General features: G+C 39.4%; 12 protein-coding genes and 1 long non-coding RNA gene across 52 annotated transcripts; 7 read left to right on the top strand and 6 right to left on the bottom strand.

Annotated features, from left to right (window-relative positions):
* The first annotated feature begins 4,951 nt into the window (after positions 1-4,951).
* On the top strand, positions 4,952-20,872 carry LOC122965390. Of its 2 annotated transcripts, none has more exons than XM_044329416.1 (2): positions 4,952-6,144; positions 20,780-20,872. In XM_044329416.1, the coding sequence occupies exon 1, from the start codon at positions 4,957-4,959 to the stop codon at positions 5,782-5,784; it is 828 nt and encodes a 275-aa protein (XP_044185351.1). In that variant the 5' UTR covers positions 4,952-4,956; the 3' UTR covers positions 5,785-6,144; positions 20,780-20,872. The 2 variants fall into 2 exon arrangements, with proteins under 2 accessions (XP_044185351.1, XP_044185342.1); XM_044329407.1 differs by lacking the exon at positions 20,780-20,872 and adding an exon at positions 6,310-6,387.
* Positions 7,165-10,195, top strand: LOC122965354 (zinc finger protein 568-like). Its single transcript, XM_044329367.1, has 2 exons — positions 7,165-7,498; positions 8,136-10,195. Exons 1-2 carry the CDS (start codon positions 7,327-7,329, stop codon positions 9,227-9,229), a joined length of 1,266 nt encoding a protein of 421 aa, XP_044185302.1. The 5' UTR covers positions 7,165-7,326; the 3' UTR covers positions 9,230-10,195.
* LOC122999833 (zinc finger protein 883-like) lies at positions 13,166-57,581 on the bottom strand. 22 transcript variants are annotated; one of them, XM_044377180.1, is made up of 5 exons: positions 47,022-47,079; positions 33,149-33,198; positions 19,600-19,744; positions 17,703-18,152; positions 13,166-16,276 (listed from the first exon to the last, which is right to left on the bottom strand). In XM_044377180.1, exons 2-5 carry the CDS (start codon positions 33,173-33,175, stop codon positions 14,754-14,756), a joined length of 2,145 nt encoding a protein of 714 aa, XP_044233115.1. In that variant the 5' UTR covers positions 33,176-33,198; positions 47,022-47,079; the 3' UTR covers positions 13,166-14,753. The 22 variants fall into 22 exon arrangements, with proteins under 22 accessions (XP_044233115.1, XP_044233092.1, XP_044233083.1 ...); XM_044377157.1 differs by lacking the exons at positions 17,703-18,152; positions 19,600-19,744; positions 33,149-33,198; positions 47,022-47,079 and adding exons at positions 25,935-26,102; positions 45,857-46,462; positions 57,170-57,573; XM_044377148.1 differs by lacking the exons at positions 17,703-18,152; positions 19,600-19,744; positions 33,149-33,198 and adding exons at positions 25,935-26,102; positions 45,857-46,462 and having other exon boundaries at positions 46,827-47,097.
* LOC123000036 (zinc finger protein 883-like) lies at positions 38,598-53,562 on the bottom strand. The gene is made up of 3 exons (XM_044377476.1): positions 53,261-53,562; positions 51,871-52,113; positions 38,598-40,592 (listed from the first exon to the last, which is right to left on the bottom strand). The coding sequence occupies exons 1-3, from the start codon at positions 53,430-53,432 to the stop codon at positions 39,106-39,108; spliced, it is 1,902 nt and encodes a 633-aa protein (XP_044233411.1). The 5' UTR covers positions 53,433-53,562; the 3' UTR covers positions 38,598-39,105.
* Positions 57,582-59,012: 1,431 nt separating the features above from the next.
* On the bottom strand, positions 59,013-61,537 carry LOC122969977 (zinc finger protein 480-like). Its single transcript, XM_044336045.1, is given in 3 exon segments — positions 59,013-59,937; positions 59,940-61,040; positions 61,480-61,537. Coding segments are annotated over 3 exon segments (1,269 nt in total). The 3' UTR covers positions 59,013-59,827.
* Positions 61,538-64,803: 3,266 nt separating this feature from the next.
* dnah10 (dynein axonemal heavy chain 10) lies at positions 64,804-91,791 on the bottom strand. Of its 3 annotated transcripts, none has more exons than XM_044377035.1 (78): positions 91,308-91,791; positions 90,815-90,921; positions 90,562-90,670; positions 90,348-90,463; positions 89,959-90,175; positions 89,368-89,525; positions 88,975-89,205; positions 88,591-88,781; positions 88,256-88,454; positions 87,952-88,146; positions 87,608-87,778; positions 86,982-87,158; positions 86,714-86,872; positions 86,460-86,626; positions 86,215-86,366; positions 85,934-86,098; positions 85,627-85,834; positions 85,341-85,497; positions 83,503-83,982; positions 83,222-83,380; positions 82,994-83,110; positions 82,773-82,875; positions 82,482-82,660; positions 82,126-82,337; positions 81,780-81,936; positions 81,420-81,653; positions 81,217-81,339; positions 80,907-81,140; positions 80,585-80,808; positions 80,227-80,496; positions 79,924-80,107; positions 79,677-79,811; positions 79,029-79,181; positions 78,676-78,864; positions 78,299-78,445; positions 77,726-77,917; positions 77,468-77,586; positions 77,231-77,389; positions 76,960-77,095; positions 76,722-76,844; positions 76,507-76,638; positions 76,194-76,410; positions 75,876-75,995; positions 75,627-75,772; positions 75,386-75,538; positions 75,016-75,276; positions 74,757-74,929; positions 74,563-74,656; positions 74,247-74,414; positions 73,915-74,103; positions 73,388-73,559; positions 73,109-73,312; positions 72,949-73,029; positions 72,591-72,788; positions 72,293-72,454; positions 72,016-72,190; positions 71,624-71,805; positions 71,379-71,515; positions 71,078-71,295; positions 70,706-70,927; positions 70,356-70,503; positions 69,912-70,191; positions 69,577-69,806; positions 69,166-69,439; positions 68,954-69,058; positions 68,667-68,821; positions 68,435-68,589; positions 68,072-68,255; positions 67,751-67,951; positions 67,041-67,250; positions 66,848-66,943; positions 66,567-66,738; positions 66,342-66,473; positions 65,952-66,163; positions 65,688-65,855; positions 65,412-65,592; positions 65,182-65,327; positions 64,804-65,072 (listed from the first exon to the last, which is right to left on the bottom strand). In XM_044377035.1, exons 1-78 carry the CDS (start codon positions 91,528-91,530, stop codon positions 64,926-64,928), a joined length of 13,731 nt encoding a protein of 4,576 aa, XP_044232970.1. In that variant the 5' UTR covers positions 91,531-91,791; the 3' UTR covers positions 64,804-64,925. The 3 variants fall into 3 exon arrangements, with proteins under 3 accessions (XP_044232970.1, XP_044232976.1, XP_044232982.1); XM_044377041.1 differs by having other exon boundaries at positions 74,757-74,908; XM_044377047.1 differs by lacking the exon at positions 67,751-67,951.
* Positions 91,792-94,836: 3,045 nt separating this feature from the next.
* Positions 94,837-131,951, bottom strand: LOC122999808 (zinc finger protein 252-like). Of its 3 annotated transcripts, none has more exons than XM_044377060.1 (7): positions 131,696-131,951; positions 128,539-129,135; positions 123,477-124,076; positions 117,027-117,626; positions 110,322-110,921; positions 103,809-104,408; positions 94,837-98,168 (listed from the first exon to the last, which is right to left on the bottom strand). In XM_044377060.1, exons 1-7 carry the CDS (start codon positions 131,865-131,867, stop codon positions 96,715-96,717), a joined length of 4,623 nt encoding a protein of 1,540 aa, XP_044232995.1. In that variant the 5' UTR covers positions 131,868-131,951; the 3' UTR covers positions 94,837-96,714. The 3 variants fall into 3 exon arrangements, with proteins under 3 accessions (XP_044232995.1, XP_044233004.1, XP_044233015.1); XM_044377069.1 differs by lacking the exon at positions 94,837-98,168 and adding an exon at positions 101,692-102,931 and having other exon boundaries at positions 103,100-104,408; positions 131,696-131,950; XM_044377080.1 differs by lacking the exon at positions 94,837-98,168 and adding an exon at positions 101,692-103,015 and having other exon boundaries at positions 103,184-104,408; positions 131,696-131,949.
* A 1,305-nt stretch (positions 131,952-133,256) lies between these two features.
* LOC122999932 (zinc finger protein 569-like) lies at positions 133,257-141,303 on the top strand. Its single transcript, XM_044377306.1, has 4 exons — positions 133,257-133,565; positions 136,802-137,593; positions 137,975-138,727; positions 139,103-141,303. Exons 1-4 carry the CDS (start codon positions 133,394-133,396, stop codon positions 140,167-140,169), a joined length of 2,784 nt encoding a protein of 927 aa, XP_044233241.1. The 5' UTR covers positions 133,257-133,393; the 3' UTR covers positions 140,170-141,303.
* On the bottom strand, positions 138,751-183,767 carry LOC122965398. The gene is made up of 3 exons (XR_006398220.1): positions 183,558-183,767; positions 169,495-169,500; positions 138,751-139,236 (listed from the first exon to the last, which is right to left on the bottom strand). It is a non-coding gene; the product is annotated as an uncharacterized LOC122965398 (long non-coding RNA).
* LOC122999940 (zinc finger protein OZF-like) lies at positions 142,711-180,749 on the top strand. 14 transcript variants are annotated; one of them, XM_044377344.1, is made up of 3 exons: positions 142,711-143,105; positions 176,271-177,023; positions 177,941-180,749. In XM_044377344.1, the coding sequence occupies exons 1-3, from the start codon at positions 142,934-142,936 to the stop codon at positions 178,981-178,983; spliced, it is 1,968 nt and encodes a 655-aa protein (XP_044233279.1). In that variant the 5' UTR covers positions 142,711-142,933; the 3' UTR covers positions 178,984-180,749. The 14 variants fall into 14 exon arrangements, 11 of the variants coding, with proteins under 11 accessions (XP_044233279.1, XP_044233314.1, XP_044233304.1 ...); XM_044377318.1 differs by lacking the exons at positions 142,711-143,105; positions 176,271-177,023; positions 177,941-180,749 and adding exons at positions 146,773-147,894; positions 148,628-149,644; positions 156,144-158,117; XM_044377326.1 differs by lacking the exons at positions 142,711-143,105; positions 176,271-177,023; positions 177,941-180,749 and adding exons at positions 146,775-147,894; positions 148,628-149,308; positions 156,144-158,117.
* LOC122965363 (zinc finger protein 664-like) lies at positions 171,371-174,298 on the top strand. The gene is made up of 2 exons (XM_044329379.1): positions 171,371-171,677; positions 172,388-174,298. The coding sequence occupies exons 1-2, from the start codon at positions 171,476-171,478 to the stop codon at positions 173,401-173,403; spliced, it is 1,218 nt and encodes a 405-aa protein (XP_044185314.1). The 5' UTR covers positions 171,371-171,475; the 3' UTR covers positions 173,404-174,298.
* A 3,874-nt stretch (positions 183,768-187,641) lies between the features above and the next one.
* Positions 187,642-195,626, top strand: LOC122999819 (zinc finger protein 37-like). The gene is made up of 2 exons (XM_044377093.1): positions 187,642-187,944; positions 191,299-195,626. The coding sequence occupies exons 1-2, from the start codon at positions 187,773-187,775 to the stop codon at positions 194,100-194,102; spliced, it is 2,976 nt and encodes a 991-aa protein (XP_044233028.1). The 5' UTR covers positions 187,642-187,772; the 3' UTR covers positions 194,103-195,626.
* A 91-nt stretch (positions 195,627-195,717) lies between these two features.
* On the top strand, positions 195,718-201,699 carry LOC123000007 (zinc finger protein 37-like). The gene is made up of 2 exons (XM_044377435.1): positions 195,718-196,137; positions 197,563-201,699. Exons 1-2 carry the CDS (start codon positions 195,972-195,974, stop codon positions 199,416-199,418), a joined length of 2,022 nt encoding a protein of 673 aa, XP_044233370.1. The 5' UTR covers positions 195,718-195,971; the 3' UTR covers positions 199,419-201,699.
* The last annotated feature ends 41,793 nt before the right edge of the window (positions 201,700-243,492 follow it).

The raw sequence follows: 243,492 nt of genomic DNA, 5'->3' as shown, positions 1-243,492 counted from the left end.
CTAGCTGAGCTTCAACACAAAATGGATGACACTGATGGGTTAGCATTACCACGTCGTTCAGAACGTCCTAGTGTGCCCACAGAGAAAATGCTCGCCTACCAAAAGGAGGAATTGAGTAAAAAGGAAAAAAGACTGCTCAGCATGTATGAACAATGGAAAATTCAAATCAGAAAATCCAAAGAAAATTTAAAGAAAGACATATCAGAAACAGAATTGGCTGCAATGGCAGACACCATTGAAAAAGGAAAAGATGGACTCATGAGAGCTTACAATGAAATAAGAGAGCGTGCCACACCATCAACTGAACTAAGACGCAAAATAGATGCATGTGAGGCTGTAACTAAAGACATTATGAAAATAGTCTATGAACGCTTATCAGCAATAGATGGCTATTTTGATGCAGAGCGTGAAAGACACCAGCTCCATCAACTACTAGCCCATGACTATGCTTACTCCATATATGGTACTGCCTCTCTGTCAGGTGCCAGTCACCACTCTGAATCAACAAGCATAGCTGCAAAAAGGGCTGATGCAGCCGCAGAGCTAGCTGCGAGGGAGGCTCAATACAAAGTAATGCAAGAAGAAAGAAAGCAAAAGGAAAAAATAAGAATAATGGAGGAGCACCATAGGAAGGAATTAGACATGCAGAGGTCTGAATTAGAGCGTCTACAAGCAGAAAGGGACATGGAAGCAGCTCGTGCCAGACTGGATATCTATGACAGAGAAATTAAACAGAGCCCCCCTGTATACCACCAAAACCCTCACACTGTCGCACCAGCATCCCCTACAGACATGTCCTATCTGGCCCAAGCAATTCAAGACAGCATAGCCATAAACAGACTCCCGATGCCAATGCCCACAGTGTTTAGTGGAGATCCAATCCACTACATTGAATGGAAGGCTTCATTCAAGTCACTTGTAGACAGAAAAGGTATTTCTTCAGCTGATAAACTTTATTACCTGAAGAAGCACGTCAGTGGCCCCGCTCACAAATGTCTTGAAGGCACCTTTTATCGAAACGATGATGAGGCATACAGAGATGCATGGAATAAGCTCAACCAACGCTACGGTCAGCCATTTGTCATCCAACGAGCTTTCAGGGACAAGCTGGCAAAATGGCCAAAAATACAGTCAAAGGATGCAGAAGGATTAAGAACATTCTCAGACTTCCTAAATGCCTGCCTGCAAGCCATGCCTCATGTGAAGGGTCTAGAAATATTAAGTGACTGTGAAGAAAACCAAAAGCTGATACAGAAAGTTCCTGACTGGTTAGCATCCCGTTGGAATCGTCAGGTCACAACAGCCCTCATGGGAGGTAAGGAGTTTCCCACCTTTGAGGATTTTGCTAACTTTGTCTCAGTAGAAGCAGAGATAGCATGCAATCCAGTCACTTCCCTACATGCTCTTCACTCTTCTAACTCATTCCAGGACAAAAGAAACACAAAGGAAGTAAAGGGAAGCAAAGCCAATGTCTTCAACACTCAAACTGCCATAAACAGTGTTAAATCAGTATCAAGCAGTGGAAAATCAAGAATCCCCTGCATGTGGTGCAAAGATGACAAGCATCAACTCCCAAAGTGCGCAGACTTTATGGAAAGGTCTCTGGAGGAGCGGCGAAAACATGTGAAGGACAATAAGCTGTGTTACGGATGTGTGAAACCCGGTCACACTGCCAAGGAATGTCGTCACCGCCACACTTGTGATATATGCAAGGGAAGACATCCTACCTGTCTCCATGATGAGAACTACAGAGGACGTGAAGGTAGAGAAGGGCTTGTAGCTAATGTGAACACAGCTTCAAACATAGTAAACGAAACCACAGCAGCCATGGCACTCAATGTCACTAGAGGGGGTCAGTCATGCAGCACTTCCATGATCGTCCCTGTATGGGTGTCCTCTGCTACAAACCCATCTAAGGAACAGCTTGTCTATGCATTATTAGACACTCAAAGTGACAGCACCTTCATTGACAATGGAATAAGTAATGAATTACAAATAGATTCCCACTCGGTGAAACTGAAACTTACCACTATGCTCGGAGAGAGCATGATCATGAAGAGTCAAAGGGTGGCTGGACTCCGTGTGAGAGGCTACAACTCATGCTTTCACATCGACCTTCCTCCTTCATATACAAAAGACTGCATTCCTGGGAACCGTGACCATATACCCACTCATGAAACAGCAAAGAGATGGCCTCACTTAACAGCAATCACCGATAAGGTGCCACCTCTCCTTAGCTGTGATGTAGGACTCCTAATTGGATACAACTGTCCCAGAGCACTAACCCCCAGACAGGTATTAACAGGAAAAGACAACGAGCCCTATGCCATTCTTACAGATTTGGGGTGGAGCATTGTTGGCTGCTCAACACCATGCGTTGATGAAACAGACTCCAGTCTGTGTCACAGAGTCACAGTAAAGGAACTCCCTCCAGTAACACCGATGGATGTGATAAGTGTCCTGGAGTCGGACTTTAAGGACACTAAAAGAGACGACAAGACTGTCTCACAAGAGGATCTTCTTTTCCTGAGCAAACTAAATGAAGGCATAAGGAAAAATGACCAGGGACATTATGAGATGCCTCTGCCCTTTAAGCAACGGCCACACTTACCTGACAACAGGAAACTCGCTGAAATCAGGCTCAGTCATCTAAGACGGAAGTTCTACAGGGATGAGAAATATAAAAGAGACTACACAACATACATGAAAGAAATCATTGAGAGAGGTGATGTCGAGGAGGTATGCGAAGATGGAACTCCCGGTGAACGATGGTACATTCCCCATCATGGCATCTACCACCCTAAAAAGCCTGAAAAACTGCGTGTCGTGTTCGACTGTTCTGCAAAGCACGCCGGCACAAGCCTCAACGAACACCTTCTTCCAGGGCCAGACATGATAAACAACCTAACGGGCGTCCTCATACGGTTCAGACAGCATCCCATAGCTCTCATGTGTGACATAGAGAAAATGTTTCACCAGTTCCATGTCCAGGAGGATGACCGCAACTACCTGCGTTTCCTGTGGTGGAAAGATGGAGATACAAACACACAACCTCAGGAATACCGAATGAAGGTACATCTTTTCGGTGCTGTGTCATCCCCTGGCTGTGCGAACTATGGCCTGAAATATCTAGCCAAGGAAAACAGTCTTTCACATCCAACAGGATCCCAGTTCATCACCAGAGACTTTTATGTGGATGATGGAGTCACAAGTACAGACACGGTGGAAAAGGCCATTCAGTTGGCACACGAGGCAAGAGAGATATGTGCCAAAGGTGGTCTCCGTCTTCATAAATTTGTGTCAAACAACCATGCTGTTCTACAGAGTGTACCCTCGTCAGAATGTGCAATAGACGCTAAGACAAAGGATTTGACCTTCAACGTTATACCACTGGAGCGAGCGCTAGGGATTCACTGGAGCATAGAGGGGGATAGTTTCAGATTCAACAACACCTTGAAAGACCAACCAGCGACACGTAGAGGCATACTGTCTACTGTTGCCTCCATATATGACCCCCTCGGCTTCCTTGCGCCTTATGTTCTCAAAGGAAAGAGGATCTTACAGGAAATGTGTCACCAAGGTATTGGTTGGGATGACCCCCTACCAGAGATGCTGAAGCCACGGTGGGAGAGCTGGTGTCACGACTTTGCCAACCTGCAGAAAGTAAACATAGCTCGATGTTATGTACCTGCCAATTTTGGAGAGGTCATAGATACAGAGTTGCATCACTTTTCAGATGCGAGCGCCAATGGATACGGACAATGCTCTTATCTGAGAGTCAGAAACCAAAGAGGAGAGATTCACTGTTCTCTTGTGATAGGAAAGGCCCGTGTTTCTCCCACAAAATTGACTACAATACCAAGGCTTGAATTAACTGCAGCAGTGGTTTCAGTCACCATCAGCAATATGCTCAGAGAGGAACTTGGTTATGCTGATGGGAAAGAGTACTTCTGGACAGACTCAAAGGTAGTCTTAGGCTACATAAATAATGATGCACGGCGCTTTCACACTTTTGTCGCTAACCGGGTCCAGAAGATCCGCCATAGCACAAGTCCCCAGCAATGGCTTTATGTCCCCACAGATAAGAATCCAGCGGATGGCGCATCCCGGGGAAAAACTGTAAATGAACTGCTCACATCCAACTGGTTTACTGGTCCCATGTTCCTCTGGGAAAAGGAAATACCTGCACCTAGGGATGTTATACCGGACCTAAGCGTAGGAGATCCAGAAATCAAAAGGTCACAAACACTGCAAACAAAGACCACAGAACCAGTGAGTCTTGCCGACCGTATGTCCAAGTTCTCATCATGGTCCCGAGCCACCAAGGCTGTGGCCCGCCTTCTGCGACGGGCTAAGAAAATCAAATCATGTGTTCATTCTACAGTGAGTGAACAGGAAAGTGCTGAACGTGTCATAATCCAAGACCTGCAAAGTCAAGCATATGAGAAGGAAATCCAGCTGTTAAACAAAGGAAGTCAACTACCACATTGCAACAAACTGCACCGCCTTGATGTTTTTCTAGACACGGACGGTATCCTCAAGGTTGGGGGAAGACTCCGCCACTCATCCCTTGCTGACTCATTCAAACACCCGATTGTCATCCCCAAAGAGCATCATGTGACAAAACTAATAATAGCTCACAACCACGAAAAGACAAAACATCAGGGAAAAGGCTTCACCACAAATGAAATCAGATCCAATGGCTATTGGATCCCTGGTATGAGCCGAGCAGTTGCTTCATACATTCGTCAGTGTGTGACTTGCCGTAAGCTCAGGAGACCCCCAGAGGGCCAAAGAATGAGTGACCTACCTACAGAACGTGTAGAGCCCTCCCCACCATTCACATATTGTGGTATGGACTGTTTTGGTCCTTTTGTTACTACAGAGGGAAGAAAACAGCATAAGCGATATTGCCTGCTCTTTACCTGCTTTTGCTCACGGGCCATCCACATCGAGATGCTAGACGACATGTCCACCGATGCTTTCATCAACGGCCTGCGATGCTTCATTGCTGTTCGAGGTGCAGTCCGTCAAATCCAGTGCGACCAAGGCACTAACTTTGTTGGCGCAAAGAATGAATTCAAGGCAGCTCTGCAGGAGCTCGACACACAGAGACTCTGTACATTTCTGTCACAAAAGCAGTGTGACTTTGTCATGAACGCACCCCACTCCAGTCATGCAGGCGGCGTGTGGGAGCGCCAGATAAAGACTGTCAGGAGTGTCCTGAACTCCACTCTATCACTTTCTCATGGCAGACTCAACGATGCCTCATTACGGACCCTACTTTATGAAGCCATGGCTATAGTCAACAGCCGACCCCTCACCGTGGATAACTTAAATAGCCCTGACAGCCTGGAGCCACTCACCCCCAATCATCTGATCAATATGAAATCCAGCATAGCACTGCCTCCCCCTGGCACATTCCCCAGAGAGGACTTGTACGGAGCGAAAAGATGGCGGCGTGTACAATATCTGGCAGAGCAGTTTTGGAGCCGCTGGAAACGGGAGTATCTTCACAACATCATCACAAGGCAACGATGGCACATGCCGATGAGAAATATACAAGTGGGTGATGTAGTGATGGACATTGATGAACTGTCGCCCAGAATTGAATGGAGACTCGCAAGAGTCTTAGAGACTGTCAGTGGTAAAGATGGACTTGTAAGGAGAGTGAAAATCTCAGTAGGAGATAAAAGACTGAACAAGAAGGGTGAACGCCTCGGTACACGTTCTATATTAGAGCGACCAGTGCAGAAGTTAGTTCTGTTGTTAGAGGCTTCTTAAGCCCATGACTATAAGCAAACATTATCATTCCTAATGTGAAAATTATTCATAGTTCATATCATTTATTATGAAACATTCATAATTTTGGTGGGAGTGTAAATAACCCAATTTATGTCTTAGCTCTAAAGAAAAGATAGCCCTGTTGAACATCATTTTGTTACAATATGTTTATTACATATTTGATCTGTTTCAGGTTTGTAGTGCCTTATTTCCTATTTTGATTAGAAGGGCTTTTATTTTGAAGGCAGCATTCTGGTACTCGCCCAGTTCCTGCTTCAAGCAACAGTAAAGATAAACAGTAAGATGAAAGAACTAAGAAGGAAAAATGCAATGTTTTAGCACCCCCCGAAGAGGCACAAGGTTTGCATTTAGTGTAATATTAATGTGTGGTTAGTTCTTAAAGTAATTTACGTAACGTTATATTACTGTTTGTTTAACTAATTGAGTTAGCTTTAGCTTAATACGAGCTAATGTTAAGCTATGTAAGGTGGCTAATATATTGTTTGTTTTGTGATTTGTACCCAGCTCTTACGTTGGTTTTGGGATTGTCATTAAACCTAAAATCATCAGTTCAAGTGTCAGACCATCTTTCGGTGGGGTATGCTACACTTTGCGTTATGAAGTTGTTTATTGTCAGCGATGCATGTCATTTCTCTGATTTGGTGCTTTATAGATGACACAAACACAAGTTGTAGATGATGTGCTGCATGCTGCTGTCAAAGAATTTTGTTAATAAACTTTTTTCTTTTTTAATAACACCAGTTATTCACACTGATATTCCCACATATAACCTATATAATCATTTGCAAACAGTGTTTTGGTATTTCAGCTCACCTGCAGGAGGTTATGTAAAAATTGCAATGTTAAAGTATTCGTGCTAGGTGTACTTCCATTTGATGTTACATATACTATATTTCAGACACAAATAGAGCAGTTTTTAGTCCATTCATGCAATTTAGTTCCACCTCTTCTAGCTGCATCATATAGAAATGCTGTGTGTGCGTTAATGATTCATGAAAAATAATACAAGACTGAAATGGGCATGGGACTTTAAATGTGTTTTGCAAATAGTACCTCAGTACTTTTACTTAACTGACATTTTGACTACAGGGGTATTTATATACTGTTGCATTGCCACGTTTAGTGAGATAAATAATGTGAACACTATGTGAACACCAATGTTTATTTATCATGTCATGTGAAGTAACTTAGAACCACAGCAGCAAGTTAAATATAGCTGAATAGAAGATGTACCACATTTCCCTGTGAAATGAATCGGAGTAGATGTAACATTACATCCCTGCTGCTGAGATTTTGCACTCAAGCACTGAATAAAATGCAAAAAGTTTAAAGCGGAACTAAAAGCTACCTCACTTCCACTGTCGGAACTTAGCAAGCGTGACACTCAGCGGAAGTAAACAACAGAGGCTAGTCCCTTCACCGGCGTATTTATCATGACTATATGGTATATACATTAAATTAGCTGGAAGGTAACGGCATAGTGGCAGCACAGTTAAATATTTAACGTGTAATTAAGCGATAATGTCTTCAGTTGAGTGTTTGAGAGAGTTCATCAATGAGCGACTAACTGCTGCTGCTGAAGAAATATTCGGAGTTTTTCAAAAAACTATCGTGGAGTACGAAGAAGAGATTGATCGTCAGCGCAGACTGCTGGATATCGTTTGGAAACCAGAAATTATTTTAAACAGGATAGGTTTGTAAAACCTTAAATGCTTATGAAAACTGAATAGAGGGCGATTTCACTAATATTTCATCATCCAGACCACAGTTGGACCAGGTCCAGATCAAAAACCAGTACACGTGTTAAATCTGCACTAGATTATCAAGAAGATTCTAGAGACCCAGTTAAACAGTTTCAAATTCGTGAAAACTTAAAAATTGTCAATTTCACTGATTACACTGACTAACCTTTAGACCTATCATATCTAGACTAGATTATAATTATAAAGATTTGACAAGTCTAAGTGTAGTGGGGGTGGGGGTGTGGGGGGCGGGGACCAAAAATATGCAGGGCTAGGTTGAAGCAGGGCTGAAACAGTGGTGACCTCAGGATCTACAGAACAGACCGAAAACTCACTGTTGCTGGTTGACATGAACACAAATGAGACGCAGGAGGTTTTCTGTGAATGATAAACTTGCAGTGCATTTTGGAGTCAATTTAATTCTTAGTATTGAGGGGAAGAAATTAGTTTTCTTTCAGCTTTTGGGGGAGTCTGATGTGTCAGTTACAAATATTCCATTTAAATATAGTCTTGTGTTTATTTGCTCAATGTTTGTTTCACTATCATCATCATTAGTTACCTATTTCTTGTGTCCTTTTGTCCTTCCAGAGCTCCCACAGCAACATGTCTGTAAGGAGGAGGAGGTTCTCGCTGACCAGAAGCTCTGTAACCAGGAAAGGAACTCCAGTCTGGACCAAGAGGACCCAGAGCCTCCACAGATTAAAAAGGAACAGGAGGAACTCTACACCAGTCTGGAGGGAGAGCAGCTGGTACTGAAGCAGGAGACTGAAACCTTTATGTTGACTCCTACTTGTGAGGAAAGTGACAACGGTGAAGATCAGACTCTGGACTTGAGTCCTGATGAAACTGAGAGTGCAACAGAGAAAGAGCATGTTGTCAGCATGTCAATTAAAAGCTTAGTGGTACCAGAACCAAACAGTGACAACCAGCTCCTCCCTCATAACTCTCATGTAGCTGAGAGCCAAGATCACAAAGGAGGCAAACAAGGAGACTCAGGATCAACTAGAAACACAGAGACAAAACCACAGAGGAGACATCATAACAGCAACAGTCACACGAACAGTCAATACAACTCTACCACATTAAAGATTCACAGTAATAGGAAATGGAAAAAGTCTTTAAAATGTAACACTTGTGGGAAAACTTTTCAGTACAAGTCCAAATTGGATAGACACCAGAGAATACACACAGGCGAGAAGCCGTACGTTTGCAACACCTGCGAGAAAAGATTCAGTTCAGCATCAGCACTGAGCGCTCATTTAACAATCCACACCGGTGAGAAGCCATATTCTTGTCAAATATGTGGGAAGGATTTCAGATGTAATGATGGCTTGATGGTCCACATGAGAACCCACACAGGTGAGAAACCGTACATGTGCAACACGTGTGGGAAAAGGTTCGGTCACTCGTCAAACTTTACAAAGCACAAAAGAACACACACTGGTGAGAAGCCATATTTTTGTGACACCTGTGGGAAGAGATTTTGTAAAAGGTCAGGATTGAAAAAGCATTTGACAATCCACACAGGTGAGAACCCTTATCTTTGCAACACCTGCGGGAAGAGATTCTGTTCGACATCGGCGTTGAACGTTCATTTAACGGTCCACGCAGATGCTAAGCCGTATTCTTGCAAATATGTGGGAGAGATTTCAGATGTAATGATGGGTTATTGGTCCCCATGAGAACCCACACGTGAGAAACCGTACCTTTGCAACACCTGTGGGAAAAGATTCGGTCACTTGTTAAACTTGATAAAAAAAAAAAAAAAACAATACATACAGATGAGAAGCCATATTCTTGCGAAATGTGTGAAAGATTTCAGATTTACTAATGTATCGTTGGTCCACATGAGAACCCACACAGGTTAGAAACTGTACATTTGCAAAACCGTAATGTTTGTAATGTTCACGTGTAATGGCAGCTGTTCTGGTGCTGCTGGAGAACCTTGCCAGTACAACACAATTGGTGAAACATAATTTCTTCTTTCCTGTTTGTTTCATTTAGAGGTCTAAATACTGCTGGAGCAGGCAGCAGTATGATATGAAAATAGTTAAGGCCATGTCTTCAACCAGTTATGGCTAATTCTAGGAGTGGAAATGAGGCTTGTGCACATGCACCTAGTTCCACAATGTTTTGGGTTTATAAAACAAAGCCACAAGTACACAGAGCTTCATAAATCCACCGAAAGGAATCCATGTTTCTGTCTATTTGTGTTCACACAGTTTTATGCATCAGGCCCCAGGTCTTAAGACTGCATGAGGTTCGCATGTTCTCACCAGACATTTTGTGTTCATAAATTGCAAGTTTATGTGTTGTATGCATGTTTTTTTATGCGTACCCATCGTTTGTACCTCCAGCGAGAAGGAGAATCTTGTTCTACTTTTTCACCCGATCAATATTCTGTCATAACAGTAAAGAAACTTTTTAAGGTCAAATCCTTTCCTGTCCCATTCTAGGAGTATTTGGAGTAAAATCCAGAGGTTGGTAGCAATGTTAAATTTTAAACAAGCTTCTCTCTTGTTTAACCCTGAAATAAAAATAGGCAAAAGGATGACATAATGGAAACAACTGCAACCAAAAGGAGGAAATAGAAATACTGATTTATTTATTTTTTTAATTTAATGGAGAAATGCAACCTTGGAGACAATGGAAACTTGAAAATATTTCCAGTTAACGGTATTGCATTTGCACTTGGTGATACAAGTAGCAATGTTCAGAGGATCTGGTAAAGGGATCTTGGTTGTAATATTGATGATGAGAAATTATTAATGATATTATCAAATGTGGGCAAACACTTCAGAGCAGTTAGGAGGGAATGTATTCAGTATAAAGTTTGACAAGGATATTACTGGACACTGTCTAGGCTTCATATGATGGAGTTAATGAATGACAATAAATGTTGGATGTTTTGTACATATGGTCTGGGAGTGTTCATTTGTCTACCTACTCTGGCACAAAGTTCTACATTCATTAAGAAATTGGTTTGGTTCCACACAGCGTTCGAATCTTCAGCTCTGTCTCCTCGGGTACAGGACAGATGTTTCATGATTAGCAACAAATCAGTTTACCATTGTGATGGTTGATGTTAAGTTGTCATTTATTTTTTAAATTTCTTACTTTTTATCTCTTAAGTGTAATGAATGGCTGTTTTTTACTGCTGTTTTATACACTATTTAAGAAATAAAATTTTGAGGAAAGAAAGAAGAAGTCAAAATTTACATCACTGTTTTATGATTTTAGCAAACAAGAAGGCCTGGCAAGTTTGAATGAAACAAAACCATCTGAACCCTCATAAGTGAAGAATCACATGCTGCATTTTTAAAGTTCATCTCAAATCAGGGCAAACCATTGAACTGAAACTCCTGTGGACAAATGTACATCAACTAAAATGAATGAATACAATACTGAAACAGCTACATCTTCACATTTGACTGTATAACATCTCTCATTCATTGACTCCAATGCCATCAAGTTTTATCAAACTTACCTTTTTTTCTTCTTCAAATTACTGCATCATTCATATTTCTATTAGCAGCAGTATTTCTTTGAAACAGTTGCAATCTTCCATTTTTGGAAAAGTTTGTTTTACAGTCAGTGCATTCTTCCATTCCTCAATACATTGATTATACTTCTCCCAACCAACCTGTGTCTATCCAGGCCCTCCACAGATGTTAATGGCACCTCATACAATGCTAGCAGCCATATCAGTCTCAGGAGAGGGGCTTAGGGGGTGGCCATGCTGGTATATATAGGCCTTACATTTCCTGTGCAGGCCGGACATGTCAACCTCCCTCGACCAGTCTTCTGCTTGCTTTTCAGGGTTGGCAAAGTTATTTTTGTTTGACAGTGTTTCATCATACCATTTAATGGTATGACCCAGAATGCGCTGGAGGGATTACGTACTATATCTTCTGGCCTGGGAACGCCTTTGGATCCCCCAGGAGAAGTTGGACGACATCTGTAGCCATCTGACCCAGTCAGAAAATGGATGGATTCATTCATCATGGTTTCATTTCAATAACTGCTCGTTGCCCTAAGAGGTAAAATTATCCAAAATTTCACAAAACAAAGACAATAAATTCTTTTAAATTCCAAAAGTTCTGTTCTCAGTGTTTCCACAGTTTTGTATTGTATCAGAACTTTGTTTTTTTCTTCTTTCCTCTCCCATTAATCATCTCACAACCCCTCAGATTTATCTTGTGACCCTCTAAAGAGGCCCATCCCCAAGGTTGGGAACCACTAGACTAAACCAGCTGTATATAAAGTTCAAACTAGCTCCACCTCCAGCAGCTACAACAGTACAATCCTGTTTACACATCGATGCTACAGTATGAACAATCTAACAGTATCATATAGAATAATATAACTGTAACAGGGACTAGACAATTATTTTGTGAATAATCCTTCTGTAATTTTACTTAAGGATGATTTTTCATGCAGGACTTTTACTTGTAATGGAATATTTTTTACATTGTTGTGTTAGTACTTGTACTTAAGTAAAGGATCTGAATACTTCTTTCACCACAGCTCAAAGTATTCATTATGCAAACTACTACTACAAATACTTGCAATTTATAATTTAAGTTTAGAAGGTATAATTGTTACTTCCCAATCTGGTTCACCACATAGGTAAGTATCCAGAAGACAAAAAGAAGACAAAAAATGTATTTGCAGAATTGTGCACAAAGTTAAAAAAAAAAAAAAAAAAAAAACCATTAAAAAGAAGAAAGTGATCGAGTGGGCCTAAAACTACACAGTAGCAGTTCTTAAAAGTGTGCAATAAGCTAGGAACTTACACAATCACTTAAAATAAATAGCAAAGATGCACAGGAAGAAATTAGAGGCTACAGATACAATTGGGACCCAACACTCAGTCAAGAACAAATTAAGATCCCATAGAGAAAAAAGTTTAGATTTTTATTATATTATTATATATATAAAATAGCAGCTTTACATGTTGACCTATAGACCTGTGCAGTTCATCACTATAACTAGAGGGACATTCAAAATACAAAATACAAAAATTATGTGTTGTTTCTTAAGGAGTCAATGGCCTAAAAGCTCACATAATTTATTTATAGCTTTAGGATTTGTTGTGGTCAAGACCAAGGAGATAGTCGTGGATTTTAGGAGGACCAGGGCAAGGATAAACATCATTTCCATTCTTGGAGAGGAGGTGAAGGTGGTGGAGAGATACAGATACCTTGGAGTCCACCTCGACAACAGACTGGACTGGAGATGCAACACAGAGGCTGTCTGCAGGAAAGGACGGAGCAGACTCTACTTCTTGAGGAAGCTTAGGTCCTTTAATGTGTGCAGTAAGATGTTGCAAATCTTCTACCAGTCTGTTGTGGCGAGTGCAATCTTCTGTGCTGCTGTCTGCTGGGGCAGCAGCATCAGAACAAGAAACACTAATAAACTGAACAAACTGATCAGAAAGGCTGGTTCTGTGCTGGGGACTCCTGTGGACACACTGGAGCTGGTTGTGGAGTGGATGATCCCCTGAACCCTGAATTCATTTCTCAATTTGATCAATTAATCAGTCTCAAAACTGTAAGTTCTTTTCAAAGCCATGACCTCTGTTTACTCTGCTCTCCCAAAGAAACAACAACAACTTCTTAGGATAAATGAAGACATTTATTAATAGCTAAATGTCTTAAGATTACATGATGAAGTATAAGATAATAAAAAATAAAAAAAAAGGCCTTTAAATGATAATAAAAATAAAATAAAGAGAATTGTTTAGAAATAGTGGCTTGAAGTGTGTAACTCGAAGCTAACGCTAATGCTCAGGGAAAGCTAACTCAGCTTCTCTAGAGAAAACGTTTTCAATTTTAACATTATTTGACATCAGCCCTTGGTCACAAAACCATGTTCTGCCTTAATGTTGACAAGTTTCATTGTAGCTGGTGTCTCGGTAGGAACGAGTTTGTGTTGTTTGAGCTGTAGTTAGCTGCAGTGTTGAGCCACCAGCAAGGTTCAGATAGTTGCATAGCCTGGAGCAGGCTATGGGTTGTAGATAAGTGGTGCAGCGGTGTTGAACCACCGGTGAAAAGGGGTTAAGCTTTGTTTCACGCTGCCATGAAAGAGTCTCTGTAGGCTTAACTCCCAGTTTGGCTGTACTGCTGTCAGCAAGGAGGCCAAGACCCAGTTTAAGCATCGCTACCTTCTTCAAAGCAACGTTTCAGTTTTAGTTGAGGTTTAAGGCTTTTGCTGACTTCTTAGTTCAATGTCGAATCAAGTTTAATCTGACTAAACTCAAATCTTTATTCAGTAGTGGATAAAATCCATGTGAGTAGATGCGACTTCAACAGTAAATACTATTCATGGAAACACGAGACTTAATATTAGGAATAAAATAAAAACAAACTGTACTTGTTTCAATAAAAGATTGACATATGCACACACTTAGTCGACATTGTCCCATTGTAAACCATATATTGCAAAGCCATTCAGAAAAACATGTCAGCATTATACAATCATTTCATAATAAGGCATTCCTTCCTATCAACATACCAAACATTAACATTCATATTAACACTGTCTAGACATTCAATCTTCTTTGATTCAACCGCCTCTAAACATCTACACGTCTAGTAGTGCAATCAAAGTTTAAAGCAAGAATTATGTGATTAAACTGTCGGAAATATAATTTCAAATATAAATTCAACATAAGTCTTAGTAGTTCTAACCTATCAATAGAGGGAAGTATTATTACATGTAGATCAAAAATTAAAATTTCTTCAATAGATTATAGCATACTTATCAAAGTTATACCATTCTTTATGAATTTTTAAACATTACAGGATTTACATAATGATTAGACATTTCATTCACCCAAATTCAGATTTGCAGAGAGACTCAGTGAATGTCCTCCAGGAATAGGGGTTAGAGTTCATGACTCTGGTCTGGGGAGATAAGGAGGCCAAAAGAGAGGAGCTGTCTGTCCATGTTTACATGTAGTTGTCGGTCTTTTATCCTGGTTCAAGTGACCCCAAAGGTCATTTATGCTTTTACTTCGGGCCATAATTTAGGTATTGGTCAGAAATGGCCTCTCAGAAGGTCTGTTCAATCTCTGTTTGGTCACAGTGTTTAAGTTTGATCAGTGTCATGTTGTCAGACCTCCACTTGGCAGGGAGGGCAGTTCGGAGGTCCAAGGGTGAGACACGTACGCCTTCTCATCTGGATGAATTCTTATTTGCCTTTTCAAGTCTGGCATCTGACAGAATCTTTTCCTACTGTGTGCGTTCTCATGTGGGTCTTTAACTGATGTCTACGCATGAAATCTGTTCCACAAGTTTTGCAATTGTACGGCTTCTCACCTGTGTGGACTCTCATATGCGTTTGTAACGCACCCACCTGAGAGAATCTTTTCTCACAAGTGTTACATGAGTACGGCTTCTCACCTGTGTGGATTCTCATATGTGTTTGTAATACAACCAGCTGAGAGAATCTTTTGTCACAAATGTTACATGGATACGGCTTCTCACCTGTGTGGACTCTCATATGCACTTTCAATGCGCCCAGCTCAGAGAATCTTTTCTCACAAGTATTACATGGGTACGGCCTCTCACCTGTGTGGATTCTCATATGCTTCTGTAATGCACACATATGAGAGAATTTTTTCTCACAAGTGTTACATGGGTATGGCTTTTCACCAGTGTGGATTCTCATATGCCGTTTCCATGCGCTCAGATCGGCGAATCGTTTCTCACAAGTGTTACATGGGTACGGCTTCTCACCTGTGTGGATTCTCTTATGTACTTTTAATGCGCCCAGCTGAGAGAAGCTTTTCTCACAAGTGTTACATGGGTACGGCTTCTCACCCGTGTGGATTCTCATATGGTTGTGTAATGCACAGAGATGAGAGAATCTTTTCTCACAAGTGTTACAGGGGTACGGCTTCTCACCTGTATGGACTCTCATATGCACTTTTAATATGCCCAGGTGAGAGAATCTTTTCTCACAGATGTTACATGGGTATGGCTTCTCCCTTGTGTGTGTTTTCATGTGCTTTTTCACTTTTGTAATTTGACTAAATCTTTTCCCGCAAGTGTTACAGGGGTACGGCTTCTCACCTGTGTGGACTCTCATATGCACTTTTAATGCACCCGCCAATGAGAATCTTCTTTCACAAGAGTTACATGAATACGGCTTCTCACCTGTGTGGACTCTATGATGTCTATTCAATTGGGAAACATACTTAAAAGCTTTTCCACAAGTGTCACACTTCAAAACCTTTTTACCTGTCTGGGTATCCAGCTGAATCTTCGACATGGTAGTGTTACATACATTGTCACTGTGACTTTTACTTTTATGATGTCTCTTCTGTGGTTTTGTCTCTAGATTTCTTGTTGATCCTGAGTCTACTCCTTTGCCTCTTTTGTGACCTTGGCTCTCAGCTACATGAGAGATGTGAGAGAGGAGCCGGTCATCACTGTTTGGTACCACAGAGCTTTTAACTGACATGCTGACAACATGCTCTTTCTCTGCTGCACTCTGAGTTTCATCAGGACTCCAGTCCAGAGTCTGATCTTCACTGTAGTCACTTTCCTCCTGCTTCAGCACCAGCTGCTCTCCCTCCAGACTGGTGCAGAGTTCCTCCTGTTCCTCTTTAATCTGTGGAGGTTCTGGGTCCTCTTGGTCCAGACTGGAGTTCCTCTCCTGGTTACAGAGCTGCTGGTCAGCGAGAACCTCCTCCTCCTTACAGACATGTTGCTGTGGGAGCTCTGGAGGGACAAAAAGGGGAAAGGGTAAAAAAAAATAAAATGTTGTACCACTTTCTGATAAGGCAACCTTTATAAAGGGTTTAAAAGCATTAATTAATGGCTTAATCAATGGTCAATAAATCATTCACTTATGCTTTATAAATATATAATAAACCATCAACACAATAACCTTTTATTAATGGTTCACAATCATTTATACCTGCAGGACTGTTGATTATCATGAAACATTAATTGAGGATTAAATTACTTTCTGACATGTCACCAGGTCTTAAAAGTTATTAATTAAGGGTTAGTCTATCACATTGTCTAAATCATCAGTAAGTGGTTGAACGGTACATTGGAAGTGTGTTCCTCAAGAATTAGATAAAGCAAATGTTATTGTGGTATAGAAAGGAGGGATTTTTCACGATCTGGCAACTCAAAAACAATGCTTATGTAAGGGAATGAGGGTTAGGCAACTGCGACCTGGAATGAGTGCCAGGTCACGGTAACCTGTACCGCTGCCAAACATGTCAGTCCACCGAAACAAAACAGGAGACATCTGGAGATATTGGGAAAAAGGCGGAATACCACACACACACACATAGTACAGAGACGCCCACTCAAATTTGGTTACAGTCCAAAGTTAAGTGAAATTGAGCAATGCCCCACCATTCTTCTTGAGAATTTGAGGGTGCCAAAAAGTCTGGCAAAAACAGGATGAGACTTGTTACACAACACGAACACAAACACACACATAGCCTGTCTTCAGTATGAAAAGGCATGTCACGTTCTGTAATGTTGGAATTTTCTCTGTCTACGTTGTTGGTGAGCCGTTGTGAAATAAAAGAGATTCCCCATCTGACACCTGTGTCTCGACCATCTGATTCCTCTGTTGTCCACCTCTTTCTGCCACAACACTTATTAATGGATTAGAAATAATGCACTAGTAAATGATTTATTAACCATCAATTAAGCTCTTAATTAATGCTTATGCTTTCATTGTCAGACAGTTGATAATTCTATTTTATGTTTATTATTGAGGTTGTAGTGGGTGGTGGTGGTGTACTGGAGTGCATTATATAGAAAAGCGTTCCTAAAATTTTGCCTATTTGCTCTGGTTAGCTACACGCTAGAAGTTGACTCTGTCACTGTGACATAAGGCAGTGACACACACATGGCACTGCTGCGTTCCTAGCTATACTGCTAGCTTTATACTCATATAGTATGTTAGTTAAAATCATGCAAAAAAAAAAAAAAAATCACCCAAAAAAAACCAACCAGCAATGGACTCAGGTAATTACCGATAGCTGATATATTGGTCCAATCACCCAAACCTACCTCTCACCTGTGTGGACTCTCAGATGTGTATGCAATTTGGACATGTACTCAAATGTTTTCCCACAAGTGCCACATTTAAAACACTGTTTCCCTGTATAGGTATTACCGTGAGTCTTTAATGTGGTAGAGTGGTCTTCATTGTTACTGTGATTTTTGCTTCTGTGATGCCTCTTCTTTTTTTTCGGCTCTGCATTTCTAGTTGATCCTGAGTCTCCTTGTTTGCTTCCTTTGTGATCTTGGCTCTCAGCGACATGAGAGTTGTGAGAGAGGAGCTGGTCGTCACTGTTTGGTTCTGGTACCACTGAGCTTTTAACTGAGATGCTGACAACATGCTCTTTCTCTGCTGCATTCTGAGTTTCATCAGGACTCAAGTCCAGAGTCTGATCTTCGCTGTAGTCACTTTCCTCACAAGTAAGGGTCAACATTAAGGTTTCAGTCTCCTGCTTCAGCACCAGCTGCTCTCCCTCCAGACTGGTGTAGAGTTCCTCCTGTTCCTCTTTAATCTGTGGAGGCTCTGGGACTTCCTCCTCCTTACAGACATGATGCTGTGGGAGCTCTGGAGGGACAAAAAGGGGAAAGGGTAAAAAAAATGTGGTATCGCTTTCTGATATGGCACCCTTTATAAAGGGTTTAATAGCATTAATTAGTGGCTTAATCAATGGTTTATAAATCATTCACTAATATAACATAATATCATATCATATAATATAGCCTAATGCTTTGCAAACCAGATGGAGAGAAAAAAAGCAATGTGACAAGTGAAGAAAATACATCTTTGGAGCATGCAACAACTGAAAATCACAATGAAGATGCTGGAGAGGATATTAGTGGGCAGACTGCAGATGGCCAGAGAAAAAGGAAAGTACAAGCCACACAAGATGAGCATTGGAAATTTATTAATTTGTTTATCCTGTTATCAAACAAGTTGAACAGCTTTGGATCCGGAGGCAGCAATGCAATTCCCTGCCTAGTCTGTGGTCCAGGACGCATTGCATTTACATTGCCAAATGAATGTGGTCACATGCGGCCCAGACCACCTCCGAATGTGGTCTGAGTGATCGGATCTTCAATCCGTCCTCAATGCGTCTTGGGTGCGTTTACACCTGTATTTAGAGCTGTCCGCTTGTGATCGGATCACCTGAGACGGATGTTAATACCAGGTGTAAACAGGGCCTATATATAAAGTAGTTTAAACTAGCTTCACCTCCAGCAGCTACAACAGTAACATGCTGCTTACACACTGATGCTTCAGTATTAATAATCTAATGATGTCATATGTAATAATATATCAGTCAGAGGAACCAAACCACTTACTGCAATACTTAAACTACATATTGCTGTTTATACTTATGCACTTTTACTTAAGTTGGTTTTTTCATGCATGACTTTTACTTGTAATGGAGTATTTTTACATTTATGTATTGGTACTTTTACGGCAGTAAATTATCTGAGTACTTCTTTCACCACTGGTGGGCAGCAGAAGACCTCATCCACAGAACAACTTCTACAGCTGAGCGTTTAACTGAGATTCTTGATTACTTGGAACTCGATTAAGATGAAAAAGCCTTCTCAGATGCTGAAACAGTAAAAGACTGCTTTTTGGCTACCACAGAAATATTGTGCACAGACTCTGACAACAAGGACACAATTGTAAAGCACGGGAAGGGATTACAGTTGTCCAAATCAACCATTATGAGGCGGATCGAAGACATAAGAGACCAGTTAGTTGCTGATCTGTCAGCGTTAAGGCTTTTGCAACGACGTCTAACACTTTTTCACAAATGTAAGTGGTGGAAAACACGGAGAATCAGCTGCTAAAAATAATTATTTATGTTTTCCTTAACTTTCCCCTCAACTTTTACCCCAACCACGAATCAGAATCTAACTTCAGCGTCGTAGACATCCGAGCAAATAATTACAAGTACATATTTTAATCGCTGCGGTGGTATATAAAGCAGAACATTATGTTTAATACTATTACAAATAATTGAGGTTTTACAGACCTGTTCTATATAGCTTTATCTCAGGTTTCCAAACGATATCCAGCAGTCTGCGCTGACGATTGATCTCTTCCTCGTACTCGACGATAGTTTTTTGAAAAACACCGAATATTTCTTCAGCAGCAGCAGTTAGTCGCTCGTTGATGAACTCTCTCAAATACTGAACTGAAGACATTGTTGTTGCTTAGTTAAAAGTAAGATATGTCATTGTCCTGTGGTGAGACTTCTTCCAAGCACAGGGCACCAAGCAGCTAACGTGACTAGCTCCTGTGTTGTTTACTTCCGCTGGATGTTACACTGTTAAGTTCTCGAAAGCGGAGTCTTGTGGTTTTTCGTTCCGCTTGTTGTAACTAGTTGTCTCAGTGTCACTTGTGGCTTATTAACAAGCAGCAGTCTTTAAACTACACATAAGAACTGTCTGCTATGTCGGGTCGATATTTGCTCTCTCACTGATATTTCACGCCCTCATCAAAACCTGAAACCTTCCTCTACCTGCCTCACTGCTTCCTGGATGGGCAGAGCCTCATAATCAATAAAGGCAGCCAGTTCACCTGTGGCAACAAAGAAGCTGGCTGGCCTCATGTGGATGCCTCATCCCTCCAGTAGTTTGATCTGTGTATATGATATGTAAGTTTCCTTTGGTATAAATGCAATAATAGTGGCTTTAGTAGTTTATGATTTATTTGCTGTACTGATAAAGTTTCAGTAGTGGTAAAGTAATTTCTTTATTTTAGGTGTACATAGTAATTGTGTTTGAGGTTAAATTACCTTTGTTTGATTGTTTATTATTTAAATTAGGAATTATGATGTCTAGATTAATATCATTTGGTATACTTTTTTGTTATCAGATAGACCAGTTTCAGCTATTCCATAATAAAAGATAGGAAAGTTGAGAAAAGACAGGAATTCCAGTCTAAATAGACAAGCCATTGATTTGGTGATATTCCTGGAACCAGACTGTCCTTATGAGATACTAGTATTCCTTCAAGCTAAATATTGTAAGTACTCTAGTTAAGCTAAGTTTTTTTTTGTTTTGGTTAATTAGCATAGTTATGTAGAAGCTTCAGCCTTTTTCTGCAGTGGAGACTCCTTGATTTAAGGTAGCATGCCAACCATATTAAAAGATAGCAGCTTTACATGTTGACCTATAGACCTGTGCAGTTCATCACTATAACTAGAGGAGATGATTGTGGATTTTAGGAGGACCAGGGCTAGGATAAACACCGTTTCCATTTTTGGAGTGGAGGTGGAGGTGGTGGAGGGATAGATACCTTGGAGTCCACCTCGACAACAGACTGGACTGGAATATTCTTCGCTGCTGTCTGCTGGGGAAGCAGTGTCAGAGTCAGAGACACTAACAAACTGAACTAACCGATCAGGACAGCTGGCTCTGTGCTGGGGACTCCTCTGGATACACTGGAGCAGATTGAAGAGAGGAGGATGCTGCACAAACTGTTAAACATTGTGCAGAACGTCACACATCCCCTCATTGACCTGTTGGTCGAACAGCGGAGCGCTTTCAGTCAGACCTCTTCACCTCTGTTGTGAAAAAGAATGCTACAGGAAGTCATTCCTGCCAACTACCATCAGTCTGTACAATGACTCTCCTCTGCAATTCATTATTATCAGGCTACATCAACAACTCTCCAAAGACTGTCCAGCTAGTCCAGAATGCTGCTGCATGTGTACTGACAAGAACTAGTAAAAGAGGTCATATTTCTCCCATTTTAGCTTCTCTGCACTGGCTCCCTGTAAAATCCAGAATAGAATTCAAAATTCTCCTCACCTACAAATGATCAGGCACCATCATATCTTAAAGATCTCACAGTACCATATTACTCCGCTAGAACACTGCGCTCCCAGAACGAAGGTTTACTTGTGGATCCTAGAGTCTCCAAAAGTAGAATGGGAGGAAGAGCCTTCAACTATCAGGGTCCTCTCCTGTGGAACCATCTTCAAGTTTGGGTCCAGGAGGCAGACACCCTCTCTACGTTTAAGAGTAGACCTAAAACTTTCCTGTTTGATAAAGCTTATAGTTAGGGCTGGCTCAGATTTGCCTCGGACCATCTCCTAGTTATGCTGCTATAGGCCTAGACTGCTGGGGGACCTCTAATGATGCACTGAACCCCTCTCTCCTCCTCTCTCTCTCCATCTGTATGCGTTCATGTCCCATTAATTCATGTTAATACCTCAGCATCTTCTCTTTCCTGTAGTTTTGTGCTTTCTCGTCTCTCTCCTCCTGTTGCTTTCTGCAGGTATTTCTGCCTCTGGAGCTGTAGAATCTGGATCTGGGATTGTAAGCCACATACTGCCTTTTTGAGCCTGCTCAACACCACTGCTACTATTATTATTAATATTGGTCTTATTATTATTATTATTATTATTATTATTACTATTATTACTTTTATACATCCCTATGTGGAACCTGCACTATGCTTATGTTTTCTTTCCTCCTGCTCTCTCTCTCCTCTCTCTCTACCAATCTCTCTTTTTCTCTCGACTCAACCGGTTAAGGCAGATGGCCACCATCGGAGAAATCTTGTACTTGATCAATATCTGTCCAATAACACTTTGATGAAGAATAAAGATGAAGAAACTCCCCAGACTCCAGTCGATTCTTACTTGAATATATGAAGTTTATTGAAAACAAACATCTGATGTCAGAAAACCTTTTGCACAATGTATACATGGATACAGTCACACAAAAAACTTACAAGAGCACAGGATACAATCGGTTCTTATAAATTAGCACATATCATGCAACCTGACAGGGAGGGAAAAGAGGGCACCCAGGGTCAGAGTGAACTCAAATTGTAAATAACGAAGATAGCTGCTGTTGTCCATCCGAGGCCACCTTATCTCTTCCCCTGGTGCTTCCACATAAAACATCCTTCATGAGAGACCGTGAAGGTCAGAGAGACAGAGGCCCTGTTGATTAAATCATGATGACAAGGCTTAACTTACAACATTCCTTTGTAATCAAATGGCTCATAAATTGAACAATGAACATCTTCCTTCACAAATGAGCCTTCACATCCACTGAACCAGAGCCTGATTCTGCTCAAGGTTTCTTCTCATTAAAAGGGAGTTTTTCCTTACCGCTGTTGTCATAGTGCTTGCTCGTGGGGGACTGTTGGGTCTCTGTAAATAATAAGAGTATGGTCTAGAACTGCTCCAATGAAAAGTGCCCTGAGATAACTTATCATTTGTCGCTAATAAAATTGACTTGACTGTATCAGGAGAGGGGACTCCTCTGACAGTGAAGACAGACTGCTCACTTGGACTTTTATTTTATTACATTGTCCATCACATCTGTTATATTTCATATTCATATTTTGATAAGCTTTCAAGTACTGTTTGTATATACTGTTATCATATATACGTTCAATAATTATTTAAATATATCTACACCTTACTACCTCATCAATATCCACCTGACTCACGCTAATGTACACTGTACTGTAACATATTGACATCAATGAGCAGTTTATACTCATCAAATGGTATATTATAGTTAACGTTATATCTCTAGTCTCTATTCTATTTTTAGTTAATTTAATTATATTATCTATGTTTATTTAGCTAATTATATTTCAGTTAGTTAATTTAGTTATTGTATATAATTTAGTGGCTGCTGTAACACTCTAACTTCCCTTTGGGGTTAATAGTCATCTATGTATGAATCTGGTATTATCATATTATCACCTCATGAAGCAAAGTAATTTTAAAATAAATTAGATGAGATCATAAACAAAGCATTTTGTTGTTTATGTTTATTTAGACATTTATTTATGTATTACTAACACTTACTATTAACGTCGCTTTTAGTTTTCCTAATCATCGAATCAATTAAATTACAAATATCAGTCTGAAAAAGCCATCATGAAAAAATATTTTATTGTTCATAAAGTGTTACATTATCTACCATTAGTGTGTGATCACCAAAGAAACAAACAACAAACATTTTATTTCAGGTTAAACCGGGAAAAAATACATTAAAATTCTAAAATGAAATAAAAAACACTAAAAAACAGACAACGTATAGTATATTATACTGTATATAGTATACTGTACTATGTTGCATACAGTAAAATTAGTAGCTACAGTAACATTAATTTAACAAAACCCGATAGCATTGTTGACAATGTACAACTTACATGAAGATATTCTGAACTCTTCTTCATGGAGAATATTTGACATTAATTTACAAAGATGTTGCCTAAAAGAGTTTCAGCTCAATTGTTTATCCTGTTTATGAATTGTTTTTTTATCAAAATGAAATTTATGACTGGGTCTAATGACAAAGGCAATAGGAACATTGCCCTGGTTGGCTGATGAGTTGAATGCTTTTCAATTAAGATGCGATAAAAATCATGACTTCACTGATACACTGATTACATTAAAGGACAACACTCAAGCTCCTTCAGCTTTGGCTGTTGATATCAGAAGTGTGGAAAAACACTTCAGACTGACCAAGTCTAGAAAGAGTCCTGGGCCTTACGATATCTGCAGCCAGGTTCTTAAAACCTGTGCTGAACAGCTGTGCATCTTTCATTTTATTTTTACATTATCTCCTCAGCAAAAGAGGGTCCCTAAGTTATGGAAACATTCCACAATTGACCACAATCACTTCCTAAGACTAAAGCCTCTACGACATTAAATGACTTAAGACCAGTAGCGCTGACATCTTTAATTATGACACTGGAGAGGCTCATTAAAAACGAGGTTTTATTGTAGGTTAAGAATTCCCTTGATCCCCTGCATTTGCATACAGACCAGGTAGAGGTGTGGAGGATACTACTATCACAATACTACTACATTTTCTGTATCACCAGCTCGAGGGGACAAAAGCTTATGACAGGCTATTTATAGATTTCTCCTCAGCTTTTAACACTATCCATCCACATCTGCTAGCAGAATAGCTAATTCATCTTTTTAAACTGGATTTTAATCTAGTTGGCTGGATACTGGACTTCTTGACTGATAGGTCCCAGTGTGTGAAGAGTCCTTTCTCACACTAAATGTGTCTAAAACTAAAGACATGATAATCAGATTTAGAGAGACTCCTAGTCCAGCTATAAATACCTGGAGTACCAAGATCACCCCCTTTGACCAGAGTTTGAACTGTTACCTTCAGGTCGTCGGTTGAGGGTGCCTGTTATGAGGACTAAGAGATATATGGTTTCCTTTGTCCCTGTTGCCATTCAATTGTAAAATGGTAAATAGTGTTTTATTGTTGTCTGGATATTGCTTATTTGCACAGACTGCTTACTTGACTTCTGCACTTTGACCTTCATGCTGAATGTACTCCTCTAAATCACTCTGCCCACTACGTCCTGTTGTTTGTTGCTGTCTATCAGTGTTTTTGATGTTTTTGTATGATGTGTGCGGGGGGGCACATGACAAACAATTCAGACACATGACAAACTCTTTTCCGTGTTGCAGTAGGTTATTCTTGTGTAGATCGGTAAGTCCTTCAATAAACATTTTCAGCTTTAAGACATAAAAGGCTCGTGTTTGCTTTTCTCCACTGAGGTGCTGACCATCGCTCAAAATATCCACAACAAACACAAAGCTCTCCCTCATGTTTTGCAATTCTATGGCTTCTCATCTGGATGAATTCTTATGTCTCTTTCCAAGTCTGACATCTGACAGAGTCCTGTCCCTCTTGTGCGTTCTCATGTGGATCTTCAATTGATTTCTACGCATGAAACCTCTTTCACAACTTTTGCAATTGTACAGCATCTCACCTGTGTGGACTCTCGTATGTCGTTTTAATGCGCCCATATCACCGAAGCTTTTCTCACAAGTGTTACATGTGTACGGCTTCTCACCTGTGTGGACTCTCATATGCACTTTTAATGCACCCAACTGAGAGAATCTTTTCTCACAAGTGTTACATTGGTACGGCTTCTCACCTGTGTGGACTCTCATATGCGTTTGTAATACGATCAGCTGAGAGAATCTTTTCTCACAAGTGTTACATGTGTACGGCTTCTCACCTGTGTGGATTCTCATATGCACTTTTAATGCGCCCAGCTGAGAGAATCTTTTCTCACAAGTGTTACATGGGTACGGCTTCTCACCTGTGTGGATTCTCATATGCTTTTGTAATGCGCACAGATGAGAGAATTTTTTCTCACAAGTGTTACATGGGTATGGCTTTTCACCTGTGTGGACTCTCATATGCCGTTTTAATGCACCCAAATCACAGAATTTTTTCTCACAAGTGTTACATGGGTACGGCTTCTCACCTGTGTGGACTCTCATATGCACTTTTAATGCGCACAGCTCAGAGAATCTTTTCTCACAACTGTTACATGGGTATGGCTTCTCACCTGTGTGTGTTCTCATGTGCCTTTTCACTTTTGCCATTTGAGTAAATCTTCTCCCACAAGTGTTGCAGGGGTACGGCTTCTCACCGGTGTGGACTTTCATATGCAGGGTTAATGCACCTGGCACAGAGAATCTTTTTTCACAAGAGTTACATGAATACGGTTTCTCATCTGTGTGGATTGTCAGGTGTCTATTCAATTGGGAAATATACTTAAAAGCTTTTCCACAAGTGTCACACTTCAAAATCTTTTTACCTTTGTGAGTCTGAAACTTTGACATGGTAGTGTTACATACATTGTTACTGTGACTTTTACTTTTACGATGTCTCTTCTGTCGTTTTGGCTCTGTATTGCTAGTTGATCCTGAGTCTACTTGTTTGCCTCCTTTGTGATCTTGGCTCTCAGCTACATGAGAGATGTGAGAGAGGAGCCAGTCATCACTGTTTGGTACCACAGAGCTTTTAACTGACATGCTGACAACATGCTCTTTCTCTGTTGCACTCTCAGTTTCATCAGGACTCCAGTCCAGAGTCTGATCTTCACCGTTGTCACTTTCCTCACAAGTTGGAGTCAACATAAAGGTTTCAGTCTCCTGCTTCAGTACCAGCTCTTCTACCTCCAGACTGGTGTAGAGTTCCTCCTGTTCCTCTTTAATCTGTGGAGGCTCTGGGTCGTTCGTGTAACTGTTGCTGTTATGATGTCTCTTCTGTGGTTTTGTCTCTGCATTTCCAGTTGATCCTGAGTCTCCTTGTTTGCCTCCTTTGTGATCTTGGCTCTCAGCTACATGAGAGTTGTAAGAGAGGAGCTGATCATCACTGTTTGGTTCTGGTACCACTAAGCTTTTAACTGAGATGCTGACAACATGCTCTTTCTCTGTTGCACTCTGAGTTTCATCAGGACTCCTGTCCAGAGTCTGATCTTCACTTGTGAGGAAAGTGACAACACTTTCCTCACAAGTTGGAATCAACATAAAGGTTTCAGTCTCCTGCTTCAGTACCAGCTCTTCTACCTTGAGACTGGTGTACAGTTCCTCCTGTTCCTCTTTAATCTGTGGAGGCTCTGGGTCCTCTTGGTCCAGACTGCAGTTCCTGTCCTGGTCACAGAACTGCTGGTCAGCGAGAACCTCCTCTTCCTTACAGACATGTTGCTGTGGGAGCTCTGGAGGGACAAAAAGGGGAAAAGGTAAAAAATGTGGTACCGCTTTCTGATAAGGTACCCTGTATAAAGGATTTATAAGCATTAATTAATGGCTTAATCAATAGTTAATAAATCATTCACTAAGGCTTGATAAATGTTTAATAAGCCATTAACATTAACACACATAATACATTAGCACAATAAACCTTTATCAGTGATTCATAATCATTTATACCTGCAGGACTGTTTGATATAAAACATTAATTGAGGGTTGAATGATTTTCTGACTTGTTATCAGGTCTTAAAAGTTATTAATCAAGGGTTAGTCTATCACATTGTCTAAATCATCAGTAAGTGGTTGAACGGTACATTGGAACTGTCCTCCTAAAGAATTAGATAAAGCAAATGAGATTTTTCACAACCTGGCAACCTAAAAACTACCCTTAAAAAGCATTTAGAAAGCACTAGTAAATGACTTACTAACTATTAATTAAACAATTAATGCTTATGAAGTCTTTATAAAAGGTGCCTTATTCTACCAAAAATGCAGACATCCGATGATGTTGATTCAGGGTTAAGGGAAAAGTTGAGGGGAAGGTTAAGGGAAACTTAAATAATGATATTTAGAAGTTGATTCTCCGTTTTTTGCACCACTTAAACTTATGATATAGTATTAAACATCATAGCAAAAGCCTTTACGTTGTGTAACTTCATTTTAATAATTGTAAAGCCTATATTCTGCTTTTGAAAACAGAGAAAACATCAAGTTCACTGATATTTCTCCATCAAGACAACATCAGACCAGGTCCAGATCAAAAATCACTGAACTTAAGCTTGTCAAATCTGGACTTTCAAATATCCATGTTTTAATTGGTCTCTGTAGCCTTCTTGTTAATCTAATCCAGATTTGACAAGTCCAAATACAGTGGTTCTTGATCTGGACCTGGTCTAACGTCGTCTAAATGGAGAAATATCCGTGAAATCATCCTTTTTTCTTTTTTCAAAAGCAAAATAAAGCTTTCACAAATCTGAACGTGATTTTAAACAGTATTAAAGCTTTTGCTACGATGTCTAACCGTTTTTCACACGTGTAGGTGTTGCACAAACGGACAATCAGCCGCTAAATATTCTTATTTTTCATTTTTATTGTAATTGTTTCTCATAACTTTCCCCCCTTAACCTCCCCCTCTCAGAAGCTAACTTAAGCGTCCTACACACCCGAGCAAATAATTACAAGTATATCTTTTAACCACTATGGTGTTATAACGCTGATTCCTATGTTTTATGTTAAATTAATTTTACATACCTGTTCTGTGTAACTTTATTTCAGGTTTCCAAACGATATCCAGCAGTCTGCGCTGACGATCGATCTCTACCTCGTAATCGACGATAGTTCTTTGAAAAACCCGGAATATTTCTTCAGCAGCAGAAGTTAGTCGCTCGCTCATGAACTCTCTCAAACACTCAACTGAAGACATCGCTGCTTAATTACAAATAAGATATCTCATTGTTCTGCTGAGAGACTTCTTCCGAGCACAGGATGCCAATAAGCTAACGTGATTAGCGCCTGTGTTGTTTACTTCCGCTGAATGTTACACTGATAAATCCCGACAGCGGAATCTCATGTTTTTTCGTTCCGCTTGTTGTAACGAGTTGTCTCAGTGTCATTTGTGGCTTATAGATAAGCAGCACCACAGTTTTTAAATCTGATGTCTGTGGCAATTTTTCCGCGCTAGCACACAGGCAATGATGTGATTTACATCAACCAGCAGTGATTGGTTTGCAACTGCTGACTGGGACGGACTCTCCTCTTCTCAGCGCGCCCCCAGTGGCGTTGCGTCACTAGGGTGGGGGCGACTGATTTAAAAAGTATCAGGTCTGTGGTGATGACGTCGACAGTATTTGTGTCGTCACTCTTAGGGGGGGAGACAAAAGTTCTGCACTGCAGGTTTAATGTCATTTTTAGTTTTCCTAATCATCCAATCAATAAAACCACGAATATCAGTTTGAAAAGCCATCATGAAAAAATATTTTATTGTTAATAAAAAACTTTTGACAATAAAAAGTTTATCTCGAACCTAGAAAAAATACAAATGTTTTTGTCAACAGTAACATGAAGAAAAAAAAGCATTGTTGACAGTGTACAACTTACATGAAGATATTCTGAACCCCTCTTCATGGAGAATGTTTTATATTAATTTACAAAGATGTTGGTGAACACTTGCATACAAGAGTTTTGGCTCAAGTGTTTGTCCTGTTCATGGATTGTTTTTTGTCAACATGTGCTGCCATTATATGTTCTTGCATGTTTTATCAATGAATCACTACAACTGAATCCTGCAACGTCTGAAGAGTGCCCTGATATGCCTTTTCTTGTGATTTGGCACTATGTAAATAAAATTGAATTGAACTGAATTGAATTACGTGGGTACGGCTTCTCACCTGTGTGGACTCTCATATGACGTTTTAATGTGCCCGTTTGAGAGAATCTTTTCTCACAAATTTTACATGAGTATGGCCTCTCACCTGTGTGTGTTCTCATATGATATTTTAATTGGCCCGTTTGAGAGCATCTTTTCTCACAAATGTTACATGAGTACGGCTTCTCACCTGTGTGGACTCTCATATGCATTTGTAATACGGTCAGCTGAGCGAATTTTTTCTCACAAGTGTTACATGTGTACGGCTTCTCACCTGTGTGGATTCTCATATGCACTTTTAATGCGCTCGTCACAGAGAATCTTTTCCCACAAACGTTACATGGGTACGGCCTCTCACCTGTGTGGATTCTTGTATGTGTTTTCAATGCGTGCGGATAAGTAAATCTTTTCTCACAAATGTTACATGGGTACGGCCTCTCACCTGTGTGGATTCTCATATGCGTTTTTAATACGTGCGGATAAATAAATCTTTTCTCACAAGTGTTACATGGGTACGGCCTCTCACCTGTGTGGATTGTCATATGCGCTTTTAATGCGTGCAGATGAGAAAATCTTTTCTCACAACTGTTACATGGGTATGGCTTCTCACCTGTGTGTGTTCTCATGTGCCTTTTCACTTTTGCCATTTGATTAAATCTTCTCCCACAAGTGTTGCAGGGGTACGGCTTCTCACCGGTGTGGACTTTCATATGCAGGGTTAATGCAGCTGGCAATGAGAATCTTTTTTCACAAGAGTTACATGAATACGGTTTCTCACCTGTGTGGATTGTCAGGTGTCTATTCAATTGGGAAATATACTTAAAAGCTTTTCCACAAGTGTCACACTTCAAAATCTTTTTACCTTTGTGAGTCTGAAACTTTGACATGGTAGTGTTACATACATTGTTACTGTGACTTTTACTTTTACGATGTCTCTTCTGTCGTTTTGGCTCTGTATTGCTAGTTGATCCTGAGTCTACTTGTTTGCCTCCTTTGTGATCTTGGCTCTCAGCTACATGAGAGATGTGAGAGAGGAGCCAGTCATCACTGTTTGGTACCACAGAGCTTTTAACTGACATGCTGACAACATGCTCTTTCTCTGTTGCACTCTCAGTTTCATCAGGACTCCAGTCCAGAGTCTGATCTTCACCGTTGTCACTTTCCTCACAAGTTGGAGTCAACATAAAGGTTTCAGTCTCCTGCTTCAGTACCAGCTCTTCTACCTCCAGACTGGTGTAGAGTTCCTCCTGTTCCTCTTTAATCTCTGGAGACTCTAGGTCATTCGTGTGACTGTTGCTGTTATGATGTCTCTTCTGTGGTTTTGTCTCTGTGTTTCCAGTTGATCCTGAGTCTCCTTGTTTGCCTCCTTTGTGATCTTGGCTCTCAGCTACATGAGAGTTGTAAGAGAGGAGCTGATCATCACTGTTTGGTTCTGGTACCACTAAGCTTTTAACTGAGATGCTGACAACATGCTCTTTCTCTGTTGCACTCTCAGTTTCATCAGGACTCCAGTCCAGAGTCTGATCTTCACTGTTGTCACTTTCCTCACAAGTAGGAGTCAACATAAAGGTTTCAGTCTCCTGCTTCAGTACCAGCTCTTCTACCTCCAGACTGGTGTAGAGTTCCTCCTGTTCCTCTTTAATCTGTGGAGGCTCTGGGTCCTCTTGGTCCAGACTGCAGTTCCTCTCCTGGTTACAGAGCTGCTGGTCAGCAAGAACCTCCCCCTCCTTACAGACATGCTGCTGTGGGAGCTCTGGGGGGACAAAAGGGGGAAAAGGTAAAGCATTAACATTAACACACATAATACATAACACAATAACCTTTTATTAATGATTCATGATCATTTATACCTGCAGGACTGTTGATTATTATGAAACATTCATTGAGGGTTAAATGACTTTCTGACTTGTTATCAGGTCTTAAAAGTTATCAATTAAAGGTTAGTCTATCATATTGTCTGAATCATCAGTAAGTGGTTGAACGGTACATTGGAAGTGTGTTCCTCAAGAATTAGATAAAGAAAGGAGGGAGTTTTCACAACCTGGCAATCCAAAAAACACTTTTATTAATGGATTATAAATTATTTATAAAGCACAAGAAAATGATTTATTAACCATCAATTAAGCCATTAATTAATGCTTATGAACCCTTTATAAAAAGGTGCCTTATCAGAGAGTTCTACCAAAAATGCATACATTCAATGATGCTGAAGTTAGCTTTCGATTTGGGGTTAAGGGAAAAGTTGAGGGGAAAGTTAAGGGTAAATAATGATATTTAGGAGCTTATTCTCTGTTTTTGCACCACTGACACTTGAGAAAAAGGTTTTAGACATCATAGCGTGGCAGAAAGGGGATGAGGTAAGAAGAGCAGCATAGCACTTTACCTCCTAGAAGGAAAAGAAAGGGAAGTGGTATAGAAGAGGAGATGAATGAGACACACGTGTGAGCTGGGGGGGAGGGGAAACTGACAAAAGCAGCATGGAGGCAGGCAGAGAGGAGTGAGAGTGAAAAGGAGGAAATAACTAAACTTAATCCAGTTTCTGGACAATCTATGCAACCTCTTAAAGAAAAACAGCAAACTACATAAAAGTAAAAGAGAGTGGCAGTAGTAAAAAGAACCGCCTGGATTTTCCTGGATCACCCCGAACAATCCTGGGCTGAGGAAGTGTGTTTATACCCAGAGCCTGTTTGGGAGGAAAGTTTTGTCTGCCCAAGAAAGAGAAGCTACGCGCTAAGCCTTCCTACCTGAAAGGCCGTATTCAGCCCAAATCTGGTTGTGTGGGTGTGTTTATTTGTAGCCACTGTGAAATTATTTATTCCTCTCATCATCATCAAAATGAGTCAGGAAGCTGTCAGTAAAGCCTAACTTTACTTTTAACGTAATCGAATGAAAAGAAACGTCCTCCCTTCTTCTTAGTAACATCATTGTCCTCCCTAATGGCAGGGTTGTATAGCTCCGATCAGTCTGATCGCTGGCTGTGACTGACCACTGCAGCGTGACTCTCCAAAAGTTGATTCTTGTTCAACTTTCTCGCCGCAGGCTGCCGCAGCGCCCCTTCAGTCCCCACACCCGCAGTCTAAACGCACTACCCCTATTTAAATGAATTGGAGGACTGGCGTTTTTGCTGTAACGCCTGATTTGGTGTGAATTCAGCCTAACTCTCCACCTTTAACCCCCATCCCCCCTCAACCAAACTGAACCTACTCCACTGCCCCCCCCCCCCCAAAAAAACCCACACATATCGCACAATTCAGCTGAACTGAACTGAATTTAATCTCTTAACACACAACTCGCAACAATCTCTATAACAAAAAGGAACTGAATTTAAATGTGACCGGATTGGTCTGGATAGAGATTTTTTTTGTTATTTCCACCGACTTTTCCCTCAAACCTGAAGCAGAAGATAAGCGTCGTAGCCATCCGAGCAAATAACTGCAAGTATATGATTTAACCACTGTGGTGCTATAACGCTGATTCCTATGTTTTATTTTTAAAATAATTAAGGTTTTACAGACCTGTTCTGTATAACTTTATTTCAGGTTTCCAAACAATAGCAAGCAGTCTGCGCTGACGATCGATCTCTTCCTCGTACTCGACGATAGTTTTTTGAAAAACTCCGAATATTTCTTCAGCAGCAGCAGTTAGTCGCTCGTTCATTAACTCTCTCAAACACTCAACTGAAGACATTGTTGTTTAATTACAAGTGAGATGTATTTCTGTCCTACTGAGAGACTTCTTCCAAGCACAGGACACCTAGCAACCAACGTGACTAGCTCCTGTGTTGTTTACTTCCGCTGGATGTTACACTGTTAAGTTCCGACAGCGGAATCTTGTGGTTTTTCGTTCCGCTTGTTGTAACGAGATGTCTCAGTGTCATTTGTGGCTTATAAATTAGCAGCAGTAACTGCACAGAGGTTTTGTGTTTAAACTAGACATAAGAACTCGTAACTCGGACATGAGAAAATTCATTCATAAAGGTTCGAGGTACTTGCACTTGAATTTATCCATTTTGTGCAGTTTTGATATCAATTACTCAAAGAAATGCAACATTTTGTATTGGACATTTATTTCAAAGCTCTTTTTTTGTTGTTGTTTGTTCTGTTTTATTTTCTTTTGTTTTTGTTGATTAACATAGTTACATAGTAGCTTCACTCTTTTTCTGCAGTGGAGACTTCTTGATTTAAGGCAGTATAGTAACCAGAGTAAAAGATAGCAGCTTTACATGTTGACCTATAGACCTGTGCAGTTCATCACTATAAGTAGAGGGACACACACAAAAATCATGTGTTGTTTCTTGAGGAGCCATTGGCCTGTCGTACATCATCTACAAATTGTGTTTCATCTCTAAAGCAGAAAACAACAAACATTTTATCTCAAGTTAAACTGGGAAAAAATACAAACAAATTATAAGATTGAAAACAAAAACAAAAAGAATCTCAACATCAAAACATCATCTGTAATTTGTGCGTCATCACTAAAGCAGCAAACAATTAACATTTTTTTCTCAGGTTAAACTGGGAGGAAAATACATTAAAATGATAAAATTTTTTAAAAAAAACACTGCAGACAAGAAGACTCTAGTTGACTAAATGACAACTTAGAGGTCCAATATGAAACTATACCGCATCCAAATTTGTCAATGAAATGCTGGAGTGAACACTAAAATTAGTAGTTACAGTAACATGAAGAAGAAAAAAAAAAAAAACAGGTTGTAGTTTGAATACACTTGATAGCACTGTTGACAATTAACATTAACATTTTTTCTCAGGTTAAACCGGGAGGAAAACACATTAGAATTATAAAATTAAAAAAAAACACTGCAGACAAAAAGACACTGTTGACAATGTACAGCTTACATGAAGATATTCTGAACTCTTCTTCATGGAGAGTATTTTACATTCATTTATAAAGATGTTGGTGAACACTTGCATACAGGAGTTTCAGCTCAATTGTTTGTCCTGTTTATTTGTTTTTTGTCAACATGTGCTGCCATTATGTGATTGTATTATAACTGAATCCTCTGCAATGTTTCACACATACAAGGCTACAGGCATGTGTGGTAATCTTATATGCTTCTCCACTTCACACATGACAGAATCTTCTCTGTGTTGCAGCAGGTTCTCATGTAGATTGTCAAGTCAACACAAAGCTCTCCCTCATGTTTTCCAATGATAGGGCTTCTCATCTGGAGAATTCTAATGTGTCTTTTCAAGTCTGACATCTGGCAATCTTTTCTTACTGTGTGTTCTCATGTGAATCTTCAAATAATCTCCACGTGAGAAATCTTTTCCACAAGTTTTGCAATTGTACGGCTTCTCACCTGTGTGGATTCTCATATGCAGTTTTAATGCGTACATATAAGTAAATCTTTTCTCACAAAAGGTACATGGGTACGGCTTCTCACCTGTGTGGATTCTCATATGCGCTTTTAATGAACTCTGCTCAATGAATCTTTTCTCACAAGTGTTACATTTGTATGGCTTCTCACCTGTGTGGATTCTCGTATGCGCTTTTAATGCGTACAGATAAGTAAATCTTTTCTCACAAAAGGTACATGGGTACGGCCTCTCACCTGTGTGGATTCTCATATGCACTTTTAATATATTCAGCTCAAAGAATCTTTTCTCACAAGTGTTACATGGGTACGGCCTCTCGCCTGTGTGGACTTTGCGATGTCTATTCAAGTGGGAAACACGCTTAAAAGCTCTCCCACAAGTGTCACAATTCAACACCTTTTTACCTGTGTGGTTATTCAATTGAGTCCTTTTTTTTTTTTTACTTTTATGATGGCTCTTCTGGGGTTTTGTCTCCGTATTCCCAGTTGATCCTGAGTCTCCTTGTTTGCCTCCTTTGTGATCTTGGCTCTCAGCTACATGAGAGTTGTGAGAGAGGAGCTGGTCATCACTGTTTGGTTCTGGTACCACTGAGCTTTGAACTGAGATGCTGACAACATGCTCACTTTCTGTTGCACTCTGAGTTTCATCAGGACTCAAGTCCAGAGTCTGATCTTCACTGTTGTCACTTTCCTCACAAGTAGGAGTCAACATAAAGGTTTTGGTCTCCTGCTTCAGCACCAGCTGCTCTCCCTCCAGACTGTTGCAGAGTTCATCCTGTTCGTCTTTAATCTGTGGAGGCTCTGGGTCCTCTTGGTCCAGACTGGAGTTTCTCTCCTGGTTAAATAGCTGCTGGTCAGCAAGATCCTCCTTACAGACATGTTGCTGTGGGAGCTCTGTGGGGACAAAAGGGGGAAAAGGTAAAGCATTAACATTAACACACATAATACATAACACAATAACCTTTTATTAATGATTCATGATCATTTATACCTGCAGGACTGTTGATTATTATGAAACATTCATTGAGGGTTAAATGACTTTCTGACTTGTTATGAGGTCTTAAAAGTTATCAATTAAAGGTTAGTCTATCATATTGTCTGAATCATCAGTAAGTGGTTGAACGGTACATTGGAAGTGTGTTCCTCAAGAATTAGATAAAGAAAGGAGGGAGTTTTCACAACCTGGCAATCCAAAAAACACTTTTATTAATGGATTATAAATTATTTATAAAGCACAAGAAAATGATTTATTAACCATCAATTAAGCCATTAATTAATGCTTATGAACCCTTTATAAAAAGGTGCCTTATCAGAGAGTTCTACCAAAAATGCATACATTCAATGATGCTGAAGTTAGCTTTCAATTCAGGGTTAAGGGAAAAGTTGAGGGGAAAGTTAAGGGTAAATAATGATATTTAGGAGCTTATTCTCTGTTTTTGCACCACTGACACTTGAGAAAAAGGTTTTAGACATCATAGCGTGGCAGAAAGGGGATGAGGTAAGAAGAGCAGCATAGCACTTTACCTCCTAGAAGGAAAAGAAAGGGAAGTGGTATAGAAGAGGAGATGAATGAGACACACGTGTGAGCTGGGGGGGAGGGGAAACTGACAAAAGCAGCATGGAGGCAGGCAGAGAGGAGTGAGAGTGAAAAGGAGGAAATAACTAAACTTAATCCAGTTTCTGGACAACCTACGCAATCTCTTAAAGAAAAACAGCAAACTACATAAAAGTAAAAGAGAGTGGCAGTAGTAAAAAGAACCGCCTGGATTTTCCTGGATCACCCCAAACAATCCTGGGCTGAGGAAGTGTGTTTATACCCAGAGCCTGTTTGGGAGGAAAGTTTTGTCTGCCCAAGAAAGAGAAGCTACGCGCTAAGCCTTCCTACCTGAAAGGCCGTATTCAGCCCAAATCTGGTTGTGTGGGTGTGTTTATTTGTAGCCACTGTGAAATTATTTATTCCTCTCATCATCATCAAAATGAGTCAGGAAGCTGTCAGTAAAGCCTAACTTTACTTTTAACTTTATCAAATGAAAAGAAACGTCCTCCCTTCTTCCTAGTAACATCATTGTCCTCCCTAATGGCAGGGTTATATAGCTCTGATCAGTCTGATCGCTGGCTGTGACTGACCACTGCAGCGTGACTCTCCAAAAGTTGATTCTTGTTCAACTTTCTCCCTGCAGGCTGCTGCAGCGCCCCTTCAGCCCCCACACCCGAGTCTAAACGCACCACCCCCATTCAAATGAATTGGAGGACTGGCGTTTTTGCTGTAACGCCTGATTTGGTATGAATTCAGCCTACCTCTCCTCCTTTAACCCCCATCCCTCCTCAACCAAATGTGATCTGTGATTATGAATGTGATTGCTGTTTCTTATACGGATATGGGGTAATAAATATGAAGTATGATTTGGTTCCAATAACACTTACTTTTGTTTGGCTATTAAAACAGACAAACGACTGAGTTTACTGATATTTCTCCATCCAGACCGGATTGGACCAGGTCCAGCTTAAAAACCACTGTACTTAGATTTGTGAAATCTGGAGTTTCAAATCATTGCTTTTATGAGTCTCTTTGTTTCACAGATCTGAAAGTGCGTTTAAACAGCGTTAAGGCTTTTGCTACGATGCCTAACACCTTTTCACAGGTGTAAGTGGTGCAAAAACGAAGAATCTGCCGCTAAATGATTATTTATCATCTTTTCTTATTATTTCCACTAACTTTTCCCTCAAACCTGAAGCAGAAGATAAGCGTCGTAGCCATCCGAGCAAATAACTGCAAGTATATGATTTAACCACTGTGGTGCTATAACGCTGATTCCTATGTTTTACTTTAAAAATAATTAAGGTTTTACAGACCTATTCTGTGTAACTTTATTTCAGGTTTCCAAATGATGTCCAGCAGTCTGCGTTGACGATTGATCTCTTCCTCGTAATCGACGATAGTTTTTTGAAAAACTCCGAATATTTCTTCAGCAGCAGCAGTTAGTCGCTCGTTGATGAACTCTCTCAAACTCTCAACTGAAGACATTGTTGTTTAATTACAAGTTAGATGTATTTCTGTCCTGCTGAGAGACTTCTTCCAAGCACAGGACACCTAGCAACCTACGTGACTAGCTCCTGTGTTGTTTACTTCCGCTGGATGTTACACTGTTAAGTTCCGACAGCGGAATCTTGTGGTTTTTCGTTCCGCTTGTTGTAACGAGTTGTCTCAGTGTCATTTGTGGCTTATAAATTAGCAGCAGTAACTGCACAGAGGTTTTGTGTTTAAACTAGACATAAGAACTCGTAACTCGGACATGAGAAAATTCATTCATAAAGGTTCGAGGTACTTGCACTTGAATTTATCCATTTTGTGCAGTTTTGATATCAATTACTCAAAGAAATGCAACATTTTGTATTGGACATTTATTTCACAGCTCTTATTTTGTTGTTGTTTGTTCTGTTTTATTTTCTTTTGTTTTTGTTGATTAACATAGTTACATAGTAGCTTCAGTCCTTTTCTGCAGTGGAGACTTCTTGATTTAAGGCAGTATACTAACCACAGTAAAAGATAGCAGCTTTCCATGTTGACCTATAGACCTGTGCAGTTCATCACTATAACTAGAGGGACACACACAAAAATCATGTGTTGTTTCTTGAGGAGCCATTGGCCTGTCGTACATCATCTACAAATTGTGTTTCATCTCTAAAGCAGAAAACAACAAACATTTTATCTCAAGTTAAACTGGGAAAAAATACAAACAAATTATAAGATTGAAAACAAAAACAAAAAGAATCTCAACATCAAAACATCATCTGTAATTTGTGCGTCATCACTAAAGCAGCAAACAATTAACATTTTTTCTCAGATTGAACCAGTAGGAAAATACATTAAAATAATAAAATTTAAAAAAAAACACTGCAGACAAAAAGACACTGTTGACAATGTAGAGCTTACATGAAGATATTCTGAACTCTTCTTCATGGAGAATATTTTACATTCATTTATAAAGATGTTGGTGAACACTTGCATACAGGAGTTTCAGCTCAATTGTTTGTCCTGTTTATTTGATTTTTGTCAACATGTGCTGCCATTATGTGATTGTATTATAACTGCAATGTTTCACACGTACAAGGCTACAGGCATGTGTGGTAATCTTATAAGCTTCTCCACTTCATACATGACAGAATCTTCTCTGTGTTGCAGCAGGTTCTCATGTAGATTGTCAAGTCAACACAAAGCTCTCCCTCATGTTTTCCAATGATACGGCTTCTCATCTGGAGAATTCTAATGTGTCTTTTCAAGTCAGACATCTGGCAATCTTTTCTTACTGTGTGTTCTCATGTGGATCTTCAAATGATCTCCACGTGTGAAATCTTTTCCACAAGTTTTGCAATTGTACGGCTTCTCACCTGTGTGGATTCTCATATGCACTTTTAATTTGCCCCGCTCAGAGAATCTTTTCTCACAAGTGTTACATGGGTACGGCTTCTCACCTGTGTGGACTCTAATATGCAGTTTTAAGTTACCCAGTTGAGAGAATCTTTTTTCACAAGTGTTACATGAGTACGGCTTCTCACCTGTGTGGATTCTCATATGCACTCTTAATGTGCTCGGCAGAGAGAATATTTTCCCGCAAGTGTTACATGGGTACACCTTCTCACCTGTATGGACTCTCAGATTTTTGTTCAAATTGGACTTGCACTGAAAAGCTTTCCCACAAGTATTACAAGGGTACAGCTTCTCCCCTGTGTGGACTTTCATATGCAGTTGCAATGCGCTCCGCTGAGTGAATCTTTTTTCACAAGTGTTGCATTTTAAAGACTTTTTCCCTGTATAAATATTACTGTGAATCTTTGATGTGGTAGAGTTGTCTTCATTGTTAGTGGGATTTTTTCTCCTGTGATGTCTCTTCTTGGGTTCTGTCTCTGTATTCCCAGTTGGTCCTGAGACTCCATATTTGCCTCCCTTGTGGCCTTGGCTCTCAGCTACATGAGAGTTGTGAGAGAGGAGTTGGTCATCACTGTTTGCTTCTGGTACCACTGAGCTTTTAACTAACATGCTTACAACATGCTCTTTCTCTGCTGCACTCTGAATTTCATCAGAGTCCTCCGTCTGATCTTCACTGTTGTCACTTTCCTGTCCTTTCATATGCGCTTTTAAGGTGCCTGGCAGAGAGAATCTTTTCTCACAAGTGTTACATGTGTATGGCTTCTTGCCTGTGTGTGTTCTCATATGTCGTTTTAAGTTGCCCAGCTCAGAGAATCTTTTCTCACAGGTGTTACATGGGTACGGCTTCTCACCTGTGTGGACTCTCATATGTGTTTGTAATATATCCCGCCGAGAGAATCTTTTCTCACAGGTGTTACATGGGTACGGCTTCTCACCTGTGTGGATTCTCATGTGCTTTTTGAAGTCTGACATTCGACTGAATCCTTTTCCACAGGTTTCACAGTTATACGACTTCTCACCTGCATGGACTCTCGGGTGTTTGTTCAAATAGGACTTGCACTTAAAAGCTTTCCCACAAGTATTGTTTTTTAAAGACTTTTTCCCTGTATAAATATAACTGTGAATCTTTGATGTGTTTTGATGTCTCTTCTTGGGTTTTGTCTCTGCATTCCCAGTTGATCGTGAGTCTCCTTGTTTGCCTCCTTTGTGATCTTGGCTCTCAGCTACATGAGAGTTGTGAGAGAGGAGCTGGTCGATACTGTTTTGTTCTGGTACCACTGAGCTTTTAACTAACATGCTCACAACATGCTCTTTCTCTGCTGCACTCTGAATTTCATCAGGACTCAAGTCCAGAGTCTGATCTTCACTTTCCTTAAAAGTAGGAGTCAGCATAAAGGTTTCAGTCTCCTGCTTCAGTATCAGCTGTTCTCCCCCCAGACTGGTGCAAAATTCCTCCTGTTCCTGTTTAATTTGTGGAGGCTCTGGGTCCTCTTGGTCCAGACTAGAGTTCCTCTCCTGGTTACAGAGCTGCTGGTCAGTGAGAACCTCCTCCTCCTTACAGACATGTTGCTGTGTGAGCTCTGGAAGGACAAAGGGACACAAGAAGTAGGTTACTGGTGTGATGATAGAAAACCAGACATCTGAGCACATAAGGATGCATTTAAACTACTGGGATCTTAACATATGGGGGTGTGTGTGGGAAGGACACAAATAAATAAAGTCTGTCTGTATTTAAATCATTGGGAACTTATATGAGTATAATTCACCTGATGAAAACTGATCATTTGAATCAGGTGTGTTGGAAAGGAGAAACATCTAAAGCATGTAGGCCAGCGGTGCCCCAAGACCAGGAATAAAAAACAGCTCCCACCTACTTGAACTCCCTCATTCAGGTCGACATTCCCTCCCGCTCACTACGCTCTGCCAATGAAAGGTTCCTGGTATTACCACCACAACAGGGTCCTAAATCGCTAGCCAGACTCCTCTCTTCTGTAGTTCCCTGGTGGTGAAACAAGTTACCAATCTCCATCCAATCTGCAGAGTGCCTCTCAATCTTTAAAAAAAAGACTAAAGACTCAGCTCTTTCACCATCACCTTTGCACTTGATGGACTGGAAAAAAACTGTTTCTATGCATTTTATGCACTCTATGCATTGCCCCTTCCTCTTGGCACCTACGTCCTATCTGGCTCAAACTTAGCATTATGGCACTTACTCATATTGTTCTCTCCTGACTAGATCCTTGCTCATGTTGTATCAACTCTCTGTTGTACGTCACTTTGGATAAAAGTGTCTGCTAAATGAGATTGTAAATTGTAAAAACACTGAACCAAAATGTCCAGCCACTGTCCTGGTCTTGGAGGGTCACATCTCAACCAGCTCCTTGTAATAGCCCTGATACATCCAAGTATTAGGATTTTGAAGAGATAGATGTCCTTCTCTTGAGTTATGTCACCAAGCATCAATCACAGCTACAAAATCCGGGGGTCCCTGGGAAGAGTCTGAATAACCCTGTCCCAGAATGTTGAATGAGAATGTGGCTTATTTTTGATGTGGGGTGTAATAAAAAAGCGAATGAAGTTCTTCCATTTGGATTCCCTCCATCTTTTACAGCTACTTCGACAGTTTAATGTTCAATTCTAGTTCCCATTTCAGTTTTACACATCTTGAATTTCTTCCGTTTTGTTCACGTGTTTGTTTTTTAAGAATAATTCTGCTTGTACAAACCTATTCTCTGTAACTTTATTTCAGGTTTCCAAACGATATCCAGCAGTCTGCTCTGACGATCGATCACTTCCTCGTACTCGACGATAGTTTTATGAAAAACTCGGAATATTTCTTCAGCAGCAGCAGTTAGTCGCTCGTTCATTAACTCTCTCAAACACTCAACTGAAGACATTGTTGTTTAATTACAAGTGAGATGTATTACTTCTTCCCCGCACAGGACTCCAGGCAACTAACGTGACTAGCTCCTGTGTTGTTTACTTCCGCTGGATGTTACACTGTTACGTTCCGACAGCGGAATCTTGTGGTTTTTCGTTCCGCTTGTTGAAACGAGATGTCTCAGTGTCATTTGTGGCTTAAATAAGCAGCAGTAACTGCACAGAGCTTTTATGTGTTTAAACTAGACATAAGAACTCATAACTCGGACATGAGAAAATTCATTACATAAAGGTTTGAGGTACTTGCACTTGAATTTATCCATTTTGTGCAGTTTTGATATCCATTGCTCAAAGAAATGTAACACTTTGTATTGGACATTTATTTCACAGCTCTGTTTTTTTTTTTTTGTTTTGTTCTGTTTTGTTTTTGTTAATTAACATAGCTACGTAGTAGCTTCAGTCTTTTTCTGCAGTGGAGACTTCTTGATTTTAGACAGTATACTAACCAGAGAAAAAGATAGCAGCTTTACATATTGACCTATAGACCTGTGCAGTTCATCACTATAACTAGAGGGACACACACAAAACTATGTGTTGTTTCTTAAGGAGCCAATGGCCTAAAAAAAACAAACAGAATTTGTTCATTGCTTTAGAATTTGTTGTGGTCAAGACCAAGGAGATGGTTGTAGATTTTAAGAGGACCAGGGTTAAACACCATTTCCATTCTTGGAGAGGCGGTGGAGGTGGTGGAAGGATACAGATACCTTGGAGTCCACTTCAACAACAAACTGGACTGAAAATGCAACACATTGGCTCTCAGGGAACTAAGCTTGATGCATTTTATGGTCTATCTGATTGTGCTTTCGAACCTTTAGTCTAGCCACGATTTGATGCTGAGAAAGCCCCTCTTTTCTTAGAATAACAATTTGACTTCTGACACTTTCACTTACTTCTAATGCCATGTTTCCCACTATCACAATGCTACTAAGTAAGCGATGATCTGCTGGAAACTTGAGGCACAGCTGTATTTAAACAGATGAACACTGGTTGCAGGTTGAGTTACTCAAACAAGCTTCTGATGAGTAGATCAAATCACTAGTGTCATCTGAATGCATGTTTCAATGGAAGAAACACAGTTCAAGGAAATTTGACCTTTGGTACAAAGGGGTAAAGCTGGTCAATGCCACAAATTTGCTAAAATTTGATTGCTGACTATAATGCAGAATCTTAAATACTTTTTTCTTGTGTTTTTAAATGTTTCTAAATCCTCAAACTTTCTGATTATTTCCAGGTTAATGTGAAAATATTAGATATTTTCAATGTGGTCTCTGACTTTTGGTCTCCCAGTCTATCTATCTATCTATCTATGAATCTATGAATCTGGTATATTTATTATTATCACCTCATGAAGCAAAGTAATATTAAAATAACTGCATGAGCTCAGATCCAAAACATTTTGTTGTCTACGTTTGTTTAGGCATTTATTACTGTTAACACAGCTGGAGTGCGGGACTTTTTCATATATTGTAAATGAATGTCTGTTACATTCATGCCCTTGGCAAACAAATTCACACAATGCTGACAAGCCCACCACCACCGGGTAAATCTCCTTGTATTTCGTAGAAACCGCACCGGTAGTGATGCGTTTTATGTCAACCAGCAATACTTGGTTTGCAACTGTCGACTGGGGTGGACTGTCTTCAGTGCACCGCAACCTTATTGTGTTGCCAGGGTGGGACCGTCTCACTTTAAAAGCGCCAGGTGTCAGCAATGATGTCAAATGTTTGTGTAATTACCCTCACTGCCAAAAGAGGGAGACAAAAGTTCTGCACTGCAGGTCACTTTTAGTTTTTCAAATCATCCAATCAATTAAAATACAAATATCAGTCTGAAAAACCATCATGAAAAAATATTTTATTGTTAATAAATTGTGTTTACTAAACCATGTCGTACATCATCTACAATTTGTGTTTCATCGCTAAAGAAGAAAACAACAAACATTTTATCTCAAGTTAAACTGGGAAACAAATACAAACAAATTATAAGATTGAAAACAAAAACAAAAAGAATCTCAACATCAAAACATCATCTGTAATTTGTGCGTCATCACTACAGCAGCAAACAATTAACATTTTTTCTCAGATTAAACCAGTAGGAAAATACATTAAAATTATAAAATATATACAGCTTACATGAAGATATTCTGAACTCTTCTTCATGGAGAATATTTTACATTCATTTATAAAGATGTTGGTGAACACTTGCCTACAGGAGTTTCAGCTCAATTGTTTGTCCTGTTTATTTGATTTTTGTCAACATGTGCTGCCATTATGTGATTGTATTATAACTGCAATGTTTCACACATACAAGGCTACAGGCATGTGTGGTAATCTTATATGCTTCTCCACTTCATACATGACAGAATCTTCTCTGTGTTGCAGCAGGTTCTCATGTAGATTGTCAAGTCAACACAAAGCTCTCCCTCATGTTTTCCAATGATACCGCTTCTCATCTGGAGAATTCTAATGTGTCTTTTCAAGTCTGACATCTGACAATCTTTTCCTACTGTGTGTTCTCATGTGGATCTTCAAATGATCTCCACGTGTGAAATCTTTTCCACAAGTTTTGCAATTGTACGGCTTCTCACCTGTGTGGACTCTCATATGCTGTTTTAATGCGCCCAGTTCAGAGAATCTTTTCTCACAAGTGTTACATGAGTATGGCTTCTTGCCTGTGTGTGTTCTCATATGTCGTTTTAAGTTGCCCAGCTCAGAGAATCTTTTCTCACAGGTGTTACATGGGTACGGCTTCTCACCTGTGTGGACTCTCATATGTGTTTGTAATATATCCCGCCGAGAGAATCTTTTCTCACAAGTGTTACATGGGTACGGCTTCTCCCCTGTGTGGATTCTCATGTGCTTTTTGAAGTCTGACATTCGACTGAATCCTTTTCCACAGGTTTCACAGTTATACGACTTCTCACTTGCATGGACTCTCGGGTGTTTGTTCAAATAGGACTTGCACTTAAAAGCTTTCCCACAAGTATTGTTTTTTAAAGACTTTTTCCCTGTATAAATATAACTGTGAGTCTTTGATGTGTTTTCATGTCTCTTCTTGGGTTTTGTCTCTGAATTTCCAGTTGATCCTGAGTCTTCATGTTTGCCTCCTTTGTGATCTTGGCTCTCAACTACATGAGAGTTGTGAGAGAGGAGCTTCTTACCTGTGTAGACTCTCATATGTCGTTTTAATGCGCACATGTCAGCGAAGCTTTTCTCACAAGTGTTACATGTGTACGGCTTCTCACCTGTGTGGACTCTCATATGCCGTTTTAGTGCGCCAAGCTCAGTGAATCTTTTTTCACAAGTGTTACATGGGTACGGTTTCTCACCTGTGTGGACTCTCATATGTCGTTTTAGTGCGCTCAGATCAGAGAACATTTTCTCACAAGTGTTACATGGGTACGGCTTCTCACCTGTGTGGACTCTCATATGCCGTTTTAGTGCGCCCAGCTCAGAGAATCTTTTTTCACAAGTGTTACATGGGTACGGCTTCTCACCTGTGTGGATTCTCAAATGCACTTTCAATGCCCTCAGGTGAGAGAATCTTTTCACACAGGTGTTACATGGGTACAGCTTCTCACCTGTGTGGACTCTCATATGCTCTTTTAATGTGCCCAGCAATGAGAATCTTTTTTCACAAGAGTTACATGAATACGGCTTCTCACCTGTGTGGATTGTCAGGTGTCTATTCAATTGGGAAATATACTTAAAAGCTTTTCCACAATAGTCACACTTAAAAACCCTTTTACCTTTGTGGCTATTCAGCTGAATCTGTGACATGGTAGTGTTTTGTACATTGTTACTGTGACTTTTACTTTTACGATGTCTCTTCTTGGGTTTTATCTCTGCATTCCCAGTTGATCCTGAGTCTCCATGTTTGCCTCCTTTGTGATCTTGGCTCTCAGCTACATGAGAGTTGTGAGAGAGGAGCTGATCATCACTGTTTGGTTCTGGTACCACTGAGCTTTTAACTAACATGCTGACAACATGCTCTTTCTCTGCTTCACTCTCAGGTTCATCAGGACTCAAGTCCAGAGTCTGATCTTCACTGTTGTCACTTTCCTCACAAGCAGGAGTCAACATAAAGGTTTCAGTTTCCTGCTTCAGCACCAGCTGCTCTCCTTCCAGACTGGTGCACAGTTCATCCTGTTCCTCTTTAATTTGTGGAGGCTCTGGGTCCTCTTGGTCCAAACTGGAGTTCTTCTCCTGATTACAGAGCTGCTGGTCAGTGAGAACCTCCTCCTCCTTACAGACATGCTGCTGTAGAAGCTCTGGAAGGAAAAAGGGACACAAGCATCAATCACAGCAACAAAATCCGGGGGTCCCTGGGAAGAGTCTGAATAACCCTGTCCCAGAATGTTTGTATTTTCATACATAACCAGAAAATATGTGAGTGATAAGCATTTATCTGCCCACACTGTCTCCAGCGTTGCTTATTCATTCAATTGTTTATTTTTTATGTGGGGTGTAATAAAAAAGCGAATGTAGTTCTTCCATCTGGATTCCCTCCATCTTTTAGAGCTACTTCGACAGTTTAATGTTCAATTCTAGTTCCCATTTCAGTTTTACATATCTTGAATTTCCTCCGTTTTGTTCACATGTTTGTTTTTTAAGGATAATTCTGCTTGTACAAACCTATTCTCTGTAACTTTATTTCAGGTTTCCAAACGATATCCAGCAGTCTGCTCTGACGATCGATCTCTTTCTCGTACTCGACGATAGTTTTCTGAAAAACTCGGAATATTTCTTCAGCAGCAGCAGTTAGTCGCTCGTTCATTAACTCTCTCAAACACTGAACTGAAGACATAGTTGTTTAATTACAAGTGAGATGTATTACTGTCCTGCTGAGAGACTTCTGCCAAGCACAGTACCAAGCAGCTGACGTGACCAGCCTCTGTGTTGTTTACTTCCGCTGGATGTTACACTGTTAAGTTCCGACAGCGGAATCTTGTGGTTTTTCGTTCCGCTTGTTGAAACGAGATGTCTCAGTGTCATGTGTGGCTTAAATAAGCAGCAGTAACTGCACAGAGGTTTTATGTGTTTAAACTAGACATAATAACTCATAACTCAGACATGAGAAAATTCATTACATAAAGGTTTGAGGTACTTGCACTTTAAAGTGATCTATTTCGTGCAGTTTTGGATATCAATTGCACAAAGAATTGTAATATTTATTTCACAGCTGTTTCTTGCTGTTGTTGTGAATTTTAGGAGGACCAGGGCTAGGTTAAACACTATTTCCATTCTTGGAAAGGAGGTGGAGGTGGTGGAGGGATAAAGATACCTTGGAATCCACCTCGACCACAGACTGGACTGAAAATGCAACACAGAGGGTGTCTGCAGGAAGGGACAGGGGAGACTCTACTTCTTGAGGAACCTTAGATCATTTAATATGTGCAGTAAGATGTTGCAAATCTTCAACCAGTCTGTTGTGGCGAGTGCAATATTCTGCACTGCTGTCTGCTGGGGCAGCAGCATCAGAGCCAGGGACACTAACAAACTGAACTAACTGATCAGGAAAGCTGGTTCTGTGCTGGGGACTCCTCTGGATACACTGGGGCCAGTTGTGTGACAAAAAAGTGCCATCAGTCTATACAATGACTCTCCTCTGCAATTCCTTATTATCAGACTGCTTCAACAACTGTTTAAAGACTCTCCAGCTGGTCCAGAATACTGTTGCATGTGTACTGACAAGAACTAGTAAAAGAGATCATATTTCTTCCATATTAGCTTCTCTGCACTGGCTCCCTGTGAAATCCAGATTAGACATAAAATCCTTCTCGTCACCTATAAATGATCAGGCACCATCATATCTTAAAGAGCTCATAGTACCCTATTACTCCACTAGAACATTAAACTCCCAGAATGGAGGCAGACACCCTCCCTACATTTAAGAGTAGACTTAAAACTTTCCTTTTTGATAAATTTTGTAGTTCGGGCCAACTTGGGCTTGCCTTGGACCATCACCTAGTTATGCTGCTATAGGCCTATACTGCTGGGGGACTTCCCATGATGCACTGAGCTCTCCCTTCACACCACCATTCATTATGTGATGCTGTCTGGCTGGCTGCTTGGGGGAAACCCAGGATGCAGCATGTGGCTCAATAAATCAATAATCCAGTTGCTCAGCATCCATAGTGTCACACATCAAGTTCTTCTGTGGCTCTGTTCCGTAACTGATTTTTGCTGATAAATGTAGGCAACTATCTAACACAAAAAAATAGTTGCCGAGAGGTTTGAGGTGTGTTTGGGGTCATTATCCTGCTGCAGTATGAATCCTTTCAAAGATGCAAATCAGAGCTTGGAGCATGTCTCCGAAGAATGGAGTGGTTCTTCTCCTTGGTCAGGGTGGAGTCATTTCAGTGCAGGTGTCCAACTCCAGAGTAGGCAAAACACCCCCAGACTTGAATATTCCCACCACCATGTTTAACTGTGGGTTTGATACACTGCGGTATCATTCGCTCTCCTGTTCATCTCCTTTCATACACCCTTCTGTTATTGCCATAAGTCTCAAACTTGGATTCAGTGGATGTCATCCACTGTGAAATGCTGGTAGTTCTTAGCCCACCCCAAGAATTTGGCCTTGTTTCCCCCCTGAGAAGTGGTGAAAGGAAGGATGTGTGATGATGTATCGTTCAAAGGAAGAGCTGGCGAAGTTCTTATTTTGAAGACGTTTATTAGACGATGGCCATCGGGTCCATTCCATGTACAAAGATGGTCTGGGCACCGTACCACTGTCGGTGCATAGCTTATATAGGGTTACACATCTGTATCTTATCACATGAATACCATAGCTTCTCCATGGGCATTAATTCAGTTGGGAGCCATCCATCAAGTGGTTGACAGCTACCTTACAACATATTATGTATCATAACATACCACATCTGCAACAGCTCCAATCTTGACCATGGACCCATTGTTTGTATCTAAAAGGCCCCCCAGAAGGGTTATACCATATTGCATAAGGTGACATGCAGACTATGAAATGTTTATGTCACATGTCCAATACCCAAAATCAGTAAAGTACATAGGGTCAGATAAAAGTCATACTAACAAGTGGTTTAGATATTAGAGATTTTCAATGTGGTCTCTGACTTTTGGTCCCCCAGTCCATCTATCTATCTATGAATCTGCTATATTTATTATTATCACCTCATGAAGCAAAGTAATATTAAAATAACTGCATGAGATCAGATCCAAAACATTTTGTTGTCTACATTTGTTTAGGCATTTATTACTATTAACACAGCTGGAGTGCGGGACTTTTTCATATATTGTAAATGAATGTCTGTTACATTCATGCCCTTGGCAAACAAATTCACACAATGCTGACAAGCCCACCACCACCGGGTAAATCTCCTTGTATTTCGTAGAATACCAGAGTTTTGAAATCTGGTGTCTGTGGCAATTTTCCTGCTCAACCACACCGGTAGTGATGCGTTTTATGTCAACCAGTAATACTTGGTTTGCAACTGTCGACTGGGGTGGACTGTCTTTAGTGCACCGCAACCTTATTGTGTTGCCAGGGTGGGACCATCTCACTTAAAAAGCACCAGGTGTCAGCAATGATGTCAAATGTTTGTGTAATTACCCTCACTGCCAAAAGAGGGAGACAAAAGTTCTGCACTGCAGGTTTGATGTCACTTTTAGTTTTTCAAATCATCCAATCAATTAAAATACAAATATCAGTCTGAAAAACCCTCATGAAAAAATATTTTATTGTTAATAAATTGTGTTTACTAAACCATGTCGTACATCATCTACAATTTGTGTTTCATCGCTAAAGCAGAAAACAACAAACATTTTATCTCAAGTTAAACTGGGAAACAAATACAAACAAATTATAAGATTGAAAACAAAAACAAAAAGAATCTCAACATCAAAACATCATCTGTAATTTGTGCGTCATCACTACAGCAGCAAACAATTAACATTTTTTCTCAGGTTAAACTGGGAGGAAAATACATTAAAATGATAAAATTAAAAAAAAAAACAAACACTGCAGACAAGAAGACTCTAGTTGACTAAATGACAACTTAGAGGCCCAATATGAAACTATACTGCATCCAAATTTGTCAATGAAATGCTGGAGTGAACAGTAAAATTAGTAGTTACAGTAACATGAAGAAAAAAAAACAAAAAACAGGTTGTAGTTCGAATACACTTGATAGCACTGTTGACAATGTACAGCTTACATGAAGATATTCTGAACTCTTCTTCATGGAGAATATTTTACATTCATTTATAAAGATGTTGGTGAACACTTGCCTACAGGAGTTTCAGCTCAATTGTTTGTCCTGTTTATTTGATTTTTGTCAACATGTGCTGCCATTATGTGATTGTATTATAACTGCAATGTTTCACACATACAAGGCTACAGGCATGTGTGGTAATCTTATATGCTTCTCCACTTCATACATGACAGAATCTTCTCTGTGTTGCAGCAGGTTCTCATGTAGATTGTCAAGTCAACACAAAGCTCTCCCTCATGTTTTCCAATAATACGGCTTCTCATCTGGAGAATTCTAATGTGTCTTTTCAAGTCTGACATCTGACAATCTTTTCCTACTGTGTGCTCTCATGTGGATCTTCAAATGATCTCCATGTGGGAAATCTTTTCCACAAGTTTTGCAATTGTACGGCTTCTCACCTGTGTGGACCCTCATATGTAGGTTTAATGCACCCAGCTGAGAGAATCTTTTCTCACAAGTGTTACATGGGTACGGCTTCTCACCTGTGTGGACTCTCATGTGTGTTTGTAATATACCCAGTTGAGAGAATCTTTTCTCACAAGTGTTACATGTGTACGGCTTCTCACCTGTGTGGACTCTCATATGCTGTTTTAAGTTGCCCAGCACAGAGAATCTTTTCTCACAGGTGTTACATGGGTACGGCTTCTCACCCGTGTGGACTCTCATATGCGCTTTTAATGCACTAGTTTTAGGGAATCTTTTCTCACAAGTGTTACATGGGTACGGCTTCTCACCTGTGTGGACTCTCGTATGCGCTTTTAATGCACTAATTTTAGGGAATCTTTTCTCACAAGTGTTACATGGGTACGGCTTCTCACCTGTGTGGACTCTCATATGTGTTTGTAATATATCCCGCCGAGAGAATCTTTTCTCACAAGTGTTACATGGGTACGGCTTCTCACCTGTGTGGATTCTCAAATGCACTTTCAATGCCCTCAGGTGAGAGAATCTTTTCTCACAGGTGTTACATGGGTACGGCTTCTCACCCGTGTGGACTCTCATATGCTCTTTTAATGCACTAGTTTTAGGGAATCTTTTCTCACAAGTGTTACATGGGTACGGCTTCTCACCTGTGTGCATTGTCAGGTGTCTATTCAATTGGGAAATATACTCAAAAGCTTTTCCACAATAGTCACACTTAAAAACCCTTTTACCTTTGTGGCTATTCAGCTGAATCTGTGACATGGTAGTGTTATGTACATTGTTACTGTGACTTTTACTTTTACGATGTGTCTTCTTGGGTTTTATCTCTGCATTCCCAGTTGATCCTGAGTCTCCTTGTTTGCCTCCTTTGTGATCTTGGCTCTCAGCTACATGAGAGTTGTGAGAGAGGAGTTGGTCGATACTGTTTGGTTCTGGTACCACTGAGCTTTTAACTAACATGCTGACAACATGCTCTTTCTCTGCTCCACTCTCAGGTTCATCAGAGTCCTCCGTCTGATCTTCACTGTTGTCACTTTCCTCACAAGTAGGAGTCCACATAAAGGTTTCAGTCTCTTGCTTCAGCACCAGCTGCTCTCCCTCCAGACTGGTGCACAGTCCATCCTGTTCCTCTTTAATTTGTGGAGGCTCTGGGTCCTCTTGGTCCAGACTAGAGTTCCTCTCCTGGTTACAGAGCTGCTGGTCAGTGAGAACCTCCTCTTCCTCACAGACATGCTGCTGTAGAAGTTCTGGAAGGACAAAGGGACACAAGAAGTAGGTTACTAATGTGATGATAGAAAACCAGACATCTGAGCACATAAGGATGCATTTAAACTACTGGGATCTTAACATATGGGGGTGTGTGTGGAGGGGACACAAATAAATAAAGTCTGTCTGTATTCAAATCATTGGGCACTTATATGAGTATAATTCACCTGATGACAAACTGATCATTTGAATCAGGTGTGTTGGAAAGGAGAAACATCTAAAGCATGTAGGCCAGCGGTGCCCCAAGACCAGGAATAAAAAACAGCTCCCACCTACCTGAACTCCCTCATTCAGGTCGACATTCCCTCCCGCTCACTACGCTCTGCCAATGAAAGGTTCCTGGTATTACCACCACAACAGGGCCCTAAATCACTAGCCTGACTCCTCTCTTCTGTAGTTCCCTGGTGGTGAAACAAGTTACCAATCTCCATCCGATCCGCAGAGTCCCTCTAAATCTTTGAAAAAAAGACTAAAGGCTCAGCTCTTTCGCCATCACCTTTGCACTTGATGGACTGGAAAAAAATCTGCTTCTGTGCATTTTATGCACTCTATGCATTGCCCCTTCCTCTTGGCACCTACGTCCTATCGGGCTCAAACTTAGCATTATGGCACTTACTCATATTGTTCTCTCCTGACTAGATCCTTGCTCATGTTGTATCAACTCTCAGTTGTACATCACTTTGAATAAAAGCGTCTGCTAAATGAGATTGTAAATTATAAAAACACTGAACCACAATGTCCAGCCACTGTCCTGGTCTTGGAGGGTCACATCTCAACCAGCTCCTAGTAATAGCCCTGATACATCCAAGTATCAGGATTTTGAAGAGACAGATATCCTTCTCTTGAGTTATGTCACCAAGCATCAATCACAGCTACAAAATCCGGGGGTCCCTGGGAAGAGTCTGAATAACCCTGTCCCAGAATGTTGAATGAGAATGTGGCTTATTTTTGATGTGGGGTGTAATAAAAAAGCGAATGAAGTTCTTCCATCTGGATTCCCTCCATCTTTTACAGCTACTTCGACAGTTTAATGTTCAATTCTAGTTCCCATTTCAGTTTTACATATCTTGAATTTCCTCCCTTTTGTTCACATGTTTGTTTTTTAAGAATAATTCTGCTTGTACAAACCTATTCTCTGTAACTTTATTTCAGGTTTCCAAACGATATCCAGCAGTCTGCTCTGACGATCGATCTCTTTCTCGTACTCGACGATAGTTTTCTGAAAAACTCGGAATATTTCTTCAGCAGCAGCAGTTAGTCGCTCGTTCATTAACTCTCTCAAACACTCAACTGCAGACATAGTTGTTTAATTACAAGTGAGATGTATTACTGTCCTGCTGAGAGACTTCTTCCACGCACAGGACTCCGGGCAACTAACGTGACTAGCTCCTGTGTTGTTTACTTCCGCTGGATGTTACACTGTTAAGTTCCGACAGCGGAATCTTGTGGTTTTTCGTTTCGCTTGTTGAAACGAGTTGTCTCAGTGTCATGTGTGGCTTAAATAAGCAGCAGTAACTGCACAGAGGTTTTATGTGTTTAAACTAGACATAAGAACTCATAACTCGGACATGAGAAAATTCATTACATAGAGGTTTGAGGTACTTGCACTTGAATTTATCCATTTTGTGCAGTTTTGAAATCAATTGCTCAAAGAAATGTAACACTTTGTATTGGACATTTATTTCACAGCTCTGTTTAAAACAAAACAAACAGAATTTGCTCATAGCTTTAGGATTTGTTGTGGTCAAGAACAAGGAGATGGTTGTAGATTTTAAGAGAACCAGAGTTAAACACCGTTTCCATTCTTGGAGAGGTGGTGGAGGTGGTGGAGGGATACAGATACCTTGGAGTCCACTTCAACAACAAACCGGACTGAAAATGCAACACATTGGCTGTCTACAGGAAGGGGCAGAGCAGATTCTACTTCTTGAGGAAGCTTAGATCCTTTAATGTGTGCAGTAAGATATTGCAAATCTTCAACCAGTCTGTTGTGGCGAGTGCAATATTCTGCACTGCTGTCTGCTGGGGCAGCAGCATCAGAGCCAGGGACACTAACAAACTGAACTAACTGATCAGGAAAGCTGGTTCTGTGCTGGGGACTCCTCTGGATACACTGGAGCCAGTTGTGGAGAGGAGGATGCTGCACAAACTGTGAAACATAATGGAGAACATCACATATCCCCTCTGTGACCTGCTTGTCAAACAGCACAGCACTTTCAGTCAGAGACTTCTTCAGCTCCACTGTGACAAAAAACACTACAGGAAGTCATTCCTACCAAGTGCCATCAGTCTATACAATGACTCTCCTCTGCAATTCCTTATTATCAGACTGCTTCAACAACTGTTTAAAGACTCTCCAGCTGGTCCAGAATACTGTTGCATGTGTACTGACAAGAACTAGTAAAAGAGATCATATTTCTTCCATATTAGCTTCTCTGCACTGGCTCCCTGTGAAATCCAGATTAGACATAAAATCCTTCTCGTCACCTATAAATGATCAGGCACCATCATATGTTAAAGAGCTCATAGTACCCTATTACTCCACTAGAACATTAAACTCCCAGAATGGAGGCAGACACCCTCCCTACATTTAAGAGTAGACTTAAAACTTTCCTTTTTGATAAAGCTTGTAGTTCAGGCCAACTTGGGCGTGCCTTGGACCATCACCTAGTTATGCTGCTATAGGCTGCAGGTTTGATGTCACTTAAACTGGGAAAAAAATACAAACAAATTATAAGATTGAAAACAAAAACAAAAAGAATCTCAACATCAAAACATCATCTGTAATTTGTGCGTCATCACTAAAGCAGCAAACGATTAACATTTTTTCTCAGGTTAAACTGGGAGGAAAATACATTAAAATTATAAAATTAAAAAAAAACAAACACTGCAGACAAGAAGACTCTAGTAAAATTAGTAGTTACAGTAACATGAAGAAAAAAAAAACAAAAAACAGGTTGTAGTTCGAATACACTTGATAGCACTGTTGACAATGTAGAGTTTACATGAAGATATTCTGAACTCTTCTTCATGGAGAATATTTTACATTCATTTATAAAGATGTTGGTGAACACTTGCATACAAGAGTTTCAGCTCAATTGTTTGTCCTGTTTATTTGATTTTTGTCAACATGTGCTGCCATTATGTGATTGTATTATAACTGAATCCTCTGCAATGTTTCACACGTACAAGGCTACAGGCATGTGTGGTAATCTTATATGCTTTTCCACTTCACACATGACAGAATCTTCTCTGTGTTGCAGCAGGTTCTCATGTAGATTGTCAAGTCAACACAAAGCTCTCCCTCATGTTTTCCAATGATACCGCTTCTCATCTGGAGAATTCTAATGTGTCTTTTCAAGTCAGACATCTGACAATCTTTTCCTACTGTGTGTTCTCATGTGGATCTTCAAATGATCTCCACGTGTGAAATCTTTTCCACAAGTTTTGCAATTGTACGGCTTCTCACCTGTGTGGACTCTCATATGTAGGTTTAATGCACCTAGCTGAGAGAATCTTTTCTCACAAGTGTTACATGGGTACGGCTTCTCACCTGTGTGGACTCTCATGTGTGTTTGTAATATACCCAGTTGAGAGAATCTTTTCTCACAAGTGTTACATGTGTACGGCTTCTCACCTGTGTGGACTCTCATATGCCGTTTTAGTGCGCCCAGTTCAGAGAATATTTTCTCACAAGTGTTACATGTGTACGGCTTCTCACCTGTGTGGATTCTCATATGCCGTTTTAGTGCACCCAGCTCAGAGAATCTTTTTTCACAAGTGTTACATGTGTACGGCTTCTCACCTGTGTGGACTCTCATATGCCGTTTTAATGCGCCCAGATCAGAAAACATTTTCTCACAAGTGTTACATGGGTACGGCTTCTCACCTGTGTGGATTCTCATATGCACTTTCAATGCGCTCAGGTGAGAGAATCTTTTCACACAGGTGTTACATGGGTACAGCTTCTCCCCTGTGTGTGTTCTCATGTGCCTTTTCATTTTCATCATTTGATTAAATCTTCTCCCACAAGTGTTGCAGGGGTACGGCTTCTCACCTGTGTGGACTCTCATATGCTCTTTTAATGCGCCCAGCAATGAGAATCTTTTTTCACAAGAGTTACATGAATACGGCTTCTCACCTGTGTGGATTGTCAGGTGTCTATTTAATAGGGAAATATACTTAAAAGCTTTTCCACAAGAGTCGCACTTCAAAACCCTTTTACCTTTGTGGAAATTCAGCTGAATCTTTGACACGGTAGTGTTTTGTACATTGTTACTGTGACTTTTACTTTTATGATGGCTCTTCTTGGGTTTTGTCTCTGCATTCCCAGTTGATCCTGAGTCTCCTTGTTTGCCTCCTTTGTGATCTTGGCTCTCAGCTACATGAGAGTTGTGAGAGAGGAGCTGGTTGTCACTGTTTTGTTCTGGTACCACTGAGCTTTTAACTGACGTGCTGACAACATGCTCTTTCTCTGCTGCACTCTGAATTTCATCAGGACTCAAGTTCAGAGTCTGATCTTCACTGTTGTCACTTTCCTCACAAGTAGGAGTCAACATAAAGGTTTCAGTCTCTTGCTTCAGCACCAGCTGTGCTCCCTCCAGACTGGTGGAGAGTTCATCCTGTTCCTCTTTAATTTGTGGAGGCTCTGGGTCCTCTTGGTCCAAACTGGAGTTTCTCTCCTGGTTACAGAGCTGCTGGTCAGTGAGATCCTCCTCCTCCTCACAGACATGCTGCTGTGGGAGCTCTGGAGGGACAAAAAGGGGAAAGGGTAAAAAAAAAAAGAAAAAAAGTTGTCCCACTTTCTGATAAGGCACCCTTTATAAAGGGTTTATAAGCATTAATCAATGGCTAAAGCAATGGTTAATAATTAATTCGCTAATGCTTTGTAAATATTCAATAAACCATTGACACACATTACACAATAACCATTAATGATTCATGATCATTTCATAATAATCAAACCGTTGATCCCTACAATCAGTGTTATAACGTTGATTCCATGTTTTATATTACAATACTTTAAGTTTTACAAACCTATTCTGTGTAACTTTATTTCAGGTTTCCAAACGATATCCAGCAGTCTGCGCTGACGATCGATCTCTTCCTCATACTCGACGATAGTTTTTTGAAAAACTCGGAATATTTCTTCAGCAGCAGCAGTTAGTCGCTCGTTGATTAACTCTCTCAAACACTCAACTGAAGACATTGTTGCTTAATTACAAGTGAGATGTCTCATTGTCCTGCTGAGAGACTTCTTCCAAGCACAAGGCACCAAGCAACCAACGTGACTAGCTCCTGTGTTGTTTACTTCCGCTGAATGTTACACTGTTAAGTTTCGACAACAGAATCTTGTATTACTTCGTTCCGCTTGTTGAAACGAGTTGTCCCAGTGTCATTTGTGGCTTATAAATAAGCAGCAGTAACAGCATAGAGGTTTTATGTCTTTAAACTAGACATACGAACTCATAACACAGACATAAGAAAAGTAATTACATCAAGGTTTGAGGTACTTGACCTTGAATTGATCTATTTTGTGCAGTTTTTGATTTTGAGTTGCACAAATAATTGTAATACTTTTGTATTGTACATTTATTTCACAGCTGGGTTTTTTTGTTTTTTGTTAATCAGCATAGTTACATATTAGCTTCAGCCTTTTTCTGCAGTGGAGACTCCTTGATTTAAGGCAGCATGCCAACTAGAGTAATAGATAGCAGCCTTACATGTTGACCTATAGGCCTGTGCAGTTCATCACTCACACAAAATGGTGTGTTGTTTCTCAAGGAGTCAATGACCTAAAAAAAACCCTCACATAATTTGCTTATAGCTTTAGGATTTGTTGTGGTCAAGTCCAAAGAGATTGTTGTTGTTTTTAGCAGGACCAGGGCTAGGATAAATACTATTTCCATTCTTGGACAGGAGGTGGAGGTGGAGGTGGTGGAGGGACACAGATACTTTGGAGTCCACCTTGACAACAGACTGGACTGAAAATGCAACACAGAGGGTGTCTACAGGAAGGGACAGAGCAGACCCTTCTTCTTGAGGAAGCTTAGATCATTTAATGTGTGCAATAAGATGTTGCAAATCTTCTACCAATCTGTTGTGGCGAGTGCAATATTCTGCGCTGCTGTCTGCTGGGGCAGCAACATCAGAGCCAGGGACACTAACAAACTGAACTAACTGATCAGGAAAGCTGGTTCTGTGCTGGGGACTCCTCTGGATACACTGGAGCCAGTTGTGGAGAGGAGGATGCTGCACAAACTGTGAAACATAATGGAGAACATCACATATCCCCTCTGTGACCTGCTTGTCAAACAGCGGAGCACTTTCAGTCAGAGACTTCTTCAGCTCCGCTGTGACAAAGAACACTACAGGAAGTCATTCCTACCAACTGCCATCAGTCTGTACAATGACTCTCCTCTGTGTCGGTAGAGGGGACTCCTCTGACAGTGAAGACACACTGCTCACCTGGACTTTTTATTTTATTACATTATCCATCACATGTTATATTTCAGATTCATATTTTGATACTCTTTAAAGTATTGTCTGTATATGTTTATTTTTATATTTGAGTTAATATATTAAGTTATTGCATATAATTTGCATTTAACTGTATTTTTTTCTTTGATCTAACTCATTTTTGTATTTTAATTTATGTGAAGTGGCTGCTGTAACACTTTGATTTCTCTTTGAGATTGATAAAGTCATCTATATATCTATCTATCTATGAATCTGGTATACTTACTGAATATTATCATCACATGAAGCAAGGTAATATCAAAATAAATACATGAGATCAGAAACAAAGCATTTTGCTGTCTATGTTTGTTTAGGCATTTAGTGTATATATTACTAAGACTTAATGTCACTTTTATATTCCTAATCATCCAATCAATTCAATTACAAGTATCAGTCTGAAAAGCCATCATGACAAAAATATTTTATTGGAGTAGCAACTACTGGAAACAAAGTAAAAGTCGCTGAGAAGCTGAGGTTGGGCCTTGTTTACTGTTTGTCTGACATGCTACTAAAAAAGATTAGCTAAGATCAAAAAATAACTTTAATAACTTTTATTAATGAAAAAGATCAACTTATTATAATATGTACAAAAAATACTCAAAATAATCACAGCGATCAGATGTAAAACAAAGGACAACAAAACATACGGCGACCTACTCACCCTATCTCTCTTTATTACCAGCTGCCATGCAGGTGAACAGGTGCTTCTATTAACGATAGGATATCACCATCCATATCCATGTGACCTGATTATCAATCATCCTGATTGTGCAATAATAAATAAACTAAAATAACCCAAAATATAAACCACACAAAATCACTAATTTGCAATTCATTCCAAATTGACAATTAATCCATTCATGACTACTACAATTGGTAATAAAATGTGTTGACTACACCATGTAGTATATCATCTATAATTTGTGTGTGTCATCTTAAACCTGGAAAAAGCTGTAGGAGGACAGCTGTTTTTTGAACTTTTCTGAACTAATATTTTTATTTCTGAGTAAGGAAGACAGTCTTGTTTTCCTCTCCCATTTTACAAACCTTTCTCAAATTCCAATTCTCACCTGTGTGGACTTTCATATGCAGTTTTAAGTTGCCCGGCAGAGAGAATCTTTTCTCACAAGCATTATATGGGTATGGCTTCTCACCTGTGTGGATTCTCATATGCACTTATAATGCGCCCAGCTCAGGGAATCTTTTCTCCCAAGTGTTACATGGGTACGGTTTCTCACATGTGTGGGCTTTCATATGCAGTTTTAAGTTGCCCAGCTCAGAGAATCTTTCTCACAAGTGTTGCATGGGTACGGCTAGTCACCTGTGTGGATTCTCATGTGCATTTTTAATTTGCCCTTCTTAGAGAATCTTTTCTCACAAGTGTTACAAGGATATGGCCTCTCACCTGTGTGGCTTCTCATATGCACTTTTAATGCGCCCGGCTCAGGGAATCTTTTCTCGCAAGTGTTACATGGGTACGGCCTCTCACCTGTGTGGACTTTCATATGCGCTTTTAAGGTGCCCGGCAGAGAGAATCTTTTCTCACAAGTGTTACATGAGTATGGCTTCTCGCCTGTGTGTGTTCTCATATGTCGTTTTAAGTTGCCCAGTTCAGAGAATCTTTTCTCACAGGTGTTACATGGGTACGGCTTCTCACCTGTGTGGACTCTCATATGTGTTTGTAATATATCCCGCCGAGAGAATCTTTTCTCACAGGTGTTACATGGGTACGGCTTCTCACCTGTGTGGATTCTCATGTGCTTTTTGAGGTCTGACATTCGACCAAATCCTTTTCCACAGGTTTCACAGTTATACGACTTCTCACCTGCATGGACTCTCAGGTGTTTGTTCAAATAGGACTTGCACTTAAAAGCTTTCCCACAAGTATTGTTTTTTAAAGACTTTTTCCCTGTATAAATATAACTGTGAATCTTTGATGTGTTTTGATGTCTCTTCTTGGGTTCTGTCTCTGCATTTCCGGTTGATCCTGAGTCTCCATGTTTGCCTCCTTTGTGATCTTGGCTCTCAACTACATGAGAGTTGTGAGAGAGGAGTTGGTCATCACCGTTTGGTTCTGGTACCACTGAGCTTTTAACTAACATGCTCACAACATGCTCTTTCTCTGCTGCATTCTGAATTTCATCAGAGTCCTCCGTCTGATCTTCACTGTTGTCACTTTCCTTACAAGTAGGAGTCAACATAAAGGTTTCAGTCTCCTGCTTCAGCACCAGCTGTGCTCCCTCCAGACTGGTGCACAGTTCAGCCTGTTCCTCTTTAATCTGTGGAGGCTCTGGGTCCTCTTGGTCCAGACTGGAGTTCTTCTCCTGGTTACAGAGCTGCTGGTCAGTGAGAACCTCCTCTTCCTCACAGACATGCTGCTGTAGAAGCTCTGGAAGGACAAAGGGACACAAGAAGTAGGTTACTTGTGTGATGATAGAAAACCAGACATCTGAGCACATAAGGATGCATTTAAACTACTGGGATCTTAGTGTTCGGGGGTGTGAGTGGGGGGGACACAAATAAATAAAGTCTGTCTGTATTTAAATCATTGGGAACTTATATGAGCATAATTCACCTGATGACTAACTGATCATTTGAATCAGGTGTGTTGGAAAGGAGAAACATCTAAAACATGCAGGGCAGCAGTGACCCACGACCAAGAATAAAAACAGCTCCCACCTACCTGAACTCCCTCATTCAGGTCTACACTCCCTCCTGCTCACTACGCTCTGCCAGTGAAAGGCTCCTGGTACAACCACCACAACAGGGTCCTAAGTCGCTAGCCTGACTCCTCTCTTCTGTAGTTCCCCGGTGGTGAAACAAGTTACCAATCTCCATCTGATCTGCAGAGTCCATTTCAATCTTCAATCGACTCAAACTTAGCATTATGGCACTTACTCATATTGTTCTCTCCTGACTAGATCCTTGCTTGTGCTGTATCAACCCTCAGTTGTACATCACTTTGGATAAAAGCGTCTGCTAAATGAAATTGTAACTTGTAAAAACACTGCACTATAATGTCCAACCACTGTCCTAGTCTTGGAAGGTCACGTCTCAACCTGCTCCTTGTAATAGCCCTTATACATCCAAGTACCAGGAATTTGAAGAGATAGATGTGCTTCTTTTGGATTATGTCACCGGATATCAATCCCAGGTACACAATCCGGGGGTCCCTGGGAAGAGTCTGAATAACCCTGTCCCAGAACGTTTGTATTTTCATACATAACCAGAAAATATGTGAGTGATAAGCATTCAGCTGCCCACACTGTCTCCAGCAATGCTGTTGTTCACCATATTGTTTATTTTTTATGTGGGTGTAATAAAAAAGCGAATTAAGTTCTTCCGTCTGAATTCCCTCCATCTTTTACAGCTACTTCGACAGTTTAATGTTCAATTCTAGTTCTCAGTTTTACATATCGTGAGTTTCTTCCGTTTTGTTCACCTGTTTGTTTTTTTAAATATAATTATGCTTATACAAACCTATTCGGTGTAACTTTATTTCTGGTTTCCAAACGATATCCAGCAGTCTGCGCTGACGATTGATCTCTTCCTCGTACTGGACGATAGTTGCCTGAAAAACTCGGAATATTTCTTCAGCAGCAGCAGTTAGTCGCTCGTTCATTAACTCTCTCAAACACTCAACTGAAGACATTGTTGCTTAATTACAAGTGAGATGTATTTCTGTCCTGCTGAGAGACTTCTTCCAAGCACAGGACACCAAGCAAGTAACTTGACTAGCTCCTGTGCTGTTTACTTCCGTTGGATGTTACACTGATATATTCCGACAGCAGAATCTTGTGTTTTTTCGTTCCGCTTGTTGAGACGAGTTGTCTCAGACAGTGTCATTTGTACCTTATAAATAAGCAGCAATAACTGCACAGAGATTTTATGTGTTTAAACTAGACATAAGACACATCCAATATAGACCCCACATGTGACCGTTGCAAGCAGAAACAAGCCACTCTAATTCACATGTTTTGGGATTGTTCCTAAATTATCTAATGTTTGGCAATCAATAGGCTATTTGATATGCTTCCCAAAACTACTGATAAATCCATAGAACCATCAGCCTTCCTTGCTTTATTTGGTTTGCTAACACAAAATCTTATTTTAAATAACAATAAATGTCTTGTGTCTTTTGCCACACTGGTGGCCAGATGGCAAATTTTGATCAGATGGAAAGACTGCAATCCTCAAACATTTGCGCAATGGATTAAAGATATGTTGTATTGTATTCTATTGAATAAGATTAGGTGAACTGTTAGGCAGTCAGCTGACAAGATGAGATTGATATGGCAACCTTTCCTTAGTTGTGCTTTAGGCTCTGATAACTTTATGGCTGAGTGAAGTCTTTGGTATATATGTATGTATATTTGTGTGTAACTAGGAGTGTTGGAAATGAAGCATTGGAAAGATTCCTGATATGTTTTAGTGTTCACATTTTTATGTCTCTCTTGTGATTGTTACAGTACCCTAGATAATAGGGTGTATAAAATTAATTAATTAATTTTAAATTTATTTATTGTTTTAACTATGATTACTTAACATTATTTGTGTATTTTTATTTATTTGTTTATTTATTTTATTTATTTTCCTTGCATAGTTTAAGTTGTATACCCTTTGAATGTTATCAGAATGTTTATACAGTGAATTGTCAAAGTTGCATTAAGAAAAATTCAGAAATAAACTTTGTACAAAAAATAAAGCCCATAAAGTACAGTAAGGATAATCAGTGCAATGAGTAATCATCATACATGCTTCAACATTTAGTATGCATCTGGTCTGTAGTCTCTCTGCCAAAGCCATCAACAGTGCCCATGCAGGCGGACAGTGGCAAGAGAACAGTTGCTTGTGGGACTTGTAGGGTTACAGTGCAAGCAGCCAGTAACCACAGGCCTGCGGTCCAGCTCCAAACTAAACACCTGGCACTGAAACCAGCGACTGGGGCCCAAGATCTATATCTGTGGTTGGGGTGACTATACCTCTCAGGTCTCATGGCAAGAGCTACGAGCCTCACCTGCAGCAAAGGATTCTGCAGGCTGCAAGGAGTACTTAGGCAACTGGCTAGCATAGTTTCGGTGAAGATCTCAGCTGATGAGAGATGCTGTTAACACTTTGACACTCACAGACTACAGGGAGAAGCAGCATACAGTGCAGTGCATGCACTTGAATGGGACTGAGTGAGCCCACCTGCTCACTGTTTGGAATAAGGGGTGGGGTGGAGGGGCTGGACAGTGATGTGTCAGTGTTTTTTGTTTCAGGGCACCCTTGGTATTTTATGAGGCTACCCGGCGCAAGTGATGGTGCCAAGCAGGAACTGGAGCAGTTTAGGGTTTAAAGTAAATCCCTCCAGTCACGAGCAGCTGAAAATAATTTCGGCTTCTGAGGGGAGAGACAGGGGTCGGTTCCGTTGAGAGGATTTTTGTTTCTTCTTTGTCATTTCTTGAGTAGTTACTCTTCTGCTTCCTTTATTTCCTTCCCTTTTGCTGTGCAAACACAAAAAGCTCTGCTCACTCACATTTGGTGAAGTTAATTAAACAACACACCATCTTTTTCCCTCTTTTCAACAGGGACACATAATTCCTCCCTTTCGTATTTCTGTGACTTCATTGTTGCACCAGCTGCCAGATCCTGTGGGGCTGTTTGATTTTTAGAGTAAACATCACCTGCTTTGGCATGCTGACCTCAGCAGCCCACATTACTCAGTACTGTGCTAGATCTGTTTGTTAAATGTCACAATAAACATATGCTGCAACCTACATTGCAGTGAAAAGCTGAAAAGCTACTTGGGTAAAGTGAAAAACTTTAGCAGCCTTTGGTCAGTATTACATTTTCCACTGTATGCAGCAGCAGCTAATGTTCCTCTTGGAGTCTCAGCAGAAATATTCAGCATCTACTGTCCACTTTAATAATGTGCAGAATTCTGAAATATTTAGATTAAGAAAGAGTAATTAAACATGATTGAATTGAATATAAGCTGTATTCATTAATAGGCATTAGCTGACTTTTAGGTTAGAAAGATCCTGACCAACTAAAGCTCTATAGTCAACTATAACACCAGACTTCTCTGCAACATTACTGCCAGAATGAGCTCACTGTTGTGTGCTGCCATCTATTGAGCAAAGAATGAAAACTATGAAGTGGACGATGGATTAAAAAATACCCTTTTTTTCAATCAATTTATTTGTAAAAATGAACAAATTGTCAATATAACTTATTTTCTTGTAATATGCACTTAAGTCAAAGTTAAGTGCATATTCTGCTCAGTGAGACTTTAGTCAGTGTTGAGGCATAAACAGACACCCTGGAGCACCCAGTGGGAGATGTGCTCAGTGGTTAACAGATCTGCCTCAAACACCAATCCCACACCCATTGCATTCCTCCGCAAGGACGTGGTGTACACTGGTGTCCGCAGGGTATTCTGTGGTACAAAACACACAAAAATACATATGGCAGTTAGAAACATAAAAATAGTGAGGTATATTTATCTGCAGTTTAGTATGGAGGCCTGTATTGCCTGCGGTTCACACCTGTAACCTGAGGCGGCGTGTCTCTATGGGGATGACTCTGAGAATGGGAAGTTCAACAACCAGAGTTTTAGGTTTACTTTTCACCAGGCAGCCCTTCTCTGTGTCCCAGTCTGCTCCCTCCAGATACAGGCCCGACACAAAGCAGCCTTCAGGAAACAAAGTAACCCCCATTGTTCATCAGCATTCATAACTTGACAATGGTGATACTTGAAATAGTGTCATATCATTACCCTGTCCTGGTCTGTCACTGATTTCATCCTCACTGTGGTACTGGGTCACCTGTGTGTACAGTGTGGAAAGATCCAGAGGCCATACATTTTTCCTGCATGCGGCTTGGACCAGGGCTGTCAGGTAGGACTCTGGAATATGGAGTCCTGATAACCACATAACCTTTGGCTCTCCTTCATCCACCTAGTGGCCACAAGATAGATACACAACAGATGATACACACACTCAGATATAAAAAATATAAGAGGGTATACGTGAAAGTGTGGGTCTTTCCTTACCCAATAGCTATACTGTTCATAACGCCTCTTGAAATGACTCATCCAGTTGCCGAGGGACTTAAGAGTGTCAGGTGCCAACTTCTTCCAAATGGCAGGGATGTGACCATTAAAAAGGGCCCGAGCAACCTCATCCAACTCACTGCTCATGCCCACCTCACCAGCCAAGGCCTATGGACACAAGAAAATCAGATCAGATCTAAACCTCTGTGAGGTGGAAACACACAGCAGCTGTCTTTCATACCATCCTCTGCCCCTCCCTCTCACCCTCTGCAGCTCAACCAGAGATCGCTGCATGCGGACCACCAGTTTGTTGAAACGCTCCAGCTCTTGAAGCAGCACCACCGAGGTTGGGGATATGTCCGTGCCGAGTTTTTTACGGATCACGTCCAGGTCAAATAACTTGGGCAGCTTGTTCTGAATGTCCTGGGCCACTTGATTGATGTACTCATCTCTACTGATGCTTCCACCAGATTCACCTGAGGAACGACAGAGTGTGTAAAGGCCGTAAGAGTGATAGCACTTGAGTGACCGCACTTGAGAACATCTCTTAACAATTTGGAGCAACTTCTTCTTCAAAAAACAGTAATGGATGAGGACAAGCAAATGTAGAATTTCAATCAAGAGAGATGGAAGATGAGAGATGGTACATCATACCCGTCTGAGGCTGCAGGTCTATTAGATGAGTCCACATGTCTTTAGCTGCCTGTGTGTAGTATCCTATATCTGCATTGGAATGAAGACCCATTACTTCTGGGGTGTTTGCCAGTGGCAGGGTCTCAATCTCATCTGTAACAGATAGCAGGGTAAAGCTGTGAGTGAAGACAGAAAAATAAACTTTTTCTTAAAGTGAGAGAATGCAGAGTAATAAAAAAAACTGACCAACATATGTTGTCTTGGGTCCATTTGGAGGGATCTTGTAATCTACATCCTTGTTAGTGAAGAAGTGGAAGTGGCGAAAGGTGTAAAAGAGAAAGTCTCCAAAGTACTCATCCATGTAGACAGTTAGGATCCTACGGTCAAAGCTATCTATGGCTCGTCCACCATACATCACCTATAAAACATTATAAGGAAACTAAACTTACAGCACATAGCATGACTGTAGTGGAGAAAAACATACTGTATATATGCCATTTGTTAAAACACATAAAATTGAACCTAACCTCCCCAACAAGGTATTTAAGACTTCCCCAGGGAATATTGCTGTCTCCTTGGTTGTGAGCTTTGGTCAGGTAGGTGTTCAGGATCTCCATACTCACCTTTTGAGCACAATTGCATTGTTTACAGCATTGAAATATATGACACAAGAAATCATTAATTTCCAATATGGTGTAAATGGCTCTTTGTGTCACTTACAAAGAAGTCAGACTCGTTGAAGTCATATGGGACATTCCAACCAATTTTGCCATACTTGCGTCTCTCCTGCACCACAGCATGGAAGAAGACCAGCACATACACCAGGCTACGGAAGACCGGGTGTGGGCATGTAGTCAAGGTCTCATGGGAGATTTTAGAGTATGTGGCTCTCATGTTCAGCTTGAGGCCATTGGGAGGCTCCGTCACTACCTGCACACAGTATTAAAGTGCATGTGAACACACTGTTGTAATTGTAGTGTCCCTGCAAAATATTCATGGTCAAAACATCAGTCTGAACAAGTTATTTGGTCTCATATTCAGCTTTCAAGGCTTATTTTTCCAGTGCATTCTCACTTGTTTGAAGATTTTCTACAAATGAATGTCAATATCTTTAAATCAGGGAAAGGGATGATTTGTTTTGGAAACAAGTGAAATTATGGTGAAATTGTTTGCATTTTTTGCTTTTTTTTCAGCAAATAATGTGAAATAATTTTTTTGTAGTATTGATAAAAATTTAGGTAACTATTTCAAAATATGTGACTACACTCATTACATATAGAAATCCTATACTACTGTGTGAAAATGTGCTAGCTTTATTGGATATACAGCATACAGTGTAATTTTACCCACACATTGATAAAAATCTCCAAATACATCATATATTGAATGTGATCTATAGATTTTCAAAAAACACATATTGTATTTTTCACCTTTAAAGACTTTTGCAGTATGCCAATGGGGAAGTCTTTAATGGGGTTGGTAGTGATCCACAAGCGAAAGCTGGGGTGGGGCTTGGTCACCCTCTCTAAGGACTTCTCCAACTCCTTTAGCCACTTTACCAGCAGGTGGCAGTTCTGTAGCATCAACCACTGACCACGGGACACTGCCTTCTCCAGCAACTGCAGTGCGACCTTCATCACAGATACAGGAGACAATTACTTTCAGCTTCTTTACTTTTTATCATTACTTTGTGTGAATACTTAGCATTCCCTCTCCCTGTGTCACTTGACCACACTAAAAGTCTTTGGTACCTTCTCTTGGCCTTGGCCCATAGCAAGGAACTTGAACTTGTTGCCTCCAAAGCCTGACCTCTCTGCTAGTTTCATGAGGTCACTGGCTGGGTCAGAGCCAGGGCTCAGGATGAAGATAATGGGGGAGTTAGGTGTGCTCTGCTCATAAATTGCATCAAAGCTGATCACAGGAGGCTGCACATATCTGAGCGGAAACACGAGAAAACAATATGTATACACTTAAGGCTTGATCGCACACTGTTAAAATGATATATTCTATCAACTTAATCAAGTAATTGTTTAGTCTTCTTCAAGAACACCTTTGTGGATAGTGACAGATGTACAATATATTTGAATGTATAACTGAAATAGAAACAGTCTCACTTCTCGCCCATAGTGACAGTGACGTAGTCAGTGACGGCTCTGTAGACTCTATCAACACGGAAGCAGCGCAGCAGCAGGAGCTTCTGGAAGTCTGATAGGTTCTCCGCATATTTCATGGGGAATGAAACCTGTTCTGGTCCATCTAAGTCATACCACTGGGGAGAAAAAGAGTTAAACTCTCAGTCAATTAAGTAAAAGATCTACAGTGATACCTATCACTGTGGTCACTTACAGACTTCCAGTCAGTGGCATTTTTCTCCACGTCATCAGGCAGAGAGCCAAACTGCTCAGGAAAGAGCTCTGCGAGTTTCACCATGTCCTCCCAGCCCTGGTCTGGGAGCCAGTCACAAGGCTTCTTGCGATTGCTCTTTTCCAGAGACAGATTACCTTTACACATAGAGGGAATAACAAGACAATTTGCTTTGAAATATGTGTGCATGCATATTATGTGTGTGTTTGTGATCACTGTGATCTACTTTAATATTTCAGAGGATGTTTAATTATCTCTTGACATCTCACCCTTGATAAAGAACTCCAACTCCTCCTGAGGTACTCCCCCTTCTGCCTGCTCAATCTTGATGGTCAAGTTAAAGGAAAACAGCAGCTTGTGTCTCTCAAACAGACCTAAGGATTTACATAGTTAGTTAAGGTAATACAATCTACAAAGTAAGCATAAATGCTGCACTCTATCTTGAGAAATTGATAATTTTCAATGACTTCAATTGCTTTACCTGTGCAGCCATAATTATAAACATTGTATGTCAGGGTGTTCATGATGTTCTTCAGTCTTTTCAGCAGCACAGAGTCTGGCAGAGATTTTCGCAGTGAAAAGTCAAACACCTCCAGGTAGGAAGCTAGAGAGTACTGGTACATGCTGTTTACCAGAGCCATTTCTGTCAGTACGAAGAACAGAATAGCACCACGCTTGGCAGCAGGTCGGTAGCCATCTCTGAGTTTATCAATGTCCTCTGATGTCTTCACAGCCAACTTTAGTTTCTCAAATACCTGATGATCACATAATTAAACAAAACATGAAATAATTAACGATAATTTAATAATTAATTAACAAAAAATCATCAATGACTTCACTGAAATTGCTATTCTTTGATGAGTTCACTGACGCTTGCTGTAGCCAAACTAACCTCACTGGCTTTTGACTTTGTTATCTCCAATGTGTGGACCAGCTCTGTGTTATCCAACATGTTGCCTGACGATGTGGCCAGCTCTCTGAGCAGGGAGTCTCCGAGGTTTTTCAGCAGCTTCTTATTGTCACTTGTCTCTTGGATCAAATTCTCACGCTGCTCCTCCAGCTCCTTCTTCTCAAAGCCCATGATAACACTGAGCAGCTGGTCCTCCAGACCCTTAAGGGTCACTACACGTAACGTAGATAAATAGACAGACACAGGTGGATAAAAACATTTAGTATGTGTTGTTTGAATGTCAGTTCAAATGTGGTTACCAAGCCAAAGGATCTTACCAGTATAGTTTATGACCATGGCTTTTCCAAACACAGATGGGGAAAATTTGGGGTTTGCCAGTTTGGTGTTGAGGTAAAGTTTAAAGTTGGGATCATAGTCCACCTCTTTGTCACCCAGCATGATGACCTGCCTTCCCTCTGCTCCTTTCACGTTCTTCTCCAGGACATTGTCGATCACAGGGTCAATGTACTCATCCACGTCTTGGAAAAGGAATGGGAAGCCATATTTGATGGCCATTTCTAGCTGCTTAAGGAAGTCTGGATCATTGAAAGATGAGATCTGTGGACAAAAGGAGGATCATACTGTCAAGATCATCAAGGCTCTTGCTGAGGTGCTGATTCTGGGGTGGTCAGCAGTGTTGAGCTGTCCAAAGCAGTCATTCTGGGAGTTGTGAGAGGTAATAACCATACATACATAATAATGTATGAGCATGAAACTTGTACCTTGAGGTTATTGGTTTCCTCCTTCTTTTTAATCCAGTTGAGTGCTTGCTGTTGAGGATCAATACACATGGGGAAACGGCTGCCTCTGGTTGTGAGGATTCCATTCTGCACTGACAGCTCGTCTGGAGGCAAGCCCTCTGAGCCCCACCTGTAACACAAGGTTTATTTGACACATTACGATTTTCCCAATGTTCAGTATTGACTACAGCAAAAATACAAAGACAAATCCATGTATTAGCAATGAGCACATGCTCAAGTTGAACATGTCACCAAATACCCATCATTTATTAGGACTGACAGTATAATGTTTCAAGTTTCAAAATCTGTCGTGAGCACACACTCGTTCTCACCTGCTGATTTCAACCTCATCTGTTAGCAAGCTCTCCACTGTGAAAGGTTGGCTCAAGGGAATGCCTCTCCCCTGCACATCCTTAATCCATACTTGGTACACCATTTCACTCCTGAAGTCCCAGCTGAAGGCTCCCTCGTAACTCAGGAAGGCAGCAGAGATTAGACAGTCACCCAGGAGACGCACACGTCGCTGCTTCAACTCCTCCAAATCTTGTGTCCACCTGAATGTGGGGATAATACAAAAGATGGAGTGGTAAAGAGAGATAGGTGGAGAAAGAAACAGAAGAAAAGGAGAATACAAAGAAATAAATAAGCAACTCATAGAAGTGCTGGTTAGGCGAAGAGCTGCAAGTGATGTGTCGCCACCTCACCGCTCATTCTCAGAGCTCAGGCCAGAGATGAGTTTGTCAGCAGCTATCAGCCTCCTCTCCATGAGTTCAGCCTCCTCCTGTAGCAGCTGTTTCTCCCCAATAGCAGCTTGGTACTTCTCTCCAAGAGCATGCAACTCTCTCTGGATATTGCTAAGCTCACTCCGAATGCGCTCCAGCTCCCGCTTACTCTGAAAGAAGTTCTTCTCTAGGCGTGCCACCTGAAAAAAATATTGGAAATGCAGCTCTTCTTTATTCCCTCTCATACAGCTCAATATAATAACACTTACAAATTTTATATTACCTTCTCCCTCTTGGGTTTTATCTCCCTGGAAACTTCACAGTAACCCATGATAGCCTCAACAAACTTGAGCATTCCTGAGCCAGCTTTACTGATGGCTTGCATCTCCTCAAAGCTTGTCTGAAGGTTCTTTAGGAAGCCTAGCCAAGGGAAATCACACAGAAATCAGCTGTGGCAAACTTCGCAAATGCAAATGTTACCATCATATAAATGGGCATTCTTATTAGCAATTTTGCAAGCCAACTTACCTTTGACAGTCCTGACTTGGTTGTTATTTATGGAATCACAATCCATCTCCATCAGCGAGCGCAGGAAGTTAGGATCTGACATCATCCCCTTTGCTGACTGCCAGCTGATCTCCTTGTAGCCGCGCATCACCAGGATGCACTCGCAAACCACCTGCACCTGCTTGGGTGGCTTGGCAAAGGATCTATCCAATGGACCAGCAGGAAAAGGCACATATAGGGAGAGCCAGATTGACAAATAGCATCCTCCATTTTCAATTCTATTCAAAGTTGTTGTTCTAAGAAGTAATTGGGCCAGGCCCATTGTTTATTTATTCATTCATTCTAATGAATTTGGTCATCATTGTTAGCTTTTTCAACAACTTATGATGCTCTGAGTCAGAGGGAGACATTACCGGATCTCTGTGACATCAGATTTTTCCAGGTCTTGCAGGGCGGTGCGAGCTGCCTCTAACGCTGGCAGAGCCTCAGCCAGGGAACTCTCAGCTTCTTTTTTTTCAACGGCTATCACTTTGTTCTGCTCTTCAATCTCTTTGGCTTTGTCTTCTGCCAGAGTCTTTTTCTCCTCAGCTAGAAGGAAAAGGTATTCATGTGTTAAGCTACAGAAGCCAACAGTTGTGATTTCTGTCAGCCCTGACAATGCTAAGCCAAGAGACGCAGGCGTTCACTGACCCACAGTGGTGTTTGTGGCGATCTCGTCCAGCAGGGCCTCACAGGCTGTGGACTTTTCTGCGAGGACCACCTTCTGCTCTGCCAGTTTGACATTCAGCTCAGCCAGCTGCTCACTGGCCTCCTTCAGCTTATCCAAACCCCCCTCTAGACGCTTGCACTGAGCTGGAACAGACAAACAAACAATACTCCCATGATACTAAACAAAAATCATTATCACACAAATATATTATTGCACAGCAGACAGTGACATCAGTCTCCAACAGAGGCATTTCATTTATCACATGTTCCATCCTCTCACCCAGGATAAATTGGTCCTTTTCCTCCAGGAGGTTGGAATAGGTGTTAATGAAGTCCAAGTAGTTCTTTGGAGTAACAAAGTTACAACGTCTGAGTTTCTGCTGGAACAGCTTGCTGTAGTCTCCCACAGAGCTATGAACCATGCAGACATGGTCTATCACAGCTGGAGCGTGTTCCTCAGGAATCATTGGACTTTCACCTGTAGAATTCAAAATGACTAACTTAAAAACAATACTTAATAAATTCACAAGGTTTAGGGGTAATATTCCAGTTGTAGCTCTCATCACAGGGTTGTTTAAAAGACAACTTTTCCATTGCAAATAAATTGAAAAAAGGTATAAATGTGTGTTATCACAAACCAAGGAAAGACTGAGCCACTGCCAGTAACGCCTGTGGGGGCCATGGCAGGAACCAGTCGATTACAGTGTTATTCATTAGCCCTGAGAAAAAATACACACAGTTAACACAATAAAACCAGAAATGTATTAAAAATCATGTTATTTTATGTTTTTATTTCACCTGGAAAGTTTCTGCAGCGTGTCCTCAGGGTATCTCCCACTGGAGACATGCCCAAAACAATGTGTAGATTGTTGGCACTTTTGTTGACAAAGTACTTCCACACACTCTCTTTAGAAGGACCTGCTCCCATACTGAGGGCCTCATCACGAAGCTGGTTGAGAACCATCTCCTTCTCATCATCGGGGAACAACGCAGGAACAATGCCTATCAAATGACAGCATGATCAGATTTAAAGGAAAGATAAATGCAGTGTGAGTCAGGAGGTTCGAGTCATCTAACCTGACGTAAGCATGTTGTTGATGAGTTCCAAGAAGCCTTCCTCAGCAACATGGGCGTCAGTGAAGAGAAACACCGTCTTCTTATTTTCAATGCCGAGCTTCAAATACAGCGTTTTCAGATCGTCACGGAGGTTTGACTCACTGTATCCTCTGCTTAGTGTTATCTCATACACCTGGGAAAAGAAGATTCCGTTACTACATACTGGTGATTTCTTTGCAGCTATTTTTTAAATTATGAGATTATGCAATGTTTTACAACCTAGAAAACCACTTTTAAAAGGCAAACCAGCTTGACTTCTTGAAACCTAAATTCCAATTTCAGTTTCTGCTGAAGTAGCTTTTAAAACACATTTTACTTATCAGAGTGCCATATTTAAGTATATTCTGAATGTGCTTGTACCAATGGTTCATTTCCACGTCACATTCACAGGTTTATGAAAACTCTATTTGTTCTGCCTTAAGTGTAAATGTAAGCCTAAAGAATCGTTTGCCCTTTTCACACCCATCACGGTTCTTGTGGTTTACAACCTCACAGCCAGCAGTGAAGGCAGCAAGTTTGGTGAGGGACTGCTTGCCGGAGCCCCCCACACCCACAAGCAGCGCGTGGCCACGATCAATGCGGATGATGCGGTGCACTCGGGTCAGATGTTCTAGTGCATCATCAAACAGTACAAGGTTCATCCTCGACTTGTTCTCATTGTACTCCTCTAGAATTTCCTGCAGAATAGAAACATACATCGGTCTTTCAATATCCTTTGAAGATAGAGTATGATGCCAACAACTGTTGCACTTGTATACTGTTGCATAGCAAAAAGACCACTAACTGAAGCCACCCACTATAATTAATAAACTGACAATACCTGAAACAGGGCTTTTGAAGCATCATAGTCCTGTATGTCCTCATAGACCCTTGGTTCAGTCTCACTGAGGGCTGTCCTGTAGTCTCCGAAAAGAATCGGGTCCCTCATGACAGCCTCCATGTCTGACTTGAAATGCTCATCAATCAGGTTCTTTATATGGCCTTGAACCTGGCAGTAAAAATCAAATAGGCTACATTTGAAAAGTGAATTACAACACTACAAAACTATTTAGTAAATTGTAGGTTACAGATAGATATTAAATTACAAATGTTACAAAATTGAATCTACATGATTTACAGCTATTATTCAAATTTACCAAGGCTTTATCATTTTCATCGATGAGTCTATCGTGGAATATTCTCAGACACTCATTTCTCCAAACCCGCACAAATTGGGTGACAGTCAAAAACCTGTTACAGAGAAATCAGGAATAGCAGAGATATTAAAAAAAACACAAACCTCTAACTGAAACCTGACATCTATTAATAGAGTGAATTTGCTAGATCAGACCTGTCAGGTTTGGTGAGGGTCAGTCCATTGTAGACTCTGGATAGGTCTCTCAGGTTGAAGATGTAGTGAAACTTCGAGGGAGTGGGTGGCAGATCTTTGATGATGTTGTTATACAGTTCCAGTGTGCAGAAGGTGACTTTATCACAAACCTTCCGTAATGCGTCCTCAAATGACTAAAAAATGTTTGATTAAGTTTATTAAATATGAGGAATGAGGATGATTGAGATTCTTATTTTCTGTATTAATTCATGCTACTCACTTGGGTGTGGCCTTTGATAATGGAAGCATAGATAAGGTGCAGGGAGTCCACTGCAGGGAAAGGGATGCTGAAGACACTGAAGAGAGAGACGAAGCGTGGATCCACCTCATTCCTCCCACCTCCTGCCTTCCCCATGGCAGCAATGAAGCCAAGGTCCTTAAGTATTTTGCAGTTAAGCTCTTTCCCTCTGTCATATATGCCTCCTCTGTCCAATAACAGCTTCAGAAGCGCAATAGGCTGCTGTGTGCCGTAACTATCCACCTGAACGAGCACACAATAAATTAAAAAATGTCACACATACAGCACAAGCACTGTGACCACAGTAAAGGACATCAGAGACTTGGTTGGGAGCTTGCTGTACTGTAGGTACCTTTGGCATGTTCATGTCATCCATGAAGACCAGCAGCCTCTTCCCCACAGGGGGGCCATAGGTCTCTTTGGTCCTCTTCTCCACATTGGCCTCCAGGTTCCTCTGGAGGTCCATTGAAGTCGTCCTGGATGAGAAGTTGATGATCAGAGTAATCTGGAAACAGAAGGGAAGACATTTTTAAAATTTGTGAAAACAACCGGAGTAACAAATTTACACATGCACGGTTAGACAGTTAACTCACCGATGTGTCTGCGTTGAGGTTCTTCAGGAAGTTATGAATGGTGGCAGTCTTGGAAGTTCCGGACTCTCCAACCAAAAGCACAGACCTCTTTATCTTTACCATCTGCTCCAGGATCCAGCTGGCTCTGGTAGTGTCCACAGTTGGGACTAGAGCAAAGATGGAAGGTGGTCACAAAGTGTAATTCCATATGTACGGTATGCAGGATACATTTTTTGTCCTCACTTATTAACTGACAGAATTGACCTTTACCTAGAATGTCAGCAAACTTCATGTCAGGGTTGTGGATGTATTTGGTGACCAGGGAACTCCAGGGAACCCACTTCGTCTGTGTTCCATCAAAATGGAAATCATAGAGTGTTGGCAAGTATCCTGTATGAATGCAGAAATTTTGTCATCAATAATACGATATGTAACATATTAAAATCTACAAGCACATACTATATTTATGTGGAGAATACAATTATCAAGACATTGGTTTGTTTGATTCATTGAAACTGTACCTAAAAGGATATATTGTAGATAATATATGCTAATCTCATACCTCATCATTTAATTTTTTTTTTTTACCTGGGATCTCACCAGGTCCAGCCAAAGATTTTTCATCATGCACTGTGGTTAAGCAGGAGAGCTTTTTAATGAACTCATCAAATTTGATCCTGCCTTCATCCAGCAATGTGGCCCCTAGTGAGCAGTACAGAGCTTCCAGGAAATAACACTCCAGGACTTCGGCACTGTAGCTGTCAGTGTCTAGAAGGGCATCCAGCATCAAGCATAGCTGAGTCACCTGAACACACCACCGACACAAGCAGAATGAATCCAAGTAGTCTAGATATGGGACAATTCTAATAGGCGTGCTGTAGTACATTTGAGACAAACCTACCATATTCAGATCTGTCTGAGGGACCACAGTCTTCAGTTTCTGGCCCTGTTTGCCATCAACAATACCATCCACGATCATGTCAATAGAACTGTGCACATATTTCTCAAATAGTTTGTTCAGCATTTCTTGTCCCTATACAAAAACATAAACAAAGTTGAAATATCAAATTATAAGTGAGTACAGTTATTACATGCTTTAGATGTTCTTTCTCAAACCTCAACAGGTTTGTTGTTCACCCATCTCTGCCAGTATGGAGTGTATCGCAGGTTTTTGGGGTCAACAAAGACCATCCCACAGCGGGAGACAGTGGCAGGGGAAGCATATTGCAGATCTCCAACCTGAAACACATGGCGGTGTTTCCTTACAATGAGCTCTGAAGGCAGATTTGCAGAAAAGTATTCAAGTGTAAGGAAATGTATACTGATGACAGCAGTCACTGAAATTCAGACAAACCTCAAACAGCAAGGCACAGTGATTCTGTAAACGGATCCGTTCTCCATTAGCCAGAGTGAGGAGCTTGTTGTCATCCATCACTGAGTTCATATTCTCAACCCACAGAGCATCCACATCCCCATCAAACAGGATGTACCTGTAAGTTAAAGTTCATGTCTTTATAGAGTATTTCTTAGACTTCTTTTGAAAAGTCTGTGTTTCTTGTAAAATTTAAAGATGTTGGTAGTGGGGATCATTGTAACTCTGAGACTTGTTTTTTTTTATTTTTTACCTCCGCTCTTTTTTGTCAGTAGGCTTGTTGATATCACGGAAGATGTTGGATAAGATCCCATCAGTCCAGTCTCGAGTGTCAGGGTCCAGGACACCGTAGAGTTCAATGACACTCATGGCTTTGGGGTTCAGGGGATACATCTTGGTATGCAATCCCAATCTGATGATGACATAATTAATAGCAACTATACATATCAGGGCAGTGGTGTGATGTTACATGATCTTAACTGAAACTGACTTGGTCTGAGCTTGACATAATGTGCTGATCACGACTGATTTCCCTCCACCTGTTGGGCCAACCACCATAGTAGTGTGTCTGGTCATCATCGTCTCATACATCTGCACCACTTTATCCACCTGAAACCACAGACAGCATAGGGTATGTCAGCATTTACATATTGAAACTATTTGCCACTGAAACTCAAAAGTCTTAAAGTTGCATACAGTAAGAAAGTCTATATCATATAGAAATGATTCTAAGATCCAGATGAGACACCTGGTTAGACAGTAGGACATATTTGTTCTGTTCCAAGTTCTGTTCCACAGCATCGTTGAAGTTGGGATAGCGAACGCGAGGACAGTCCAGTCCAGGGAAAAGATCTGAGATCAACCCAAGGAACAGTGGCACGTCCTCAAACACAAACTTTGGCAGGTTCATGTCCCTGAGGGCTCGCATCAACACCACATCCTGTAGAGAGGAAAGACAGAAACACCGGGCAATGAGTGACAAAAACCACAAACAATTACAAAATGTTATAGTCAATATTCGATTCAATTGCTGTGAAAACCAAAGGTGCTGCTAATCATAAAAACATCCTAATCCCACTTGTACAGTATGACTGACATATATTACAAAGATGTTTTTTATTTTTCACATTTTTTTAGATGTAATTTTCTTTTTTTTCAACTAATCAGACATCATTACTTGTGACAAAGCACTTTCACAGATGTGCTCAGTAAACCTTTTGAGGAATCACAAACAAGCCCTCAGTTCCATACTAGATGTAAGCAAATAGAGATGATTTTTCTTTTCACTAAATATAAATGAAAAATGTTCCATGGTTTCTACCTCATTGAGGTCTGGTGAGCCTCTCTTCAGCTCTCCTGCCATCACTAGGACAGACTTCAGGGCTCGCAGGCCAAAGTCATAATGAGACTGCTTGGACAGCTGTTCACGGGCCAACTTATACAATACTGTCATCTTCTTTGCAAGCACCTGAATATAACAAGAGCAAAGAGATAAAATCCTCAATAAGTAATTGACATGTTTAAGAAGACGGTAAGCAGTTTGCAGTTTAAGTTACAGATTTTCCCATGTTTATATTAAAATTGGTCTTTCCACACTTAAAAATATCTGAAAAATTTGAAAGTAATTTATTATAAATTATCCTTGAATTTCCAACTCACCTAAAATGTAACAATGTAATGTGTGTTTGTGTTTCTCACCTTGGCCATTAGGAAGCCCTCAGAGAAGAGCATGATCTCACAAATCTGCTGCAAATCCGGCACAATGACCACCACAGGCCTAAAGAGGGCTTTGACTGATTCAGGCAGCTCTGTGCGCCCAGCGTAACCTGGGTTCATGGTGATGAAAATCCCCATGCGGTCATCCAGGCTGATCTCCTGGCCCTCAAACTGATGTGTATAATGAGAAAGTGGTGGTTAAAAACAACTATTTTGAAGCAAGGTTCAAGTTAAATTATCTTGAGTGAAATAACCCTAAATCTTAATTTTTTTGCAAAAACTGGAATGACTTTGATGCATTCATTCCTGGATGTGCATAACTACAACAAACTTACCTGAAACATTTTGAGGTGCAGAATGAGAGCATTACGGATGGTCTGGATTTGGGAGGAGATGACTGACAGCACTGAGGCATCAATGCGATTGAACTCATCAAAGCAGCCCCAGGCTCCACACTGGGCAAGGCCGGAGAGGATCTTCCCCACGGCCTGCACACAAAGAGCAAATGAGTTCAGGAAAAGACTAGTGACACATGAAAATTAAAAAGATAAATAAATAAAGTAAGAGTGGCCACTTTGTCCAGCAGACAACATAACAGCATAGAGTTTGCACACTCAACATACAATACAAATGATTAGGGCAACTTTCTTTCTGGTACAAGTGAGAACACTGGAAGCCAGGAAACAATTTGTTCACACTATGTTCATGCTGTATTTTTTCAGCACATGTACACAAAGTGCATAAACATACCACAAGAACACATGTCTGATGATTACTGACACCCTCTATTATTCAAGGGGTGTGGTTGCAATTTTTACATGTGACATATACAATGGAAATGAAAGTAATCAAGTTACCAAGAATGTAATTCTAAAAGCATTTGTTTTGTGAGGAAAGATATTTTATTCATCCTTTAGGACGAAAAAAAACGGCACTAAGATATTTTCCACTAGTTGTTGGTCCTGCAAGTGTAGGCTTCTCACCAGGTAGTCCATGCCCTCTCCACAGTTTGTAACCACACAGAGCAGGCCTAAAGCCTTGGCCAGATCTTTGGTAGACTCTGTCTTTCCTGTACCAGCTGGTCCAGCTGGAGCCCCACCCAGGTACATGGAGAGGGCCTGCATCACAAATACACATCCTCATACAGAGACAAGCTGTTGTCAAAACAAAGCTGAATTTACACGTGTCGACTGGGGTGTTGTTGACGTAAATTTGGAAAGTTTCACAGACCTGTGTGAGGGTGAGGTAAATCCGGTCTGTCAGTGGGGTTATGACCAATCGACCATTCAACCCCATGTATTCGTAGCCATAGGAGAAAGAGGCACTGCATTGACGCACAAATAGATCGTCATGTTCCCGGACCCAGTAGAATCTCAGTTGGCTTTCCCACTCAAACTCACGTGCGTCCATTATACTGTAATGAGCATTAAAAGAGTTACACTGTCATGTATATTGACATTTGGTTTTAGAACTGTGCTGAATGGAAATTTTTATCATAGTACAAAAAACAAGACTAAAACTTGTAAAGTTTACCTGTTCAGCACAAAGTTGTCTACAATGTCTCTTGCATGGACGTCGATGATAAGGACGGTGTTGATTTTTCGTCTGTCATTTTTCTTCATGGGTTGCATAATGCGTGTTACCAGCTCATCAATCTGCTGGTGCATTTTCTCAGCATACTTCTTCAGAGCGTACTTCTCTCCTTTTTCCACATTTTTAAAGACATCCTCTACCTCCCAGGTCCACCAGATTTGATTCGCAGCTAGCACCACCATGCCCTGGTACAGCAACATCCAATCCACCCTGAGGGAGACAAGAATGACAAACTCACCGTGGGTTCTATTTTCACACGCGGACACAGACAGAACTGCTCACACACATATCCACACACCTGCTTCTGTCTTCACAGTAGCGGAAGATTGCTTCCTTAGTGATGAGTCTATTGGTCCTCCTCATTTCCAGCAGTACTCCTGTCATCCATTCCTCCACTCTGCCTTCCACTTGAATGGGCTTCTTCAGCTCCATCACCTCACCCTCTGCAGACACCATAGCTCCAGCTACTGTCTCCCCATTGCTTTCCACATCAAACCGCAGAGATGCTATGTTGTCATACATCTTGTGGGACAGGGCAGAGAAATAAAGGGAAACGTTTTACACACTTAGACACAATGCCTTATGTCTTTTCTATTCCTCACTCTGCAGTAGTCCGATACCTTAATCATATGCTCCTGGACACAGGCAGGGTCACTACTCCCCAGTATGCTGAGCAGTTCATCATCAGAGATGAAAAAGAAGCGAGGAAAAGCGTTCCGCTTGGAGTCCAGGTAGTCATTGAGACTCTTCTGGCACCTCTCCAGACCATCACTAAGGGCCTGCAGGTCTGTCAGCCGGTTGGGAACCAGGCAACAGCGCTTAATGTTTGGGCCCTTCACTGTGTCACTCATTATCTACACAAAAATGAAGGAGATTATATTATTATAAAGGACTTTGCTTTCATCAGGCTAATATTATGACAACACTTACTTCTTTAAACTTTTTGTCAATGTTATCAAATTTCTTGGCTTCTTCTGGTAACTGCGAGGAAATGTCTCCACCAATGAATATGCTCTCCAGATACATCCATTTTCGTTGTACCTTCAACCATACCTGTGCAAGAAACCTTTTTTTCAGTAGGGATTTCATAAATTAGCTTGAGAGTGATGGGAGATTTGACAGCTCTGACTGACCTCTATGGTCTCACTGATATGGGACAGGTCTTTCTCCCATTGTTGTATGGTGCCCAGGAAGGGGCCAACAAAACGGCTCCCTGCCATGCTCTGTAAGTTCATGGCATCATTGTCCACATTCAGCAGGATCTCATCCACTGCACCCAAGATAGAAGAGCGCTGCTGCATGCCTTTAAAATAGGGCTGCACAATGAACTTCATGCTTTCCCAGGTCTCCACCACCTCCCTCACTCCCTGGAAGCACACAAACAAAGACACACACATACTTTATATGGATAATATGTTTTCTTTCTATATAATATCTTAGTATTTATAATTTCACTGATAAATTCTAGGCAATTTATCAAGAGGGAAGCTCACCTTCTCAATGCTGAGCTCCTTTACAGCTGAAGTGACAATGTCACCTATGACGTTTGCATATTTGTGCAGCTCCATAGCAAACATGTTCTCCAGAGTGAAGGTGTCAGGGTTCATCTCAAAGCTAGTGCCAGTCCTTTCCATCAGTTCCTTCCAGTGTCTGTGGCCAGAAATATTAAAAGACATGTTTGTTTTTATTTTAGATTCTTTTAATTGTTTCAATTTATCTTGTCATTTTGATAATATTTATACTCTGGTCTATGTACATTTCATACAATTATTAATTGCCATTTAGTTTTTGGTGTCAAATCTGTTCCAGTCATGTTCTGGTGTCAATCTGCAGACTGACCTGTCTCTGAGGGACTCATTCTTCAGGTCCAGCAGAAGAGGCAGAGACTCTCTGAACTCCTTCATCCGTCCCTCTAGGAAGAAGGCCACAGGCAGTGCACGCACGTCTTTGGGCAGCTGCCTCAAGCTTTTGATAAAACCCTCAACACCATCCTGTAGCAACTGGATGTTTAAGTCCACCCACAAGGTCTGAGACCACTCTGTCTTTGCGGCCTGGAAGATAAAAAAACAATAACATGAAATACTTGAAAACCATGTTGATCAGAATTATGTTTCAGGTATCCCAACATACAGTTTTAATAGAATCTTGCTAAGTCGCTTTTCATTGTTATTATATACACATTTTTTATTGCTGACCTTCTGAGCTTTATAAACATCATAGATCTGTCTCAAGCCCTTCATATCTTTCTGCATGCTGATCATTTCCGGGTACATAGTGACTGGTAGGTCCAACAGCTTCTCAGCATTAGCTAGTTCCTGCCGTCCCGCCACTATCTTGGCAAGTTCTGCCTCATACGTTCCCATAATGGTCAGTCCTGCAAAGAACAAAAGAGAGACACTGATCCCTCCTCTACATTTCAAGAATTACCACCATACGTTATTTTTATGGATGCAACACTTAAAGACAGGGTTCTACTGCACAAGTACCTTTCTCCAAATCATCTCCCACAGCTCCAGGCCCATGCATGTTAAAGCTTTCAGCAAAGATGGACAATTCCTGTTTAAACTCTTCAGTCTTCTCCTTTGTAGTCTTTGTGTGTAGCGGAGAGAGAACAAGAAGAGTATGGTGGATGTAAATATCTAAATATCTAAAAAAAATGCACTTTTCATTTTCTGTTTTAACAGAGTATGTAAGAATTATATCTAACCTCAGTGAATGATTTCTTGACATCTGTCAGACTTCGATCCACTTGTCTGGATTCTGTAAACAGGTCACTCCACATCTGGCTAATATTTGCCACCAACTCCAGTTCATCCTCCTTAACCTACAGATAGAAAATCCAGCACAAGAAGTTCAATCAGGGAAACAATATCAACTTGTGCTTTCAAGAGACAATAATTTTACATTAAAAAAACTACTAACTAAATTGCAGTACCTGCACTTTGTAGACGGCCAGTGTTCTGTAGCTTTCTATGATATCAGTGAAGCTCAGCTCCACATTTACAGACATGTCCTTGATGTCTGAGATGGTTCCAAGGACACTTTTCAGGTCTTCAAAAGTGTCAGGGCTCTGTTTAAGCTTTGTAGAGAGTTCCTGTTTGATAAAATGATCATAAGGATGATAATCATGTATAAAAAAACAAAAACTATTTACAATAAAAACTTTATACTATATTAAAGTATGATCCATATTTTGTGAAGTAGCATGTTCAGTACCACAAGTTCATCTCTCAAGTTGAAGAGATCTTCTTTGGCTGACTTGTTGAGCAGGCCACCAAGCGAACTGATCCAGGACTCAGCAATCTCCTTCACTGTGAGAACCAGAGGCTCCAGATTTAGACGGATGATGTGTTCATTCTTAAAGAGAGGCTCCAGCATTACCTCTTGATTTATACCAGCAAGGACATGCAGCTTGTCATCATACAGGGCATAGGATGGTTTTCTTGCAGCAAACTTTTCATTGACAATGGCTTTGTTCCTTTCCCAAAGAGGCTGATAGTATTTCCAGTGCTTCAGGTACCGATCCACAGAGAAGAGCAGCTGCTGGATGTTCTGGGACACTGTCATGGCGCTTTCATTTATCTGAGGATGTTGGTACACGTCGCTGAAGAAGCTAAATATCACCACCTCTTCCTCACCACCCACATGCTGTGGAGGGCATTCAATGCAGGTCCCACGCATCCAACGCACAAATTGCTGAAACACAAACATATGGTCAGAATCAAGTCACACTTTGTCGTTAGATTACAAATTTTATATATATATATATATATATATATATACACAAAAATATATATATTTTTTTTTTTATTAGGGAGGTCATTCACAGTCCAGGTTTGTAAGACATTTGAGTACATAAATCTCATTTACATAAATACATATCAATATAGAAATAACTAGACAAAACAAACAAACAAAAAAGCAAAAAACAAAAATATACTGCATTAACCTTGTTAAAATAAAACTTGTCTTCCTTCTGTAACTCTCCCTTTCATTTTACTTTAAGTAACTAACTATGAACATTTGTACAAACAATGTCACACACACTCATAAATCCATGGAAATCCTCTCCTTATATCACAGTCTCTGCAGTAGTCCATTGGAGATGGCAAATTCCATTAAATCGGGTCAGGTCTCCATGAGCTCATGTACTTAATCCATTTTAACCATATTCCCCTAAATTTTTCTGTTTGCATTTTTATAGAAAATGTTATTCTTTCCATTATGTAAATTTCATAAATAATTTTTAACCAGTCGTCTAGTGATGGAGCATCTGGTTGCAACCACTTCCGAGTCAAGGCTTTTTTCCCTCCAATAAGTAATATTCTCATCAGGTATTTATCTGCCTTTGTCTGGGTATTCTGTATTACAGTACCCATATACATTGTCAGAGCTTCAAATGGAAAAATTATTTGAAATACTGTCTCCAAGCATTTATGAATTTCCCGCCAGTAGTATGTGATTTTCGGGCAGTCCCAAAATAAATGATAATGGTTGCCTACATTTTCTCCACAAAGCCTCCAGCAGTTCATTACAATACCTTGATACCTCTTCCACCCAAATTCCCTCCAACAGTGCGAATATATAGTTCTCCATTGTGATTTGCATATATTTCCCCACTCATCCTCGGATATTACCATTCCTCCCTCTCTTTCCCATTTATTTTTAACATGTTGAGTGTTTGCCTAGAAAGAGTCCTGGAGACTTTTGTATAATCTGGATATTATTTTATATCCACTCCCTAATTTGTAAATTGACATAAAGATATTAAGTATACCTTCATCTGCTTTTTCTACCCCCTCAGTCATAATTTCATTTACCCTGTGTCTCATTTGTAAATATCTAAAAAAAATCTTGATTTTCAAATCCATAATCTTTTTTAAGTGTCTCAATTTTTTTTTTCTTTTAAATTTGGCAACGTCAAACCCCCTTTCTCTTTTGCTAATTGCATTACTTCATATTTTATTCTTGGTTTCTTGCCAATCCAGAAATACCGAGACAAATTATATTTTAAAATATACTGTGATACATAAAACATGGAATGATGATCTTACCTTGGTGCTCTCTACACAGTTTCTGATACACTGCATGATCAGCCAATAGATCTCATTGCTGTGGGGCTGCAACACAATCTTAGGCGCAGACAGGAAGGCATCAATTTGGAAAAGAGGGGTGTTCCCCATAAGTGCCATGTTGAAGGCCTGAATGCTCCTAAATGTGAAAGTCAACAAGAAGGATTTTACAGTGACTGAGACAGATATCGCACTGCATTTCAGATTAGCAATAATTGTTACCACTCACAAACAAACTCAAACATTTTCAAAAGTATCCCGTATTTACCTCAGCACCATCTTTATTAGGGAGTCTAGCACCTTACGTTCCCAGTACAGATAATAATCAGCCATACAGCTGGCTCTGCCACTGCTTGTTTCCATGATCAAATTCTCCGTCTTAGTGATGTCGGGTCCAATGTCAGCGTACTTCCTACTCAACAAACTTACAGTCTTGGTCCGCTCTCGCTCAATATGTTCACAGAACTCCTTGAAACCTTAAAGAAAACAATGCAATTAAATCCATGAAAATAAGCATTGAATTCTTATATAATGATTATGATATTTAATAAAAAATATGCTTCTGTTAGTTCTACCTGGTAAGTCCTTAGACTTATCTGGGGCTGGACATTTCAGCAAGTTTGCCATCATCATGGACTGCAACTTGAAATCAATATCCCTCTCATTCTTCACAATCTGGCTGACAACTGACTCAAACTTAGAGACTGCCTGCATGCCTCGGTTAATGAAGTCAGTGATACCTAAATTCAAAAATATATCACACAAGTTCACTTTTACAGATAAAGTTCATCTAATCACACCATGAAAGCACATAAATGAATTTACAGCAACATTTCAGCCTGTGTATGCGCCATACCCAAGGAATTCCAGTTGAGTCTTTTGCATCCAGTATGCATCTCTTTTTTAACCGCTTTGATCTGCTCAGCCAGCATAATGATCTTTGCTTCACTCAGGCTGTCCACTACAGAGTGGTAGCAGTTGACAAGGTACTTCAGATCACCCACATACCTAAAAGTAATGTTGAGATTACCAGAGATTACACCAATCAGTGGTTTTGTGGTTTAGTGTACTCTGCATTCAGTTATTGGTGAGTATTATTACCTGATGAATTTTTCCTCCTGTAAAGCAACATTTCGAACCAGTTCAGGAACAGTGTAGCCCATTGACACAAGGTAGATTGTCTCAGACATGACTTCAAAGATCTCTGGAGCAAAGTTTACAATGTATCGCATACTCCTTAGCATGCTGCTTTCAGTTGCTGGGATAACCTTAAAATGAGAATAATCAAGACAAATTCATTTTGCACAATACTGAGTGGCAATTTTAATCAAGTAAATGAGCAAGAATATACATACCAGCTCTGCATGGACTTGGTTTTCACAGTTAATAGTCTCAAGCAGGGTTTTTTTCAATAGCAATGGCAAGTTGCGTTCTGTCTCAGCCAGCCAGAACTCATACTTCTTTGCCTCATAGTCTCTGATCTTCACTGCCATTTCTGTGTACTTTTGCTTGGCCTGAGCAGAATGCAGCAAGTCACATGAAGGCTTTCAACAACATATTTGTGGCTAACCAGCTTCATATCTACATTTACCTATACGGCTCTGCAACAGTGAAATAACTCACCGCTTTGCCCTGTTCACTCTCCAGCATCTCGGGAACTTTGAGGAAAGGAAGGATGGTGTGTTTGATGCGGTGGAAAAGGGATCGTACCCATCTGACAGCTCCTGACACAGGAGGCTCGTTCTTATTAAGCGGTGGTTTGTCTTTCTTTGCCTCAAAGATTTCATTCATGGTGTCCACCTACAACAAAGACAAAGAAGAAAGCTTTCTAAAAAAGTGCTTGTGGCAGAACATGCCCACTCCATTCAAAATCCTAAAGATGAACTGGTACAGCAGCACAACATGAAATATCGTTCTTCGTCTTATTTTGTTTAAACATTGTTGAGTGATGAGGCTACACGCAGGTTTTGCATTGATTAAAAAACTGAAGCTTGATGTATCAAAAGTATATTTAATAAATGTTATAGTTAATTACAAAGTGTTTGTTACAATGCAGTATAACATTGGAAGTAAATTAGATTTGTGTGCTTGCTTACAATGTAATTTACATTGACTGTTGCCAAACCTGGACTGGCTGTTCCTCAACTGAAGCTTGTTATTGATCTGATATTATCATAAAATTTTAAATTAATTAAATTTTAACCACAAAGTCAAATATCAACCAGCTCTTTCTCTAGATTTCAGAGTACCTCTTTGCAATACTGAGCCAGGATGTCATTAAACTTTCTCATCAAATGACTGTTGATGGCCTCTCTTGAGCGGATGTGTTTGAATTTCAGGAGCATGTCAAAGGCAGCAGCTGAAGAGCGCAGCGTCTTGAAGGACTGGTCAATGAAGTTGATGGCTTCTCCATCAATAGCCTGACCAGACATATATGTATATAAAAGGTTGATCAGCTTCGTACAGTAACTGAGGTACAGCACATAGACAATTAAGCAATGTTATTGGTGCAAATTAACAACTCTGCTGCTTTATTACATTGTTTTGTTTCACATTTTAACATTTTCTGCTTTCCAGAATGTCCTACACTCACCTGAACTGTAGTGTTGAAGTCTTGCATGATCATTTTCCAGCTGCTCATCGTACAGATGTTAAAAGGATTAAAACTGACCTCCTCAAAAGGCAAGACCAGGCTGTCCACTCTGCACAGCACTTCATCAATACGTTTTGGGTCTCCAGTCACACCTTTTAGCTCTGGGCCAAAGATATTATAAAACTCCTCCAAAACCTGAACAACACAAATCCAGCATAATTCTTTCAAAAAACCAAGTTGCTTTTTATACATCAACATATTAAGTTATTAAGTGAGAACATATGTGACGTGTATGTACACCGACCTGCAAAACATTGTACAAGTCCTGGCAGACGGAAGCCATGTAATCAGTCCTCTCAAACAGCCTCTTACGGTCAAATTCCCAGCGCGGACCCCTGCCCAATTTTTCAATGTCAGCACGCATCTCAAAATAGGATGACTTCCACTGGTCCAGAACCTGCTTAGCATCCTGCACCTTGGATATGGCCACGTCCCTCTTTTCTCTGTCCGAGACACAGCACAGTACATTGTATTCTGACTGACATACTGACATTATAAGTCGGAACTAAATTTAAACTTCATCAAGCTCTGAGGCTCTGAAGTCAAATTCAAATTAGATGAAAACTGAAATCCACATACTTGAACAACACGTGGACATCTATTACTTGAGCCACTCGTTCACACAGCTGCCAGGCAATACGCTCCATTAGAGGCACCATACGCTCATTCGTGTTGTAGTGACAAGAGATAATCCACACAATTTGCAGGCTGTACAGCAGAGGAGGGATAGTCTCCAGGATCACGCCAAAATTTGCTCCTGAAGCCAGATTCTACAACAGAAAATGATAACTTTGATAGATTCTGTAGTCATTATTTTGATTGACAACATATTCTTGGCAAGTGTGTTTATTCAACTACTAGCTTTTGCTCTCTTTAAGCCAGAAAGTTAAATTTGAACATTGTTAATAAAGAACAAGTCTGTAAAGGATAATCAGCAATATTGCATCTATACATGCAGCTCACATTGAAGTGTCTTTCTAGTGTGCTGAGGAAGAGTAAATTATCGTCCGATTCCACACGGTATTTAGTAAGTTCAGCAACTGTGCCTTCCAGGGTCTGAACAATGCCTGCATCTGCCTTGGTCATGAGCTCAAAGATCTTCTTTACCACCGGCTGTTTAAGCTGCTCACTCAGAGGACTCAGGACGGATGTACGCTCCTGCCAGAAAACTATCTCGGCCAAAGGTCCAGGTGCCTGGAAAGTGAATGTTTCAAACTGGATTATGTGTGTTTTATGTTTTCTTCTACCTAATAATTCCTTTTTGAGCTGACAGCGATTGAGTTCCTTGGTAATATGTCAAACATTTCAGCAGCTACATGTGAAGGCCCTGGACAGAATAAAAGGAGGAATACACACCTGTGGCTTCTTGTTTAGCTGCTCCTCAATAACACTGGTAATCTGAGTCTGCCAGTTCATCACACACTGCTCCAACTTCTCTACCATCTCTGGATTAGAAAGCAGAACATCTACCTCTGGCTCCAGGTCTAGCTCAGGGATATGCAGCGTCATTTGATCTACAATGAAGCAAATGATCTTTAGATCATACTGTTTATTATATATATAGATCATATAGTTAATTTTAGTTTCAATTAAGCATGAATTGTATATCTAAGGCTCATCTTTTAGCTATTGACCAAATTCCACTCCATTACCACCACCACCCTACCACCCCCTGCATAGAAAAAAGTGTTTTTTTCCTTGTTTTTTTAAAGAAGTGTATCAGTTTTCACCGATGTTCACATTAACTTCATGGTCTCATACATGAAACTTTTCATATTTTACAGTAAACTAGGTCCCCTAATTGGCAGGGACGGCTCAGAATATCTTCAAAAAGTGAGGGGACAAATGGGGAGAGGTTGTTGATCATGCTGCATTTTTTTATATCCAAATATTGAGAAATTCCTGAAATGGAAATAATGAGCCCTTGGTATATCTAATAAAACAAACCTTGAATCTGAAGTTGTTGCAGAGTTGTGTTGACCAGTCCCAAAAACTTGATTGTGCGGTTGAGCAACTCATCACGAATCGTAAATTGCTCACTTGACTTGGCTGGACTCTCCTTATCACCCTCTCCATTGGTCTCCTCCTGAGGAGAAGCTGCTTCACTTTGATACCCTGCACCAGTTCTCCTCATCTGGTGGACAGTAATTGCTGGTATGTATATCTGACAAGAGACACAGTGAAAACATACATCCTGCATTTTTTTATTCAGAAAATCTGAAAATTTTGATATAGAAATTCTAACCAAAATCTTTTGGACTTTTGGCAGTTTTTCTGCTGTTGTTATATAACGTTTTTGTCTGATTGTTAACTGGTGTTTTTTTCATGTTACATACATGGGCAAGTCTTCTCTGCAGTGCAAGGAGGGGGTGTCCACTCTGAAGGCCAATCTCCATGAGCCTGGGCATCAGGTTATTGGCCTCATTCATGTCAAGTGGTTCAACAATGGTGTCTGCATAAAACACAAATAATAATCTCTTGGTTAATCATTTTTGTGTGTGTAATAGACGCTTGAATCTGCTTGGTTGTAATGATGAAGTGTCACCTCACCTTTTGTGTTCCTGAGAAAATAGAAGATCCGGGATTTTGTGAATCTCTCTGGGATATTGTTTACTGCTACATCAAGCTCAATGTGATAGACCACTTGAACCTCAACTCTCTGAAAACACACACTAGAATGTAAGTTATATATATTTTGTATTATCTCGCTCCTCTCCATCAGTAAGAAGGTAATAACACAAGAAATGCTTTCAAACACTGTCACAAGTTGCTATCAATTAACTTAAGACAAGTTTCATCTCACATGGCTCGTTGTTTGTTCATTTGTCTCGTCTGAGCCGGAGGTTATCTCTGCTCCACTTTGGGTCCAGGAGTTCTCAAGGTCTGAAGAGTCTCTGTCTTTTCCCCTTCCTGAAGTTATTAAAGGTTGAAAGCTAGTTAGGTCATGGTAACGTTACAGTCACATCTTATCCACATGTGAATGTAAGTGTAGCCACCACTGAAATTCAAAATACAGTACTTATTTTCCTATTTAAGTGGACCAGAGCTGGCTCCAAACTAGTTGTGATGTCACAAATCATGCTGATAGGCCCACCCCTTAAAATTGGATTTTCAGTGAGCACAGAGGAACTTTCCACTTTCAGCAGACGAATGTGAAAACAGCCTTCAAGTGTCAAACTCTGCACACACATCATTCTGGACAGAGAAGCTCAAACATCCAACTGAAGGAACAAGAACAAAAGCATATTTTTGAGTGGAGGGCGACTTTAAACCTGCTCTCACATTAGCCAACTTACCAACAGGAATTTCAACTTCAACCTCCTCCTCTCTAATACTTTTGAAAAAGAGAAGACATGATGTCGAGTCTTCCTCGGAGACAACGTTCAAATAACGGATAATTTTCTCTTCTTCTTCTCCATCTCCCCGACTGAGCAGTTCGTCGAAACAGTCAAATTGTAAATTGAAACCGGCGCAAACTCGCTGTTTGATCCATTCCACTCGTAAATCGTCGTGGACCATACTCGTTAATTATAATTAGTTAACGTAAGAACAGAGAAATAAAACATTTCTTTCAGGTTAACCTGTCGCAATTTGAAGCTAGTTTTAATAACTAGGGTTGTAGCTTAGCAGTTTCACGTTGCCATGCCAACCATAAACGGCTCGAGAGTGTGGGTAATTCATTCCCAGAGTACAGGCTGGAAGGCAGTTCCATGATGTTGAATGGATAATTTAGTCCCAGAGTAAAGACTGGAAGGCAGCTGGCTGACCACTCTACACTTGATGAGTTTTGGTGATGAAGAATCTGAAACCTTGATACTTTTTTCATGAGTCAGTTGAAAACTTAATGTTTAAACATTACACTAACTATTATTGATCCAGTCTAACCTGCACATCAATGTGATATTGTTAATTAAATATCACAGTTGCTCATCCACTCATTTTACACATGGGGTTCAGTTTAATCATTACTGGGAGTCCTGCCTAGCCTGTGACAACAGTTGTATAACGTCTCATATCTTTGTCAAGCCTGAGAAAATTATCCTTGCAACATCATCAGGGTTGGAGACTTCAAATCGGGTACAGATAGCCTGTGATACAAACAGGATGTGGTTGGTTGTTTCACAAAGTAGCATTACAAGAAATGTAGCATTCAGTATTTTCTTAGCTCAGGATATCTGGGCCTTTGCTGCACAGATTTTGACCATTAATTTTTTAATCCATCTTGTGAACCCCCTAACTTTAAGGAAGTGCAACACTAAATTGCTGTAGTGACTCTTTAAATGGCATGAACAGTAGAACAGTATTATGGCTTAACATGACTGGCAATCAAGTCAGTTTTCATCAATAAATCAACAGATTAACAGATCATAATTTAATAATGAATAAAATAAATAAATAAAAAGAATTAGATAATTGACTAGAAAATGGTAGGAAAGTAAATTAAACACAAATTAAAAATTGGTCAATTTAGCTTGCTGTATCAGCCGCGCGTGTGTGTAAACGGGATGAAGACGGGGTTATAAAACTGAACTTTACATTTCACATCCCTCATTTAAGCCCCACACTTTCACTTTCGTAATTTTCATCAAACTGGACTTTAGATTGTGCATTTTATTCAATCTCCACTGTTACATAATTTCATTATTTATTAATTATTTATGTTTAATTCATTCTCTTATCACCTTTTTTATTCATACACTTCACTTCTTTGTCCATAGCACACATTATTTTCTTTACAGTTCAATGTACAGTAAAGTACGTTGGCCCGATCATAACCAATAATCTGCAGTACTACATAATGTTATACTGACTATATGTTAAGGCTGTCGCTGGCGTCTTCACCATAGCAACGGTCGCTGAGGATCATGGGTAGGCTAATGTAGCCGCTTCCACTATCGTACAAAACTGATAAAAATACTTGATTTCTAAACCAAGGATTTTCGTTGGGAAACAAAAAAATAATAGATCACGTGATTTCGTTTTTCGTTCGAAATGAAAAAAAGAAAAAAAAAAAAACATGTGACTTCCGTTTTTGGTTTCAAACGCAAACACGAATTGGCTGAATATCCGCAGACCTGTTCGATAGTCAATCCAAAAAGGAATAACGATAAAACAAATCGGCAAAAACCAAAAACGGGCCGGGTTTGATTGGTTTTTCGTTATTTGATTCTGACACCAAAAATGTTTTTTGTTTTGAAACAAATAACAGATTTACCGTTTTTTGGTTTTTGAATTACAAAGGAATTACGCATTATCCGATGATACCTGGACCCTTAAAGCGGAAAATTCATTACATAAAGGTGTGAGGTACTTGCACTTGAATTTGTCCATTTCGTGCAGTTTTTGATATCCATTGCACAAAGAATTGAAATATGTATGTTGCACATTCATTTCACAGCCCGGTTTCTTGGTTAATTAGAATAGTTATGCAGAAGCTTGAGTCTTTCTGCAGGGGAGACTTCTTGATTTAAGTCACCATGCCAACCAGATTAAAAGATAGCAGCTTTAGATGTTGACCTATAGACCTGTGCAGTTCATCACTATGACTAGAGGGACACTCACACAAAAATGATGTCTTGTTTCTTAAGAAGGATCCAATGGCCTAAAAAAAACCTCACATAATTTCTTTATAGCTTTAGGGTTTGTTGTGGTCAAGACCAAGGAGATGATTGTTGTTTTTAGGAGGACCAAGGCTAGGATAAATACCATTTCCATTCTTGGACAGGAGGTGGAGGTGGTGGAGGGATACAGATACCTTGGAGTCTAGCTCGACAACAGACTGGACTGAAAATCCAACACAGGGGCTGTCTACAGGAAGGGGCAGAGCAGACTCTACTTCTTGAGGAAGCTCAGGTCCTTTAATGTGTGCAATATGTTGCAAATCTTCTACCAGTCTGTTGTGGTGAGTGCAATATTCTGCGCTGCTGTCTGCTGGGGCAGCAGCATCAGAACCAGGGATACTAACAAACTGAACAAACTGATCAGGAAGGCTGGCTCTGTGCTGGGGACTCCTCTGGACACACTGGAGCTGGTTGTAGAAAGGAGGATGCTGCACAAACTGTTAAACATAATGGAGAACATCTCGCATCCCCTCCATGACCTGCTGGTCAAATGGCGGAGCACTTACTTACTTACTGAATATTATCATCTTATGAACTAAGGTAATATCAAAATAAATACATGAGATCAGAAACAAAGCATTTTGTTAGTTTGTTTAGGCATTTATTGAATGTATTACTAACACTTCATGTCACTTTTAGTTTTCCTAATCATCCAATCAATTAAATTACAAGTATCAGTCTGAAAAGCCATCATGACAAAAATATTTTATTGGTATTAAAATGTGTTGACTACACCATGTAGTACATCATCTACAATTTGTGTGTCATCTCTATAGCAACAAAACAACAAAAAAATTATCTCAAGTTAAACCACGAAGACAAAGGTCACTGTTTTGAAAAGAACTTTAGGTTAATTTGAGACTGATCAATTAAACATGTTTTCTCTTAAAATTAAAAAGGAGGTGGTGCCCTGATGAGTTGAATGAATGAATAAAAGTAGAGATTAACCCCTACACAGCACTAGATGTTTTCTCTGTTTCAACATCAGAGAGCTTGTAATCCACTCACATTACAGATGTAGTGTATGGAAATAGAAAAAAAAGAAGAAAATTAATTTAACAGATCAGTCATTAACATTTGTAGAAATTAATAGAATCCAACAACTCAAGTTTAGGGAAGTAAATGTAGCTAGCTGTGTTACGCCTATGATGATCTATGTTGTGTTCTTGGCGTTTCGAATTAAGAGGCAGGAGGCAGCTCTGGGTCTCAAGTCTTTAGTAGCAATCTCTCTGGTGAAATATATACAAAGTAGCAAAACATCAACTGGTAGTGTGTGTGTCTCTGCTTGGCTCCACTCTGTCAGTTGGATAGCGTTTTTTACTTTTGCCAAGTCACAGTTACAAAATTAATAACAACTATAAAATATAATGAAGTTCAATTTCATAGACATATATAGACATAGCAGTATAAATCAATATAAACAAAAACAAAACCTAATGACCATGACTGAATAGCAACAAGACATTACAATATTGATACTGTCATATAAATAAATAATCAATTATAATTAAACACATAGTAACCCAGACCAAGACCCATATTTCATTACTGTAACAATTATAAACATAGAAAATCACAATATTGGTCCACATTGAAGTTTGATTACCTTAAAACTACATAACATGCAGCGCTGTATTGTTACCATAGCAACCACACGACAAAACTTCAGTTAACGGTTAGACTGGTAACTATCGGATACAAAAGTAATACAAAAACAAAAACATCTCCATACCTGGTGAAATATATACAAAGTAGCAAAACATCAGCTGGTGGTGTGTGTGCGTGTGTCTGCTTGGCTCCACTGACAGAAAGAAGAAAACGTATACAGTTAACATAGACGGACCGCAATTACAACGGAGTTGTTAAGCTATCTTGGCAACGAACTCGGCACTCCAACGGTCGCCCAATTTCTCCAAATCTATTTTAATTTAAAAAAATAAAAATAAAAAAAACTATGGTTAGCGATCTCAAATATTTACAGGATTTACACAAAATACAACTGATATGACATAGAACAAGATATAATCATGAGATAACGTTAGCATCACATCTAATGTATAAAAACAATTGAGTTTATCAGTTTCAGTTTACGCAGCCTACCTTTCAGTCAGTTGGATAACGCTTTGACCTGCGTGCGTACGTGCACACACCTGCGTAACTACGCTGAATACACACACGCACGCGCGCACACACACAAACCCCACATGACACACAGGTAGGAGATGCAGACCCAACAGAACATTAACAATAAACAGGAATGATTTGTTGAAATTCATAACTATGTTTACATTAATCGGTTACATAAAGACAAAGAAATGCCAACCAGTGAATTAATTGACAACCCTGCTCTGTTGGATATGCTCTCAATTGTAAACTTTGATTTCCAGGAAAGGTACGTAGGAGGCTTCATTTGTAAATATCAAGTACAACTTAAAGTACATGGATTATTCTGAAATACTTTACCAATACAGATTCTTGTTTTTTGAAATTATAACAATCAATTATCAATGAAATGCTATTGCAAACAGTAACATTAGTAGTTACAGTAACATGAAGAGAAAAAAAACAGGGTTTAGTCAAACAAAACTTGATAGCACTGTCGACAATGTATAACTTACACGAAGATATTCTGAACCCCTCTTCATGGAGAATATTTTACATTAATTTGTAAATATGTTGGTGAACACTTGCCTACAGGAGTTTCAGCTCAATTGTTTGTCCTGTTCATGGATTGTTTTTTGTCAACATGTGCTGCCATTATATGTCCTTGTGTGTTTTATCCATGAATAACTGAATCCTCTGCAACGTTTCACCAATACAAGGCTTCTAGCTTGTGTGGACTGTTTCTTCCAATTCAGACATGACATAATCTTTTCCATGTTGCAGTAGGTTCTTCTCATGTATATTGTAAAGCCAACACAAAGCTCTCCCTCATGTTTTGTAATTATATGGCTTCTTATCTGGATTAATTCTTGTGTCTTTTCAAGTCTGACATCTGACAGAATCTTTTCCTACTGTGTGTTCTCATGTGCATCTTCAAGTGATCTGCACGTGCGAAATCTTCTCCACAAGTTTTACAATTTTATGGCTTCTCACCTGTGTGGATTCTCATATGTGGTTTTACTGCACGCAGCCGCGAGAATCTTTTCTCACAAATGTTACATGAGTATGGCTTTTCACCTGTGTGGACTCTTATATGCCGTTTTAGTGCGCCCAGATGAGAGAATCTTTTCTCACAAATGTTACATGTGTACGGCTTCTCACCTGTGTGGACTCTCATATGCACTTTTAATGTGCTAGGTTTAGAGAATCTTTTCTCACAAGTGTTACATGTGTACGGCTTCTCACCTGTGTGCGTTCTCATATGCTGTTTTAATGTGCCCAGATCAGAGAATCTTCTCTCACAAGTGTTACATGGGTACGGCTTCTCACCTGTGTGGACTCTCATATGCACTTTTAATGCACTAGTTTTAGAGAATCTTTTCTCACAAGTGTTGCATGTGTACGGCTTCTTACCTGTGTGGACTCTCATATGTAGTTTTAATGCACCCAGCTGACAGAACCTTTTCTCACAAGTGTTACATGTGTACGGCTTCTCCCCTGTGTGGATTCTCATATGCAGTTTTAAGTCGCAGTGTTGAAAGAATCTTTTCTCACAAGTGTTACATGGGTACGGCCTCTCACCTGTGTGGACTCTCATATGCACTTTTAACGCGCTAGGTTTACAGAATCTTTTCTCACAAGTGTTACATGTGTACGGCTTCTCCCCTGTGTGTGTTCTCATATGCTGTTTTAATGTGCCCAGCTCAGAGAACCTCTTCTCACAAGTGTTACATGTGTATGGCTTCTCACCTGTGTGGACTCTCATATGCACTTTTAATGCGGCAGGTTGAGAGAACCTTTTCTCACAAGTGTTACATGGGTACGCCTTCTCACCTGTGTGGACTCTCAGGTGTTTGTTCAAATTGGACTTGCACTTGAAAGCTTTCCCATACGTGTTGCATTTTAAAGACTTTTTTCCTGTATAAATATTACCGTGAATCTTTGATGTGGTAGAGTTGTCTTCATTGTTAGTGGGATTTTTTCTCCTGTGATGTCTCTTCTTGGGTTCTGTCTCTGCATTTCTGGTTGATCCTGAGTCTCCAAGTTTGCCTCCTTTGTGATCTTGGCTCTCAGCTACATGAGAGTTGTGAGAGAGGAGTTGGTCATCACTGTTTGGTTCTGGTACCACTGAGCTTTTAACTAACATGCTCACAACATGCTCTTTCTCTGCTGCACTCTCAGTTTCATCAGAGTCCTCCGTCTGATCTTCACTGTTGTCACTTTCCTCACAAGTAGGAGTCCACATAAAGGTTTCAGTCTCTTGCTTCAGCACCAGCTGTTCTCCCTCCAGACTGGTGTAGACTTCCTCCTGTTCCTCTTTAATTTGTGGAGGCTCTGGGTCCTCTTGGGCCAGACTGGAGTTCTTCTCCTGGTTACAGGGCTGCTGGTCAGTGAGAACCTCCTCTTCCTCACAGACATTCTGCTGTAGAAGCTCTGGAAGGACAAAGGGACACAAGAAGTAGGTTACTAATGTGATGATAGAAAACCAGACATCTGAGCACATAAGGATGCATTTAAACTACTGGGATCTTAACATATGGGGGTGTGAGTGGAGGGGACACAAATAAATAAAGTCTGTCTGTAATTATGTCATTATTATTATGTCATTGGGAACTTATATGAGTATAATTCACTTGATGAAAACTGATCATTTGAATCAGGTGTGTTGGAAAGGAGAAACATCTAAAGCATGTAGGCCAGTCGTGCCCCAAGACCAGGAATAAAAAACAGCTCCCACCTACCTGAACTCCCTCATTCAGGTATACACTCCCTCCCGCTTACTACGCTCTACCAATGAAAGGTTCCTGGTATTACCACCACAACAGGGACCTAAATCACTAGCCTGACTCCTCTCTTCTGTAGTTCCCTGGTGGTGAAACAAGTTACCAATCTCCATCTGATCCGCAGAGTCCCTCTAAATCTTTAAAAAGACTAATGACTCAGCTCTTTCGCCATCACCTTTGCACTTGATGGACTGGAAAAAAAACTGTTTCTATGCATTCTATGCACTCTATGCATTGCCTCTGCCTGTTGGCACCTATGTCCTATCGGACTCAAACTTAGCATTATGGCACTTACTCTTATTGTTCTCTCCTGACTAGATCCTTGCTCATGTTGTATCAACTCTCTGTTGTACATCACTTTGGATACAAGTGTCTGCTAAATGAGATTGTAAATTGTAAAAACACTGAACCAAAATGTCCAGCCACTATCCTGGTCTTGGAGGGTCACATCTCAACCAGCTCCTAGTAATAGCCCTTATACATCCAAGTATCAGGATGTTGAAGAGATAGATGTCCTTCTCTTGAGTTATGTCACCAAGCATCAATCACAGCTACAAAATCCGGGGGTCCCTGGGAAGAGTCTGAATAATCCTGTCCCAGAATGTACTTCGACAGTTTAATGTTCAATTCTAGTTCCCATTTCAGTTTTACATATTTTGAATTTCTTCCGTTTTGTTCACATGTTTGCTTTTTAAAGATAATTCTGCTTGTACAAACCTATTCTCTGTAACTTTATTTCAGGTTTCCAAACGATATCCAGCAGTCTGCGCTGACGATCGATCTCTTCCTCGTAATCAACGATAATTGTCTGAAAAACTCGGAATATTTCTTCAGCAGCAGCAGTTAGTCGCTCGTTGATGAACTCTCTCAAACACTGAATTGAAGACATTGTTGCTTAATTACAAGTGAGATGTCTCATTGTCCTGCTGAGACTTCTTCCAAGCAGCTAACGTGATTAGCTCCTGTGTTGTTTACTTCCGCTGGATGTTACACTGTTAATTTCCCGACAGCGGAATCGTATTTGTTTTTCGTTCCGCTTGTTGAAACGAGATGAGGACCAGGGCTAGGATAAATACCATTTCCATTCTTGGAGAGGAGGTGGAGGTGGTGAAGGGATAAAGATACCTTGGAATCCACCTCGACAACAGACTGGACTGAAAATGCAACACAGAGGGTGTCTGCAGGAAGGGACAGGGGAGACTCTACTTCTTGAGGAAGCTTAGATCATTTAATATGTGCAGTAAGATGTTGCAAATCTTCTACCAGCCTGTTGTGGCGAGTGCAATATTCCGTGCTGCTATCTGCTGGGGCAGCAGCATCAGAACCACGGACAAAAATACTGAAGTGATCAGGAAGGCTGGTTGTGTTCTGGGGACTCCTCTGGATACACTGGAGCTGGTTGTGGAGAGGAGGATGCTGCACAAACTGGAAACATCATGGAAAACATGTCACATCCCCTCCATGACCTGCTGGTCAAACAGCGGAGCATTTTCAGTCAGAGATTTTATTCAGCTCTGCTGTTTAACAACTGACAACATTTCTTAACACAAGCAATTTTGGTCTACATTGTATGCAATTTGGCTTTAGAGCAAATCATTCCACCAAAACTGCTACCTTGCACTTAATAGAGCAAAGTAAATCAAGACTTGACAAAGGAGGAGTAGTTGGTGCTGTATTTTTAGATCTGCGTAAAGCATTCAACACAGTCAATCATGATGTTTTAATATCAAAACTCTCTAAATTTAACTTCTCATCTGGAGCACTGGCATGGATGTCTTCATATTTATCTAATAGGAGACAATGTGTTTAAGTTGGTGACACACTGTCCAGTAACATGAAGAGCACAATGGGTGTTCCACAAGGGTCAGTGTTAGGTCTCCTATTATTTAACCTATATATCAATGACCTCCCTCAACAGTGTCATGATGTAGAACTACAAATGTATGCAGACGACACCGTTGTGTACACACATGCAAAAACAGCTGAGTTAGCTGCTGCTAAGCTAAGAATCGCATTGCAAAGGATCACACATTGGTTTGATCAATCATGTCTGAGTCTAAATGTAAACAAGACAAAGGGTATGTTTTTCTTTGAGACTATGGTACAACCTCCTAACGCTGATATTTTCATCAAAGGTGAAAAAAGTGACATAGTTACTGATTTTAAATATTTTGGTGTGACACTGGATCCAAATTTGAAGTTTAAGAAACATGTTTAAAAAAACAGTTAAATCCGTAAAGTACAACTTAGCAAATTTTAGACATATTAGGAACTGTCTCACTTTGGTCACAGCCAAGATATTTATGCATGCTATGATCCTTTCACATGTCTTACTGCATCACAAGTTGGGGGCAGGCTGGAGAAACAGCCATAAAACCTCTTGAGTCCTTATACAAGCAAACTTTAAAAACTCTGGACAAAAAGCCAATGCATTTCCATCACTGTAGGGTACTGGAGAAATACAATTTACTGAGCTTTGAGAATTTTAGATTATTCTCAAATTTGTGTCTAGTTTATAAAATTTTAAATGGTTTGGCCCCTCCTCCACTATGCGACTTTGTGTACACTCGCTCAGTAGGATCTATTAGATCCTCCAGTATATCCTCTATAAAAGATTGTATCACACCATTTCGTCGCACTGCATTTGGCCAGTCAGCTTTCTCTGTGAAAGCCACAACTCAGTGGAATGCCCTACCTGATGATATGAAGAACTGTAGTATATCAATGCATTCAAGACCAGACTGAAACATGTACTAAAGACCAATATCAACTCAGCTGTGTGACTCAATGGAGTTTAGTTTACATTAGGCTATTTCTAATTGACATTGTGGGTGTATGTGATGTGCTGTGTGCAGCTTTGTATTTTGTATTGTGTATGTTGTTTTTTTTTTCTTTCTGGGGTGGGGGGGGGGGTGCTTTTTACTGTTTGTTGTTGTGCTGTTGTATGTTTTTTGTCAGGGACTACAGATGCAAATTAGCCTCCAAATTGGCTTCAAGCTAACTCTGGTGCAGTGCATCTTTAATGTTTCAAACTGCGCACTGTCCATTCAATAAATCAATCAATCAATCAATCAACGCTACAGGAAGTCATTCCTACCAACTGCCATCAGTCTGTACAATGACTCTCCTCTGTGTCGGTAGAGGGGACTCCTCTGACAGTGAAGACACACTGCTCACCTGGACTTTTTATTTTATTACATTATCCATCAAATGTTATATTTCAGGTTAATATTTTGATACTCTTTAAAATACTGTCCGTATATACTGTTATTACAAGTATTTATATTCAGTAAATCATTCAAGTATCAATCTACACTCAATTGTAACATCCATGGACAATCATGCATCTTACTACCTCATCAACATCCACCTGTCTTGCACTAATGTACAGTGTACTATAGCATATTAACATCAGTGAGCAGTGTATACTCAGCAAATGGTATATTATAGTGACATCTCTAGTCTCTATTCTATTTTTAATAATTCTATTTATTTAATATTTGAGTTAGTATATTAAGCTATTGTATATTAGCATTTAATTCTATTTGTTTCTTTTACCTATACCTAATTGTTTTTGTATTTTGTATTTTGATTTATGTCAGGTGGCTGCTGTAACACTTTAATTTCTCTTTGGGATTAATAAAGTCATCTATCTATGTATGAACCTGGTATACTTCCTGAACATTATCTCATGAAGCAAGGTAATATCAAAATAAATACATGAGATCAGAAACAAGGTGTTTTGTTATCTATGTTTGTTTAGGCATTTATTGTATGTATTACTAACACTTAACGTCACTTTTAGTTTTCCTAATCATCCAATCAATTAAATTACGAGTATCAGTCTGAAAAGCCATCATGTCAAAAATATTTTATTGGTAATAAAATGTGTTGACTACACCATGTAGTACATCATCTACAATTTGTGTGTCATCTCTATAGCAACAAAACAACAAAAAAATGATCTCAAGTTAAATCAGGAAGTTTGTCCTGTTCATGGATTGTTTATTGTCAACATGTGCTGCCATTATATGTTCTTGTGTGTTTTATCCATGAATAAATGAATCCTCTGCAACGTTTCACCAATACAAGGCGTCTAGCTTGTGTGGACTGTTTTTTCCAATTCAGACACGATATAATCTTTTCCATGTTGCAGTGGGTTCTTCTCATGTATATTGTAAAGTCAACACAAAGCTCTCCCTCATGTTTTGTAATTATATGGCTTTGTATCTGGATTAATTCTTGTGTCTTTTCAAGCTTGACATCTGACAGAATCTTTTCCTACTGTGTGTTCTCATGTGCATCTTCAAGTGATCTGCACGTGCGAAATCTTCTCCACAAGTTTTACAATTTTACGGCTTCTCACCTGTGTGGGTTCTCATATGCAGTTTTAATGCACGCAGACGCAAGAATCTTTTCTCACACGTGTGACATGTTTACGGTCTCTCACCTGTGTGGACTCTCATATGAATTTTCAATGTGCTACGTTGAGAGAATCTTTTCTCACAAGTGTTACATCTGTACGGCTTCTCACCTGTGTGTGTTCTCATATGGTGTTTTAATGTGCACAGATGAGAGAATCTTTTCTCACAAGTGTTACATCTGTACGGCTTCTCACCTGTGTGTGTTCTCATATGGTGCTTTAATGTGACCAGTCGAGAGAACCTTTTCTCACAAGTGTTACATATGTACGGCTTCTCACCTGTGTGGAGTCTCATATGCAGGTTTAAGTTGCACAGTTGAGAGAATCTTTTCTCACAAGTGTTACATGTGTATGGCTTCTCACCTGTATGGATTCTCATATGCACTTTTAATGTGCTAGGCTTACAGAATATTTTCTCACAAGTGTTACATGGGTACAGCTTCTCACCTGTGTGGAATCTCATATGCACATTTAATGCACTAGGTTGAGAGAATCTTTTCCCACAAATGTTACATGTGTATGGCTTCTCCCCTGTGTGTGTTCTCATATGCATTTTTAATGTGCCCAGCTCAGAGAATCTTTTCTCACAAGAGTTACATGTGTATGGCTTCTCCCCTGTGTGTGTTCTCATATGCTGTTTTAATGTGCCCCGCTCAGAGAATCTTTTCTCACAAGTGTTACATGGATACGGCTTCTCACCTGTGTGGATTCTCATATGCACTTTTAATGCACCACGTTGAGAGAACCTTTTCTCACAAGTGTTACATGGATACGGCTTCTCACCTGTGTGGATTCTCATATGCATTTTTAATCCGCTAGGGCGAGAGAAGCTTTTCTCACAAGTGTTACATGGATACGGTTTCTCACCTGTGTGGACTCTCAGGTGTTTGTTCAAATTGGACTTGCACTTGAAAGCTTTCCCATACGTGTTGCATTTCAAAGACTTTTTCCCTGTATAAATATTACTGTTAATCTTTGATGTGGTAGAGTTCTCTTCATTGTTAGTGGGATTTTTTCTCCTGTGATGTCTCTTCTTGGGTTCTGTCTCTGCATTTCCAGTTGATCCTGAGTCTCCATGTTTGCCTCCTTTGTGATCTTGGCTCTCAAGTACATGAGAGTTGTGAGAGAGGAGTTGGTCATCACCGTTTGGTTCTGATACCACTGAGCTTTTAACTAACATGCTCACAACATGCTCTTTCTCTGCTGCACTCTGAATTTCATCAGAGTCCTCCGTCTGATCTTCACTGCTGTCCGTTTCCTCACAAGTAGGAGTCCACATAAAGGTTTCAGTCTCTTGCTTCAGCACCAGCTGTTCTCCCTCCAGACTGGTGTAGACTTCCTCCTGTTCCTCTTTAATCTGTGGAGGCTCTGGGTCCTCTTGGTCCAGACTGGAGTTCCTCTCCTGGTTACAGGGCTGCTGGTCAATGAGAACCTCCTCTTCCTCACAGACATGCTGCTGTAGAAGTTCTGGAAGGAAAAAGGGACACAAGAAGTAGGTTACTAATGTGATGATAGAGAACCAGACATCTGAGCACATAAGGATGCATTTAAACTACTGGGATCTTAACATATGGGGGTGTGTGTGGGAATGGCACAAATAAATAAAGTCTGTCTGTATTTAAATCATTTGGAACTTATATGAGCATAATTCACCTGATGAAAACTGATCATTTGAATCAGGTGTGTTGGAAAGGAGAAACATCTAAAGCATGTAGGCCAGCGGTGCCCAAAGACCAGGAATAAAAAACAGCTCCCACCTACCTCAACTCCCTCATTCAGGTCTACACTCCCTCCCGCTCACTACGCTCTGCCAATGAAAGGCTCCTGGTACAACCACCACAACAGGGCCCTAAATCACTAGCCTGACTCCTCTCTTCTGTAGTTCCCTGGTGGTGAAACAAGTTACCAATCTCCATCCGATCTGCAGAGTCCCTCTAAATCTTTAAAAAAAAGACTTAAGACTCAGCTCTTTCGCCATCACCTTTGCACTTGATGGACTGGAAAAAATCTGCTTCTATGCATTTTATGCACTCTATCCATTGCCCCTTCCTGTTGGCACCTACATCCTATCGGACTCAAACTTAGCATTATGGCACTTACTCATATTGTTCTCTCCTGACTAGATCCTTGCTCATGTTGTATCAACTCTCTGTTGTACGTCACTTTGGATAAAAGTGTCTGCTAAATGAGATTGTAAATTGTAAAAACACTGAACCACAATGTCCAGCCACTGTCCTGGTCTTGGAGGGTAACATCTCAACCAGCTCCTAGTAATAGCCCTTATACATCCAAGTATCAGGATTTTGAAGAGATAGATGTCCTTCTTTTGAGTTATGTCACCAAGCATCAATCACAGCTACAAAATCCGGGGGTCCCTGGGAAGAGTCTGAATAACCCTGTCCCAGAATGTTTGTATTTTCATACATAACCAGAAAATATGTGAATGATAGGCATTTATCTGCCCACAGTGTCTCCGGAATTGCTGTTATTCATCCAATGATTTATTTTTTATGTGGGGTGTAATAAAAAAGCGAATTAAGTTCTTCCATCTGGATTCCCTCCATCTTTTAGAGCTACTTCGACAGTTTAATGTTCAATTCTAGTTCCCATTTCAGTTTTACATATCTTGAATTTCTTCCATTTTGTTCACATGTTCTTTTTAAAGATAATTCTGCTTGTACAAACCTATTCTCTGTAACTTTATTTCAGGTTTCCAAACGATATCCAGCAGTCTGCTCTGACGATTGATCACTTCCTCGTAATCAACGATAATTGTCTGAAAAACTCGGAATATTTCTTCAGCAGCAGCAGTTAGTCGCTCGTTCATTAACTCTCTCAAACACTGAACTGAAGACATTGTTGCTTAATTACAAGCGAGATGTCTCATTGTCCTGCTGAGAGACTTCTTCCAAGCACAGGACAAAGAAGCTAATGTGACTAGCTCTTGTGTTGTTTACTTCCGCTGGATGTTACACTGTTAAGTTCCGACAGCGGAATCGTATTTTTTTTTTCGTTCCGCTTGTTGAAACGAGATGTCTCAGTGTCATTTGTGGCTTAAATAAGCAACAGTAACTGCATAGAAGTTTTATGTGTTTAAACTAGACATAATAACTCATAACTCAGACATGAGAAAATTCATTACATAAAGGTTTGAGGTACTTGCACTTTAAAGTGATCTATTTCGTGCAGTTTTGGATATCAATTGCACAAAGAATTGTAATATTTATTTCACAGCTGTTTCTTGTTGTTGTTGTGAATTTTAGGAGGACCAGGGCTAGGTTAAACACTATTTCCATTCTTGGAAAGGAGGTGGAGGTGGTGGAGGGATAAAGATACCTTGGAATCCACCTCGACCACAGACTGGACTGAAAATGCAACACAGAGGGTGTCTGCAGGAAGGGACAGGGGAGACTCTACTTCTTGAGGAAGCTTAGATCATTTAATATGTGCAGTAAGATGTTGCAAATCTTCTACCAGCCTGTTGTGGCGAGTGCAATATTCTGTGCTGCTATCTGCTGGGGCAGCAGCATCAGAACCACGGACAAAAATACTGAAGTAAGTGATCAGGAAGGCTGGTTGTGTTCTGGGGACTCCTCTGGATACACTGGAGCTGGTTGTGGAGAGGAGGATGCTGCACAAACTGTTAAACATCATGGAAAACATGTCACATCCCCTCCAAGACCTGCTGGTCAAACAGCGGAGCACTTTCAGTCAGAGATTTTATTCGGCTCTGCTGTTTAACAACTGACAACATTTCTTAACACAAGCAATTTTGGTCTACATTGTATGCAATTTGGCTTTAGAGCAAATCATTCCACCAAAACTGCTACCTTGCACTTAATAGAGCAAAGTAAATCCAAGACTTGACAAAGGAGGAGTAGTTGGTGCTGTATTTTTAGATCTGCGTAAAGCATTCGACACAGTCAATTCGATGTTTTAATATCAAAACTCTCTAAATTTAACTTCTCATCTGGAGCACTGGCATGGATGTCTTCATATTTATCTAATAGGAGACAATGTGTTTAAGTTGGTGACACACTGTCCAGTAACATGAAGAGCACAATGGGTGTTCCACAAGGGTCAGTGTTAGGTCTCCTATTATTTAGCCTATATATTAATGACGTCCCTCAACAGTGTCCTGATGTACAAATGTATGCAGACGACACTGTTGTGTACACACATGCAAAAACAGCTGAGTTAGCTGCTGCTAAGCTAAGAATCGCATTGCAAAGGATCACACATTGGTTTGATCAATCATGTCTGAGTCTAAATGTAAACAAGACAAAGGGTATGTTTTTCTTTGAGACTATGGTACAACCTCCTAACGCTGATATTTTCATCAAAGGTGAAAAAAGTGACATAGTTACTGATTTTAAATATTTTGGTGTGACACTGGATCCAAATTTGAAGTTTAAGAAACATGTTAAAAAAAACAGTTAAATCCGTAAAGTACAACTTGGCAAATTTTAGACATATTAGGAACTGTCTCACTTTGGTCACAGCCAAGATATTTATGCATGCTATGATTCTTTCCCATGTCTTATTGCATCACAAGTTGGGGGCAGGCTGGAGAAACAGCCATAAAACCTCTTGAGTCCTTATACAAGCAAACTTTAAAAACTCTGGACAAAAAGCCAATGCATTTCCATCACTGTAGGGTACTAGAGAAATGCAATTTACCGGGCTTTGAGAATTTTAGATTATTCTCAAATTTGTGTCTAGTTTATAAAATTTTAAATGGTATGGCCCCTCCTCCACTATGCGACTTTGTGTACACTCGCTCAGTAGGTTCTATTAGATCCTCCAGTATATCCTCTATAAAAGATTGTATCACACCATTTCATCGCACTGCATTTGGCCAGTGAGCTTTCTCTGTGAAAGCCACAACTCAGTGGAATGCCCTACCCGATGATATGAAGAACTGTAGTATATCAATGCATTCAAGACCAGACATGAACTAAAGACCAATCAGTTTAGTTTAGTTTACTTTTTTTTTCCCTGGGGGGGGGGGGCTTTTTATTGTTTGTTGTTGTGCTGTTGTATGTTTTTTGTCGGGGACTACAGATGCAAATTAGCTTCAAGCTAACTCTGGTGCAGTCCATCTTTAATGTTTCAAACTGCACACTGTCCCATTCAATCAATCAATCAATTAATCAATCAATCAATGCTACAGGAAGTCATTCCTACCAACTGCCATCAGTCTGTACAATGACTCTCCTCTGTGTCAGTAGAGGGGACTCCTCTGACAGTGAAGACACACTGCTCACCTGGACTTTTTATTTTATTACATTATTCATCACATGTTATATTTCAGGTTAATGTTTTGATACTCTTTAAAGTACTGTCTGCATATACTGTTATTACATGTATTTATATTCAGTAAATCATTCAAGTATCAATCTACACTCAATTGTAACATCCATGGACAATTATGCATCTTACTACCTCATCAACATCCACCTGTCTTGCACTAATGTACAGTGTACTATAGCATATTAACATCAGTGAGCAGTGTATACTCAGCAAATGGTATATTATAGTGATATCTCTAGTCTCTATTCTATTTTTAATAATTCTATTTTTTTAATATTTGAGTTACTATATTAAGCTATTGTATATTAGCATTTAATTCTATTTGTTTCTTTTACCTATACCTAATTGTTTTTGTATTTTGTATTTTGATTTATGTCAGGTGGCTGCTGTAACACTTTAATTTCTCTTTGGGATTAATAAAGTCATCTATCTATGTATGAACCTGGTATACTTCCTGAATATTATCTCATGAAGCAAGGTAATATCAAAATAAATACATGAGATCAGAAACAAAGCGTTTTGTTATCTATGTTTGTTTAGGCATTTATTGTATGTATTACTAACACTTAACGTCACTTTTAGTTTTCCTAATCATCCAATCAATTAAATTACGAGTATCAGTCTGAAAAGCCATCATGACAAAAATATTTTATTGGCAATGAAATGTGTTGACTACACCATGTAGTACATCATCTACAATTTGTGTGTCATCTCTATAGCAACAGAACAACAAAAAAATGATCTCAAGTTAAATCAGGAAGTTTGTCCTGTTCATGGATTGTTTATTGTCAACATGTGCCGCCATTATATGTTCTTGTGTGTTTTATCCATGAATAAATGAATCCTCTGCAACGTTTCACCAATACAAGGCTTCTAGCTTGTGTGGACTGTTTTTTCCAATTCAGACACGATATAATCTTTTCCATGTTGCAGTGGGTTCTTCTCATGTATATTGTAAAGTCAACACAAAGCTCTCCCTCATGTTTTGTAATTATATGGCTTCGTATCTGGATTAATTCTTGTGTCTTTTCAAGTCTGACATCTGACAGAATCTTTTCCTACTGTGTGTTCTCATGTGCATCTTCAAGTCATCTCCACGTGTGAAATCTTCTCCACAAGTTTTACAATTTTACGGCTTCTCACCTGTGTGGGTTCTCATATGCAGTTTTAATGCACGCAGACGCAAGAATCTTTTCTCACAAGTGTGACATGTTTACGGTCTCTCACCTGTGTGGACTCTCATATGAATTTTCAATGTGCTACGTTTAGAGAATCTTTTCTCACAAGTGTTACATCTGTACGGCTTCTCACCTGTGTGTGTTCTCATATGGTGTTTTAATGTGCACAGCTGAGAGAATCTTTTCTCACAAATGTTACATGTGTACGGCTTCTCACCTGTGTGTGTTCTCATATGGTGCTTTAATGTGACCAGTTGAGAGAACCTTTTCTCACAAGTGTTACATATGTACGGCTTCTCACCTGTGTGGATTCTCATATGCAGGTTTAATGTGCTAGGCTTACAGAATATTTTCTCACAAGTGTTACATGGGTACAGCTTCTCACCTGTGTGGAATCTCATATGCACACTGAATGCACTACGTTGAGAGAATATTTTGTCACAAGTGTTACATCTGTATGGCTTCTCCCCTGTGTGTATTCTCATATGCATTTTTAATGTGCCTAGATGAGAGAATCTTTTCTCACAAATGTTACATGTGTATGGCTTCTCCCCTGTGTGTGTTCTCATATGCATTTTTAATGTGCCCAGATGGGGGAATCTTTTCTCACAAATGTTACATGTGTATGGCTTCTCCCCTGTGTGTGTTCTCATATGCATTTTTAATGTGCTCAGCGCAGAGAATCTTTTCTCACAAGTGTTACATGGATACGGCTTCTCACCTGTGTGTGTTCTCATATGCACTTTTAATGCACCAGGTCGAGAGAACCTTTTCTCACAAGTGTTACATGGATACGGCTTCTCACCTGTGTGGATTCTCATATGCACTTTTAATCCGCTAGGGTGAGAGAAGCTTTTCTCACAAGTGTTACATGGATACGGTTTCTCACCTGTGTGGACTCTCAGGTGTTTGTTCAAATTGGACTTGCACTTGAAAGCTTTCCCATACGTGTTGCATTTTAAAGACTTTTTTCCTGTATAAATATTACTGTGAATCTTTGATGTGGTAGAGTTGTCTTCATTGTTAGTGGGATTTTTTCTCCTGTGATGTCTCTTCTTGGGTTCTGTCTCTGCATTTCTGGTTGATCCTGAGTCTCCATGTTTGCCTCCTTTGTGATCTTGGCTCTCAAGTACATGAGAGTTGTGAGAGAGGAGTTGGTCATCACTGTTTGGTTCTGGTACCACTGAGCTTTTAACTAACATGCTCACAACATGCTCTTTCTCTGCTGCACTCTGAGTTTCATCAGAGTCCTCCGTCTGATCTTCACTGTTGTCACTTTCCTCACAAGTAGGAGTCCACATAAAGGTTTCAGTCTCTTGCTTCAGCACCAGCTGTGCTCCCTCCAGACTGGTGTACATTTCCTCCTGTTCCTCTTTAATCTGTGGAGGCTCTGGGTCCTCTTGGTCCAGACTGGAGTTCCTCTCCTGGTTACAGGGCTGCTGGTCAATGAGAACCTCCTCTTCCTCACAGACATGCTGCTGTAGGAGTTCTGGAAGGAAAAAGGGACACAAGAAGTAGGTTACTAATGTGATGATAGAGAACCAGACATCTGAGCACATAAGGATGCATTTAAACTACTGGGATCTTAACATATGGGGGTGTGTGTGGGAATGGCACAAATAAATAAAGTCTGTCTGTATTTAAATCATTTGGAACTTATATGAGCATAATTCACCTGATGAAAACTGATCATTTGAATCAGGTGCGTTGGAAAGGAGAAACATCTAAAGCATGTAGGCCAGCGGTGCCCCAAGACCAGGAATAAAAAACAGCTCCCACCTACCTCAACTCCCTCATTCAGGTCTACACTCCCTCCCGCTCACTACGCTCGGCCAATGAAAGGCTCCTGGTACAACCACCACAACAGGGCCCTAAATCACTAGCCTGACTCCTCTCTTCTGTAGTTCCCTGGTGGTGAAACAAGTTACCAATCTCCATCCGATCTGCAGAGTCCCTCTAAATCTTTAAAAAAAGACTAAAGACTCAGCTCTTTCACCATCACCTTTGCACTTGATGGACTGGAAAAAAAACTGTTTCTATGCATTTTATGCACTCTATCCATTGCCCCTTCCTCTTGGCACCTACATCCTATCGGACTCAAACTTAGCATTATGGCACTTACTCTTATTGTTCTCTCCTGACTAGATCCTGGCTCATGTTGTATCAACTCTCTGTTGTACATCACTTTGGATAAAAGTGTCTGCTAAATGAGATTGTAAATTGTAAAAACACTGAACCACAATGTCCAGCCACTGTCCTGGTCTTGGAGGGTAACATCTCAACCAGCTCCTAGTAATAGCCCTGATACATCCAAGTATCAGGATTTTGAAGAGATAGATGTCCTTCTCTTGAGTTATGTCACCAAGCATCAATCACAGCTACAAAATCCGGGGGTCCCTGGGAAGAGTCTGAATAACCCTGTCCCAGAATGTTTGTATTTTCATACATAACCAGAAAATATGTGAGTGATAAGCATTTATCTGCCCACACTGTCTCCGGCATTGCTGTTATTCATCCAATGATTTATTTTTTATGTGGGGTGTAATAAAAAAGCGAATTAAGTTCTTCCATCTGAATTCCCTCCATCTTTTAGAGCTACTTCGACAGTTTAATGTTCAATTCTAGTTCCCATTTCAGTTTTACACATCTTGAATTTCTTCCGTTTTGTTCACGTTTGCTTTTTAAAGATAATTCTGTTTGTACAAACCTATTCGGTGTAACTTTATTTCAGGTTTCCAAACGATATCCAGCAGTCTGCTCTGACGATTGATCTCTTCCTCGTACTCGACGATAGTTTTCTGAAAAACTCGGAATATTTCTTCAGCAGCAGCAGTTAGTCGCTCGTTCATTAACTCTCTCAAACACTGAACTGAAGACATTGTTGCTTTATTACAAGTGAGATGTTTTACTGTCCTACTGAGGGACTTCTTCCACGCACAGAACAAAGAAGCTAATGTGACTAGCTCCTGTGTTGTTTACTTCCGCTGGATGTTACACTGTTAAGTTCCGACAGCGGAATCGTATTTTTTTTCTTTTGTTCCGCTTGTTGAAACGAGATGTCTCATTGCCATTTGTGGCTTAAATAAGCAACAGTAACTGCATAGATTTTTTTTGTGTTTAAACTAGACATAATAACTCATAACTCAGATATGAGAAAAATCATTACATAAAGGTTTGAGGTACTTGCACTTTAAAGTGATCTATTTCGTGCAGTTTTGGATATCAATTGCACAAAGAATTGTAATATTTATTTCACAGCTGTTTCTTGTTGTTGTTGTGAATTTTAGGAGGACCAGGGCTAGGTTAAACACTATTTCCATTCTTGGAAAGGAGGTGGAGGTGGTGGAGGGATAAAGATACCTTGGAATCCACCTCGACCACAGACTGGACTGAAAATGCAACACAGAGGGTGTCTGCAGGAAGGGACAGGGGAGACTCTACTTTTTGAGGAAGCTTAGATCATTTAATATGTGCAGTAAGACGTTGCAAATCTTCTACCAGCCTGTTGTGGCGAGTGCAATATTCCGTGCTGCTATCTGCTGGGGCAGCAGCATCAGAACCACGGACAAAAATACTGAAGTAAGTGATCAGGAAGGCTGGTTGTGTTCTGGGGACTCCTCTGGATACACTGGAGCTGGTTGTGGAGAGGAGGATGCTGCACAAACTGTTAAACATCATGGAAAACATGTCACATCCCCTCCAAGACCTGCTGGTCAAACAGCGGAGCACTTTCAGTCAGAGATTTTATTCGGCTCTGCTGTTTAACAACTGACAACATTTCTTAACACAAGCAATTTTGGTCTACATTGTATGCAATTTGGCTTTAGAGCAAATCATTCCACCAAAACTGCTACCTTGCACTTAATAGAGCAAAGTAAATCCAAGACTTGACAAAGGAGGAGTAGTTGGTGCTGTATTTTTAGATCTGCGTAAAGCATTCGACACAGTCAATTCGATGTTTTAATATCAAAACTCTCTAAATTTAACTTCTCATCTGGAGCACTGGCATGGATGTCTTCATATTTATCTAATAGGAGACAATGTGTTTAAGTTGGTGACACACTGTCCAGTAACATGAAGAGCACAATGGGTGTTCCACAAGGGTCAGTGTTAGGTCTCCTATTATTTAGCCTATATATTAATGACGTCCCTCAACAGTGTCCTGATGTACAAATGTATGCAGACGACACCGTTGTGTACACACATGCAAAAACAGCTGAGTTAGCTGCTGCTAAGCTAAGAATCGCATTGCAAAGGATCACACATTGGTTTGATCAATCATGTCTGAGTCTAAATGTAAACAAGACAAAGGCAAAGGGTATGTTTTTCTTTGAGACTATGGTACAACCTCCTAACGCTGATATTTTCATCAAAGGTGAAAAAAGTGACATAGTTACTGATTTTAAATATTTTGGTGTGACACTGGATCCAAATTTGAAGTTTAAGAAACATGTTAAAAAAACAGTTAAATCCGTAAAGTACAACTTGGCAAATTTTAGACATATTAGGAACTGTCTCACTTTGGTCACAGACAAGATATTTATGCATGCTATGATTCTTTCCCATGTCTTATTGCATCACAAGTTGGGGGCAGGCTGGAGAAACAGCCATAAAACCTCTTGAGTCCTTATACAAGCAAACTTTAAAAACTCTGGACAAAAAGCCAATGCATTTCCATCACTGTAGGGTACTAGAGAAATGCAATTTACCGGGCTTTGAGAATTTTAGATTATTCTCAAATTTGTGTCTAGTTTATAAAATTTTAAATGGTTTGGCCCCTCCTCCACTATGCGACTTTGTGTACACTCGCTCAGTAGGTTCTATTAGATCCTCCAGTATATCCTCTATAAAAGATTGTATCACACCATTACATCGCACTGCATTTGGCCAGTCAGCTTTCTCTGTGAAAGCCACAACTCAGTGGAATGCCCTACCCGATGATATGAAGAACTGTAGTTCTATCAATGCATTCAAGACCAGACTGAAACATGTACTAAAGACAAATCTCAACTCAGCTGTGTGACTCAATGGAGTTTAATTTACATTATTTCTAATTGACATTGTGGGTGTATGTGATGTGCTGTGTGCAGCTTTGTATTTTGTATTGTGTATGTTGTTTTTTTTTTCTTTCTGGGGTTGGGGGGGGGGGTGCTTTTTACTGTTTGTTGTTGTGCTGTTGCATGTTTTTTGTCGGGGACTACAGATGCAAATTAGCTTCAAGCTAACTCTGGTGCAGTGCATCTTTAATGTTTCAAACTGCGCACTGTCCATTCAATAAATCAATCAATCAATCAACGCTACAGGAAGTCATTCCTACCAACTGCCATCAGTCTGTACAATGACTCTCCTCTGTGTCAGTAGAGGGGACTCCTCTGACAGTGAAGACACACTGCTCACCGGGACTTTTTATTTTATTACATTATCCATCACATGTTATATTTCAGGTTAATATTTTGATACTCTTTAAAATACTGTCTGTATATACTGTTATTACATGTATTTATATTCAGTAAATCATTCAAGTATCAATCTACACTCAATTGTAACATCCATGGACAATTATGCATCTTACTACCTCATCAACATCCACCTGTCTTGCACTAATGTACAGTGTACTATAGCATATTAACATCAGTGAGCAGTGTATACTCAGCAAATGGTATATTATAGTGATATCTCTAGTCTCTATTCTATTTTTAATAATTCTATTTTTTTAATATTTGAGTTACTATATTAAGCTATTGTATATTAGCATTTAATTCTATTTGTTTCTTTTACCTATACCTAATTGTTTTTGTATTTTGTATTTTGATTTATGTCAGGTGGCAGCTGTAACACTTTAATTTCTCTTTGGGATTAATAAAGTCATCTATCTATGTATGAACCTGGTATACTTCCTGAATATTATCTCATGAAGCAAGGTAATATCAAAATAAATACATGAGATCAGAAACAAAGCGTTTTGTTATCTATGTTTGTTTAGGCATTTATTGTATGTATTACTAACACTTAACGTCACTTTTAGTTTTCCTCATCATCCAATCAATTAAATTACGAGTATCAGTCTGAAAAGCCATCATGACAAAAATATTTTATTGGTAATAAAATGTGTTGACTACACCATGTAGTACATCATCTACAATTTGTGTGTCATCTCTATAGCAACAAAACAACAAAAAAATTATCTCAAATTAAATCAGGAAGTTTGTCCTGTTCATGGATTGTTTATTGTCAACATGTGCTGTCATTATATGTTCTTGTGTGTTTTATCCATGAATAAATGAATCCTCTGCAAGGTTTCACCAATACAAGGCTTCTAGCTTGTGTGGACTGTTTTTTCCAATTCAGACACGATATAATCTTTTCCATGTTGCAGTGGGTTCTTCTCATGTATATTGTAAAGTCAACACAAAGCTCTCCCTCATGTTTTGTAATTATATGGCTTCGTATCTGGATTAATTCTTGTGTCTTTTCAAGCTTGACATCTGACAGAATCTTTTCCTACTGTGTGTTCTCATGTGCATCTTCAAGTGATCTCCACGTGTGAAATCTTCTCCACAAGTTTTACAATTTTACGGCTTCTCACCTGTGTGGGTTCTCATATGCAGTTTTAATGCACGCAGACGCAAGAATCTTTCCTCACAAGTGTGACATGTCTACGGTCTCTCACCTGTGTGGACTCTCATATGAATTTTCAATGTGCTACGTTTAGAGAATCTTTTCTCACAAGTGTTACATGTGTACGGCTTCTCACCTGTGTGTGTTCTCATATGGTCCTTTAATGCGACCAGTCGAGAGAACCTTTTCTCACAAGTGTTACATATGTACGGCTTCTCACCTGTGTGTGTTCTCATATGGTGTTTTAATGTGCACAGATGAGAGAATCTTTTCTCACAAATGTTACATGTGTACGGCTTCTCACCTGTGTGTGTTCTCATATGGTCCTTTAATGTGATCAGTCGAGAGAACCTTTTCTCACAAGTGTTACATATGTACGGCTTCTCACCTGTGTGTGTTCTCATATGGTCCTTTAATGTGATCAGTCGAGAGAACCTTTTCTCACAAGTGTTACATATGTACGGCTTCTCACCTGTGTGGATTCTCATATGCAGGTTTAAGCTGCACAGTTGAGAAAATCTTTTCTCACAAGTGTTACATGGGTACGGCTTCTCACCTGTGTGGATTCTCATATGCACTTTTAATGTGCTAGGCTTACAAAATATTTTCTCACAAGTGTTGCATGGGTACAGCTTCTCACCTGTGTGGAATCTCATATGCACATTTAATGTACTAGGTTGAGAGAATCTTTTTCCACAAGTGTTACATGTGTACGGCTTCTCACCTGTGTGTGTTCTCATATGCATTTTTAATGTGCCCCGCTCAGAGAATCTTTTCTCACAAGTGTTACATGGATACAGCTTCTCACCTGTGTGGATTCTCATATGCACTTTTAATGCACCAGGTCGAGAGAACCTTTTCTCACAAGTGTTACATGGATACGGTTTCTCACCTGTGTGGATTCTCATATGCACTTTTAATGCACCAGGTTGAGAGAACCTTTTCTCACAAGTGTTACATGGATACGGTTTCTCACCTGTGTGGACTCTCAGGTGTTTGTTCAAATTGGACTTGCACTTGAAAGCTTTCCCATACGTGTTGCATTTCAAAGACTTTTTCCCTGTATAAATATTACTGTGAATCTTTGATGTGGTAGAGTTCTCTTCATTGTTAGTGGGATTTTTTCTCCTGTGATGTCTCTTCTTGGGTTCTGTCTCTGCATTTCCAGTTGATCCTGAGTCTCCATGTTTGCCTCCTTTGTGATCTTGGCTCTCAAGTACATGAGAGTTGTGAGAGAGGAGTTGGTCATCACTGTTTGGTTCTGATACCACTGAGCTTTTAACTAACATGCTCACAACATGCTCTTTCTCTGCTGCACTCTGAGTTTCATCAGAGTCCTCCGTCTGATCTTCACTGTTGTCACTTTCCTCACAAGTAGGAGTCCACATAAAGGTTTCAGTCTCTTGCTTCAGCACCAGCTGTGCTCCCTCCAGACTGGTGTAGACTTCCTCCTGTTCCTCTTTAATCTGTGGAGGCTCTGGGTCCTCTTGGTCCAGACTGGAGTTCCTCTCCTGGTTACAGAGCTGCTGGTCAGTGAGAACCTCCTCTTCCTCACAGACATGCTGCTGTAGAAGTTCTGGAAGGAAAAAGGGATACAAGAAGTAGGTTACTAATGTGATGATAGAGAACCAGACATCTGAGCACATAAGGATGCATTTAAACTACTGGGATCTTAACGTACGGGGGTGTGTGTGGGAATGGCACAAATAAATAAAGTCTGTCTGTATTTAAATCATTGGGAACTTATATGAGCATAATTCACCTGATGACAAACTGATCATTTGAATCAGGTGTGTTGGAAAGGAGAAACATCTAAAGCATGTAGGCCAGCGGTGCCCCAAGACCAGGAATAAAAAACAGCTCCCACCTACCTCAACTCCCTCATTCAGGTCTACACTCCCTCTCACTTAATACCCTCGGCCAATGAAAGGCTCCTGGTACAACCACCACAACAGGGCCCTAAATCACTAGCCTGACTCCTCTCTTCTGTAGTTCCCTGGTGGTGAAACAAGTTACCAATCTCCATCCGATCTGCAGAGTCCCTCTAAATCTTTAAAAAAAAGACTAAAGACTCAGCTCTTTCGCCATCACCTTTGCACTTGATGGACTGGAAAAAATCTGCTTCTATGCATTTTATGCACTCTATCCATTGCCCCTTCCTGTTGGCACCTACATCCTATCGGACTCAAACTTAGCATTATGGCACTTACTCTTATTGTTCTCTCCTGACTAGATCCTTGCTCATGTTGTATCAACTCTCTATTGTACGTCACTTTGGATAAAAGTGTCTGCTAAATGAGATTGTAAATTGTAAAAACACTGAACCACAATGTCCAGCCACTGTCCTGGTCTTGGAGGGTCACATCTCAACCAGCTCCTTGTAATAGCCCTGATACATCCAAGTATCAGGATTTTGAAGAGATAGATGTCCTTCTCTTGAGTTATATCACCAAGCATCAATCACAGCTACAAAATCCGGGGGTCCCTGGGAAGAGTCTGAATAACCCTGTCCCCGAATGTTTGTATTTTCATACATAACCAGAAAATATGTGAGTGATAAGCATTTATCTGCCCACACTGTCTCCGGAATTGCTGTTGCTCATCCAATTGTTTATTTTTTATGTGGAGTGTAATAAAAAAGCGAATGAAGTTCTTCCATCTGGATTCCCTCCATCTTTTAGAGCTACTTCGACAGTTTAATGTTCAATTTAGTTCCCATTTCAGTTTTACACATCTTGAATTTCTTCCGTTTTGTTCACATGTTTGTTTTTTAAGGATAATTCTGCTTGTACAAACCTATTCGGTGTAACTTTATTTCAGGTTTCCAAACGATATCCAGCAGTCTGCTCTGACGATTGATCTCTTCCTCGTACTCGACGATAGTTTTCTGAAAAACTCGGAATATTTCTTCAGCAGCAGCAGTTAGTCGCTCGTTCATTAACTCTCTCAAACACTGAACTGAAGACATTGTTGCTTTATTACAAGTGAGATGTTCTACTGCCCTACTGAGGGACTTCTTCCACGCACAGAACAAAGCAGCTAACGTGACTAGCTCCTGTGTTGTTTACTTCCGCTGGATGTTACACTGTTAAGTTCCGACAGCGGAATCGTATTTTTTTTCTTTTGTTCCGCTTGTTGAAACGAGATGTCTCATTGCCATTTGTGGCTTAAATAAGCAACAGTAACTGCATAGATTTTTTTTGTGTTTAAACTAGACATAATAACTCATAACTCAGATATGAGAAAAATCATTACATAAAGGTTTGAGGTACTTGCACTTTAAAGTGATCTATTTCGTGCAGTTTTGGATATCAATTGCACAAAGAATTGTAATATTTATTTCACAGCTGTTTCTTGTTGTTGTTGTGAATTTTAGGAGGACCAGGGCTAGGTTAAACACTATTTCCATTCTTGGAAAGGAGGTGGAGGTGGTGGAGGGATAAAGATACCTTGGAATCCACCTCGACCACAGACTGGACTGAAAATGCAACACAGAGGGTGTCTGCAGGAAGGGACAGGGGAGACTCTACTTCTTGAGGAAGCTTAGATCATTTAATATGTGCAGTAAGATGTTGCAAATCTTCTACCAGCCTGTTGTGGCGAGTGCAATATTCTGTGCTGCTATCTGCTGGGGCAGCAGCATCAGAACCACGGACAAAAATACTGAAGTAAGTGATCAGGAAGGCTGGTTGTGTTCTGGGGACTCCTCTGGATACACTGGAGCTGGTTGTGGAGAGGAGGATGCTGCACAAACTGTTAAACATCATGGAAAACATGTCACATCCCCTCCATGACCTGCTGGTCAAACAGCGGAGCACTTTCAGTCAGAGATTTTATTCAGCTCTGCTGTTTAACAACTGACAACATTTCTTAACACAAGCAATTTTGGTCTACATTGTATGCAATTTGGCTTTAGAGCAAATCATTCCACCAAAACTGCTACCTTGCACTTAATAGAGCAAAGTAAATCCAAGACTTGACAAAGGAGGAGTAGTTGGTGCTGTATTTTTAGATCTGCGTAAAGCATTTGACACAGTCAATCATGATGTTTTAATATCAAAACTCTCTAAATTTAACTTCTCATCTGGAGCACTGGCATGGATGTCTTCATATTTATCTAATAGGAGACAATGTGTTTAAGTTGGTGACACACTGTCCAGTAATATGAAGAGCACAATGGGTGTTCCACAAGGGTCAGTGTTAGGTCTCCTATTATTTAGCCTATATATTAATGACGTCCCTCAACAGTGTCCTGATGTACAAATGTATGCAGACGACACTGTTGTGTACACACATGCAAAAACAGCTGAGTTAGCTGCTGCTAAGCTAAGAATCGCATTGCAAAGGATCACACATTGGTTTGATCAATCATGTCTGAGTCTAAATGTAAACAAGACAAAGGGTATGTTTTTCTTCGAGACTATGGTACAACCTCCTAACGCTGATATTTTCATCAAAGGTGAAAAAAGTGACATAGTTACTGATTTTAAATATTTTGGTGTGACACTGGATCCAAATTTGAAGTTTAAGAAACATGTTAAAAAAAACAGTTAAAACCGTAAAGTACAACTTGGCAAATTTTAGACATATTAGGAACTGTCTCACTTTGGTCACAGCCAAGATATTTATGCATGCTATGATTCTTTCCCATGTCTTACTGCATCACAAGTTGGGGGCAGGCTGGAGAAACAGCCATAAAACCTCTTGAGTCCTTATACAAGCAAACTTTAAAAACTCTGGACAAAAAGCCAATGCATTTCCATCACTGTAGGGTACTGGAGAAATACAATTTACTGGGCTTTGAGAATTTTAGATTATTCTCAAATTTGTGCCTAGTTTATAAAATTTTAAATGGTTTGGCCCCTCCTCCACTATGCGACTTTGTGTACACTCGCTCAGTAGGTTCTATTAGATCCTCCAGAATATCCTCTATAAAAGATTGTATCACACCATTTCGTCGCACTGCATTTGGCCAGTCAGCTTTTTCTGTGAAAGCCACAACTCAGGGGAATGCCCTACCTGATGATATGAAGAACTGTAGTTCTATCAATGCATTCAAGACCAGACATGTACTAAAGACCAATCAGCTGTGTGACCATTGAGTCAGATGCGGGGACTACAGATGCAAATTAGCTTCAAGCTAACTCTGGTGCAGTCCATCTTTAATGTTTCAAACTGCACACTGTCCCATTCAATCAATCAATCAATCAATCAATCAATCAATCAACGCTACAGGAAGTCATTCCTACCAACTGCCATCAGTCTGTACAATGACTCTCCTCTGTGTCGGTAGAGGGGACTCCTCTGACAGTGAAGACACACTGCTCACCGGGACTTTTTATTTTATTACATTATCCATCAAATGTTATATTTCAGGTTAATATTTTGATACTCTTTAAAATACTGTCTGTATATACTGTTATTACATGTATTTATATTCAGTAAATCATTCAAGTATCAATCTACACTCAATTGTAACATCCATGGACAATCATGCATCTTACTACCTCATCAACATCCACCTGTCTTGCACTAATGTACAGTGTACTATAGCATATTAACATCAGTGAGCAGTGTATACTCAGCAAATGGTATATTATAGTGATATCTCTAGTCTCTATTCTATTTTTTTAATATTTGAGTTGTTATGTTAAGCTATTGTATATCAGCATTTAATTCTATTTGTTTCTTTCACCTATACCTAATTGTTTTTGTATTTTGTATTTTGATTTATGTCAGGTGGCTGTTGTAACACTTTAGTTTCTCTTTGGGATTAATAAAGTCATCTATCTATGTATGAACCTGGTATACTTCCTGAATATTATCTCATGAAGCAAGGTAATATCAAAATAAACACATGTGATCAGAAACTAAACGTTTTGTTATCTATGTTTGTTTAGGCATTTATTGTATGTATTACTAACACTTAACGTCACTTTTAGTTTTCCTAATCATCCAATCAATTAAATTACAAGTATCAGTCTGAAAAGCCATCATTACAAAAATATTTTATTGGTATTAAAATGTGTTGACTACACCATGTAGTACATCATCTACAATTTGTGTGTCATCTCTATAGCAACAGAACAACAAAAAAATTATCTCAAGTTAAACCAGGAAGTTTGTCCTGTTCATGGATTGTTTATTGTCAACATGTGCTGCCATTATATGTTCTTGTGTGTTTAACCATGAATAACTGAATCCTCTGCAACGTTTCACCAATACAAGGCTTCTAGCTTGTGTGGACTGTTTTTTCCAATTCAAACACAATATAATCTTTTCCATGTTGCAGTGGGTTCTTCTCATGTATATTGTAAAGTCAACACAAAGCTCTCCCTCATGTTTTGTAATTATATAGCTTCGTATCTGGATTAATTCTTGTGTCTTTTCAAGTCTGACATCTGACAGAATCTTTTCCTACTGTGTGTTCTCATGTGCATCTTCAAGTGATCTCCACGTGTGAAATCTTCTCCACAAGTTTTACAATTTTACGGCTTCTCACCTGTGTGGGTTCTCATATGCAGTTTTAATGCACGCAGACGCAAGAATCTTTTCTCACAAGTGTGACATGTGTACGGCTTCTCACCTGTGTGGACTCTCATATGCATTTTCAATGTGCTACGTTTAGAGAATCTTTTCTCACAAGTGTTACATCTGTACGGCTTCTCACCTGTGTGTGCTCTCATATGGTGTTTTAATGTGCACAGATGAGAGAATCTTTTCTCACAAATGTTACATGTGTACGGCTTCTCACCTGTGTGTGTTCTCATATGGTGCTTTAATGTGACCAGTTGAGAGAACCTTTTCTCACAAGTGTTACATGTGTACGGCTTCTCACCTGTGTGGATTCTCATATGCAGGTTTAAGTTGCACAGTTGAGAGAATCTTTTCTCACAAGTGTTACATGGGTACGGCCTCTCACCTGTGTGGATTCTCATATGCACTTTTAATGCACTAGGCTTACAGAATATTTTCTCACAAGTGTTACATGGGTACAGCTTCTCACCTGTGTGGATTCTCATATGCACATTTAATGCACTAGGTTGAGAGAATCTTTTCCCACAAGTGTTACATGTGTATGGCTTCTCCCCTGTGTGTGTTCTCATATGCACTTTTAATGTGCCCAGATGAGAGAATCTTTTCTCACAAATGTTACATGTGTATGGCTTCTCCCCTGTGTGTGTTCTCATATGCTGTTTTAATGTGCCCAGCTCAGAGAATCTTTTCTCACAAGTGTTACATGGATACGGCTTCTCACCTGTGTGGATTCTCATATGCACTTTTAATGCACCAGGTTGAGAGAACCTTTTCTCACAAGTGTTACATGTGTATGGCTTCTCACCTGTGTGGATTCTCATATGCACTTTTAATGCGCTAGGGTGAGAGAAGCTTTTCTCACAAGTGTTACATGGGTACGCCTTCTCACCTGTGTGGACTCTCAGGTGTTTGTTCAAATTGGACATGCACTTGAAAGCTTTCCCATACGTGTTGCATTTTAAAGACTTTTTCCCTGTATAAATATTACTGTGAATCTTTGATGTGGTAGAGTTCTCTTCATTGTTAGTGGGATTTTTTCTCCTGTGATGTCTCTTCTTGGGTTCTGTCTCTGCATTTCTGGTTGATCCTGAGTCTCCATGTTTGCCTCCTTTGTGATCTTGGCTCTCAAGTACATGAGAGTTGTGAGAGAGGAGTTGGTCATCACTGTTTGGTTCTGATACCACTGAGCTTTTAACTAACATGCTCACAACATGCTCTTTCTCTGCTGCACTCTGAGTTTCATCAGAGTCCTCCGTCTGATCTTCACTGTTGTCACTTTCCTCACAAGTACGAGTCCACATAAAGGTTTCAGTCTCTTGCTTCAGCACCAGCTGCTCTCCCTCCAGACTGGTGTAGACTTCCTCCTGTTCCTCTTTAATTTGTGGAGGCTCTGGGTCCTCTTGGACCAGACTGGAGTTCTTCTCCTGGTTACAGAGCTGCTGGTCAGTGAGAACCTCCTCTTCCTCACAGACATGCTGCTGTAGAAGTTCTGGAAGGAAAAAGGGACACAAGAAGTAGGTTACTAATGTGATGATAGAAAACCAGACATCTGAGCACATAAGGATGCATTTAAACTACTGGGATCTTAACATATGGGGGTGTGTGTGGGAATGGTACAAATAAATAAAGTCTGTCTGTATTTAAATCATTTGGAACTTATATGAGCATAATTCACCTGATGACAAACTGATCATTTGAATCAGGTGTGTTGGAAAGGAGAAACATCTAAAGCATGTAGGCCAGCGGTGCCCCAAGACCAGGAATAAAAAACAGCTCCCACCTACCTGAACTCCCTCATTCAGGTCTACACTCCCTCCCGCTCACTACAATCTGCCAATGAAAGGCTCCTGGTACAACCACCACAACAGGGCCCTAAATCACTAGCCTGACTCCTCTCTTCTGTAGTTCCCTGGTGGTGAAACAAGTTACCAATCTCCATCCAATCTGCAGAGTCCCTCTAAATCTTTAAAAAAAAAGACTAAAGACTCAGCTCTTTTGCCATCACCTTTGCACTTGATGGACTGGAAAAAATCTGCTTCTATGCATTTTATGCACTCTATGCATTGCCCCTTCCTCTTGGCACCTACATCCTATCGGACTCAAACTTAGCATTATGGCACTTACTCTTATTGTTCTCTCCTGATTAGATCCTTGCTCATGTTGTATCAACTCTCTGTTGTACGTCACTTTGGATAAAAGTGTCTGCTAAATGAGATTGTAAATTGTAAAAACACTGAACCACAATGTCCAGCCACTGTCCTGGTCTTGGAGGGTAACATCTCAACCAGCTCGTAGTAATAGCCCTGATACATCCAAGTATCAGGATTTTGAAGAGATAGATGTCCTTCTCTTGAGTTATGTCACCAAGCATCAATCACAGCTACAAAATCCGGGGGTCCCTGGGAAGAGTCTGAATAACCCTGTCCCAGAATGTTTGTATTTTCATACATAACCAGAAAATATGTGAGTGATAAGCATTTATCTGCCCACACTGTCTCCGGCATTGCTGTTGCTCATCCAATGGTTTATTTTTTTATGTGGGGTGTAATAAAAAAGCGAATGAAGTTCTCCCATCTGGATTCCCTCCATCTTTTAGAGCTACTTCGACAGTTTAATGTTCAATTCTAGTTCCCATTTCAGTTTTACACATCTTGAATTTCTTCCGTTTTGTTCACATGTTTGCTTTTTAAAGATAATTCTGTTTGTACAAACCTATTCGGTGTAACTTTATTTCAGGTTTCCAAACGATATCCAGCAGTCTGCTCTGACGATCGATCACTTCCTCGTATTCGACGATAGTTTTCTGAAAAACTCGGAATATTTCTTCAGCAGCAGCAGTTAGTCGCTCGTTCATTAACTCTCTCAAACACTGAACTGAAGACATTGTTGCTTTATTACAAGTGAGATGTTTTACTGTCCTGCTGTGGGACTTCTTCCACGCACAGTACCAAGCAGCTAACGTGACTAGCTCCTGTGTTGTTTACTTCCGCTGGATGTTATACTGTTAAGTTCCGACAGCGGAATCTTTTTTTTTTTCCGTTCCGCTTGTTGAAACGAGATGTCTCAGTGTCATTTGTGGCTTAAATAAGCAGCAGTAACTACACAGAAGTTTTATGTGTTTAAACTAGACATAATAACTCATAACTCAGACATGAGAAAATTCATTACATAAAGGTTTGAGGTACTTGCACTTTAAAGTGATCTATTTTGTGCAGTTTTTGATATCAATTGCACAAAGAATTGTAATATTATTGTATTGTACATTTATTTCACAGCTGTTTTTTTTTTTTTTTTTTTTTTTTAATCAGTATGTTTACGTAGAAACTTCAGTCTTTTCCTGCTTCTCCTGTGGAGACTCCTTAATTTAAGGCAGCATGCCAACCAGAGTAAAAGATAGCAGCTTTATGTGTTGACCTATTGACCTGTGCAGTTCATCACTCACACAAAATGGTGTGTTATTTCTTAAGGAGCCACTGGCCTAAAAAAACCCTCACATAATTTGCTTATAGTTTTAGGATTTGTTGTAGTCAAGACCAAGGAGATGGTTGTTGATTTTAGGAGGACCAGGGCTAGGATAAATACCATTTCCATTCTTGGACAGGAGGTGGAGGTGGTGGAGGGATAAAGATACCTTGGAATCCACCTCGACCACAGACTGGACTGAAAATGCAACACAGAGGGTGTCTGCAGGAAGGGACAGGGGAGACTCTACTTCTTGAGGAAGCTTAGATCATTTAATGTGTGCTGTAAGATGTTGCAAATCTTCTACCAGCCTGTTGTGGTGAGTGCAATATTCTATGCTGCTATCTGCTGGGGCAGCAGCATCAGAACCAGGGACAAAAATACTGAAGTAAGTGATCAGGAAGGCTGGTTGTGTTCTGGGGACTCCTCTGGATACACTGGAGCTGGTTGTGGAGAGGAGGATGCTGCACAAACTGTTAAACATCATGGAAAACATGTCACATCCCCTCCAAGACCTGCTGGTCAAACAGCGGAGCACTTTCAGTCAGAGATTTTATTCAGCTCCGCTGTGACAAAGAACGCTACAGGAAGTCAGTCCTGCCAACTGCCATCAGTCTGAACAATGACTCTCCTCTGTGCCAGGAGAGGGGACTCCTCTGACAGTGAAGACACACTGCTCACCTGGACTTGTATTTTATTACATTATTCATCACATGTTATATTTCAGATTCATATTTTGATCAGCTTTTAAGTACTGTCTGTATATACTGTCATTATATGTATATACATCCAGTAAATCATTTAAGAATCAATCTACACTCAATTGTAACATCCATGGACAATCATGCATCTTACTACCTCATCAACATCCACCTGTCTTGCACTAATGTACAGTGTACTATAGCATATTAACATCAGTGAGCAGTGTATACTCAGCAAATGGTATATTATAGTGATATCTCTAGTCTCTATTCTATTTTTTAGTAATTCTATTTATTTTTATACTTGAGTTAGTATATTAAGTTATTGTGTATTAGCATTTAATTCTATTTGTTTCTTTTACCTATACCTAATTGTTTTTGTATTTTGATTTATGTGAAGTGGCTGCTGTAACACTTTGATTTCTCTTTGGGATTAATAAAGTCATCTATCTATGTATGAACCTGGTATACTTCCTGAATATTATCATCTCATGAAGCAAGGTAATATCAAAATAAATACATGAGATCAGAAACAAAGCATTTTGTTGTCTGTTTGTTTAGGCATTTATTGTACATATTACTAACACTTAATGTCACTTTAAGTTTTCCTAATCATCCAATCAATTAAATTACAAGTATCAGTCTGAAAAGCCATCATGACAAAAATATTTAATTGGTAATAAAATGTGTTGACTACACCATGTAGTACATCATCTATAATTTGTGTGTGTCACCTTAAACCAGGGGGAAAAAAATACATATAAATTATAAAACTGAAAAATAAACACCTCAGACAAGAAGACTCTACTTGGCAATATTAAAACTTAAGTGAGCATACAGCTGAATTTTTTTGAACTTTTCTGAACTAATATTTTTATATCTGAGTAAGGAAGACAGTCTTGTTTTCTTCTCCCATTGGACAAAACTTTCTCGAATTCCAATTCTAACCTGTGTGGGTTCTCATATGCAGTTTTAAGTTGCCCTGTTGAGAGAATCTTTTCTCACAAGTGTTACATGAGTATGGCTTCTCACCTGTGTGGACTCTCATATGCACTTTTAATTTGCACAGTTGAGAGAATCTTTTCTCACAAATGTTACATGTGTACGGCTTCTCCCCTGTGTGTGTTCTCATATGCATTTTTAATGTGCCTGGCTTAGAGAATCTTTTCTGACAAGTATTACATGTGTACGGCTTCTCCCCTGTGTGTGTTCTTATATGCTGTTTTAATGCGCCCAGTTGAGAGAATCTTTTCTCACAAGTGCTACATGTGTACGGCTTCTCACCTGTGTGTGTTCTCATATGCAGTTTTACTGTGCCCAGATGAGAGAATCTTTTCTGACAAGTGTTACATGGGTACGGTTTCTCGCCTGTATGGCTTTTCATATGCACTTTTAATTTGCACAGTTGAGGGAATCTTTTCTCACAAGTGATACATGAGTACGGCTTCTCACCTGTGTGGATTCTCATATGCACTTTTAATGCACCAGGTTTAGAGAATCTTTTCTCACAAGTGTTACATGTGTACGGCTTCTCCCCTGTGTGTGTTCTCATATGCAGTTTTAAGTTGCCCAGCTCGGAGAATCTTTTCTGACAAGTGATACATGTGTGCGGCTTCTCGCCTGTGTGGACTCTCATGTGGCTTTTCAAGTTTGACATTCGACAGAATGCTTTTCTACAGGTTTCGCAGTTATAAGGCTTCTCACCTGTGTGGACCGTCATATGCTGTTTCAATGCTCCCCGCTGACAGAATCTCTTTTCACAAGTGTTACATTTGTGCGGCTTCTCACCTGTGTGGATTCTCAGGTGTTTGTTCAAATTGGACTTGCACTGAAAAGCTTTCCCACAAGTATTGCATTTTAAAGACTTTTTTCCTGTATAAATATTATTGTGAATCTTTGATGTGGCAGAGTTGCCTTCAATGTTTGTGTGATTTTTTCTTCTGTGATGTCTCTTGGGTTTTGTCTCTGCATTCCCAGTTGATCCTGAGTATCCATATTTGCCTCCTTTGTGATCTTGGTTCTCAAGTACATGAGAGTTGTGAGAGAGGAGCTGGTCGTCACTGTTTGGTTTTGGTACCATTAAACTTTTAACTGACATGATTACCATATGTTCTTTCTCTGCTGCACTCTGAGTTTCATCAGAGTCCTCCGTCTGATCTTCACTGTTGTCACTTTCCTCACAAGTAGGAGTCCACATAAAGGTTTCAGTTTCCTGCTTCAGCACCAGCTGTGCTCCCTCCAGACTGGTGCAGAGTTCCTCCTGTTCCTCTTTAATCTGTGGAGGCTCTGGGTCCTCTTGGTCCAGACTGGAGTTCCTCTCCTGGTTACAGAGCTGCTGGTCAGTGAGAACCTCCTCCTCCTTACAGACATGTTGCTGTGTGAGCTCTGGAAGGACAAAGGGACAGAAGAAGTAGGTTACTAGGGTGATGACAGAAAACCAGATATCTGAGCACATAAAGATGCATTTAAACTACTGAGATCTTAGATCTTTTAGAGCTACTTCGACAGTTTAATGTTCAATTCTAGTTCCCATTTCACTTTTACATATCATGAATTTCTAGATCAAAAACCACTATACTTAGACCTGTCAAACCTGGACTAGATTATCATGGAGACTCCAGAGAATCAATAAAACACAGTTTCAGATTTGTGAAACCTTTCTTCTATTTGTGAAAATGCAAAAAAGGGCAATTTCACTCCTTTTTTGCATCCAGACCATATTAGACCAGGTCCACATCAAAAACCACTATACTTAGACCTGTCAAATCTGGACTAGATTAACATGAAGAGATGCACAAAAAAAGCCTGCTGGAGCCATACCCTAATTCACCAGGAAGTCAGCCATTTTGAATTTAATTTCAATTTTTGCGCATTTCCAAGCATTGTATTTCAACAAACTCCTCCTAGAGATTTAACCCCACCAACACAAAACACAGTTTTGTCAGTGTCATCTAAAGAACTTTGTGATGAAAAATTATAAAAATCTTGAGTTTTAGCTGAACGCCCTTGCCGTAGCAATGCAGCGATGATTGATGTTTCGCCATAAAACAAGAGGTCCTTATAACTCCAACGTACATTGTCCAATCTGCCCCAAATTTCTCATGCTTCATGAGGGTCCTATCCTGAATACATCTATGTGTCAATATTGAGACATACTCATAGCGTCACCTACTGGTGACAGGAAGTTACATGTTCTGTACTTTTATGAGTTGTACCAAGCAGGATGAACAGATCCATCTGAAATTTGATTAGAAAAGCCTTAAGTCTTTGATGATTCCATATTGTGAAAATGGTGAGTTTTCACTGGATGCCTTTGCTGTGGTGGTGTGGCAAATTTCAATGTTTCGCCATGAACAAACAAAGTGTTACAACTTGACTCTTCATGATCAGATCTTTTCCAAATTTCCCATGCTTCATAAATGTTCCGGTCTGAGGGCAAGGATAGGCTCATATTGAGTCATAGTCATAGTGCCACCTACTGGCAACAGGATGTCTTAAGCGCCACTCTTTTGCTAACTACTCCTAGTTGGTTAGCGAGAAACACATAAAATTTGGTCAGCCAAGGTGTAAGACCTTGATAATGATAACTCCTGAAGCTTTTGAGTTTTCATCAAAAGTCGTTGCCATGGCAACGCATTGTTCGCCACAATGTACGAAGCTGTTTTTAAGGGGCTAGACATGCTTGAAAACTCACAAAATTTTGACACACATGACGGGTCTTAAAAAATCTGTAATACTGCATAGGTGGCGGGCATGGGTGTGGCAGAATGGCTAGACAGCGCCCCCTACAATATTTCAACGAAGCAGCCCCAGTAGCAGGCAAAATAGTGGACAAAGGAAGTGATGTTTATCTCCTTCTTGCAATGTCTGAAAACAGCCCGGAGAAAAACTTGGTTTCAGGTCAGGTTGGTTGTGCCTGGTACATGGCATACATTGTAAACAAATCTGATCCATTAAATCTGTATTGTCACTGTGTTTTCTATAGGGAGCAGAAAGGATACATCAATAAAATTGTGAGGGGTAGATGGAAAGGAGGGGCAGAGGAAAAGAGGGAGAGAAGAAGGAAGGACATAAAGAGTGAAGGAAAGGCAGTGAGAAATAATAGCAAAAGAGAAGTAAACAGGAAAAGCACAGAAAATTGGCGGGAAAAAAAAAAAAGTAAAATGACAGATAAAGAACAATAGGGACATTGTTATAGGGAGAAATCTTCAAATGGGCCAATAAATCTTCAGGTCACCCACAACTTAGCATTAAACTCAAAACTCAAAAAATACACTGGAAGCTGATAGAGTTTAATGTGAATAGGTTTACTGTGCATATAAAAAGATACAGAGCAAACCGAGACTTCCTTGTCCCGGGACAAAGAAAAAACCTGATGCAAAAGCATAAAACCTCATATTATATACTTTTCATAACTCCTCCTATCGTGGAGCTTAGTTTCTAGTCTCTACCTCATTTTTTACCTCTTTGCACTCTCACTGGCACATTCGACATGGGAAGGCAGTTTTCCACCATAACATGGTGGAAGCTATGCATATGATCATGAGAAACGCAGGAATATGGAAGAGAGGAGATAGAAAGAAGGAAGGAAAAAAGTAAGTTAGATAGACAGAAATGTACAGAATGTAAATGGGCCAGACAGTAAGACTGAAGGAAACTGAGACAAAAGCAGGACATTCAAACGACAGTTGGTCTGGAAAGGAGTAAGAGGATATCAGGAAGAAACAAAGACTGAGTTACATATAGAGGTTTTAGTAGTAGTTAAAAGGCTCCATAGGTACTTGAAACATTAGTAATAGTATTAGATATATTAGGGATGCAACCAAAAGGTGGACTGGGAAATCCCAATCGGAAGCTGTGACTCGGATGCCAACTTCAGCCTCGTTGAATTTCTTCCGTTTTGTTCATCTGTTTGTTTTTTAAATATAGTTATGCTTGTACAAACCTATTCTGTGTAACTTTATTTCTGGTTTCCAAACGATATCCAGCAGTCTGCGCTGACGATCGATCTCTTTCTCGTACTCGACGATAATTGTCTGAAAAACTCGGAATATTTCTTCAGCAGCAGCAGTTAGTCGCTCGTTGATGAGCTCTCTCAAACACTGAACTGAAGACATTGTTGCTTAATTCCGAGTAAGATGTCTCATTGCCCTTCCATGCACAGTACATACAGCAGTTACCACGCCTATGTTCTGTCTGTCACGTCCGTGTTTACTTCCGCCGGATGTTCTTCTTCTTCGTCGTTGTTGGCGGATCGCAAACCAACTTTAAAGATGATATATATATATATATATATATATATATATATATATATATATATATATATATATATATATATATATATATATATATGTGTGTGTGTGTGTGTGTGTGTGTATATACCATTTGCTGAGTATACACTGCTCATCGATGTTAATATCCTATAGTACACTGTACATTAGGGCAAGTCAGGTTGACATTGATAAAGTAGTAAGATGCATGATTGTCCATGGATGTTACTTGAATAATTGAATGTATATACATATAATGACAGTATATACAGATGGTACTTTAAAGAGTATCAAAATATGAATCTGAAATATAACGTGATGGATAATGTAATAAAATAAAAATCCAGGTGAGAGTCATTGCACAGACAGGAATGGCAGAAATTACATCCTTGAGCGTTCTTTGTCACTTTGTGACTGAAAGTGCTCTGCTGTTTGACCAGCAGGTCATGGAAGGAAAGTGAGATGTTCTCCATGATGTTTAACAGTTTTTGCAGCATCCTCCTCTCCACAACCAGCTCCAGTGTATCCAGAGGAGTCCCCAGCACAGAGCCAGCCTTCCTTATCAGTTTGTTCAGGTTGTTAGTGTCCCTGACTCTGATGCTGCTGTCCCAGCAGACAGTAGTGCAGAATATTGCACTCACCACAACAGATTGGTAGAAGATTTGCCACATCTTACTGCACACATTAAAGGACCTAAGCTTCCTCGAGAAGTAGAGTCTGCTCTGTCCCTTCCTATAGACACCCTCTGTGTTGCATTTTCAGTCCAGTCTGTTGTCAAGGTGGACTTCATGGTATCTGTATCCCTCCACCACCTCCACCTCCCCTCAAAGAATGGAAATAGTGTTTAACCTAGCACTGGTCCTCCTAAAATTCACAACCATCCCCATGGTCTTGATCACAACAAATCGTAAAGGTATAAGCAAATTATGTGAGTTTTTTAGGCCATTGGTCCCTTAAGAAACAACACATCATTTTTGTGTGATTGTCCTTTTGGTGTCCCTCCCCATAGAGAGTACCTCAAACCTTTTACACAATGAATTTTCCACTTTCAGGTTTTGAAGAGGGCATAAAATATCAACGAGAGGGAAAATATCAACCTGATACAGCAGGCAGTTCTTATGTCTAGTTTAAAGACATAAAGCCTCTGTGCTGTTACTGCTGCTTATTTATAAGCTACAAATGACACCGTCTGAGACAACTCCTTTCAACAAGCGGAACGAAAAAACACAAGATTCCGCTGTCGGAACTTAACAGTGTAACATCCAGCGGAAGTAAACAACACAGGGGCTAGTCACGTTAACTGATTGGTGCCTTGTGCTTGGAAGAAGTCTCTCAGTAGGATAACGAGATATCTTACTTGTAATTAAGCAACAATGTCGTCAGTTGAGTGTTTGAGAGAGTTAATCAACGAGCGACTAACTGCTGCTGCTGAAGAAATATTCCGAGATTTTCAAAAAACTATCGTCGAGTATGAGGAAGAGATCGATCGTCAGCGCAGACTGCTGGACATCGTTTGGAAACCAGAGATAAAGTTACATAGAATAGGTTTGTAAAACCTGAATTATTGTAATAATATACAACAGAACAATCAGCTTTATCTACCACTGCAGTGGTTAAAATTTGTAATTATAGTTTGGTAAAGTTGGAAATATATTCACAGGTTCGAACTTTCCAGATCTAACGTTATAACTCATAACCGAAACGTTGTTAAAACACAAACCTCTTTCCTACCGTAGTAAGGTAGACAACGATCTACAACCTAATTTTCACCAAAACGAGCCGTCCTCTGAGCTGGACTGATAACCTTGCCCTCTATGTTCAACGGCTGTGAGACGAGTGCGCAGGGACTGTCTAGAAAGTGCAATACCGAAAAGACATACTACAGAAATATTCAATGTTTTCAATCCCATACAGTGTAGTGTCCCCGAAATCACTTAACACATCAATGGTCACTTGTTGGTTATACTCACTCAGTTTGGAAAAATGTGCTTTTGTATAATTTGGGGGAATTTTCTATTGGATAAATTATTAAATAACTTCACTCTTATACAGTGTAATACAGTGGAAACCACTTATAGTGATCACGGTTCAGTGATCGACCGCTTATATGGATCGAAAAGCTCGGGACTGAATCAGTCCTTTATAAATGCTGTTTAAATAATTTGCTTATATTAATCAAGTAGCCTGCTTACAGTGTTCATTTTGGGTCTTTTCATACATGAAAACATATTGAAATTTTTTAAACTATGGTAAATCTATTTTCTTTGTTTATCTTACTCCCTTAGTACACGTATGATGTGTATTTTGAAGCTGCAACACCATTATCAGGCGTTGCTGCCCACCTCCACAGGTTTGTGCAGGGTGGGGGTGTGTTTATTTGTAACCACCATGAAACAATCAGAAAATAATGTTTCCCTCTTCTCATTCACCGGCTTTCTCACTACCACTGCTCGCTCTCCTCATCCACTCTCTAGCTCACTCAACCACTGCTTCTTTCTCTTTCTCTCTGTCTCTCTCTCTTTCTCTCATCTTTTTAAAAATGAGTGAGGAAGCCATCAGCAAAGCCTAACTTTACTTTTCATGTTATCAAACAAAGAGAAATGTCCTCCTCTCTTCCTAGTAATATTTTTGTCTTCCCTCATGGCAGGGTTATACAGCGTTACAGGTTGTGTTTCTCTCCTAAAGTTGAATCTAGTTAAAGAGTGATGTGGCCCATTTCATTACTTTGTATTCATGTAATAAATATACAAATGTCAATTAGATGATAATCTGCATGAGAAATTAAGAAAAAGAAAAAAAAAATGGTTATAATAATCATCCGCTTATAGTGATCAATTTGACCTGGATGGATGTGATCACTATAAGTGGTTTCCACTGTATTCAATTACTTCATTCTTATACAGTGTAGTACCATCAAATTCAGTTCAATAACCAAGGCTCTGCTATTGATTATACTACAACACTTAGTTTGGGAAAAGAAACGGGGGCAGGGGCTCCCACGGAAAGAGTCTTGGGGGCCTTGCAGCTGCGTGGGGGCAATGCAGGGGCTGCAGGGATGTTAGGGGTCTTGTGGGTGGTTGGGGACAGGGTAAGGGGGCTAGTATAGTCCAATAAGTTGGTCCAGGTCCAGGTGAGCCGGTTTGAGGCAGTCCATGGAAACGTGTTCCGACATGCTGCTGATGCCCACCACAACATGCTTGCCCCTAGTTTCAAGGTCGCGGAACAGGCTGTTGTAAAAAGGCTGCAGGGGTCCACGGTGGGCATCATGGTGGATGAAAATATACTCTGCTGCCTGCAGGCTTGTGGGGAAGTGAGACTGGGGGAGGCCATGTTGTGAAGTGGGGACGAGTGCAAAAACCCTGACATTATCCAGGAGTGTGGTCCATTGGTGAATTGCAGACCAGGGAGCTGTGGTGTTGGGGATGAAATCCCTCGGGACCTGCAGAGGTTGGCCGTAAACCAGTTCAATGGATGAGGACTGGAGGTCCTCTTCTGGGGCAGTCTTGAGGCCCAACATGAACCACGGGAGCCTGTCAACCCAGCTGCTGTCCTTTAGGCTGCCCACAAAGTGGCCGTCATGGAGCAATGAAACTGCTCGCTTAGCCCATTAGCCTGAGGGTGGTCAGCAGTGGTGCAGTGGAGTTTCACTCCCAAGCTCTCTGTGCATCTCAGAGCTTGGACATGAACTGTGGACCCCTGTTGGAGGAGAGGTCAGATGGGGCGCTGAACTGGGCAACAAGGGTACCAATGAACGCCTGTGGTACCTTGGTGGAGGTTGACGACACCAGCGGGATGGCTTCTGGCCATCAGGTGGTCCTGTCCACCATGGTGAGGAGGTGTGTGGAATTGTGGGAGGGGGGCAGCAGGTCTACCAGGTCCACTATAACATGGTCAAACCTCCTTTCAGGCACTGAGAACTGTGCGGGGGGGCTTTGGTGTGGCGGTGCACCTTAGCATGCTGGTACTCCACGTAGGAGTCAGCCCAGTCCCTCTCAAATCTTTCTTTAGGCCATGCCAGACAAACTGCCTTTCAGCATCTGAAACAGAATCTGCAGATTCAGCATTGTCGGATGTCTGCATTTTTGGTGCAACTCTAAGATAAGGCCCCCTTCATAAACGGTTTATAAACATGAATTGATGGCTTAATTGATGGTTAATAAATCATTTACCAATGCTTTATAAATTGTAAGCCATTGATAAGCATGATTTTTGAAAAATCCCCCCTTTCTATACAACCATAACATTTGCTTTATCTAATTCTTAAGGAGATGCCTCCAATGTACTGTTCAACTACTTACTGATGACTTAAAAAATGTGATACACTAACCCTTTATTAGTAACTTTTGAGATCTAATGTCTTATCAGAAAGTCATTTAACCCTTTATTAACGATTCATAATCATCAGCAGTCCTGCAGTTGTAAATGATTATCAATCATTAATAAAGGGTTATTGTGTTAACATGTTATGTGTCAATGTTAATGGTTTATAAATGATTTATAAAGCATAAGTAAATATTTATAATTATTACTTAATTAATTAAGTCATTAATTAATGCTTATAAAGCTTTTAGAAGGGTGTTTGTATTGGTTTCATTATCATAGTTATAATCTGCGATGTGAGCCACCGACCAGAGCTTGGCGAGCCACATAAGGCTCCTGAGTAATGCAATGAAGAACCCTGGATTAAGCCATTAATTAATGCTTTTAAACCTTTTATAAAGGGTGCCTTATCAAAAAGTAGTACCACTTCTTTTATTACCCTTTCTCCTTTGTCCTTCCAGAGCTCCCTCAGCAACATGTCTGTAATGAAGAGGAGGAGGTTCTCACTGACCACCAGCTCTGTAGCCAGGAGAGGACCTCCAGTCTGGACCTAGAGGACCCAGAACCTCCACAGATTAAAGAGGAACAGGAGGAAGAGCTCTGCACCAGTCTGGAGGGAGAACAGCTGGTACTGAAGCAGGAGACTGATTTCTTAAAGTCAAGTCCTAATTACTTAAGTGATCACAGTGACTGGACTCTAGTTTTGAGTTGTGATCAAAGTGAAGCAGAGAAAGAGCCTCCAGACAACATCTCAACTAAAAGGATAAGATCTGAATCTGACAGAGAGAGCTCTGGAGTATCTGAACCAACCACTGACCATCAGCTCATCTTTCACACCTCTTATGTGGGAAATAACCAGGAACACAAAAGTGACACCCATAGAAATGCAACAAAGCCAACGGAAAAACATGAGGGCACCTCAACATTGTCTAGAAACATTACACTAAATATAAATAAGGAGCAGAACACGGTAATGACTAGTAATTCTCAGCCCAAACTAAATGACAAACCTTTCAAGTGCAACAGCTGCAGTAAAGACTTTTATGTGTATAAACAACTAAAAGTTCACCTGAGGACCCACACTGCTGAGAAGCCTTTCAGTTGTACAGTCTGTGGAAAGACATTCAGCCTTAAACGTTACCTCACACAACACATGATAACCCACTCAGCTGAGAAGCCGTACGCTTGCAGCAGATGTCGGAAGAGTTTCCGGCGTTTACAGCATCTACGGATTCACATGACACGTCACACAGGTGAGAAGACTTACAGCTGTGTTTACTGTGAGGAGGTGTTTTTTTCTTTTTACAAGCTCAGCATACAGATAATCCTTATAACTGCAGCATTTGGCAAGAGCTTTGACTGTAAGAGAAATCCTGAGAGTGTATGTTTGAAGCCATAGAGACAAGAGACTTTCAAGTGCAGCCTCAAGAGTTTGAGTGGCTCAATCCTGAACAAACATATGAAGTTTAGGGGTGAAATGATTAATTACTCAACAGATAACCAGTTGTTGTTTTAATAATTGACTAATTTTTAAAGTAATTTTTCAAGCAAAAAGGCTCCATATTCCCAGGTTCCACCTTTTTAAATGTAAAGATTTATTCCTTTTATCTGTTTTATATCATTGTAAACTCCAGAGCTCCTACAGCAACATGTCTATAATGAAGAGGAGGAAGTTTTCACTGACCAGCAGCTCTGTGACCAGGAGAGGAACTCCAGTCTGCACCAAGAGGACCCAGAACCTCCACAGATTACAGAGGAACAGGTGGAGCTCTGCACTAGTCTGGAGGGAGAGCAGCTGGTACTGAAGCAGGAGACTGATTTCTTAAAGTCAATCCCCAATTATTTAAGTGATCACAGTGACTGGACTCTAGTTTTGAGTTGTGATCAAAGTGAAGCAGAGAAAGAGCCTCCAGACAACATTTCAACTGAAAGGATAAGATCTGAATCTGACAGAGAGAGCTGTAGAGTATCTGAACCAACCACTGACCATCAGCTCATCTTTCACACCTCTTATGTGGGAAATAACCAGGAACACAAAAGTGACACCCATGGAAATGCAACAGAGCCACAAAAAAAACATGAGGGCACCTCAACATTGACTACAAACATTCCACCAAATATAATTAAGCAGCAGAATGACAAACCTTTCAAGTGCAACAGCTGCAGTAAAGACTTTTATGTGTATACACAACTGAAAGTTCACCTGAGGACCCACACTGCTGAGAAGCCTTTCAGTTGCACAGTCTGTGGAAAGACATTCAGCCTTAAACGTTACCTCACGCAACACATGATAACCCACTCAGCTGAGAAGCCGTATGCTTGCAACAGATGTCAGAAGAGTTTCCGGCGTTTACAGAATCTGCAGATTCACATGAGAAGTCACACAGGTGAGAAGCTGTGTTTACTGTGAGAAGGTGTTTTTTTTACAAGCTCAGCATACAGATAATCCTTAAAACTGCAGCATTTGGCGAGAGCTTCGACTGTAAGAGGAATCCTGAGAGTGTATGTTTGAATCCATAGAGACAAGAGACTTTCAAGTGCAGCCTCAAAGGAAAAGAGTTCGAGTGGCTCAATCCTGAAGAAACACATGAACTTTAGGAGTGAAGTGATTAATCACTCAACAGATAACCAGTTGTTGTTTTGATAATTGACGAATTTTTAAAGTAATTTTTCAAGCAAAAAGGCTCCATATTCTCAGGTTCCACCTTTTTAAATGTAAAGATTTACTCCTTTTATCTGTTTTATATCATTGTAAACTCCAGCGCATGTCTGTAATGAAGAGGAGGAGGTTCTCACTGACCAGCAGCTCTGTGACCAGGAGAGGAATTCCAGTCTGGACCAAGAGGACCCAGAGCCTCCACAGATTAAAGAGGAACAGGAGGAACTCTGCACCAGTCTGGAGGGAGAGCAGCCAGTACTGAAGCAGGAGACTGAAACCTTTATGTTGACTCCTACTTGTGAGGAAAGTGACAACGGTGAAGATCAGACTCTGGACTTAGATCCGGTTGAAACTCAGAGTGCAGCAGAGAAAGAGCATGTTGTCAGTATGTCAGTTAAAAGCTCAGTGATACCAGATCCAAACAGGGAAGACCAGCTCCTCTCTCACAATTCTAATCTAACTGAGAGCCAAGATCACAAAGGAGGCAAAGAAGGAGATTCAGGATCAACTAGAAACGCAGAGCCGAAACCAAAGAAGAGACATCACAGGAGCAAATATCGCACCAACAATGAAGACAACTCTACCACATCAAAGATTCGCAGTAATTCCATTACAGGGAAACAGTGTTTTAAATGTGACACTTGTGGGAAAGCTTTTAAGTGCAAGTCCAAATTGCATATACATCTGAGAGTTCACACAGGTGAGAAGCCATACCCATGTAACACTTGTGAGAAAAGATTCTCTCAGCTGGGCGCATTAAACCTACATATGAAAGTCCACACAGGTGAGAAACCGTATAACTGCAAAACCTGTGGAAAAGGATTCTATCGAATGACAGATATGAAAAAGCACATGAGAACCCACACAGGTGAGAAACCGTACCCCTGCAACTCCTGTGGGAGGAGATTTAGTGACATGACAGCAGTGAAAGTGCATATGAGAATCCACACAGGTGAGAAGCCGTACCCATGTAACACTTGTGGGAAAAGCTTCTCTCAGCTGGGAGCATTAAAAGTGCATAAGAGAATCCATACAGGTGACAAGCCGTACAATTGCAAAACTTGTGGGAGAGAGTTCTGTCGTAGACATCAATGGAAGATCCATATGAGAACGCACAAAGTGGGAAAAGATACCATACTTGAAAAGACACATAAGAATTCATACAGATGAGAAGCTGTACACTTGTTAAACATGAGGGAGAGCTTTGTGTTGACTTTACAGTCTACATGAGAAGAACCTGCTGCAACAGGGAAAAGATTCTGTCATATGTTTGAGTTGGAAAGCATATAATTGTCCATACAAGCAAGTAGCCTTGTATTTGTGAAACGTTGGAGAGGATTCAGTTGTAGTGATTCATGGACAACATGCACAGGTGAACGACCATATAATTGCAGCATTTCTGGGATTTGTTTTTTCTCAAATGACATATTGAAAGAAACAATCCATAAACAGGACAAACCATCAGGCTGAAACTCCCATGGGCAAGTGTTTACCAACTAAAATGAACAAACTTTTGCAATAGCTGCGTCTTTGTTAGTGAATATAAAATATTTCCCATTAAGAAGAGATCACAATATTTTAGTGTAATGAAGTGGTACATTGTCAACAATACCATCAAGTATTGTTGAACTCACCTCTTGCTGGTTTTTCTTTCAAATTAAGGTATTACTTTTATTTCTGTTTCAACAGTTTCTATCTCCTTGTTTTGAATTAAACAAAGACTTAAAATCCAGGTACTTCAAGTAGTGCTTGATATTTTCAAATAATGCCCATTATACATTTTTGCAATCAAATGTACTGGGTCTTGTTATATAGTAAAATAAAACAGTGATGTTGCTCACTCTAAAATATAAATTTTGACTTTTTAACTATAACTTAGACAACCAACAGAGCAGGGTTGTGAATTAATTTACTGATTGGCATTTCTTTGTTTATTTTCAGTACATCCCTAAACTTGAGTTGTTGGATTGTTAGTTTCTACAAATGTTAATGATTGACCTGTTAAATGATTTTATTTCTCTATTTTAGTGTACTAAATCAATAATGTGAGTGGATTTCAGGCTCTCTGATGTCAAAACAAAGAAAACCTCTAGTTCTGTATGCTCTCTTAAGTTTTCATGCTGCCAATTGGAGTTTTTTTTTTGTCTGCAGGGTTTATTTTCAATTGTATAATTTTTATGTATTTTTTCCTGATTTAACTTGAGATAAAATTTGCTTCTTTAGAGATGACACGCATAAATTGTTGATGATTTACTACATGGTGTAGTAATCACATTTTATTAACAATAAAATATTTTTTCATGATGGCTTTTCAGTCTGATATTCTTAATTTCATTAATTGGAGGATTAGGAAAACTAAAGGTGTCATTAACATTAAGTGTCAGTAGTGCATACAATAAATGCCTGATCAAAAGTAGACAACAAAATGTTTTGTTTCTGATCTCATGCATTTATTTTAATGTTACTTTGCTTCATGAGGTCATAATATAAGTATACCAGATTCATAGTTAGATAAATGACTTCATTAATCCCAAAGGGAAATTAAAGTATTACAGCAGCCACTGCGTTATATACAATAACTAAATAAACTAACTGAAATATAATCAGATAAATAATAATAGATAATATAATTAGATTAACTAAAAATAGATTTAAGACTAGATGTGTAAGAAAAACTATAATATACCATCAGCTGAGTATTCACTGCTCATTGATGTTGATATGCTATAGTGCACTGTACATTAGTGCAAGTCAGGTGGATATTGATGAGGTAGTGAAATGCATGATTGTCATCGGATGTTAGAATCGAGTGTGAATATACTTGAATAATATACTGAATGTAAACACATATAATGACAGTATATACAGACAGTACTTAAAAGATTATCAAAATATGAATCTGAAATATAACAGATGTGATGGATAATGTAATAAAATAAAAGTCCAGGTGAGCAGTGTGTCTTCACTGTCAGAGGAGTCCCCTCTACCGACACAGAGGAGAAACATTGTACAGACTGATGGCAGTTGGTAGGAATGACTTCCTGTAGTGTTCTTTGTCACAGCAGAGCTGAAGAAGTCTCTGACTGAAAGTGCTCCGCTGTTTGACCAGCAGGTCATGGAGGGGATGCGAGATGTTCTCCATGATGTTTAACAGTTTGTGCAGCATCCTCTTCTCCACAACCAGCTCCAGTGTATCCAGAGGACTCCCCAGCACAGAGCCAGCCTTTCTGATTTGTTTGTTCCATTTGTTAGTGTCCCTGACTCTGATGATGCTGCCGCAGCAGATAGCAGGACGGAATATTGCACTCATCACAACAGACTGGTAGAAGATTTGCAACGTCTTACTGCACACATTAAATGATCTAAGCTTCCTCAAAAAGTAGAGTCTCCCCTGTCCCTTCCTGTAGACACCCTCTGTGTTGCATTTTCAGTCCAGTCTGTTGTCCAGGTGGATTCCAAGGTATCTTTATCCCTCCACCACCTCCACCTCCTCTCCAAGAATGGAAATGGTGTTTATTCTAGCCCTGGTCCTCATAAAACCCACAACCATCTCCTTGGTCTTGACTTCAACAAATCCTAAAGCTATGGATATCAAAACTGCACAAAATGGATAAATTCAAGTGCAAGCACCTCAAACCTTTATGTAATAAATATTCTCATGTCTGAGTTATGAGTTATTATGTCTAGTTTAAACACATAAAGCCTGTGTGCTGTTACTGCTGCTTATTTATCAGCCACAAATGACACTGTCTGAGACAACTCGTTTCAACAAGCGGAACGAAATAATACAAGATTCCGCTGTCGGAACTCAACAGTGTAACATCCAGCGGAAGTAAACAACACAGGAGCTAGTCACGTTAGCTGATTGGTGTCCTGTGCTTGGAAGAAGTCTCTCAATAGGACAGTGAGACATCTCACTTGTAATTAAGCAACAATGTCTTCAGTTGAGTGTTTGAGAGAGTTAATCAACGAGCGACTAACTGCTGCTGCTGAAGAGATATTCGTAGTTTTTCAAAAAACTATCGTCCAGTACGAGGAAGAGATCAATCGTCAGCGCAGACTGCTGGATATCGTTTGGAAACCTGAAATAAAGTTACACAGAATAGGTCTGTAAAACCTTAACTATTTTATTTTTAGCATAAAACATAAGAGTCAGTGTTATAATATAACTTCTATACTTGTAATTCTTTGCTGGGATGTCTACAACGTTGACGTTAGCTTCTGATTCAAGTTGAAGGGAAAAGTTGATTGGAAAGTTAAGGGAAACAGAAATAATGATATTTAAGCGGCTGATTCTCCGTTTTTTTTAGCACCATTTACACAAGTGAAAAGGTGTTAGACATAATAGCAAAAGCCTTAACGCCATTTAAACCCACTTTAAGATTTGTGTAACCTTTATTTTGCTTTCGAAAACAGAAAAAAGGCGATTTCACCGATTTCTCCATTCAGTCAACATTAGACCAGGTCCAGATCAAGAACCACTGTACTTAGACTTGTGAAATCTGGACTTTCAAATCACTGTTTTTAATGAGTCTTCGGAGTCTTCTTGTTAATGTAGTCCAGATTTGACAAGTCTTAGTACAGTGTTTATTGATCTTCAAAAGCTAAATAAAGGTTCCCCAAAACACTATTTCACAAGTGCAAGTGGTGCAAAAGTGGAGAATCAGCTGCTAAATAGCATTATAAACGTTTCCCTTAACTTCTCCTGAATCAGAAAGTAACTTTAGCATCATCAGATGTCTGCATTTTAGCTTAATTAATGGTTAATAAATAATTTACTAATGCTTTCTGAATAATTTATAAACCATTAATAAGCATATTTTTTGGGTTCCCAGGTTGTGAAAAGTCCATCCTTTCTATACCACTGTAAAATTTGCTTTATCTAATTCTTTAGGAAGACGTCTCCAATGTATTGTTCAACCACTTGCTGATGACCTAAAAAATGTGAAACACTAGCCCTTTATTAATAACTGTTAAAGTGGACCACCGTGAGTTAGGGTAGGTCTCAGCAGGGTTTGACGGTCCCATGTTTGTAGTCTATACTGCCATCTTGTGTATGAATAGCGTATTATGTGTATTGGCTACATTATCATAATAGCTGCAATGCAAGCTGCCAATTAGAGCATGGCGAGTCATGCAATGAAGAACACTGAATTAATTATATATATATATGTATATATATATATATATATATATAAATATATGTAGCCATTAATTAATGCTTATGAACCCTTTATAAAAGGTGCCTTATCAGAAAGTGGTACCGCATTGTTTTCTTCACCCTTTCCCCTTTGTCCCTCCAGAGCTCCCACAGCAACATGTCTGTAAGGAGGGGGAGGTTCTCTCTGAACAACAGCTCTGTAACCAGGAGAGGAACCCCAATCTGGACCAAGAGGACCCAGAGCCTCCACAGATTAAACAGGAACAGGAGGAACTTTGCACCAGTCTGGAGGGAGAGCAGCTGGTGCTGAAGCAGGAGACTGAAACCTTTATGCTGACTCCTACTTTTAAGGAAAGTGAAGATCAGACTCTGGACTTGAGTCCTGATGAAACTCAGAGTGCAGCAGTGAAAGAGCATGTTGTCAGCATGTCAGTTAAATGCTCAGTGGTACCAGAACCAAACAGCGATGACCAGCTCCTCCCTCACAACTCTCATGTAGCAGAGAGCCAAGATCACAAAGGAGACTCAGGATCAACTAGAAATGCAGAGACAAAAGCACAGAACAGACATCATGAGAGCAAAAATCACACTTACTATGAAGACAACTACACCACATTGAAGACTCACAGTTGTACCCGTACAGGGAAACAGTGTTTTAAATGTAGAACTTGTGGGAAAATATTTGAGTACAAGTCCAAATTACATACACATCTGAGAGTCCACACAGGTGAGAAGCCGTACCCATGTAACACTTGTGAAAAAAGATTCTCTGAGCTGGGTGCATTAAAAGTGCATATGAGAATCCACACAGGTGAGAAGCCGTACCCATGTAACATTTGTGAGAAAAGATTCTCTGAGCCAGGCACATTGAAAGTGCATATCAGAGTCCACACAGGGGAAAAGCCGTACCCATGTAACACCTGTGGAAGAGGTTTCAGTCGAATGGCAGACTTGAAAAAGCACATGAGAATCCACACAGGTGAGAAGCCGTACCCATGCAACACTTGTGAGAAAAGATTCTCTGAGCTGGGTGCATTAAAAGTGCACATGAGAATGCACACAGGTGAAAAGCCGTACTCATGTAACAGTTGTGAGAGAAGATTCTCTGATCTGGGCTCATTAAAAGTGCATATGAGAATTCACACAGGTGAAAAACCATACCTCTGCAACATCTGTGGGAAAAGATTTAGTGACAGGACGTCTGTGAAAAGGCATATAAGAACACACACAGGGGAGAAGCCGTATAGTTGCAAAACTTGTGGGAGAGGATTCAGTCGTAGAAATCTCATGAAGATTCACATGAAAACGCACACAGTGGACAAAGAATCTGTCAGATGCCAGACTTGAAAAGGCAAGAATTCATTCTGATGAGAAGCCACATAATTGCAAAATGTAAGGGAGAGCTTTGTGGTGACTTTACAATCTACATGAGAACCTACTGCAACACGAAAAAGATTCTGTCATGGATCTGAATTGGAAAAGCATATGAGTCCACACAAGCAATTAGCTTTGTATTTTTGAAACATTGGGGAGAATTTCCATTGTAGTGATTCATGGACAAGGCACACATGAAGAATTATGTAATGGCAACACATGGAGGCAAAAAACTATCCATCAACAGGACGAACAATTGAGCTGAAACTCTTGTAGGCAAGTGTTCACCAACATCTTTGTAAATGAATGTAAAATATTCTCAGTGAAGAAGAGTTCAAAATATATCATGGAAGTTGTACATTGTCAACAACGCTTTCAAGTTTTGTTAAACTAAACTCTTGTTTCTTTTTCCTTCACATTACTGTAACTAATCATACTGTTAGCAACAGCATTTCTTTGACAGAATTATAATATCCTGAATCTTTGAAAAATCTTTGTTTCACAAGCGCAGTCAAAGTGATAGTGCCAAATGTTTTGGCTCCACAATACAAGAGTCTGTATCCATGAAGTTCTTTTAGAATAATTCATAGAATTGTAGTTTCGATTTCAACTAGGACTTAAAGTTGCAATACATGAAATTCATTCAGCCACTAGATGTCGCACGATGTGTGTGTGTGTGTGTGTGTGGGGGGGGAGGGGGGGGGGGGGTTCTTGAACTGACAGCTCAGGAAACAGTCAAAACTTCAATTAGGCAGTGTTGATCAAATATGAATCAAGATTCTGCCAGTGCATTGCCTATTTCTTGCCTCAAATGTTTTCAGAAACATTTTTATTGTACTGTTTAGCTGTAATTTCAGAAAGTTTGTGACGTGGCCACCATCTTGGAAATGGACATGGAGGACAGGGAGGGATTCACATGCAATAACATGCACGCTCACATGCACGCGTGGCCGGACTGGCTGCCAAAAAACAGAACAGAGAAGCTCGAATAACAACATACACAGAGGGAGTGTGACTTCATTCACTGCTCAGGTCACCATTACTCCACTATATCCTTACATAACAAATAGTTGTTTGCTGACATCCAGTGAGGCTGGAAAAGAAGGACAAGGATAGGGAGTTTATTTATAATTTACATACCATACAGGCATATATTGATAGTTACCACAGTTACATCTAGATCTACACAGATTCATCAAAGAGTGTAGTTAATAAAGTAGGAGTAGCATTTATTGTTCCATCTCAAAATAGGGAAAAGGATCAGTGAGGAATTTAGTAGTTTACAGTGGATAAAAGATACAAGACCATTGAGAGTAATCATTTGTTCAGATTCAAGCTTGTCACTAACCACTTTATAGTACGGTTATTCAGACAACAGACCAGACATTTTGATAGAAGTACAACAAACATTATACAGAATTCAAATGATGGGTTTTACAGTAATATTTTTATGGGTACTGGCACATATTGGTATCAAGGGAAATGAAATGGCAAATAAGGTTGCAAAGGAGGCCACAAACAATAATCATATTGATTTGGCAGTTCCCTTCAGCAAGACAGAAATCAAGAGCATTATTAAGCAGAGTTTGAAGGAAAGGTGGCAAAAGCAATGGGAGGAAGAGAAGAAAGGATGATGGTTTTACAGAGTTCATAGGATATCGGGGGAAATGAGGTGTGCAGGAAGGAACAGAAGAGAGGTGAGGAGTAGGTAAACATAATAAGGCAGATATAAATGCTGTGGGAAAGAAGAGACAGTAGAGCATGTTATGCTACACTGTGAGGAATATGAGGCAGAAAGAAAGCATCTGATTCAAAACCTCGAAAAGATAACAGTAAACTTTGATCAAATAGATATTCTTCAAAAAAAAAAACCCTCAAGAAATGAGCGTTATGGAATCCTATTTCAATATCTTAGACAAACTAATTTGATTGAGAAGATTTTATAAGATATTATATAAGTTTTTTATGAATATTGTAAATACTAGACACTTTGATCCACAGTCCTTCCCAGTTGGTGGCGGTAAGGCGCCAATTCATTGTTTGCCAACCGCTAATAAACCTCAAAACAGAAGAAGAAGAAGAACATCCAGCGGAAGTAAACAACAAAGGAGCTAGTCACGTTAGCTTATTGGTGTCCTATGCATGGAAGAAGTCTCTTAGCAGGACAATGAGACGTGATTAAGCAACAATGTCTTCAGTTGAGTGTTTGAGAGAGTTAATCAACGAGCGACTAACTGCTGCTGCTGAAGAAATATTCGTAGTTTTTCAAAAAACTATCGTCGAGTACGAGGATGAGATCGATCGTCAACGCAGACTGCTGGATATCGTTTGGAAACCCGAAATAAAGTTACACAGGATAGGTATGTAAAACCTTAATTATTTTTTTAACATAAAACAAAGGAATCAGCGTTATACCACTGCAGTGGTTAAAGTATATAACAGTTACTTGTAATTATTTGCTCGGATGTTTACGACGCTGAAGTTAGCTTCTGATTCAGGTTTAAGGGAAAAGTTGAGGGGAAAGTTAAGGTAAACATAAATAATGATATTTAGCGGCTGATTCTCCGTTTTTGCACCACTTAGACTTGTGAAAAACTGTTCGACATCGTAGTAAAAGCCTTAACGTTGTTTAAATCCACTGTCAGATTTGTGAAACACTTATTTAGATTTTGAAAAAGATTTAACAAATCTTAAGTACAGTGGCTTCTGATCTGGACTTCATCTAATGCGGTCTGGATGGAGAAATATCAGTGAACTCGTCCTTTTTAATGTTTTCATTAACAAAATAAAGTACGGAAGCCCTGAAAGGCAAGCGAGATTTTTTTTTTCTGGAGATCCAATTTCTAAGTCTGATCTTAATTCTTATCTCTCTTGTGTTCAAGAGTTAGGGACAAGTGAAAAAAAAGTTTTGCCCGGATAATCTTTCCAAGTTCCATTAAAAAAATGCTTATAAACCTTTTATAAAGGGCACCCTTTATAACAGCACCCTTTAATTAAAGCCATTAATTAATGCTTTTAAACCTTTTATAAAGGATGCCTTATCAAAAAGTGGCACCTCATTTTTTCTTCATCCTTTCCCCTTTGTCCCTCCAGAGCTCCCACAGCATGTCTGTAAGGAGGAGGAGGTTCTTGTTGACCAGCAGCTCTGTAACCAGGAGAGGAACTCCAGTCTGGACCAAGAGGACCCAGAGCCTCCACAGATTAAACAGGAACAGGAGGAGCTCTACACCAGTCTGGACGCAGAACAAGTGGTGCTGAAGCAGGAGACTGAAACCTTCATGTTGACTCCTACTTTTGAGGAAGGTGACAACAATAAAGACCAGACTCTGGACTTGAGTCCTGATGAAACTCACAACTCTAATGTAGCTGCGAGCCAAGATCGAAAAGGAGGCAAGCATGAAGACTCAGGATCAACTAGAAATGCACAGCTGAAACCGAATAAGAGACTTGACAAAAGCAAAAGTCACATTAAGAATGAAGACAACTCTACCTCATTAAAGATTCACAGTAATACTTATACAGGGAAAAAGTCTTTAAAATGCGATAGTTGTGGGAAAACTTTTAAGTGCAAGTCCAAATTGCACACACATATGAGAGTCCACACAGGTGAGAAGCCGTTCTCATGTAACACCTGTGGGAGAAGATTTAGTGAAAAGGCAAAAGTAAATAGGCATATGAGAACACACACAGGTGAGAAGCCGCATTCATGTAACAGTTGTGAAAAAAGATTCTCTCGACTGGGTGCATTAAAAGTGCATATGAGGGTCCACACAGGTGAGAAGCCGTACCCCTGCAACACCTGTGGGAAAACATTCTCTCAGCTGGACACATTAAAAGTGCATTTGAGAATCCACACAGGTGAGAAGCCATATCCCTGCAACACCTGTGGGAAAAGATTCTCTTATTTGGGTGCATTAAAAGTGCATATGAGAGTCCACACAGGTGAGAAGCCGTACTCCTGCAACACCTGTGGGAAAACATTCTCTCAGCTGGACACATTAAAAGTACATTTGAGAATCCACACAGGTGAGAAGCCGTATCCCTGCAACACTTGTGGGAAAAGATTCTCTCATCTGGAAACATTAAAAGTGCACATGAGGATCCACACAGGTGAGAAGCCGTACCCATGTAACACATGTGAGAAAAAATTCTCTGATCTGGGCTCATTAAAAGTGCATATGAGAATCCACACAGGTGTGAAACCGTACCCCTGCAAAATCTGTGGGAAAAGATTTAATGAGAAGACGACCATGAAAAGGCATATAAGAATACACACAGGGGAGAAGCCGTACAGTTGCAAAACTTGTGGGAAAGATTTCAAACGTAGATATAACTTGAAGATCCACATGAGAATACACGCAGTGGGAAATGATTCTGTCAGATGTCAGACTTGAAAAGGCACATAAGAATTCATCCAGATGAGAAACAGTCTCACTGCAAAACATTAGGGAGAGCTTTGTGGTGACTTTACAATGTACATGAGAAGAACCTACTACAATATGGAAAAACTTGTCATATGTCTGAATTGGAAAAGCATATGAATCCGCACAAACTAGTAGCCTTGTATTTGTGAAACGTTGCAGAGGATTCAGTTGTAGTGATTCATGGATAAAACACACAAGAACACATGATTGCAGCACATGTTGACAAAAAACAATAGATAAAGAGGACAAACAATTGAGCTGAAACTCTTGTAGGCAAGTGTTCACCATTATACTTATAAATGAATGTAAAATATTCTCCATGAAGAAGAGTTCAGAATCTCTTCATGGAAGTTGTGCATTGTCAACAGTGTTGTTAAGTGTCGTTAAACTAAACCCTTGTTTTTTTATTATTCATGTTACTGTAACTACTAATTTTACTGTACACAAGACCATTTGATTGACAAAGTTATGGTGCGATGTCGGTGGTCAAATATGGTGCCAATGTTATAGTTTTAAAAAACAAGAATTGTTATTTATGAAGTATTTCAGAATAGTCCAGGTACTACACGTAGTACTTGATATTTACAAATTAAGCTTCCTATAGGCTACACCTTTCCAGGAAATCAAAGTTTACATTTGAGAGTGATTGACATTGCTGTTTTATTATACCATATAAGTCTCAGTAGAATTTGTTTTGGCTAAAATCACAACTTCACAACCAGTAGAGCAGGGTTGTGAATTAATTTATTTTCGGTACTTCCCTAAACTTGAGCTGTAGGATTGTTTTAGATAGTTTCTACAAATGTTAATGATTAACGTGTTAAATGATTCCTCTTTTTTTTTTGTTCTATTGTCATACACTACTTCTGTCATGTGAGTGGATTATGAGCTCTCTGATGTTGAAACAAAAAAACCTCTAGTGCTGTTGGCTCACTTAAGTTTTCATATTACCAACTAGAATATTCTTGTCTAAAGTGTTTGTTTTTTTGTTTTTTTTAATTTCATAAATTTAATGTATTTTTTCCCAGTTTAAAGGTTCTATATGTAGGAATCAGAAATTCCTTCTCATTAGTGACATCTGTGGCCGTTAAATAAGCTGTAGTCAACACCCTGGTGCTGATGTGTGTGCTCACAGCATGAGACTGTTGCGGTTTATGTCTTTTTCCTCGCTAATACTTTTCATAATTCCATAAAAGACCTCTAATTTTGTGTTTTGCACTATGTCTCAGCAAACCATCTCTCACACTGCTTGCTCGTTCACACACAAACACACACACAGAGGTTTTCAGCTGCGCTGTGGCCACTGGCTGATGAGAGCCAATCCTCACCGCCCAACTTGCACAAATATGCAAAATCAACCTCCCAAACCTGACCCGACCTGCAAACTGACAACTTTTTTTACTAACCATGTTTACTAAACACCGGTAGGCTCAGTGAGCTGTGGCCGTGCAGCAATACGCTGTGTCCAGGCAGCAATGAGCTGTGATCAGGGAGCAATGAGCTGTGGCCAGGGAGCAATGAGCTGTGGCTGGGGAGCAATGAGCTGTGGCCGGGGAGCAATGAGCTGTGGCTGGGGAGCAATGAGCTGTGGTCAGGGAGCAATGAGCTGTGGCCAGGGAGCAACATGTTGTGGCCACGCAGCAATGAGCTGTGTCTGGGCAGAAACCAGCTGTGGCCGGGGAGCAACGAACTGTAGTCAGGCTGAAACCAGCTGTGGTTGGGGAGCAACAAGCTGTGGTCAGGCAGCAATGAGCTGTGGCCAGGGAGCAACGAGCCGTGGCCGGGGATCAATGTGTTGTGGCCATGCAGCAACGAGCTGTGGTCAGGGAGCAACAAGCTGTGGTTGAGGAGCCACTGGCTGCGCTTTTGTCGTGAAATGTGTAGTGGTTTACAGAGGGAGCTAGCTGTTTGACTAGCTGGAGAGCTAATATCTGTGTGTTGTTGTGTCGTTATGCCGGTTGTTTGTTGACGTTAGTGAGAGAGGCAAGGCTCTTGGGAACGCGCAAAAACGTCACTTCCGTTGGATCTTCCCGGAAAATCTGGCCTGGGTCATTCACATAGAAATCAGTCCACAGGCTGTTACAGACAACCGAGAAAGTTAGGGATGGTCTCATTTTTTTTACTTTTAATACTACCCGTTCACTCATTGGCAAGAAAAAATGATTAATACATGTGAATTGCTTCACAATTCTACATATAGAACCTTTAACCTCAGATAAAATGTTTGTTGTTTGCTGCTTTAGAGATGACACACAAACTGTAGAGGATGTGCTATATGGTATAGTCAACACATTTTATTAAGAATAAAATATTTTTTCATGATGGTCTTTCAGACTGATATTCCTAATTTGACTGACTGGATAATTAGGAATACTAAAGGTGTCATGAACATGAAATATTAGGAGTGCATACAATAAATACCTAAACTAACGTAGACAACAAAATGTTTTGTTTCTGATCTCATTGCATTAATTTTAATCTTACTTTGCTTCATGAGGTGATAATATAAGTATACCAGATTCATAGTTAGATAGATGGCTTTATTAATCCCAAAGGGAAATTAAAGTGTTACCATAGCCACCAAATTGTATACAGTAACTAAATAAACAATTACTTGAATAATTTACTGAATGTATATACATATAATAACAGTATATACAGACAGTATTCAAAAGCTGATCAAAATATGAATCTGAAATATAACGTGATGGATAATGTAATAAAATAAAAGGTCCAGGTGAGCAGTCTGTCTTCACTGTCCTGTTCACTCCTGACACAGAGGAGAGACATTGCACAGAATGATGGCAGTTGGCAGGAATGACTTCCTGTAGACTTCCTGTGAGTGTCCTAGTTATAGTGATGAACTGCACAGGTCTATAAGTCAACATGGAAAGCTGCAATCTTTTACTCTGGTTGGCATGCTGCCTTAAATCAAGGAGTCTCCACTGCAGAAAAAGACTGAAGCTTCTACTTAACTATGCCAATAAAACGTATTACAAATTTTTGTGCAATAGATATCAAAAACTGCACAAAATGGATGAACTTAAGTGCAAGAACCTCAAACCCTTATGTAATGAATTTTCCACTTTCATGTTTGATGAGGGTATAAAATGTCAATGAGAGGGCAAATATCAACTTGACACAGCAGACAGTTCTTATGTCTAGTTTAAAGACATAAAGCCTCTGTGCAGTTACTGCTGCTTATTTATAAGCCACAGATGACACTGAGACATTTCGTTACAACGAGCGGAACGAAGAAACACAAGTTCCACTGTCGGAACGAAACAGTGTAACATCCAGCGGAAGTAAACAACACAGGAGCTAGTCACGTCAGCTGATTGGTGTCCTGTGCTTGGAAGAAGTGCCTCAGCAGGACAATGATACATCTTACATGTAATTAAGCAACAATGTCTGCAGTTCAGTATTTGAGAGAGTTCATCAACGAGCGACTAACTGCTGCTGCTGAAGAAATATTCCGAGTTTTTCAAAAAACTATCGTTGAGTACGAGGAAGAGATCAATCGTCAGCGCAGACTGCTGGATATCGTTTGGAAACCAGAAATAAAGTTACACAGAATAGGTCTGTAAAGCCTTAATCATTTTAACATAAAACATAGTTATATATATACATACACTTGTATGTACTTGTAATTATTTGCTCGGATGACTAAGTAGTTAAGGGATTAGGGGGAAAAGTTGAGGGGAAAGTTAAGGGAAACATAAATAATGATATTTAAACGGCTGATTCTCCGTTTTTGCACCACTTAGGCCTACACTTGTGAAAAAGTGGTAGACGTTGTAGCGAAAGACTTAGCGCTGTTTAAATCCACTCTCAGAATTGTGAAATCTTTATTTTGCTTATGACAATAAAAAAAGGAGATTTCACTTGCTCCATTCAGACCAGGTCTAGAACAAAAACCTCTCTCCTTAGACCTGTTAAATCTGGACTTTCAAATCACCATATTTTAATGAGTCTCTGGAGTCTCCTTGTTAATCTAGTCCAGATTCGACAAGTCTAAGTACAGTGTTTTTTGACCTAGTCTAATGTCATCTGGTTGGAGCAATATCAGTGAAACACCTTTTTTTCTCTTTGTTCAGAAGGGTGTATCTTGAACTACTTATGGAGGAAATGAGTTTTATCCCATGTCAAAGTTAGACGAAAAGACTTATTCTTGTTCTCTAGAAGGGACTTTGACATTAGATTACTCAAAAGCTACACAGTTGAAGTAGGTCATAGTATTTGTGCATGTAGTCTATGTCCATTCACAAAATGAACAAAGGCTTTTGACAAGTAATGCAGTTCTTTATTTTTAAACTGCTGTTTTTTGATGAACTATGTGTCATTTAGGCTTCACTTCCTGTTGCCCGTAGGCAATACTGTATAAGTGCAACATGAATGCAGTAATACATTTACCAGGCTACTGATAGACATTTTGATGGTGTGCTGGTAAATTTTGCCCAAAATATGAAACAGGTCAATACTGAGTCATAGTCAAAGCGCTACCATAGTGATAGTTATCTCCTACATGGAATGTCCAATATTTATGAAAAGGTATATCCATGTGAGTTGACCTCTGGTAAATGTATTGCTACATTAATATTTCACTTATGAAGTATGGCCTATAGGCAACAATAAGTGTTGCCTAAATGATACATAGTTCATGAAATGTATACACAATTTCCAATATGTCATCTCCAGTGCCACATACTGCACACAGGGAATAATATTTAACCCATTCACACAGTGTCTGATAATCCTGAAAATTCAGAGCCGTATCAACCGACCTGCAATAGTGATACCACGACTGGTGCTCCCTCTGTCACACGCGAGGTACAAGGGCCCGTTCATAGCTGTTTGCAGCTTTAATTGTAGTTTGTTGTTGTAATGTTGTAATGTTTCTGAGGGATTCAAGATGTGCATTGGTGATCCGGTTTCTCTGTTTCCTCTTGATAGTGTTCATGTTTGAGAATGTTGACTCACAAGTGTATGTGCTCACTAAGAAGGACACCACTTTTTGTACAAGTGCTTTCAAAGTGGGAACATCTTCAGATACCAAACTTGGATCTGTGGAAGACAAATAAAAATTTGTTGGTCCACTTTTTAAAAAAAAAAATTTCCTATGCTCATCTTGTATGGCTCATACTTTCCTTTTTTGCTCTGGCCACCTGCAGTCTGCCTAATAGTCCCCTCTCCAGTTGTTTTTTTTTCAGTTGCTGCATGCTCCGAGGATTTATTTTATTCACTTGGCACACTGTTTTGTTTCTCTCCATCTGTTTTTTTTGCACTACATGTTAGCTAGCTTGTGACCTTCCAAGAGAGTGAGCAGTGTTGCCAGACTGATGCACTTTCCACCCTTTTAAAGCTATAATATAATTATTACGCATTAAAATGTCTAAAAACAACTAGATCTACATTTTCCTGATAAATTTCGGTCGTTTTTAACTATATCTTTTAGCCAGAAGAAGGATTTTAGTTGGACATCTGGATCTTAAGTTATCAGAGAAATAAACTGGGCAAACGTTAGCAGCAGCTTGGGCAAGAGCCCCTCCAGGAAGTCCAGTGCTCACCAGACATTGTCGGAGAAATATAGATTTTTTAGGTGAAACAGCTTTAATTAGTATTTAAATGATTTTAATTTGCATGTACATTTGTTTTTGGAGAGGAGGAGACCTCTGCGGGTAATTCGGCTCCCAGTAAAAACATCCCGAACGATTAACACTGGAGTAATCCTATCCCGGTGAAGCTGGTTGTTTAACAACGAAGACAGCATACATACAGTGTTGTGTACTATATATACACTATTCATTTACACGTCCAACAGCACTTTTGTCATTGTGGAGCTTCAGGGGGCCACCAATACTGGCAACATCACAGTGAGTTAGGGTAGGTCTCAGCAGGGTTTGACAGTCCCATGTTTGTAGCCTATACTGCCTTATTGTGTATGAATAGAATAGCTGTTTTGAGTATTTTATGAATTATGTGTATTGGCTGCATTATCATAATTATTACTTGTGCTGCGAGCTGCCAAGTAGACCTTGTTGAGCCGCAGGAGGCTTGTGAGCCTCACAATGAATAACATTGGATTACACCTTTTAATTAATGCTCATAAACCCTTTATAAAGAGTGCCTTATCAGAAAGTGGTACTGCATTTTTTCTTCACCCTTTCCCCTTTTTGTCTTTCCAGAGCTCCCACAGCATCATGTCTGTAAGGTGGAGAAGGTTCTCGCTGACCAGCAGCTCTGTAACCAGGAGAGGAACTCCAGTCTGGACCAAGAGGACCGAGAGCCTCCACAGATTAAAGAGGAACAGGAGGAACCGTACACCAGTCTGGATGGAGAACAGCTGGTACTGAAGCAGGAGACTGGAACCTTCATGTTGACTGCTACTTGTGAGGAAAGTGACAACGGTGAAGATCAGATTCTGGACTTGAGTCCTGTTGAAACTCAGAGTGCAGCAGAGAAAGAGCATGTTGTCAGCATGTCAGTTAAAAGCTCAGTGGTACCAGATCCAAACAGTGTTGACCAGCTCCTCTCTCACATCTCTCATTTAGCTGAGAGCCAAGATCACATAGGAGGCAAACAAGGAGACTCAGGATCAACTAGAAATGCAGAGACAAAAGCACAGAAGAGACATGACAGAAGCAAAAATCACACTAGCAATGAAGACAGCTCTACTACATTAAAAATTCACAGTAATACTTATATAGGGAAACGGTGTTTTAAATGTCACACTTGTGGGAAGTCTTTTAAGTGCAAGTACAATTTACAAACACATCTCAGATTCCACACAGGGGAGAGGCCGTACCCATGTAACACTTGTGAGAAAAGATTCTCTCAGCCGAGCGATTTAAAACTGCATATGAGAGTCCACACAGGGGAGAAGCCGTACCCCTGCAACACCTGTGGGAAAGGATTCTGTCGAATGGCAGACTTGAAAACGCACATGAGAATCCACACAGGTGAGAAACCGTACCCTTGCAACATCTGTTGGAAAAGATTTAGTGACAGGACGACTGTGAAAAGGCATATAAGAACACATACAGGGGAGAAACCGTACCCATGTAACACTTGTGGAAAAAGATTCGGGCGCATGGCATACCTGAAAAATCACATAAGAGTCCACACAGGTGAGAAGCCGTACCCATGTGACTCTTGTGAGAAAAGATTCTCTGAGCTGGGTATATTAAAAGTGCATATGAAAATCCACACAGGTGAGAAGCCGTATAATTGCGAAACTTGTGGAAAAGATTTCAGACTTGGACATCAGTTGAAGATCCACATGAGAACGCATACAGTGGGAAAAGATTCTGTCAGATGCCAGACTTGAAAAGGCACAGAAGAATTCATCCAGAGGTGAAGCCGAACATTTGCGAAAATGCAGGAGAGCTTTTAGACTTTGACTTTAGACATGAGAGGAACCTACTGCGACACAGATATGAATTGGAAAAGCACAGACTTAGTTGTAGTGATTCATGGATAAAACACACAAGAACACATAATAGCAGAACATATCAACAAAAAACAATCCATAAACAAGACAAACAATTGAGCTGTAACTTTAACTTTAGGCAAGTGTTCACCAACTGAGGAAATACGCTTTTGCAATAGCTACATCTTTTTATATGAATGTAAAATACTCTCCATGAAGAAGAGGTCACATTGTTTTTATGTAAGTTCTACATTGTCAACGCTACCAAATTTTTTTGTCTCTTGTTTTTTTTTTTCATGTTACTGTAATTACTATTTTGATGTGAGCAACAGCATTTATTTAAAAGTAGGGATGCCAATGGTTAACGGCTAATAATATTTTTGACCGGTTTAGCATGTCGGTCAATAGGTTAATTGGCATACACACTCTGCTAATGGCTAGACAATTACATGTTCACAACATCAGATATTCTTTTTCAATGGATAAAGTACTGGTATAAAACTGATTTCTACACAGAGTGTATGGGTTGTTTGTAGCATTAATGTTGCTAGGCCAGCGAGTGTCTTAAAGTCTGTTTCTAGTGAGTGTGTAGAGTCAGTCAGCTCTAAAAGAGTTTTGTTAGTCCAGTGTAACCTGCAGGAGTTTCTGAAGGCTCGTGTAACGTGTTTTTCTGCCACAGAGGAAATAAATTCATGACGAGTGAAAACAAGTCCAAAGCATCTTCTGACGTTTCTGCTGCAGAAACGGAATATGTCAAGCTGCCAAATACCAATGTCAAAGCTGAAAAAGACAAACAGGCAGTCATATAAATGCTAACTGCTGGAGAAAATCATTTTTGGCTTGGCAGGAAAGCATGTGAGTATATAACTATACTATGATGTAAGTTATTTTCAAAAAGTAACGTTAATGTTATTTTTACAATAACAGTTATTGCAAAAGGGAGGATTGTCTTATAAACATGGTCACCTTATATTAGGGCCTATACAATAGAGCACTAACACTATGCTGTACCACATTTAAAACAAGCACATAGCTGCCATGTCCCAGGATGGCTCACAGTCACAACTAAAGATCCTGTTGCTGCTAGCCGGGGAGAGAAGGTGTTATGTGTGCCGGTCTGAGGCCGTCACCCAGTTGGTGTGCCAAATGATTGAGACAGATATACTTTTAATCAGTGTGGTAGAGGGTGAGGGATTAAAAGAGCTAGTTTGGTACCTCAAGCCCGAGTACGTTATGCTGTTGAGAGTTGCTGTGCATTGAAAACACTTTGAGGAGAAGAAGGATGAGCTAAAAGTCCAGCTAACCAGGGCAGACAAGCTAGCTCTGACCACCGACCGCTGGACAGCTCTCACAAATGAAAGCTACATCACAACTTTTCTTAAAAATGAACTGGTTAGTTACCAAAACTGACATCCATATTTAGAAGAAAAATAATCCTCCAAATCTTGAAAACATCTTTGTTTCACAATGAGTGCACAGTAGTGGCTGTCAAAGTAATGGTGCCAAATGTTATGGCTTAAAAAAAAAACAGGTCTGCATTTATGTTTTTCAGGATAATTTCTAGAATTTGTGTTTTGAGTTAAACAAGGACTTAAATCCACATAGAATGACTGTCATCACTGTTTTATTTTACCATATAATATATCCCAGTAAATTTGAGTTTGGCCTTGCTAAAATAATAACTTAGACAAACAACAGAGCTGATTGGTATTTATTTGTTTTCAGCACTTCTCTAAACTTGAGCTGTTGGATTCTGTTAAATTGTTTCTAGAAATGTTAATTATTGACCTTAATTTTCTTATTTTCTATTTTCATACACTACATCAGTTATGTGAGTGGATTGTGAGCTCTCTGATGTTGAAACCCTCTAGTGCTGTTGGCTCATTTGAGTTTTCATACTGCCAACTAGAGTCTTCTTGTCTGGAGAGATCTTTTTCAATTTCATAATTTTTATATATTTTTTGGTTAGTTTAACTTGAGATAAGGTGTACCTTGGTGACCCACTGGCAAAGATGCATGCCATAAATCACTGCACCGCCCACTGTTTGAATCCGGCAGCAGATCTATGTTGTATGTCACCCCCAACCCCTCAATCTTTGCTTCTTGTCATCTCTTCACTGTCCCTATAATAAAGGCATAAAAAGACCCCCCAAAATATATATTAAAAAAAATAACTACAGATAAAATGTGCATCGTTTGCTGTTTTAGAGATGAGGCACACAAATTGTAGATGATACGCTACATGGTGTTGTCGACGCAGCCGAAGAAGAAACAATACCAATATACTCAACTTAAGTTTCACCATAGTACTCACACAAACAAAAGTCTTTCAAATGTGACAGATTGTGGGAAAAGATTTTGCAAAGTTTCTGAAAAGGGCGTCCAATGGATGCAATCACCATCACTTGTGTGATCCTGCAATTACCATTTGCACTGTGCTGACCTCCATATTATGTAGACATACTTACCACACATACTTACAGAACAGATACCTTTAAAAGCATTTCTCTAAAGAAAAAATGTTGCAGTTTTTATACAGTTCTCACTTATTTGTATTTTTTAACACTGCAATGTCTACATTTTTCTGTTTTACTTTAGGTTATCTTTATTCTTCTTTCTGTTTATGGATGTGTGTGTGTGTGTGTATGAAGCAAAATCACAATTCTGGTTTGTAATTTTAAAGTAATTTTACCTATTCTTACTGCATATATGATCACAGTGTTGCAATGTGACACATTATGTTTACACATTTCTTTATTCTAGTACATCTTTATTTATAGTATGTACATTTTTTTGTTTTTATTTTGCTTTGGCAATGTAAACGTGTTTCCCATGCCAATAAATCCCCTTTATACTCCGGTACAGTAAGGGGCGGTGTGCACCTTTTATATGGATTTATAACCCGATGAATTAAAATCAGAGAAGAAGAACGGCCATTGGTTGTTTATTCTTCGGTCCATCCTTTGAGTCGTTGCTTGTTAAGTATAATTTGATGAAAATGTCGTCGGTTCAGTGTTTGAGAAAGTTTGTCAACGAGCGACTAACTGCTGCAGCTGAAGAAATATTCGGAGTTTTTGAAAAAACTATCGTCGAGTACGAGGAAGAGATCGTCCGTCAGCGCAGACTGCTGGATATCCTTTTGAAGCCTGAGATAAAGCTGTACAGGACAGGTGTGTAAAAATCTCCCTGTTCACAATGAGCTATTTTATCAAATGAGGATGGGATATTCTCTAGTTCCATTTTAATGCATAGCTAGGAGAAAAAGTTTTATCTTGCGTGTTAATACTAAACGACTGTCCTCTTTGTTATTCATGGAGACTGCATGGCCAGATTAAACTGTTAGAGGGACCCGGGGCAAAAATCTACTGTGGGCCCCTGGAGTGATTCCCCAAAACCCCAACTGCAGTCCACAGTGTACCCCCAATGCAATAGTCCCAGCTTGTGTCTCTTATGTATTAGTGTTACACTCAAGTCATAGATAAAATTCAGGACAGGAGGAGGTCATATACATGATAACAACACCTAATCCGGATTTGGAGACAAACTATGTTGCAAAAAGCTTGATAAGACAATATAAGATGTGACACCTTAATTTGGAGCAGATAAGAGTGCAGTAATAATGTAGAATAAAATGTAGTTTTTCAGTGAGTGGCGGTGAGACTGAAAAGTGGCTGATGGTATGCCACTCCTAGTCCAGTGGCATATGCTGTTTCTTATAGTGGTATGCTACTGCTCTCAGATAGTGTGTCGCTTTTTTCCAACGACACTGTTGTCAGGTGCCGCTTGAGACTGGCACACCAGTACCGCCCCCTGATACTTTCAATTAAAATTTCAATTAAAATTTAAAATGAATGACCTCATTTTTCAATAAGCAGTGTTGCAAATGTATATATTTACTTATTTGTATCATTATTGACAATGTACTGCATCATTGTAAATGCCTCCTATATAAATGAAAGTTAAGCAACTTATGTCTTTTTTGTTGTTGGATAATATGCTTAACTGTAGTCAGTTTGACCAATTGATAGCTATAACCATCAAACTAAATAAAGGCAATGTAATATTTGAATTTATATAATATGATCATTTAGATGTGATCGCGGGAACATCAACCATGCATAAGTATGGTGTGTTATTAATGTTTTACCATGAATGCTTAAAGCTGCAGTAGGCAAGTTGAACATACACAATGCAAAACCCACTGCTTCTCTCTCTGCTGCCTTGTATCGCTCCGCCAGCAGCCTTCCCTTTCAGGCTCCCCCCTCCTCTTCCCACAGCCTGTTCCCCGGTGCACAGTCCCACCAGTACAGCAGCGGCAGTATGAAGATTGAGACTGTCATGGAGAAGCTGCAGCAGCAACATGCAGCATGGCTGGCCCTGGAGGAGAAGCTCTAGCAGGCGGATAAGGAGAAAGACCTCCGCTCCACGGTGGAGTCCCAGATACACCAACAAGCCCCTGTTGCTGTGATTGGCTAGTTACATGCTAGCTAAACCTGATTAGTTGTTTGATTCAGACCGAGAACAGTTTTTTAAAAAAAACTAAATACAAAGGGATGGCACTAAGGAACCCTTCAATTAAATATTGTTAGTGACATACAGTGGTCATAATTAGTTATTTCAGCAGTTTCAGAAGAGATATGTCAGTAAGAAATGGCATATGATTGATAGAAACTGGTTATTTAAGCATTCATGGTGAAAAATGATTAACTAATTAGATGGATTAATCATTTGGTTTGGTCATAGTCCAAAACCTATTACAATATTCAGTTTGTTGTCACATAAGACAAGGAAAGGCAGAACCTCACAAATGAGATAAGTAGAAGCCAGGAATCAGATAACATTCCGTATTCTTGTTTGATTATCATTATTATTTTTTAAATCATTTCACTTTTCTCTTGGCTACCACTAAGACTACTTTGTCTTTGTCTTTCTCTTCAGAGTACCGTAGCCAGGAGAGGAACTCCAGTGTGGACCAAGAGGACCCAGAGCCTCCACAGATTAAAGAGGAACAGGAGGAACTCTGCACCAGTCTGGAGGAAGAGCAGCTGATACTGAAGCAGGAGACTGAAAACTTTATCTTGACTCCTGCGTCTGCGGGAAGTGACCAGAGTCAAGACCAGACTCTGTTTTTGGATCCTGGCAAAAATCAGTGTGCATCAGGGACACAGCTTCCAGCTAATATCTGTAGCAGTCGGCTAAAAAACGAAAGTTCTCCAGTACCAGAGCCAAATAGTGACCACCAGCTCCTCTCTGGCAACGCTTATGTAGCTGAGAACCAAGATCACAAAAGAGACAACAGTGGGGAAGCAAGATCTGCTAAACATGCTAGAAGGACTAGAGCAACTAGAAGCACCAAAACGTCAAATGCTCCCGAGAAAACCCAGAGTGATGAAAAGCCTTTCAAATGTAAGACTTGTGATAAAGAATTCAAGCAGAAGATCACTTTAAACAGACACATGAAAACTCACACAGGGAAACTGCCTTACGCATGCAGAGTCTGTGGAAGGTATTTCCGCTTTAGACTGAACCGAGACCAGCACACTAGAAGCCACATAGGCACAAAGATTTGCGGCACTTGTGGGCAAACTTTCAACAACAGCACAGACTTCACAACGCACATGAAGATTCACATTCGAGAGCTTCACGCCTGCGAATTCTGCGGAAAGAAGTTTGCCCTCACCTCGTATTTGATAAAACATCTCCGCGTGCATACAGGGAAGAGACCTTATGAATGTCTTCACTGCAACAAAAACTTTCGTATCAGATCAGATTTGACGTTACACAGTGTGTTTTGTAGAGTAGCAGCAGCAAGAGAAAGAGCCAAAATACTTAGTAAAAACAGTAGCGCTTGAAGCCTCAACAGAAGTGCTGTTGCTCCCTGAATGTGATTGTTTTTTTTTTCTCGAAAATAAGATGTTTAGGTGTTAGCGAGTATAGTTATTTATAGTTGATTGCATAGACTGACTACTGATGGCGAGTTTGGATTGTATATATATTTGCATGTGTGTATAAATATGTTTATATACCAAGCAGCAACTATCACGGTTTGAGGCTGAAGCCAAAGTGGTATTATCGATTCCCATTCAAAAAGTGTCAACTTCTCTCTACACGTACTGACTTAATCTTTTTGTTTTCTTCCAACAAGTCATTATTGTCTTAATGACATGCCCCCTCAGCCCCCTCAGTCATCCCGCCACCTGACGGAGATTTGAGGGTGGCTGTCACAGCTGTCAATCATGATGTCATACCCCTTTTTTAATATCGTCAAACAACTAATTAAAAACAAACTTATCAGAAAAATGAGCACCTGAAAGTACATCAGCGTGTTAAGAACATCCTAAAATGACAGAAACTATCTTTTGACATGTACAGCAAGTATTAGGCCAGGTGTGCACGCCTTGGTGTTCCAAGTAAGCTAGGTCCAAGGTAGCAGGGGTATTTCTAGAGCATGAAAGGCAACACCCCACACTCCCTATTTGCATTTGGAAGGTCCTGGCTCAAAATGGAAAAGATGGCACCAACCATACTCTGGGCTTCAAACCAGCTCCAGTGCAAATCATTGGGTGATGTCACACCTCACTATGTCCATCTTTCTGGAGTTGCAGCTTAGGTAAGAAAACAACGATAGTCCCTACAAAAACAAGGATGTGAGGTTTTTTAACAGACATTTTGAAGCTTGGATTCTGAGCCATGTTTGTCTGCTACTGGAGCCAGACAGTCAACGTTTTGGCAAAAGGGAGTAATAGAGCTAAAGGAGGGACGAGCGAGTGGCAACTGCCACTGCTGACTTTGACAGGTGAATTGAGACACCTGTCACTCGAACGAATATGCCCCAAAACATGGGACAGTGACTCAGATTAAAAGGAGTGAATGGAGATCTAGGGATCAAATATGCTAACAACAATAAAAAAGACATTTTAAAAAAATCAACAGCAAAATCTCTTTCTAGAGGCAATGTTCCAGTCACTGTAGCAAACCCACAGACCTCACTGTGAACTGTTTTCACTGAAACTGTGCTCTACTGAAGAAATAGTCCCTACAAACTCTCAAAATACAATGTTCTGAGAATTGGTAATAAGAACACTGTTCTCACTGTTCCTACAGAGCCATCAAAGTCACAAAAGGTTTTTTTTTTCGTTCTTGTGCTCACAAGATTTTTGATCTATGTTGTTGTGTCCTTGTGAGCACAAGATAATAACTGGTTAATAAAAAAAAATCATCTTTTACAATTTCCAGACTGAGATATCTCAACAATTTGTGGATGGATTCAGAGGAAATTTGTTACAGACATTCATGGTCGTTCATGGAGAACAAATTCCAATGACTTTTGTGAACTTCTGACTTTTCTTATGGTGCAACTTTGAGGTCCGCAGTTTGCTGTATTGATTGAAATGTCTTGACAACTGTTGACTGATGACTTGCAGTGAAATTTGGTACACACATTCACCACCAAATCAAACATTTCACATATTCAAGGAAATATAGCAACATCTACTCAATGGATTGGTACAAAATTTGGTACAGACATTCATGATTCCCAAATGATGAATCCTAATGATTTTGGTGATCCCCTGACTACTTCTAGTATCACCTTGAGGTTGACATTGTGGTTGAATGAAATGTCTTGACACTTATACTATGTATTGTCAAGAAATTTCGTAACACAGGATGTATTTTAATCACTTTGTTGACATGAGCAGGTCAAAGTTTTCTTTTGTCCAGCGCTTTGGTCTATGATAAAACACCTGAAAAACTAAAACATTTCCATCATCCTCAGCTGTAGTTTGTGTTTGGTGCTAATTAGCAAATGGTAGCACCCAAACACAACACACTAAACTACTACGATGTGTTCACATTTAACCCAAAGCACCGCTGTGCCTAAGTACAGCCTCACATAGCAGCTAGCATGGTTGTAGAGTTTTGTAATTTGTGGGGACCAATCCTTTACTTTCCCTCCATGTTGGCTTCAACACTCCTCCATGGCAGTTGCTGTGTGGTACAGTAACATTTTAAACTGTCTCAAGCTCATTACACACTCTAAATCCTTTAATAACAATAGATTTTTAGGTAGGCATGTATTTCAAAATATGAATGAAGTACATTCAAATACTTAAATGCATTTTTATTATATTCTGACAGTAAACTTTTACTGGAGTCTGTTAGTTGCTCTATCAGTTGTTCAGTCAGTCATTTGGGGACTCAAATCAGTTGTTGTGATAAATGAGATTGTCTTTTGGACCTTAGTTTGCTGTATACATTGTATGTATTGTATCTACGTATGTTAATGTTTCAGCATACAGTAATATTTTAGACATCAGCTCCAAACCTCACTAATATTCTTGTTTAGAGCTGAAAAGTATTTTTTCAAGCAAACATGCAAAATTCTCACATGTAAAGGTTTAGTTGTTTTGTTTGTCCTGTGTGATAGTAGAATTAATGTCTTAAGGGTTTGAACTGTTGGTCAGACAAAATAAGGTTTTTGAAGATGTCATCTTGGGATCTGGGGGTGTATGATGATGAATTCTTCACTATTTTCTGACATTTCATAGAATAAATGACATTACTGATTCATCGTACTTCTATTTGTCAGTGCATTTTGATTTTTATTGAAGTCATTTCATTGATTGGATTTCGTAAGTTTGAAGTCAAATAATTACATTGGAACAAAAAACATTTAAATTTGCTTATATTATCTATTCTGTACGTCTTCTACCCTATAAGCATGAGTCTGGTTGTAATGACATTGGTGATAGTATATGCTCAATGCGATCTAACAGCAAATAACAAACAACAAATAAAAAGAGGATTGATGGTAAGAATGGGGATATACTAGAATAAAATTTAATTTGATTGTGAGATTACTTGAAATAAAACATTTGTGAAGGGTACAAGGTTTGTGAAATCTTTTGCTGTTGATATACTAAGAAATAATCAACATACTTTACAGTTTAATACTAACAGGAAATGATACAATATGTCAGCTGTCAAACTGCAACATAAGAAACCCACCACCAATTAAACATTACAAATAAAAGCATAATGTTTTTCCAAATATTCAAAGTCCTCTTTCACTTAAATGTGCATTTTACTTAAATCTGAGTTTAAGGCATATACAGTATGTATCAGCATGATTGGATTGGGTGCCAATTATGTTTCATGCAGCTTACATATGTGATGTGGAAACTTGAAACTTCCAGTTCATGAACACTTTAGAGATTAGACTTTATAGTGAAGTAGGAGACATTTTCTGAAACGTTAAGATATTTGCATATTCATATATTCTGGGTTTTTTAATGAGGGAGTAGGATTAGACACCATTTTAAGGATTTAAATGTGGTAATTTTTACATTATTGCTTCAAGCAGAGTATTTTTATGTCTTCATACATGTCTGGAGGGGATCTTTAAAATAATTTGGCTGTGAATTATATAATTGGACAAAAATGAACAATCACAACACAAAATAATTTAAGGCGATTCAGTCACCTTTTTTTTTTGAGTTGGTGTATACAATTAAAAAAAAAATCCTGTATGTGGTTGTCGCACTGCTATATTTTACAGTAGCCACTGTTGAGAATGAAGTGGTCATAGTTTGTTTGTACGTGGGAGTGATTTTGCCACATGTGGTAAATGTGGGTAGAATGATTGTGAAGGAGACTGTGATAAAGATCCAGTGTCTTCTTTGCAAAGGGAATCATGACACATGGGAGGTTAACTGTCCAAGGAGAGTAAGGGAGGTAGAAATAATCAGGGATAGCACTAGGAAGAGACTCAAGTATGAGGAAGTAGGTAATAAATGTAATGATGTGAAACAAGAAGCTAAGAGTACAAATCAGGTGACGTTTTGTGCCTTTTTGGTGATGGTTATTAATTGTACTGCTGCATTAGCAAGAAAATCTGAGAAATTTGACACAATTGTAGATGCAGCGTGTTGATTTCTGGATGATGTGGAAGATTTTAGTTTCTCTCAAACATCTGAAAAATAGAGAATTTATAGCAGAGTGCGAAATGGGTGGGAAGGGGATATCATTATTTTATTTAGTCAATGGAGAGTTCAGTTTAAATCCAGTAGATGGCGGTAATGCGATATATTGGATGCCAACCGCTACTAAAAAAACAAAAGAAGAAGAAGTCCGGCGGAAGTATTTTACACTGAAGTGCGGGGCGGAGACCTGTGTTGTTTGACAATCAGTTGCTCTCTATCACATATTTTCTGTCGTACAACATGGAAACGTCTTCTGTTTATCGTGTGAGAAACTTCGTCAACGAGCGACTAACCGCTGCTGCTGAAGAAATATTCCGAGTGTTTGAAAAAGCTTTATCAGAGTACGAGGAAGAGATCGTCCGTCAACGCAGACTGCTGGATATGGTCCTGCAGCCCGTCATAAAACTACAAAAGACCGGTGTGTAAACAGTGTTTTAAAGCTAGCTGATTTATCAAATGTTGACTCAAGTACAGGAAGACCTTACAGCCAACCGTTAACGTAATAGCATTATTTGACAAAGTAACTAAACATCTTACAAACAAGCTAACTTAAAGGACGGGTTCACAGTTTTCACAAGTCCGTCTAATTCTGGTTCCCAAATGAACACTGAAACAGGTTTTTCTTGCCATAATTTTTCCACCTGTTCATACTGACCATTAGAAGATTCCTTCATAATACATTGTGAGTGATGGGGACCAAAATCCACAAGCCTCCTTCTGTGCAAAAATGTATTTAAAAGTTTATCTGAAGCTAATATGACGATTCAGCCATCAAAAATGAGTCAAATTAAGTGGATATCTTTCAACGTCACAGTCTCTTTAGTGCCAGAGTCCCTCTTTTTGTTACTATACTTTGATATACTTGCTATGATGACTTACTTGCTTGATGCTAAAAAGACTGTAAATGTGACAGATATCCACTTGATGTGACTAACTCAGACTGATGAAGCCTCATATAAGCTTCAGATCAACTTTTAAAAGTATTTTTGTGGATTTTGGCCCCCATCTTTTGAAACTGAAAGTGCATTTGAAGGGGATCTTTCAACAGCCATCATGTACAGGAGGAATGATTACAGTGAGGAAAACCTCGTACAGTGTTTATATGGACACCTGACGTGTTTTAAGACCGACTTGAAAAATTATGAACCTTTTAATTTAATTAGAAATTTCAAATCCACTCTAAATCACATGAATATTTAGTATTGTAAAGCACCTGTACATATAGTCTTTGAATATAACTAACCAATACCAACCCTCAACAATGTAATCAGGTAAACTAATGTAGCTAACTTGATCTGTCGTAACAGTTTCTTTCTTTATACACATAAACTTAAACAAGAGAAAACTCTCCAAAGATGAGGAGTAACTGGTTGGTTTAGCACATGTATGTTGGGTAAATTTCCCCACTCTCAATAAAGTCACTTCCCTCAGATTTTGTATGGGAAGAATTGTGGATTGTCTCCCATTCAGTGGATGAGACTGTTCTAAAAAGGGGCTAGATAAAGGTCAGACTTGCAAGGTATTAAAAAAAGAAAAAAAGACTCAATTGATGGGCTTCAAATTAGGCAAGTCAGATCCATTATAGATGCCTGATCTCTATCGTGTAGGTCTCTGAGGCTGTTAATCTTTCTGTCTAGTAATTTTGCAGCAAGCAAATTGTATTTCGGATGCCACGATGGTCTGTTCTCTTTTTTTGGCTCAATACTGGACAATATGTTGAGTCATATTCTTGATGGATGCCATTGTTGTGAATCTTCTGTGGGCCTGGTATAAAGTTTTGGACATGCAGAGATCCTCACACTGAACAGTACTTCCTTTTGTCCTTCCCTTCAGATCCCCCACAGCCATCAATATGTAAAGAAGGGGTTCCTCTCAACCAGGAGAGGAGTGCCAGTCTGGACAAAGAAGACCTAGAACCTCCACAGATCAAAGAGGAACAAGAGGAACCCAGTCAGGAGGAGGAGACGTTTTCACTGCAGCAGCACACTGAAGCCTTGAAGTTGAGTCCTACTTATGAGGGAAGTGACAACAATGAAGATCAGACTCTGCTTTTTGTACTTGCCCAAACTCAGAGTGCAGTAGAGAAAGAACCTCAGTCCAACAGTTCAGGTGAACAGATGAAACCTGAACCTGACAGAAAACACTCTGTAGTCACAGAACCAAACAGTGATCCTGACCAGCATATTAAAGCAGACAAGAAGTTTTACCCGTGCGCTATTTGTGGAATAAATTTCAAAATGAATACAGACTTGGAACTGCACATGAGAACTCACAAAGGCAAGAAGCCTTACAGATGCAAGTTTTGCAATAAGGAGTTTGCTTTCAGCTCATCCGTGTCGAGGCATCTGCGGGTGCATACGGGGGAGAAGCCTTATGAATGTCTTTTGTGCGGGAAAAGATTTAATGTCAGCACAACCTTGAAAGTCCACTACAGAATTCATACGGGCGAAAGGCCTTATAAATGCAAGACTTGTGAAAGGGGTTTCACCACCTGCTCCAACCTGAAGAAGCATGTGGCTCTACATAATAGAGTTGCAAAGAGCAGACCTGTTAAAAGCTGTCACTGTATAACAGATGTTATGGAAAACCACAATGAAATGGTGTAGGCTGTTAGTTTTTATTTATTTTCAAAGCTGAATGTTGTTGCGAGACATAATTGAGGAGTGTCATCTGATATAATTGGCTATCAATAAAATTCTCACATTGCAAAATCTACACAGCTTGTTTCCTTGGTCTGTTAGTATTTAGAGATGAATAAAGCACTAGTTGTCCTTAATGGGTCAAATGTCAATGTGTATGTATTTTAAAGTTTATCTGATGTTTATCTGAGGCTTCAGCAGTCTGAGTTAGTCATAACAAGTGGATATCTGCCACATTTAGTCTTTTCAACATCAAATTCCCTCTTTGTGTTTCCTTAGACAGTGTTTCCCTGTTGAGCTGTGGTGGAAGTATTGAAACAAAAAGAGGGACTTTTGCACTAAAAAGACTGTAACACTGAAAGATCTACTTGATTTGACTCATTTGGATGACTGAAGCTTCATATTAGCTTCAGATAAACTTTTAAATACATTTTTGCACAAAAGGAAGACTGGATTTTGTTCCCCGTCACTTACACTGTAAGTGCATTATAAAGGGATCTTCTAATGGCCAGTATGAACAGGAGGAATTATTACAGCAAGAAAAACCTATTTCAGTGTTATTTTGGGCTCCTGACTATTGTTTTAAGACAGACTTGTAAAAATTGTGAACCTATCCTTAAAGTATATTATTTTCAGCTACATCTAATAGTGCAATAGAAATGTCTTGTTCCAGTGTTTGAGGTGTAATCATGACAATTTTTAAGAAAGTTAGCATATTATTGGATATTGTTTTGAAGCCTTATATTAAAACTAGGGCTGAAACCACCAGTCAATTAATTGGTTAGTCCATTGAGAGAAAATCAGTCAGCAACTGTTTTGACTTTTCTGGCAAAAATGCTGAACATTAGCTGGTACCAGCTTTTCCAATATTAGGATTCGTTGCTTGTTTGTGTGTATGTATTTGTAAATTTGAGGGTTTTAGCAACGTACAGGGAGTTCATATTTATATTCTACAATTAAACAAAACTTGCAAATCAGGGTTATTTGATAAGAGGGTTCTGTTTTCTTAAAACCGCAATTTGTTTAAATTTGACTAAGTTTATGTCAACAAAATAGTTGATAAATAGGGGCATTGTGGAGAACTGTCATGTTGGGGAACAAAATGTATAGAAGTGTAATTAAATAATTAACTGAATAAGTAAAAAACGACAATCCAATTAGACACATTTTTGCTTTTGACTCCTGACCTCATTATTGCTTAAGTCTGCTTTTTGAGAGATAGTTGATATTTAACACTAAATAGCTTTCAATGACTGATACAGTATATTACCTTTTTGAGTTAAACATTGATTTGTTGTTTGTTGCAGAGAGCGGGTCCCCTTTAAATAACTGGTGTAACATCTTATTGAGTCCGGCGGAAGTAAGAGTTCAATTACATGTGAGCGCAATCCAGCTGTTTTAGCTGGCTCAGGTGGTTTGTTTAGCTCATAAAAATGTCCTAGCGTTAGCGGGGCCTCCTGAATAGTATGTTATTATGTCAAACTAATTCCCTCGAAATGGCTTCAGTCCAGTGTTTTAGAGAGTTTCTCAACGAGCGACTAACAGCTGCTGCTGAAGAAATATTGGGGGTGTTTGAAAAAACTGTCGTTGTTTACGAGGAGGAGATCCATCGCCAGCGCAAACTGCTGGATATCGTTTTGAAGCCTGAGATAAAACTACACAAGAAAGGTTGGTAAAGTAATTATGTTCTGTTCCAGTTGATTAGCATCATTGTATACTCTTAGTTGTCTCAAACGTTACTTGTAATAATTTGCATACGTTTTCAGTATTGCTACTGCATTAATTTGGACTGTTGTGTTGTATTTATTTTTGTGTTCCTCAGTTCATATGATGATGAGGATTGCTAAGATGAAAAGTAACTGTACTTCTGCTAAAGAACAGAACTTGTACAATTTTTATGTCGTACTGTCCTTGAGTATTTTCATTTTATGCAACTTTATCCTTCTGCGTAGCTACAGTTCAGAGGGAAGTATTGTTCATTTCATTCCACTACATTTATTTAAGAGCACAGTTAATAGTTGTTTTGTAGATTCAAAATTTTCATACAAAAATGTATGATGATCACATCAAATATGATACATATTATAGATGTAACCTCCCTGGTTACATGCAAAATAATTAAAATTAGCTTTACCCCAAACAGAATCCAATAATAATAATTAACCACAAATTAGTCATTCTGTGCCTTTTAGCACCTTTCTTTTGATTCTTAAGGTATACTTTGCTGAGAACACTATTTAAAGAAAACTTGTAACAGATATTACTGCTTTTACTTAAGTGTCAGAGTATTTTTTTTTCCACTATTGGAGGATTCATAGCTTTACATATGTGCTGCTTTAACCTAACCACTAGAGTGCTTCCTCTGTTCATTCCTTCAGAGATCTCACAGTCATCTGTCTTTTATGAAGGGGTTCTTGCTGACCAGCAGCTCTGTAACCAGGAGAGGAACTTCAGTCTGGACCAAGAGGACCCAGAACCTCCACAGATTAAAGAGGAACAGGAGGAACTCTGCACCAGTCTGGAGGGAGAACAGCTGGTACTGAAACTGGGGACTGATACATTAAGGCCTACTTGTGAGAGAAATGACCACACTGAAGATCAGACTCTGCTTTTGGATCTCGACCAAACTCAAACTGCAGCAGAGACTCTGACCAATGTCTCTGTTATAGTAATAAAATCTGAATCTGACAGAGAGGATTTAGGTGTATCAGAACCAAACGGCGACTGCCATAAAAGCCAAGATGAAAGAGGCAACCATGAGAATGCAAATACTGACATGAAACCAGAAAACAAATTCTTCAAATGTCTCTTTTGCACTGAAGAGTTTCATGATTTCTTGAAGTTAAAGGTTCACTTAAGGACCCACACTGGTGAAAAGCGTTTTAAATGTGACACTTGTGGGAAAGGATTCACTCAGAAGGCTCTGCTTAGGAACCACATAATAACTCACACAGGGGCAAGGCCCTTTATGTGCAGAGTTTGTGGAAAGGAGTTCAACTGTCAGTCAAACCGCGTCACTCATATGAAAACTCACACTGGCGAGAAGCCGCACACCTGCTCCACCTGCGGGAAAAGTTTCTGTCGTGGCGCAGACCTGAGGAGACACAACCGAACTCACACAGGCGAGAAGCCGTACAGTTGTGTCTACTGCGGGAAGGAGTTTTCTTACCACTCATCTCTCACGAATCACATCCGAGTGCATACGGGGGAGAAGCCTTATAAATGTATTTGGTGTGGGAAAAGATTTGCTGTCAGCACAACATTGAAAATACACACCAGAGTCCACACAGGGGAAAAGCCGTATAAATGTAACACTTGTGGGAAGACTTTTGCTCATAACACAGGACTGACGTTACACAACAAGATCCATGCAAGAGAAAAACAACAGAGTTGAGGAAAGTTTCAACAGGTTCAGCTCACACAAAGAAAGATTTGACTATTGGGATTGAAATGTAACCTGTGCCGTGTTGTAAGGGTCACATACAGATAACCCACAAGTTCATTTCAAGCCACTGGATCTACTGTAGATGTACTGATGATCTGCTTCTTTACCATCTAGCTTTACAAGAAAGGTGTCACTATATCTGCAGGATCCCTACATGGACAGAAATACTAAGTTCAAATCCAGGTGATAAATTATCAAAATATCCCTCCCAGAGCTGAAACTATTAATCCAGTAATTGTTTTAAGTCATTTATCAAGGAAAATGCCAGACATACACTGGTCCCAGATTTTCAAATGTGAGGATTTGCTGCTTAATTTTTTCTCTACCTTACTTTTCCTTTACAGCTGCAACAATTAGTTGATTTATCAATTAGTTGATTGTCAAAAAATTAATCAGCAACCATTGTGATGATAGTTTCTTTCGGTCATTTTTCAAGCAAAAATGCCAAATAAATTCTGGTTTCAGCTGTTGTTGCTTTTTTTAATCTCATATGACAGTAAATTGAATATCTTTAGATTTTGGACCGTTGCTTGGACAAAACAAGCAATCTGAATACATCACAAAGGTGTAACCTATTTTCCTTATAAAATGAATATATTGAGTATTGTATTGCTGGTCAGACGAAACAATTGAGCTGAGGAGTAGATTTAAGCCTATGTCTTGATCCCCCCCACAAATCTTGTGCTTATGGAGAATGTCTGGGATGTTTCAAGGTATAAAATGGCCAAAATGTTGATTTTATCAAATATTGTTTGTCTGAGCCTGAAGTTTGCACACTCCTGACCACACTTCTGTTTATTATCTGTGTGGTTTGGGGGTCTAAATAAAATAATGAATGAAATTACTCATCCTCTGGGTCATCGTTTCCTAATTTATCTCTGCCTTTTCGTATGCAAAGAGCTTTTGAGATTTACCTTGTATTTTCCATCGTTTATCTACAGTAAAATAATAACACACCTTCAGCATGAGCAACACAACACTAAGTATATAAAATACATTCTAGCATTTCTATAGATTTGGTATTTATTAAACATGTATCTATACACATAGTCTTTGATTTGGTATTCTTTCAAATACAGTTTGGTATGAATATTCATGAGCTTCATGTACCGAAGAAGAAGATTAGACCGGAAGTCACTGTGTTGTTGCTATGGAGCTGGTAGTCCCTACGAACGATAAGCAAAAAACAGCAAAGTTAGCTTAGTTCGAGTGATTTATTATTTCAAACAGTAGAAATGTCTGCAGTGGAGCGTTTGAGACATTTAATCAACGAGCGACTAACCGCTGCTGCTGAAGAAATATTAGGAGTCTTTGCACAAACTGTTTCAGTGTATGAGGAGGAGCTCAACCGTCAGCGCAGACTGCTGGATGTCGTCTTGCAGCCGCAGATAAAGCTGCACAGGACAGGTGTGAACAATCTCAATGTTCATCGCAAAACTAATAATGAATACTGTTTCCAACAGTTACATATTAACTAGCAGTCTGATAAGGATTCATTTAGACCGACGTTATATTGGCAGACACGAGGTTGGGTTTAGAAGGGTAAAATACTCCTAAATTACATGTAATTTACGCCCCCCGAGGTGTTTTCTCTTATTTTGACGGATCAGACCTCTTGGGACTGCATGCGCTTGTACAGATTGCTCTATTGACTCTTCTCTAATCCTCTTGTTGGTTTTGTTGCGCCTGTTTGGGTGTGACAAGATACATCTTTCATTCTTATCTAGTTGCTTATATGGTGGTATCTGTAGAAGAACAGTAGTTCAGTACAGTAGCCTTGTTCCAGACCACCCAGATCACAGATTTACTGTTTCTTCGCGTGTGTGTCTGTGTGTGAGTGTGAGAGAGAGTGAATCAAATATATGAAGTGAGAAAAAATGGCATTTGAGTCTGATTATCAGGTCTTACAAAGGCCTGGCCAACATTAAATGTTATGGCTTTGTAACTCTCACTGGTACTGTATTCTGATCATATTCAATTCAGTTAATTTCAATAACTGCACAGCTTAGCTGTTGGAATTTGTTTTTTTGTACAGTGTGAAACATCATAATGATAATTTTATTTATAGAGCACTTTTAAAGTAATAAGCACAAATTGCTTTCCAAAGTCAGGAAATTCTCAAAACATAAGCAGCATCAAGGATAACTGCAAGAGGTAGAAAAAAATATTTGTAGTATATAGTGCATATTGTATTTATAGTAAGTATTGTATATCATAATAAAAACAATACATATACATGTAAAAGAGAGAACTCTCAATGACGGAAATAAAACAAACAGCTCATGACTAGAGAAGTGTGGTCTATCAGTTAAGAAAAGCCTCCTGTAAAAGTGAGTTTTAAGATGAGATTTAAAGGCAGCGACAGTGTCAGCTGGTTGCATTAATGTCATTGTATGAACACAAGCACACAACAACATATCACAAATACACAGTACAACAGTTACAATAGTGTAAACTGATAACTGATGCTGCATCTTTTTTTGTTTTGTTCTTTACAAAATTCAGTTGTCCAAATTCATGTTTCTTAACAAAGTGTGTTATTAAAGGTTTTGTTTTATAAAATTTTTATAGTTTTGTTCATTGTTATACGTAACAGTGGGACACAGTTCATGGCGCTGGACATTGATTTGATTACTTTAATTGTAACATTGCATATATTTACCATATTGGTTATTGATAAATCGATATTTGAAAAAGTATCGTATTAATATTTTTATATTGATGATATCGATATTTATTCATATTACAGAGTCCTACATGCACATCCCTTTCTCCTACCACCACACTAACGGTGCTTCCTTTGTCCTCCCCTCCAGAGCTCCTACAGCAACATGTCTGTAAGGAGGAGGGGGTTCTCGCTGACCAGCAGCTCTGTAACCAGGAGAGGAACTCCAGTCTGGACCAAGAGGACCCAGAACCTCCACAGATTAAAGAGGAACAGGAGGAGGAGCTCTGCACCAGTCTGGAGGGAGAACAGCTGGTACTGAAGCAGGAGACTGATTTCTTAAAGTCAAGTCCTAATTACTTAAGTGATCACAGTGACTGGACTCTAGTTTTGAGTTGTGATCAAAGTGAAGCAGAGAAAGAGCCTCCAGACAACATTTCAACTAAAAGGATAAGATCTGAATCTGACAGAGAGAGCTGTAGAGTATCTGAACCAACCACTGACCATCAGCTCATCTTTCACACCTCTTATGGGGAAAATAACCAAGATCATGAAAGTTACACCCATAGAAATGCAACAAAGCCAAAGAAAAAATGTGAGGGCACCTCAACATCAACTAGAAGCGTTAAACCAAATATAATTAAGCAGCAGAATGACAAACCTTTCAAGTGCAACAGCTGCAGTAAAGACTTTTATTTGTATACACAACTAGAAGTTCACCTGAGGACCCACACTGCTGAGAAGCCTTTCAGTTGCACAGTCTGTGGAAAGAGATTCAGCCTGAAACGTTACCTCACGCAACACATGATAACCCACTCAGCTGAGAAGCCGTACGCTTGCAGCAGATGTCGGAAGAGTTTCCGGCGTTCACAGCATCTGCAAATTCACATGACACGTCACACAGGTGAGAAGACTTACAGCTGTGTTTACTGTGAGGAGGTGTTTTTTTCTTTTTACAAGCTCAGCATACAGATAATCCTTATAACTGCAGCATTTGGTGAGAGCTTTGACCGTGAGACGAGAGACTTTCCAGTGCAGCCTCAAAGGAAAAGAGTTCAAGTGGCTCAATCCTGAAGAAACACATGAAGTTAAGGAGTGAAATGATTAGTTGCTCAAAAGACAACCAGTTCTCAGGTTCCAGCTTTTTAAATGTAAAGATTTACTCCTTTTATCTGTTTAATATCATGGTAAACTGAACATACTGGAGTCGTGAACTATTCAGAGAAAACAAAACATTTTAAGATATCACCTTGGACTTTTTCCTTGATTTTTTTTGTTGTTGACATTTTATAGATCAGTGATTAATCAATTAATTAAGGAAATAATTTGCACATTAATCAACAATCAAAATAATCCTTAGTTGCAGCCCTGGTCATTTTTAGCATTATTAGTGAATTTACCACAAATTCTCATTCTATGTGGCTGTAGATGATCACATGTTCTCATAATTAAAATGTTTTGTTAGTAGCAGTCATACAGTTCACATTTATCATACAAAACCTATGTTCAACACGTTCAATGTGATATATTGAACTACCCAGTAGTTATGATAAGCTCCACCTTGAATAGCTGCAAAATTAAATTGCTGATTACATATTAATTTAATTTATAATATTTATAACCTGATAATAGGATATTTAGGGTATAGTTTTCCAATACTACTTCTGTACTTTTATTGATCTGAGATTTTAAACATAGGATTTTTGTTTTGTGGTATGGCTGTTTTACTTAAGAAAGGGTCTGAGTACTTCATCATAGTTTTACATATGTGTTTGTAAACCACTAACACATAACTAACACTTGTACTGTGCTTTCTCTCAGAGATCTCACAGTCGTCTGTCTGTAATGAGGAGCTTCTCCCAGACCAGCAGCTCTGTAACCAGGAAAGGAACTCCAGTCTGGACCAAGAAGAACCAGAGCCTCTACAGATTAAAGGGGAACAGGAGGAACTCTGCACCAGTCAGGAGGGAGAACAGCTTGTACTGAAGCAAGAGGATGATACATTAAGGCCTTCTTGTGAGAGAAATGACTATACTGAAGATCAGACTTTGCTTCTGAATCTTGACAAAACTCAAAGTACAGAAGAGAAAGAGACTCTGACCAACATCTCAGTTATAGTAATGAAATCTGAATCTGACAGACAGGACTCATCAGAACTAAACAGTGACCACCATCTTTCTCCCAACTCTGACACAGCAAAGAACCAAGACCACGAAAGAGGCAATCATGAGAATGCAAATACTGATACAATACCAGAGAACAAACTCTTCAAATGTCTCTTTTGCACTGAAGAGTTTCATGATTTCTTGAAGTTAAAGATTCACTTAAGGACCCACACTGGTGAAAAGCGTTTCAAATGCGACACTTGTGGGAAAGGATTCACTCAGAAGGCTCTGCTTAGGAACCACATAATAACTCACACAGGGGCAAGGCCCTTTATGTGCAAAGTTTGTGGAAAGGAGTTCAATTGTCAGTCAAACCGCATCAATCATATGAAAACTCACTCTGATGAAAAGCCGCACACCTGCTCCACCTGTGGAAAAAGCTTCAGCCGCCCCGCAGACCTGAGGAGGCACAACCGAACTCACACAGGCGAGAAGCCGTACAGTTGTGTCCATTGCGGGAAGGAGTTTTCTTACCACTCATCTCTCACGAATCATGTCCGAGTGCACACGGGGGAGAAGCCTTATAAATGTATTTGGTGTGGGAAAAGATTTGCTATCAGCAAAACGTTGAAAATACACACCAGAGTCCACACAGGGGAAAAGCCGTATAAATGCAACACTTGTGGGAAGACTTTTGCTCATAACACAGGACTGACGTTACACAATAGGATACATGCAAGGGAAAAACAACAAAGTTGAAATTCCCTTTCAGACTACAGTAAGAGTTGGGAACGATCCGATATCGGTATCAGGTGCCAATACTAACATAATTCAATCAGCGGATATTGGACTGATGTTGCCGATCCATGTACCAATCCAGATCGCGTAGTCTGATGTTTTGGCTGGCCGGGAGAGAAGCAGAGCTCACGGAGACTGTGACAGAGCAGTGTAGAAAAGACTTGGTGTGGAAGGAACACAACCTAAGAATGAAGGGAAGTCGCCAGCCTACGGCCTGGTCGTCAATTTAGGAGAGCGTAAAAGCCGGGAGAAGAGCTGACACCCCGCAAGAGCCGCGAGTGAGGCAGAGTGAGGAGACGAGCTCAGCACACACGCCACACTGCACTCGCAGGCTGCTGCAAGATGGAGGGACACGCTTTGTGGGAAAGTGGAGGGATGATTGTGCACTTCACCTCTCCTCCAGTTAAATCCCGCTTTCATTGTTGCTTTTGAACTATTGAACGTGAGGAGTTGGCACGGGTCCATAAAGTAACTCCAAAGGCACCAGAGAAATTGAGAGAAGCTATATACTGAATAGGAAAAAGGCTTTTTTTGTGTTTGTTATTTCCTTCTGCTTTTTGTTTGATACATTTGATTTATTTGCATGGATATTTGGTTTGTTTTGGTTGCAGTGTATTTAGTTAACAAATTACTGGCTCACCCCTTTTAGCTAATATAGCTGGACTATTCTACCTTACACCATCTGACCTTTTGAAGCAGTAGAGGACTGAGACAGATAAGTCTGTTGATTGTTTTCACCCTCTGTATTCGCCAGTTGGAGACGGCGCGAGGCCGCCAGGGACTGGAGACCACCCGCATGCTGCTCTCAGATGGATTGGACGCTAGACTATTTTTATTTACTTTAGTGATGTTTTATTAATTCTTAGAGACCTAGACTTTTAACCTGTGTTTTAAATCTGTCCTTAGCTTGTGTTTTAGCTTATAATAAATTCATTTGTTTTTAACCTCAATTTCTGTCTGCATGCTGTTTTGGGTCAGCACAACTCTCCAGTAGAAATTACTGGATTTTTCTTTAAAGTCACACTCCACATGCATAGCAAATTTTGCTTTGGTATGCATTTAAATTTAATGCATTTTTGTATTTGTTTTGCTCTTTTAATAGGTGCTGTGTGGTTTACTACAACCTCATATAACCTTACACATAATACCAACAACAACAACAAGAGCTCTGGTATCGGTATCAGCATATATTGAAATTCAGGTATTGAAATCAGATATGAACTGAAAAAAAGTGAATTGGTGCATCTCTAACTACAGTGAGAGCTTGAAGTGTACACACTCCACCTGATACACTGTTAATATCTGTTAATCTGTATGGTCTTGAGGTCTAATTTAAATAAAATTAATTCGCTTTTTTATCTTTGAGTTTAAGTTTTGCTTACTTCAAAATGCCTGTTCTTATTGAACAAGCTTTTGGGATATACTTAGTATTTTTCATCTTGTTGAATACCACATTTATTTACAATACAAGCCTGATGATAATAGCATATTTTCAAGCATGAGCCACACAACAATAAGTGCATAGAATTATAGCCAGTGTTTAATTTGGTCAAAAATTCCCTTTCATTGCCTATGGACACATCTTAAACATTTACCTACAAGGAAAAAAAAAACTTTAAAAACTGTATGCTGTTTGCTATAGAGGCCCTGAGAGGCAAGTGAGAAAAAAAACTCTGGTGATCCAAAGTCTGATCTAAATTGCTTTCCTCCCCTTGTTTTGCCAGAGTTCTTTTTTGTTCAACTGTGAAACGGATGGGAAAAAAAGTTTTGCCAGGTGATTTTTTTTTTGTCAGGATCATTTTTCTAAGTGTTTGTTGTAATACTCATTTCGGCCACAAGAGGTTGAAGTGCATGACTACCCCCATGTTCTGAAAAAGGACTAAAAGCATTCATGAGTTTTTCCAGGTGAGTTTTACTTTCTCCATGCACTCTAAAAACAAGTTACATATATTGTTTGTTAGCAAGTTATCCTATGTTATGAATTGCTGGACCCACAAGTCAAATGTTGGGCTTCCCTCTGGAATAAACAAACAAAAAATGAGCTGACTGGCCTCAAAGGTGATTTAGATTGGTCTAAGTCACTGGTTCTCAAAGTAGGGTGCAGAGAGTAATGTTACAAACTTGCTAACACGCAATGTATGTACCTTGTGTTGAGAGTGCATGGAGATATTAAAACTCACCTGGAGGAAATCAAGAATGCTTTTAGTACTATTGAGAACATGGGATATTAGTGCACTACAGCATTTTGTGGCCGAAATGAGTATTACAACAACAAAGAAGAAAGTGATCCTGACAGAAAAAAAATTACCTAGCAAATTTTTTTTTTCCTTTTTTCAGACTCAGAAAATGGATCACCAGAATTTTTTTTCTCACCTGCCTCTCAGGGCTTCCTTACTTTGCCCATCTCCTGTTTAGCATTACAATAAGTGACTGAAGTGTTTGCTTTATTCTTCAACCTTCACTGTGCAGAATGACTGAATTTGAGGGCCTGCCATGACTTTTCAGTTAAAAAACAAGTCACTTGTGCATGAAGAGAGGTATTGTACAGAATATTATGTACCTGTGTGTTGTGTGGATGTTCAAACTGGCAGCATTGTTTGTAAATGTGTAGAAACCACACTTTCAGTCTGAAAATCCCACAGGAAATCAGTTGTATTGTCCCTGCTCATGAATGTATGAACAGTTCCATGTACCATCTATCAGTACCATCTACCTGCTAGCTCGTGAAGAAAAGAGAAATCACACTGAGGTGCTTGAGTGATTTATTTCACACAGTGGAAATGTCTGCAGTGGAGAGCTGCACAGGACACGTGCGAACAGTCTTAATATTCATTGCAAAATAAACAATTGATACTATGTCCATCATGCAGTCTGATAAGGATTACTTGAGACCAACATTATATTATATATTATATAATATATTGTATTATATATTATATTATATATTATAACATTATATACACATTCATAACCTAGCACCAGAATGAAGTCAGTTTGAGGGTGCACATTTGACAGATTATTCTGTGACACCATTAGTAACCAGATAGCTGTAAAGATGCCTGTTTCCTCCCAGGTTTAGGGCTGAGGTGTGGTTCAGGTTAAAGGCATCTCTGCTTTTAGTTGTGTTGCAACTGTTTGGGCATAACAAGTTACATCTTTATCGTTCTTCTCATTGGTTCAAAGTCTGAGACTGTGGGCCTCCCCTCAGACAAAGCTGAGAAAAAAGCTCCAAACCCCTTAGTTTACTTGCTTTGCTCTTTGCTCAATTCCTGGATGCCTATAGGATCATGATTATATTATTTGATCCCATAGACGCTCAAAAATTGAGCCAAGATAGCCTCATATTACTGTTTGACATACTTCAGACTACAACAAATACATAAAAAAGGTCTGTCAGAAGGCATTTATTTGTCTCTGACTCTGGGAAAGCTGTAAAAACAGTAAAAATTCCCCAAAGCTACTGTATCTCTGAACTATCTCTTTAACCAAATCACACACATTTAGGCTATTCTGCTCTATCTCCTTTTGATAACTAATGTAATATCCTTTTACTTCCATACACTGAGCCTCTCCTGAAACTGTTTGGAGCCCCCCTGGGGAGGTCCACCTCCCACTTTGAAAACCTCTGAGTTAGATGACCTCCTGTGGTGGAAATTTACTGAGCTGCTGAAGTTGTGTACTGAAAAGCTTAGTCTCTGTTAGGCCAGAGTCGTTAATGAGGCTCATAATTCGGGCCCACCCGAAAGATAAGATGTGTCCTTGCAAGGGATCTTTTTGTATTGGTGGACAACCCTGAGACAGTGAGATTAGGGGGTTGAAAGTCTGTATGAAGTGTGAAGATTCACTGTGAATGCTAAGCATTCTGTATATTCCAGATTCGAGTGTGCACTTTGCTTCCTGGATCCAGAATAAATTCTTTCATGTAAGACAACAGGGACCTGGCTAGAGAGTTTTATTTTTAAACATCATCTCCTGTAATTCCAGCATAGATCCAACCAACTTCAACCTGTGCAGACATCTAATCAGCCAAAATATGTAAAAACTAGGTAGTTGCTTAAAAAGACCTCTGAATCTCTACCCACATCACAGATTTATTGTTTTTTTTTTTTTTTTTAAATGAACCAGATAGAATCATGAAGTGAGAGGAAATGGCAATTCGGTCTGAGTATCAGGTTTTATGAATTTAAGAGATTACGCACAACACTTATGAGAGTGCAAACTGATGATGTTGTGTCATTGTTCTACAGAATTATGTTGTACAAATGAATGTGTCTTAACAAAGTCTGTTATTAAAGGTTTTGTTTTATACTGTTTCATAGTTTTGTTTGTTTTAATACATAACAGTGGAGCACAGCTCATGGTACTGAAAAGTAATTTGATTACTTTTTTTTTTTGTGAATTTACATGCAAAGCCACCACTGACCGTGCTTCCTTTGTCCTTCCCGTCAGAGCTACCGCAGCAACATGTTTGTAAGGAGGAGGAGGTTCACACTGACCAGCAGCTCTGTAACCAGAAGAGGAACTCCAGTCTGGACCAAGAGGACCCAGAGCCTCCACAGATTAAAGAGGAACAGGAGGAACTCTGCAACAGTCAGGAGGGAGAACAGCTGGTGTTGATCCAGGAGGATGATTTTGTTACATCAAAACCTACTTGTGAGAGAGGAGATCACAGTGAAGACTGGACTCTGGTTTTTAATTGTGATCAAAATGTAGACAACATTTCAACTGAAAGGATAAGATCTGAATCTGACAGAGAGGGCTTTGGAGAAGTTGAACCAAACAGTGACCATCAGTTCCTCTTTCACACCTTTTATGTAATACATAAAATCATCAGAATCACTGAATCATGAAAGTGACACAAGGAAGCCAAAGAAAAAATATGAAGGCACCTCAACATCAACTAGAAACATTTAGCCTAATATAAATATGGAGCAGAATGACCAACGGCACAGAACACACAGCCTGGAAAACACAGTATCGACTAGTAATTCTCAGCCCAAACTAAATGACAAACCTTTTGAGTGCAACAGCTGCAGTAAAGACTTTTATTTGTATTCACAACTGAAAGTTCACCTGAGGACCCACACTGCTGAGAAGCCTTTCAGTTGCACAGTTTGTGGAAAGGGATTCAGCTTGAAACGTTACCTCAAGCAACACATGATAACCCACTCAGCTGAGAAGCCGTACGCTTGCAGCAGATGTTGGAAGAGTTTCTGGCGGTTAGAACATCTGCAGATTCACATGAGAAGTCACACTGGTGAGAAGCCGTACAGCTGTGTTTTCTGTGAGGGGGTGTTTTCTTCAAGCTCAGCTTTGGTCAAGCATGTCTGATTGCACACAGATGAGAAGCCTTATAGCTGCAGCATTAGGGAAGAGCTCTGCCTGTAAGTGTGATCCTGAGATTATATATTTGGACCCATAGAGACTTGCAAGTGCAGCCTTAAAGGAGAGTTTAAGAGTGGCTCAGCCCTGAGGAAACAGGTGAAGTTTGGGAATTAAATGATTACTCTACAGATAATTAATGTCAACTGTTGACACAATTGATTAATTCTTTTAATTGCTGGCCATTTTGTTTAAATTCTTATTTACAGTTTGAATTGCTGAAAAATTGATTCAGAGATCTTGGCTATATTTGGCAAGATAATTTGCATTTTACACTTCAAAATGTGTCATGCTTCAGGTTTGAATACCTCCGCCCCTCTTATATTCTCAATATTATAACTATAACTATAATAATAACTATTTTTTCTTTGGTATTTGTTTCATTTCTTAAATTGCCTTTACCTTAGATTTACTGCTTTTCTCTGTTTATACCATTGCAAAGTTGAATATCTTTGGGTCAAATGCTACTTGTGAGAGAAGTGAAGACTGGACTCTGTTCCCTGGGCTCTGGGAAAACTGTGATTGATATAAATCACTATTTTCTGACATCTAGATATAAAAATAAAACTTACAGAAACAAAGTAGATGATTTAAAAAAATCATTAATTGCCTGATTTACATAACATCTAGAGCGAATGGTCAAAAATTTACCTTCACTAAGAAGAGACAGCCACACTCCAAAATACTTGATTATCTCTATTTTGAAAGATGTCTAAATACTCTGATCGACATGGAGTTTTACAAATCAAATACTTTTTTAACAAGACAGATTATTACAGAGTATTAATTATTGTTTGACAGAAAATTCACCAGCAACTTTTTTGATACTAAATGATTTCAGTCAGTTTTCAAGCAAATACAAGTTTCAGCATCTGAAATATGAGGATTTGCTGTTTTTCATTCTCAGATGTGATGCATTAGTAAGCTGAAAGTTTTGGACAGTGATTTTGATAAAACAAGGAATATGAAGATGCACTCTTGGCCTCAGGAAAATGAAAAGGGGAGTTTCTGCAATTTTCTGACATCTTACAGACAAAAATATTAATCATAATGAACTCATAGTTAATTTAAATGATTGTTAGTTGCAGCCCTAGTTGATAGACTAATCAGATTGCTATGAAGATAAACAAAAAAATAATTAAAAATGGAACTTGGTAGAAAGTATAGGGTTGTAAGAGATATTTCATGAGAATCAGGGTTGTATAAGGGTTGTGTTTACTCAATAGATTAAAATAGAACCTGTCAGACCTGTCAGTGGATGATGCAGTCAACATCCTGCACTACATCCTGCAACACCCCAATTCCCCAAGGACATGCACCAGGATCCTGTTTGTGGACTTTGGCTCAGCATTCAACACCATTATCCCAGATATCCTCCTCATCAAACTCACAGCTCACTGTGCCCGCCTCCACCTGTCAGTGGATCACAAACTTCTTGACAGACAGGAAGCAACAGGTGAGGCTGGGAGAAATCACATCTGGCACCAAGACAGCACTGGTGTCCCTCAAGGATATGTGCTCTCCCCACTGCTCTTCTCCCTCTAAACCAACGACTGCACCTCAGGAGACACATCTGTTCTACTCCTTAAATTTGCAGATGACACAACAATCATATGCCTTACCTGAGACAGTGATGAGTCTGGGTTGAACAACTGGCCCTGTGGTGCAGTCACAAAAACCTGGAGCTGAACATGCTCAAAACTGTGGAGATTACAGTGGACTTCAGGAGGAGCTCTCATAACTGCCCCCCTCCTCACCATACTCAACAGCACTATGTCAGCTATGGAATGCTTCAGGTTTCTGGGATCTACAATCTACCAGGACCTGAAATGGGAGTCCAACATCAACATCAAACAACAACATCAAAAAGGCCCAGCAGAGGATGTACTTCCTGTGCCAGCTCAGGAAGTAAACTCAAAACTTATAAGAGAAAGACTCAAAGAAATACACTGGAAGCTGGTAGAGTTCAATGTGAATAGGTTTACTTTGCATAAAGAGCAATACAAAGCAAACCAAGGCTTTGATCCCGGGATAAAGAGCCTAATGCAAAATCATAAAACGTTATATTATATACCTCTCATAACCCCTCCTAATGCGGAGCTTATTTTCTAAACTCCACTTCACTTAACCTTGACACTTTGGTAATAATCCAGACGTGATTCATCTAAAAAAAAAAAGGTGTCTCAAACTTCTCTTACATGTATCAATTGTACCTGGCATTTCACATTTCTCATAATACACATGGCCTAGTGGCCTTCAATCATTGCACACAGAAAATCAAAATGTGACATTACTTATCATCCCCTACCAAATTCCCCTGGGAGCTGTCTCTTATTGACATAAATGTTATCTTTGCACAGTTACTAACATGTTGCACAGTTACTAGCATAACTGATTGTTGGGGACATCTGTCTCCACCACATAACCTGCCTCAGGGGCTGCTGATCCAGTTTTACACTGCAGTTATTGAGTCTGTTCTCTGCACATCCATCACTGTCTGGACAGGAACAGACTACAAGGGATATTCAGGTCTGCAGAAAAGATTATCAGAGCTGACCTGCCCACCAACCACAACCTGTACACCTCCTGAGCAGGGAAAATCACTGCAGACCCCTCACACCCTGGACATAACCTGTTCCAACCATCCCCTCCCCCCTGTAGGCGCTACAGACCACTGTTGACCAAAACCACCAGACACAGGAACAGTTTCTTCCCCTTTGCTGTCACACTCATGAACAGTTAATTCAGACACTCTACAGTAAAGCTGCAACACTATAATACCCACTGCACATACAAATTATATATATTTATTTTAGTGCAATATCCTACATTTAATTCATTACTGTATATTTGAACAGGCTGTATATACTGCACATAACCACCTATTATATGTATATTAATAAAGTAACATGTCATTTTTTTAGCCATTTAATATCTATCTCAGCACTCGTGCACTCTTCACTTCTTTGCACCATCTACGTCCTGTTTACAGCTCGCAGGGACGGTTTCATCTGTCGCTCATATAGTCCTTCCTTGTGTATCTTTCTAAAGATTGTTATGTTGTTATTTTGTGTACGTACATCGAGAGACTATAAACCAGAGTGAAATTCCTTGTATTCGTGAGCATACTTGGCCAATAAAGATGATTCTGATTCTGATGAAAGTAGATAACCTGCAGCAGGGTACTAACGAGACCACGCACTCCGGACAGTAAGTGGCAGTATGAGCGTAGAGGTTCTTTACAAGTCTAATGCGGAAGTAAACAGCGAACCAGCGTATGCGCGTTCAGTCCGGTGAACTTCAAGAGTTTGCTGAAGTTTTAGCAAGAAAAAGTATCTCAGATTTCATCAGATTTCATTCTAACAAAAATGTCGTCAGTCATGAGTATGAGAAAGTTTGTCTGTGATCGACTGACGGCGGCTGCGCAGGAAATACTTGGAGCCTTTGAGAGGAAGATAGAAGATTACGAGGAAGAAATCGTTCGTCAACGCAGACTGTTGGACACCGTTTTGACACCTCAGTTAAGGCTACACAGGACAGGTTGGTTAAATCTCAAAGTGCTTTGCTTTTGACGTATATTCTCTGTCAAACTGTCGACGGAATTGGTGCACACACACACACACACACACACATACACACACACACGATCATTTCAGTTGAGCATCGCCTTACATTCAGACAGACCGGTTTGACACGTGTGGTTTGGTTTCTATAACAATGCTGGGATTGATTATAGTCGAGCATGGTAGGTTGGTACGTAAATTAGATCTGTCCACATTAGTTGGCTTAAACTTTAGTATACTTATTTTAGATTGAATAGTATTTCCATACAAGCTACACGTGACGGCACCTTACATGCGGAAGTGGCGACTGTACTTCGGTCACATAGGCTATTCATTGAAGGGTTGTATACCTTATCTGCTGTTGCCATGGTGAAGTATTCTCTGTCAACAATAGTGGTGTAAAGTAATTAAGTAAATTTACTCAAATACAGTTTCTATTCTATGCTACTTTATTTTAATTTACTAGCTATTTTTATCAGATAGATGTAAATATCTCCTCAAGATATGTTTTAAGATCTATAAAAATGTTCCTCTTTGAATAATAATGTGTGTCTAATATGGTTTTTCCACCAAAAAAAAATAAACTAACTTGTTCTTAATTAATTTTTAAAACTACATTTACTCCCTCTCCCTCATTCTAAAATCAAGAAGCTATGAATATGCATTTTTTTATCTTAAAAGTTTAACTGCTGTAGAGCTGCACTGATTAGTTAACTAAACGATCAATTAATCTGCAACTTTTTCTCTGATTCCTGCTTCTTAAATATCTTTGGTTTGTGGACTGTTGGTCAGGACAAAACAAGACATTTGAGGTTGCATCTTGAGTTTTGGGAAACAGTGATTTTTCACCATTTTCTTACATTTTACAGACCCAGCAACTGATCGATGAATCGAGAAAATAACTGACAGATTAATCAATAATGAAAATAATTGCTAGTTGCAGCCCTAAAGTGCTAGTGCTTCACTGTAAATTCATCCTCAGTGTATGTGCACTGTGAGGCTTCAAGATTGTTTGTAAGATTGGTTGTAAATTGCATACTGGGCCATTACTGGCTCCAAAATAGTTGTGATCTCACAAATCATGCTCGTAGGTAAACATCGTAAACTGAGATTTAAGGTGAGCAAACTGCAGTTGAGATATTTTCCACTTTCAGCAGATAAATGTGAAAACATCCTTCTAGTGACAAACTCTGTAAATATAGGCTATCATTCTGCAGAGTGAACCTCAAAGTTAACATCCAAGAGGAAAATGCATTTTTGAGTGGAGTGGGACTTTAAATGTATTATTAATGATTAAACCAGTAGTCTCAAACTTTTGCCCTATGACCCCTTAAAGCAGTTTGAGCTTATTTTCATGTTTCATTTCCCCTTTAAAATTCTCAGGTGGTTTAATTTAAATGAAAAAAGGGTAATTTTTTGACCGAACAAGTAACTTTTACTGTTGATACTTAATTACATTTTACTGATGATACTTCTGTACTCTTAGGTAAAGGTGCCCTGTGGAGTTTTCTGGTAAATATATCCAAAATATGCATTTTCACTTTCAACATGTTATTCCTTGGATTTTTGTTTTTTGTCTGTAATCCATAAATAAATCACGTCATATTATATCAAACCATCAAAAATTATGTTCACATTCAATGTTACCCAACAAAACTCACTGCATGTATCCTTGAGGTCTAACGACCCTTTACTAACAAGTTAACAGTTTTCTGAATTAATGAAAACAACAGGGCTGGAACTAATGATTATTTTTCATTATTGATTTTTCTGTTGATCTGTTAATCGGTTTATACAATTTCAGAAATGAGTGAAAATGCCCATCACAATTTTCCAGGGCTCAAGATAACATCCTCTAATTTGTCAAACCAACAGTCCAAATCCTGATCATATTCAATTTGTTATCATATAGGAATAAGAAAACCAGCAAATATTCATGTATAAGAAACTGGAACAACTGGATTTTTGCTTTAAAAGTAACAGTAACAATTGATCATTCATCTAAACTGCTGTCAGATAATTTTCTATCAATTTACTAAGCCTTTTGGCTCTTGAAAACAAAACAAGTAATAACACAAAAAGAGTTTGACACAGCAATCCCTAATCAAGCTTATTCCGGAGCTTTTTTAACTGTATCACACAGTTTAAAAAAAAGCTGTGTGATACAGTGTCTCCACCTTAATCCGCAGGTTGAGTTTGCATGTTCACATGCCAGCTCAATAATATTATGATTTCAACCACAGCACTTTGTTTAACCTGCTGATGGGTGTTATACAGTCAAAAGCTCTTGGATAAAAAATAGCAAGTTGACCTTGAGTTTTAATTGTTTTGGCAAACTTTTATTTCCAGGGTCAATAATTAACTTTCGTGCTTATGATGGAAATTGTTTTACAAAGGCTGATAAATATTGCTTAAAAATAGGACCAGGTGTCTGTGTGACGTAAGGTTTTGTTTAATGTAACGTTTTCTCACTAGGGTTGAGCTGCAGTATCCACATATATATTCAAGAGATGTCCACCTTTTTACTTAGACCACTGACCTTCATCTACACTGCATGGATCAATGTCAATTCCCATGTTAACTGAGTTATCTGGGTAAATGGAAGCCTTGAAAAAGTCTTAGCACATCTCTAGCACATAAGTATATGTTCCAATTTTGAGATGTTTGTAGATTTTACTCAGTTATCCAATCATATCCAGTAAACCTGCGTGTTGGAACAGGGGCTTTTCTAGCCATTGATATATCCAGAAGAAGATATTATTCACCCCTTCTTCCTTGCCCTATCTGAAATTCAGTGGTGGTTGTAACATTTATTTTAGACATTAAGTTTAGCAAAAAAGAAAACAACACTAAAGAAGCTGTCAGACATTTTTACACTATAAAAATACTTTAATTTTTCTTTAAACAACTTTTGTGGAGTCTGAAAATTATTTTTACAACAAAAGTGCAAAAGAAAAAGGTGTGCAACAAACAGACTTGCTTTAAATGTTCACCTCATTACAGGTTTAACCAGATACCATTATGTGGCAATATACGATCACCACTGCACAGTTTATACAATTTATATATCATCTGTCCAAAATAACAGTGCAGTTAGGACTATATTACCTCATAAATACAGATTTTGGCTCTGGGGTATATTGTAGTACACTCATACATTCACATTCACTGCAATTTCTTAAAATCTAGTAGGGGAGCTCTTGTAGTTCCAGATTAATTAATTCCAGATTGTGGTTCATTACAGATTCCTTGAGCAGTTATCACACCTGTTAGATATTGGTTATATGTACAGCATTTCATCATTATTACATTCTTTTGTCCTTCCCTTTAGAGCTCCCACAGACATCTGTCCATAAGGAGGAGGAGGTTCTCCTGGATCAGCAACCGCAACGCAGTAACCGGGAGACAAACGCCAGTCTGGTCCAACAAGATCCCCCACAGGTTAAACATGAACATGAGGAAGTGAGCATCAGCCAGAAACAACAGCAGGCATCACTGCAACAGGAGACTGATGCCTCTAAGTTGACTCATGAGGGAAGTGTACGCAGTGATCAGACTCAGCCTTTGGATCCTGACCAAACTCAGAGTGCAGCGAAGAAAGATCCTCGATCAAACAAAGATCTGGGATCAGGATCTGACAGGGAGAGTTCTGCAGGATCAGAACCAAACAGTGACCATCCTCTCTCTCACAACTCTCGTGTAGCTGAGAGCCAAGATCACATAACTCATAACCATGGAAGTGCAACGCCAACTGGACGTATTCAGTTAACACAAAATAAAAAAAGCTGTGATGAGAACATGACAGCTACGAGTACTGAGCAAACACTAAACAAGAAGAGCAAAGATGGGAACACAACTTCAAATGAATGTACTGAGCCAACACCAAATAAGAAACCAAACGATAAGAAAACAACACTAACCAGAAACAATCAAACCACAACATCGGCTAGAAGTAGTGAGCCTACATCAAACAGGAAATGTAACATCGAGAACACAACACCGACCAGTACTACTGAGCTAAAACCTAATGAGAAAAGTAACAGTGAGACCACAACATCAACTGGAATTAGTGAGCCAACACCAAACAATAAAGGTAACGATGAGAACCCAACATCAACCAGAGGTATCGAGACTGCACCACAAAAGAGATGTACCAATGGGACCACAGCATCAAATTCAGGTACTGAGCCAACACCAAATGAGAAACCCAATGATGGAAAAACATCAGCTACAAGAACTGAGTCAACACCACAAATGAGATGCAATGATGAGAATGCAACATCAAATGGAAGTAGTGAGCCAACGCCAAATAAGAAATGTCTTGATGGGAATAAAACATCAACCACAACTGGTACTGAGCTAACACCAAATCAGGAACGTAATGGGGAGAATACAACATCAACTAAAAGTACTGAAACAACACCAAGCAAAAAACTTAACACAACATCCACTAGAGGTACCAAGCCAACACCGAAAAAGACACCCAATGTTGAGAATACAACATCAACCGAAAGCACTGAGCCAACATCAAATAAGAAACACAACGATGAAAACACACCAGAAAATGGAAATAGTGATCCAAGACCAAATGAGAATACATCAAGAGGTAGATGTAACAAGCCAACAACAAATAAGAAACCCAATGATGGGAAAACAACTTCAACTGGAAGTACAGAGCCGACACCGAAAAAGACACGTAATGTTGAGAACACAACATTAAGTAAAAGTACTGAACCAACGTCAAATAAGAAACATATCAATAAGAACACAACACCAAATGGAAATAGTGAGCCAACCCCAAATGAGAAGGCCACATCAGGTAGAGACACCAAGACAACACCAAAGAAGAAAGATGATATTGAGAACACAACATCAAGTAAAAGTACTGAACCAACACCAAATAAGAAACATATTGATAAGAGCACAACACCAAAAGGAAATAGTGAGCCAACACCAAATGAGAAGGCCACATCAAGTAGAGGTGACAAGCCAAAGCCAGCTCCAAATAAGAAACATGACAATGAGAACATGACCTCAACTGGAAATACTGAGCCAACACTAAATAAGAAACCCAATGATGAGAAAGCAACAACTTCAAAGACTAAACCAACACCAAATAAGAAATGTAACGATGAGACAAGAACATCAAATGGAAGTACTAAGCAAACACCAAATAGGAAACCCGACGATGGAAACACAATGTCCACAAAAAGTAAAGAGCCAACATCACGTAAGAGACTTAACGATGGGAGCGCAACATCAAATGGGAGCACCGACCAGAGACCAAATAAGAGACGTAGGGCTGACAGTACAGCATCAACTAGAAAAACGTCAAGTGGTCAACGGAGCAATGGGAGCACAGCATCAAATGAAGGTACTGAACCAAAATCGAAAAAGAAAAATGGGAACAGAACATCAACTGGAAATACACAAGATGATGATAATCCGTACAAGTGTGACAGGTGCGGCAAAGTAATGACTAATTTCAAAAACTACAAATTTCACATGAAATCCCACACTGTTGAAAAGACTTTTAAATGCGAAACATGTGGCACAATGTTCAGGGAGAGTTGGGATTTGAATAAACACATGGTAATTCACTCTGTCGAGAAGCCTTTCAAATGCGATGTTTGTGGAAAAGGATTCAACCGGCGTTATAATCACGACCTGCATGTCAGAGTTCACACCGGGGAAAAGCCGTACACTTGCAGCACTTGTGGGAAAAACTTCAGCTCATGCGTGAATATGAAAAAACACATGAGGATTCACACAGGGGAGAAGCCTTACACCTGCAGCGACTGCGGGAAGGAGTTCGCGGATTCTTCGTCTTTTAAGAATCACCGGCGAGTGCACACGGGGGAGAAGCCTTTCAAGTGTTCCTGGTGCAAGAGAAGATTTGCCACCAGGACAACTTTGAAAAGGCACGTCAGAACGCACACCGGTGAAAAGCCGTATAAGTGCAACATATGTGAGAAGATGTTTAGTTACAAAACAGACTTGACAGAACACATTAGGACACATACTGGGGAAAAACCGTATCAATGCAGTACTTGCGGAGAAAAGTTCTCCACCTGGACAAAACTCAACAAGCACAAAAATGTCCACATAAAGGCTGCAGAGAGCTCCACTGCTTAAAAAATGTCTCCATACGATACAGCATACTTATAAAATTGAATGTATTACACTGAGGTAGATGTGCTACTGGACCGGTCATGGGCGTAGATTTAGGTATGGACGGTAGGGACATGTCCCTACCAATATCAAGCCGTTGCTGCATTGTCCCTAACAATATTTTTACCTATCCATTTTACCTGCCAGGTTCGTGGGTTTTCTGCAAACAAGTGCGCTATTATTATAAAGAGTGAAAGAGCAGAATATTGGGGATACTTGACCTGATGATATGTTATATTTATGTATATTCAGTAAACATTTTGCAGAGTCAGGCTCTTTATGTCTGTGTGTATGTGTGTGTGCACATGTGCATATGAAAGAAAAGAGTGATAATAGAGCAAATGCACATATACAATTATTTTGGCCGTCTGCCAAAAAAAAGAAGTTCCTACCAAAGTCAAAACTAAACCTACGCCCATGCTACAGATACCTAAATTTTTTTAAGGAAGTTACTTTGTGCTTGTAATTTTAAAAGATGTCATATTAGCTGCAGTAACTGAGTTTAGTGTATGAACAAACTAGCTCTGGATTAAAAATGTCTCTGTGTTAAAAGCTTGTGGCTTCAGGTACTGTTAAGTAGATGAAATACAATCCAGAAATGATCATTGTAGTAGTAGATAAGAGTTTGAAGGCTTATCAGATGAAGAAACATTGCACAAAGGTTTTTGTTTTTGTGAGAAAAGATTCTATAACTCTGCAAACATTGACTATCATTTCATCTTCTGTGTAAACTGTAGAATTATGCTGGTTTCATTACAAAATGTGCGCTTGCATGTATTTGATTGGCCATCACATTATGTGGCGACAGAAGTAAAACCTGCTTCAGCTTTTATATGTATCTGAACGACCCTGATTCCTGGCTTTTGGCGGTTGTAATGGTGGCTCAGTATCACCATGGTAACTCAGTGACTGAGAATGATGGAAATCTTGTTCAGACTGGAAAAAAAGGGTAATCTGATTGCTTCAGAGATCTTGAAGGATCTTGCAGGGTTGCCTCTCTGTTGTTCCAGAGGCGGTCTTGGATTCAGTTCTCAGAATCTGTAAATTGTTGTGTGGAATAAATATTGTCTTATTGAGAAATTGCCAAAAACCTGTAAATATTTTTAAAATTTTCATGAGGCATCTTGAAACTGGTGAAAACAGTTCTGCAGACCCAAATGGACAATCAAATCAGATGACGTACATAACAGCCAAATCCCGTTTTGTGCCTTGCAAAAGTTTCATGACAGTTGTTTAAATACACAAAAATGGTGGACATAATTAACGTGTATTATATTTTTACATCAGAGTTTCATTGATTGTACTTGGGAGATGTTTGTTGTCTAAATGCCTTTTAATGCGTTGACTTTTGGGAACTGAGTTTGTTTTTTTATAGTGCAACCTATTTTTGCAATCTGCAAATGCCGCACATTTGTTCTGTAGAAACAAACTAATGTTCTGTGAATGTTTTATCTCATCGAGCTATAATAAATCTATAATGTAATTTCAGTGTTGATGCTTGCAGCTGTATTTTATACAAACCCTACCATAAACAAGCCAAAACTTCCTATTAATTTACTTTCTGGAGAACTAATGGACAGAAATACACCGTGAGTCATTTGCAAAAGGTAGAAAACCTTACTCTTATAATTTCGCCTCAAATGCGCTTTCTGCAGGACTTGTCAGATCCGGATTATGAGACCTGCCCTCTTTCGATTTCGTAAGGTTATGTCTGATCTATAGATAAACTGTGAAGAGCGTGGGCAGGAAGCAGTGTTTCCGCTCAGTTAAACGAACAACTGCACACTGTCTTTTATTAACAGCGACACAAATTCAGTCCTTACTTTATTGAAAATGTCTGCGGTTTTGAAGAAGTTAATCAACGGGAGACTAACTGCTGCTGCGGAGGAAATATTAGGAGTATGTGAGCAGACTATAGTTGTGTATGAGGAGGAGATCTCTCGTCAACGCAGACTGTTGGATATCCTTTTGAAGCCAGAGATAAGGCTGCACAGGACAGGTCAGTAAAATGATTTTATTAGGCCTACTTGTAGCTTTTTATGACTAACGGATAGATTAAGTCCAATATTTGACACGTGAACGTACGCCTCTCGGATATTTGTGTATTTTATCGACCTCTGACCTCCTTGCTGACTTTCCTAATAGCCTAATTTGATTTCATATTTTAAAAATCGTTTAAAATGTGGCACAGTTACTGTCTTTTTTTTATTGTCGATGACACAAGTTCAAACGGTTACTATGTTTTTTGCTATAATGAATATCACGTCTTTAAACTTGTCAATGAAAAATACAGCAAAGAAGGAGGCCAGTTAATCTAACGTCACATTGCTGAAGTTGACATATCTTTTTCTTCTTCCGTCAGTTCACTTCAATTCAAAACACGTTATTTGTCCCCACAGGGGAATTTGCAGAATTTCCTGTCTTAGATGTAGCTTGATAAATAGATAGCAGTTTTGGTAGAACAGAAAGTATTTCCATTCAGATGAAGTAGAAATAATAACAGAAAGCAGTAATAATAACAATTCAAATTTCATATCCAATCCATATAATAATCTGCAGATTATTTTCTCCACTGATCGATTAATTATTTAGGTATCATAACAAAATAGTGAAAAATGTTATATCTCACAGCTCAAAGTGATGAGTTCAAATGTCTTGATTTGTTTGATAAAAGACATTCACTTTATATGACAAAGAAAAGCAGAAAGTCCAGTGAATTTTTGGCATTTTTGCTTGAAAATTTTTATTAAAATTCACTGATTATCAAAAACGGGTGCAGATTAATTCTTTGTGGAACAGTTAATTGATAAATTGCCTAATTGCTGCAGCTCTAAATACTTGTAGTTGAACTTGTTTATTGTTTTGTAAATTTCCACCTCTACAATGAATAACAAACAGACACAACCTCTACTGCGATCTATAGATCTGCTAATGAAAAATACAGCAAAGAAGCCCAGTCAATTAGTTGCCACACTGGTTTGTGTCACAGTGTGTCACACTAACAAGGTCCTCCAGAGCAACCATCCTTAAGCATTGCTATTATGCATGGGTATGGCTATTTATAGCAACCATAGTGTCTTTCAATTTATGACACATGTACCTGTAAACTACAATAGACAGTGATATATCAACCATCATCAAATGTCAGACAGCTAATCAATAAACATTTAGTGTATAGCACTCATTTTAAAACAGATGAATTTCACAAGAAAGAATTTTAAGTTATAGTTGAGCTGCTTTGACTTCCTTTCATGTTCTACTTCTGATTTGTTGACCTGACTAAAGACTATTGTCACAGGAGTGAAATACTGACTTATAACAAGAGTTATTTTTATAGTATGTTCCTTGATATACAGCACAGTGCCTCACAAGGGAGAAACACATCTTTAATGTCCATTTCTTGTTCTTCTGCTCTTCTGTCCAGAGCTCCCACAGCAACATGTCTGTAAACAGGAGGTTCTTGCTGACCAGCAGCTCAGAAACCAGGGCAGGAACTCCAGTCTGGGCCGAGAGGGCCCACAGCCTCCACAGATGAAAGTGGAACAGGAGGAACCTTGCACCAGTCAGGAGGGGGAGCAGCTGGCACTGGAGCAGGAAAATGATACTGCGAAGTTGAACTCTGCTTCAGATCAAACTGAACACAGTGACAAGTTTTTGCTTTCAGATGCTGACAAAGCTCGGCGGACTGCAGCAGTGGAAGATCCTCTTGAGAAAATCTGTATTAAATGGGTTAGATCTGAATCTGACTTTACAAACTCTGCAGTATCAGAGCCAAACACTGATCAGCATCCATCTGACTCCTCCCATATAGAAGATAACCAACACCACAGGACTGAAAACCATGCAATTGCAACATCAACTACAGAGACTGAGCCAAAACCAAAGAAGAAACGCAATGTGGGAAACACAAGATCAACTACAAATACTGATCCAAAACCAAAGACAAAGCGTAAGCACGGGGATGCAAGATCAGCTTCAAATATTGAGCCAAAACCAAACAATAAATGTAACAGTGGGAGCAGATCAACTACAAAGACAGACCCAAAACCAAAGAAGAAAAAAAGTGATGCAGAAAGCACAACATCAACTGCAAATATTGAGCCAAAACCAAAGAAATCTAGTAACACATCATCAACTACGAGTACTGAGCAAAAACCGAGGAAGAAAGATGATGCTCGGAGCACATCAGATATTGAGCCACAACCAAAGAAGAAAAGTAAGCATGTGGATGCAAGATCAGCTTTTAGTACTGAGCCAAAACCAAAGAATAAATGTAACACTGAAAGCACAACATCGACTACAAATACTGATCCAAAACCAAAGAAATCTGGTAACACATCAACTACCAATACTGAGCCAAAACCAAAGAAGAAAAGTAAGGATAGAGATGAGAGATCAGCTTCAAATACTGAGACAAAATCAAAGAATAAATGTAACAGCGGGAGCGCCACATCAACTGCAAGTCCTACACCAAAGCAAAAGGCGAAACATGACTATGGGAACTCGAGAGCCAGTGGCACTACTGAGCCAGACCCAGAAAACAAACCTTACAAGTGCGAAGAGTGCGGTAAAACCTTTTCTTACACGAAAAACTTGAAAGTTCACATGAGAATCCACACGGGTGAAAAGCCTTATAAATGCAGCTACTGCGGAAGGACGTTCATCCAGAAGTCAACCTTGAAACGACACCTGAAAACCCACACTGGCGAAAAGCCTTTCAAGTGCAACACTTGCGGGAAAAGGTTCGCCCAGGTGACCGCCGTAACTAGACACATGAGGACTCACACAGGTGAGAAGCCGTACGCTTGCGAGACCTGTGGGAAAAAATTCAGCTGCGGCGCAAATTTGACGAAGCACAAGAGAATTCACACAGGTGAGAAGCCTTACACCTGCGGCGACTGCGGGAAGGAGTTCACAGATTCCTCGTCTTTTAAAAATCACCGTCGAGTGCACACGGGTGAGAAGCCCTATAAATGCCCTCGATGTAGGAAAAGATTCACGCTCAGCACGACACTGAAAAAGCACATCAGAACCCACACAGGTGAAAAGCCATTTAAATGTAACACGTGTGGACACAGTTTTCGTCAACAAACTGATTTGAAAACACACATTAGGATTCATACCGGCGAGAGACCATATAAATGCAGTGAGTGTGGAAAAGGGTTCGTAAGCAGCACAAAAGTGAAAATTCACATGACCATTCACACACGTGATTTACAGAGTAGCAGTTCTAAAAAGAACGATAACTGTGCTTTTAATGAAAAGGAGATCAAATGTTAACCAGAGCTTTCGGAGCTCATGTCTTGGAAGTTTGGTTTTCCTTTCTAGGACTCACTGCTGTGGAAATGGCTGTCTGACCTGTTGCACTTGTTTCATAAATCAGGCCCCTGAACCATAGGTATACGATGTAGACTCATAAACATTGACTGGGAAGTGATGAAAGGACAAGCCTTGTGGAAATCCATCTGTGGAGGCAGATCTGCTGTTGGACCCAGTGGCATCTCCTCTCTGGGGTATATTTGGACTCAAAAACTTTCTCCATGAACAACATGGTAACATTAAATGCTTCAGAATCAGTATCATTTCTTTGGAGTAAATGACATCTAGAATTGTAAAAAAAAAAACCCAACATAATTACACAGCCAGTGCATGTTCAATAAAAGGGTCACTCTTTCTGGAGTTTCTGTTACAACAGTTTGTGTTCACATGTTGCACCACAACTCACACTCCACCGACAGAGACACCACAATTTGATTTGTTTTTTTCTAAAATTACTAGAGAAAATTAACTATTAAAGTAAGCCCCAATTCGTAATTTTGACCATACACATGTAAATTTGAGGTAAAGTCACACATTCTTATTCACTTTAGGCATCTTTTACTTCTGTTTTTACATACATGATTGACCTTTAACAAAATCAGAAAACTTGTTTTTCTTAGCTGTTGTATAGTTTTTATTTTTAAAGACCTGTCAGTTAAGTTGAGGCTCATGGCTAATTTCAATCCATTATTTTACATTTGGATAAATGATTGTACCTCCAACTAACTGTAAGTTAACATTTAAATTCATTTGTTATTTGTCTCTAACTGATATGGTTTGGTAAATGGGAATATGTGACAATTTAAGCTCCTTCATGTAAAGATTTCTGCTTTATTTTGTTGCCAGCTGCCTGTGTGTTGTGTTTTATTGGTATTTAATGTGAATATATATAAATATATATATATATATTTGTAGTAGCAGAGGACATTTTTGTTTTGGTTGATGTTTGACAAGTGTATTATTATGAGGATTTTTATGCTGTTAATTTGCTGGATGGATGGATGTTTGAACAAAAGGTTACAATAAATGCTTCAGAATTACGTACATTATTGAAAGTGCTACCAACTTTTGTCAAGCAAACCTTTAGATTTTAGCAAAAAGGTAACTGGTGCTTGCAATCCAAAGACATCATATCCTGATACAAGCTCTTGTGTTCACCTGTCAACCCCTGATATTTAATTTTAGAAGCCATATCATTCTAACTGTAGTCTATAATCCTTACAGGCAGTCTCTTCTCGCCCTGGGAGTCATTTACGAATGTTCCTCAGGGGTGGTAGACTTCCTGGGTCTTAGGGGGCTGTTTGGAGCACCTGACTACAGTATTTTCACCCTTTATTTAATGCTTTGAGTTTGGCACACTCGACACAGACATACAAGCTGCTGCAGAGCAATGAACCCCGAAGACTGGGGCAAATACTCCTTTATCTCTTTCCCACCATCCTTTATGAGTTGTTTTGACTTATCTACATGCAGTTAGACCCAAACAGACATGACAGGAAATCCTTCAGCCTGAACAGATGTTATTTGTTCCTCTTTTGCATAGGAACACACAGGAACATACTGTTCATGCTATACACAAACGTGGTTTCTTTAATTGTCACTAAGCACTTTTAACCTTCATAAGTTCACATAAGCATTAGTACATATTAATACAGTGATTTGCCTTCACACCCTGCAGACAGACAACTCAATTTGATCTCTTTTGATTGCAAGTTTTTACAGTTTTGACCATAACATTAGAACTCAAATACACATACATAATTAAAAAGGTTCTTTTAATGATGACAAATAAGCATTTAAATTGTTTCACTAATAATCATAATTGAGAATATAGGCCTGCTTTACCGCTGTTTTTACAAAGCTTACTGACCTTTAACAGGTATCAGAGAGGGTGCTGTCTGTCTCTAGTCAATCAAAGACTCATAGCAAATTTCAATCCTTTGATTTAAAATTTGGTGATGTGGCTTCTTTTTTAGTTTAAATTCGGATCAATTGAACCTTCAACTATTTGTCTCTACCTCAACTGAATTATGATGGTTAAATCTTTCAGGTATCTGCAAAGCTTCACAGAAACGTGATTAATTTGCTTCATCAGTCTCATGTTACAGAGAAACCTTCCATCAGCAATGAATCATTCATGCTCCTATTCTGCCATCTAGTGGTCCTTATTTATACATTTGCACCATTTCATTTTTATATTTTCAGGCGTTGTTTATACATACTTTTTATCCTATGAATATCATACACAAACATTTAAAAGTCATCTTTTAAAAACAACAACAACAATGTGTTACTTTTCTGTCCTGATTTTATTTTAACTTTTACTTTGTGTTATTTACACTTATTTGTTTTTTTTTGTTTTTTTTGTATTTTGGCATCTCTTTTTCATCTTAGTTTCCTCTTTTGTTCCTCCTGTAAAGCACTTTGTAATTTCTGCTTGTTATATAAATGAACTTTGCTTGTTACTGTGGTCATTTTAATCATAATTGCAATTGGTTATTATAGCTAATTTACTGTGCAAACATTTAAGCAGCTTAATTGTGGAGCACTCAGTTGCGTAAATCACATATTTGGAGTTTGTTAACTATAATTAACATTTACTTTATTACTAAAATTGCACAGTGTAAATTAAATATCCAGTTCAATTTGGACAAACTGGCTGGTCTTGGACAATTTTTAGAACAAATATTGTCACATGAAACAGAATCCATATTTGTATGTTGTTTTTTCTGTACATATCAAACAAACAAGCAAATAAACAAAAGAAAAACACCAACCAAAAAGTCAAAGTCAGTTTGGCTTGCACAAAAGACATGAAGATTTACTCATACTTGTGTCAGTGCATATCTTTTTATTGTATTTGTATTTATTTACTGTGCAGAAATGTTGGCTTCAGCATCTTTTAGAATAGTCAAAAAACACTAAAACACTAAAAAAACAAAAAACAAACCTAAAGATTTTTAGCCCAGCTCCTTTGATATTACAGCTGTGGATTTGTACATCCTCTGTTGACTATTCCCTTGGTATGCACACTCACTCCTGCTTTATCTATCTCTTCATCTTCCGTTCTCTTCTCTGTTTTACACACAAACACTCATTCATTGCATAATATTATTTTAGTACAGAGGTTGCTGTCAGATATCAGAACCAAGTGTATATAAATGTACATAGTTGTAGTTCCATAGAGATAAACAAAGTGATAAAAACTGATATAAGATTATTAAAATGGGAGAAGAAGCTGTCTCTCTCTGTCAGACCACCTACGTATCTTCTCGTACTGTACATTTATCAGTCTGTGCAGTGGGTAATCAGCGAGGATCCAGAGCTGAAGTGGCTCCAGTGTCGTTTTGAACCATTAGCAGCCCACATGTGGGTTCATAAATCATCTAGAGTGTGTTTGCACAGCTGGCTGCGACCCTCCACTCTCCTAGCTCCAACCTCGCTGCCATATCGATTTCAAACAGCCAAATATTTGTAATCATCTGGATAACTTGATTTACATGTAAAGTTTTATTATTTGATTGATGGAAAACAGCAGTAAGCGTGGGTAGGCCTATGAGGGGAGGAAAAAATGATCACAAACTACATGAAAATGTGTATTTTTGCTAGACTGTCTGACTAGACACTGCTTATCTATCCAAAATAAATGTGCGTAATAATCATTTTCATCCTCCGCAAAGGACGTAGAGATGTTGCGAAAGGTCTACAGCATTGTAAAGGATTCGTCTCACTCCTCTCACAGACCTCCTGTCCTCTTATAAGAGATTGAAGTATAAATTCCAACACCTCACACACACATACAGTAGGCCTATATAAAGCTAGCCATCTTGAATCTTTTTTTTGTACATGGGTGACCATGTATGTAGTCAAGTAAGTTTTTATTTATACAGCCCAATATCACAAATCCAAAGTGCATCAAAAGTGGCTTTACAATCTGTACAGCATACATCGTCTATCCTTCTAGACACTTGATTTGGATAAGGAAAAAACCCTTTAATGGGAAAAAATGTAAGAAACCTCAGGAAGAACAACAGAGGAGGGATCCCTCTTCATGCAGTAGATGTTATGTGTACAGACTAGACCAAGTAGCAAATTAAAAAAACAAAAGGAAAAACAAGATGACAGAATTACAGATCAATTGATAACATACAAGAATGTTGTATATGAAGAATATATATACTTTATTTTTATTTATTTTTTTTTCTTCTCTGGCATATACACTTTGAGTTCAAACCTCATTTATTGCACTCAGGTGTTTGATGGACACACTTCTCCTGTTTTGTGGTATTGTCTCGATGTTTTCATGTTTTGTTGGTTTTTATCTTATTTAGTTGTATTTTTATCGTTGAAATGACAATTTGAACCTGAACTTGAACCGCTTTTTCTTTTCTTTTTTTTATAGTGCAGTTGATACCTTCACATGACGAAATCTACTTACTGCGGCCCATATCAAACGCACCCTCTCACCTTTGCTACTGCGCGGGATATTTGAGCTTCTCGTTGTCCGCGATGTCCTGCTGTTGCTGCTGCATCATCATGCATTTGAAAACTTTTCTGTAAAAGCGCTAGACAATAACAATTACAGAAACTAGCATTTCATTAGCAAGCTCACCTGTCAACAGTCAGATCCTGCTGATCATGGAAGGATTTGTGGATAAATAATGTCTTCCTGCTCCGTTTGTAGGACACGCATCAAGTCAGTCGCACAGGTGCACTTCAAGCCGGAAGTCGGACTTTCCTGCAGCAGTTTTGGATCACAGTCTTCCCTTCCTGTTGAGATGCCAAAGATCAGCTACTTCTTCAAGGTAAGCTGTTTGTGTGTTAATATGCAGGTTGTGAGTGCATGCCTGGGCTCTGTTCAGTCAGTGTTTTTTTGGATTTGGCTTGACAATATTTCTGTAAGCTATGGCTGTTGGTGCTGCTGGCTGTTTTTATGTTCTGTGCGGATTTGGCTGAACTTATTTCTCTTTTGTTTGTTGTTTGGAATGTTTATTATGATGCTGTCATGCTGTTGATTTACGTTGGTGGTGACATATGGCACATGTTGGAGTACACAGGGCCATAAACAGGACAAGTGGTTTCACAGAATAGATGGATGTTTGGTTTGGTTTTATGGCATATTTCCTCCCATATTGTTGTTTTTTGGGGGTTTCGCTGGTAGATAGTAATTTATTTCTTTTATGGATGTAAATGTGGATTTTGTCTTGCATACATTCCAATCACTTATTTCCCTGTGATTTTGGGAAACATGTTTGTCACATGCTGTGTATATATATATATATTACAGCCAAACTCAGAATAATGGGTTTGTGTAAGTGCTTGCTTTACCAATCTTCATATTATAAGTTAATCTAAACTTCCTCCTGCTGCATTTATTTACTTAGTATTCATATACTGCTGGTCAGTTGCTGCTTATTATGCTACAAAACATTTCATAACAAAACATTGTCTGCTTCAAACCTTGATTTATGTGTTTTTAATAAGGTAGAGTTTCATTATTTGCTGCATTCCTGCTGCTGCACATCCAGACTTATATATTTTATCCCTCTGCTGCTGCACTGCTCATAATGTGCCATTGCTGCAAACACTTGCTACTACTGCTACTGCTGCTGCTCAGATGTCACTTCATAAACACATATTCTTTGAGTTATGGGGAGAGATTATCTTTCATTATGTGAAGTCGTGTTTAAGGTCATGTTTGGGTTTCCCGTCTGCAGCCATCTTGTCAGTAACTGGAGCCATATTTGACAGTGATAGACTGAGACTCTGTTGTTTTTTTTAGTTTTAATTGCCATCAAGACAATTTTTGGAAGAAGGGAAGAACATAGTGTGTTGTAGAAAAAAATGTTCAACTTCATGTTTTATGACAGAAGGTTGAACTCTAAAGTGAAAGGATTTCTGAAGCCATCCTCTAGCAGTCATTAGTGGCTTCGCATCGTTGCTTTTGGTCTGTGGTGGAGTCCACCACATCAGAACCAAATTGGTACATTTCAGTCTCTTTTATTTATTTGTTTTTTCCTCCATTCCCTGTTTTTTTTTTCTGGCTGTGACTGGCAGTGGCCAAGAATAAACCATGCATGAAATGATGAAACGTGTGTAGTCAGGGAGTAATTTAACAATTTTTCTAATAACAAATGTAGAAAGAAAATCTTTTATCTACAGACTGTTCTTAAATTGCTGACTCTTCAGGATACTGTGATGGAAGGAAGCCACAAACGTTTTTGTCACAGTGAATGCATTTCATGTTAAAGATGGAACCAGTTGCAAAGGACAGTCCTTGATGGATAAGTTCCATGGTGACGGCTGACATGAAAAGCTGAGGTTGTGATCCCCAGCAAGGGTCTGTCAGTGGGAGGTCCCCCAGGGTCTGTCACCTTGCTCTGTCCTGCAGGGTCCCTGTCACTAGGGATTGGAATCACACCCATGGGTGCATTCAGTCAATCTTAAGGGTTCACTACTCCTTTGCCCTGTTGAATGTTATTTTTTAAGGTTGGAGCGATGTTTCAATGGCAATAGGGAAGCGTAGTGTCTACAAGCTGGCAATGATGTGCTGAAAATGATGACAGTATGTGAGAAGTTATTGCAGTTAATGAGTATTTGCATGCTAATTTTGATATAAGAACTTTGTTTCTTACTGCAATCTTGTGTCATTGACCTTTTGCACTTCAAGCATACTCAGATGCTTCATATTGTGTTTATTAAGTCTTATATTCTAAAATCATGCAAAACATTCTTCAGATGTCAGATTGTTTGTGGGCATGCACAAACAATCTGACATCATCATGAGGAGGAAGTAGAAGTAACTTTGCAAACAGAGCGTTCAGAGCAGGTTGAAGCCCTGACTTTTGACTTTCAGGGAGCATTTATACATACGTTCACCTCAAGTTTTCAAACTTTGATTATGTTTAATGTAGACACCTTATATTGTTACCATATATAAATGGCAGAAAATCCTAAAATGCATGTTATGTTCGCTTTAACAATAAGTGTTTTGTTCTGCTGCTAGACACCATAGGAGCTTGTTTTAATGACATCCATACATGTACATTAATTCAGTGAGTATGTGAAGTAGGCTACACACATTTTGCCCAATCCCTATGACTTGTCAGAAAAGTAGGATAAATAAAGAAAAGCATTTAGTCTCCCATGAATCAAGGGTGCATTTTGAAACAAAGCTGTAGCCTCGAAAATGCTGTAAAATATCCTGTTTCAAGCATAAACGGCAGCCATTGATACTGTCATATCATAATTTTCTGAAGTTTCAGTTTAAGAACACAGTGGCAGATTCTGTAACTGCAGTGACAGTGAATACAGAAATTAATGAAACTCGTAAGTATTCCTGTCAGATAATAATACCAGACCATAATCCAAAAAAAATCAGATATGAGCAACACACCAGGATTGCTCATAAAATGTGTGGTGTGAATGTAGTCACACAGAGATCTCTGGTTCCCTGGATTTGCCCCAAATACTCAGGAACCTGCACAGGTCAGAAAACCCTCCTTCTTGGTCTCATTAACAGCATCAGTCTCTCTGGTTTCTTTCTTATGAAGCTCAGCAGGTTGGAGAGGCCTGTCAGTGCCTATATTGTCTGGCTGACGTTTTGTTTTTCAACAAGTCATTTTTTTTTCTAGTTAGCACTGTGGAAATTGGATTGGACAATGGTCAGCTCTGGATATCAACTGGATGCCGAGTTGTTCTTTCATACTGGTGCCAGCAGTGCTCCTTAAACAAAACACCACAGTACTGTGTGGGCCAGATAAAAACTCTGGCATTACCTTCTGTCAAGTCTGTCAGTCAGCATAACCCTCATTCTTTCTCTTATTCATACACACACACACACACACACTGCAGAGTTGAAGTTTCATAAAAGTCCACTTCTATGGGAAATTCCCCCTCTATATCATACTTTCCAACAAGGCTAGTGGGTCAAAAATGGACACATAAAAAGATAAAAAGGAAAGAAAAAAGATTCTGTACATTTAACCAAATTACATAAAAGCTTAAATGGATTTGCGATGAAACCCCAAGCCCAAAAACCATGTCTGAGAAATCCATCATGGTTTTCACAAGCTTTCCCCGGCGATTAGCATTGGCTGGAGCGTTGGCGTGCACTCCAAATCAAAACCATATTCATTCTGGCCCGACACGCTTGTGTGCTCTCAGAAAGTGTCTCAGTTGCTAACCCCGTGATTTATAAACAATTATCTAACCACAGTGGCCAAATCAAAGGCCTAGAAAAAAGGAACAAATTAACAGAAAGGTATTTTGCTTTTCTAAGGGACCTAATTTTGAAAGCCGCAGTATTCATAAAGTCACGGTGCATAATTATGTTTTTATAGCTGTTTAAACTATAAAGTTGCCTTGTAATTTCATGGTTACAAAAGTAGTAATTTTGAGACCCCAGTTTTGCTTTGGCTTTGTTTGTTTGCGTTTTTGTGTAAGAAGTTATGCATGTTTTAAAAACTGAACTCTGAATTTTCACAGGATGTGGGATTTTTGTAAATGTTACATTTGTGTCTAAAAAGCAACACAAATCTGGAGTGACAGGTGCGGCAGTGGGTGTTGGGAGGAAGTTTGATGACTTATATGAACCCACAACTATTGATCATACACTGCTGGTTATATCATATTTTGAGCCAGTGCTGTATTCAGACTGTCAGACAAAAGCAGAAGGTTTCACTTTAAAAAACACAACATATGCTTGTCCTGTTTGTGGGAGAAATTGTGCTCTACTTAATCTTGACTCCAAATTATACAGCTGTACATGCTCTGACTAAAGCGTGTTGTGGCTGAATGTTCATGTATTTTTCATATTGTTGAATAAAGATGCAGTAGAGTTAGGATTGGGCAAGTATCAGGTCACTGTTTCTTTATAATAATATTGGATTTACAGGATTTTTGCATCAATGTCACAAAGCTTATTGGTTTGTCACATCTGGCTATTTTTAAATTTTTTTTTACAACCTTTACCATTCTATTATAATATAAAACTACATATACTGTGATAGAAGATTTTATCTGTATTGTCCACCCCTAACAGGGCTACAACTAACAATTATTTTCATTATCGATGAATTTGCAGATTATTTTCACGGTTCATCGATTGATCATTCGGTCAATAAAACATCAGAAAACTGTGAAAAACACTCATCACAATATCCTAGAGCACAAGATGATGTCATCAAATCTTGTCAGACCAACAGTCCAAAACCCCCAAATATTAAATTTAGGCCTACAGTAATTTATGGCCACAAAAAGCAACAAAATCTCACATTTTAGAGCCTTGTACCAACAAATGTTTTACATTTTTGCTTGAAAAATTACTTAAATGATTATTAAATTATCAAAATAGTTGCCAAATAATTTTTCTGTTAATCGACTAATCAATCGTTGCAGCTCTAATTTCTGATTTGATTTTGATTAATATGTTGATTATTCTCCCAATTAGTCATTTGGTTTTGAAATTTCAGAAAATGGTGAAAACTGACATTCACTGTTTCCCAAAGACCAAGATGAAACCTACAATTTCTCTTTTTGTTCTGAGCAACAGTTCACAACCCAAAGATATTCAATTTACTGTCACAGAGGACTAAAGAAACAGTTTTCCAGAGGCCAAGGTCTTGTTTTGTCTTGTTTTATTCAACCGACAGCACAAAATCCAAAAGATATTTTGTTTATAATGATATAAACAAGAGATAAGTATCAAATCCTCACACCTGAAACACTGGAACAAGTGAAAATTTGGTATCTTAGCTTGAACTATTATCAAAATTGTTGACAATTGCTTGTCTGACCATTGATTAATTGATTAATAGAGTAATTGTTTCAACCTTCTTTTGTGACCCACCAATTAAAAACAGGTTGACATGTTCTAAAGATTATTTATAATATTTCCAGCCTCATGTTAGAGTTGAACTTCTGCAACAGATGAAAGACAAAGAAGCATGAGCAAGAGGATTACTCACACTGTGGTGAACAGGTGAAGGTACATTTTCTCAAACACAGCTTTATATTACTGAAAATGTGAAGGACAAACAACGACGGCTCCCACCATCTCTGCAGTTAGGCTGAGTTTTAGCTCCTTTGCAGTATTTCTTACTTGCACAAACATCACTGTGCTTGTGTGACCTTTTTTTTTTTTAGTATTCCACTTTTCAAATATCTATCAATATTATTTAGCCTTTTAGTTTTTGGAATGTTGTGCGGATGTCATATTCTCCAAAATGCTTGCACACATTTGAATTCAGTCTATTTCTCGGTCTACTTCACAGACATTCTGTCCTTTTTAAGCTTGAGGCTTTAAATTGATGGTGTTATCCAGAGTGACATGCAATCAGTGCAATAGGACAAGCTTTTGATCCCACTTAGCCACATTTGCAGACAAGATATTAAAAGGAGTACAATGGTCAAGGCAATATTTTTCTTAAAATATTGCAGTGATGTCTGTACAATCATTTAAGTGCTCTGAAAATGAATACATGTTGATGACAGGAGACAGGAGTTTTATGGAAAACTTTTGAGTGAAAAGCTGAGATTGGATCTGATTGTTTCAAGGTAACATGAGGTTATAGCTGAAAATATGATTTTACAGTGTACTAAAGGGGGCGACTGCTGTTCTGATCACAGTTGGACAGTTATTCCACCATCAGGGAGCCAAGAAGGAGCAGACACATTAGTGTGTAATGGTGGCATTACTTCTTTGAGCTAAGACTTCACCAGATCCCTCTTCACCCTGCGAGACAGATGCTCTAGATTCAACCTGGCAGCCGGAGCTCTAACAAAAATAATGGCCTTTAAGTGCAGCTCAGTTTTTGCAGCAGTTTAGACCAATGCAGTGAAAATATGTTTTTTTTTTTTGTTGTTGTTTTTTTTTACAGAGATAATGGTGGCCTTAAAACCTGGGTAGGCGGTGTTGCTGCAGAGAAGAGAGCAGCAGGAAAGGAGCATTAATCAGCCAGCTGTTAACAAAAGTATCAAAATCTCAATATCTACCTAATTTCAATGAGTACCTGCCTATGGCCAGCAGGAGGTGCTAGTTGACTGGATTAGTTGAACTGTTGCTGCCTCACCCTGAATCTCAAGTTTCCCCTAACCACTGGATGAGAGATGGTCACACTATAAAGTAATTTTGTCATCTGGAACAGAATTTAGATTTAGTCACTTCAATTAAATTCATATTTCATATTCAAATCACACCTTTATTTGAAAAGAAAGAAACATAGAAAGCCAGTTACATAAAACAAAGCTTGAATCAGTACTTGTATGTATTATTTTTTAAATCACGATATAATGCATTACACTTACTAAACTAAAAAGTGCACATTTGAGTTTAAAAAGTGGCCTTCATGTGAGCGTTTATCAGTTCTCTGGCTGGGTTGTCACCGGCGGAGAGTGTTAAAGCAGCTGTGGGAAAGCAGAGGTGAGCTGGAGAGGTCATAAATCTTCTACCGCTCACAATAGTGCTGGCTCACTGACCGAGTGACACAACTTCAAAGAGAACCCCTGTCTTCAAATGAACTTGTTGCCTTCACTGATACAGGTTTAGCTTGGCCAGCTGTTTCAGCCGTGTGTGTGTGTGTGTGTGTTTCTTGAGATTGACACCAGTGGGCCACCAACCAGGAGCAATGACTGACACCCTTTGGATGAAGCTGTGTGTGTGTGTGATACTGAAATGTAAATTTTAAAGGATACCAGTGTTTTGTGTACGTTACAGCCCATTTATTACAAATTGTGTATACTTTACTTTAGATTTAATGTGTTTTTATACCTTCCAGAAAGCCACAGTTTCCATCCATTTCCTGTACAATATGAAAAATCAACTTGCTCGAGAGGTTCTGTTCATCATTAGAAGCATCATTTCTGTGTTTATTGTTGTCAAATAGAAAACTAGTTGATGCAGTCGTAAGAGCTGTCTATTTGAAATAGGAGATACCTAAAATATTAGAAGATACTTTGTTAAAAGGTTACTGGAAATATAAAGTATATGTGATTTGCAGTAAATGAGCAAAACAGGCAAAATGTTGCTAGAAACATACATTCTCAGACAGAAACCAAATTTGGAATCTTGTTATGGAGCAAAATAGTAATATACTGCATATAAAAATACATCATAAAAGAGCATGTTCTTGTACCATTTTGTCTCCAAGTGAGTCACACCCATTGGAAAAACTAAAACAAAATAATGTCTAAAAAAAAAAAAAAAAAAGCTGCAGCGTGAGCTTTGACATCTCGTGAGAGTCTCTGAGTGGTTGCTGAAAAGAAAGTTTTACTTATAAAACATACATGAGTTTTGGTCTAATTTGAGAATCTAACCTGAATCCAACAATCATTCTGAAAAGAAGTATTCAGCTTTTGAAATATGCATTTTCTCAAGAAAGTCTGGGGAAAAAAAGGATACTTCTCAAATGATTATGGGTAACCTTGCCAAAGGATACTGAATAAAATGGATCTGTTTACTTTTAAATACTGACACAAGAATTTGAAGAATGACTTTTCTTTTCAAAATGGATAATATTGTAATTTTTGGAGGGGGGCTGTGTTCATTTGAGAAACACATGAAACTGTTTGCAATTATACAAAAAAAGCCCAAACACCCTTGTGGCCGCAAATTAGAATTAATAAAACAGCTGATGTTTATGTTTGTTAATGTTCCTCTAAAGGTACGTAGCACTTTAACATGTGCACAGTCTGACTTCTACTCGGTGTGAAAGCAGTCCAGGCTGATCATGTGTTTCGGGGGCCTGCAGGGTGTTTGAGCATTCCACTAACAGTAATGTCCTTCCAATATCTTCCTGGTATTTTTCTTTCTTTATGGGATCTGTCTGTCTACTACCTTTGATCTTTCTACTTTACCATCAGTCTTTCACCCACCCACTCTTGCTTCACCCTTCTCCTCCTTTTTCTTTCCTTCCCTCTCTCTCTTCTCATCTCTCGTGTTGGTTGTCTTTCCGTGTCAGAGACTAAGCAAACAGAGTCGTGTGTGAACGGCCTCATAACTCCATGGTCTTGAGAGACTGGGAGCTCTCAGACGAGCGCAGCTGCGTCTTCATTTGTCGGCCATGTTCGGCATTCTCCAGATATCTCAAGGAGGCTCCTGGGCTTTTTCTGTGTTCTCGTTTGACCCTGTGCCCTGTGAAAGGCTGTGGAGAAGGGAGGCAAAGTGGGCCATGTTTTCAGATACAGTTACGAGGTCGATAGACACATGACTTAAGGAAAAGTGTGGTAGATGTAGTATAACTGGGCAGGATTGTACGATTTAAATCAGTCATGTTTTTCAGAAAAAAATATGCAAAATTTGCAACTTATGATTATTTTCTCAATTAATTTCTGAATACTTTGGTCTACTGAATGTCAGACAATTGTAGAAAATGTCCATCAGTTTACCAATTAGACAAACTTAAATGTCTTGTTAAGTCTGACTAATAGTCCAAAACCCAAAGTTATTAAATGTATTATCACAGAAGAATAAAAAAGTTTAAGTTTAAAGTTAAGTTTCTGACAATTGACTAATCGATTGATTCGACCAATCGAAGTGTTCAAATGTTAAACAAGAACTTCAGTAACTTGTTTTGTTTGTTTTTAAATCAGACTTTGTTTTAAACAGTTTGCAGAATCTTGTAAAGCATTTACATGATATGATCATATCATCATAAAAGGATTGCACTGCAAAAGTTGAAAAATTGTATTATATGGCATTATCGTCCAAGTCTAGAGATAGGTTTCCAGTTCAAACAGCATGAGCACAATAGCAAGAGAGATAGAAAAGCAGACCAGTTTCAACAGTTGGAAGCTTACAAAAGGAAAAAAAAAAGAGGAGGAAATGCAGGGCGATAGAGCAGAGAGTAAATGGTGTGTGTGAGTGTGAAAGAGTGTATGAAGGGAGGAAGTGAAGAGACCTGTCCCATGGCTAACACAGATATCAGCAGGAGGCCAGCATGTGTTTTCTTCAGCTTGGCCAAAGGGGTTTGCACTCCCCTCTTCTCCTTCTTCCTTCCCCTCCCCTGCCTGCAGTCCCCTTGACCCCCTCCACTCCTTCACCTTGCAGGCGTGAATCATCAGACACGCAGATATCTCTATCCACACTCCTCCCCTCTATCCTACCTTTTATCTCTCTCTCTCTCTCTCTCCCACTCTTCTTCTTCTCTTACTTTTTCAGTGGCCTCCTCATGGTTGAGAATCAGGGTCTCTCTCTCTCTCTTTTTTTTCTGCTTTTAACACACTCTCTCATCTGTTCCTTGGTGCATCTGGCGAACATGAGCTGTGGAAAGACAACAGACAAGTAATGGGAGAAGTGTGTGGGCGAGTGTATTGTGTGGGCGGCTGTGCACATCTGCATGTGTGTGTGTGTGTGCATATGGACAGATGACAAAGGCAACTGGATGTCTTCGTCAACTAAATCCCATCTGAAAGTATTTTCATATGAGCTTTTGGTTCTGTACCGACACCCACAAAACCACTGACACTTGAGTCGCTAAGCTGTCCAACACGGATTGCTGAAATCTCTCAATATGCACCAATATATCATGATATCATGAACATACTCTGCATTTCAAAAGCTGATGACGGAGTCTGTCCTGTGACATAATGATCACAGATTTTGATACGTTTACAACATGTGTATCCACAGCAACTGGATAGAATCACACAGCACACACAGCTCCAGCGCAGGAGCTCTCTTTACTCAAAGTAGTTTCTCTGTAGTTGCAGTCAGTGCAGATTGTTTTTGTAATGGATACATTTTTGTCCTGCATGCTCTACTGTGAACCGGTTTTTATGTTTTGTTACTCAAGTTTATCAGCTATGATATCAAGAAAAGCAAACAGTGATCAACATTTTTCACCATTTTCTGACATTTTATGGACCAAGCAACTAATCGATTAATTGAGAAAATTAATTGATTCATCAATAATGAAAATAATTGTTGGCTGCATCCCATATTCTGGGTATGCAGTGAACAGACATAAACATATGTCAACAAACACAAGCCTAAGAGCGTTGCTTTTAAATATTATCATGCATTTTAGAAAATTAATAAAAATAACAATAGAATTTGATCCAATACAAGTATGTTTACTTTTAGTGGTTCAGTGTCAATGTTTGGGCATCACTTGTACATATGAAACCTCGAGTACCATCATAGCCATACTAGATTATGAAGATTCAGAGGCAGATAATCTGACATGTTGTTACAAGTTGAAACAGCTGAGACCATCATGGAATCAGTGAAATGTATGTTCAGTAATAATGTGACACTGATTTAGGTCTGCACCAAACTTATCGCTGCACTTTGATAGAGCTGCAATGATTAGCCGATTGATCAACTAGTTGGTCATCAGAAAAAAAATCGGCTATTCAACTGTTTTGATAACTGAATAATCACCTTTTAAGCATATATGCCAAAAAATTTGCTGGTTTAAGCTTCTCTGATGTGAGGATTTGATGCTTTTCTTTGTCATACCTGATAGTAAACTGAATATCTTTGGGGTTTGGACTGTTGTTCAGACAAAATTAGACCTTTTTAAAGTCACAACCTTTTTTAGACCACACAATTAATCAGGAAAACAACTGTCAGATTAGTCAACAGTGGAAATAATCATTAGTTGCAGCCCTACACTTTGATACTGGCTATGAGAATAACTTATAAGATGGGCTGCAATTAACATTTTTTCCCCCATTATCCATTAATCTGCAGATTCTTTTCTCAATTAATTGATTCATTTTTGGTCTATAAAATATAATGAGAAAATAGTAAAGCATGCACATCACATCTTTATGAACCGAAGGTAACATCTTCAAATGTTTTTATGTCCAATCAACAGTCCACAACCAAAAGATATTCAGTTTACTATCACAAAAGACTAAAATCAACAAACATTCAGTAGGTAGGGTTCAAATGGTAATCAGTGATTATTTTATTATGTTTTGTTTTGTTTTACTAATGACTTATATGTTCAATCGATTATTACAGTTGTTGCAGATTATTTTTTTCAATTAACAAATTGATTAATTGACAAGTTGTTTCAGCTGTAGTCACAACATCTTAAGAGCATCCTTCCAAAATGAGATACTCCATGTGAAAACAATTAACAACTCCTCTGACAAAAACCATTTATATGTGTGACCTTGACCCCATGAATGATCATCTTTTTGAACAAAGTTAGGGGTCATGATGCCTAAATAAAATATTCTTGGTATTTTGTCAACAGAATCGTCAGTAAGTATCAGTGAATAATATTAATGGCAGAGAATAGTGACAGGAAAGCAAATGTGCTACAAGAGTATTGTGTGTGTGTGTGTGTTTGTGTTACTGCAATGAGAGCGTGTGATTGATATTGTGGGATTCTTCCAAAACATTTTTTGTTAATCTCTTGACACTTAGACTTTTGAGCTGAAGTATCTGAAGCGCCAGATAGCATAAGACAGTGTTCAACTTCTCTTTGCATATTAACCTTCCCTGGCCATGTGCTGCTAATGAATGGTGGGTTTGTGGCTCAGACCGGGTAGATGCCAAGATGTGCGCAGCCTGCCAGTGACCATGGGTTATGGAGTTTAGCTACACTCTGAGTAATATGATGACCCAATGGTCTAATTCGCTAAGAAGTAACATCTGTCAAGCTAAAACATAGTCTGAAGTGCAAACGGATGAAGGTTGTGTGTGTTGGTTTCTGTTGCAGCCAGTCTGGCGGTTTGTACTTTCAGCACACCTACAAAGCAATGCAAGCCACCGACCACATCTCTTCCATCTCTGGCCTCGCTTTGCCTGAGGTTCCCCCTTGAAGTACCTTTGCTAGCACCTTGAAAGCCGCAAAACACTAACTGACTTGGGGAAGTGACAAATTGAGGGGTTTTGGCAGTCCGCTGGTGGTAAAACATGGCTGTTTACATGGGAGGATCCCACAGAACCACAGACATGTCCCCGGCAGCCAATAAGAGAGAAGGAGAGAGAGGGAATGAGAGGAGCTGGATGATGGAGGGTGAAAGTAAGAGGAGGAGAGAGGAAATTGCAAGGGGCAGTATTTTTGCCAAGATATAGGAATGTACAGGAACTGTTGGCAAATCAATCCTTACATTTGCACATACATTTCCTAAATATATATGTTATTGCAACTTGTAAATCGTACAAATCTATTCTTATTTTTCTTGGGAAGACTGATTAAGGTACTGTTGGATGGCAAATGCAATAAACCAAAATGCCACCGGTTTTCTTTCATCTGACTTTATGGCTTTTACACCAACCTTCTTCAAACCAATAAATTACTGAAAGGCATTGTCTTCAGTCGGTGTGTTGAGCTGCCTGTGGAGCTGGGCTCAGATTTCCTGGCCAAGACAAAACTTTAAGACGCTCTGACAGAAATGTCTGAAAGAGGAGAAACCCTATCCTGCACATGTCATTGTAATTCAGGAATATTATATGATTTAGAGGGTGGAGAGCACAGGGCTATGAAAACACAGAACTCAGTGGCAGTGCACACAAAGGACGTCTGTTCTTCCACAATGGAAACCTTGTTGGCATTTTCTTTAGTGCCTTGGAGAAAACTAAAGAATAAACAACAGTTTGCTGTCCCCTCATCTCTGACATCTCCCTCTGATAGTCATTCCCAAATGGAAATAGGTTGGTTTTAAATTTATCCAAGGCAAATCTTGGCCTGCTGTTTTTATTTAATTTATTTGGTCACTAGCTGTATGGCTTCATTGTGAAACTGAGGGGTAAAATTTGCAAAAATCACCACAAGAGTTGACTAAAGCTGGAGTGCAGCTATAAAAACAACACAGTGGTTGAACATCAAATCTGTTTGTGACATGTAAATGTGATTTTCAGAGGGTCACTGCTCTTCTTTCAGCAAGTAGTCCATATACTGTCCTTTAGGGCTGCAACAAACAATTATTTTCATTGTTGATTAATCTGCTGAATATTTTCTTGATTTCTTGGTTAATTGTGTGGTCTGTAAAATGCCAGAAATAGTGAAAATGCCCATTGAAACTTCCTAAAGCTCAGGGTGAAAACTCTAAAAACTATCTGCATGCTAGTGACTAACTGATGAAGTATTTAGGAGCTAAAGGGTCAAATATTTCCATCTCCCTCAGGAGTAAGTGAAGACCAAAACAGAGCTAAAGGAGACTGAATACTAGACAAACAATCATCAGGTACAAGTTGAATTCAGAAATAAGTTAATTTAACTTTTTGCATTTATTCAAATTTTATGTACAACAACTTGTTTCTTCCATGCTACTTATTGTTTGTTTCATTTGATTTAATTATATATTTTTGCATGTCCAGCCCCCATGTTGGACTGAATCTGTGCATTTTTTAAATTAAATCAAATCAAATCAAATCAGGTGACCAGGTGCTAATTGGTCAATGTTTGTTGTGTTTGCAGCTTGTTATACTGCCCCCAAGTGGCCAAAAATAAATGAATACAGCTTTAATTACAAAAACAAGATATTGTTTGGTGTAATTTGAGTCATTTTCATGAGCCTCTTAGATTGTCCTATTTGCTCATATTCCATTTCTTATACAGTTTTTTCAGTTTTTCTCTATTTGTCAATCAAATAAACTAAACCAAAAACTAACCCACGTGGTGTTGAATTTTTTATTTCATCAGAAAAATGTGCAAAATAATAGTGAATGCTGCTATATATTAAATTTGAAAGTGCTGGTGATTCCCTGTTACAGTTGCAGTGTGCAGTTGTAAATATTAACTTCTCCACATTATTCCTGCTGCCAGAGGCAAGTTAAGAATTTCCTTTGAGCAAAGCTCCACAGGAAATGAATTAGATGAGATGGAAAATGTAGAAAATATGCATATGACATTCTCCAGGCCAATTTTTCCAGGGATCCGGTCTATTCCAGGAGGTGATACTGATACTGTGTGAGTCCACTGCTTCGTCATCCCATTCATCATTATTGGAACAGTTCAAAAGAATACAGCACATCCACTACACACATAACACTTGAGACAGCTGGATAAGCTGAACTTGTGTCAGTGAAGGCAACAAGTTCATTTGAAGACAGGGGCTCTCTTTGAAGAAGTGTCATTAAGCAAACTACAAGTGAACTGAGGAGGATTTATGACCTCACTTCTGTTGTCCTACACCTGCCTTAACACACTCTGCAGGTGACACCTCAGCTGGCACTTCAGGAAGAGGTGACCATAAACCAAACTTTTAGCAGCTTTAAGAGTTATTGTAGGCAAGTTCATGGCATCAAAGCAGCATGAAGAAACTGAAAAAAATAACTTCATTAGGGAACATTTGTGTTGCTTCATGTGAGCTGCAACTATTAATCGATAAGTCAATCAACAGAAAATTAAACAGCAGCTGTTTTGATAATCGAATAATTGTTTTAGTAATTTGCTTGTTGCAGCTTCTCAAAAGTGAGGGTTTAATGCTTTTATGTGCCATACATGATAGTAAGCTGAATATCTTTAGATTTTGGACTGTTCATCAGCTAAAACAAGACATTTGAAGACGTCACCTTGGGCACAAAGAAATTAGAACAGTCATTTTTTATTATTTTTTGGACATTTTATAGACAAAAAGATTAATCAAGAAAGTAATCAGTACTTTCAGCCCTACGGTTTTCATTCAAGGCTGATCATCAAAATGATCCAAGATGTTGCGTTTGTTTATTTATTAGGGATAACACACATGAATCACTGTCAATATGATGTAAATATACTATATACTGTAGATATTACAGAGCAACATATGGTGGGCCATGAGAGGTCTTTGACTGGAGCAGGTTCTCGTTACAACAACATATGAAATCTTATATTATTATGGCAATAATTGTGTCTCGTTAAAATCAGTTTTTATGTCATTATTATGAGAAAAGTTCCTTGTTGTACTAGAGTAAGTTGATAACATATTAATGAGAAATATGACAAAACATGAAAATATGCTGTTTTAACCACAGGAATATCTTTTCTTAAAGAGTAACTTCACTCTAGATTTTGGATGGAGGAAAAAAGGCCTCACTGACCTCTCTGGGTTGAAACATCATCTCTGGAGCTTCTGACCTCACCCAAGTGTGATGTAATGTGGCACTATAGTGTGAAGCTACATCATTGTGGCCTAGGTTGAAGAAAAAGCATGATGTCACCATTAGTTGACTGGGAAAGCATGATTATTAAACTTAAGCAGTTACTTTTAAATAGTTATCAAACTTGAGTGTGAGTCCTGTTGACATCTGTTGATCACAGACAGATTAGAAGGATGAACTCTTTCCTAAACCCAGTGGGTTTCTGAAAACCCCTTCTTATGACTGCATTTATTCAAAAGGAGGATTTCTGACACTGGAAAAACACATGGTTGGTGTTACAGCTAAAGACTTATTTTCACTATAGTTTTGCATTCTGTACTGCAATCCAGGATATTTGAAAGATTACGTTTGAGTAGTTTATTTTTTTAGCAGTTATGAGCTGATCAAGGCCTAGACCACATTTTAATTTCCTGGAAACAATTTAGTGAAATCCTGGTTTACAAAACTTAAACATGGATTCAATCCTTATGGTACAAGGTGTCTGTAAAGTAGCTCACTTCTTGAGCCCCAGTCAGACAGGATTAATGTTTCGGGGGGACGTGAGAGTAAAATATTCACTGTGCTCCTCAGTAATTGAATTCATCATTTTTGGACGGCGTGTTAACCATCATGAAATTACATTAGCCAAAAGAGAATACCAGTATCTAGTGACCTGTTGTTGACATTACAACACTGTATTTGATGATCAGGGTCACAGAGTCTTGATCTCTTGATGGCCTTAATTTTTTTTTGTCATGGTATTGGTTCTCAAATGTGTTAGTGTTAACATTTTTCCATCTATCAGATTAGTAACAACATTTCTGACTTCCTTCATTTTCACACAGAAGTCAAATTTCACACTTGAAGCAGTTCTTCCTGTGGAAAAAACACTTTTAAGATACACTTTAAAAGACCTTGCTCCAGACTGCAGTCCAATTATAGGAGGAAAAGCGAGTAAAAAGAGCGAAAAAACAGTAGGTAATTGCGGCTGTAATTATCACTGAGGTGGAGGTAAAAAATTATCCACATACACGCTCTGGACTCGATTAAATTCCCTAACCAGCCTCACCTCTCATAGAGGAAGAAATTCAGTCTGAATGGGGCTGTAGCCTATGAAAAATATTCAGTATCGAGGTTATAATCCATTCAACCCCTTCAATCATTTGCCTTTTATTTTGTTGTTAGTTCACGAATGTGTCTTTTATACGCTGTTCTATCACAAAAACAGACCAAAAACATGCATATGTGTATGAAAATAGCACATTTCTCATGAAGCAACAATGTGTCTTTCCTGTTTGCTGATTTTTTTTTTTTCCATGATGGGGCTGTTTAACTTTAAGGGAACAGGCCCTCATTCAAAGCATTGGCCAAGGTTTAATCAATTTGCTGCCATCTTGATTAGCCAACGATCCACCAATCTGCCCTGCAATCAGCTGCAATTAGCCTGGCCTGGAATAAAATCGCCTCTTCAACCTCCAGTGTGCATTTTGTCCAACTTATCAGTCTGGTCAGTGCACCAATGGCAGGGGTTCGTTCGAGTTCCTGTGATTACCTTTGGCGTCATCTGAGCCGCTATCTCCTCTCCTGTGTAGTGAGGCCAAAAATGTGCAGCCATTGAAGGGGGACTAATGGGCCAAATCGTGAATGGTCCAGATGGCTGTTGAAGAAATTGGTCTAAGCTGACAGTTTATCCAGGCATCCGACAATTACAGCCTCCTACTGAAATAAAAGGCAACATTTGGATAGTTCATTTAGATCTTAACAATAGAGAGGAAATGTCAAAACACATTCCCACACACACAAATGGAACCATATGGCAGCCATTGTACCTGGGACTGGTTCAAAAGTAAATTTTTACTGTAACTGTTACAATCCAGAGCAGATATACAGTGCAGCCATGAATATTCACTCATTGTCTAACTGGACACATCTTTGTAGTAAAACAGTAAAATGTGGCTCCCAAAAAGTGTCAACTTGTCTCTAGAAATAGGCTACTAAGTCAATAATATTTTTAATGAGTCATTATGAATAAATTCAGCCCTTCTAATAAATGTGCCGGTGGTCATTTTGGAAATTATTGCTCCATTAATGAGATATGAAGACTGATAGTAGGCTTTGATGCCTGCTGCACAGGCGTTGATTGACAGTTTGCTTGTCTGCTGCTCTCCCTGGCTCCTCATCTTGCACTGAGTCAGACTTTCAGAGGCTCTGTTTAACTTATTTTTCTCCAGGCACGAAATCCTACCGTACACTGCATTTACACTAAGAAGACCCTCAAAGGATGCTGTCACACAATATTTCGTTAAGTTTAATATTACTTGATTATGATACCTATGGGCACAATTTAGCTAAAGTAGCTAACATTAGCCCAGGTGTGTACCAGTCAGTAAGCTAGCATTCTCTTTGCTCTGAGGTAGCGGGGCATGTTTCCAGGGTGTGAAAGGCAACACCCTGCACTCCTTATTTGGCAGTTTAGGCTCCAAATGTTAAAAATGGCACCAAACATAAGCTGCAACTCTGGGCTTCAAGCCCACTCCAATTTAAACCAATGGGTGATGTCACACCACACTACGTCCATCTTCATATGAAGTCTATGGTCTACACAGGATCTGTTCAGGCACAGTATTGTGTGTGGTTTACCCTTGACTTGGCAGCTCGCAGAAACCAACACACACTGACTGTAGTTCCGCATGTAAAACGGAAGAAAGTAGACTTGAAGCATAAAAATATGCTTCAGGATGTGGTTATGGGACAATAGCCGATATGCAGGCCGGATTTCATCTCTCTTATCAGGTTTCCTCCGTTTATCAAAAGATATGCTGGTCAGTGGAGCAACTGACCCTAAATTGCCCATAACTCTGAATGTGTGTTTGTTTACATGCTATAGACTGGCAATGTGTCTGGGTATTTCCATTATCGTTTCCACAAATGCTTATCCATGTGGGAATAGGCATTTGTGGACAACTTAGCTCTGAAGGATTCATAGAATTTATGTGAAAGCCCCAATTGAACCTCCTGAATAATATTATAAAATGGTCACTTGATTTCCCCCTGCATTAACATCCAGAAAACAGTGCCAAATGATGCTTATAAAGTTTTACAGGTCTAGTCTTGTCTGAATCATAATGATAAATGTCTAAAACAAGACTACAGCTGGATACACTTTGTGCATCTTAAAGAGAACCTGCCCGTTTTCCAAAGTGTACTATAGATTCTTAGATTTAATGTGTTTTTCCTACCATATACCTTCCAGGCAGCCACTGGTTTCAGTTCTTGTCAGCACAGAGCAAAAATGGCTTGCATAGACTTGACACATGCTTGAGATACATTAAACGTCTTCTGAACAACATGCATTCTTTTAATTTGATCAAAGTTATGTAATTGTTATGATAAGAGACTGGAAAACTGTTCTTGGTGCATTCTAGTACTGAGGAGGAGGGTTGGAAAAAGGAAAGTATTGAGCTTGAAAAAACTCCACACCAGTTTGGTGTTGCCTGACCAAAGCTTTTTTTATTCACCTCATTTTAAGGGGAAAAAATCTTGTTGACTTCAACATCGATTTATACTCTTACAGTACTTCAGATTGATGACTTTAGATAAATATACTGTATATGAATGGCCTGTAGGCTACAAAAACATGTGGTTGAAGGCTTTAGTTCTCCAAAACATAAAGCTCAGCAGAAAGCTTTCATATCCCTCATTAGTTTGGTCTACTGGCAAGTGATAAAAGGTACAGAACATTCATTTTTAGTGTGTTCAATTCACTGGCAAGTGATAAAAGGTACAGAGCATTCATTTTTAGTGTGTTCAATTCATAGAAAACAAAACAAATAAAGGGTGAATGAATAACAGATGGTTTTGTGTATAATAGAAGATCAATTCTCAAACATCTGCTGCTAATAAGCTGGGGAGACATAGGGAGAAATAATAATTATGCGTGAAACTCAAATATAGATATGACTGCAGCTTGATCAAAGCTTAACTTTTCTTAAGCAACATAATTATACAATAAATTATTCTGAATACATAAAATCACATTACTTCATAATAATGGAAGAATTGACTGTTTTACTGCCATATTTAAACACATAAAGAAGAAAGGAGTGGTTGTCTGTGTGTCCAGAGAACACAAATGTGGAATTGCTGCATATAAAAAAATACTGCAGAACACAATTTTATTGCACAAAAGATCTGACATGACCATCTTCTGCAGGTATGACAGTGAGCGAGCAGGTGCACTCATAATCCAGAGTCGAGAACATTTTGGGATATATTTCCCAATGGATTACAAAAATGTACAGCACTTAAAATGCAACATATAAAAACAGTATCATTGCGCAGTAATTCTTAATCTTACTTGCTCTTATCATGACACGCAAGGTAGAACTTGCTATAACTTTTCAATTCTGTTGTAAACTATAAAGCTGCATGTGTCACCACTGAATCAGTCATGCGCCTTTCCGCAGATCAGTGGAAAGCAAAACCCTTGTTGTGAGCCAACAATAATCCTTGGAACCAAATGTAAGTAACTAAGTAATGAAATTCATGGACAATTTGATTCCAAGTACATGCTGATCCATAGCAAAAAGTGATTTTCATGGATGAACAATGCAACCGCGTGAGATAATCCCCTCCCAAAGTGATCCCTCTATCTGCTCTGTGAGCTCTTCAAATCCTGGTAAATGGGACCCAGAGTGAGATGAGCCTAAAGATAGAACGACAGATTTATTGCACCCGAGATGTGCCTGATTTACGACCATTGTTTAATATCCAGATTCTAACCACATGAAGGTCTTATATTTGGAACCTTAATTTATAGAGCTCAGAGAATGCAGGCTTAATGTTTTCTCTCTTTGCAGAAGATGAGCCAGCACTGTGACTCGGGCAGACAAACAGATGCTTGGATTAACATTGATCTTATAAACAGATGTGGGGAAAGGTTATCTTTTAAACGGGATACATTAGTTTGAGTCAAAAACTACAGAAAAATAAGGTTGCCCCACTGTATCTAATGTAAAAACTACTTTTCTGTATTAATTGTTGTGTATTAAAAGGTCAAATTATAGTTGCAATGCACACTAAGTCACTTCATCTTCAAAAGTCTGCTTTTTCCTGTAAATCCTCAGTTGAGTTTTTAAGATAAATTCTATTTTGAGAGAAAACTTAGGAGTCTAGAGGGAGTCAACTCCAAAGTTTTCACTCCAAAGCTTGATTTTAGAGCTGGTAGGAGGCAGGGCTGTCACGCAAGTAATTATACATCATAATATGTCTACCATTTTCTTATTCCCACTCCTTGACGTCATAGGCAAGTTCTCATTACCCGATCGGCTGAGTTGAGATCCCCCGGCGGCTGTTTTTTCCCAGCAAGCTGGGGTTCCTGTGTTGTGGTGGGAGGGTCTGTAGAGGCGACACAGGCAAATGTTGCCGTTTATTTCCATTCTGTCATGTGTGTGAATCTGATTACAGGTCGCTAAGTCAATATTTAGCTTCTGCGGACGGCATCATCGCCCAGTTTATTTTTTCTGGGCCCCGCCACATCTGCTGCCAATGTCATGCGCGGTAGCCGACGTGTGCCGCTACCAGGAAGGAAAGCAAACAATGAGTCTGCAGTCCTGGTGAAGTGAGTCAGGCAAAAGAGTGGTGAGCATGAAACCATGATTTGCAGCTAGAAGTCAGACTGGTTTGAGGATGGTGGTGCTCAGAGCGGTTTGAGGGATGCCTTAATGGATCTGATGAGGGGTCAGGGAAGTTCATGGTGAAACACTAATTTCTCACATGAGCGTCATTCATAATTTTAAATCAAAACAATCCACGAGAAGCTGTAAGCAAACACATTTTGATGACTGTGCTTTTTTTCAACGGCACACTTACATTTCTGTTGTTCACATGAGTAGAAACTTGCTTTACTTTCAGATATTTTCATACAACAAAGACTTTTTCTAAAGACTGCAGGGACAATAATTGCATGTCATGCATTTTTTCGTTTGATTCCCCTTGTCTGAGAATCTTGCATGGGGGCTGCCACTTTATTAAGAGCCAAGAGGAACACTAGGTTGAGGCTTCTTTTCATCTGGCCCTCAGGCAAGAAGGATTTGATATTTATTAAAAATAGAGAGCAGTATATTTCTTCCAGTTATGACTTCATTACCTCAGGTTATTTCAGTGAGGCGGACCACACACAGTCACTATCTGAAACGCCTCCTCTGCTTGTTTGCCCGACCTACTATTTGAATTTGAGGGTTCACAGAATTGTGGACTTTCTGTGCCAAAGATGTGCAAGTCAGGACTTCATTAGACTTGGAATAGTTTCTCTACTGGCTGTTACTTGAACTGAGTTGGCAATTGTATAGTATGCATGGACTTGCTCTTTGTTACAACTATTGACTATAGATTCTGCAAATGCATTTATTGTAACTGTAAATTATTTGGCTAGGTTTACAGCCAAATGGCGAGCTTCACTACTTGTTTAAGACATTAAGGACAAAACGTCTCAGCACGACCTTGGAGTTCTGCCATGTGCAAGGGGCCTATACTGCATTTTAGGTAGGGCACATACATACATTATACATACTGTGCAAGAAAAAAAAAAAAAAAAAAAGCCAGCACCCCACCACCCCTTAAAATTCACTTTTGTCTGCAAAACATCTGGAATTCATTGGGAGGAGGAGGTTTGGGGGAAATGAACTCTGACAAGAGTCTGTAGATTTGGGTACAGCCCCCTGCTTTAGGTTCCCTCAGATGGTTAAGATAGGCCTGCAGACAAAAACCTACTGGTTTGTTTTACACAGACTTTTACCTGTCCCACCCTCAAACAAAATAATACTTTGTTGTGATAAGAGTGGAACCAATTTTAGGATAAACATGCTTTTATAGCATTAAAATGTCAACAAAATACAGTAACTGTATACATCTGGGCATAACACTCCTTTTTGTTCTGTTAAAGCGTCAAAAACAGCATCTAGAATCAAGTAAAGTTCACACAAATGTAATCCATAATGATGCTGTTTCCTTGATTTGTCCCACATAAAACCCACCCTAAGCGGTATGACCTCATAGAAAGAGGTTTGTACTGGAGAATTTGTTACGGTAACTCGTGACTTTACAACACGGTTTCCATGGATATTAATTGTAAACCTCAAAGCGTCCTGTTTTGTTTCCCTATTAAAAGTGAGTCATCGTGTTAGTCAGAGTGACCAAAAACAAAAAGCTGGAAAGCTGGCTTGCACTCTTGCAGATGTTGGTGGTCACTCAATGCAAGGCAATACTTGGACTTGTTGTAGCTGCATAACATTGCTTAGACAGACAAAAGTGATTCTTAAAGCCAAGAGAAATCTGATCTAATGAGTCATAAATCTGTTAGACAAATAACATGTAAAGGGAAGTAACGTGAGAAATGAAGTCTAAAGCAGCTAACTGTTACATAATCTGATGTACACATTCATGTACTTATCATAAAAAAGTAATTTGAATACTGTAATGCACTGTAAAAACTGGCATGGTTGTGTGTCTGACTCCACAGTGCAGTCTTTTCAGTACCACTTTACTATAACATCTTAATGCCATTACACCATATATCCTTTTAACTCTGTATTTAATGGAAAGATGGGACTTAATGAATTCAATGAAAACTCTAGTAGTTGCACACTTCGTCACTGCTGGTTCTTGTGTTTTCACAAAGAGCTCTTTTAATGGTGTTAAAATGAAACACTTGGCTGTCTGGCATATGAGTGACCTTACACATGTGTCAAGGGTTTGTGCTCACAATTACCTCTCTCTCTCTCTCTCCCTCTCTCTCTCTCTCTCTCTCTCTCTCTCTCTCTCTCTCTCTCTCTCTCTCTCTCTCTCTCTCTCTCTCTCACTCTCTCTCACTCACTCTCTCTCTCTCACTCTGACTTGCAGCACATGTTCACTTGTTTTTCCGAAGAAAAGTGCCAGCTCCGAATGCAGCAAAATGACTTTGTGAATCAGGACTTTTCCTAGAAGTTGAAGGTCCGACATTCAGACACATCAGTACCTGTGTTATCTCTCTTTTCTCCTCTTTGTGTTTCACTACCTAAATATAAGAGAAACATGAGCCTAGAAATCCTTGTTAAAAGAAATAACCGTGTAGCAGTGCCTGAAGCAAATAGTTTCACAGTAATACACGGGTACAGACTGCATGGTGGCCTCTTTATGAACAGAATTACATCTGTTTTTTGTTGGTCTGAGACATTAATTATATCCCTCTGGAGTTGTCTACACAGTGTGTTGGTGTAATTGATAGTAAGACAAAATGTTGCATACAATACTCACATTGTCTTTTATGATCTCTCTCTGTCACATTTATACTTTTTGAGGATTTGTTTTATTTCTGTGTAGTTGTCATCTCAAGTTTGATGAAAGTGTTAAAATCACGCTATTGTGGCCACAAATTAAAGTTACAGGATAATGGCGCATTGATCCCTTCATTAACCAATATTCTCTTGAGTTAATTATAAGGCTGCAATTAATGAATTTCATATGCACAATGTCAGAAAATAATTAAAAAAGACCCTCACAATTTTCCGGATCCACAAGTAATATATTGAAATGTCTTGTTTTGTCTGACCAACAGCCCACAACATAAAGATATTTGGTTTACAGTGACATAAAACAGAAGTAAATCCTCATATTTTAGAAGCTAGAAACAAATGTTTGTTTTTTTCTTAGAAAATGACAATTAATTTATCAAAAAAATAAGCTCAACATTAAGCTTTAATGACACCATCAGTAGATGTCTCGGTGGGGGAGTGAGTGGAAGGAGACCATAAGCAGGAAACTACAAACTCCTGCCGTGCTATGTTGTTTTAGTTTGGGGATAAAACCACTGTAATATGTATTTGCGACATGCTAAAACATAGTGTAACAGCAGCACAAGTAAAGAAGAGTCATACAGTGAGCAAAGTGATTCAGTAATGTCAGTAACACTACAATATCTTTCTTAAAGTTTGCTAACATTAGTTAGCATTAGCCACTATAAGCTACTGGTCATACCAGACCAAATAGAGCTGTAGCAGTAAAACTTCTGAGTGTAATGAATTGAGCAAGTGTTGGATTTATTGCTAATAAATTCAACTTTCATTTCTAAGAGGAAGTTTGTGCTATTTTTTTTTTCAAAAGTTATATAGCCTTGCCTGTAATTATTCAAAAATAAAACCAAGACATTTCAAAACTGAGCTGAGCATTAAAATAAGCTAAATGAGGAGAGATTTTGGCCGTTGCCTGGCAACTCCAACTTTTTTAGATGTTTTTATAGTTGTGATGTGAACACTGTATTTCTTTTTTCAGTTTCTTCAGTCTCCCCCCCACCTTCATACCTTAAAATTTCAGAGGAACCTCATAAAAATAACTTCTCTTTGGCAGGCAAAACACACGCACAAAAATAAAAAACTGGGTGAAGCAACCACTCCTCACCTTTTAAGAGGAGCAAAAAAAAGCTGATATATTAGTGATAGAATGTGAAGTGCAAAGACCTTTACTTTGGTTTTGGAAAAACTTAATATGCTAGCTTTGGTTTTAAGTGTTCCCAGCTGGTCTTTTCTTTTTACTTTAGGCCTCTCTCAGCGGGTCTGCTGCAGTAACAAGGGTGCAGTGCTGTCCCGGGGTCCTAAAACTTCATCATACACAGAACTAAAGATCAGCGAGCCAGCATAGGCCACTAAGCCCCTGGTTTAATAACCACAAATATGCATCATTTCATATGGATGTGGTTCACCCTACTTCTGATGGAAAACTACACCCTGACGCAGGAACTAAAACACTGATTCCATCAGCGCAGGGCAGGGCACGCTGCCAAAACACTGCACTGATTTGTGGCTTGTTCCTGGTCAGCAGTGAGCCGCTCACGTCCTGCTGCCGTTGCCTGAAGGGGTCTTTCAGAGCGGATTTGAGAAGTCGTTTTCACGTTAAGTTGAAGTTTGCAATACTGTCGCTTTGAGTTAATCTATTACATAAAAGAACTGAAGTTCTAGCGAGCAGAAGGAATGCTTCGTCAGCAGAGTTTATCAGTGTTTGGAGAGCACAGGTGAGACCCTCTGGGCCAAATATCAAATCAACTTTCCTCCATGATACTGAAACACAAACACTGCCAAATATTTCTTTCCTTCTCTCATTCCTCTACATCTACTGTTCTTTCCCTCTTGTCTTCCCCATCAGTAGATAGTAGGTGGAATGTAGAAAGGAGGAAAAAGTGCAAAATTAGTGATACGTTTTGGGACATACACTACTTCAAGACTGCAGTTTTTGCAAATAACATTAAATCCTTTGTAAACTAAAGAATATTCTCCATCCTCACGCCACGTTGTTTAATTGGTTTTTGGTTCCATATTAGCCAGGTTGTAACTTTTAAACACTTCACGTTTGCTGCTGTTTCTAAAAGCAGCTGTTGTAAGAAGTTGTGAAGCATTTGAGCACTCGTCAGTGTTCAGTAGCTCAGAGGGCGGAACTCTTCGGATTATCATCTAAGCCTTCTAACAAAGCTGATAGCTGTGTAAACAAACTTGCCTTCTTTCACACTTGTTCCGTCTATTTGCTCTACTTTTTGGCCATGATACTAAAAATAAACAGCTCTGCAGCGACTGCAGTTGCTCTGCTAAGGATTTGTGATTTATCTGTCCATAAACTTTTGGCCCTACTCAAAAATAGTAAACAAGGAGCAATTTTAGTCTGGTTGTCAGCCAAGGCAAATGGTTATATTATGATAACAGGCCTATTTCCTGTAGTTAAGATTTTTGTTTAACATTAGGCCCTATTCTCAGACTGCAACTGGCAAGGAGTTGTGGCCCAGTTTCGACACTCTTAACCTCTGCCTCAGCCCTCCGACCAGATGTGGGTTCCCTTAAGCAAATTATTAGCGGTTCCTAGTACACACAGGTTCCCTACTAAGTGTTTCCAGCTCAGATTTGGCAGGACATGGAGGAGACATTCCAATCCAGCAACATCATATTTTCCCTTCAGCATAGCCATAGCAACTAATTATTTATCTTGAAAAAATCCATTTCCAAATCCAACCAATATGTTATGGTCACTCATTATTTTCTGGATTGTAGTAAAAAAAAAAAAAAAAAAAAAAAAGTGTTTTCTCACACGGAAACAGTTTGGGAAAAGAAATAGTGCAAAGTCTCCAAATGTGTGGAAAAAAGAAAGAAAAAAAGTAAGGCTTAGTCCACAAGTACATCGGTGTTTGTGAAAATGGGGTTTTTCCCCCCTTTGTTCTCAAAAAACCCGTCCACACAAGCACTGTTTTAAAAAAAATCTCTATCCAATTGAAAATGCATAAACACTGTTGAGCATGCCAAACCAACAGGCAGCGATATAACCCTAACCCTAAAGCCATGTTGGCCACTCAGAAGCCTGAAAAAAAGCTATTTCCAGTAGGTTACCTGCAATGGTGCATTCTGATGCCTCTGTTCCTCAATATAGTGGGAGAGTAACTGTACATTTATATGTAAACATATAAAAAGTCCTGTTAGCAAGGTTAGAACTAACACTTTTTTTTGGCCATGTCCACTATTGCACAAAATGTTGCCTTATGTAAACAAAGGGGATGACGGTGCGCACTCCGACGTCACAAGCCAAAAACTCAGTTCTCCCTGTCTACATGTCAACACTGAAAACTGAATTTTCAGTGTTTATTTCTGAATATCTTCATCCTGGAAGGAGTTTTCTAAAAGGTTCAATTTTCAGTGTCCTAAAACGCGGAGTGGACGAAAGGCCAAAATGCGTAGAAAAAGTTTTTTCAAAAATACACGTGTACATGTAAGACTGCACTCTGATTAGTCATGCTTATGTTTACTTGTGAAATAAACAGATACATTGACGTCTGATTTTGGGTACACTCACCCATCCCATGCTAGTGCACGTCATCTAGTCCACACAGTGATCCCTTACAAGTTCCAAGAACCCAAGGTGACATCTTAGAGTGTTTTCAAACCTAGTTTGTTTGCTCTTGAAAGAATGGTGGAATGCTTGGTTTGTTCTTTTTTCACACACACACAGAAAAATCCAAGCAAACCAAAATGCATCACTGAGAGCCATGTGAGAACGTTCACTCAGTTTATTGGTCAGATGTGTCTGGGGAGCAAGAACAACACAGGAGGAAGGTCCTGAAGAAGCTCCTATCTGCCAAATATAAAAAATTCAACATCCTTTATTGTGCTAGTTCAGGTTGGACTCGATCAGACTTCAATTCACTCTCTGGCTAGCTGCTAGCAACTGATGATTTTGCTCTTTTGCATCCCAGTATGCAAAGTGCACCTGGCTACGGGAGCCATTTAGCTCAAACCTGCAGAGTACACCTTGTAGTTGGGTTGGATCAAGGTCGGATCATGGCCCGAGTCATACATAGTGGTTTTGGTCCACACCCAAGTATGATTGCTGTGTTCAGACCTGCCCAAACCAATCGCACCACAGGGGGAAATGAACCAGAGTCCAATTCAACGTGACTTCACAGCGCATACAGATCTGAAAATGCCCTTAAAATTCAAAACTGCAAGATATTCAGTTTACTATCATAGAAGACTTCAAGAAAAAAAAAAAACCCAGAACCAAAATCAACAATTATTCCTCAAATGTTGCTGATTATTTTCTCACAATTGTATAATCAAGTAATGGATTAATTGTTTCAGCTCTAAATGCCTCTAAATCATCATAACCGGCAACACCTGCCTGCAGAGTCTTGCCAAAGCTGACCTAGGTCTCATGTATTTCCTGTTCAGGTATTAACTAGGTGGTTGTTCATTTCTTTAGATTATATGAATACTGATTTAAGATTAGGTTTGTATCTTATTGTAGTTGCTGTAGGTATCCAACGACTGATTTATTAAAAAGACAATTACATCTGATTGACAAGAGCCGTGACACTGTTTACATAAAAGTTGGTAAACTCTTCAAGTAAAGGCGTGGACTGCCCGTCCACCTCAAGGTGTAATTATCAGTCTTTACAGGATTAATTGTTTCAGCTCTAAATGCCTCTAAATCATCATAACCGGCAACACCTGCCTGCAGAGTCTTGCCAAAGCTGACCTAGGTCTCATGTATTTCCTGTTCAGGTATTAACTAGGTGGTTGTTCATTTCTTTAGATTATATGAATACTGATTTAAGATTAGGTTTGTATCTTATTGTAGTTGCTGTAGGTATCCAACGACTGATTTGTCCTAATAATGAGGGCAAAGCCATAATTGCTGTTCACAGTTCAGTTCTTCATCAGACTAACTTTTCTAAAATGCTCTCATGACAGAAAGCCATAACTTTGCTGAGAGAGCACTTACTCTCTAACTGACAAGTAACCTTCAGCAGCCCCTAATGCACTGCAATGCACGAACCATCTCTGTCTAAGCCTGTCTGAGCCCACACCTTTTTAAAACGCGAGCGCTGGCAGGGAGGGCAGCCGACAAATGCACAGCTAAGGAAATATTTACAGTAAGAGAACACTCACACATGGTGGTTGTGTCTCTCTTGCGGGAATTGATGTCGGTCGAAGGTGGTTGGTCTCCAGAATGAACATAAACAATCAGCTGGAGCAGGAGCCCGCCTGGTGCTAACGCCAAACTCCCCAACACGTAAACACACATCTTTCAACTTTGTGAGTAAGCGGTCACGTAAAAGTCATCACAGTTGGAGGCATCAACACGCAGAGACTTGGAAAGCTATCTTTTTAAAGCCATGATGTGTTTAAGGTTACTGACTTGTGACTGTGCAACTAAAAGAAAATAGATTACTGTAATTTTGGAAAAGTGAGCTGACAACTTTCAGATGTTTTTGGCTTACATCACCTCCATCAATCAGTCATAATGTTGCAACCAAATAATACAACATTAAATTGTCAGTGTGTTCCATTTTGGCTATAATTGACTTAATTTTTATGCCATTATAGACCAGTAACATTGCAGAAACACTTTCCTGTAAACATCAGAGCATTTCAAAGATGATTACTTTATTATTCTAAAAGCTGATTATTGTAATTGAAGAAAAAGGGCACTGAGACATTTTTGTTGTCAAATAATTTGGTTAATCTGTTCATTCAGAACTAGAGATGGGAGTCAAACTTCAATACTTGAACCTTGAGCACAAAGTGTCAAAAACTGTCCAGTGCTGAAATATGGCATGAAATGCTTGGTCAGATTCTCAACCGTCCCAACTGTCGTTTTGTCAATTAATGTAATTGCCTCCTGGATAATGTTCACTTTGAGTGCAGCAAATGCTAGGTTTTTGTATTGTAAACTCATTCTGAATCACTGTTTCAATATTAAACCAAGGACATGATCTTTTCCTAACTTTATGCAAGTGCTGTGTGTGCCTAAACATAAAAAAGAGTAATTTTGCATCTTCTCAGGTACTTTTAATTAACCGTGTCAAAAATGGACGTATTTACTGTCACAAATTAGTTGTATAAACTTAATTTCCTAAGAGATATGGATGAGATTCTAAGTTTATTTAATCTTTGATTATATATTTTCTGATTTTAATAAATTAAGCTGTTTTATATCTAGGCAAAGTTCTTGTACAGCTGCTTTGTGTTAAGACAAAATGATACGCTAAGCAAGTTTGTTAAATAAAATAACATTTATATTCCTAAATGTGAGGTATCAAAGAATATAATTTTGGTATCATTGGTTAAACTCTTGGGGTACATCAGTGAGTGTAGTTTACTCAGTTGTTATCTTCATGTTCACAGAGCAAGAAACATTTTTAGCATGACTTTCAGGACTTCATATCATGTCTTCACAATTGTTTTACAGCTCATGTAAATGATTCGAACATATAGTAAACACTGAGATGTTTCATATCTTGCTGATTTGACTGTATAACAACACAGCAGACTTTCCTCCTCTATTTTGAACCCTCAAGGTTGACATCCTAACACGTGATAGAGATGCTAACGCTATCTTTTGGACAGGAAGACTCTCAGAGCAAAAACCGGGGCCTCCTCTCTCTAATTGCCCTCTTAGCGATGACTTCCTGTGGGGACTCCACAAGGGATGTTTGGTCTTGACTCTTCTGATGACCCCAAACCAGAAACCTCAGCCCTCATTCTTCTGGCTCATGAAATATGTTCTGGACTCAAACCACTCCCCAGTGGATCATTAATACAGCACTGTGTCTGCGTTGCCAGCCTTTTCTTTCAGCTCTTGTCTCTTACAGAGAAAACAGGCGGGTGTTAATAGAATATAATCATGGTGCAGCATAATTTGTTCAGCTTGTTCTGCTTAGCCTCCATGTTAGACCAAATGTTTGCTTTCTTCCCATGTTGTTGTTCAAATTATCGGATTAGCCCATATGCTTTTCTTTGAATAAAGGTGTATCAAACAAAGGATATTGTCTGGTTTGCGTGATGTCTTCAGGCTTGCACAACTTTCTCAAGCTCTTATCTTGGGTTTTTTCACTTGCTGCAGGAAGACTCCCTGTGCAGTCAATCATCTTACTCCTGCTCTCCTCTCTCTCTTGTTCTGAGAACACAGTGAAGCCCCAAAGCTCAAAGATAGATTTTCATAGTCAGGTTGTATTTACATTTGAAATTGTTCAGAGCACAGCTTGTCTCTTAGACTGCCAGGAGTGTACACTGTTTAATCTGGAGACACCAGATAAATCACAGGCAGTCTGGACAGACACGCCGAGCAATTCTAACAGGATCAAACTCAAATCTATCAAATAGATGGCTCAGGACTCAGTAAGAAAAGCGTGTTTATGCTCCTGTAAAAGAAAAGTCACATCAGAGATACAGGAAAAAGTTAAATTACCAAATTGAGAGAAGAAGACCTTTTATAAACAGGTTTTAGCTGGATATCTGATAATAACTTCAATGTTTTCTTTGGAGGATTAGAACTTGGGAAACTCAAGTACTAGTGAAAATGGAAAGTTGTATATCTAAATTTAAAGGGTCAGTTTGGCAAAAGTACTATATATAAAAAAACAAAACTTACACCAGGTGATATCTGGCCATGCAGATAGTTTTGGATTTATTTGTCCAGGTTTTGAGATATCCATCTTAGAGGTTTCTGTTACCACCCTAATTCAATAGCGGTGCTCACAGTGTTGAAAAATGACATTTTAAACATTCAACAACAGCAGATTTCAGGAACAATACAATGCTGTGGGCAGTTTTTAGTGGAACTAATTTCCACTAAAAATAAAGCAGGGATCCTCTAATACAAGGTCCATTTACCAAATTTCCACCTCATCAAAGGTCCAGTAACTGTGCATTACATAATGATATTTCAGCACAAAAACTCCACAACAATGTACATGTACAGCATTTCTGTATTAATAGAAGAAGTGACTCCTGGAACCTTAACATGATGACTTCAACCGGTTCAGTTTAGTTTATTACATTTAATTGTCAGGGACCATGTACAACCCCGCCCCCCCCCTACCCCCCCCAAAGCTATTAATCTCACACAAGGAGAAGAGAAGCACAAGATTTAGCTACCAGCTAATGGATATTTTTTTAAAAGTTGGTTGAGCTGACCCGGCAGCGGCTCACTAGTACAATTATAGTCGGTCAAGTTAATTTGAGATTTTGACTTCTCCTTAATCACAAAATACCTTACATATTAAAAAGTGCTGAGTTGTCATAAAATTTCATAGATCACAGCAAGGTCTTTATAAATCATTATATAATTAACTCCTTTGATCAAAGACAACCTGGAGTTAACACAGGCCGGGACATGGAAAACAGTGATAATATATCAGACGAGACCACCCCTTAGTGTTCAGTGTAACCAGGCGCACTACAAACTAACACAAGTGTTGCTTGGCAGTGCAGCAATCCCTCTAACAGAACAACAGAACTTTATTTAGACAGTTGCAGGTGGATTTGATGATAAGGTTTCTAAATCTAGTGTGTTGTTTGAGTTACTGAATAGATAAGTTGTCTTTTGTGAATTTGAGTGGTCTGTTTCTGGATAGGCTAAGAGTATACTTATCTACAGTACATAGCATGCTATTCTTGTCTGTGTAGATGCTGTATGAGGCTAACAGTACTTCTTTATATAGTGATGAATATATGGTGCTTACTTTACCTTCTTTGGTGCATACTGACAAAAATCTCTGTCCTTTTCCAATTGTCTGTCTTTAGCCTCATATTCACCCCTCAAGCAGCACTGACACAGATCTAGACTGCAGAGAAGACAAAATAATTAAATCATAGATTACTATGGAAATGTGAAAAACAAAACAAAATCTTGGAAAATCTTGTGTCTTTAATACCTTTTGTGCAACCATCCTGCTCTGACCAACAGTCAGTGGGACCAGAAATGATTTGGTGCAGTTCAGGACTGCAATTAACAATTATTTTCATTATTGATTAATATGATGATTATTTACTTGATTAATCAATTAGTCATTTACTCTATGAAATGTCAGAAATGTTGAAAAATGTCAATCACTATTCCCCAAAGCCTAAGATGCAACCTAAAATGTCCTGTCCAGCAGTCCACAACCCAAAGATGTTTCCTGTCATAGAAGACTAAAGAAACCAGAGAAAATTCATATTGAAGAAGCTGGATGATTTATCGATTATCAAAATAGTTGGTGATTACTTTTCTGTCGATCGATTAATCGACTAATTGTTGCTGCTCAAGTGCAGATACAGTGCAGTGTCTTTGATATTGTTGCACTGTGTCTGATGCTTACTGTCATGTCAGTCAGATATGAAGGGTTTTTGTTGTATTTGAATCATTTCTACAGAATCTTTAGAGGTTTTGTGATTGTCTCCATTATTATTTTTATTCAGCTTTGTCAAGTGTCCTTACCGAACAGAAGCAGGAAAGTCCAGGAACTATAACAAGATGTACTTTATTAGGTTTTTAGCGTGCAGAGGTTTACAGATACATGTATATTTTTAAAGGGGTAATGTGGCTAGACAGTATGTGCATGACTATTTCATGAAATCGCTTCCATTAGTCTTCAAGAAATGTTTGTTTCTGCCAAACTTTAATTACTGCAAAAACACAAAAGTTCCATTCCCATCCTTAGTTGGGAATGAACGGATTTTAAAAGTGATTTGACAACAATAAATGTTATTGAAGCCACTGATTAAAAAATGTTAATGATGATTTTCCCTCCATGGAATTTCTCTGGCTTCAAGATTTAAACTGTGTGCAGTATGTGGCCGATGTCCAGTGTTGTGTAAACGCTGCAGGACCAGGCAGACATGAGCTGTTTTCATCAAGAAATCTAAACCAAGAGAAATGTGACTAGAAATTACGGCAGTAACTGAGCAATTGCATAAAGTGAATCAGCATCTCAAATGATTACTTAACTTTTCCTATTTCCTGATGTTCCATCTGTCTCACAATCATCAAAGAACACAGTTAATGTCCCATATTTTCCATGACTGCAGCTCTCATCTCCAGGGATTATTTATTTTCTTGTTCTCCCATGACCTTCAAGCAAAGGAATCACATTTGATCTCACATTAAACCTTGAAAACGGGGCTTCTGATTTGATAAAAAAAAACACTATTCTTTGACTTTTTGTGTATTTATGAACATCCATGCAGGGTTTTGAAACTGTTTCCCTGTACATATTGAGGTGTTGAAAACATCAAGACTTCATAAAAGGCTTCTTATTTATCTAACCTCCCTTTCCTGGCCTGCTTTTTTCTCTCTCTGACATTGCGTAGATACTGAATAAACCAGGACCACCCGAGTCTTAACTCCCACTCACAGGTGGGAATCTAGTGTTTCAACTTAAGTTTAAAGTGATTATTGTGTCTCGAAACAACCCTGTCTACACACTAGCATGTCAAATAAAGCTCTGAAGAGGGTGAAAATAGCCAGCGATGTTGCAGTGCAGTGGATCCTGAGGCCACAGCCGCCTAGCTGCCCGCCTGCCGCTTGATGTTTAACAAGCCGGTCATTTAAACACCGCTAATAAAACATCTCCTGCTGGGGGGATAGGCTCTTCATAAACCCTCGCTTCACAATGTTGAGTGTACGTTTTCCTCTGCACCCCCTCCTCTTTCCCCCTGACCAGTGAAAATTCAAGCAGGCACTTATGCAGGCGTCATGTTTTTAACTATAATTGGAGTGATAAAAGTGAAACAGCCGCCACATTATGGCTGCTGTAACTCATGTCCAGACTTGGGTAACGCAAGTGGATTTACATGCTGTTGTGCAAGAGAGTTATGTTTTAGCACAGCAAAGTAATAAGAAGCACTTATTAACTTATTATTGAGAGCCTGATTTTATATTTCATATTGTAAAGACAGAGATAAGATTAGAAAATATGTGATTCAGTGTGCATTCATTTGGAGGAGGCTTTCCAGTACTCTCTATGAAGAAAGAGTTAAGAGAAACTTATTTCTAATCTAATTTAGAAGCACTGGCGTTTGCTGTTTGGAATAGATAAATCCTTTGCAGTCATGGCATAAATTTCAAAGAAACCCAACCCTAGTGGTAGAGATGAACGCTGATATTAGACAATTCTGTAAAACATCAAAAACAACAACAACAACAGAAAGGCATACAAAACCGAGAAATCCAACCCCAAACCAATATCAGACAACAACAAACAACTGCATATATATTTTGTGCAGGAATATAATAGGAAATAAATAAATTACACATACAGATGAAACAGTCAGCCAGCCATTTCCCTCCAGGGATAAACAAACACATCAGACTCTCTGTAGAAAGAATGCAAAAGTTTCCATAGTCTCCAGAATTTGTCTGATTTATGATTGAGATCATGGGTCAGTTTCTCCCAATGCCAATATTTTTAAAAATTCTTGCTTTCTACAATATCTGCACCCTTCAACCACGCTATAGTTGAGGTTGGGAAAAGATTTTGGCTATGTCAAGTAAAAAATATGGTGAAGGTGGGGCAACTAAAACTCAAAAGCAAGGGAAAAAAATGTGTTTACGGTTAATAAAAAGACAATCATTGATTGATTATGTGATGGGATGTAAACTCCAGTGTCCTGCATGAAAATCAGACATGCTACGTGTTCATCCACCATCCTGACCATCACACCCTTTCTTTCCTCCTTGCTACATACAGGACAAACTATATTCTGTATTAACACTGAACCTTGTTATTGGATGTAAATCATGAGGTGTATAATTGTCATTTGATTTTGGACATTTAATAGCACAAATGTGTGCTTTGGCATGTTTGTAGGTCAGTTTAGTGATATTATTGTTATCAACATTATTATTCTGAAATGAATCAAGGCCTAAATGGTTAAGTCTCTGTCAAATTAGGACTTAATTAAATTATTGAGTCACATTTTGGGAAACAGCTGTGGATCGTGAGACTATGCTGTGTCACAAACACCTGCAATGTTTTGTAGTGGATTTTATTATTTTCATTTTTCCCATCGCTGTCACAAAAGACAAACATGAGAAAAGAAGAAGCAATCTAACGGATTTTTGGCAGAAGACTGATGACATTCTTGTGAGTTTCTGGAGTCCCGGCCTCATGGGGTTCAACTCCTTGAGGGACAGCAGGTCTGGGTCACATCCAGGGCAACAAAGGAGCTTTCTCCTTAGTCACTTTCAGCATGTAATGTCTGTTAAACCTAACAGAGGCTCAAAAACCTACACAAGAGAAGGTAATTAATTCTGATATTGAAATAAATAACCTAAGTTACTTAGTAAGTTGGTTCATTGATGTTAAAGGCCCCGAAAACCTATTTCCTCGATCAGCTTTTTATTACGAGTGACAGGGTCCTACAAGAACACACTACTTTCATCCAAAGTGAGAATAGTTTTGGTTATTTCAGACATTTCTGTACTTCTGTCTTTGTCCTTCTTTTTCTCACTGGTTTAAATTGAGCAGGACACATTTGGGAAAAGGCGATGTCACGTACGTATTACTGCGCAGCAATCAGAGTTTAGCAATATTTTAATCAAAATCTAATGACAGATTGTTTTGACAAACGCAGCGGGTGATTAGCTGAGTTTTGGGATGTTAAAGTTTTAATAAATTATAACTGACTAATAACTAACTTATGAACTTCAACTTTGATTTTTGATGTTATAGAGACATACTTGGATTTGAAACTAACTTTTCAGTGGTTTTAAAGGATATGGCTGATGATTTTCTACATTTCTTATGTGCAGAGCCAAACCAACAATGAGCTCATCCAACTTACAAGTATTATGTGTGTATTCAAAGCCTGATATATCTTATTCCTCTGTGCCGTAGACCTCTGTTGTTGTCCAAAAACGATTAAATTCACATCAGTGAGCCATACCGTTGCACTGATTATGTTCCTTCAACACAAAGATTACGGTCACTGTAGTTTGTTAGGAAACGGCTCCAAAGACTAATAACAGCGACCGTGTTTTCAGTTCCTTATACGGCAGTCACCACTGTGCATGTATGGGATTGCTGTTCTGTTTACAGTGCTTCGTTAGCTTGTTGTGCTACATATCGCGACCTCTTGACTTCATACTGAGGTTCTTTGAGAAACATTGGATCTCCTAGATATCACCGCTCATGAAATTACTTCCAAGAACATGAGAATAAGTAGCATATCAAGTGCTACAAATAATCAGTTTTATGTATGAAGCCACAGTACAACATACAATTTATAAAAGCTAAATAATACACTATACTAACTCAAACTAAAATTCCATTCACTTTGTGTTTTGCAAGTATGAAGTTCTTCAACAAAATCACTACTAATATCTGCCTATGAGTAGAACTGGGCAATTAGGGAATAACCACAAATTTCAGTAATGAGAAACTGATTTCTCCTCACAGACAGCCAATGGCCCAGAGTAAAATTCATGTAACATTCCTATTGAACCAAAATTGCTGGTATCATTAGAGTGAGGCCTCAGGAGGCCACAGGCTAGAAGTCCTTAGGGCAGAGAGAGGGGGGAGGGAGTGATGCTTTATGGGGGGCATTCCTAATATTAGGTTTCCTTCAGTTCAGATGCCAAAGTACTTCAGTTATTTCAAACATGAGGTCTTTGGACAAAAACTGGATTCCAATACTGAATTACCACACTCCATAATCAGCTGACTTCTCTAGCCATGCTCAGTTTTCTTTGCAGAAAGAAAGACAACCAAAACATATTTTTATTCTGTACATGAGTGGGTTATAATGCCACTTATATCTTCATATGGAATAACACTATACAATATTAAGTGTTTGATGTGTACAGAAAGTAGTTATGTCATCTGGAAATATGATCTTAAAAGCACAAGATAAAAACTTAAAAAATAAATAGGGGTTTGTAAAATGCGGGATTTCATTCTGTTAATATGTCCAAGAATCTGAGTACAGAGAGTGATTTTATTTATTTATTTAAAAACATATGTGGGTATTTCAAAATGGCTATCGTGTTGCAGTGTAGTCTGAAGGCCCCATCTGCTTCTGGACCCCTACCATCATATAGCTGAGCTGCAGCTGCATCCTCACACACACACACACACACACACACACACACACACACACACACACACACACACACACACACACACACACACACACATACGCAGAGAGCACTCCTCTCTCTCTCTCTCTGACCAGCTGTTATCACCAGAAGTGAAGGTATCCCCTTTCCCTTCAAGTATTTGGCTCTCACTTAGAAATCATGGATGTGAAATGATAATAGATACAGCAAATGATTCCATCTTCCCACCTCCCTAAAGGCATACCAGCAGCAGATAAAGGAGCAGCTCAGCATTTTAAGACAAAAAATACATTCAAATCCTATTAAAGGTTGAGGTTGGCATTGTTCTACGTTTTTATTATTGGCAACAAATCCCATGAAAAGACCAAATCCAACAATGAATTGATATCTTCATCAAGCCTGTGTATCCAAATCCAGATACAGTTTAATCCTCTGCGCCACAGACCTTCATCGTTGTCTACAAACTATTAAAAACACATCACTGTTGCACTGGGTGACCTATATTAGCACGAACATGGGCACTGTAGTTTATTTTGAGTCAATCCCCCATCCATCGCACTGCTGCTGTAAATACTCACCGGAGCACCAAATTTGTATTAATCCGCTGCTAAAAATAGTTCCCACTAAATGCACCTTTTCCTTCTGTTTGAGTGATGTTTACTAAAACTATACAGTACCCAGGTATTTTATAAAATTATTTTTAATTTATTTTTTAAATGACACTATATTTGTGACCTTTTTTTTTTTTAAAGATTTACATCTTTGGTATGAACAAAAGTCACAGCCAAGGGAAGTCAGAAAGTACTGAGAGATGGACTAACACATTGTTGGTGTGTCTTTATTGGACTTGTTGACAATAAGAAAAATATAGAATAATGCCAGCTTTATCCCTTAAAAGTTAGTGAAAGTCTCTCAGAGTAATCCTCTATATCTCTTCTGATCAATATGTGAATGTGAAACCTAACCTGTAGTGCCTGTCTGCACTGCATCCCCAGTCTCTCTGTCTCTCTGATGGATGCAGGCAGTGGATCTCTCATGGAGGCAGCTCCATGCGGGCGTGCAGCTGCTGGTAGACTGAAGTTACAGGTTGAAAGAGTCATGGGCTACAGAAGAAGAAGCTGCAGCGTGCTTCTTTGCTGTTCAAAGAAGAGCCCTCGTCTTTGGCCTTTTTTCATGAAAAAAGAGGCAGAGGCTCCATGCAGACACTCCGTCAAATTCAGCTGAGGTGAAGAAATTCCAGCAGGCTTCACCACTGAATGACATGTAATACCTGCATTCTCAAATGGCCTGCTCTAAAGCCAGCTAAATTACTTTTTATTGGGGAAAACCTCATTGTGATGTCAGCGGTTACATGTTACGCTAAACTATATGCCAGAAAGTAGGGTTTTTTTTTGTGCTTTGGTATCATGTAGAATCAAAACGGTTTTTCTTATCTGTGGTAATAACTGTGGCCCAAAGATAGATCAAAGGATTCAGATTTCACAAATGTTACAATCCATATAATTTTACTACTTCAGTGAATGAATGAACAACTTTATGGCTGCACTGACTTTCTTTACTCAAGTCCAAAGACTAAATCACTGAAACTGACAGAATGACAGTCTTCTAATTCATGAAATATAA

This window comes from Thunnus albacares, chromosome 2 (genome assembly GCF_914725855.1).
Source record: "Thunnus albacares chromosome 2, fThuAlb1.1, whole genome shotgun sequence".
Lineage (NCBI taxonomy): Eukaryota > Metazoa > Chordata > Actinopteri > Scombriformes > Scombridae > Thunnus > Thunnus albacares.
This window is presented reverse-complemented; position numbering and strand designations above follow the sequence as displayed.

Coding starts and splice junctions, on each gene's coding strand:
- LOC122999819 (XM_044377093.1), top strand. CDS start 187,773: ATGTCGTCAGTCATGAGTATGAGAAAGTTTGTCTGTGATCGACTGACG. Junction 187,945..191,298: donor GTTAAGGCTACACAGGACAG/GTTGGTTAAATC, acceptor CCTTCCCTTTAG/AGCTCCCACAGACATCTGTC.
- dnah10 (XM_044377035.1), bottom strand. CDS start 91,530: ATGGTCCACGACGATTTACGAGTGGAATGGATCAAACAGCGAGTTTGC. Junction 81,654..81,779: donor AGGAGCTCAGCATTGAGAAG/GTGAGCTTCCCT, acceptor GTGTGCTTCCAG/GGAGTGAGGGAGGTGGTGGA. Junction 76,411..76,506: donor CTCAGACAGATCTGAATATG/GTAGGTTTGTCT, acceptor TGGTGTGTTCAG/GTGACTCAGCTATGCTTGAT.
- LOC123000007 (XM_044377435.1), top strand. CDS start 195,972: ATGTCTGCGGTTTTGAAGAAGTTAATCAACGGGAGACTAACTGCTGCT. Junction 196,138..197,562: donor GATAAGGCTGCACAGGACAG/GTCAGTAAAATG, acceptor TCTTCTGTCCAG/AGCTCCCACAGCAACATGTC.
- LOC122965363 (XM_044329379.1), top strand. CDS start 171,476: ATGTTATTATGTCAAACTAATTCCCTCGAAATGGCTTCAGTCCAGTGT. Junction 171,678..172,387: donor GATAAAACTACACAAGAAAG/GTTGGTAAAGTA, acceptor TCATTCCTTCAG/AGATCTCACAGTCATCTGTC.
- LOC123000036 (XM_044377476.1), bottom strand. CDS start 53,432: ATGTCTGCAGTTGAGTGTTTGAGAGAGTTAATGAACGAGCGACTAACT. Junction 52,114..53,260: donor AATAAAGTTACAGAGAATAG/GTTTGTACAAGC, acceptor TTGTCCTTCCAG/AACTTCTACAGCAGCATGTC. Junction 40,593..51,870: donor TGAAGATCAGACGGAGGACT/CTGATGAACCTG, acceptor TGGACTTGAGTC/CTGATGAAATTCAGAGTGCA.
- LOC122999808 (XM_044377060.1), bottom strand. CDS start 131,867: ATGTCTTCAGTTCAGTGTTTGAGAGAGCTCATCAACGAGCGACTAACT. Junction 117,627..123,476: donor ACACCTGAGAGTCCACACAG/GTGAGAAGGCGT, acceptor TTTTCCTTCCAG/AACTTCTACAGCAGCATGTC. Junction 110,922..117,026: donor ACACCTGAGAGTCCACACAG/GTGAGAAACCGT, acceptor TTTTCCTTCCAG/AACTCCTACAGCAGCATGTC.
- LOC122965354 (XM_044329367.1), top strand. CDS start 7,327: ATGTCTTCAGTTGAGTGTTTGAGAGAGTTCATCAATGAGCGACTAACT. Junction 7,499..8,135: donor AATTATTTTAAACAGGATAG/GTTTGTAAAACC, acceptor TTGTCCTTCCAG/AGCTCCCACAGCAACATGTC.
- LOC122999932 (XM_044377306.1), top strand. CDS start 133,394: ATGTCGTCAGTTGAGTGTTTGAGAGAGTTAATCAACGAGCGACTAACT. Junction 133,566..136,801: donor GATAAAGTTACATAGAATAG/GTTTGTAAAACC, acceptor TTGTCCTTCCAG/AGCTCCCTCAGCAACATGTC. Junction 138,728..139,102: donor TCACATGAGAAGTCACACAG/GTGAGAAGCTGT, acceptor TGTAAACTCCAG/CGCATGTCTGTAATGAAGAG.
- LOC122965390 (XM_044329416.1), top strand. CDS start 4,957: ATGCTAGACGACATGTCCACCGATGCTTTCATCAACGGCCTGCGATGC.
- LOC122999940 (XM_044377318.1), top strand. CDS start 147,723: ATGTCTTCAGTTGAGTGTTTGAGAGAGTTAATCAACGAGCGACTAACT. Junction 147,895..148,627: donor AATAAAGTTACACAGGATAG/GTATGTAAAACC, acceptor TTGTCCCTCCAG/AGCTCCCACAGCATGTCTGT. Junction 149,645..156,143: donor GCACATGAGGATCCACACAG/GTGAGAAGCCGT, acceptor TTGTCTTTCCAG/AGCTCCCACAGCATCATGTC.
- LOC122999833 (XM_044377119.1), bottom strand. CDS start 28,546: ATGTCTTCAGTTGAGTGTTTGAGAGAGTTCATGAGCGAGCGACTAACT. Junction 27,090..28,374: donor AATAAAGTTACACAGAACAG/GTATGTAAAATT, acceptor TTGTCCCTCCAG/AGCTCCCACAGCAACATGTC. Junction 16,277..25,934: donor GCACATGAGAACACACACAG/GTGAGAAGCCAT, acceptor TTGTCCCTCCAG/AGCTCCCACAGCAACATGTC.